Source organism: Clytia hemisphaerica, unplaced genomic scaffold, assembly GCF_902728285.1.
Source record: "Clytia hemisphaerica strain Z4C2 unplaced genomic scaffold, Clytia hemisphaerica genome assembly, whole genome shotgun sequence".
NCBI classification, from domain to species: Eukaryota; Metazoa; Cnidaria; class Hydrozoa; order Leptothecata; family Clytiidae; genus Clytia; species Clytia hemisphaerica.
Genome location: NW_027104280.1, coordinates 416,131 through 698,170, shown reverse-complemented (window position 1 = coordinate 698,170; position 282,040 = coordinate 416,131). Strand labels below are relative to the sequence as shown.

Sequence of the window (282,040 nt, the reverse complement as noted above, 5' to 3'; positions counted from 1 at the left end):
GCCATGTGCTGCCCCACCATGCGCACCACACCTTTCCCTCCCCACCATGCGCACCACCACCTATGCCATGTGCCGCCCCACCATGTGCTCCACCAGCCCCAGCCCCTTGCGCTGCACCACCATGCCAACACGTCAACCTTCCACCAACAGTCATCAACCTTCCAGCTCCACCACCTCCACCAATGCCATGTGGTCCAACTTGTGCTCCAACTTGCGCACCTGCTTGCTCTAAAGCTTGTTGTAGCAAAAAATAAACACACATGTTAGAGAACTAGACCTTTAATGTCAAAGCAATGAAACATCTGTGAAAACAAACAGTGCACAAATAAGTGGTTTGCTCCGAGAAGAATCGGCACTACGTGTTTCTGAGTAAGATCAAAAGAAATATTCGAATATTATGTAAATAACACAAGAGAAGTGGTTTATTTTTTTAACAAATTATTATATGTGTTTTCGACCTTCATTAACTGATAAGTATATAATAAAATATTGAAAAGGGGCATGTGTTGTTATGTATTAGAGACAAGAAACTGTTCACCACCACTGGCAATAAAAGCGACATTACCAAACATTGTTTATATTAGCTATATTTATATGGGAATGCAAGTCTTGTCTTGAAATAATAACAATGCCTATTTTTCAATACTTTTTAAACATTTTATAATTTGATTTTTTGTATCGGAATCAAAATTTGTCATTATCAAAGTCATTTCATGTTCAATTAAATTCTTGATAGTTCCAATATGTTCATCTAAATCTCCCTTTAATTTATTGTCAAAGATGTTCTGGGAGTTTTCGTAAATATAACTAGTATCATGTGTTTTCGAGGGGGGTGAATTGGCTTGCTCTTTACAATTACAGTCACTGCATCCTCTTTTAAGTTCTTTTTGCTCGCTAGAACAATTATCATTTTGGGGTTGCATATTATCAAAGCCATCAATAAGTGTATCTATTGTAGTGTTATCCATAGAATCATGCCTTGTGTTCTTATGACCTCCCAAGTCTCTTTCTTCTGTCTTCCGTCTGTTATTCTGAGCAGCTATTTCATCAATATGACTTTGGTTATTTTCAAAATCTTCAAGCTTGGTGATCAAAGCTTCAAATTGATCTCCGGTTTCTTTCACAAAAGCAGGCTGATTCATAAGAAACATATATATCGCACTAAAACAAACAAAATAAACAAATATTTGATACAGCTACCATTTATTTAATGTGAAGTATAAATAATTGAAAAACAGATACATGGCAGAGGAAGGGGAAGAAACAAAGTGGAGTAAAACAGTAACATCATCAAGTCTTTTTCAAGAGCTTTATAGTTTGTATAGTTATTAACTTACCTGACTTTCCCTCTGAAATGAGAAAGTTTTTCGAAAAATATGCCAGATGATTTGAAACCTTCGTTGAATGCAGTCTGGAGAATGTAATCTTGGCCCTGGGAAATTCCTTCACGAAATCCATCCTTATATAATAAAATAACATTTTTTCAAAAGAATTACTGTAATGTTGTGTTATTAAAGCACATTTTATTTGTGAAATATGAAAACTCTATGCAAACTTCATCAGACATCTTTGATAGATTTGATAGAATGCTCCACCATCAGCCAAAAAACACTAATCTTATAAAGAAGTGTGCATCATATATAAACAAGAAGCTGAAGCAGCATGAAGGCCTAGACATACAATTGATTATTTATCATTGGTACTGATTTTTACAAGACATTGTTTCTTCCAAAATGAACTTGAATCAACAAAGTGCTTAGACTGAGAGAAAATCAAAAATTCTTAAAAAAGTATTTACCTTTGTATGTTTATGTTTCAAAGAATTGAAATCATTTTCTAAATTTTCACTTTCATCTAGCCAATCCATGTCCTCCATTTTTTATAATTTTTCAAATAATTTGCTACTAGGCATAAACTGATTCTAAGAATTTAAATGGTAAGGTAAATTGTTAATAACAAATAGAATTAATGATCCTCATAAAGGACTCTGGTCTCAACAAGATTGGAGTCATGGATGGGTCCACTTCGCACAACATTCCCATACTCAAACAGGTGGAATGGCGGCTATTCTTTTAAAGTACCTACCAAACTTTTCCTTGATGTGAATATATAATAAATTTGAAAGTTTTTAACCAATTTTAATAAATGACCCCTCATTTTCTTTTTTAAGTAAGGTAAGGGCTTTCAAATGAAGTAGACCTTTTGAAGCTCCAGCATTAAAACATTGACACATTATGCATAATTATTTTAAGTACGCGAATTAATTTTTTCTTACATCATTGCTTTTTTTATGCTGGAGTTTTTAATTATTCAACATATGATATCCTATCTTGCAAAAGGTCTATTAGTTTGGTTTTCAGAAATTGTGTATGGTAAAAATTTTGCCTTGTCTTTTTTAGAAAATAAAATATTTAGAGACTTAAGACAAATAAGATAGCATGGTTTTGCATTGCATAATATTCCCTTACCTGGACTATGATTCCTCTGTCACTTTTTTACAGAAAAAAGACCAGAACTTGAGGACATTGATAAATGAGCTTTGAAAATTAGGAAGTTTTGTAAGTGAACGCAAGATTTTTCGTACCTTTAGAGGAAAACCCTTTCCAATCTCATACCAGCTATCCTTGGAAAAATAGTGGAAATATCACAGAAATTTTACAAGAATTTTAGTGCAGGAATGGGAATCTTATGCAAAACATACAAGCCAATTGTCCTTTGTTGACCATTCTTATCTCCCTCCATTTTGGAAATTGGATATTTGGACCATGTGTCTTTTGTCCACTCCATCAGCACTTTCTCAAACAATTTTCGCACCACGCTGGTGAGAAAGAGTCCTACGAAGCAGGTAAAAGAAAAGAATGGAATTGATATGTACATAAGAAGAAGAAGAGAGGAGACAAAGAAAAGTCAATGGAAGAGAGAAATCGAAGAAAAGATCAGGTTAGCAATATATAACGAATGAAAGGCAAAGGTGTGAAACAATAAGGAAAATGAGACATGTGAAAGAAGGAGAATATGAACTGAACCGAACAGTGTCAATCTAACAAATCAATTGAATACAATCCAACACAATCAAATAATTGCAATTGTTGAACGCACAATGGGCTTTTCCAGAAAATGTGCGTACATGGGGGGGGGGAGCTGGAGGATATGTGAATAGTGACTGGGGGTAGTGAAAACTCAACAAAATTTGCCATGTCCAGGGGGTAAACTTGCCATGTTTGGGGGTAATTTTGCTCTGTTAAGGGTAATTTTGAATGTCCAGGGGATTGACTGATGGGGGTTAAACCTGCTGTCCAGGGGAGGGGGTCAAAAGTCCCAATGTCTGGAGGGTGAATTTCCAAAAAATGTTTTATATCTTACTCTTTTCTGATCTTCTGATGGTGTATTGGCAGCTGACCACATTGAAGTTTAAAGGACCCACTCCTTTAGAGCTTCAGCATGGGCATTTGGCAATATGTTTTTGGGAGATCAGGGAAGAAGCGCATAAGTACCATATTATAAAATTTTTGTCTGAGAGAATATTTTTATATAAAATGAGCAAAATATTTCATCTTAACCTTCAAACTGCAACGCAATTTACATTGCATTGAATAACCCTTTTTAGTGGAACCTGGGGACTAGCAAAAATTTCATAAATCTTTGGGATGATTAAAACTCAGGGGGGACCTAATTTTTACCTGGGACCTAAACCCAGGCTGAAGCTATGGTATGAGAGCAAATACAATGTAATCAATCAAACGTAATCAAACATATGTTAAAGGATGAAATTTTGGCGGAATTTAAATTGGCGGATGGCCGAAAAAGTTTTTTCAATTTAATTTGATGAAAAATATGATGCGGGCAGATGACGCAAAAAGAAAAGTTTTTCGATGGCCACCCAAACAAATGTTATTCAAACACAATCAAACACAAGCAAAAATTACCCAGGAATTGGCTGTTCGTGATTGAGAGATTCAATTACGTTTGACAATCAAACAATTATTTGATTGTGCGTTATCGTCAACTGCTCTAACTTGGGACAATTGGTCGAAACATAGGACTCTTGATAACTGGCCTGTATTTTCACTTACTGTTAAATCTCTTTGACAACAAATTTGTTTTGATAACTCCACCAAGTTTATTAATCATACTTTCTATCATAAGATGTCATGATAACTTTCAGCTTATTTGTTTTCATTCAAAATGACCGGACACCAATTGGAGCATTAGAGAACGCCTACTGCCTAACCGCCTATCGCCCGATGGAACAAACCAATACAAGTGTGTAATTTGCCGCGCAAGTGACGCCAAATGCTCCATCGTTTTGCCACCAATTTGGTCTTCTTCGTTCCAGACATTTTTTATGTGTTTTTTCATATTATGATTTAAAAGCCTACTCAGTGTGAAAGAGAAATTGTGTTTTTTCTAATACACCGTTCATTAATTCAAATTAAATGACTTTGGAGGTTTGGTGAAATGGTGGCCGAATTGCCGTCCCATTTTTAGTCAGATAGTCCCAAGTTTAGGGCGGCAATAAAAAATATGTTGCGTTTGGGTCGTCCGACCGACTGTTTATTTACAAGAAAACTGATTCTGAAAGTTGGTAAAATGGGCATGGGCGAACAGAGCATGTCAAATTCAGCAACGCGGTTGGCGGTAGGACCAATACCCTGGGGACCGAAAATAAGGGCTGCTCTAAGGTTAACACATGCGCGCGCACATTTAATTTGGCAAATTAAAGATGGCGGCATAAGATTCTGTTGATTGCCGGTTTGTTTCATCGGGATTTACTAGATCTTAACAATCCGACAAAATTTACTACCGACCAACTGACCGACCAACCGACTGACCGACTGGATTTGAAAATGTTTTAGGACCCGTATGGAACATATTTTTGATTGCCGCCTAGAGCAGTTGGCGGTATTACATTCAACAAGTTTGATCACAATTATCATTCGAGCTTACTGTATGTTCCATTGATTGACACCGTCAGTTAGTGGAAGTACTTTGATTAACGAAGCATCTTTAAGTCACACAGAACAAAAGAAAATAGCAAAAGAACAAAAAAGGAATTACCCATAGCTACCAGGACCGTGCCGACGCACCGGACTTAACGAACACCGGACACGCGAAAATCCAGTGTAAAAGAGATTTTTTTTTACCACCGGATAATTTCTACACCGGACTTAAAGAAGTCGGATGTCCGGTGTCGGAGAAGGATATTTTTTCCCACCGGACAATCAAAACACTGGACATGACCAGTCCGGTGCGTCCGTTTCTTAATTTTTTGTTTCATAAATGTCCGGCGTCCAAAATTCCCTGTATGCAACACCGGACTGACACCGGACTTATTGCGTCCGGTGTAGCGAAAGGATACTTTTTGCCACCGGACAAATACACCGGACAGTCCGGTGCGTCAGCAGGGTCCTTAGCTACCATTTCGCAACCATGGGAAATTGTGATTTTACGGCGGAAATGGGAATCCTCATATTGAATAAAGCATCTTCTGAAAATTTCATTTTTCTCCACAAATGCAAAAATGAAAAACAAAGAAACTTTTGCCACTAAGAGGTTTAAAACTTTTAAAATGATGTAGAAACAAGAAACTGTGAAAATCGATTACCAAAACCTATCGTGAGTGGTCCTAAATCCGACAGCCATGCCTATATCCACACGCGGGCCACACGCGGGCTAACTTTTGAAATCATGATTTAAACCCGCGTGTAATTTCAGGACTGCATTTTTTCAATATTTTCTCTAGAAAAACTTGATTTCACTTATAAATATTTGCTATTAAACTGGTCCTGGTTTTAAACTTTGAAGCGTGGTCCACGAGGAGTTTGTTAAGTTTATTTAGCAAGATAAACTGGATGAAACACGACGAAATAAATTAAAATTAACATTTTAACACATTTTCAACGTCATTTTCACGTTTTAATATGACCCTGCCTATGCCCCGGACAGTCCGGGGCAAATGTCTGGGGTCTGAAAAAAATAACTTTTTCCCCGGTCCGGGGCTCCAATTTTTGCGCCATAAATTTACCCCGGACGTATATCGCATATCGTAAAAAAGCCCGCGCGGTCAGCGATTCTATAAAAAGCGACCGCGCGGGCTGTCTGGGGTGTCCGGGGTAGTCTCTCAAAAACAAATAATACGGACCCCGGGCACGCATCAAAAAAACCCCGGACTGTCCGGGGCATAGGCAGGGTCGTGTTTTAATTTCATTATGACTGGACAAGCTGGATTAATCAATGGAATCTTCTGACACAGGGCACAAAGGTATAGGTTGAACAGTTTATGTCTTAAGTTGTAGCCCGAACGTGGCCCGAATGATTCGGGTCAAGTTCGGGCCAAAAGAATTGAGGGAATTCTCGGGCCATGTATGTCGAGGGTCGTAAACAACATCAGAAGACGCATCAAACTGTCTTAGACTCAGATTAGACATGCTGACATGTATGATATCAAGTAAAAAAAGATTAATATACCTACTGGGAATAAGACCCACCTCTGTAAATTAATTGACACATAAGCACAGACGATTAGGCTGTTATAGGCCTGACTGAAGTGAAGCTTTTGTAAGCTTTTAGGTTAGCCTTTTCCAATAGGTGTCAACCAGTCAACAGGTTAATCACTTTCACTTTCTACCATAATATTTGGGAAAGCGTAAGATACAAACCTCCGAGATGTGATCCTCATCTCTGATCCCGTCTTTCTCTTTTCTGACTATCTGAGTTTCTGAGTTTCTGAGACTTAGTTTCTCATTTCTGACTGAGTTTTCATACCTGTCAATCGGTTAGTGTAAAACGCAGGTCACAGGTCGCAGGTCACAGGTCGCAGGTCGCAGGTCACAGGTCGCAGGTCACAGGTCAACAAAGTGCAGACCGGAAAAAAAAATAAGATCATAACATATACATAACATAACATCAATACATAGCGCATTAAATTACAAAAAAGTAATACATGTTATTTAGATATTATAAAATGACAATTGAATAGAATAACAACCTATTTTGACATAGTGACACTTACTTACAAAAATAATGACAAAATCATAAAATATGATGCCTAGCAAGACAAAAGCACGAAAAATATTTATTATACAAAATGTGATGTGGATGGTGTGAATGGATATAAAATGGCACCAAACAGAAGCTTGTAAGGACCCTGAGAGAGTGGTTTTAGAAGGATGGAACTAATTAATTATTCAGTTATTATTTTAATGTCTTAATGACAATTTTTGACAAAAATATTAACAGAATCATAAAATATGATGCAAGAACAGACAAAAAAACGAAAAATATTTATAATACAGAATGTGATGTAGATAGTGTGAATGGATATAAAACGTCACCAATCAGAAGCTTGTGAGGTCCCTAAGAGAGTGGTTTTAGAAGGATGAAACTAATTAATTATTCAATTGTCATTTTAATGACTAAATGACAATTTTTGACAAAAATATTGACAGAATTACAAAATATCATGTCTTACAAGAGAAAAACACCAAAAATATTCAGCATGCCGAATGTGATGATAACAATATGGCTGGATATAAAATTACACCAATCAGAAGCTCGTGAGTTCTCTGAGAAGGTAGTTTTAGAGCGATTTGTTTTATTATATGTAACCATCATATAACCTTACAAACATTACAATATGTAATATACCTGTTATACGTATAATATGGTTTCAAATATTTTCTGGTCTGCGTTATACACGGCGCAAACCGCGAAAGATCGATAAAAGCACATGGTTAAATTTTGATGTTTGAAATGGTTTTATATGGATGAAATTGCTTGAGAATTATGTTTTTGATAATTCTTTATGTTTTCCAAACATTTTCCTCTGCAATGACATTGATTAGAGTTAACCTGTCATCACTGACCTGTGACCTGCGACCTGCGACCTGTGACCTGCGTTTTACACTAACCGCCTGTCAATCATTTGTCCATCAATTTCGACCAGTCTAATTTTCGCACCGAGTGGGATTCGAACCAGCACCAAAGAAAGACCTTCAGTTTCGAGAGCCAGCGCTCTATCCCTCGAGCCATTGCCGCACAGCAAAAACACGCAATTCATAACCTTCTATACCAAACTGGCAAAATACGGGGGTAATGTTATCATAATATGGGTAAAAGTACCCCTTTTTTAAACCTGACTGAAATTCGAGCCGTTACTAGCAACCCTGCGGGGCCCAAGGCGCCGAGTATGCACCCGGCACAGTGACAAGCCGTTACTAGCAACCCTGACCTAAACAATCCCAAACAGCAAAACCCCCGGAAAATTTGAAATGTCGGAATGAGCAATAGCCGATCACATTTTGGAGGTTTGTCTCTTATGTTTTCCTAATATTTGCTACCATTTTAAAAAGTGCCACCCTTCACCGTGCTTTATTTTTTCTCCATAGAAAAGATAAGATGGTGGAAATAGCATGCACCTACGAAGAAGTACATTAACCAAAATCATAATCAGTCAAGAACACCTTCAAATTAGCCTATCATAGGCTGATTAGCCTATCATAGGCTATTTAGACTATTTTATATAGGCTATTTAGCCGAAAATCGATAAAAACCTCGATTTCTGACGAAATATAAATAGTCGCGTCTATTTTTCACCATTACTTCATTGCCCAAAGCCAAAAGAATCTTTTTCACTTAAACTGATATGACATTCAATTTTGGAAACAGAAATATATAATTAAATCTATTTTTATAGGCTAATTTTCTTATAAGGGGGGGGTTTTCACTTTTACGGTATGACGGTATTGGGCCTTTTTACCCCCGGTAAATCGGTATTACGAGAAAAAAACGACGGGATTACGGTATTTCATTTTCTACCGGTATCGGTAAATTGCCTGTTTTTTTGTCGGTATTTCGATATTTTTATCAATAAAAAACGGTATTTCGGTATAAAACTATTTACCTTTTAGTTTCTTCATGAGTTTTATGCAGAAAAATTTTCAAAAAAGATAAGTCTATTCCGCTATTTTAACCAGTGAAATTTTCTTGCTCGCTTCGCTCGCACAATCTTGGATTTCCTATTGACTTATGTCATGGTGAGGTTATTCAAAATAAGCAAAACTTTACGATATCTAAACAAATATTTTCGTTATTTTTCTGCGGGCGCATTTTTTAATGACAACTTTTGTGATGCAAATACTGCATCCAGCGATTTGTGCAGCATCGAACGATTAAAAAATAATTCACATCATGATGCATATGATGCGTTTTCAGGCAATGTAGGCATTCTAAATTTTAAATTTTTTCTTTAGCAAAACTCTTGGAACGCCGCACCGGGTACGGCAGGTACGTCGCTCACCGTACCATATTTTTGCCAACAAATGGTCAGTGTTAAATAAAATCAAAAATTGTGTGACCAAATAAGGCATACTTGGCTAACAATAGCGTATTAACTCCGTTTTTCAATAACAAAGGAGAGCGAAAATTGTCTAAAAAATTTTCGCGCTCGCTTCGCTCGCGTTCATATTTTCCATTTCATTTCTTTCCTCCGATAGGGGGGGATTCAACTTTAGAATTCGCGTCCTCTAGTTGCACCACAGCACCACCTCTATGAAGCCTGTGGAGAAGTCTACGGCTTCTCAGACCATGATTGGCCCAAACCTCGATTTTGAATTAATTCTCAATATAAAAGACATCTTACGCGTCTGTGAGGAAGAAATTATTGGGGGAAAGGCTTAATTTTACATTTGCCTCCCGTAACAAGCAAGTAAGTTTGACGCGGCAGACCTAAAAGATTGCTTTATGAAAGCTCAAATAGCTGTAAAAGAGGCCGACGATATCGAGAATAAGGTCACAAAACTAGCAAAAAACTTTATATATCGGCGAAAATGTTTGGTATAAGAGTAGGTCAATCTGTTTAAAAGAGACCATAAAAAGGTTAAATTTAGCCCAATAAGGTCACAATCGTTTAACCTTAACCAAAGATGTAAAAGCAAAATTGGTGCGTGAACGTGAAAATGTTTTTTTTCGCGCGTGAATACGTGAATTGGCAAAAATTGGTGCGTGAATACTGAATTGAGGGTTGACTGGGGGGCCTCATAAAGTACAAGACTTGTTTGTACAGTTTCTAATTTGTTACTACACAATAGATTTGATAACTGAAAATTCATTATTTTCGAAAAAAACATAGATATAATATCGGTATCGGTATTAGGCTTCCTTCACCGACGGTATTACGGTATTTGACCCAAAATTTTGTCGGTATGACGGTATTTAAGACCCCTGAAAATCCCCCCCTTATAATGAAGTGCCGTGTGCAAAAATACATGTTTGTTTTTTCTTTTTTTCTTTTTTAAAAAGCCCGATTTTCTTACCCTCGCATGCACAGTACCAAAAAGTGGAATATATCCTAAACCAAAATTGATCCAAAGTCAAAATTTGTCATGAGCATTTCTCTGACATTGAGAAACCATGTATTTCTTAGAGAAGACGCGACTATTTATATTTCGTCAGAAATCGAGGTTTTTATCGATTTTCGGCTAAATAGCCTATATAAAATAGTCTAAATAGCCTATGATAGGCTAATCAGCCTATGATAGGCTAATTTGAAGGTGTTCTTGACTGATAATGGTGCTCTTTTCTGACGCATGCGCATTTGTCATTTCACGCAAGCTCTTGTGAAGTTCACATCGACCTGGCTAATGTGGAAGTCAGAATTTGTACTTTGTCATTATCAATCTTGAAATACCTGTATAATCTTGGCCAAGACAACCTCCAATGCGATCCAAATCTATCGATGTAAACCTCTCTGGATACTTGTTCTCGGTATTTACGCACGGAACGAAATGGGAAGCCCATCATCAGAGTTTGAAACTCCTGTAAAGAAGCATAAAAGTAAGAAGCCCAAAAAGGACAAAAAAAAGAAGAAAAGTAAGCAACGCAGTAAAGATAAACATTCTTCAGAAAGCTCGAGTGCTAATTTCATTCAACCAACCTATGAAAGTCTATCCTCAGATGGTGAACTTGGAGAGACATTTGATGATTTTGAACAATACAAAAGGAACAAACAGATGAGACATGATTCCTTTGATTCATCCCCTCCGCAACCAAAAAAGAAGAAAAAGGATAAGAAGTCCCATAAATCTAAAAGGAAAAACTCAGCAAATAATGTAGACTTTGATAATTCCTCATCAAAATATGCTGGTGGATTCTCATCTTCATCGTCATGGAATAATTCAAAGAGTTTAAATCGTAAAAATTCTTTAGGCTCACCAGAAGAATTTGGAGGGTATCCAAAGGAAACCTACAAGGAAGAATACTATTCTCGCTCTCCAAAGCATCGTTTTAGAAACGACAGCCCAAGTAGGAGTCGCCATAGAAGTTCGCGTGATAATTCTGTGTCGCCCTATCTCAAGAGGAATGCTTCGCCTTATGAGGGTGGATCACCCATATCTATAAACTCTAAATCTCCAAATTACTCTCCTTACAACAGACGCTCGCCTAGAAAGCGATCACCATCACCTAGTTATCGAAAGAGATCAAGTAGTCATCGTAAACATTCAAGTCACACTTCTCACAGCAGCTCCCACAAAAAGCACATCAAAGACATTTCCAGGTCACCCTCATTTTCTCCTAGTCGATCTCCAAAGCTTCCGATGCAAAGGAAAAGGACACACACTGGATCCTCAAAGCAACATCGACATGAAAGAGACAATTTAGCTAATAATTCATTTAATTCTGGTACAAACTTTCTTCAAAGGAATAGTAGTAATACCACCGGGAGTTTCCCAATGAACAATAACAATGGTGCTGGTTTACCTCCTCCCATGCAACAGATGAGTATGAGTCAATTCTTTTTACGTCAAGCTCAGCAGGCTCAACAACAAGTTCAACAGCAACATCAAAATCTAATCAGAAATAATAATATCCCTCCACAGGGACCTGTTATGAGCAAAAACAACCAAGCAAACAATATGCCTCCTCTGGATAAAAATCTAACTGTGAAAAGTCTACCACCTTCAACACTCCAGACAGAGATAAAATCATCTAAACAACCACCGCCACCCTTAATCAGTCCACCTCCGAAACCTGCACTACCACCACCTCCACCACAAACGTCACTTCCACCTCCGCCACCACCAGATGAAATGAAAGCACGCGGGGATGAGGCACCGCCCCTCCCACCCCTTCCGTTACCACCAGTTATTCCAGAGATTAGTGATATTTCTCCTGAACCTATCAGCAACAGTGATAATGATTTTACAAACAAAGACATTGAGAAACCAGTAAATGGGAGTCAATCAAATTCTGTTGAAAGCAGCAGGCCTGTTTCCAGAAATTCCTTTGATAGATCGGTAACAAATTCACCAGATGCAGACACAGAATGGGGAGAGCGATGTGTTGATATGTTTGAAATCATGAAAATTGTTGGGGAGGGAACTTATGGGCAGGTCTATAAGGCTAAAGATAAGATTACAGGTTGGTCTTACTTCAAAATCATTTGAAATTGAGAAATTTAAGCTTATAGGTAAACTGCATTTATAAGCAACCACTTAAGTTAAGTTCATTTCATTTTAAGCTGCAGGAAAATGTATTATTTCATTTACATGTGGATACTTCACCAATCATGCAATAATTTATCTCAGCTGTCAAATAATATCATTATTGGCAAATTCATTCTTCAATGATAGTAGATTTTTTCAACATTTCGTGATATACTATGAGTTAGTCTAATATGGACCACCCTATTTATTCTGCCTCCCTTTTAGCAACAAAAATAATTAGAAGGAAGAAATCGCTAAAAATTAGAATAGACTCCGCAAATTTAAGTCACAATCAGTGATTCCCCCTTTTTCATCTCTCCTCCTGTGAAAGGGTGATGAAATTAGCAGAGGGTGGTCAATCTTAGATAGAGTCACACAGAGTCACAGTATACTTATCACAAGATGAGAAATTCGAAATGACCATGCCAGTTTAGAAGAAGTCTCTTACAACCTTGACTTGCTTCTAAGCTTTTGGTTTCAATATTTTAATAGTATGGCTTTTATTGGAACGACATATTTGAGAGAACAGGAAATGAATTATTCAGTAACATAGCCATACTTAGTCATACCATAGCCATCACTGAAAATGTCTTAAATGTTGATGAATTAACTTTAAATGAAATGTCAAATTATTGTCTTTCTGGATTCAACTAATATCCAATTTTTTTGATTTTCTTAGGTTTTAAATTAACTCGCCAATTAATCTAAAAAGATCAAAATCAACAAGGGAAAGAAAAAACATGAGAGTATGTATTTTTAAATTTTAATAAATTTTTATTTTTTTATTTTTTCACTTTTCAATACAATAGTTGGCTATATTGAGTTAGTTCATCATCATTGACAGGCTTAGGGTGTATTTAATGCTGCTAAATTCTATAAGATATGCTTGTGATGTCTAGGAAGCATCTCAAACTACAGCAATCAGTAAGTTGCATTCACAAGTCAAAAATAAGCCCGAAACAACTGAGTAATGTACACTCACAAATAGTTGGGTTGTTCAGAAAAAATGAATAACCTGTCGAATCGAAATTATAAAACACTTAAATCTCATAAATAGAATATTTTCAAAATTTTATCACTTTGGATCAAATTTCCTGTAGACTCAGGGGGGGTCAGTACTAAAATGTCGGACATATATGAGTACTAAAAGGGTTTTCAAGAATTTCTTGCATACCACCACCTATTTTTCGAAAATGTTATTTTAGTACACATGTACTAAAATTATTTTGAGCAATTTAACATAGATACCACCCATTTTTGCCCTTTTACGGGTTTAAAGTTACCAAAATGGGGTCATTGTTACAAACCTAGTCGAATTTAGCGCATCAATCTGCAAAATAATATAATTTTATTACTAAACTGTGCTAAACTGTACATGAAAATATTTTTGAAAAATATTTAAAAAATTGGAAAAATTCTGAAAGATTTCTGAAGATTTTTTCGAAAATTCCTGAAAAAAAAAATCAAATTTTTTCCAAAATTGTTAAAAAAATGCTCCATTTTGGCTGATTTTAGAACAAAATACTAAGATTTTTCAAAAATTTCTTTAAGGGACCACCCTTTTTGGTATTTTAGTACACACCACGTCACTAAATGTCATGATGTCTGAGATTTTAGTACCGACACCCCCCCCCCTGGTAGACTAATTTTTGTGAATTTTTGCAATTTTTGCAAAATTAAAGTCCTTGCAAAAAAAATTGAAAATCAGCACTTTTGCAAAAAAGCCTCTATTAAAATGAAAGAAATTAGGTTAAAAATAGGCCGATTCACATGCAAAAATGGGCTCTTCCAGAAAAAATCTGTTCATGGGGGGTGGAGGATGAATTGTCCAGGGGTATTGAAAAAAATACCAAAAAATTGCAATGTCCAGGGGGTAAATTCCAATGTCCAGGGGTAATTTTTTTGTCCACGGGGTTGATTTGATGTTTGTCCAGGGGTATAACCCGTGTCCAGGGGGGTTAAAAATCAAAATGTCCAGGGGTAATTCATGAAAAAAATAGTATATCATCCACTCCCCATGAACGGATTTTTTCTGGAAGAGCCCAATGTAGCAAAATCTATAAAAAAATTATTGCTAATATTTCACAAAAAATGATTCAAGGGGAAAATGGACAGCAAGGAAGAACTTAAAGCTGAGTAATAAAATTTCTAACTATAAAGTCAAAGAGTTTAGGAATTACTGTATCACTCAGTCATGTTCAACCTGAGTATATTTTAGCAACTAAATCATTCTACCATGATTACACTACATAAAATAACTCCATACTAATTTGGCCCAAGAGGAACATCAAACTTTTTCAACTTTTGGAGGATTTTACAGGGTGAGCTATGCAAAGGTTTTATTTCTAGAAGATTGAGGTCAGAAAACAGCAAAAAATAAAATAAACATTTTTTGTTCTTTCAGAAAATTGGAAAAAAGGTGGGGAAAATCCACGGGGCAATAAGGGGAAAAGCTGCTTCAAAAAGCGAGGGGAGATTGTAAAAGTTTTGATTTTTTTTATTGTGATTAAAAAGATAATGTGAATGGGAGCAGCAAAGAGTACAAACAAACAAAAAATAGAGGGGATTTTAAGCTTGGTACTCACTTGTGCAAAAAATTGCGTTTAAGTGCGCCAAACACGTTTTTTCTTTCTAGTGAGTAAGTTCACTAAACGCACTTAAGCGCCCTCAGACGCACATATACGCACATAAACACCTTGATTTTGCTAGGCGCACTTAAACGCAAATATCAAAAAGTTTTGATATTTCGATGCAATCATCAAATTCTTTTGAAATTTGAAGAGAGAGGGGAATTTTTCATAGCATTTAAGTATGCCTTACTCCTTTTTCCCTCTCTTTCATTTGAATCACTTTGTAGTGAGTACATCTGAGTACATACATGTTTTTAAGCATAACGCTTATAAGCATATGAAGGCTCAGATTTGCAGAATTCCTAAGCATAACATGAGCATATATGTCAGCCTAGAATATTTTTCAAGTGGTCATTTTTATCTGTTTAAAAAGGTTTGGTAGAGGTCAAGTAAAAAATGAGACATTTCACGGCTAGCTAACATTCCACTGCTTCCAAAATCTGAACAAATTTGTACAAAATTTCTAAAATGTCATTAAAAACTTGGCTCGGGTGAATCATAAGCATGATTCTTAAGCATATAATAAGCATAAACTATGCCTAGATACTTTGAGAACTTAAGCATACACGAGCCTGACCAAGGGGCATACACTTGCTTATAAAAAAAAACAACATGTAAATGGCGTTTAAGTGCGCCTAACTGATAAACGCACTTAAACGCAATTTTTTGCACAAGTGAGTACCAAGCTTTAATAAGAGATAATTTTTTAATTTTCAAATGGGGACCCAACCAGCCAGTTGAATAAAATCAAAGTACTGGTTAACAAAAAGGAAAGAAAATATGAATTGTACCATGCACGCGATGAAACTGATGAAGAAAATGAGTTTATCTTATATAGAAAACAAAAACATCAGAAAACAATGTTGATCGGTGAAAAAGAATGCAATTATTATTTGATTTTTCCTGGCATGTTTCAGAAAAAAAAGTTACTACAATCATGGTCGTAATATTTGAGAAAAAAGGGAAACCCACCGGGAAGTTTTGAAACCACAATCGATTTGTAAGTGCTCTAAAGTAGGTTTGAAGGGTAGAATTTTAACTCTGAGTTTTAACACTAGACTTAAGACATAGGACCTTAGAATCTCAGGATCCGAAAGTTCAAAAATAGTCCAATAAGGCTCAGAATATAGCCTGGAAGTCTGCCAACCCCTCCCAAATTGAAATATTCGATTAAGTTAAAGAGATAGCCCAAAATCAACTTTCTCGCCAGAACTTTAAATCTTGAAAAACGTTAAAATAACCGGAATTCTCATTCTATTTCGACCATGATTGTAGGTCAGCCAAACTTTATTACTCAAAACAAAAATGACAATTTATATGCAAAATATAAAAATTACCTCCCTTTATGAGGTAAAGCACTGGAGCCAAACTTTTTATTTCCCCTTATTACCAAGAAAAGAGCAAATTGATTGATTGATTGTTTGAATTTTTTTCTTTTTCAGAGGAGCTTGTTGCATTGAAGAAAGTTCGTCTTGACAAAGAGAAGTATGGATTTCCGATCACTGCAATTCGTGAAATCAAGATTCTACGGCAACTTACACACAAAAGTATTGTTAATCTGAAGGAAATTGTTACAGATAAACAAAGTGCTGCTGATTTTCGCAAAGATAAAGGTATTAGGCTACAGAATTTAAGCCATACTCCTTGGAAGGTAGGGCAGCATCTCTTTCGGGCATTTTAGTGATTGGTTTCAGTTTGAAGATTAAGATACTTCATTAGATTAACCTGAAACCCGCTCATAGAAATTGTTGAAAATCAGTTTGTCATTGTTAACTGTTTTGAATTAAACTGTAACTTAAAATTTCATCGTCAAGCTGCGTTTGCAGAGTCTTGATTGCCTTTGACTTAATATTTTGTATAACCTTCAACTCTCAGGTGCATTTTATCTGGTATTTGAATATTGTGATCATGACTTGATGGGTATTTTGGACTCTGGCTTTGTCAAATTCACTAATGAATATATTGCGTCAATGATGAAGCAGTTACTGGGAGGATTAAATTATTGTCACAAGAAGAATTTTCTCCACAGGGATATTAAATGCTCAAACATCCTCATGAGTAACAAGTAAGTAAACAACACTAAAGTGGCTAAATGATCACGTTGACACTTTTTGCAAATCAAAAATAGATTTTTCACTTAATGTCCTTGACTTTCCCGAGTAGAGTTTTGAAAAACTCCTGATTTGACATTTTTCAAAGGACCAGAAAGGACTCAAAATGGCCACAATTCGCAAAAATTGGAAAGATTAATCCACATGAAATTTAATCCACTTAAAGTAGTTAAAAGGAATCTTTTTTTGACAAACAATTTTATTTGGATTGAGATTTAGTTGAGAAGTGTGATTTTATCTTACTCAATTTTGAATGGCAACTGACACATTCTTCTTAAATGAAGAAATAGCTAACCATCAAAAGATTTTAACTTCTTACTTGCTTATTCTTCAGGGGTGAAATCAAGCTTGCAGATTTTGGCTTGGCTCGACTTTTTGATTCAGAAAATGAAGGGTAAGATGGGATAAATTAATTCAATTATCATTCCATTGTGTCTGCAGGGGGGGTACTGACCCATAACCATGTGGTGGTGTCTATTTTTGCATTTAAAACAAGTTAGTACCCGGTACTACTTTGGGGGTGGGGGTGTGTATTTTTCACTCTTCAAGCAAGTACAGAATACTATTTGGGTACTTTTTCACAGAATTTTGCTGTTTTTCAATAAAAAAAGTAGTTTATTGTAATATTTTGACTTTTTTCAATATCTTTTGGAATTGTGCTCTGATCACAATATTCACTTCAAGAAATTTAAATCTTAGACGTCATCAATGTGAAAAGGTGTCAAAAAATACAGTTCATAATCTTGAAATCCTTTTAGTACCATGCAGTACTAAAATACCAAAAAGGCTGAAAAGTGGTATACCAAAAAGGCTGAAAAGGTGGTATCCAGACTAAAATTTGAGAATTTGTCTTGTGAATTGGTACTAAAATTAGTAATTTCATCATTTTTTGAATCTATTTCAGAATTTTAGTAATTTTTCAAGAAAGATTTTAAAAATTCTCATTTGAAGAAAATTCGGGCACTAAAATACCACCTTTCTAAAATGGGGTGGTGGTGTGCTAGAAATATTCGAAAACCCTTTTAGTATTGTATTATATGTCTGAGATTTTAGTAACACCCCCCCCCCTGCCAGTGATGAACTTTGATGTCAAAATGTCCCAAAAACTTTATGTCCATGGTGTACTTCTCTAAATTGGGGTAGTGGTATGTAAAAAAAAATTGCTTGAAGCTTTTTAATTACACATGTCTTAGATTTTAGTACTGGCACCGCCAAACACTGTTATAAAAAAAAAAAGAGTTCATCTACTTTAATTACTAAGTATTTACATGACTAAATGTTTGGAATTATGAATTCAATTTCTTGCAACTTTCTTTTTTCTTTCAGACGTCAATACACAAATAGAGTGATTACTTTGTGGTATCGTCCTCCTGAACTTTTGCTTGGTGAAGAAAGATATGGACCAGCTATTGATGTCTGGAGTTGTGGGTAAGAAGTCTGTTAATAAAGTGAATGGAAATTTCGTTGCTTGTAATCTGACTTCACATTGATCTGTTGCAAAATCAATTTTCGGATCAAGTTTTTTCTTGTTTTTAATTTGAACAGTGTTGCAACATTTCCGTCTATAACTATAGGTGAAAAAGTGATACAATTTCCGCTTTTCCATCCAGTAAGAGAGTTTTTGGTCAAATGACCTATATAACATAGTTTCTACCCCTCCTACATTTAGGGGGGGGGGTCTTGGGTTTTGATGAACCAAAAGCAAGGGAGTGTTAAAAGTATGACTTTCCTAAGGGGGGTTGTCAGTTAAAGGAGGATCTTCTTACCTAAGGGGGGGTCTTCTAAGATAAGGAGGGGTCTTCTAAGATAAGGGGGGGGGGTCTTGTTAGATAAGGGGGATCTTCCTTGAATTATGACTCTTGTACAATCGTTTCATTTATACTGATTTTCTAAGGGGGTGTGAAATTTTAAATGAAATGAAAGGGGGGGTCTTACCTAAGGGGGGTCTTGACCCCTCTAGAAACTATGATAACCATTTTACCAAAGATATTTTGAAAACAACTCTCCGTTTTTCAGATGTATCCTTGGTGAGCTGTTTAAAAGGAAGCCTATGTTTGTGGCAAACACAGAGCAAACCCAGCTAGAGCAAATCAGGTAAATATGTCTTCTTTCTAACGTGAAATTCTTTGGTCAAAAAAGGTCAAGAGGAATTCTGTATCTTTAAGATTTGGCAAAGGTGACCTGACTTCGAGATTCAAGCAAACAGAATGAAATTAATTTCTAAAAATATTTAGATACACGACGCGATCTTTATTTTATAGTGGAATATGGTAGCCATTTTTGAACAGCTAAGCAAATCAAACTTCTTTTAAGAGTGATATTCATCCATGGATCCCATTGTCCCGGAATAATATTTTCATTTTCATTTTTTGTTAAGTCGGGTATGTGGAGCACCAACACCTGCAGTGTGGCCTGATGTTATTCATCTTCCGTACTTTCACAACATCAAGCCAAGAAAACAATATCGAAGGAGACTTCTAGAAGAATACGCCAGGTTTGATACATGGATGTTTAAGAAGACTCGTGATCCCCTCCCCAATGTTCTGTGCTTTATTTTCAACAAGACAAAACTAGAATAGAATCGTCCCTTCGTTATTCATAATTTGTTCACAACACACATGTCAGCAAGGCATCTAACCAAACACGTACCAAAACTCAACAATTCTTATTTCTCCTTAGTTTACCAAAAGAAGCGTTAGATTTGCTGGATCGAATGCTAACGATGGATCCCTCCAGGAGATCCTCTTGTGAGGATGCACTGAAACATGAATTCCTTCGAGATATCATCCCCGAAAATGTCGAACCTCCAAAGTAAGATTTCGCTTTTAAAAGGGTGCTTCAGCATTTGGATTTTGTGATAACTGCCAATACCCTTTGACAAAGAAAGTGTTCTATGATTATTTCATCAATTTTTCTCCATTTTTAAGTAGACAAAGAAGGAAAATTCATTATTCAACTTTCTCCTGGTTTATGATATACAGGCAGCGTCTCCTGGTTTATGATATACATGCAGCGTAACAGCCATTTTGAAACCTAATTTTTCTTTGTAGATTTCCTGAATGGCAAGATTGTCATGAGATGTGGAGCAAGAAGAGGAAACGAGAAGCGCGTGATAGCGCTGCTGGGCGTCCGCCATCGACCGCTAGCAAAGTGCCCAACGTATCTGACCCTCCATCTTTAACGGCAAACACAAGTAACACACTCTTCAAGCCAGTGAAATCAAACACAAACATAACGAACTCTACAATGAATGACACTCTTTCAAAACCTCAAGAACATTTACCGCCACCACCTCCACTCCCAACCATTATGGGTGCGCCATCGCTGGGTGCTGGCAAGAGTTCTGGTGATTCTGGTTTTCATGGTACACCACCCAGCACAACCAGTATTAAAGATGGTGGACAAACTACGAAAAACTTTACAAACCGAGGTATAATCAACCCCACTAGTTTCAATTCGACCAAGAAAGTTGAAAAGTTGTCTGATTACTCTTCGTCTAAGAAACCTGTTGGAGCATCTGGCTTAAGTGCTGATGTCAAGTTGAATCATTTCATTAGTAAACCCATCGTGGATAATGGGTCCACGGCACCTTCAACCAGTGGTACTGGACCGCCGCGTATGAAATGGCCCACCTAAGTTTCATTGTTCTTGTATAAATGTCCATTTCTTTTTTATAGAGATCTTTTTTCTAATTAGCAAAAGTTTGGTTTTTTAATAAACCTGGTTTTGTTTTCTGGCTTTTTTAACGATGATATTATCCTTTAGATTATTATTAGATTTCTTTATTTTTTTGAAGTAATTATTAAGTGCTTAATGGCCTCGAGTTTATAATGTAAAATAGGAAGGAAGCCTTTAAATGAACGCTCTTTTCTTGTGTTTTGGATGTAACAAAATGAAAGAACGTCAATATGGAGAAAACTTTCATTTTGTTCACCCTATGATATCTCATGCTTATTCCCCGCCCTCGAACAACGAGACCTTCTCAGAACGACTCCGACAAACTTTTGGTGTATTTCATCTTGGTAATGGGTCCTCAATGGATAAATTCACTGTAGAGTTCTTTCTATTCGTTTACCTTCAAGAGATTATCTTTTTGTGGTAATATCTTTCTTTCAATCCTTTAGTGTCTTAGTAGGGGGCCAACCATTAGGATCTGTACTATATTTTGTTGGACGCAACTCAACGGGATTGGCGTGAATTGGACCCGGAAAAGGTTTAATGGCCAAAAAACTGGCTAGCCCCCAGAATGGGTAAAAATTGACGATTTTCAATTGGATGGTTGGTACACTACAGTATCCTATGTTATCAATCATTTACGTTGAATTTGAGTTTTGGCTAGAACCTTTACTAGGCCTAATTCACGGGCCGCCACTGTCAAGAGTCTCAAAATCTCATCTGCTTTTGAACCAATCACATTCGGTTGCGTCCCACCAAAGATGCGATAGGTCCTACGGGTTGTTCCCCTATTATGTGTCTTGATCCTAATTTTTGTAGACTGTTAATTATTTACTTCCATTCAAGCACTTCATTAATTTTGAACTAAGTGTTTCTAAACTGTTTTGATGAAGTAGGCCCGGGAAATTTCTGACCAAAATAGTGACGTCATTAGGCAGAGCTGCCTGGGAAAACGAGAATTAGAAAATTAGCTGATTTACCAAAGTCATAATAAACAAGAATGATTGATACCATTGAATTTTGATCATACAACGGCTCCCTCCTCTTACCTTCGTTACGATTTAACACGTTTGCTACGAATTTGGGGACAAAATACCGCCAGTACATTAAAGGGACATAAATTTTGATACAGAAACTTAAAATTCTGCATCGATAAGTATACAATTTAAAAGCATTTGAAGCAATACCAAACATTCACGAATATTCCAAATTTCCGTTGGGAATTTATTTCGCGAAAATTAAATAAATTTAATAAATTTAATTAAAAGTAATGCTTTCGTAGAGTCGCGGAACTTTTTCTGTATTTTTATAGGGGACAGTAGCTCAAGAAAATGAGATTCGAATAGGCTTAGGTCTAGTAAATGTTGGTTTGTTCTCATGATGGAGATGGATCGTTTTAAAACGTGTCGAATAAAAAGTTAATGCTGCTAGGATTGAAAGTGTAATTTATTAATTTTAATCGGATTAGATTATGCTTCCTTTCCAATCTGATAAACTAATCGATACTTCTTACCGATTTCTTACTCGAGCTCTTTACTTGTAAGTTTTTTATTAAATAAAGCTAATTTAGTATTATGGTGTGTATGTTAGATGTTTTTCTATAATATTGTAGCTATGCCTTCTTTCTTGGCTGACTTTTAAAGAAACCGTAACAAAAGGGTTTCACTTGCTTATTTCCGATTTGCTGTAGAGTTTATCTAGTCTTTTTAACTGGAGAGCTTGTCAACTTCAATTAAATCCTTTTTGTGATATTTTGCGGAAATTTTCGCTGAAAAAGCCAGTCAAATCCTTTTTGCCCTTAGCACAGGCTCTTCGGTCACAAATATAAATTGCACAAGAATTTTGCAAACGACGCCCGATTCTAAATCCTGAAATAATTAATGTTCGTGACATTTATCTGTTTGAAGAAGCATGAGATATCACAAGACACAATCCTTTAATTTTTTCTCGAAAATCCAATTTTCATTATTTTCACCATTGCGACAGGTTGTGACTTTTCTGTTTCTAGTGGTAAAGTTTTCAGCCAGACGTACAAACGTTTGCGAGCTGAAAATAATCACTAAATTTACAACTTTAACTTCCTCGACCTTGGATAAAAATTATTTTTTCGCGAGCATAAACTTTTACGAATCGTTGGACAAAAAAAAGCGATAAAGTTGTTAAAGGCTAAAAATATACTTATAATTTGACGATCAAAGCGATTTCGAAGTTTTATGGTTTTCAAACTGTCCAGGAATGTTTAGCTTGCTAAAACTTTCACGAATGAACTAGACTAGCAAATTAGTCTGTTAATTTATCATGTCAGAAAGCAGGAAAACAAAAGCAACGGGCGTTTGATAGAATAAGAGCACGATCTGCTGATTAACGATATTCGACTTTGTTTTCGTTTCTCATTTCATGGCTTTTTCCAAAGTTCACTCATTTTGACTTCGTAACCATTGAGTTTGAAGTTCTCAAGCAAGAAAAAGTGAAGCCATAAGTTTGCCCCGTTCCCAGAGGAGACACTCAGGCGAAATTGGAAACAGGGACGTTCCGCTGGTCAGGGTCCCTTTTTAGGCTCTGAAGATATCTGACAGGGTCCCAAATTTACTAATTTTCAACATTTGTACCTGACAGGATCGTCTTTTGGTTATTTCGGACAATTTTCAGGATGGAAATTAGAAAACTTTTGTTTACATTTTCGTCATTTTTGCCACTTTTCAGGGTGAAAATTGGAAATGTTTTCCGATTTTCCTTCCTTTTCCGTCCCAAATTTATCAAGCACTTGTCACCAATGGGTGGTGATAAAGTGGCTTCATTTCCCATCCAGGAAATTCGGATTTAGCCCCTTCGGGGCTTTGAAATTAATTGGCTCACTTATGCAGTTTTATTTCCTAGTGTTTAGCTAGACTTTCACATCCCACCCGCCGACAAATTTTCTTTCTATGTGTGATATCGTTCCAACTAGCCCGATTGCCTTTGCCAGTTTATGGAAGTGCCAGAATTTCCAGAACTTTTGCGAAATAGGCCAAAACTCACCTACGTTTGTACACCTAAAGTCCTTTTCTCGTCTGGCACTGGATGGAATGAGTGCAACAACTTAGGGTTTTAGTAGCTTCTTATACTGATGTTTTTGCCCCCGCAGGAGCACAGCGACGAGGAGGCACTCATAGCTTCACGCATAGATATTGGACTGGAATCTCGAAATTTTGTTGTTTGTTGTCGCGCAAGCATCCCCGTAGTTAGTCTCTTCCGTAAAATATTCGGTTTTTTTCCGGGACGGTTGTATAAATATTTTCATATTACGTTATTATATGCTATTACCATTATTACATATTACATGTTATTAGTTTTGATTTACCACTGAAAAGCTGAAGCGAGTGTTATAAATGCAAATTATAACAGGTGTATGATATAACACAAATTACAATATTACTTGTGCGAATCAAAACAAACAAAATGGCAGACTGGTTATAATGATGAGCTGATTCATTGACTGGAAAAAGTGTTTGGTATGTCAAATTTAGTTTCTTGTCTTTGAAACTGAATACTAACTACTGTAATTTAGTCAGAAGTTCACTTCAGCAATGATTTGAATTCTTTTTCCAGAATCTTTAAAGAAATTTGCTCAAGTTTTCAAATGTACAGTTGATATTTTTGTTCAAACTCTAATTTATTTTTGTCTGTTATTTTATTAATAACTACCTTTATTGTTTAGAGGGCTTCTTGAGCTTTAAATATCATCATATGGTCGTAACTCGAGAAAGTCCTTCTTAACTTAGTAAAACAAGATACCAGCAAAGTACAAAAAAGTTGAATGATGTACGCATAATAATGTAAAGTTGAATCCAAATGTGGTTGAATGAATGTTGAATGTCAATCAATGTAAACAAACTTTTTCTTTCATGGTCTTCAAAATAATTTACCTCACTTAGAGTGTTTTTACTGTCTTTTCAGTGTGGTAAATCTATTTCAAAAACCTGAAAAAAGTTTGTTTACTCGTTTAACTTTACATGCGCACGTTCAACTTTTTCATGCAGTTGTGATAGCCTAAATAACTTACGCTCCAGTGGTTTGGTGAAATAGCTCCAATTCTGGCTTTCCAAGTTAGGAGAGAGACCTTCCCGAAGGCATTTAACAGTGGTTAGACTAGGTACACAGGCAGTCATACAGAAACACCATAAAGTGAAAGTATATAGCTAGCTATAAACTCAAAAAGTCTAGCTTCCTGAAGGCACGTCTCTTCATTGTCTGCGCTGCAATCATCTTACTGGATTCAATCCTTTCAGCTTGGAGAAAAGATTGCATCATGAAAAAGTACTATGCACTTGAAGAGAAATTTAGGCGCATTTTACCTTTTCTCGACTGTACGTCTGAATGAAGCACAATGGCATTCCTTTATAAAACTCTTCAGTGATTGCCTTTCCATTATTAAAACTTTGAGTATTTGGATGGGTCACAGGCAAGAAACAACAAAAATTTATTTATTCATTGATAAATTTTCTCCCTACTCTATGGTAGAGCATCTTCAGATCTAACATAACTCATAAAAAAACCTATCTTATAACATCTAGCATCTTCAGACATTTGATTAAAAAATTATTTTTATTCCCTAGATAAAAAATTAATTAAGTTATTCTTATGAACAATAAAATCATTAATAAAAGACAATAAAATGATTATAAAAGATTTTCCCATATGTTTGATAAAAGTTTAATTTCTTCTTTTTTATTTAGTAAATTAGTTTTGTGTTCCTTAATTGCAACTGCCTCTTTGAATTTTCTTTTGAATTTTCTCTTTTATCAAACATATGGGAAAATCTTTTATAATCATTTTATTGTCTTTTATTAATGATTTTATTGTTCATAAGAATAACTTAATTAATTTTTTATCTAGGGAATAAAAATAATTTTTTAATCAAATGTCTGAAGATGCTAGATGTTATAAGATAGGTTTTTTTATGAGTTATGTTAGATCTGAAGATGCTCTACCATAGAGTAGGGAGAAAATTTATCAATGAATAAATAAATTTTTGTTGTTTCTTGCCTGTGACCCATCCAAATACTCAAAGGCATTCCTTTATTTTTCTTTTGACCAACAACATAAAAGATTTTGCTTGAGAAGTGCAATCACAGCGTACGCAAGTGGAGCCCGGGCCTTAACTAGGATTGGTTTCTATTCCACCCAATTTAAGATGGCGCAGAACTTTTTGATAAATTTTATACGCAGTATTCTTGACTATTGTTTATTAGGCAAAGTAGCAACAGAGAAATGTTGAAATATAGCAGCCAATGAAAAAAAAACAAGCTATTTCTGATTGGTTGCCTTTTTGATTTATTCAGTCACCGCTATATATTTTGCCTACAATCTAAGATGTCTGCGGCATTATCAGAAAAGGTCTATTGTGAATAATAATAATGACATATATTGTTGTAAGAAAGAAACTGGGAGAAAAAAAACAAACAAGATGTGAAAACCAGTAAGCTAATGATACTATAATTTTTGAAATATATTTTTGAGAAGCTTTTCCTTAAATTTTATCAAATTATCAAGCTGTATTATATATTATTCCTGATTATTTTTACTACTTTAATCTTTAAAGCATTAAAAGCTTTAAGTGCATGACATGATCTTCTGCGTGGGCATTTAGTGAAAGCTATGACTAGTTTTAACCGTTGACAATCGAGCGTCGTCTGCCGTTATGGAGGTAAACGTTTTAAAGTAACCACTATAAACGCGACAAAATTCCCCGTCCGCTCGCTTCACTAGCAGTAAAGCGAACTGCATACAAAAGATATTTCACATTTTTTGTGCTCTTTTTTTACGAGAAAGGTTGAAAATGCTTCCGCTTCATCATAAAGGGACACACAGGAAATACGTTGACACTCCTTCCTATTCTCTGGTCATGCATGCCTACCATAATTTTAAGTGCAGACTTTGAAGTTCCACTCCAGGTATTCCTATACGCCTTATAAACCTTTCCTCATCTTTGTTTCGCTATGTGAAATTAAAAATGTAGACGAAACCTAAAACATGTCTCAAACCTCAAGTAAGGTAGGCTCGATTCTTTTTATCTTATTCCTCTGAATGGGAATCACCAGGGAAAGAATTCTTTCATTCAATATTTTCATTAATTTTTCAAAATGTTTTCTCTGTTTCATTTCGTACACTTTAATTAATTAATCAAAACTACGGCGTTCGTTCGTTTCACAATTCTCCTCCCTAAATAACTATGTCTTTTCCATTCAGTCTTTTTTCGCGGTTTTACCCCTCTCTACATTTCTATCAATTCTCATATTCACATATTTGCTGAACTTGAAGGGAAAACATTCTTTCGCGTTGAAAAATATCTCTTAAGAAACAAATTCACAAACAAATCTTGAAAACCGTGAAAACTTTCTCGCCATTCACTGCGAGATTTTGACAACTTTTATGCAATTTTTTTGTATCCTGCAAAGCCACTTGAATGGTTGTTTTGAGTGATGACCTTTTGTATATTTGTTATGCTGATTGCACAGTAAGTTTTTGTTGAAAATCTTGACCACAAAGTTCACTTAATCTTTTGGTTTGTCGGGAGTTGATGTTTTTGTTTCAATAAGAGCTCTGCTATGTCTCTCCTTTCTTCATTCATTTTTCATTTCTTTCAAATCACAAATTTCTCTCGCTTCTGATTTTTCACAGAGTAATATAACACTAGAGGCCTCTCTTTTTCAAAAACTGACACTTTTTTGAATTGAAAATATTTTTTGGACGTACTATGTTTTGCATCGAGTATTATATTATGACGACTTGAAAATTTAGTTGGTACTTTTCTGAGCAGATAAAAATGGCACAATATCGCTTCATAAAGTTATGGTAAGATAGTTATCGGGAAAACAAATTCATAGATTTGACGATTGGTCCAAAACTTTACTCGCAAATAAAAGCGCTTTTACGTGTTTTGCGGTATTAAATGATACTGGGGAACCTGAGACAGCTTTGAAGAACGTTTCTTGGCGAGCTGATAAACTTGAAAAATTTTATTACACTTCATGACAAGGCAATCGTAAGATTAAGCCGATGTTTCTTTATACCAACTGTGTGCATAAAGTACGTAAAAGCTTCTGCTTGTAAAAGTCCACCTGGATGATCAAGGAAAATATTGTCGTACAAATTGGGTAAAGGGGGGGGCTAACTGCCCTAGCATTTCATCGATGAATTCGCACGAAGGTTTTTGTGAATCTCTTTCATGAAAGCGTCCTTGGTGATATCTACAATATCACGTAATCATTTCTTGTAAATCAAGTTATCGATCGAGTAAAGTATAAAAAGTCATTCGTTTCATTTTAGGCTGGCCGTAACCCATTTTACCGCCGCTGAGAACCACACACTCGATCATGTGACGTCATCACTCATCTACGAAAAGAACGTCCGCCCGCTCTTCTATCAACGTAAGTTGATTTTTATCGATTATTTTTGTACATCAAAAGCTATTATGCCTAAACTTTATTCTTCAAATGTATGCCTCAATTTTTAATTGGGAAACAAAGTCAAAATTTTCACTCTTTTTCACGCTTTTTATCAAGTAGATATTTTTTCTTTTTCGTCGTAGGTCAACCCGTCCATGTGAACGTCAGTTTTACCGTCATCGCGTCCGACGATATTCAAGTTCAAACGGGGGTAAGTTGAAGGCCTCTTCCTCTATCAAATCTTTTTACGCTACTAATACTACTAACAACGGTGTTAAGAAATCCTGCACCCAACCGGAAATAGTCCATTAAAGCCGAGATTAAGTTGATTTATAAAGTATCTTAAGAAAGGGAGCTGCAGTTTTTTTGCGAAAAATCCTCCCGATTTTCTAATTTATCAAGACACAGGGTTAAGAAAGTTCCCTTCCTTGAGTTAAAAATATCGGTAAAAGTACATAGGAGAAAATATTGTTTTCTCAACTTTAGGACTTTCGTTTGGAGCTCAATTTTATGTTCGAATGGAATGACCCGCGCCTGAAACACGAGCATGGTTCGGGCAGAAGTGCTATTGTCATCGACGACCCTGCTTTCATGGATGAGATCTGGCTTCCGGACATTTTCGTCGTCAACGCAAAGAAGGTATCGGAGGACGCGCTCAAGCATATCGAGATTTTCGAGAACGGCGATGTCCGATATATGCTCAGGTAACCAATTATATTCGCGCATTCGTTAAATCATCATCACTGCTTTGACATCACATCACTATTTAAAAAACCATTTCGTACTTCTTTTTTTCAACATTATTTCTTTGATCTCCAAAAATTTTGGTTCTTCTTACAAAAGTGTATATGATGTGTATGAAACATAACTTGAAAAAGACACGTAAAAGTGGTCAAAATATCGTAAAGAAAAATGTGTTATGTTTTTATTTTGATTTGGTTGCACATCACAAGGCTTTTTATGTTTCACTGATGTGTATTTATATATAAATACCTAACAACTCGAACAGATACGGGAGGAAGGAATAAGGAATACTAAATATAACGCTCGGAATCAAAATGCTGAGATATGGCGTTTGGAAGTTTTATTCGATTCGGTTATACTTAGACTGGATAATGCTTGGTCACAAGATAGTCGTCCTAAATAGATTATGGCAGACACTAAAATAAATAAGCTATTCTTAGATAAATAATATCTCATAAATATATTATGGTTTTATATAGGCTGAGGACTAGGCACTGACTTTCAATTTTACATCTTTCCTCTTTTTGTTTGTTTCTAGATTGAACATTCGAGCGTCGTGTCATATTGAACTACAGATGTTTCCTTGGGATATGCAACGATGTCCACTCATCCTCAGAAGTTGTAAGTCTCTTTACCCGCTTTCACAAACACTTTATTGTTCAATGAGTCTTAACCTTATGCATGGGCTTTACATTTCTAACTTTTCCCAACTTTTGTCCCACAGACAGTTACGCATCAGAGCATATTCAACTACACTGGTCAGAGAAAGTCGCCACTAACCATTATGTCAACTCAATGTACAAACGTCCGATGGCTCAATTCAATTTGTCTGGGTTCGAATTATTGGTGGACGAAATTGCTTTCGAGGGTGAAATGGTCAGTAGCGTCCATTCCGATGAGAACGGTGAGTCAAGGTGTTACTTGTGACGTGTACTATTGATACACCAAGTGCCTCATCGCAAACCAAACGGCGGTAGATACTATGTTGTTTCTTGTTTAAAGTTTAAGATGACCTCTTGTGCTCTAGTATAATCTATAAATTGTATGACTTTCCTATCTTAAAACGTCAGAAACAATTGTTCACGTTTTGGAAATTTACATTTTAAAGTTATGTCTTCGAACATTCGGTGATTATCTTCGGAGAAATGGCCAGTATTTGGTCTAGCCTAGCCCATTATTTGGAGATTCCCTGTGTTTTGGGGTTATCAAATTAAGCCCTAAGTTATCCTTTCCAGAGAGATATTCGACATTGGGTCTAACCTGGGTTACTATTTGGAGATTCCCTGTTTTTTGGTTTATTAGATTAAGCCCTATCATTCGTTATCACATTATTTTAGAGAAATGGTCAGCATTGGAAGCAGTGTTTACCTTTTCACGGATGAGTGGTTTCTACCTCATTCAAACACTGGCACCCTCCAACATCTTGGTGGTGTTATCTTGGGTCAACTTTCTCATCCAACCTGAAGACTCTCCTCCTCGTGTCTTCTTGGGAATCTCCTGCATTCTCACCATGGCTGCCATTCAGAACTACATTAACTTCTCCTTGCCCAAGGTACATATTGCTCTTTCTCATTTCTTCATCAACCCTCTTGGACATTATTCGAATAAGCTTTGCCCTCATTCAGCCAACCGCGGACTGACCGCTCTTGATATTCTTTTTCTAGAAATCTCTACCAATGTCTCTAAGTAAAAATTGGAGCATCGTTTGGGATTTTTTTCAAAATGGACCTAAACATTCAGTTTTTCTTTTTTCAAAGAAAACCGATTCGAGCTGAATTAGACTTTTTAGTCTGAGGCTTATCTATCAGTAGAGCGAATGACGTCATACAAATTCAATTTCTAGGTCAGCTATATCAAGATTATCGACGTTTACTGTTTGACGTGCTATTTTTTCGTTGTCTTGGTGATGGTTGAGTACGCTATCGTTTTACTGTTGAATGAGCGAGTCAAAAAGGAAAACATCTTCAGACAAGAGAAAAAGGTCAGTTGAGGGCTAAAAGGTAGTCGGGTCAACATAATAAGACAGACATGGTCCATTTAAAGAATACCCAAATCAATGATCCGTTTTAAAGTCATTTCTTTTTGCATCAAAAATGTGTCCCTCATTATACAGTATCCCTCATAATAAACAAGGAAAAGCTTCGCACTTTTTGCTACTGAATTCGAGGAAAAACATACGCCTAATGTTTTGTTCTTACTGTCATAAATTATCATAATCAGCCTAAAAAATCACCATCCTTCATCAACAGATTCCCGCCAAAAAGAATTCCCGTATCCAACAGATCAGCTCTTTCTGCAAATTTTGGCCCAACTTGAAGCTCTGTATCTATGGCAACCCGTTTTGTATGCACGTGACCAAGCGAGCTGTCCGATTGGTGGATAAAGCCAGTATGGTTCTCTTCCCGACAGCTTACATCCTTTTCAACATCATCTATTGGACACACGTCACACAGAAAATCGAAAGTACACAAAATCAAGATCATGGTTCATTGAAAGATTTCTTTTTGTGAGAAATGGATAAGACTCGATCAAGAGTTGGGCTTGAATATATGATGGTTCAAGCAAACTAAACGAAAAGTAGGATCGTTCCTTTAATTCTGTTTGAATGCAGAACAAGCTTGCAAAGGACGGCTTATAGCGCCTTTTGTTTAGAACTTTCTTTAATGCAGCGTGTCCGGTTTGTCCGAATAAAAGCGGGCCAGGAATCCAGATGTGATTCAGTCAACAGTCTTTTTTTCGTGATTATTCCAATTATCCTTCGTTCGCTCAGCTTGTATTCGATATCCAAAAAAATCATGGCTGTGTTTAAGATAAGAAAGCTTCAAGTTATCTATGTCTTAAAATGAAGCATTGCTATAATGATTTTACAATGCATCTTATGTCCCGCTTTTTTTTTGGACAGACTTTGAAGCGGACACTAAGTGGCAGCGGAAGGAACAGAAACTTCTGAACAATTTTGGATGGAGAAATTTGATTCAAACGTGACATTTTTTCGTTGAGCGTAAAGTCAGGGATTTTGATAGATTTTATACTTATTCCTCGGATCCGAAACTTATTCCTTTCCGATGATAATTCAATTCGATTTTTTTAATTGAAAGACCCCTGCGTCACAGACCAGGCAAGGCCCTAACCCACTAGAAAAGATTTGATCAGAATTTCATCTGCAGAGGGAAAAATACCCTACAATTTCAGCCCCACTGGAAAATTGGCTTTGATTTCATCCGCATTCGGAATTCTTTGTTAACAATTTCACTCCAAAACCATCCACAATGGAACAATAGAATTTTATCCCCATTGGGACTTCAATAGAATTTTTTTACTCCTGCTGTTAAAATTCCACCGAGGCTGTGAGACAGGGGTGTATCGAAGCACCACTTTCTGTGGAAAATTTTTTGTCCTCGTTATAATGGAACTTGGTACTGTAAATATTTTCGCACATCTATGTTTTACATTTGAAATAAAAAAATTCTACCTTACAAAAATACAAAGCTCTAATAATTTACATCGAGGAATAATCTCGATTACTTGTTAAATACAGGGTGGAAGGAAAAGTTAGTTGTTCTGAAGAGCTCAATCGGTCCTGTAAGCTCAAAATGAGAGGGGAAAAACCGGTCCAATGGGGGTTTCTGCACCCATTCTATTGGGTTAGATCTTCATCAAATAGTTTTCAATTTTGAGAGCTCCGTACCTCGAAAGTACAATATAATCAACCAGCTTCATTTCATAATGTCAATAGTTTGTTTTTCAAGAAGGTGATTCTCAACTTGCTTGTAAACTTCAACTGCTTGTAAACTTCAACTGCTTGTAAACTTCCATTTGTTCTGGCTTCATGTTTCAGCTCCTCCACGAACAAATATCACGTGATCTTCAACTCTTTACGTGATTGGTTGATTGGAGGCTGAATTATTCAAAGAGTTTTGTGAAAATTCAACCAGTTCTTTAGTCACGTGATCAATCATTTTCAACGAATGTGCGGACGTATGTGTAGCAACTTTCCCATTCTTCGAAGCTTTTGCCGCCATATTGTCCAAAGGGATGGTGGTGTCGTCCGAAAATGCTTCTGAAACACATCGCCTCTCTTCTTCACTCTTTTGTGTTGAATATCCTGTCAAAAATAGAATGGGATTTTTACGATCTTCTGCGATATGAATGAATAACTTCTCACAATTTTATTTCACTCCATCATCCTCAACCAACTGTCTCAAATACCCCGGGAGAGGGGAGTAATAGCCTTTCCGACAGACAGGGGTGTGGCGCTGAATTTCGAAAAATGGACCCCAAAAGGGACTCATTTTTTAAAAAAGTGACACTCAATGGGACTGAAATTCCATATTTCTCCATATTTTCTCCAAATCCCCGAAAAGGTACTCTACAAGAGTAGGGTTTTGGTGTTTTGGGAGGCGAAAAAAGGTACCCTGACCAGCGACACATTCCGTACCCCTTTGTGCCCAAGTACTCCCCCGGTTCAAATACTTCAAGATGTTGACATCAGAACTTCAAGATGTTGACATCAGAACATTTCTCCACTCACCTTTTAGTCGTTCTTCTTCTGGACCATCTATTATGGTGTACGCGCTGCCATTTGCAACGAACGGTTGTCTTGGCAACAGCACTTTGTCTTGATGATGGCCCTTGTCATCCGAGCAGTGTTGGTCATTTACATCAGGTGTTTCGATATCCTCTTGTTGATTCAGGTTTTTCCAAGAAGGATGCTTGTTGGATAAGGTGGTTACAAGTTCGTCCATTTCACCCAGGGTGGACGCCCTTTCACGTCTTGGGTGTACCGCCACAAGAAGGCGGTCGTTTTCTTCAGCCTCATTTCCACTCGATTCGTAGTCTTCATTTTTCTTCAACTTGACTTGAAAACTTTTCACTTTTCGTTTCTCTCGATGTCTCTCTTGCATTTGTATGTAATCTGGATCCAAAAGATCCCCCGCAGAGATGGTTTTTCGAACGGGTTTTTCGTCCAATAGATCAAACGAGTGTTTGCGTTCTTTTTTCTGATGAATATATTTCTGAACTTTCTCTACGAAAATCTTTTTACGCCTCTGCAACGGAGTAGGCGTTCCATTCACTAGTTTATTGGCATCAGGACCCTCCCTCACACTGGATTTCTTTCGATATTTTGAATTTTTACGAGATGAAGATTTACTTCGCCTGCCGTCCTCTAAATCGGAAGTTTCCGATCCCTGGGAAGACAGAGTGGATAAACTTTCTCGATCTTTCGATTGCTTACGATAAATCCCTTGCGCAGCTACAAACAAAATAGAAATTGAAATTAGATAAAGAGTAGTCTGAATCACAGACCTCTATATATATACTTCCTTTTTTCGCTAGAGGATGAGCAGAAGCCTAGATGAAGAGAAAACTCCGTGTTTGAAAGAAATATAATTATTGTGCTTAAGTAATCGGATATATAGCAACATTATAATTTTTGAATATTTGAATTTTTGGTAAATTTTGAATGAGGTCAAGATAATACATACGAGACAGAAAGAAGGCTAAATACGTGACTTGGCCATATGGCATTTCATGGTATGCTAAATTGATATTAAAGTTTTGTGGAAAAACTGCGAATGTTATTGACTCCATCACAATGAAACTGAATGTAAATGAACAAATGGATGGGTGGATGAGTTATTATATGATATGTAGTTACCATGGTTACATGAAAGTGCGATGTGTTTATGATGATCTCCATTCATGAAACCCTCCTTCTCAGTGCTTGAAAGTAATGGCTCTCCTTCACACCGAGATGAGATTTTTTGACGATAACATTCAAAAGAATCGAGAACAGAAGGGATTCGTGTCCGACAAAATTCACCCGTACCCAAACCCGAATCATCGTACGAAGAAGCAAAGATTTCCGATCGGGCGAAGTCACGTTCATTGAAGTCGACAACGCTTGGTTTGTGACGTCGCGTGTGATGACGGCGAGTGTTCTTCTTCCACGGGTCTAAAAGAAAAACGAAGTTTTGAGGTAACTCCCTCACTAAAAACAAGACAGCCAACGGTATTTTTAGCTCCTTTATTTCACTCTGACTGGCTAGAGTTCTAACTGGGTCATCGAGACAAGAGTGTTTTACATAACTCACCCCATACATTGTCGTCCGGTTTCTTGAATCCGAAGTAAGACAAAAAAACCCGAAAATAATACATGATTCCGTTTCGGTATGGTTTACATAGAGCAGCACATGCAATCGGATTCAGCATGGAGTTGACAACTGCGATTCGTATGGCAAACAAATCGAGCTTCCCATGGGGTTGCTTGGCTCCAATCTGGCTTGCCACCACCACCATCTAAAAAAATATTTGTATATTTTCAAAAATTGTCACAAAACCTGGTCCAGCCCTCAACCACAGGATAATTTGCTTCAGTTGAAAAGTACTTAAAACTCATTCATATTGGGAAGATGCACTGATGAGAAGACCCTATAATTTAATCAGTTTATGCGTTCAACTATTTCATCTTGGCCCAACCGGTATCAGGTTACTGGACCCATGAGTATGTTCAACCTCGTCCCCGTGTATTCAAGGCTTTATTTGGATCCCTTTATTTACGTTACTGATAGATGCCAGAGAATATTATTATCTAGCACTATAAGTAAGCAAAGCTGGTTATACACAGGGAACGAGGTTGGGGTATGTTTAATTTTGCTCCACCCTACTTTGATTTGTGATTATAGTCACTGTACTCATCATTGACAAAACAAACTTACCAAGAATGGGAGCCAACTGAACCAGAACAAAACCATCAGTGCAACCGTCAAATACGAAAACATTGTCTCCGTTTTCAAGTTCAACTGTCTTATCGATTTATCGCGTCTCACAGAACCATCTGACCGTGCGTTCGTCATCCGCTTGTGGCGGTGTATCAGATCACGAATTTTATGGAAGACGAAACTATACGCTACCATGACAACCAGTATCATACTGAAACCATAACAGATAATGAACACCGAGTAAGCCATTGTACCATAATCATAACGCGAATAATCGAAGTGTGAATAAGCGCCACCGTTGTACGGTAGAATACGCCCAACACCCAGTAAAGGGAGGGCGGAATGAATCCCCGTGAAAACCTCAGCTGTTAGAATAATGGCGAGTATTTTGTTAGGTCGAACCCAAGCTTTGTACGCGAAGGGGTGTGCTATGGCAACGAAACGTTCGATGGACATGAGTGTTAGCAACAACATTGAACCAGAATTTGTGGTGAAGGCGATCCAACCGAAGAAATCACACGCGTACGAACCTGAATAAAAGTGAAAAAGGGTATGATAGAACAAAGGCTTATTCTTATTGTATTCAATAATTGATTCCAGGTCATCCATCCCCTTTGACCCTGTGTTTAGCGACTAATTCAGCTCTAAAAGCTAGAATCTGCACAAAGCAATCATTGTAATTTCCGTTGTAATCTCTCATTTTACATTTTTGATGAGAAAGTTAAAATTTGGAAAACCAAATTTGTAGTCCTTAATTTCCGTTTCATATTTGAGGTTGAAATATTTTCGCCAAATTCAAATTTGAAGTGTTGTCATTTTAAACATTGCTGTTTCCGAAAAAACTTTCTTCTGCTTTGAGATAATTTCAATTGAATTTTTCGCTCTTAACAAATAACAATCTGAAGAAGTGCAATTATATAGCTAGCCTCGTTTAGGAAAATGATTTTTCAGCCACAGGTCTTTTTTCCCTTTCAGCTGGTTTATGAAATCAATCTTATTTGAAAAAAAACATCAATTTATACGAAAGCTAAATCTAGAACGGATTAACATCTAAAAGTGCCAATCCAAACATAATCATATTCCATTGCGTTTGGATTAATCGTAATCTGCAAGTCGTAAGCGGAACGTGCTCGTCTCCTTACCTTCGATCAAATACCATTCCGTTAGGTAAATATAAACTGACATCGGAACGGGAATCAGTCCTTTGATAAGGTCGGTCGTCGCAAGAGCCAGCACGAAAACATCAATTGCGTTTTTCGTTCGAAATCTCACGATGACCGCGATAATGAAAACATTTAAAACAATGATACATATGTTGATTACAAGCAGACTTGCCCCCAATGGCAGATCTATCACACCATGCTCGGACTCTTCCGTTGTTGACAGTCCGTTCATTGTTGTCGTATTTACCATGCTTGTGTAAGGTGTGGTGGACGGAGGGTTCGTGTTAGGTTGGACTGTGTAAGTGGTTGTTTTGTTGACCGTACTTGATTGGAATGTGTACGGTGTTGTGATGGTAGAATTCATGCTCAAACATTCTTATACCATTATTCGAAGTTTTTTTTTTTGTTCGTTTTCGCTTCTACTGTTTGAATTTTCCTGCAACTTGATATTTTTATGATTCTCTAGAAGCAAGATAAAGTTTTTAAAAGTCATAAATTGATGTGCAATCCCCACCGAACCCTAAGAAACTCTTTGGAACAACTTTTTTTTTGCTTACGATGTTACAATAACATGAATCATTTCTCTCAAAACATAACTTATCTCTCTAATACGTAAGTCCAACTGTGTTTTTATCTCCTTAATCTTTAACTAGACTTTCAACGATTGATGAATTAAGCTTAGTGGGGAGATTGTCAAATTGTCGTTCTTAATTGAGCTTAATTTTCGCTTGTTCCATTCACGTAGTTTTGAAAAACTAGTTCTTTGATCTCCAGAGGCTTAATTTTCAAATTACACTCCTTGATGGTTTTAGACTTAGATGTTACAAAACGCTAATACGTTTAGGATCTCTTCTGTTATGAGTAGGCCGCAAATTGTATCCGACATTTTGTCTGTGAAAAGGATTATTTCTAGACGCGTTAAAGCAAACAGGATATCAGATTAAAGCATAAAACTTCAAATAGGCATAAAATGGCAATAAACTTTCTATGAAGCTGTTTGTAGCATCGAGAGCGTTGGATTTGCGTTGAATCTCTCTTTCTTTGTTTTCCCTTGACTTACAGAAATTTCTTCCCAAACAGTGCATTTTTCCTTTTAGTCGAACCTTATCGCATTCTCAGCAATGTAAACATATAATTTACTTGTAACCTTCCCTTTTTCTAAACTTTTGTTATTTAATTCATGAATATTCTAAACCTGAAATCCATCTTTGAATGGTCAAATAAGACATTTCCTTCAAGCTACCAAAATAAACACAAATTCAAATCATTTTAAAATGTACACATTCCAAAGTACTCCAAACTGAAGTAGTTCGATGACAAATATAAACATCAAAAGAATGGGCCCGAACAACAAGCATGGTTTCCTCTCTCTATTTAATATCCATAGGGACTTCTTAGACCCCGGGAGACATTGGTAAGATTTCTAAAGTTTTTGGTTGGATATTGATGGATATTGATGTGATTGAGCCTTGTGCGACAAAATCCTAACAGTCCGTCTCCACGGTTTAACTTTCAGAGAAATCTAAGTTGTGGTGTTCACAGTTTTCTATGATGAGAGAATTTAACTTTGTTGACTAAAACACATTTGGCTTAGGTATCACTAGATCGGATCAAACTTTTAATTGGAAGGATCGTTTAGGACACCCCCTTCTCACAGACCCGCTGGAAACCCTTCACATTGGAAAATTTGGCCAACATATCATCCCCAATGGAAGATCATACCACAATTTATGTTCCCACTGAAAATAATCAGATAAGCAAATCCTCCCTGCAAAATATTGTGCTATTTTTTCCATCCCACTGCATTTTCTGGCTAGAAAACAATAGAGTTCAAATCCCAAACAATAAAAAACATGAGAATATCAATCACCATCGAGTTTTGGTCCGTTATTTTTACAATAACACCTCTGTTTCAGTGGCCTGGTGAATTTTTTTTTCACTTAGTGAGATAAATATTCCATCGAAATATCAAAGTAAGAAATCTATTACAAAATAATCAGTTGAGATTTTAGAGGATGATTTTTCCAAATGTGTTTCATACGAGGATAAGGTCTACTCAAGGTCTTACTCAAATTCTTCATAAAAGTCTTAGGCTATTCTCCCGATCAGAGTTGAACTTTTGGTCAAATCATAGTATAAGAAAGCCGCGGCTGGAATACTGTATGTACCGCATTGTCTTTTCAGTTAATTGCTGTTCCATCTCTGTCTCCGAGCTTTATAAGAACATCAAGATCAGTTTGTTATTGGTAGATAGTTTTTGAAATTTTGCTCTTATTTTCCTTCACAAAAAGTTTTTTTTTGCTAGATATCTTTGAATCTGTACCCAATAGAACACTTGAACTAATTTTGGACATATTTTAGGGGTATTTTGTGGAAACAATAGTTTTCACCAAAATAATTGAGATTATAAGAACTATATTCAAGATGACAACTTTTCTGTCAGTTTGAATGATAAATTTTGAAGGGTGCTGGCTTGAAATTTTCACAGTATTATCTTGATGTACTTCTTCATTGATTTCTAAAATAATTTCACTGAAATATTGTGAAGGCATTCGAGGCACTTTATTAATTTTTGAGTTCTTTCAGCCTAGCCATTTTGTGCTTGTTTAAATTTCTTATTGTTGATCTTTCCTTTACAATGATTTTATAATGCATAGGGCATATCATTAATGTCTAAAACGCACTGAGAAGTGACAAACCAATAAAATTTACCATTAAAGATGCTACATTACTGATTTCTTGATCAACAAATAGCCATCAAATACGACAGAGATAGAACAACAGAAATTCAGATGTTATCATTCCAGCCGCGGCTTTCTTATACTATGGTCAAATTTTCCAGTGAGAACTGTGGGTTCTAATTGGTTTTCCCGGGGTAGTCATTTCTGGGTTGAAACTAAATTTATGGAAATCAAAATAAAGTGGGTTTGTCATGTTTTGGACTAACTGACCGAAAAATCTTTTTAGCTTCTCTTGAATAATCTTTTTGATGAAATCCTTGTAAAAGTGCTGACTCAGCATAATAATACATATTCTCGAATCGCCTTTAAGCGTCGTATTGTTGAAACTGTGTTTGAATGTTTCGAGTCACTGGGATTGTTTACAAAGAACACTGAACTGTTTTCAAACGAGATATTTCTCTTCATGACAAAGCTTTCTTTCATTCATCGTCAGAGTAAAATTTGAATCATTTTCTCTCTTCATCATCGATAAACAACCAAAATAATGTTTCTCCCTTCTTCCCAAACATATATCTAACTCTCACCAAATGTCAAACCCTCTCCCTAAGAAGCTTACAACAAAATTAAACACCATCTAAACGTTTTCATTTGCTAGGCATAAGGAGAAGCACACATACATACCCTTTTCAAAATCATTACAAAAATCGACGTTATGATTTGAAGTCATTACAATGACAATCAGTAACAAAAGTTAGTCTGAATGGAATATAAGATCCGGGGAACTTTTGAAATAGTAGAGTTTTGAATAACGAACCAACCAATAGCAATCTAAGTATGAAAGAAATCGCCAAACGTGATATTGTATGTCGACACCAAATCTCACTGATACAGAGTTGTATCAAAAAGTGATAAAATTCAGATCTCACATAATTCGATAAGGCTTTTTAAAGACTGGGGGCTGGTCCTCCTTTGTCCCATAGTCAGATCAATGTAAGAGTTCGTTATGGATGGTATATGAGAAGGTCTTGAGGTCCTTGAGAGTTTATTTTTATAATATGATCTGTGTGAACTTTTTGTGGACTTTTTTTCGATACAAAAACATAATTTGGTACACTGTTTATGTTTCAGTGTTTACAAAACCTTGTGAAAGGTCATGGCACTAGTATTGCAATGGTCCTGCGCTGTTCAAGAAGTGACAGTTGTTAAGAGAAAAGTTGCAGTGAAATATAATCGAAATAAATTAAATTAACAAATCCTCCCGGTGAGAAATCTTTCAGGAAGAGATTTTCATCGAACCCCAGCCTTTAACGAAAGAATATCTACGAATCAGGCTACTCAGACCCAGCCCCTACCCCACTGGAAAACTTTTCCTAACTACAACCGGGGTACCAAGGACTCTTCAAATTCTTTTCAATGTTCTTGCTATTTAAATCTGATTCTTCATTTGAAAAAAATTCCTTGCGCATAACTCAAATAAACAATATCGGATACAATAGTGATGAAACTTCAAACAATTTGTTGATTAAACTGTTTGACAAACAAGAAGGTTTCAATCTTTTATACCGAACCTTCCAACAAAATTGCCGCAGGATTTCCTTCCCTTCAAAAATGATTTTTTAGAAATATATATTCATTTTAATTCGATTCAACCAAAAAACATATATTCGTGTTGGAGGATTCGATGTAAAAATCACCGAAAAAACGATACCCCGCATCAATAAACTCTCCTCACAAATCTCAAAACTAATATCCCATACTATTTCCATTTCGTCTATACAGCCAAAAGAACATTTAAAACTTTCAAGTAAAAGCAAACTCGACTTAGAATTCTTTCATCTGTTGATGAAAGCGAGATATTATAGTTGGAACATAAACGATAAAAATCAACAGCGCAAATCAAAACACAATATTGACATTAACAACAAGCTCACCATTCGTGAAAAACCCTTCATTATTCTGCCCTTCTCAAGAAATAACTGTTTTTTATGATTTGCCCCCCTTTAAGATGACGTCATCTGATGCTAGACTACGCAAGTGCTCTCAAAACACAATGAGGTCATTTTTGGACTATAGAAAATTTTCATGACGATCGAAATGGATCGAATGGAGTCCTGACATTGGGACTTCTTCATATAATTGGGAGTTAAGTGCAGTTTTACGCTCTTTTATGTTCACGAAATGCAAAAATAAAGTTTAAGGCCCAAAAAGCTCAAATTATGCCAGAGAAAATTGAGAGACTGGTTTTCAAAATTTTGAAACGAGAAGCACGAAGAATGATACAACACGCTGCTAGATCGATCATACAAAGCCTTTCCTGCAACTTGAAAAGAAATACCGAAAGATTTTGTTTGAAATCTGAGTTCATCAGATAATCGAAATTCTAAAAATTACTTTTCTAATTGAGTCAAAAATTGCGGAGAATTTTCTCTTGTCAACTACTCCGGAACAATGAAAATGCATTTTTTTGCAAAAAGAGTCCAAAACTTTTAAATTTGAAAAAATGGAATGGAAAATGAATTTTGTTTCATTTGCATCATTTTGTAGAATTTCAATATTTTCAATGTAAAAAATACAATATAATTTCTATAGTTATAATTTCATAGTTTTTAACAAAAATAATTCGAAAATAAATTACTCTTATCAAAATATTTATTTATTTGTGATGTGATTGGTGTCGAAATCACAGAGTTGGCACATCACACCAAAAACTGCAATCCAAGTTGTCAACCATTCAAAACTTGAAATAAAATTAGAATAGTCTCTAAAATCCTCCAATGATTTACTTTCTGGCTGGGCAACAGTATTGTGGGCAAGTTGGTACACATTGAGTAACACAGACTGATGGACATGGTGGTGGTGGTGGGGCGGGTTGTCCTGGTAATCCTCCTGGTCCTGGTGGTCCTGGGACTCCTGGTGGTCCTGGAAGTCCGGGTGGTCCAGCTGGTCCTGGGGCTCCTGGTGGTCCTGGACGTCCTGGGGGTCCTGGGTTTCCTGGAATTGGTGCTGGTGGTGGTGGTGGGGGTGGTGGTGGTGGTGGAGGTGGTGGTGGGGGTGGTGGTGGAGGTGGTGGTGGTGGAGCACAACAAACTGGAGCACATGCTGGGGCACATGCAGCTGGGCATGGTGCGGAACATGGGTTGGCATCACGTTTCAACATTTCTGTAAAAAATGAAAAAAGATTCATAAGTAAATGTCAGAAATTTCATTTAGATTAAATAAATAAAAACTTTCGATATAAGTTTGTGTTTATTCAAATTTTCGCGAATTTGAAATTTTACGAAAATAATGTGCGAGTTAATTCGATTAAACACAACCGCCCTTAAGTTGAATAGTTAAAAAAAGTCAATGTAAATTCATTGAAGAACAAAGGATAATGAAAATGATCAAAAAGAACAAAATAGATTAAAACCTTCTTACCGTGTAAAGTTTTGGCGTTAGCCATAGCTACTCCAACAAGGAGACAGCTAAGAATGAATCGAGCTGCCATTTTTATTTTTTTCTGAAAAGAAAAAAGAAATTTCATTAATTCAATTGTATTTTCTGAAAGAAAAAAAAACTTTTCTTGAGACGAAATTTAAACCTCAAATTAAGAGCGTAAAAATCTCCTGACACCAATTTGAATATTTCGAACTATTATTTCAAACATTCGAGAAACTAGAGATAGATATTTGTTTATTCAAAATTTGATTCCAGTTCATCTCCATTTTCTGAAAAAATAAAAACTTTTTGTGCTTACCTTAGCTCACCACAGTCCTAGATGTAATGAAGCTAATTTTCGAATGATTTGATTTTCTCAGATTGTTCCAAAATACTTATTACCTGCTAAAATCAATGGCAATTTGATTTTTTAACAAATACTGCATTCTGATTGGCTGATTTAGGATGCAGTTCATTGGTCCGGAGAAATGACTTCTCATGCGTATCAAATTTCATCTGATCGATTTTCTATGAGTTATACTCAATAACCAAATCTATCCCCAAAATGAGCGCCAACTGATTGACAGGGTCAACAATTTTCGAATTTTCATAAACAGTTAAATCGAACATTCGTTTAATGTTTTTTTGAGACGGGGGTCGAAAAATCGGTTCAAAATCTTAAACAATGATGATTTTGAGTTTAGTTCGAGGCTTTGCTTTTCGTAAATTTATGAATGCTTTAATTAAAACCAGCAAGTTGTGTTGAAATAGCCAATGACTCAAAACAATAATTTCAGAAATAATAAATTTAAATATATATTATCTTTAATACGAAACCCCCTGTTCACGTAAAAATTTCACAAATAGGAAAATCAATTAACACACCATATGTATAAAATCAACGACTAAATTAAAAATAATTAAAACCAAATTTTTGTTTTTGTTTTCCCGGCGAACAATCATAACAAACAATGCCGAAAAAATGCAAGTTTGAAAAAAAATTATTCAAGCAATTGTTTGGAGATTTCGTATTTTTTAAACTTTTGAAAGTTTCATAGAATCTGATTTTTTGGAATTTAAAGTTTAAAGAAAAATGTTTTATTGGAATTATCGAGGGTCAATCCATAGATATATAGTCAATCCGTTGGCAAAAATGTTTTAAAGAAGGGTTTTAAACAATGAATAGCATCAGTTTAAATAGTGTGCTTTCTTCCAAAATTTTCTTTGTTTGGATTTTAGGGTTGGAAGTTGTTCACGTGAAATGTTAAAGGTATGTTATACTTCAACAATTTTGCGCGATTGCGTGAATTGAAGGTCCAATCAAATATAATAGACTACGACCCTGTCTCAGTGAGAAATCTTTCCATCCAAAGGAGGTAGGTAATTGCCAATTGAAATTAAAAATGCCTTGCTTTTAATGGGATTCTATTGTTTTGTAAATCAAATTTACAATGAGGTTCGAAGAATTCATCGTGGTTTTACATTTCAGATTAAATTTTAGGACAAAGTTCATTATGTATTTACTTCTAACATTCTCAACCTTCCAAACTGATTTTATTTTAGTATTTATACCGTGTATCGGTAATACCTGGACCTGGTCAGATCCACCCGGTGGATAACCCGGTGAAAAATGAAATTGCCAAGAATTACCCTATTTCATAGGATTCGTGTTTTAGTAAATGTTTTTTTCTACGTCACTGCAGTAATCAATTTTTATTGTTGAGCACTATTTTGTGAATTGAGATTATAAGTTTTACAAATGCATCAACAATGGAAAAGAATTTATGGATTCCAATTTTTTTCAGCGATTTTAAATGAGCATGTAGCAAACCTACTAATTTCTTCTAATTAGGCTCTTTGCCTATAATTCTAAGCTCGGGTGGGATAATGAGTGAAACTGGGCAAGATTGGATTGGATTGGATTTTAAAACTGCACGTCACTAAGGCAGGGGTATGTTGTTATAAAAAAGGTAAGTATTGGGAAAAATATTATCTCGTCAACGTTTTATTGGACATTGGGTTTTAGTGAACTGCTATATCGATGAAATGAAACAGTTGTTACCATAGAAGTGCGAAATATTGCACCAAATCTTTGATTCGAAAACAAATTCTTACTGTACAAGAAAAAAGGAAGTCAAATACCTATTTACATCTCATTTACAAAGTCAAAAAATAAAATTACATTTACATACAGTCTGTTAAACAAAAATCTCAAATTAGAAATATAAATTTTTCGAAGCTCAATGTCAGGAAATTTCGTCATGAGCTCAGGGTAGTTATTTCACTCTCAAAGGAAAAAGGTTTTTTGAGGAAAGAATAAGCAATATATTGTCAAAATCTTAAAATTTTTCAACGATTAACAAAGACCTTATCTGAACAGTTATCTTACACCAGGCTATTTTAGAGCAATTCAGGTTTTGATAGATATGAAAATATTTAAAATAAACGGGAGGGTCCTAATAAGAACGGAAGGGGGATCTGAAATTTTTTTGAAAATTGACAAGTAGGGGGAGACGTTTTGGGACCTTAGAGTACATGCGACGGTTAAGAAATATAGAATTACTCCACTCTATTCAAAACAAAGCTTAGAAAGAAGCCTTGTTTTCCACGAAGAATCTTTTCATTTTTCCTGGACAACTCGACACTTCACCATTTTAATCGAATTCTGGAGGTTGATACCTGTAGTTAGAGCTTTTATTGGCGGGGATAAGAGGAAGCGCCCTTTTCTTGGGCGGGACATCTTTGATAAAGAAGGCGTGTGAATCGACATATTTTGAGGGCCACTTCATATCATCGTACTCTGGAGGGACGTCTATCAAACTGTTCGATTTGCTGGAGGGCGGAACAAAAGCTCCATGGTAACGCCTGAAAAAAAGAAAAAAAAATGTTTTACAGATGGTTTTTTCTGGTTTGTTTCTGTCTTGCAAAATCTTTTGCATAAAATATTTGGTATTCGTGCAAGGATTTTCACACAAAACTTTTAAATGAACCGGCCTTAAAAATCAAGAAATGGATTGACTTACATTTTAGACAAATTTTCTCCGTCTTCTTTCCTCCTTTTTTTACAGAAAACTTTCGTTTCCTTAAGACAAGAATCTTTCACCTTTCGTCTCACTCGGGTAACATTGGCTGGAAAGAAGACGAAGAAGCTTCGTGAAATTTTCCTCCCTTTAAAGATTCCGTTTAGTTTCGAATTGAGAAAGAAAAATGTAACAAAAATACTCACGTTCTATAGACTTTCCAAAAGTAAAACATGATGCCGAACAAAAGAATAAGGCCCCCGATACACCCCAACAATGCAAAGATGAGAGCTTCTTGGGTGAAATGTTGTTTTGGTTGACGACTCATCATCATCTGCGTCACTGAAAGAATGAGAAGAGATGATTTGGTGATCTTGACGCCAATGAAATACCACTATTTGGTATTAGTTTTAAAAAGGTTGATTTTCAGTTACATGCTTTGCTGTAGCCTGGATATTCAAGCTATCAATTTGTTTCTGCTAATTATAGCTTAGTCTACCTAGATGTTTATAAGCCCTTGGTCGACAAATTTTTGCACAAAATTTGAATGATAATGGAATGCAAATCACTTTAGGAAGCTGCTAGTAAAATAGAAACGTCAGAAATAAAAAGGATATCCAGGCTGCTATGGTACAAGAATTCTTTGAAATCGAAAAAGAAGTCTGAAACTTTCAGACATTCCTTGAAACTTCATCCGATTCGAAACACACCAGAATGAATTCGTAACAAAACTTTCTTTCTAATCGGCCCGTTCTTCATGAAAGAACATTTATTTATCAGGAATTTTCAAAGCGCGGCTTAATTTTCTCAAATTAAAGATTTCGCGGTTGTACTACTAAACATTTCAACAAATTAAAATTGAGGAAGGGAAGATCACATGTTTTTTATTTTACTGTCTAAATTGACCGAATAGACCTAAATGCTACTAAAAAACTCCGGTCCTTGATTTAGAAAAAAGTTGCAATTTGTTCTTAGTCTAGAAACCTGGCAAAGTAAAAAACGTTTTGCTAATTTCTTACCTGGTTTACACCTGCAGGAATATTTACAGTCAGTCATCGCTGAATCAACAAAACTTTCACAATATCCTCTCACTTGATTGTTAACTAGTTTATCGCAGTGTGGGTTTAAGTCGACGCATTCTGTATTTTCAAATGAAAGAAAAAGTTATCAGGTTGATTGCCGATTATAGATTTGTTTTCTCGTATAAGGGGTGAGCTGACCGATAGCTGACTTTGACTTCTGCAAGTAATTAACAATAGTAAATGAACTTTTCTTGCAAACATTACCTTTTTTGGTTTCTGTGAACTTTGCTGGTGTAAGGATGGGTTTCCGACAAATATCTTCTTTCTTCAGTTCTGTGCAAATGCAAGAATAGCTGTCCCATTTTGCGCATGCTCCGCCTGAAAAATATGATAAATATTAGTTTAAACGACTGATGACAACATCAGAACAAGGAATAGTTTATTAAAATTGGTATACCCCAAAATGTGCACTTTTGAATGAAATAATTGTGAATATCAGTAGAGTGTTGAGTGGTTTGAGATTCAAAATAAAAAGCAATTTCAATGTACCAAGGGCGTTTTTCTTTCCATTGCAACAAAAGGTGACGTCATCATCCGTTGCCACCGTATTTTTGTAAACTTTTATGATATCTTCATCTGTTAAAACTTTCTTCCATATTGCTATGTGAGAGATTTCAAATTCGCCTCGATCATCCATTTCACGTAATGAACCAATCTGCCCAAAAGTTACTTTATGTGCGTCTCTCTCACCCAAAGAGTTTGACAGCTCCACATTATTGTTTGGAGCAGGCTCAGAAAGCCTTCTCGTTAGCTTCAAATCTCCGTCGATATACAATCTAGCGCCCTCGTTGCTTTGCCACGTGAAAAGGAAATGGAACCATGATTTGGGCAATTCCTTCAAGTAGATCTTCCATATTCTCTGTGACTCCTCACTGATGATCTCCAAAATGAAGAAATTGGTCAACGGATCTCTCTGCAACCGGAATCCACTCATGAATTCTTCACTGACTGAAAATGGAGAGAAAATGTAAAACAATTCTGTCATCAAAGGTTTGCCACAAGGAAAACTCTTTTGCAGACCCCTATCTCATTGACTCATTAGACTGTGTGATAAAAGCGTGTTTTGGAAAAAACAATTCTTTCATTAGATTTAAATAAGCATCGGGTTGTTCAACAGTTCCTGGTTTTGAATTTAAGTTGAACTTTCAACTTTATATTCACCGAGGCGATCAATTGGAGAGTTTTTGACAGTCATTTTATGAAGTTTACTTACCGGCAATCTTTCCGGCAGACATTATGTAATCACCACTCTTATATTTCATCCAAAAACTAAAAGTCATGCCCCGAGTGCACGATACCGAAGTTAAGCATTTGTCTTGGAGGTGCGGAATCTCCAACCAGCTTATTCGTCCATCTAAATGATAAAATTGTCGTATAAGTTAAGTTTAATGTGATTTTTGGCAAAGTTTGAACCGAAATTGTTCAAGAAATATATGTTTTCAATTCTTTATCTCCCATAAAACCTACTTTTCTGTCTTTTCTATATAGTTAAAGAATCTCTCAATGGCTAGACCCGCCTCTTTTGAGAACAGACGTGATTCAAGACTGGTTCACACTTCCGCAAACCTTCAGCCGTTTGCGCGTCTGAAAGGCTTCTCAACCTAAAGAAATCTCTGATGTGTGACGTCAGAAAGCTTTTTGGAATATTGGTAAATGCTTACGTCATTATGTCGCGCACATGCGCAGAAGTAGACATGTTATAGTCAATGGTTATAAAATATGAAGAAACCCCGGCGTTTATTTAATTCACACGATGTTCTCTTTAACGGCCATCTGTCGAGATTAAATTCAATATTTTTGAGAGGTTTATGTTTTTCTCAAGTTCTTGTAAAATGTATGGTGTTTTAAATTTCATTCAAATATTGACTTTGAAGAACACTTTAAAAAATAAGTCATAATATTGTTCGAGACCTGATGTTAAAGTATGTGATCTTAAGCAAATGTTCTTTATATATACAGTATAGAACAATATCTAAACACAGGAATTTTAGATTTTTAGATGTTGGGAGCTAAATTTTAAATAGCTTTAAGGAGTCACCCATCAAATATTGCATATCCCTCACCTAACTGCAGAACGTTTCCAAGCTGTTTCTGTTTCTCCACGCTCACGCCACGATTCTTGAACTTGAGGTGAAGTTGGGTGATGGAGTCTTTGGCCTCCCATTTGTTATATTTGTTCATGTTCCAGTAGTGTGTCGCATTGTGCAGTGGGTTTTCTAAAGTAAGATGAATCAAAATTGATGTAACCCCTGCTTTATCTTTCTATAAAGGATAATATGTGTCGGGTTAAAAGGTTCGGGCGAGAATTGTGATTTTAGTACTTCCACTATACTTCATTGAATATTTCGATTTTGGAAGGGGTCAGTGGCTTCTTTGGCTTATGAGCTTTTGAATCCTGAGGTCCTGTCCTTTATCATTTTTAAGTTCTTCTTTTCAGTTCGATACTCAACCTTTCAATGTTTCGTTATAAAAGTATACGGTTGAAGAGTTTTACCATTTTCAGCATCAAGGAGGGCTGAAAGAGCCTAAACAAATCCCCTTTGATCTGTTTTGATATAAGGGATTCACATCGTGTATAAAACTCCCGTCCGAGAGTTACCCCCGTTTTGTGTTTTTGAGTTTCAGAAATTAGCGGTTAGTTGAACCTTTTTAAGAAAATTGAAAATTTGACAGAAGTTTTATACACGTACACGATTAGCATCCTCTATATCAAAACATATCAGAGGGGATGCCTGCAGCCTATGAGGACAAGCGAAAAAAAGAGATGTTCGATATTTTTTAAGAACACAGATTTAAAAAATGTAATTTGACATTCGAAATAACATAAAAATGAAAACAACAGGCGGACGAGGCCATCTGGAGAAAATTCATTTAAAGTTAGTATTTTATTATTGAATTTTTGTCATCACCAAACTCCCCTGATAAAATCTTTCCCCAATTTTTCATAAAGAGAAAAACTCATCATCATAACAGATGGGGGAAAGCTTCTGAAAGAATTTCTTCCTGTATTCTTCCCCGAAGTTTTTTCTTCTCGACTCCCTCCTTTGGTACTAACCGTATTGTCGGTTTTTACTCTAGAAGGCGGATTTTATAACGACATTTTTCAGTCAAAATGAATTAAAACATCAGATACTGAAAGATATCCCGAAAGTTTGCATGGATGATAGTCTAGGATCGGCGTCTTCTCGCTCTTAGATTAGAGACCCTTTTGGTCACTACAGGAAAATAACTTGACCTTGAAATCAATATCGAAGTCTTTCAAATATTGACTATGTGACACTTATGTTTTACAAAAGATCTATTTTTGGATAATTTTTTAACAAATCAAATTTTCATAAGTAGCACAAAGAGAAGAATATCTTACTTTCTTTTAATTCTTTGCAGTTTGAAATTTTCAGCATCCAAAAAAAGACAACAAGTAGCTTCAGCTTCATCTTTCCGTAAAATGAACTTTTTCCACAGAACTGTTCGATCAAAAGATAAATCCAAATTAAAATTCAACTCCTGAAGAGCCGCGTTGCTCTATTTTGTGCTGACAAAGCGAAGTTAATCTGATTAGGATTTGTGACTTCTTCAGTTGAAACTTGCGGTTGGTCGATTTTTTCACAAAATCTGGAGAGGATTACCTTCGGATCAAAAAAAATATTATACTCAGTTTGTTTAATAATCTTCGCTCTTCTAAAATCCACAATTTTTACAGTTTTCAACTCTAAAAATTCAAAAAACCAAGAAAAGTTGATTATGTTTCAACGTTTGAATGTCATTTGTAAGACTGTATTCCGATCAACATCTTCCAAGACCTTTTTGTCTCCAAATTTCTTTCGCCAATCGTTTGTTAAAGAAGAACAATAGAAACGAAACAAAAGGCTATTGTTCATTCTTAAGTGTGAATCTGATATTAAGTAATGAGTTTAAAGAGGTCCCTCTTCTTTTCTCTCTCCTCCTTTTCATTTTCTTCAAAACAAATCGACAGTCCACCGTCAGTTTCCATTCAATTGGCAAATTTCAAAGTCGAACATATGTTGAAAGGATCTAATATTAAGAACACGCCTTCAAAGATAGACAAGGTACATAAAAAAGAGAGAGGGAATTCCATCAGTGTTTTTAAGTAAACAGAGACGAATTTTATTAAGTAGAGAATTATCCCTCGGTGACTACACCAGTCAAGTAGAAGCTCTACTATAAGTTATCAAATTTCGCTTACTTGTGTAATTTGCAAACCGACCTCTTATAAATGACATTCTGATTGCCATATGTGATGACTTCTCAGAGAAGCAGAAGCCTTATTGTTGACCAAAATGACTCACATGAGAATCTAAAAATATAAAATGTCAGATTGTTCTATAAGGGGACGTTGTTATGAAGGGTGCACGCTCTATACCTAAATAAAGCTATTTCGCGATGTCCTTTGGTTGAATGTCTCGCAATCCCGTACCCAGCACCACGTGTACCACTTTTTGATTTTACTGATAAACGTGATCAATCGATCTTCCGTGAGCGCTACCAGAATCATCAAGAAGGCCAGCTAAGGGCCTGGGTACAAGTTTGATGGTCTCGATGTTTCAAGCTTTTTGGAGTTTCTTATGGTAATTATTTTTGACAAATTTCAGCCTTAAATGTTCTTGTAAATTGTTTTCTAATAAGAAAATCGTTAGGGGCTTAATGCAAATGGAGGGAAGGGAATCGGTTGTCTTAAAGATTTGTTGAGAGTTTGCCAACAAGGTGGGTAATGTTTTGGCATTAATGCTTCATGATGTTGGGCTGTCTGCTTTCTCTCTTTTCATTCAATTTCTTTGGTCAAAGGAAACAAACGGTTAAGGGTAGAAACTCCCGAAGAAAAAATACTTCAATGACGGATCGTGCATCCAATATTTCAACTGTCTTCCTCTCATCAAACAGATGTCCAAATTTCGCCCCTCTTCAAAGAAGACAGATTTTGCGATTAGGATACAAACGACATGAGAGAAAAATATCGGCTTTTCGGTGAAGCAAGATTCTACTTCACAAAAAAACTAAACAAACGTCCGAAAAAAAAATAGATGAATCACGTAATTGCTCGCATTTTGAATATAAAAAAGTTTTTCATAACTTTTTAATTTTGTATTGTGTTTAAAAAGTTTGAAAATTTTGAAAATTTTACTTATGACGAAACTGAAAAAAAAAAAAACACAGTCAAAATATAAAGATGCGAGTAATAAACCTTTTTTAAATTAAATACACGTTTTTTTTTATTAGAACACCCAAAATTTGGCTGAGCCTGAATGTGCTTATTTTTTTAGCAATTTTCAGCCTGAAATGTTCTTAGATGCGTTCTTAAATTTTCAGACTACTCTAAATCGACAATATCATGCAAAATAAAGATCACTTAAAATTGGTAAAATTTGGACAATATTTGACCCTCGATTTAGAAAATCCATTCCTAAGTTTGTTTAAAACTGCTTGAAAAGAGGAAAAAATTGTAGTTTCTTGTCATTTTTTTCCAAACTGAGGCTGGGCATGTTCTTACGATGTTCTTAATTTTTCGACGAATTTCAGCCCCAGTGTTCTTATAAACTGGGTTCTAATAAAAGAAAAAACGTGTAGTCTGAATCGCAGACCTCTACAAACCCCAGGTAGTATAAAGAACACGAATCCATTAGTGGATGGATGCAAGCAGCCTTTAGATTGAAAGGACGTATTTGAATGGGGTGTAACATGACATCGGGTAACAATAATACAAAAAAGATATTACGATTACAATATAGTCTCCATAACTCGAACCTCTGCAACTTGAGTACCTCCTTAACTCGAACAAGTTTTCTGGTTGATTCAGTTAACAATGTCTTATAAACCTTACTCCGGAACTTGAAGTTTCCTCAACCTGAACAAACTTGTATTCCCTGTGTGTGTGTTTGGGTCAGGGAGACTCCAAAGTATTGAGACTTCCCAGCTGTTTGCTTTCTTCAATTTTTATTCCTTTTATGATAGCGCTATAATCTATCCATGTGCACTCTTGTTTTGCTTGCCACTTTTTTAACGACCCTGGTAAAAATTCTTGAAAAGTTCTTGAAAAGATCTTATCAAGAAACTTGGCTTATTCTTTTTCAGTTTCTTACTACGAACGTGCCAAGATCTTTCAAGATCTTTAATGATCTGATAAGACTCTTTTATAAGTTTTGAATAAGATTCTTGTCCCTTCAAGATATTGACGGAATCTTAAGTAAAAGTCGGAGGTGACCTGAAGGCTCCACTTTCGATAGCTATCTACCTGAAGGTAGGGGAGGGATTGCCCCACTTACTTGCTGAGCATCAAGCAGAGAGACATCAAGTATCATTTTGGGAATCTTTGGTGTGACCCGGCCGGGGATTGAACCCACAACATTGCGCATCGTAGGCGGATGCTCTACCACTGCACTACGGTCGCTGACGGAATTTTACTACTATCCCCGTTCAGTTATTGAATAAGGGCCGGAAGCTTCGCTCGAGTGACAGCATTCAACTGATAACCTCGTCATTAATCAACTATTTCATTAATACAGTCAATGATAACACACACACAAAAGAAAAAAACCACTTACCGTATTTCGAGGCTGACCAAAAACTGTTTCGTAAATACTATTCTAAGAGATTGCTCTCCTTGAGTCTAAAGACTCCTTCTTATGAAAAACAATCATAACCAGAAATTTACGTGCTTTTAAGATTCTTAACTCAAACTTGATAAGAACCACTAAGAATCTTAAAGCTTCTTTGCACTACCGTGAAAAGCACAGCTCAAAATCATATATTTACGCTGTGCCGACGAATCGAGATTCTATTCATCGCGCAATCAGCGAAGACAAAAGTAACCATGACGACCATCCAAGATCTTGGATGAGCGTCATAGTCGATATTTTTATTCCCGTCGTTGAAAACACAACTTACAAAAAGTCATCAATGCTTTGTAAAAAGAGTCAGTGATAGAGAATCATAACATAAAGTCTGTCTTATATTTCGATTCAATTAAAGTGACATTTCCATAATTAAAAGTTTAGTAATTACTGTTATACATTTGGGGATCATGTAAAAGATTTCTTTCGAAAAAAACTCATTTCAACTACACTTGGAGGTTTCTGGGGAATTCGTAAATAGTAAACTGCATACTGATACAGTCTGCTAGACATTAATATGGTAATATTTGCTCTTCATCTTTGATTTTTTCTACAGTGATTAGATTGACACATGCGCGATAAAGTTACTATTATTTGTCTTCAGAGGTTACTATTTTCTTTGAAAACTTAACCTCTGATACTCAGGGTATCTTTGCACGTAATAGTTAGTTAAGATTTGGAAAGTCTCTTTATAAAAACTTTACAAGTTACGCAAAGAATCTTAAAATATTTTATGGCTCAAGATTTCGTAAGATTCTACTTAAGAACTTAATAATAAGAAATAATAATTATCTTACTATAAATATGCGGGAAGAATCTTGACAATTCTTAACAATTTCTTTACAAGATCTTTAAAGATCTTTTTGTTGGAAGAAATTTTCAAGATTGCCTAAGAATCGTTGTAAGATCTTACAAAGATTTTATAAGATTCTCACTTGTTAAAGATCTTGAAAGATCTTCAACGATCTTTTCAGATCTTATCAAGAATTTTTACCAGGGGAATGATGTAAATTCTAGAAAAGAATACAATAATTTGGAAAAAAATGAAGAAAAACAGCTTATAGAGCTTTTTTAGAGCTGGAAGGTCAACAGGGCGAGGGGTTGTGATAAAGAGAGTCTGCTAGAGTTGGGTAATTCGAATTTCCAGATATCGGTACTGAAAGATTTTATCATTACTGATCTGGAACACAAGGACATTGTTAGTTTGGTGCAAAGCGCTTGGAAAGGAATCGGAAAAACAACATTTAAGGGCTCTGACCATAGTGAATTTTTCATAATTGCCGTGTTTAAAATGTGTTTTCTGACTGATGTAACCAACAAAACTATGACATGTTGTACATCTTCTGTTAGACAAACTATTCCTGAATCTGAAAATTCAAAAATTACATTGAAAAAATGTGATGAAGAAGAAAATGAAGACTTTTGCGAGGAACAGTATTTCAACTTTGAAGAGCTTAGTTTCGGCGAAGAAAAAACATTTTGAAAATTTTTTCGCAGTAGATGGTGTATCTTTTACCGAACAATAAAAATTTTTGCGGAAAATTTTTGTAAATGCTTCTTTGTCTCAAAATCTTCAAAATAGTGGATTTTCATCAATTTTTCATCTGGATTTTGCTTAAAAAAACAGTCATAACTTTTGACACATCTTTTTAGAAAAATTTTCCGCAAAATTTAAAATAGTTCAATTCTTTGCGGACAGTTTGAAAAAACTTCTAAACAAAAAGGTTAATTACCCATTAAAACTTAGCACTTTTTATAAAAGAAGGTGATGCAACATATTATTAACGTCTTTTTAAAGTTCATAACGTCATTTTTGCAATTAAGTTCTTAATTACTCTTAAGGGATTTGATTAAAAAGCAATTTATAAAGGCAATTCTTTGTTAAAAGTGTTAAAGAATCTAAAACATAACTTTCATGTTCAGATACTAAAATCAATTTTCCGACTATGGTCAAAGCCCTTAAACCTTTTCTCGTGATAGATGAATGAATCAAAAAAGGCACGAAAAAAGAATGTTGAAATCGCAAAGCAGGACGGGTTGGTGTAATTTAAGATACGATCTAACGATTTACGATTCACGATGCGCGATCCATACATAAAGTATGCTGATTATTCCTAATAATTATCATAAAACTTAAATTATATTGTATAATTCTAAAACAATGGCATAATCTTTTCTCGCTTTTGTTTACCACGGTAAATTCAAGTAAATTTATGCAACAAAAGCGAAATAAGTAAGTAATGAAAGTACGAATAATCACGACCTTAAAATTATGAAAAAACTTACATAATGTTGATAATGAAAACATTATCTTACAATAGACAGAGAGTGAAAGTAAACAATGCACAAGAAATATTTTTGCTCTCAGTTTTAACAATCATAATCGAGTGTAGGAATATACGAGTATTCTTTCTTAAAGCAAATAAAAGAATATATTTGCGAACAGTATGTTTTGCGGACCGTAATGTACGAAGCAAAAAACGGGTGCTCTATTATGAGAAAGAATTTTCTTTCGGTAATCAATTCCCCTATATTGATTCAAGTTATGAAAAAGAGAGAGAGGAGATTACAAAGGTGAATACACGTGGCTTTCACTTTCTTTTAATCTATGACTGAATTGAAATTGAAAAGAGAAAGGGATCATGGTATAATCAGTAAAACGCACTGAAAGCTTCTTTAAAATATAATTTGTATAATTTTACATAAATGATGTTTTTAGAAATAATCGAGTTTCAGCGAATGAAAGTTTTTAAATTGCCTAAATATTTTATCATGATTAGCATAATTACGCATGAATTAACATATTTTATGCACGGATCGCGAATCGTGCATCGTAAATCGTTAGATCGTGCATCTTAAATTACACCAACCCAAGCAGGAAGAAGAAATGATTCCCTCGCCCATATTTAAATCGATTCAATAGCGACTGTTTAGCGAAGAGTACTATTCTCCAGTCGAGATCATTAAAAGACCTGATCATGTGGCGCCTCGTCAATAATTTCTCAAATTTTCGGCTTTTTCCACGAGGCATTCAACGAGCCATTATACAAAATATCTGCTGTTCTTTCCTAGGAGACAGTTTTTTATGAAAAAGTGAACAGCAGGTCTCATTTTCTAGGAGGGTCAATTTACTTCAAAACATCTGTTGTTTTATTACAGGAGATAACGTCATCAGTGACCAGAAGCAGCCACCGACCTAAAATTTGCAAATATCTGTTCTGATTTGCCAGCTGGAAGGATTTCCACGAAATTAAGAACAGTTCCTCGTTTTCCAGGCGAGAAATTTTTACTTCAGAACAGTTATATTTTTCCAGCTAGGAGGTAAAAAAACTTTCAGAACAGATACGAAATTACCAGGCGATTGATTTTACGCGAGTTAACTGTTCTTATCTACCAGGGCTGACAAAATCTTATAAGAACAGATCGCTAAATTCCAGCTTGACATTGAAGGACTTTTAAGAACAGAAACTTAATTTCCAGCTAACAGTTCGAACAGATCCACAATTTCCAGATGTTTTGTAGAACAGATGGAGAATTTTCAGCTGCCACTCCAGGCAACCACATTCAGGACTTTTTTTAAATTCCCTCAGAACAGATAGGAAATTCTTAGACACGTTATTTATAAATATAAGATATCAGACTATTTTTTCATAAGAACAGATCATATTTTTCCAGCTGGTCCCAATCTTCAGTAGAACAGATCATATTTTTCCAGCTGGTCCCAATCTTCAGTAGAACAGACCATATTTTTCCAGCTGGTCCCAATCTTCAGTAGAACAGACCACTTTTTTCCAGCAGACTTTTTTCTTTAGTTCGGTAAGAATAGACCGCCATATCCAGCTGGAACGTGCCTTCAGAACAGATATTTTGAAGTCCTCCTTCGGTGGATGCTTTCGAGTGACCAGCAGATAGCATTTTCTAGGTAATGATGTCATCGGTGAACAGCAGATAGGTTTTTCAAGGCAATAACTTTATGATGAATATTTTATCCATCTGCTGTTTCGTTTTGTTATTTTCACGAGACAAGGTACAAACTGTCGGGTAATGACGTCATCGGTGAACAGCAGATAGGTTTTTCAAGGCAATAACTTTATAATGAATATTTTATCCATCTGCTGTTTCGTTTTGTTATTTTCATGAGACAAGGTACAAACTGTCGGGATATTTTTGAAGAAAAGCAGATAATATTTTCTAGACATTGAGACAGGGTTACAAACCCATGAACAGCAGATCAATCTTTTAAGACAGTGAGACAAGGGTGCAGACAAAGAACAGCAGATCAAAATTTTTGAGACACTTAGACGGGGTACAAACCCAGGAATAGCAGATCAAATTTTCTATGGGACAGCGTACAAAACTAAGGTCTCAGGAATTGAAGAACAACCAAAGACAGGGGGGGTCCTAATAAGGTCCGGGGGTTAGAAAAAATCGAAAAATTTTAATCTGAATTTTAGAATTTTTGACCAACTTGGTTTCATGAAAATTTAACTCGTCAATTTAAGTTGAACTCGTCAATTTAAGGTGCACCATAAATTGACGAGTTAATTAACTCGTAAGATTAAGGTGCAGCATAAATTGACGAGTTAATTAACTCGTCAGTTTAAGGTGCTTCATAAATTGACGAGTTAATTAACTCGTAAGATTAAGGTGCACCATTTAATTTAGTTAATTAACTCGTCAGTTTAAGGTGCACCATAAATTGACGAGTTAGATTATCTACTTGTGACGTCATCATTTCCCATTGATGACGTCACATTTAACGTAACTCGTGTTTTTTGTAACTCGTGTTTTTTAACTCGTGTTTTCCGAGCCTCAACATTGTCTAACCTAATATTTGCTAAATCCCGTTTTTCCGGACTAAAAAAGCCTAATTGGGGGGGGTTTTCAGGGGTCTTAAATACCGTCATACCGACAGAAATTTGGGTCAAATACCGTCATACCGTCGATAAAAGAAGCCTAATTACCTAAATACCGATACCGGTAGAAAATGAAATACCGTAATCCCGTCGTTTTTTTCTGGTAATACCGATCTACCGGAAAAAAAAAGGCCCAATACCGTCGTACCGTAAAAGTGAAACCCCCCCCTAATTTTCCGTCTCCGCCGACAGTGCACCTAAATTCCGCAATTCCGTCCAGATTTTCGTCAAGTTCCGCCATTCCGGACGGAAAAAGGGCCAATTCCGCTCCTCCGCCAACCGTGAACCCCCCCCCCTAAGTACGGGTGCAGTCAGGTAGGTAGTCAGTACCACATCAGATTTGTCATGTACTAGTAGTAGAGGTCGGTTGCGAGCTTTGTTTACATCGCCATGTGCATTCCACGTTTTTTTAGAATTTTCAGATTCTTTTTCAGCCAATTAGAATCGAGAGAGTATCTAAACTTTTTCGAGTTGACTTTCAAGCGAGTAATTAAATCGCTTCCGGTAGTCTGTGTTGCCAGCTTGGCGAGAACGATTCGAAATGGGGTCCACTTTCAAAACATAAACAAATGGTGGTTTTAAAATGGTGATTTTTATTTGGAAATGGTGATAAAAACTGAAGTTATTTTAGATATCAAACCTTCTTCTGATCGTAGAGATAAGCAGCAGTTCTCACTGTCGAATATATTTGATTACAAGATGAGTGAAACGCAAAAATTGATAGGCTGCTGTGTGGGAATTTTTGTATGCTATTTCTACTATGGTATTTTACAAGAAAAAATGTAAGTCTAGCTACTTTTAAGTTTATTATATCCTTCGCTGAGAAGACTCATTCAGATTATAGAAACCAAGAACGGTGCTGAGCATATTCTTACCAAACGTGTCAAAATTTCTTTCAAACTGTTGAGATTTATTTCAAACTATAGAGATTTCGCTTCCAGAAAACCAGACGACCCCCGCGCTCGATAGGATCGATCATCGGAACGGCTCGATGACGGATCGATATGTGATCGATGGATTACTTATCGATCCGGATAGGAGATCGATGGAAGATTCAGCCATTAAAAAGTCTTGAGTATCGATCCTTCGTTGATCCATTATCGAGCTATAGTCGCACGGCTGAGGTCGAAAAAAGTGGCTAGAAAATGATTTTCGTGATACACCTCTTAGATTCCACTTTTTTCGATGGAAACTCTCGAATTAGTATATTTAGATTCCAAAATCAAAAAGTTTCCACGATATTATCGTGCAAGTAACGAGTAAATGGCGATTTTTTGCGTTTCCAGGCAAAATTGCAAGGCCTGGAAATTCATGATTTTGGGGGGGGTCTTCAAATTAAAAAAAGACCTATATCACATGATAGAGCTCTTCAAACTGAGCAAAAAAGTATATTACACCAAAGTCCCAACTTCTCTAGATCAAAAGTTATGGGCCTATTTGTGGTCAAAAAGGTGTTTAATTTTGCATAAATTAATGCAGATTGTGGGGAAATTCCGGTAAGTGTAAACCGCAGGTTGCAGGTTACAGGTCACAGGTTACAGGTTACAGGTCACAGGTCAGTGTTGGTCAACTTCAATTACTGTAAAACACAAAGAAAATGTTTGAAAAACAGTTGTTAATGTCAAAAATATAATTCCAAAGGTATTTTATTGATCTAGAACTATTTTAAAGCTAAAAATCTACCCACGTGCTAACCATGTGATTTCACGTTTTATACCGTGTATAACACGGACCTGTAATACTTGTATTATATATTACATCTATATCACACATGTAAAAAAATTATCTTTTCAATGTTATACGCATGTTACGTATGTTATATACAAAGAATAAAGAAATATTCGAATATTGATCTCACCTTTGCTTTAAACAGCCCCCTAACAGGAAAATAGCTATTTCACAATCACTATGTCATATCTCATTTTATCTCCTGCATCACCTTGGGTATGATAACAAGAATTGATGAAAATAGCGTCAATGAGATTATATTTTATAAATGTTTCAATATTTTTATCCCCTGCTTTGTATTTTTGATAAAATGACGTCACCTTCTTCATCCCTCTAAAACAGCTCTCTTGGAGTATTTATTTTTTTCAAAACCTGTCAATCTATATCCACTTGCAGCGTCAGCATCCTATTATGCATGAAGAATATTTTATTGTTACTTGGCGTACAAAACCTCATACTTTGAGATAACATCATTATTTACATAATTTAAGTGTCATTTGTTGTCAATATTTGGGGTTGATGATTTGTCGTTTAAGTTTTCTAAATAACATTATTAACATATTTTGATATTACATTTCCATTACATATAATATTTTCAGGAACTTATGTTATGAGTTGTATGTTATGAATTGTATGTTATGAGTGCGTTACAGTTTTCCGGTCTGTGTTTTGTTAACCTGTAACCTGTGACCTGTAACCTGTAACCTGCGGTTTACACTTACCGGGGAAATTCCCTGTTTTCCATCAGTTTTTTACCACAAATAGGCCCATAACTTTTGATCTAGAGAAGTTGGGACTTTGATATAATACACTTTTTTGCTCAGTTTGAAGAGCTCTATCATGTGGTATAGGTCTTTTTTTAATTTGAGGACCCCCCAAAAATCATGAATTTCCAGGCCTTGCAATTTTGCCTGGAAACGCAAAAAATCGCCAATTACTCGTTACTTGCACGATAATATCGTGGAAACTTTTTGATTTTCTAATCTACACATACTAATTCGCGAGTTTCCGTTGTTTTTTTTGGAATCTAAAAGATGTATCACGAAATGAAACGTTTTTCGACCTCAGCCGCGCGACTACTAGTATTTCAATCGAGTATATCGATTCGTCATCGATCGTTAATCGATTCGTCATCGATCGTTAATCGATTCGTCATCGATCGTTAATCGATTCATCATAATCGTTAATCGATTCGTCATCGATCGTCATCGATTCGTCATCGATCGTTAATCGATTCGTCATCGATCGTTAATCGATTCGTCATCGATCGTTAATCGATTCGTCATCGATCGTTAATCGATTCGTCATCGATCGTTAATCGATTCGTCAGCGATCGTTAATCGAGTATGCATCGATTATAAATCGATTATGCATCGATTATAAAATTAATTAGCGGGTTGGGGACGCTTATTATATTAGGTACCCGAGAGTACCATATCGGCCATTTTTAAGCCGGGCCCCTCCGCTTTTTTAAGTTCGGAGCTAGGGCTCAGGCGAAATTCCGTACCGTAGGTCGGGGAAACTTCGGACAGATTTTCAAGTTTTTTCTTTATTTCTCGAGGAATATGAAAAATAGATCAACCAAACTTACTGTACATAACATTTGTGTTATTGCCTTTCAGAAAACAAACGTTACAAGTAAATCAGCCAAGTCATCATGAAAGAAACATGATCTCAATTTCAGAAAGGTCAACTTCGTAAAATGTTAAACTTCGTAATGATTTGCCGTCACTCCAACGATCTACCATCATGACTGGATGCTGCGCTATTTCAAAACAAAAATATTGAACTTGAAGCGCCATTTGTTGAAAAATACCAAGAGACAAATTCGTGTGAGCCGAGAAATTAACGACATAAAGATACGACTTGCGCTTAAATTGGTCATTAATTTTCTGGGCGTGCGATGGAAGTGGGAATAATAAAACTCATCAACCGATCATTAGTTTTTGCACGTAACTTTTTATGGACGCTAAACAAATGATGAGAGCGGGTCTTCCTCAGAGTAAATTGGTGAAACAAACACGTTTTATAAGAACTTTTTCAATTAGACTGTCTTGTCTCGTTTCCTTTACTATCATATCGTTATATTTCATTAGATATTTTTCTTATTTTTCGCGGGACCTTCGGATGCTAAGTTCTGGGTATTATTTTTTTCGGCTTTCAAATAAAGATAACAACGATCTTTTTAAAATACCCCTGTGTCAACTCGCGCTCCACTTGAAAAATTGGGCCGAGATTTTCGTACCCGGTGGGGAAACATCTTTTTTCAATTTCAACCTCATTAGGAACTTGAAAAAAAACATTTCAAACGACCCCAACAGAATTTATGAGAGTACAATAGAATTCAAATCCAATTTCGATAGAAAATTTCAACCCTGTTGTTTCGGCTGAAGTTCCACCGGGGCTTTGTGAAACATGGGTGGTATTATAGACATATAAGCGAGAGAGCTAAATGTCGGTTCATTGTGAGAAAACTGTTTCAAGTTTTATTTTTCGCTATATGACAATTTAGTTTTGATTCCCGTATTCATCCAATAATAGGGGCTGTAGCATACTTTAAATACAATACTTTAGTAGTTTCTATGAAATCGGAATCAAATCAGCAAAAAGCTATCGCTGTGGACAAATAGGTGTTTTATACAATTCAAGTGAAATTTAATGTTTGCTAAAGATGGACCAGATGGATCGGATGTGAGAGGAAGTTAGCACGATCAAGATCATGATCAAAAATAATAAATCATCTCTTAGATAGAAGTGAAAGAAAACGCGTACTGTAAATCGCGAATTAAATACGAATTAAATATTTTGTTACCAGTGGGACCACGGGCGGTTCACAAGTTCGTCGATGCAGGTTTCATAGATTAGATCAAAAAGAGAGGAAAAGAAATAAATGCAAAATACCTACCGAGTAAGTAAAAAAACTTCAATGGTAGAAACATAATATTGTATCTAATTCTGTTTCATTACCGCTGTATGTAAATGTCTTACCCCTCGTCTTACCCTACTTTAAATAAGACACCCCTATCTTACAGCGGCCCCGGTGGAATTTTTTCCAACAGAGGGGATAAAAATTTCCATCACAGGCATTTAGTGGAAAGTGGAAACACCCCTGTCTCGACTACCGAGATCATAAAAATGTTTAACCAACTAGCTATCGTTAAACCGTTAAGGGGCTGAATGATAATAACTTAGGAGTAGTTTTCACATCCAAACCACAATAGACAAATTATCCCTATTTTGGAGAAATTCGGCACCTGGATCTGGTGAAATCACTGATCACTTTAGGCGTACAAGCGAGCACAAAGTTTTGCAAGACTGAAAGAGCGCAAAGTTTACGACAAACTTTCACGAATCGTTAAATTTAAAATTTTTACACAAAGTATGGCTTATTAAAGGGACAAATACTTCTTGAATATGAATTGGATTGCAACCTTTGTCTTTTGACCTACGAGGCTTTATCAGGCTAAAAGTGCAATGAATCCGTGTGAATCTTAGACAAGTCTATGTGAATCTTATATTTATTACAGCTTTTTACAGATTTTCTATTTTGTCAAAAATATTTCGTCTGCATAAACTTTCGCGAATGTCCTGAAAGAGAAATTTCAAAGACATCAAATCTCGCGAAAAGACCAAATTCGCGAAAAGTGCAAAAGTTTCTGTTCGCTAAAGTTTATAAGCCTAAAGTAGGGCATACAAGAAAGAAGGAAATTCTAAGGAATATCACAATGCAAAATCAATCTTTGAGACAGGGCTGTATGGCGAGACAATATTTTCAGTAGACATGTACTATTGTCACACCACCATGGAAAGAGCATGACAAATGCGTCTTCGGGCTCTTTAATTAGTTACGATGATTTCATATTTGACGCATTAGAATTTTCATCCAACATATCATGTGGATCAGATGGTGACTTACAAGCAAGCATTTTCCGAGAATTGTTTGACATATTCTAATGTTCTAATAAAGAAAATCCACCATCATCGACTAATAAAAATAGGGTTTTCCCTTTACCTTACTTTATACTAATAAAGCACCAAATTATCTGCACGTTTATCATCAATGTCTGGTGACGTCAGAACAAAGTTCTTATAATTGCTTCGAAATCACTTTATGTTTCTCTTGGGATTCGTTTAAAGAAGATCTTTCTCGGCTGACGGTAAAGCCATTTTCGCAGCGACTTTCTCGGCGAATTTATGGAGCAACTTTGATGAGTTATTGAAGATTGAGGAATGCATATTTTTAGCCCAAATAACTTTTAACGTGACATTCAATGTCTCCTCCTTTCATCACGTAAATAAAGTTATGAGGTCGCTGCCTTAGATATCCAACAAATCTCTTTACAATGGGAGATGGTAAAATATCGTGGTTTTCTTCAATTTCTTCTTCGTTCTTCTTTCGGCGTTCTGTCGCTTGATATGTATCGTCGAGTGTACTTTATTTCCGAACTGTGAAAGAAAAAAGTACGATAAAATGTTAAATCCTCGCGAAGTAATCACTTGTTAAAGATTTTAGTCCGAAGTTTCCTTCATTCCGAAGTTTCCCCGACCTACGGTAATCTAAACCTTCCAGCAGATGTTGAAAGTTTCCCCAACCTTTTCCCAGAGCTTTCTTAGCGTGTCGAAAGAAAATTTCTACATCGGGTGCCAGATAAGTACCGATAAGTAAATCCGGTTTGACGCCATTAGATCGATATGGATCGATTAATCAATATAAAAAAACGGTCGATATTTTGATTGGATCGATAGAGGTGTCGATAGGTAATCGATAGGTGTCGATAGGTGTCGATAGGTGTCGATAGGTAATCGATAGCGAGAAAGATCGATTAATATTAGAGCTCGATTTTTAGAAAGAGTCGATAGGGTCGTTAAGATCGATAAAAGATCGATGATAGATCGATGATAGATCGATAACTAATCATAAGCTTAAAAAAATCTTGAGTATCGATCCTCTATCGATCTCCTATCCGGATCGATAAGTAATCCATCGATCACATATCGATCCGTCATCGAGCCGTTCCGATGATCGATCCTATCGAGCGCGGGGGTCTGGAGAAAAAAGACGACCGGGCTGCCTGCAGAAGCACCGGACTTACTAATGCACCAGACGCGAAAAGTCTGGTGTCAAATGAGGCAATTACTTTCCACCTGACGATCCAAACATCAGAAAGGTCATCAACAATTCTGGTTTGTCCTGTTTGTCCTAATGAAAAAAAGTCAGTTGTTCATCTAGTGTCAAGAATTTGTGTAGGACACCGTTTTGTCTGGTGTAATTTGATAACACTTTTTTGGCTTCGAACCATCCGCTGCTTGGGCAAGGTTGTCCAAAATGTGATGCGTTTCTTACGTTCTTACCATACCTTACCATACCTGAGTCTAATGTCGACATCCCTCCTCTAATTCCGAGAGCCTTTTTTATCAGCTGAATTAAGTTATATCAAATTCCCACTTTTCTTTGAGAACTAAAGATAAGAAAAAATTCAACCCTTAGAATCGCCAATTTAAAAACAAGTTTTTTTAGTCTATGAAAAATCTTTTTCTATGACGTCCTGTTGAATAATTATGTGGTCCAGCCATAAAAACAATGATAGAGCCATGCATAATTACTGTATCATGCATATTGTAATAATTATGCATGGTTTTATCATTGTTTTTCTGCTGGACTACATAATTATTCAAAACAGGGTGGCCTCTTTGAAAAAAGGTCTATTACATTTTTTCTTTGAATCGATAACCAAAGATAATTGTTAATATCCCCTAAACAATTGTGTATGTCATAATTGTTTAGCAATTATTAGATAATTAGAGAGCAAAAACTGAAGGTGCGATAAGAAAAATCGGGGGGGGGGAGGGGTAAAAATTTTGAGATAAAAACGAACGTATAAAGGGAGGGGGGTACTTCAAAACGAACACTGACGAACAAGGGGGAGGGGGGAAATAGGGAAATTTGGACGAACGTACTTTTTGATTGGCCCCTAAGACCAACTTACGTTAGATAGTCGCATTCTTATTTCTGCTTTAACTTAGTTTTCTTGTTTTACCTAACCCAAAGAATATGTTTAAACAAGGGGTTTTGTTCATTTCAACTTCCAAGAAAGAGATGTGTTGATCTTATAGCGTTTGGTTTGAAATCCTCTGAAATCTTAATCTTCTAATTTTTTGAGTTTTTTTTTGCAAATCGGCCCCTTTTGTAGCAAATTTATTTAATTTTCCTAGGGTTTTTTGGCAAAAAATCTAAAGCTTTTAGCAAAAATCTTGGTTAAAAAAAATTTATTTCATGGGTCCCCAAGGATTGGTGTTTCTAATCATGATTGAAGATTTCATAATCTTTTGATTAGTACTTTTTAAGATACTTTAATGGGATAAACTTTTGCGGGGATTAAATTTTGCGGCTGGGCCCAATATTTTCACGATTTTGTGACTTTTACTGTCAAATCATGCATGTTGGTAGTTGAAATACATATTATTTGCGCCTCTTTGATGCAAGTGACTATTCAAATAGTATTTATTTGACATATTTTGAGTTTTGCTTAAAATATTTCGCAGATGAGGCCCTTCCAAATTTCCATTTGGACTTCATTTGCGTATTTTTGCGGATGACACCCAAATCCGCGAAATTTAATCCCTGCGAAAGTTTATCCCATTAAACTGCATTAAAGTATTCAAATTTTAAGTTAAATATGACATCATCAATTTTGATGTTATTTTTAAGCAATTTCCCCTAATTTTTCAAAAGAGACAAAAGATTTATTTTATTAACAGTGATTTCTGAAATCTACATCCTAATACGCTTCTACTGACATATAGATGACCATGTAAGACCCCAGTTTTGCACTTTACATAATATAGCATTTTTTAACATACCATAAATTATATGATTTCACTCTCCAGACAGTTAGATGCGTAGTTAAGGATTAGACTGATATATGTATAATAGTATAGGTTTTTGCTTTGCTGGTTTTAATACAGCCACTCAGGTAGTGCTTTGAGAAATTGCATGTTTTTTGCACTTTCTTTCTTTGACTCATCAAACGATTTGTTTTGATTTCATATTTTTAAGTACGAGGACGACATATGGTGATGAACAAGAAAAATTTACATATCAGCAAACATTGGTTTGGCTTCAATGCGTTGTCAATGCTGCATTTGCCTTTCTCAGTAAGTAGTTCCTTTAAATTCTCTTGAAAAAGATTATTGAATGATAGTTTCAAAAAATTTTGCCCTGATATGTAATAATGAACAAAGAAGTGAATGTTCTTTTTCTTGAATTTCTTGAAGATACATTTTTATCTTTTTTCAGTGCTGAAGAGAACGAGTTCTTCTTTGGATAACACACCAGCGTTGATGTATATTTGGTGCTCAATCTCTTATATGGGAGCCATGCTGGCAAGTAATATGGCCTTGAGATACGTCAATTACCCAACACAGGTAAATCGTCAGGACACAGCTTTTCAATATGATCTACATGTTTAGATGTATACATGTTTTTTATAAGCAAGTATCTGCCCGTATATCAGGCTCGCTTTATGTTTACCATTCTATTGTTCTGTAACAATAGAGCCATTGTTTAGGTACCAAAAACTGAGCTTGCATATGCTTCTAAACGTTATGCTTATAGAAAAAAACATGTATTACATTATCAACATGATTTAAAGAAAGGTTCAACCAGTATTTAAAAAAGAACGCCACTCAAGATTAAATTTATTTTTTGAATAAAAATATATGGTCAAAGTTAAATATTTTTTTAATTTTTGCTTTAGGTGTTAGGAAAATCATGCAAGCCAATTCCAGGTAATTTTTCTTAGACCGTTTTTTTGATTCCATCCATTTTTTATATGACTGGAGTGGTTTTTTTACCTGTAATACAGGAATAAGGGTGTTATATGATAATACGATAATTATAACAGGATAATATCAGTCTGTATGTTTTTACAAAATTTGTCAATTCCAATATTTTAGATGAATTAGTCGTCCAGCATGTATAACTGTTTATGTACCGGGTGCGCCACAAAAAAGTTTCTCTCTTTGAAACTGATTTGCTTGAAATCTTAAATTTTTAAAAGAACCATGCCTATCCCATTGGAAAGAAGAAGGATAAACCTAAATTTTGATGGGTCATTTATCAAATTCGGTTTTTTAGATCAAAAGTTATGCTCGATTGAATAAAAAAGTTACTTTCAGAAAGTGCCCGAAAACGTTAAAAATCGACCTATCAAATTTTTAGTTTAAATTTGGCAATCGCATTAGCCTTTACGTGATCAAGAGCATTTTTCAGTAATTAAACACATAAATTTTGAAACTGATGGGTCGAAAGGGTTTTAAATCTTCATCATTTATTTTTACCCTAATTTTCCACAGATTTTTGGTTCTAGACTGGATAAAGTCTATGTAAGGCTGGATGTACCTCGAAACCCATATTTGATGTATTTTTATGAATTTTACCAGATTTTTTGGCTTTTTTCGACGAATTTTCTTCCTTTTAATGTAATTCAACCTTCCTTTATATAACAAAAGGTCGTTTAGACAGCTAATTATCATTTTTGATGACTGAGGCGAAAAAACTGGTGCATCATGTAATTATGCTTACTGTTTAATTTGATAGGTCGATTTTTAACGTTTTCGAGCATTTTCCGAAAGTAACTTTTTTATTCAATTGAGCATAACTTTCGACCTAATGTACCGAATTCATTAAATGACCCATCAAAACTTAAGTCTATCCTTCTTCTTTCCAATGGAGTAGGAATGATTCTTTTAAAATTTTTAGATTTCGAGAAAATTAGTTTTAAAGAGAGAAACTTTTTTGTGGCGCACCCGGTATAATGTAAAGGAATGTAACGCTCATCACTGCATTACAGAAGTTTAATTTTTTTTAATTCCTTTATATTTCCAGTGATGATTCTCGGTGTATTGTTAGCACGAAAACGTTATCCGTTGATGAAATATATTTGTGTTTTGTTTATCGTACTTGGTGTTGCGTTATTCTTCTATAAAGATGTAAGTTACATGTGCCTTTTTTTTTGACTGAAACTGAAAATGGATATGTTGAGATTACCTAAAGTTTTGTTTACCATGGTGTCTACGTTATATACACCTTTCAACCCTTAAAGCGTGACGAGGCTAGATAAGAGTCTGTAAGGAAACATCGAAATTAAATTTGTGTGTCTATGAGAAAATCATTGTAAAATATTTAGGAAATCTGACCATAATCTTGCAATCTTTTCTTTGCTTAACCCAATCTCCTTGCGCCTTAAGAGTTCATAGGTTTATATTAATAAAGATGTCGAGGAAAAAGGAGACATTTGAAATAAAGAAAAACTACCATGAGTTTAATGAACTACCAGTTTAACGCTAACGTGGAAACTTCGAAAAGTATAATATAAAAAGGGAAACTTTCACCAGGAAAGCTTATGAAAACTCGTTAAAAGTTTAAAAATTTTATTTACCCATATGACGATATGCATAAATCGATTCAATCCTTTTCTTTATGATTCTGTCATTAAATGTGATAATACGCTATAAATGAATCCGTGAAATTATTTTTCTCAGTATTTGAAATCGTTTAAATAAAATGCTTTTTAAATTCACATGGCAATCGACCATGTTTTCAAAAAGGGAATTAACCATTTAGCTCATAAACATTTGACACATGAAGTGTGGGTTTTTTAATTGAAATGTTCCGTTTTTTATGTTAAAGCTTTTTTTCACATGTACGTAAAATCTTACTAAAGACGTTACAGAAAATCGTTTGTAAGTAAGGCTGTCTTTTGGGAACTTCCCCGACTTTACGTAGAGTCTTTATTGATTCAGAGGGTCTTACGTGACTTTTCTTTTGTTCAAAACTTTTTGAACATAAAATTTTACGTGGATGTGAACTTAAAATATTTTTAATTCATTGATTTTTTCATTCCCTCTGAATTTCACTTTTTCATATTCTCAAAATCATTCATCAAAAACCTCACTCTTCTTCTATTTCATAGAAAAAAGGAAAATCGACAGAATCGACCGGTTACGGTGAACTACTGCTAGTGAGTGCAATGATTTCTTCTGCTTTTCGAGGCTTGTCCTTTTATCATCTATTTAGAAACATTCAGGAAATTCATTGTCAACAAGAAGTTTTAAGCCCAACATGATCAAGTTTGAGATTTTCTCTTTAGAGAGAACCATTTCTGATACAATAGGATACAGTTGCCTCTCTCTCTCATCCGATCTTCAAGGGGCTATAACTTTTATTCGCATTAGTTCGAATTATAGAGAGTATTTTTTATCGGTGATTTTTCAAAAAATTAGTCTTCCTTTGGTTGATTTTACTGGATATGTCTTTTAAATGTTTTTATTTTTGGACCTACCTAAGGTAGTCCGTTCGTTCGTTCGTTCGTCTGTTGCCAGCTTTTCTCGGGATCGGCTCATTAGTTTTTGGACCTACCTCCGGGTGCCCCGGTGGAGGTCCTATGAATTAACCTCTGTCTGTTCGTCCGTTCGTTCGTTCGTCTGTTACCAGCTTTTCTCGAGATTGACTCATTAGTTTTTTCTGATTTTTTGCACAAAGATGCAAAATGGCAATGGCCAAAATGTGACGGAGCCCGATTTTCGAAAAAAAATCATTTCCGGCCGAAAATGCCGGAAATATGCCGGAAAAACCGGTTTTTTGGCATTTTCTCAAGATTTCATCATTAGTTTTTTCTGATTTTTTGCACAAAGATGCGTATTAGCAATGCCCAAAACTTGGCCGAGTCCGATTTTTGAGAAAATTTTTTTTCCGGCCGGAAATGCCGGAAATATGCCGGAAATCGCCGTTTTTCCTGATTTTCATTGGACTTTTTCCATATAATTGGTTGTTTTTTTCATTCAAAAACATTATTAATAGCAATGCCCACCATCAAGCATGTTTCAATTTTCAATAAAATAGATTTTTGAAGCCGGAACTTTCTAAAAATTGCCGGAACAGCCGATTTTCGCCGGAAAAACGGTATTTTTTGAATTTCTTGAGCTGTACTTTATATTTTTTCATGAAATTTTGCACACTGATGCAAAATGTCAATACCTAAATCGTGATGGAGCCCGATTTTCGAAAAACATCTTTTTCCGGCCGAAAATGCCGGAAATATGCCGGAAAAACTGTTTTTTTGGCACTTTCTCGAGATTTTATCATTAGTTTTTTCTGATTTTTTGCTCAAAGATGCGTATTAACAATGCCCTAAACATGGCCGAGTCCGATTTTTGAGAAAATTTTTTTTCCGGTCGAAAATGCCTGAAATATGCCGGAAATCGCCGTTTTTCTAGATTTTCATCGGACTTTTTCCTTATAATTGGTTGTTTTTTCATTCAAAAACATTATTAATAGCAATGCCCACCTTCAAGCATGTTTCAATTTTCAATAAAATTGATTTTTGAAGCTGGAACTATTTTAAAAGTCGCCGGAACAACCTTTTTTCGCCGGAAAGACAGTATTTCTTGAATTTCTTTATTTTTGCAGATTTTCATTGGATTTTTTCCTTATATTTCTGTATTTTTCACACAAAAACATTATTGATAACAATGCTCACCATCAAGCATGATTCAATTGTCAATAAAACTGAATTTTGCGACCATAACTTCCTATTTATTTTTTCCCTACAACCCTTCCCTCTCCCCCCATCAACAATCAATGATGAATTTATTGTGTTGTGTATTTTCGCTAAGCGCTATATTTTCTGACTGATTTTTTTTCATTTTTCTTTTCGCATTGCTATCTAACTTTCATCATCAGGTAGGTCCATTCAGCATAAAGCTTGTTTCTAATTTTTTGCACAATGATGGAAAATGGCAATGCCCAATATGACGGAGCCCGATTTTCGAAAAAAAAAATTTTCCGGCCGAAAATGGCGGAAATATGCCGGAAAACTGGTTTTTAGGCATTTTGTCGAGATTTCATCATTAGTTATTTCTGATTTTTTGCTCAAAGATGCGTATTAACAATTCCCAAAACATGGCCCAGTCCGATTTTTGAGAAAAAATTTTTTCCGGCCGAAAATGCCGGAAATCGCCGTTTTTCTGGATTTTCATTGGACTTTTCCATATAATTGGTTGTTTTTTCATTCAAAAGCATTATTAATAGCAATGCCCACCATCAAGCATGTTTCAATTTTCAATAAAATTGATTTTTGAACCCGGAACTTTCTAAAAATCGCCGGAACAGCCGATTTTCGCCTGAAAAACGGTATTTCTTGAATTTCTTGAGCTGTACTTTATATTTTTTCATGAAATTTTGCACACTGATGCAAAATGTCAATACCTAAATTGTGACGGAGCCCGATTTCCGAAAAAAATTAATTTCCGGCCGAATATGCCGGAAAAACTGTTTTTTTGGCATTTTCTCGAGATTTTATCATTAGTTTTTTCTGATTTTTTTTCTCAAAGATGAGTATAAACAATGCCCAAAACATGGCCGAGTCCGATTTTTGAGAAAAAAAATTTTCCGGCGGAAAATGCCTGAAATATGCCGGAAATCGCCGTTTTTCTAGATTTTCATTGGACTTTTTCCTTATAATTGGTTGTTTTTTCATTCAAAAACATTATTAATAGCAATGCCCACCATTAAACATGTTTCAATTTTCAATAAAATTGAATTTTGAAGCCGGAACTATTTTAAAAGTCGCCGGAACAACCTATTTTCGCCGGAAAGACAGTATTTCTTGAATTTCTCGAGCTGTACTTTATATTTTAATGAAATTTTGCACACTGATGCAATATAACAATACCTAATATGTGACGGAGCCCGATTTTCGAAAAACATTTTCTTCCGGCCGAAAATGCCGGAAATATGCCGGAAAAATCGGTTTTTTGACTTTTTCTCGAATTTTCATTTTTAGTTTTTTCTGATTTTTTGCAGAAAGATGTGTATTCGCAATGCTCAAAAAATGGCCGAGTTCGATTTTTGCGAAAAAAAATTTCCCGGTTGAAAATACCGGAAATCGCCGTTTTTGCAGATTTTCATTGGATTTTTCCTTATATTTCTATGTTTTTCACACGAAAACATTATTGATAACAATGCTCACCATCAAGCATGATTCAATTATCAATAAAACTGATTTTTGCGAACAGAACTTCTTATTTATTTTTTCCCTACAACCCTTCCCTACAACCCACCCCCCTCCCATCACAATCAATGATGAATTTATTGTGTTGTGTATTTTCGCTAACGCTATATCTTCTTACGTTTTTAGTTGCTTTCTCTTACGTTGGACGGGATGACGGGAGCTAGTCAGGATCGGATGCGTGGTTCATATAAAACGCAAGCACACGCTATGATGTACAACGTCAACAAATATTCTATTTGATTTTCGAAAAACATTTTCTTCCGGCCGAAAATGCCGGAAATATGCCGGAAAAATCGGTTTTTTGACTTTTTCTCGAATTTTCATTTTTAGTTTTTTCTGATTTTTTGCAGAAAGATGTGTATTCGCAATGCTCAAAAAATGGCCGAGTTCGATTTTTGCGAAAAAAAATTTCCCGGTTGAAAATACCGGAAATCGCCGTTTTTGCAGATTTTCATTGGATTTTTCCTTATATTTCTATGTTTTTCACACGAAAACATTATTGATAACAATGCTCACCATCAAGCATGATTCAATTATCAATAAAACTGATTTTTGCGAACAGAACTTCTTATTTATTTTTTCCCTACAACCCTTCCCTACAACCCACCCCCCTCCCATCAACAATCAATGATGAATTTATTGTGTTGTGTATTTTCGCTAAACGCTATATCTTCTTACGTTTTTAGTTGCTTTCTCTTACGTTGGACGGGATGACGGGAGCTAGTCAGGATCGGATGCGTGGTTCATATAAAACGCAAGCACACGCTATGATGTACAACGTCAACAAATATTCTATTCTCATACTTGGCGTCAGTAAGTAATACTTGATATGCGTAAGTCATTTTTCTAGCAGAAACAAACACCCGAAAAAAGCCGGGATTTGACCCCTTTTTGTTACTAAAATCAGAAACACAGGAGTCAAAACCGACTGTTTTTGGGTGATTTCGTTAGAAAATATGACGTCATCTTGACTTACGTATAACAAGAATATCCATGCTTTATTCCCATCGATATGTAAACATTCGGCTGTCTGTGATGATTAAAAAAACATATTTCGACTGATTGATGTTTTATCAATGATTTTACTATTTAGGGTCTTCAAATTTTTTGGAAATTATATGTTCATTCTTTTCACCGTTATCAAGGGTTTCTTCCTCTTTTTCAATTTCAGTGGTATTGTTGACAGGAGAGATTTTTAGTTTCATTGCATTCATCGGAAGGTATCCTTTCGTTTTGTGGAATATGATGCTCTTCTCTTTGACCAGCGCTCTTGGACAGGTTCGTTGGATTGTGTTTTCCCCTTGCTTATTTACAAGATACCTTTTTGAAAAACCTCTCACTAACTTAACTTATATCTTTCCCTTATTGCTATTAGGGTATCAAAGTGATCATCCTGTTTTTACCATTTTCTATTTAAAAACCTTTAATGAAGGTTTTTCAAGATATCTTTAAAGTGAATTTTCTATTTTTCTTTCATTTTTAGAATTTCATTTTTTCAACGGTGGCAAGTTTCGGACCACTGACGTGCTCTGTTGTCACGACAACGAGAAAATTCTTCACGATTTTGTTTTCAATTCTCTTCTTCGGCAATCCAATCACGTCCCGACAATCGTTCGCTGTCGTTCTCGTTTTTATTGGTTTGGGATTGGACGCTAAATTCGGGAAAATTCGTTGATGTCACCTAATTTATATACAGTACGGCTAATTGTTTTGTCGTTAATAATAAATGAATCAGCTTTTTGATTTACGAGAGCAACCGCTTATATTTTAGATTCTACCCCTTCAATTCCTGAAAGAGCTCTTTTCAAATGAAATTTCCGACAAAGTAATCGAGGTTGTGTTTATTACAAATCTGAAAATTTGAGAGCTTACTTTGAATGAAAAAAATAAATATTGAAAATTAGCTGAGAAATTGACAAGCTTCCGATAACCATATATCTTTCCCGTTATCTTAATTTTAGGTTTTTTAAAAGAAATAGTTTTTCGTGTTTTTTTTACTGTGATATAGAATTTTTCTTTGCGAATATTTATAAAAGGTAACACGAATTGTGATAGCAATAAATTAACTGGGATTATAATTTCAAAATTTGCTTTCTTCTTTTATCTTCTTTTCCCTGGAAATTCATAAAGTGCGTAAAGGCCGGTCTCCACTTGCGCACACTGCGATCATACTTTTCGGCTTCAATACTTTTAGCCTACTTATAGACTGGAGTCGTTTATAACGCGTGTAATACTAATAATACTAATACTACTAATAATAATACGGGATTTAGTTTGTATAAACAACTGGAAGAATCCGGTGTTCCAGCCTTATAGATACAGGGGCTAGCTACGCAGAAACTTGCAAACTTGAAGAGTATTTCAACTTTGAAGAGCTTAGTTTCGGCGAAGAAAAAACATTTTGAAATTTTTTTCGTAGTAGATGATGTATCTTTTACCGAACAATAAAAATTTTTGCGGAAAACTTTTGTAAATGCTTCTTTGTCTCGAAATCTTCAAAATAGTGGTTTTTCATCAATTTTTCATCTGGATTTTGCTTGAAAAACGGTCATAACTTTTGACACATCTTTTTAGAAAAATTTTCCGCAAAATTTAAAATAGTTCAATTCTTTGCAGACAGTTTGAAAAAACTTCGAAACAAAAAGGTTGATTACCCATTAAAACTTAGCACTTTTTTTAAAAGAAGGTGATGCAACATATTATTAACGTCTTTTTAAAGTTCATAAAGTCATTTTTGCAATTAAGTTCTTAATTACTATTAAGGGATTTGATTAAAAAGCAATTTATATAGGCAATTCTTTGTTAAAAGTGTTAAAGAATCTAAAACATAACTTTCGTGTTCAGATGCTAAAATCAATTTTCTGACTATGGTCAGAGCCCTTAAGTGGAGACCGGCCTTATGGCTTTACCTTGGTAAGAGATGTTCAAATTCCAGATTATTGTTACTCCTGGACATTTTTCAATAATCCTTTAGTTTTCAGTTTTTTTTGGAACAACGGAATCCTTGCAATTTCAGTAAGCTTGAAGCTTCTCTTCCATTACAATCTAGATTATAGAGGGTTGGAACTATCTGATTTAACATACTGAAAGATTTTCTCAATGGAATGTCCATAATACAGTGCAGTTGCTCAAAGGCATTATTTCGGAATAGTTTTCCTGTGACATTCGAATTGAATTTTCTGAATCTTGATATCGGAAAAAAAATAGTGAAATTTCCTATCAGACAAATTTTTTGAGCATACTTCCTTGCTCAAATAAGACTATGGGGTTTTGAAAGGAGTGGTTAAAAGGCACCCAAGATTTTGGTTGACGAATAAATCTTTTTCATTCTTTCATACAAGCGGAAAAAAGTTTGAGAAATTATTGAAGAAGGTTTTTTGTTACACAAAGATAAAAATCAATAAAAAAATATATTCAAAAAGGACGGAATGTTAAAAATATACAACATCTAAAAAATATACATCCTGCTAAAATCACTCGCTAAAAATCTGGTTCATCATCACATGTATTTTTTACGGTTTTCTTTCTTGGCTTTCATTCGACGATTTTGGTACCAGATTTTGATCTGTCTCTCTGTCAGATCTAGAATAGAAGACAACTCTCTTCTTCTCTCCCGCGTCAAATATTGACTGAATAGAAACTCTTTCTCAAGCTCAAGAGTCTGGAATCGAGAGTAAGTCATTCGTTTTCGGTGGTTCCCAGGCTGTTTTTGTTGCCATGGGACAGCTGGGTCGTCACTTGAATCTAACGGTAAAAAAAAAATTATTTAGTCCATTTTTCGGTTGTAATTCCAACATTTTTTCTCTCGCTAATTTCAAAAGATTTCCCTAATAACATCTCTCCCAAGAAAACCGTAAAAATGTGGCTTGATCTTCACGTCTTTTGGAAACGATAAGCCTAAGTGATTTAAGAAATGGGAGGGGGCGTTATAATTTATCCGAGAACAAAAAAGAAATAGATGACGACGTATCTTTCCTTCCTTCTGGAAGTCACACCTTTTTTTTCAGATAAGATTTAAAAGGAAAAGCAAAAATTTGGAGAAAATTTTGGCCACAAAAAAGTAACGTGAATGAGATCATTAATTTGTTGTTTATTCTCACAGCAGGGTGTCCTGCGTAAAAGAGGAAGAAGGACGAGTCCGATGCTCTATTGCGTGATAAAACTTAATCTTATAGTGTTTTTATTTCTCTTGTGAATTTAAGTTTTTAGTAGGAGTAGTTTGCAGCGTTCTGAGTAGTAATCCCAAAGGTTTTACATTTCGAAAGCATCATTAGAACCCCTATTTGGCACTTAAAGGGACGAAATGGTTTTCATCCTAGGGTAGGTTTGTGCCGTCCGATGGAAGAAGGAGGAGGTTGTTGCTTGCTCTATTGCGTGATAAATCCACTTTACTTTTACTTTTTGGTATAAAATACCCTTTTTTACAACTCGATACTTTTCAATGGGTTAACGCATGCGCCGTAGATACATGAAAGATTGAGATAAAGTCACCTTGAGTATTATCAACTTGAATTGTAGTTACGCAAACGAAACGAAAAAAAGGGGTCAAGCCCAAAAAACCTCTGAAACTGGCTAGAGTAGACGTTAAGGATTAACAGCAAGTCAGCAGCCCACCAAGAAGTGATATAAATCATCCGCCAAAACGTCAAAACCGGTCAACATTTTAAGGAATAAAAAACTAAAGAAGCAAAAATTGTTACTAAAAATAAAAAGGATCAAATTTTAACTGGATAGATACTAAACCTGAGTCTAAAGTATTTTAAGGAATTACTCTCCTTACAGCCGCAGGGTGTACTGGCCCAAAGCCAGGTGGTGTCTAATAATGAATCTAGAACAATTCAATACCTGGTACTACATTTGGGGTGGGGCTGGGAATATCACTCATTTCAAATTAGTACCTGGTACTGGAATTCGGTATTTGAAAGGAATCGTCGCTTAAAACTAGATTTTGAGCTCTCCGACATTTTGTGAGGTGAAATGGACTGCTAGGTTTTATAACGTATTTTTCCAGGGTTTTGTAGCCATATTTTCCTTGGTAACCGGCTTCTGTTGCTTCTGTTGGTTTCTTTTTTCTCGAAAAACGTTAGTACCCGGAACTAAAAAGGGGGTGGTGGTACCTAGGAAAAATTGTTCTGAAAATCGGGGTCAGTACCATACGGGTGTGCTGCTGTACCCCTGGGTTGTCAAGTGCTCCAATTTTCTATCGATGAACTGACTGAGAGCTAGCTAACAAAAGCGTTTAATCAAAAGATGTGTGCTTCTGAACTACGTGATGTAAAAAAAAAAAAGATAACTGAGTACTCATCAGACGAAAACACCCCTCGCTGTGGAAAGGATCAATTCATAGAATGATACAACGAGTGAATAACCAAACAAGAATGACTTTCTCACGCAAGAAAGGCAAGATGTTTTATTTATGTTTCAAATCTATAAATACCATCGCAATGTTGATTTTAGAAAATTTATATCTTTGGATGATTAAACCTCAGAATCAATTGCAACAAATTTGCTTGAAGAGAGATTGGTTAGACCACTCTCGTATCAATCAAAGAGAAATAAAGCGGAATGCACTTTTCAATAAGAGCAAACTTCATAAAAACAGAAGGCCTCAATGGCCAAAATGTTAAAAGAGCGAGTTAAGAACATTTTAAGGCTTTGCAGACTCTGAAACACCTGTTTTCTTAGGAAAATGATGAGAATAAGAATATATTAAGAACATCTGAAGTCTTCAAAGATTTTGGATACTCTTATGAAAAAATGTGAAGTCATCAAAAAATCTTACCTCCAGTATTTGGACTGTCTTTAGGTTGGGTGTTGCTTTTGTTTTGTGATGTCGAAGATGAGGATGAAGATGGTTGTTGAGAGGTTGTATGATGGTGTGTCAGTGTTGTTGAAGAAGTTGACAGATCGTCTGAAGTGTTGAAGGGAGGTTGTCGGATGACGCTACGACTGGATGAAGGTGTTGTGAAGTCTTCACTGGAATAATTTGTTGCAGAGGTGGATGTAGAAGACTGGTATATGTTTTCCACGTTGAAAGGGTATCGAAGTCTGTCTGATTGCGATTTGTCTTGTTTAGTCTTGCTTATACAACTTGTGTTTGTAGTGTAACGAGTGTCTGAATAATAAGGGAAGTGAGACAAAGAACGCGGTGTTTGGAATTCTGTTGTCGGGTTCGTTGAAACGCCAATAAATCTTGATGATGATAAAGATGGCGGCGATGTCGTCACTCTGATTGGATAATGCGATAAAGTGCGCGTACTCGTGTGATGCATGTTGGGTTGAAATGCCGAACTGTCTGCCGGGTAAACATCAGGTTGGTGTGTTGTGTACATGACACTGCTTGCTCCACCACTTGATGTATCTTGCTCTGGTGGTAAGGAGCTCCAGGAAGACGCACCAAGAACTTGATTATCTCCGTCATATTGTGGATAGTTTTGTTCTTCAAGGGGCTCATTATCTCCCCAATAACTCATCCTAAGTGATGATGTGTAGAGCATCGAGTTTCTGAAGGATTTTATGTAAAAAGTAATAAAAATTCAAATGGAAATCCCTTCGTAGTCACACCCTTGGTAGAATTACAGCCGCAACCAATCAGCGACCAGTTCTGAACAAAATGACCCAAAATAAAAAAATGAGCAAGAAATTTAAACTACCAAGCATTTCAAGAAACAAAACCCCTCTGGAAACTTTCCGGTTCAAAAACTTTATACTTTTCTTTCGGCTTGAATATGTCAGCGAGACAAAAAAATAATCGAGTCAAAGAAATTTGGAGTGTGAGAAAAGTCTGATAGAAGGTCATTGAGCTAACTTTTCGAACTTGATTATAATTGGCTAGTGAAATAAACTTGAAAATGAAGTGTCGGCTAATGATATCCCTTTTCTAACTGTAAACCTAAAATATATTTCCAAAAAAAATTGATATCCGCTCACCTTATAGCAAAGAAGCGTGCAATTCTGAAATAACGGTTGATCGGTTGATTCTCTTTGGCTGATTAAATGTTCAAAGATGAAAAGCATGCGATTGGTCAGATAAGAAGCTGGACTTAAGAGAAGCCAGTTGGAGTTTTTTTCTTACACCTGATCACCAACCTTTTGTCATCTCATTAGCAAGACGCTATACAAATTCTTTATCCCAAACCACGACCAACATTTCTCCTAACCGATCAAAACACAGCTTTTAACCACGTGACAGGCTGGCCATTTCAACCAATCAGATCACACTATTGGTCGGTTCCAATCTCTTTGTGTGTTTTCTCCGGAACTTCTTTTTCTTTGTTGATGATGTCTGAAATTTTTGTTTCGAGGGAAATGATGAGAGGATGAAAGATGATTTCCTGAACTAAAATTTTTTCCTGAATTCTTTCTTGAATTAACCCAATTTTGCAGCTAGCTTCTTATGATAGTTCATTAATGGAAATGAATTATTTGATTGCTTGAATGAAAGTTGGTGATGGGTTGGTTCATGGGGAAACAGTGTCTTCTTTTGTTTGTGATGGCTGCAGGCTTGGTTGCCATGGCAATGCGATGGGGATTGGAGAAAACCTGAAAAACAAAATATTAAATTAAGGTAAGGAAACTTATTTCTCAAAAATCTCCAAATCTGAATCTCCAACACCGCCTTGCTTGAAAATCACCAAATGAACAAACTTGCCACAATAAAATTTGAAACATTGAAATTTTCAAACCTCTTTTAGGCCAGTCTAGGTTGTAATAAGACATATTGTACATTTTAAAACAACTTTCATCGAAGAAATAGAAAGGTTGGTTTTTAAATATTTACTTGAGTCCAGAAAAGAGAGATTCGGATTCGACTACAAGATAATAGGCGGAAGATGTAAAAAGGATCACTGCTTATAATATTTAACACAACTACATTAAGATTTGTTATGTAAAACAAACATTCACCGACCTGTATATAGCTTGAGTGCTTGAAAGTCACGATATATAGACATCATCGTCTGTCAGGCTTGCTATGACCCACCTTTACCTTTGAAAATAAAAAGAGTCATCGATTTAAATAAGAAATCAAAGCAGTTCTTAGATGCCAGTGTAATATACCAGGTTATTCGACAAAAAACTGAAAAATATTGGATTAATCATATTTTCTTTGTACCAGAATATCAAAACAAACCCAAAAACTTCGTGACATTAAATACTCGAATCACTTGGAGCAAAGAAAATTCGAATTGAATAGGAGAAATAGGAAAATTCCAACTTTTTACCCCAAAAAAGATCGAAATTTGGTCAAAATTGATCAAATTTGTCCCGGTAAGGGTCGTACAATTCACAAAGTTTTCCTTTGTTTTCTTCTTTTCAGTCCCGGTAAAGGTCCGAGGGTCGAAAGTTGGGCGGCACCCTCCCCCCCGTCAGCTCGCAACCCTAGTACCCCCCCCCTCCCTCCCGGGAATTGAATACAAAGATTTTTAATCCAGAGATACTGAGACAGGAGTGTAAAAATAATAAGGCCATTAAGAATTGAAAAAAAGTTTTCACGTTCTCTGTGTCACAAAGAAAATAAATTTTTGTTTTCTTCAATTCGAGCAAAAATAAACCTACGGATTAGACGTAAACTAAACCTACAGAAAATTTGGAGGCCAATTTAAAATTTCTTTGACTTTTTTTTGCAGACTGAGTGTTCTTAACATTTTATCTTGAAGTCTCTCAATTCCTTGTCGCTAATATACTGTTGTTACTTTAATCCTGGACAAGGTTTGAGTAAATCTTAATGAGGGATAGTTCAAGGAAAAGATTATTTGGGTGCAAATTTGGAAAGCTCTGTTGGCCATTTTCGGATAGAATATTACAAATTCAGAAACTAACGCGTTCAAAATTCATTTGACTTGCAACCCAATAATTTCTTCAAAGATGGTTTCTTAAAGACGACTATTCAAAACATTGAAGTAAATATCATTTTTTTTGCTTGAATTCATAGATTTTTAGTATATTTTCCAGAAATGTAGAGGCCTACATTTTCAATTACCCCCTCAGGCTTGTGAATTAAAATTGATAAGTAAGCAAACTACATCACTCTCATTTAAAAACAAAACCTTTAATGAAGTCTAAAATGATGATTTGATTATTATGTATCTCGAATACTTTAATCGGATTAATTTTCGCGATTTCGCGAATTTTTGCCATTTTCGCGAAATTAAAACTCGCGAACACGCGTGAGATTCCTGATTCGCGAAATTAAATCCACCACACAAAACTTTTAGAATTGTATTTTTGGCGGAGAAACTAGTTCCAAGTCTCCATTTATGGCAAAAAATGGCTATTTTCAGCTGTTTTCTAGCTTAGTCGCGAAATATTTCAAAACTCTGACTCGCGAAATTAAATCCAGAAAATTTCGCGATTTTTTTAGCTCGCGAAATTTAATCTCGCGAAATTTAATCCGGTTGAAGTAACTCATGTTTTTCATGCTGAAGATGTTCTTAATTTCCAAACACTCCCTTCTCACTGACTGGGAACTCTTCCCACTGGAGATATTGGCCAAAATTTCCATCCCATGGTAAAAAAAAAGAAGCAATGGAATTCAAATCCCCGGCCATAAAAAACATAGGAATATCAATCCCCATCGAGTTTTCGTCGATAAAATTCCACCGGGTCTGCGAGAAGGGGGTGTATTAAACTAATTTTTTTTATCTCAAATAATTCATGTTTTTCATGCTTAAGAGGTTCTTAATCTCTAAAAAGCACATTTAGGTGAATTATGTGGGTTACATTAAAATGTTGAGCGATTGAAATAGCTAAAAACCACAGTCTAGTTCTCTGATTATTGAAGATAACTTCTGAAGATGAGTTCTGAAGATTTCTATATCCAATAGCTGCTAGAAAATCCATGAATCTATGAATTCCATCAGTGAAGGCAAGGGCTGGCTGAATCTGACCAGCATTTTAGGGGCCCTTGCATTTGGATTACAAGATTTGAAAATTTAAGTGGGAATCACCAAAATATTTTTCATTCGATAGAACTTGATACTTTTTCGAAGAATTTTGTTTAAGTTTTGCTGAATCATGTATAGGCAGTGCATGGCAGATAATCCATTTTGAGTCCGGATATTTTTTATTGAGTACACTTTTTTTATAAGAATAAACTATAGAAGAGCATAGGGCTTCGATGGAATAAATATCAGCATTTAAGCTTTGCATAACACCTGTCTTAGTTAAATGGATAGAAATACTCACAAAATCGACGAAAATGGTGAAAATAAGAATTTAGTTTGGTTTTGTGTATTTTTGTTGAAAAGACAATTCCGAGTGGAAGCTTCTTAAGTAAAAATAATTCGAAAAAAGACAGGCTTAAAATTTTTTGGATGTTCCTATGAAAAAAACTTGTAAGTCTAATATTGAGAACCCGGAGGTTCATCTTCTCAAACGCTCTGAGTGTTACATAAAAGCAAAATTGTAAAAAAAATCACTTTAAGGGTAACTTTTTCACTTAAGTTCCAATCTTGAGGGTCAAGTGCGCTCGTACCCGACATTCTCCGACATAAGCAGCCCCGAATATCAGGGAAAGTGGTTACCAATAGTTACCAATATTGTCCACGCCACTCAAGTTGTCCCAACGAATTTTCAAATTACTATAGCCTTTCATTTAAAAGTTTTGCAGCCCCTGTCCGGCGGAATTTGAGCAACTTCTATCTTCTAGGTGGGAAAATATCACATTTCTTGGAAAGATCAAATAGCATAAAGTTCCAACCGTTTTTTCTTTTTGTCTTGTCTCCATAAGATTAACCTTGGTTGCATGAAAAGAGAAAAAAAGCTTTGACTTCCTGTCTATCTACTTTGAATGAAGATCATCAAATAGTTATTTTTCTCAATTTCAAAGGTGTGTCACACGCTTGAGTTTAATGAAATGGTTCCTCCCCCTATGATAAAAATACTTCGTTAAACTACACCCTCATCTGTTATTACCGGGTGGTTCAGAAAAAACATGTCGAAACTTATTTTTTAAATTACACAAAGAGTTTTTTATGTTTTTCGTTTGGTCGATTTTAACCCCATAAAATAAAATATGGAAATTCTTATAAATGCCTGAATTTTGTTATAACCTAAAACAATAAAATCAAAAGCGTCTACCATACCAAGATAATCTGTTTGGTAATTATTATGTCATATCCTTTTTACTTAAGACTAAAAAATTCTAACTTAGTCTACACAATAGACAGCTCCAGGCTTTTAGGCCTTTCTCTTGGTCTATAGGCACTGCTAGTAACCCTCACCGGGAACATTCACAAAAGATGTTTATCAATAGAGATTTCAAATAAAAGAATGTTTAAAACTCAGCTGATTGGCTTAAGTTTCGAAACTCTCTATTGTTTCATTAAAACCTTAGTACGCATGCGATTTATCCGGAGAATTTCAATACTCAAAACAAGAGCAGTGCTCATATCCCGGAGAGTTGGAGTTTCACGCCCGAAACGAAGAAGATCATGACGTAGCCTATTCTAACTGGGCCCTTTTTACCTAAAACTAAAAAAATTTCTAACTGGGGATGTAATAAAATTTCAGAAGCTATAAGCGATTTTTCACAAGATGTTGTTGCACTATGTAGCCTAGCATTTTACTACTTTTTTCTCCGTTTTTACTGAAAAAAACAGAAGAAAAAAAAAAAACTTGTTATTTCTGTGTTGAAAAAGAAAAGTTACTGATTAGCGAAACCAGTCAAAGAAGTTCAAAAAACTGTTAATTGGGATTTCAGATCACACTTCATTACCATGTTTCGTTGTCATGGTAATTCTTCGTTTCATGAAATACAGAACTTAAGATTTAAACTTCCCTTTTACATTGGAATAGGCAACGAATAACTTAAGTTGAAAAATCTTGAAATGGCTGAATTTCAATTCAATTTGTTGGACTGTTCAGAAGATTTAGGGACTTGCTCACGGACCTTTTTATGCCCGTGCGTGACGGCGGGAGAGAACGCCAGGGCCGTTGACAAATCTTGCTTTTTGTTTGGTTTGATGTCAGTTCTTCCACTGTGTATGTTTACGAATGGTCACGTGAGAAAACTCATTCGACACAAATATAACATCAAGGTAATTCCATTGATCCAAACCCTTAGATGGGAAATGAAGGCCAAAACGCGTGACCAACTTGGCTTTCACACAACTTGAAAGTAAAACTTATTGCTAGATTTCGAAAAATATCCCGCTAAACTTTTTCTTGGTTGAGAAAGGTTAAAGGTTCCTCTCTAGCTCTTTCGGGGCTTAAGCTCAATGGCTGATTCTTTTTAACCTGGATTATTGAATGACTCAAAAAAGAGGTCAAATTTATGAACCTTTGAGTTTGTTAGAAATAGGTGAAAATCTTTTCATATGCTGCTATGTGTTCGTTGGAAGGATAATTATGAGTTATTTATTGAATTATACTTTTTCAATACGAAAATGTAGAGAGAAAACGCCTTATAAAAATACATGTTAATCTAAATAAAGCATTTGCCAAAAAATATTTCAACTTGATCAAAGAATATTCAATGTTCAAATGTTTGTGGCTTGACTTAATGAAGGAAGCTTTCCAAAAGCTTATCTTCCTGATCACGTTCGGCGTTTCGTTTCTTTGATAAAAAATCTTCTTTTCCTGGGGGAAAATAATTGTCTAAGCCAAGTAAAGGATCATTTGCCAAAGGTGGAAAATATTCTGAAACCAGCAAATCGTCTTTTTGTTGAGATGGCAGGTAGACGTCCGAAGGGTCGTTTTGAGGTGGGATGTATCCTGAAACTAGCAAAATCGTCTTTTTGTTGAGATGGTAGGTAGACGTCCGAAGGGTCGTTTTGAGGTGGGATGTATCCTGAAACTAGCAAATCGTCTTTTTGTTGAGATGGCAGGTAGACGTCCGAAGGGTCGTTTTGAGGTGGGATGTATCCTGAAACTAGCAAATCGTCTTTTTGTTGAGATGGTAGGTAGACGTCCGAAGGGTCGTTTTGAGGTGGGATGTATCCTGAAACTAGCAAATCGTCTTTTTGTTGAGATGGTAAGTAGACGTCCGAAGTGTCGTTTTGAGGTGGGATGTATCCTGAAACCAGCAAATCTCGGTATTCCAGTTCAGGAAGAACGTCACTTTCTTCTAAAAATACAAAGAAATCAAATTCATCTTCAATCACAATCAATGAGGTGGGATATTGTGATAATGAGAAAATACTTCAAGAAAAAAAGCTATAATGGACACATTTTATTGGTTAAATAAAACTCAACAAAATACCTTTAAGTGGAAACCCATAAAGAGCATTCCATTGAAGCGCCAAAGTGATCAAAATGAGTCGCATGTCCATCATGAATAATAGCCGAGTTTAAGTGGTATGGATGTTCTTCCCCCACTTAAGTTATATCCTTGCAACTCGGTGGTTTTTCATGAAAAGCTATTACGTTTGTTTTGCTGTCGTGTAAAATAAACACCATACACAAAATCTTTTCTCTGTCAAAAGTGGCAGCCATTATTATGTTGAACATTGAATGAAAATTCTTCCTACTTCCATCAGATAAAAGATTGTTTTGTTTATCGCAATGTCGTGTAAAACACACACCAAATTACATATTTATTTTCCGCTCAAACTGAAGCGCACCTCGGTTTTTCAAAAAGAGTTTCGTTTGTTTTTTGGATGAGTTAACAATCAAATTCAATAGTGCACCCCCTTCTCACAGACCATTGAAATTGATAGACATTTGAAAATAATGAAATAAACCAATCCTCACTGCAAAACATTTACTATCTTTCTCATCTCCACTCGATTTTCTTTTTTTAAAACAAAAGAATTGAAATCTTGATTGATAAAAAATATGAGAATATCAATCCCCATCGAGTTTCAGTCTGTTTTTTTCATCCCTACTGCTACTGGCTGTCCTTCCGGGTCTGTGAGAAGGGGGTGTACTAGTGCAATCCTAAAAGTCGCCTTTCTTGAGTTGTCTATGGCGGGATTTCGTTAGTTTAGGAAAACCTTCCTTAGATACCAGAAACACCAGGAGGGTCTTTTTCTGTTTATTTTCCTACGTAAACACGTAACACGTTTTTGATTGGAGGAATCCTCATGAAGAAACACGTAAGATGTCGAAATATCATTCATAGTAAAAATGGAGAAAAGGAGAGTGTCAAAACTAAAAAGCTCTACTAAAAAAGCGGAAGAAAATACGTCTGCATTGGAAAAACTATTTTTTATGTTATTAACCTTTATGAACTTTATGAACCTACAATCATGGACATAAGGTCTGTAGACTTTTCAAAAATTCCTCAATAGTGCCAAAAAAAAGCCTTTTTGACGCTTGGGAAATTTCCCAAATGAACCACAAGTGGTTATTTGGCAGAAAACACCTACAGGCTTCCTAACACTCCATGTAGCTTTTAGTCCTTGTGATTTTTGGACTTTTTTGGTGCACCAGACAGCTCTGAAAAGTTGTTTACTTTTTATTAAACCATCTCAAATATGGTCTAATTAGATATCTTCTCGAATAAGTTGAAGAGCAAAGCTCAGTGAAACCTTCAATCTTAGACAAAAAAAGGTCTGAAGAACTTGCAAAAATTCATTTCCTTCAATCTTGAGTGGATTTGGCTTATGGACTTGTTACCCAAACTCTCCAAATCCGATAAAAACAACATTGGCTCTGGTAAAAATGGGTTTTCAGGGCTTATTTGGAATTTTTTTATGCATTTTTGAAAAGTCTACAACATCCTTTTGTCCGTTACTATTGTACTCCTTTTTTCTATGAGAACTAGTAAATCTTTATGACGCTCAGTTGTTCTTATGGTTGTCATGTTTCTATTTCTATAAGTTTTAATAGCCCTAATTTGACCCTTAATCGTGCTTAGTCTGCTTAGAACTCAGTCATTCCAGGTTCAGCAATGTCCTTATTTTCGTTTTTTTTAGCCTCATTGTTTTCGTAAAATTGTTCTTACAATATAAAGAATTTAGTTGGAGTAGGGGGAGTAAATCAAATTCTTTCATCTATTCTTTTAATTGGAGTATGTCAGAATCTTTTAGTCTTAGGTTTTGACAAAAACAAACATGTTCCTATTAAATTTATTACCAACAAACGTAGGTATGATATTACAAATTGCGAACAAAATACACGTTTTTTATAAGAACAAACTATGTAAGAACATGAGGCTTCGATGATCAAAATGTTAAGAACAAGTTAAGAACATTGTAGGGCTTCGCGGACTCGAAAACAGCCAATTTATTAGGAAAATAAACAAAAATTACATGAAAAATGGGGAAAATAAGAACATTTCTAGACTTGAAACTCAAAAAGTTAAGAACATCCGAAGGCTTCAGAAATTTTGGATGAACGCGTCATCTCTTCTCTCACCTTCATCTTGTGTTTCTCTTCTCTTGTTCAGGGTTCGTATCCTTCAGACTTGCTGGCCAACCTTTTGTGTCCATGTTGCTCATTGGTTCAAGATGCAAGGGTAACATGTTTTTTTCTTTTCTGTTCATTTTTTCTACTATCTGGAACGAAAGAAGAGGAACAAATTGTTTTCTTTCCTAGACTTTTGCAACTGCTCAGATAAATTCCCAACTATTTTTATTAGAATATGAGGCCCACTGGAAAAGGTTTTTTTATTCAACGCTGTAATAGACCTTTTCATAAATTACGTTAGGAACATCACTTGCCTCGTTTTGAAATTATTGTCAAGGTGATTAACTCTCAGCGAATTTTATTAAAACTACCTTTATTCATAAAAAAAACATTTAATGTCTCAAGGGACATAATCACCATGTCAATTGTTTGAAAACGAGGCAAGTGATGTTTATGACGTAATTTATGAAACGGTCTATTGTCATCACATTCCAATCCTCCTAACTATTTCTCAAAATGTTGCATTTTTTAGGAGATCGAAGCCCACGCTACACCACCCCCTGCAGTCAAAATAATTCGTCAATAACTGGAGGAGATATTTGGGGAAGAAAACGATATATTAATGATTTATTTACTATCTTTTCATTGACGCACACACGAAATTGTTTATATATAAACTTAAATAATGTAAAAAATAAATTTCGTATTCAATATATGTACATTTGGTTTTAAAAAATAATTATAACTTCTAAAAAGATATTTGGTTTAATTCTTTCCAAGAAAAAACTTCATTGCGATACAATGCACTGTATAATGTTCAACCAAAGCTCTTCGATGGGATCTATCGGTATTCGAATGAAGATTCAGAACTTCTCTCAAAAAATGATATCCACTCCACCTCTGATCATTCTAAAAATTCTCTCAACGCAGATTTTCCGTCCTTGAGTTGAGAGGTGATGAGTATAAGGTGAACTGAAAAAAGACAAGATGGTTAAGAACATTTCTGTAAAATATATATCTTTCAGTGTGCGACACAATTAGTTTTATCGAATTTCCTAGCATAAATTCGATCTGCCTAGCCAGGATGCAGTATGCAGTGCTAATGAGTCCCAATAAAAGGGCGAAATGCATATGCTGCTCTGCCATTCAATCTCCTGAAAGAAGATATTTGGATAGAAATTCTATGAATTTCTTCAAATATACATATTAGCCCTCCCCGATGCCGATGGAGAACGGGTCCTACTCATTTCGAAGTAGGAATTCCTCCTTTTTGAAGTTGGAATTCATAGCGCCATCCAGACACCGCTGGTTCTGTGCACGCGAGACACAGATACTATATGATGCATAGTGATGACACTCGAAACGCGGGAGAGCATATAGCCCGTTGCGAGCGTAGAATAAGATGAATGCCATATACACCAAAATGTATAAGGTGAGTAGTGGTACCAAATTTCCATCATATGGTATGGCTTGACCTACACTTCATTGACCTACCAAGTGAAGCTTAAAACTAAAGAGGGAATCGAACTCGGATCACCACACTACTAGAAATTACATGCTCTAGGGTTTCTAAATTGATACAATTTTTCTTCGAAGCATAGGAGAAACGTCAGTCACTTTCAAACAATGGGGAAAAAGAATATCTCATTTTCTTACATCCACTTCCTTCCGTTCTTCTGTTTGATTCCCGGTCCCACTTTTACTCCGATGTTTCCCCGACATTCCGATTAAACCTCTCGTTTTCCCGATCGGTGGTAATCGAAATCTTGCAGTAGAAGCGTTTGAAGATCTAAGAAGAAGGAAATGTAGAGTTTGATCGCGTGTAAGTTGATTTGAAATTCTATACTAGAAGGGAAAACTACAGTGTTCAGGTTTTAGTTGGATTGACAATTTAAACAATTTAGGTTACCTAATCGGGGAAAACTTCGTCGGGGAAAATTTGCGTCGGGGAAAAATTCATCACTTGCTGGTAGTTGGTAATCGCATTAAAGCCTGGGAAAATTTTCGTCGGGGAAAATATTCGTCACTTGTCCAAAAGTTCGTCACTTTTCCCCGACGAAGTTTTCCCCGATAAGGTACATTACAATATTTCCAAGATAAAAATAATATTTCCAAAGAAACAAACCTTTGTTCGCTAACAGGTTTATAGTTTAGTTCCAATTTTTCAGAGTTTAGACTGAGTCCGCTGATGGCTAAATCACGGACGTCAGTTTGGGATGAACTTCGAAGTCTTGATAATTTTTGTTTCGGCCTCACTGGTGCTGAAGGTGAGCTTGGAAATCTGTAGAGTGGAAGTTGAAAAGTGTAGTAATCTCGAGGGTAAAAAGGATGATCGATATTTTTGCGTTCTCAGAAATATCTTACCTTTTAAAATGACTTTGGTAAATTGGGATTAAGATTTTCATAACAGAAAAATAAAATAAGTATGGGGTAAGTGATTCTGCAGTGTATCGATTCATGAAACCATGATCTTGCAGTGTATTGATGAAGTTGAACGAAAGATCATGACAAAGCAAATTACAATTCGTCAAGACATCAAAATTTTGTCACAACGAAAATTTTATAATCTTTTGGCAAACAAAATCAAATTTCACGACTTGTCTTTAAAAAGCAAACATTCGTTTTTCCTCATTGGTCAAAGGCTTGTAAATCGTTTAAAACAGAGTTAGATAGAACTATCAATACCAACTTACTGTTTGCCATGTGATGACGTCATGGAAGAGGAGAAACCTCCAATACAGAGATTAACTTCTTTATAACCCAAGTCTTCCCACTTCTCTCCTCCTCCCTAAAGTGAAAGTGAAAGCCATTGTTTACAGGAGGGATTAGTGGGATGCTGGAATGCAAATGTGGTGAAAATTGTCATATCTGACAGTTTTACGAGAAGGGCTTGAATGGAGGAGTTTAACTTCAAGAATAAATCATCTATTGTATTATATGGTGAACTTATAAGTATCAGCGGAAATAAATTTGGCAGTTATATTGGATAGTATGAACTTAGAAATGAATGAATGTTGTTCTTACATGTTTTGTTTTCACTTGGTGTCCATAATGTTTATTTGGATGGAAACAGGATTGACAAAGAAACGAATTGCATGTGTTGCATCTGAAATAAGTTATGCGAAATAAAGCTCACAATCCTTGGCGCGGTTAAAATGGTTTGAATCTGCTAAATCACGTGCCTCACGTGCCTTAACTTTTTTTACGTGCCTCTGGTACCCTAGTGCCTCAATTGCCCTAGTGCCTCGCGTGCCTTAAGTGCCCTGGATTTTTCACGTGTCCTATTTTTTCACGCGCCTTATTTTTTCACGCGCCTTATTTTTTCACGTGCCCTATTTTTTTCTACGTACCCAATTTGTTTTCACGTGCTCTAAATTTTTCACATTTACTTGAAAAAAATCCAAAATCCAAATCACGTGAAAATTGGCAAGAATCACAAAAAAATCACAGAAAAATCAAAAAAGTCTCGCACAACTTTTTGGGACTGGTTTACCCCTTTTTCATGTGCCCTTAAATTTTCACGTGGCCTATTGTTTTTCACGTGAAAATGAAGAAGAAAAAAATAAACTTCTTGTAGAATTGAGTTGTAATTTTCATTTTCACAGGAATGAAACTCCAATCTTAGAGCGTCATCACTGTGAACAAATTTTTCAAAAATATTCTTTCAGTCAAAAGATATCAAACAATGTTTATAGCTGATTGACCCCTAAAAAGCCTGTTTTATTCTCTTTTTTTGGGTCAAGTAGAGGCAAACTTTATTTGATATATTTTCATTGAATGAATATTTATAAAAATATGAAAAAAATTTTCATAGTGATGATGCTCTAAGATTGGAGTTTCATTCCTGTAAAAAGGAAAATTATAACTCAATTCTACAGGAAGTTAATTTTTTTCTTCTTTTTTTCATCTTTATTTTTGAAATTTTTCAAAACAATTTTTAATTCAAATTATTCCACTCATTAATATCTTTCCAACGGTACAAAATTTATTACGACTGAAGCAATCCTTAAAAGGTTATAGACAAAAAAAAAGAGAGTGCACACTTATCGTGAACATACTTTAGTTTTGTTAAAAACAATTGTTGTATTTTCGATAGACTTATGAAAAACGTTTGATCAGTAGCATATTTTGTAGCGTCTTTTTAGGAATGCATCCGAATTGTAGTAGTTTCACGCAGATGTAACGTTCTGCATTATTCGAAAATATTATTTTTTTAGCTGAGTTCTGATTGCTAAAATCTTTTAAAAGTAGAGAATTTACGTCATTTGAATTTAAACTTTTTATACATAACCGTGCTTTCGGCGCTCAGCGCACGTGGTGGTCAGCGGTTCTTATAGCTGTAAAAATTGCAGTCGAAACAAGGGGCAATTATTTTGTCACAAGCGAGTACTTGTCAACAGTATTCGCTGACACTTTTTCTCTCACTTTCTTTCTCTTTGCTCGCAGGTGCCGAATAAACGGGAGGGGGTAAGGGCGTTTATTAATTTTTCGATTTTTTTCCAACTCCCGGACCTTCCGGAGTTTCCGAAGTCACAACTGCAACTGCAACTGCAACGGCTACGTGGAAACATTTGAGTTCATACCGAGATCGTTGTCGTAGCAGCTAGTTTTTCTTTCAGAATTGTTTTCCACAACGGCGATATAATTATACATTTAAATGATTCGAGGTCGTCGAACAAAAATATTCAGAATAATAATAATAAGAGGTCAGATATTTCGGCTGTTAGTAATTAAAAATTTGAAACAAAGCTTTAACGATATTTTAATTAGCTAATTTCTGTGTTTAGAAAGGCAACATAAGTTTAATGAAAATTATCCAAAGGTTGAGGTTATTAGTCGAAAAAATTAGGGCACTAGGGCACGGTAAATTTTAAGGCACTAGGGCACTTGAGGCACGTGAGACACTAAAAAAGCTGTCAATTACCGATACACGAGTACTTATCGACTTAATCCCGAAATACCGATAAGAAAGACCTCATATCGCTAAAAAAAATTGGGGCAAAAGAAAAATTTAGGGCAAGTGAAAATTTTAGGACACGTGAAAATTTTAGGGCACGTAAAAATTTTAGGGCACTAGGACATGTGAAATTTTAAAGCACTAGGACACTAGGGCACTAAATGCGCGCGAGGCACTAGGACACTAGAGGCACGTAAAAAAGTTAAGGCACTAGGGCACGTGAGGTACGTGATTTAGTAGACTCAAATGGTTTTAAGTTGACTTTTGTCTTAATCAGATAAATGTTCAAACTTCATAGAATAAAATGAGAGATTTAAAATGAAAAATTTAAAAAGAAAAATTCCACAGAATTTAAGAGGCGTACTATTAAAAGATGTTTTCCCTTCAAAATTCAAATTTGAAAAAATAGCAAATTTAGGTTGAAATATCCACGCCTTCTGATGTGAACATAAGATAACTCACTTGTAAACAGATTGAGTAGAAGATGTAGAAGGAGCTCTTTGTTTACATCCAACACAAATACTGAGCAGGGAATTTTTTCTCATCTGAGATCGAGTGACAGAGCGACGATGTTCTTGCAATATACTCTACAAATAATGAAAGAAAAGGTAAACATTCGAAACGGGAAATTTTTGCACCAAGGGATTTGATTAAACGAAAGTTTGAAATAAACGAGGTCACTGTCATACTTTATAGCTAGCGAATTCGGTTCGACAGAGCGGGCACTTGATAACTTCTTCGTTGTTTGATTTATGCTGATGGTCAGCCCAAATCTTGAGACAGGAAACGTGAACACTGTTTCCACATCCAAACCTAAAAAATAAAATTCCTAAACGTTTATCTGGAAAGATTCCTTTCAAAAGCTTGCAAAATGTAAATATCTTTGAATAGAATTCTGTGTGTCTTAAATGCTTTCCAGGGACCGCCGCTCTACTTTGAAAGTGACAATTGTACATTGACTAAGGAGGCACTTTTTTGAATTTTAGCCCTAAAACAGGTCTGTTTTTAAAGGTTATTTAAGCAGGATCTGACTTTATTTTGAAATCATGTGGTCAGGTGGCCGCCTGCTTTGTGCCTGCCTTCTGAGATCAAACAAACAATTTACATACTTGCAGTAAGTTAAACTCTTTTTCGTTTTGTATATTTCATCTTGACAGATGGGGCAGACATCTTCTTTCTCGATCTTCTTCTGTTTCAACATTTCTCTGGCACCAGCAGATGCTGCTTTGGTTGGTTGTTTATTCTCAACTTGCTTCTGACCATACAGAACATGGTTTAGCTCACGTTCACAAAGACCAAGCTGGAACGCGACTAATAAAAATCAAATCTTTTTCAAAAGGGTTTGGATAGTTTGACCGCTTTTCTTTCTTCCTGGGTTGCAGGAGTTTAAAAATATTCAAGGAAAACAATAAACAGTCTAATCAGGGGGGGGGGGCACGCAGTTACTACAAGACATGATTTGTAGTAAGTGCTTTTTCAACAATTTTTTTCAGGACCACCACCCTTTGCAGTTACTACACCTTGGTAGTAACTGTTTTCTGAAAAGATTTCCAGGTACCACCCCTGTTTTTGAGTGATATCATCAAAAACATGCTCGAAATTACCCTAAATTGCAATTATTTTTCAACTTAATACCATTTTGTGCTAGATTTTCTTTTAATTTACTTGGTTAACAGCTGTTGAGAACATTTTAATGATAATTACAGAAAAATAATTTCAAAGTTGGATCTGAGAAAAATTTCAAATTTCTTTTCGTCCATTTATAACAAAAAGAATTTTTTTAACAAATAATTTTTTCACAAAAAAATTTTTTGTGAAAAATTTTGAAATTTCTTTAAAAAGAATTAAAATATAAGCACTTACTACATCAAAAGTGCTAGTTTTAGTGTTTGGCACCACCCCCAAACAGCAGTCATAACTTCTGAATACAGTACCACCACGGTAGTAAGTGTCATACTGTCTTGTAGTAACTGCGTGCCCCCCCCCCCTGGTCTAATTGGGAGTTTTATGAAGCACCGTTTTTTGAGGGAAATCTTTGTTTAAAGATCTTTCAATTTGTTTCATTCAACTGTGTAAAGACTTTAGTGCTAACTGAGGAAATATTAAATGATCTGATAGACTACATACTTGGATCTTCTTTTTGGATCCGAAATTTTCTGATTAAAATCCTGAAAAACAAAAACAAAGTTTGAAGTCAGCATAGAAGCGGGAACTAAATTAAATTCCATCTCACTTCACAACTAAACGACCGGAACACCCCGAGTCAAATCCGTTCAATATTTTCTTGTTGATAATTATGTTTGGTGACGCAGAAATGAGACATAAATGATGTTAAAGAACACATACCATAGGATGTGTTTACAAAGCTCCCTCTCTTTCAAAAAGAAATTACAATCGCACGAGTGAACAGCGCCAAGCAAAACCTAAAAACAAAAAAACAGAACATCTAATTAACTGTCAGAAAGCATTTCTTAATCTGCAGTATTCTTTGCAAATTTCTAGTTGATCCAGAAAATGTAGGAAATGTCCAGACCTTGAACTTCGTCTCGCCATCATGCTCTTTCAAAAGGAATCCAGTGGGACCAGTTTGTCGCAACAAGTACAAACGAGCTTCTGAGATATTTGCAATACTGGTCAGTAATTTGTCGGGACACGTACTTCTCCATCTACTCATTTTTCATTGAAAACATCTAAATTCATCCAACGTGTTTGAGAAAAAGTTTTTGAGTGAATCATTTGTTTTTATATTCCTAAAAAAAAAATACAAACAAAAATATCCAAAACTAAATTAAAATGGGATAGATTAAACAACCAACATTGAAAAGCATTTTCTCATGATGAAGTTCCTTTAAGATTTCCCAGAGAATTAATTTCATAGACGGTATTTTCAGAGACAATATTTTAATGAATTTGTGTCTTTTTACTGCCAAATTATACATACCGGTTTTTGAAATACGCATTATTATATTAGCACCTCTTTGATGCCAGTTAACACTTAAAAAAAAGTCATTTTGAATTTTTTGAGCTTTGCTCAAAAAAAATTGCAGGCCTTTCCAAATTTCCATTTGCACCTAATTTGACAGAGATGTTGTGACAAACGTATCCAAATCAATTGCTTGTGACAAGGGTTTAATTTAAACTCTTAATCTCATATAAGTGACAAAGTGATTCATCGATTTCATCTATCTTGTCTACTTCATCCACAGTTTCTGACAGTGAAATAGACAAAAAGAAAGGCTTACCAATTTCAATATACAACTTCCGATGTATATTATGGTGAAGATCAGAGATCTGACCTCAAGGAAAACAAGTGTTGAAAATACTAAATAAAATAAAGATGAAACATAAAAAGTGGACTAATATCAATAATTCTGTCAAGGAATGAGAATTTTATGCGAAAAAGAACCAAAAAACCAATAGACATAAAGTTTAAAAAGCCAAGCAGAAACACCAACACAGCAATCACATAAGCTCAAACACCAAAAACCACTCGCAGGGGGCGCAGTGGCTTAAAACATATTTTAAGGACGTCCAACACTCCTCCAGATTCCATAACCCTGAACCAACCCACAGTCCAAACAAACTAACAAACATAGAAAAATAAACAAAAACTCGCTCACAAATACAAAGAAACAAAAAAGGGGGTTACACAACAGACAAAACAAACAAGTTCAAAGAGACAAGAACAAGAAAAACGACAAAAGACAAGTATCAAAAAACACAAATTTTCAAAAAAAGTAGACCCAGAACCAAGTTCGACACCACACACATAACAAACAACTTACACTACAGAATGTCACCAGCAACATTTATTTCCACCCTAAGAAAATAAAACCAATCCAACGAACAGTACACCTCTGGCATCATGCAAATATTGATGCCAGAAAGACAGTGAAAACGAAGCAGCAAATTATTGTAACTTAATCACTTCTGACACTGACATTTTAATACATCTTTGCTGACATTCAAACAAATTATACGAATAAATGCACAAAAAAATGTTACAAGTAAATTTACCTCGAAATGCTTCAAACAACCTTGGTTCATTCAAAAGCAATCAGAAAAAAGAAACGTCGTTATCAAGTCTACAAAAGAACAACACTGGACAGGGATTTGGACGAAAATTCAAGAAGCTTCAAAAGTTGCCAGAAAAAAATGTCAGGATTTACCATGAATTTGTTAAAATCATCAGAAGAGGGGAAAAAGAACAACAGAAAGTTTTTTCTCGTTCTCCAAACCGTTAATCATAGTTCGCACCCCCCCCCCTTTATAAAGGGGGGGGGTAGCGATGTTCAGAAAATCTCAGAAAGGGGGGGGGTAAGAGAATTTTTTCTAGAAAGGGGGAAGTTTTCAGAAAGGGGGGGTTCATCTAGAAAGGGGGGGGGGTAAGATGTCAGTGGTATGTTTTTTTTGTGTTTTCCCAAATTAGAAGTTTTATTTTTAATTTACAATGCAACGTCTTCTTTATTAATTGTTTAGTATGTTTGAAACATATATACCAGTTCTGGTTACACAGTCTGAAAGAAGTTCACTTTTACCTTTGATCAAAGCGTACACCACCAAATTCAGATTTCCTAATTATTTGCTTATTTACACTGAATGTTCTTGCTTTTTCACCGGAAGAATTATGGTAGGATTTTAAAATTTTGAGGGGGGTAGCATCAAATTTTAAAAGGGGGAAGAACCTAGGGTAGGGGGGGGTAGCTCTAGGGTAGAGGGGTAGTGACCCCCTTCCGAACTATGTTAATGCAAAAGCCATCGACTATAAAGAACAAGAAGGTGCAAGGTGTTTGATAAAGTTTGATCATCAAGCTAAAATGTACACAGGTGTTGATGGAAACATTTTGTCTTGGATTACAGATTTCCTTTCAAATTGATCTCAACATGTTCATTTGTGGTAAATCGTCTAATTCCTCACCTGTTATTTCTGGAATGCCTCAGGGAACCCTCCTTAAACCATGCATTAATATTTTTTAAATTATGTTAACGACATGCCAAATGAAGTAAAATATGATGATTATGCTCTCTGCTTTATTGCTCATTAGTTCCACTTGAGAAAACTTGAAGGAAAATTGAAACTATGCTAACTTTATGGAAAGCACTAGACATCCCTTATCTGGACTACTGTTCACAACTCTGGTCACCCTGGAAACGTGGTTTTGTTCAAACAACTTGAAGAAGTTCAGAAATCGTTCTTGCATTGTATTCCATCCCTTAGACATCTCGACTATTTGAAAAAACTAAAACCAGCATTTTGCACCTTTGTACCAAAGATCAAAAGATTCCTATGATTCAATCCTGAGAAAAGTTGGTAACAGACTAACGAACGGATGGACAAACAAACACAGGTTAATTTATAGAACCTCCAGGTAGGTGCAAAAACTGGTGACCATCCCTAATTGAAAGACCTAATTTTCAAAAATGTATCCCACAGAGTAAGGTGATAGTGATTAAGTAACTATTTATTTACCTTTCAAACACATCTAAAGGGGGCGGAATCAACAAAATAAAAAGGAAGGAGACCACCTTAAAGCTGGACTAATCAAGAAGATACTAAATCAGACTTCAATATCGTCGCATCAAAATAAGAAAGCCTTAAGTCCATTTTTGTAGTTTTGAGAAAATCAAGTTTAAAGGTTTGAAATGGCTGCCATTTTTGACCATGTTGGGCTAGCTAGCTGCTTTTTTGATATGAATATAAATGAAGAAAGATCTTTCAAGTTCTAAAGTATCAACATTGTCACTTATACCATTGCGGAGATATGAATGCTTCTTCATAGCATGTTTTTCGAGAATGGACTTAAACCTTTTTTTCTATGTAAATTTCCTTGATTAAAACTGAAAATTTGAAAAATTTCCAGTGAAAAAGTGTCTTAACTCCAAAATGGACTTAAGACTTTCTTGCTTTAAACTTTCTTAACTTTTTTGAACTCTTTAACTAAAACCTTAATCTAAAAGGTCCTAAAGTCCAACTAAAATGAGAATGGACTTAAGACTTTCTTAACTTGAGAAAATTTCAAAAATAAAAATTCTTATTTTTCAAAAAACTTAAAATTAGGCCACTTTAGGTTGGTTTTTGATGGATTTAAGCCAAAAATTCGATAAAAAATGGGGTGTAAAGCATCGGTATGGTCATAACTCAATTTTTGAAAAAATGGACTTAAGGCTTTCTTATTTTGATGCGACGATATATTGGAAAAGTTTTCTTAGCTATCTAATATAATATTATTTTTGACAGAATTCAAATTTTAGGCATACCGTAACTTGGTCTAATGTCGACATCCCTCCTCTAATCCCAACACCTTTTTTATCAGCTGAAACTGATAGAAAGGTTGAAACTGTTTTTCTTTAAATTTAGTGGTCAGCGAGGAATAATTCTTTTTCAATCAGTGATTCAAACTTTCATATTATTCCTGTCTCTAAAAAAGGGTGTCGGAATTAGTAATGCATAATACATAATAATAGTATTGTGTAAATTACAGAACTATTTTAGATTTTCGAACACTCTCCTAGGAAGTTTTATTGGCGATTGTTCGAAAACACCTCTGAAAAAAACCCACATTTACCTATTCGGGCGAGAAAAGTAATATACAGAGGAAATATTTTCGTGTTCTTTGGTACACTGTACTACTTTCTGTAAAATACCTTAAAGTCATTCATTTAAGAGCTATGCATGTTAGCCTCCACTGATGTAAGTTACCCGATCTCACGGTACAATATATCGAATGAGAAAAGCATTTTAACTTTTGCAATCAAGATGCTAGAAGCAGCACCCAACCTAGCCTGGGAATCCAAGTGTTAAACTTTATTGAAAAGGGTGTGACCAACAATTTTATTTTTATTTTCATAATATATTTCGGGAGATTTTTCTCATCATCAGATTTAATATCTAAAAACAAATATAAAAACAGTTTAAAAACAGTAATAAATTCAAAACATATACAACTTCGTAAAAAACATCCTCATACAACAACCTTCCCATAAATACTAAAAACATGTTTAAAAAATCGAGAAATCAAAAAATTAGAAACCAATACATAAAGCGAAACGAAAATTAAAAATGAATAAAAGATTTTATTCACAGTCTAGTTTATGATATTTTTACTGCTTGTTTAACGCTTGGCGCAGGTAACTCGCCTGCAGGGAGATTTTTCCCTGCAATGCAGGTTCTGCCTGATTGGCCACTGATTGGTACTTTTGCGCGCATTTTGATAATTTCGATGACGATGAGCGTGCATAATTTATGGAAAAGCTGACTCTGCATAAAAAAGGAAAAAAAATGAAAATGAAAACATAGATTCATTTAGAAACAAAATGGCTGTTGGCTGGAAGTCTACATACATGTGGCTAATTATTTGGTGTGGTTTATAATAGTAGTTTTGAAAGTCTTTAGAGCTTATGGAAGAGTTTTTATGGTAAGTTGATTACCTATATGTGTGTTTGCCTGGGTTTCCAAAGTTCAAAAAGTCTGTCAACAAGGGTTCATACACAGACTGTTTATAACATTCTGTGTCAGACAAATCTACCTGCACAAAGCTCTATAATTTTAGAGCTTTGTGAGGTGAGGTATTTTTTGTTTTTTCTAAGATTATGAGTTTGGATACGACCCTGGACACCGCCGTACATTGCACGGTGGAGTCCGGTGGGCGTACGGTGGGTGTACGGTGGGCGTACTGTGGGTGTACGGTGGGCGGAGCCTAACCTATTTTTACCACCGGCTGACCACGACACCCTTTTTGAGCATACGTACATGCACCGGACAATCGTACGGTGGCAATTCCGTGTACGGTGGGATTCTGTACGGTGGTGTTGTATGGTGTTTTCGATCTAACCTAAAATACCACTGTACACCCACCGGACGCCCACCGGACTCCACCGCGCATTGTACGGCGGTGTTCAGGGTCGTGTTTGGATTCCCATGCCCAGGCTACACCCAACCAGCCAAAAAAATGACAACGACGCTGCATAGCCAGACAATCTCAATCGAACAGAATCGACGATTGAACCAGTCACACCAAATCGAACGCAATTGACCGATTCAAATTCGATTGTCGAACGCAATCGAATCTCAATTGAATGTCAAAATTCTGGACTGGATAATATTCGATAGGACCCTGCCGACGCACCGGACTTAATGAACGCCGGACACGTGAAAGTCTGGTGTAAAATGTGAATTTTTTTTACCACCGGAAATCTCTACACCGGACTTAAGGAAGTCGGATGTCCGGTGTCGGAGAAGGATATTTTTTCCACCGGACAATCAAAACACCGGACGTGACCAGTCCGGTGCGTCCGGTGTTTCTTAATTTTTTGTTTCGTAAATGTCCGGCGTACAAAATTCCCTGTATGCAACACCGGACTGACACCGGACTTATTGCATCCGGTGTAGCGAAAGGATACTTTTTGCCGCCGGACAAATACACCGGACAGTCCGGTGCGTCGGCAGGGTCTCCTTATTCGATTGGTTCGATATTGTTGTTCGACTGGTTTGATTGTCGATTCCGTTCGATTGAGATCATCTGGCTTTATAGACCTTTTCGCCTTTGCATCCGCCATATTGAATTGTATGCAAAAATTATGGTTGCCGAATTGCCGTGGTGAAATTCCCTTAGAAAGTATGCAAAACATATGCAAAAAGAAAGTATTAAATAAATAAAAAACAATCCTTATTCGGCTGACGGCAAATTATTCTCCTGGGAATAGAGCCGTCAAATGATCAAATCAAAACATTGATAAAGTGTGACGTCATAATTACTGCTTTCAGTTTGCGTGTTTTGAAAGTTTGATGTGTGTATATACTCCGTCTTCGTGGAATTTCTTAATGGCATGAAAACAGAATATGCAATGTCTTTAAGAACAAATTCCTAAAAGGCTTTTGTTGTTCTGTAAATATTTCCTTTTGGATTAAGAAATTCCATCTTTTATTGTTCTAATGATTATAATATTTATTTATAAGATGCTTTGTTGTCTTTTTAATCTTTGTGTAAACTTGCATATGTTTTGCATACATTCCAACTAAATCCAACCACAGCATTTTCGTTCCTGTATTTTTGCATACAATTCAATATGGCGGACGCAAAGGCGAAAAGGTCTATTCTTGCAGCTTCCCACCATCCAAGCTCTCAAACATCATATCACATCACAAGCCGAATGAAATTACTTTCGATTTCCCATAGAAATTATGCGATGGCTGTTTCAGTAAGCCAAAAATCGAACGTCTGGAATCGAACCAACACAAAAATTGACGAAAATTTACCTTACTCATTGATCTGTAGGTCTAGCTCTGAAGATCATTTTAAAATTCTGTAAAAAGCCTCTTGAAGCCAAAAGATAGTTCTTTCCGAATCATTTTACTTTGTTTTGATTCGATCACGCAATCTCAAGTTATAAGATTTCAAAGGTCTGTGAAATCGTAACATCCGGTCAACTTTGAAACCTTGTCGCAAAACGGCTTTTCAACTTAAGACCCTGAAATTTTCACCAGTCCCTCGCAAAATATAAGGTCGTTACACAGACTATAGTTTACGGGCCCGGGCCTGCCCAGTTTAGCCTGGACTACGAAAACTCGTGTTTAATGCCCTGTGGAAGCTTATGAAGACCTTTGACTATCGGTAAACGTACATGAATCGAAAGCTGAATCCTTTTTCTTTCAGAAAAAGTTTACTTCAAAGGATATAAAGGCAGCGCCATTATGCGACAAGCCATAGAAGAGACATAGGTTCACACAAAATTTTCCTCGCCTCGAGAAAAATTTCGTACGGCTTTTTTCATGTTTTGGTCACGTGATCGACGCCTTCCATTTTTCGAAAAAACAAGCCAATCAGAGTTGACGATTTTCCCGCGGCACATTTTGATTGGCCGATTTCAGCGTAACGGGTGGCAAACATGGTAGCCAAAGAAGCGATAATTTCATTCAAACTTGCTATTTTGGTGGTGGATGGAGGTTTTGTCAAACTTTTTTTCAAGTTAAGTGAATCGATCTAATTTTTAAACTTCAAAAAGCTTTTTAGCAATTTGATTGGCTTGTTTTTAATGTTTCTCTTGGATAGAACCAGGGGTTGAGTGACTTCAAATCTCTAGAAGCCTTCAAACAATCTTCTTGTTCCCAAATATTTTCTAGAATTTCTGTTGCATAATCACCTCATCAGCCTCTAATATTCCTTGTGGTAATAGCTCTAGATTAGAATTTCATAGCTAGATTTTGTTTTCCTTCAATATCTTTTCTTTCTTCTGTCTTCTTCAGGTCTGTGATCTGGGGGATGGAGGGTTCAACAACCAACAACTGACGACCGAGAAAGCTAAAGTTCGACCAAAAAAGTTACACGAAATGAAAGACTTGACCCTGGATTTTAAGGTAGGACTTATTTGAAATATTCTTAAGAGAATTAAGGTACTATTAGTTCTTTTCAAGGCTGAGGGAAATGGTGATTGGGTATGAACTGATGAAAATAGACATAGTTTTTTTGTTGTTTTTTTATTTAAATGTTTCTTCCTTTTGTAGGACGACTTGTGCGGTCCTGCAGCAACATGTTAATTTATGCTGGATAGTTGGACTCCTTGACTAATACTGCTCAGCTGCTTGCTGATTTCTCCATATCCAAGTGTAGAAGATTGAAATATACCTGTTGTCATGCTGGAATCGTATCAAGAAGACAGAGGCAGGAGAACCTCAGAGGCAGAAAAAGAGAAAAGAAATTTTTCTGCTTAGTTCTTGTTAACTTAAAATTATCCATATTTTCTAAATAAATCAAGAAGAAATCATTTATTACATTAATACATACAGTTGTCTGTCAAATTACTTTCATGAGAGACTGATTTGGAACTAGTTGGAACACATTATTTAGTGAAATTCTCCTCTAAAAAATCATTAAATTCCTGGAAATTTATCCCAAGTCCCAAATTTGAATTTCTAAGGTAAAAACTGAGCTTTATTCAAAGTTTCCTGATGTTATATGGGTATTGATCATTCCCAGGCATGTCCTCTATCCTTCCAATGGAGTTATAAAAGCAAATAATGGCCTAAAGTCCTAATTATAAGCCTATATTTCCGTTGTAAACAAGTCCGAAAATTTTGAAAAATTACCTTCGGCGTCTTTGATCCCGATTTCTAAAAAGAGAAAAAGAGAAAGTGTTTATGAAGTTATATTTTTCTTAAAGCTCTATCCTTCCCTGAAAAAGTGCTTTTTACAGAATTAAAAAAGCTTCTTTAGTTGTTGAAATATTTGGGATTTTGTATGGGAAGGTAAAATTTTTTCGCAAATCTGACGTCAATTCAGTTTCTCCGCGTTGGAACAGCCGTGGAACAATCCGCGGGGGTCAATAATGAATCGACGATCGAACGCAATCGAACGCAATCGAACATCAATCAAACGCAATCGAGTATCAATTGAATCTGAAAATTGCGGTAATATTCGATTGAGATTCTATTACGTTCGACAATCGAATTTCAATCGGTCGATTGTGTTCGATTTGGTTCGACTGGTTCGGGAGATCGTCGATTCCGTTCGATTGAGATCGTCTGGGCATAGGTAAATGTGAAATACCAACCCATGCAGGGAATTCCTTATAGCATGGGAGATGAAAAACTGTGGTATGCACTTTTCAAACGCAAAAAGAAAAGAAAAACCAGAATAAAGTAGATACAGCAAAAGACCTGGAAATTTCTTGATCGTAGCAAACATCCGCCATATTGTTGATATTGTAGTTAAGAATACATGTGCTCTTTTTCTCCTTGCCTCCGCGAGCGATTCTAGCTAGACTAGAAAGTGGAAAATAAAATTTGATCTGAGATTTCACACGGGCGGGAGACAGCGCGTCCGCGTGTTTGAAGTGATTGGATGGCCACCTTATCACCTTATATCATATGGCCACCACAATTAGAACTTTTCCAATCTTCGCAAATTTCTACATGTGGAAGCAGATAATTGGAATACTTGTTACCATATGTTGAAATTTGCATCAGCCTGTCTTTCTTCTTGGTTTCTTGTAAGGTCGATGTCGGCGGTACGAAAGCAGCCGGCGAGGCGACCTTTTTTTCCGATGTGTTCTGAGAGCATATTCCAGCTAGAAATTTTGATCTGTTCTAATCAGATCTTCAAAAGTTAATCAGCTAAAAATGTCTAGAAATGATGATGTGTTCTGGCGAAACAGGGGTATATAATCAAGGTCATCTAAGTGGGGGGCGTACAGTATTTCGGAATTACGGAAAATCGACCCTTTTTTCTTCGGAATTTCGGAAATCGGGCAAAATTCCTTCGGTATTTCAAAATGCTGAAATTGTTTTGTTTGGTGCGGTATCGGAAATCCATGAATTTTTGCTTCGAAAGTTTTTATCCCCCTTTTTGGGGGGGGGGGGAGTTTTAGGGGGTACCCGATTCCGTAATTCCGCCAATTTTTTCTCCAATTTCCGTCAAACCGTCTTAAATTGAACCAAAATTCCGTCACCGAAAATTCCTTTGAAATTCAATACTTTTGTCGCAATTATTTTTGCTAAATTCCGTTTTTCCGCACTAAAATTGTCTAATTTTCCATCTCCGTCAGAGAACCCAATTTCCGTAATTCCGTCTAAATTTTCGCCAAATTCCGCCACTCCGTCCGAAAAAAGGGCCGATTCTGCATAACCATGAACCCCCCCCCTTTTTTTGGAATTCCATACATGAAAAATAAAATTTGATGAAAAATTAGCCAAAACGAGGAAACATACTCAAAAGAATCGGCATCGGAATTGCAAGTATTTTTTTATGGAAATTCGGAAATTTTGACAAAATTATTTGGTATTTCGGAAATCGCAAACCAAAGCTATAATTGGCTTCAGGTGATGTAAAATCAGGTCAATAGGTCTATAATGGATCTATAATGTAATTTCAAAAGATATTGCAATGGTTTATTTTCAACACACATTGAAGCATGAAAATTGAAGGTAGATAACCTCTTCTCGAAACGCATAAAAAAATTGGGAACCTCGTTCTCAAAGCCTTGTTGCAATGATACTTCAACGTCAAAAACAAATAATCTTTTGTTTCAAAATTAAAAATGGTCTTTTTTGGGAAAATATATATTCCATGTGTAAATTTGAAAACGAGGCATACAATGCTGTTTGTGTTATCTTGAGATAAGGGGGGGGGGCGTACGGGGTTTGTGATTTCCGAAATACCGAATAATTTTGCCAAAATTTCCGAAATTCCGTAAAAAAATACTTGCAATTCCGATGCCGATTATTTTGGGTATTTTTCCTCGTTTTGACAAATTTTTCATCAATTTTGATTTTTCATGTATGAATTCCGAAAAAGGGGATAAAAACTTTATAATACCGAAATTTTGAAGCAAAAGTTCATGGATTTCCGATATCGAAACAATTTCAGAATTCCGAAATATCGAAGAAATTTTGCGTGAATTCCGAAATTCCGAAGAAAAAAGGGTCGATTTCCGCAATTCCGAAAAACCGTACGCCCCCCACAGATAAGTGTGTATTTGAGAAGAACGCGCTGATAACAGGAACCAAAACGTAATTAGAAGTCGTTAAGAATATTAATGATGTCTTTATTATGTTGGAAGAAATTTGTATTCAATGTGGTCAAAAGTTCGGTGAGATTAAAACAAATTATTTTTCAATTGAACTTTTACATGATGTTTAGAAGATATTCTTTTTGATTGAAGGAGTGTGATACATGGTGAGAAAATCTGTCAAAGATGTCAATTACATCTTTCTTGAGAAACTGAAAATTCTTTGAACATCGGGGAAAGAGATTGAGGTAAATTAGAAATACATAATTAAGGTGCATTAATTATTGTAACGACTTAAAAAATATTGATATTTTTCCTCCAGATAGATTATACATAACGGTAAGGCGTGTTCTAGAATCAATGCTGACTTTCAGCAATAAGACTTCAGCGATAGTTTATCAAGCAATAGAAGTGTGATCAATCCTGCTAGCTATTTAGATAGGGTTCGCTGAGATGTGAGAAAAAAGCAAAATTAGCTTCAGTCAATCATGGAGGTATAAAGAAAAACAGAGGAGTCGAATTTATCGGTAATTGGTCGTTAAAGTGTAATCTTCATACGAAATCATGCCCAAAGAAAAACAGTAAATAACATATATTGTAGAATGGAAGAAAGAGTGTTTGCGAAGAATATCACGTGTCTACATTTTTCGCTTCACTAATGTTTAGTTTGTTCGTTAGATCAATTGCTTTTAGCATCTCCATAACAACACATAGTGATGGTAAAGTTTGCAGAAGTCAAAAGGAGCTTGTTCTTCATCGTTTGAAGAGTTTTAGTGTAAACATCTTTTTCGTGAATTATAAAATTTGTAAATAATTATTGATTACTCGAGTGGTGAAATCGCCTCTAGAAGATTTCGTACATCACATCTCTGATTCACCAAGGAGGTATTTTCTCTTTGAGGAATTCGATTAGCAATCTTGTTATCAACTGATTCATAATTACCACAAATAAGATGGTCAAGCCTCTCTTTTTGCTTGATTAGCATTAAATTGCCAATTAATGAACTTTATCGTTTCGATCAACGGAGAGAGAGGCTTATCCTATAAATATATTTCGTCTTAAATCTCCCTCTAAAGGTCAAAGGCATAATTCAAAATTGGTCGAAAGAACAAGAATGACATTTATTGGGTAATGGATAGATGCAGGTTGAAACATTTATGATTATGGCATACTTCTAATTTTTTTTTCTTGAGCATAGTAGAGTTAAGCTTTTTTACCAGACTTGTTTTGACGGATGCCAAAAAGAGGCAGCTGGTCCTAAAAAGGAGATATTGACGAAAGCTTCTTTTACTTTTATAGTATTAGAGAAAATAATTCTCTATGTATGTTTTGTAAGGAGGTGAAAGCTTGGTCAAACCACTATTCCGTCCTGGGGGACTCGCCGAGAAAAGCTGTAAAGTCAAGCGTTTTCCAGACCTTTCTTTTTGTGTCATCGTTATCGTTATCTGAGAACCAAAACTCGACCTGTTCATTCCTCTCGTACAAAGGTTTGCAAAAGATTTAAATCAAAACGATGATACCATTGATCTCCCGTCATCTATTATAAATTCCATTCTACGATTTCTTAATTCCATTTACTGAAAACAAATCCTGCTTTTGGTTGAGACAAAGAGAGAATAGGATCAACAACTAGATTATCAGCATTGATACCTCTTTAATTAAGGAAAATATCAAACTCTGTGACGTTCGAGAACTTTAATGACTTCTAAAGATTCGTTTCAAATGGTATGTGATAGACAGAAAGAGTTGATATGTTGGGACAAATAGTACAGGCACGACAGAATCTTTTAATATCTGGTATGGCGAATGCGGAAATTTAAGCAATTATGTAGCGATTTTACCGACGAAGAGGAAAATTTCGGGTTTTTTGTGAAAAGCTGGTACGTCAACCGTCGTACCTGCTGTACTCGTCGCGTTGTGTCTGTAGTACTTTCAGGGTAAACTCCCGTCAGTAATTTTCACACTTCTTTGAAGGGTTTTCTTAACGAAATAAATAGAAAGTGAAAGATTTGGAGGCACTTTAGAACGTATTTTAGTAAACAGTTGTTTGGGGGTTAGCGACAAATAGCATCTATCTACGTCCATACTTTATTAATGGGTGCTATTAATGAGAATGAAGAGCAATATGGACCAGAGGCATCTTCATATACATGATTTGATTGCGTTTGTTTCATCAAGGGGTGAGATTAAACAATAAGTCCTAAATGGTGAGAGAAAACTGTTGATCTTAGGCGAAAACAAAAAAATGTAGTGTTTCCGGAATGCGGGTGAAGGAAAAAAGCTCTCATGCGGCCGGCCGGAAAACAATTTTTTTTTGCTACTTTTGATAACTTAACTTTAAAGATAACTTTTATGTACAAACAGTATGAAAAAAGCCCTGAATACTAACGTATCAACTACAAACGATAACAAAACTTATGATTTACAAGCGGGAAAAAGCGGGAATATCTAACCAAACGACGTTTGATAGCTTGAATGGTCAACTTGATTTTCTTTATGAGGAACCATATAGACGAACCCATAGTCTGCGGCCGGGTCAGAAAAAAAAAGTTTTTACACCCGGCCGGTTTCCGGAAACACTACATTTTTTTTATTTTAGCCTTAATAACCTAGTTACTTTTTGGATAAAGTTAATTTTCATTCATTTTTCAGCAAAAAAACAAAAAATGAACGAATCAATACATGGATTGACGGCGATACACCCTCCTGGCAATTTTTCTTTCAATGATGGTGGAGATGAAGCAGGGGAGTCGAAAAACATGATCTATTTCTTCCTTGCTATCAACTGTATCTTCGCTTTCTTCGGCTCTGTGGGAAATATCTGTGCAGCGGTCGTCCTCTCGTTCGGCAAACAAAGATCGAACCATCAGAACCTGTTTTTGTTGAACCTTGCGATCGCTGATCTCTGTGTGCTGGTCATCAGTTTCCCCGTCCTCGCCGTCAAATGGTTATCTGGTAACAACTGGCCACTCGGTGAGCCCATGTGCAAACTTTTGTCCTCATCTGCTGATTTCTTTCATATCGTTTCCTTAGCAACCATTGTTGCCATAGCGATAGCTCGTTACCACACCATTGTACATTCAATGGATGCGAAATGGACGTTGCGGAGAATCCGTCTCATCATTCTCTTCATTTGGGTGTTTTCCTTTGTGGCCGAATCCATCCCTTCCATCATGTCTTATCAATTATACGAACAGAAATATAAAATAATGAACGAGACTCGCATATTATTCCGTGTATGTTCACACGACGCTCAAAGCACAATGGTTGCTGTTGACAACATCGTGGAAACGTTCGTCTGGTATTTCATTCCCTTGCTCATCATTTTGTTGACGTTCCTTCGAATCCATTTTTTCTTAAAAGAACACATGCGACAAAGCAGCGTCCACCAAACATCGTCTAATATACAGACCAGATATAAAAAATTACGAAAAGTCACTAAAATGTTAGCAGTTGTTGTTTTTTGTTTTGCTTTGTTGATGTTACCGTGGAATATCATCAAACTTTTGGAACAATTTACTGACTTGAGAATTGAAGAAACGCATAGGAAGTTCGCTGCAACATTTCTGGTCCTCAATTCATGTGTCAATCCGTTTATCTATTATATGATGTCCGCCGAATTCCGCATGGAGTTCAAAAAACAGATTATCCGTTTAAAGTTACGCATGCGCGAGTCTGTACTATCTGTGCAACACCATTCTTCGGCGGGGTCCGACGGCACTCAAGCTACGCATACTATTCGACGGCGTATCGAACCACTTGACTGGAACCATGACGATGGGGGTAGCGGAATGAGTATTGTTTACGAAACATTACGTAAGAGAAGTTTGATGGATGGATACATTTGCCATGATATAAAAGACGTGGTGTCTGTTCTGCATAAATGCAATAACAATTTGGAAGAAACACTTTTGTGAATCTGATTATGTTCTTTTTGTAAATTTTGTAAGTAAAAAGTTTTTAAGATATTTTATAGCATTTAATATGGAATTATTTAAGATTAAGAAATCAACGTTATAAATTAAAGTTAGAAAAAGCTCCTTCGTCACTAGAATATTTTAGGCTACAAAAGCATTATAGGATTCTTGAAAATCAAGTCGGTTTCTTTGCTAAATCCAATTGGCTAAAACTACAAAACTGATCAACGAGACAGGGGTTAAAAAGACTGCACACCAGATTAACGAGACAAGGATGTAAAAAGACAAAATCTATTTACTTATTGAAAGGTAATAAATAATAATAACAATAATAACATATGTTTTAAGTGGCATGCTCCGAAAAACTCAATAGCTTTTAGGCAGCTAATGAATTGTTCCCACGAAGGGCCACAAACAGAACAAGAACAGTAACTAAAACAGGAATACCAAAAAGAGCAGAAAAAGGAAAAAGAATTATTGATTATTGAAAAAAATGAGATTTCGCTTTGGCTTTGAATGTAACCAAAGATTTAGTTTGGCGAAGATCAGTGGGCAGAATGTTCCAAATATTTGTAGCATTGTGTAAAAAGGTTTTCGAATCAAACTTATTCCTTGTTCTTTGTGAAGGTAGGGTAATAATTCCTTCGTAAGTAAAATTAATCGTAAAATTAATCTTTGTAAAGGTTTTGGCACTGCGCAAAACCAATGAATATTTTCCTTTTCTACGTGATGAAATCTTTTCATTTGATCATTTGAAGATAGCACTCATCAAGCCTCTCAAATCAATTAACGTCGCCGTAGCATTTTATTAAAAAGTTAAATATAGCCCTCTTATCTCATCATTGTTAAAGAAGGAATATTAAGAGGGTATAATTTCATTAATGAGTTCGATGTCGAAATTCACGATTTGAATTTCCAGGTGCAAATTAACTACCTTTTCCTTGTTGTACCGAGATATCTCCGCATAATTTTAGTCCAAAATTGAGGGTGCAATGGCGTAATGGACGATACATGGTATTTCAGCATAAAGCGGCAAACTTGCAAAGATGCGTCTCAGACACTGGAACAATCTTGCGTCAATTTCAAGCTTCATCAATATGGCACCATAAGAAAAGTCGCACAGAAGCGGTTTACAAACCAATAATCTCTATATTTGGCAAGACATACACTCCCTCACAGGGCTTCTGGAATATCAACAACGAGCACATTTACTTAATTGGGAAGAGAATATTTATAATTACTGACAATGAATGAGGTATCAATATTTTCTCTTAATTGACACAAGGAACGATCAATTTCCATTCTTAACCAATGACAAACATGATTGTATGAGCATGAAAGTGCTGAGGTCAGCAAAAACGAACACAAGGAAGTAGCAACATTTTTATCATAGGTATACAATGTGCTGTGGTAATTTGAACCATTTTCGTTATCGAAACTTTATTTAATTAATTTGTCTCCTGGCATTAATGACTAAACTCAAATCATTTTCTCAGTCAGTTTTCATGAGAATGAGGATGGATGTCTATTTCATCTAGTTAGCCTTACTATTTTCGTTTGGTCAAATTTTGGTGGTATATATAATGAAATAATTAGACCTTTTACGGCACGTCTGTGTTAATTTCATAAGGTTTGCTTCCTGCAAAAGCAACTAATGGTTATTTGAATGATATATCATTTCCTTTGCAAACCCATATTTAAAGAGATGCGAATCAACTTTTGATGCTTTATTTATATTTCTCATTTACAGATACAACTTTAGAAAGAATCAGAAGATGAGGTTTGTGGTGCTTTTATTGACCATGGTGGCTCTTGGTAAGTAGTGAATATTCTTTTTCATTTTTCCAAATCTTTAGACTTCCTAGTCTTGTAGTTTTCATTTTAAAGATTATTGAAGAAATCTGCCACTAGTTCTTTCGCTGAATAACTCTTCTTCACTCCTCTGATTCTTCCTTATTCCAGCCAGGCTTCCCATCCTTGTGTTAACGTTTGAGATTAAGCAGGTAACTCTCTCCCACTAATTCTTTCGCTTGGGATTTTGCAATCCATGTTCCAATCTTCGGACAAAATCAAAGACACCAATCTGATTCTTTCATCTTTTCATTGCAGCCAATGGTCGGCACATTCATCACCATCCACGCCACCAACAACAACAAGAAGAGGATGAAATCGATTCTTTGGATGAAATGGCAGTGGATAACTATGATGATGATGTCAATGATGAAATGCTTTCCAATGGGGATAAACAAGAAGATGATGGTGAGAGGGTGGAAGATTTTGACGCCCCACAAAGTGACGCCCTTAAGATGGAGGGAGGAGAAGATGAAGACCCAGTCACAGATGATGAAAATGAAGAAGAGAACGATGATAATGTAGAGGAATCAAATGATGGATTAGAAGAAGAGGATCCACAAGACGAGAGTAGCCAGGACGTATCAAACAAAGGCAATGAAGGCGACGAACCTGATCCAAACACGCAAGATGAAAACAACCAAGAATCGAATGATGGAGACGAAGGTGAAGATCCAGTTACACAAGACGAGGATAAAGATGAATTAAGCGATGCTCAGGATGAAGACACTCCATCAGAAGCTGATGCATCGGAAGAAGGAGAATCTCCAGAAGCGAAGAAAGATGAAAAAGATGAGGACGAAAAGGAAAGTTTCGGTGAAGATCGAGAATTGGACGAAGATTTTTTCAGTGAGGAAAAACCCCAACAAAAACAAGAGAAGAAAGACGAGGGGAAGGTAGATTTGGGAGTTGCTGAAGAAAAAAGCATCGATGATCGCAAGGAGATGGAAGAAATGGAGAAGGAGATGACTGGTGCTGGTGCTGGGGAAGAGAAAACGAAAGTGAAAGTGGTCAAACCTATGAAACCAACTGAAAAGACCACAACAGCAGTGAAACCTACTGAAACTACCATCACAGAAAAACCAACAACAACCACAACTCCAGCCCCTACAACCACGACCGAAGCAACGACCACAACAGAAGCAATGACAACGACCACAACAACGAAATCTCCAGCAAAATCTCCCTCACCTTTGAACAAAATCATGAAACAGTTGAAAAGTAAGTTCGCATCAAATCTAAAGACTGTTCAGACATTCATCAGAAACTTTTAAGGGTTCCTTAAGATCAAGCTCAGGTATGATATACTGGGTCTTGTTAAGAGTAAGCGGGCATGCAACCTCGTTCCCGTGTATCCCAGGCTTTATTTACGTTACTTATAGACGCCAGAGAATATACTATCAGTAAGCATCAAAAAGCTAATAATACGCAGGGAACGAGGTTGGCGGACATACATTTATGGTAAATAGATCATAGTTTCTAATTGCCTGAAATGGGTTTTGCGTTTTTTAGCTTTTAGCCAATACGCGCTAAATTTACTAAAATAGCACAAAGAGCAACTAAAAAGACAATATTTCAGTTAAATTACTGAATAGGGAAGTTTGATATATTTTGAAGGAAGTCTAAAAGCATCATTATCCACATTATTCGTCGAATTCGCAATTTTGATACATTTGTTTCGAAAGCATGTTGACAGGGAAGTCCGTTCGACCAATTAGAATTCGGTTAATATTACCATAGCAAGAAACCCAAAAGATTTAATTGAGACGAAGATGGATATTGTTAGTCATTATGCTTTCCAAGAATATTCAACCATCCTTTACCTCGCCCGACATTAGACCTTTTCACAAATTACGTCACGAAAATCCCTTGCCTTGTTTTGAAATTATTACCAATGTGATTAACTCCCAAGACTTTCTATAGAAATTCCACGAAAGATAGGTGAAACTTTCTGATATTGCTCCCTATTCTTTCACCATTAGTGTTGGGTGACGAAACAAGTTATTTGACGTCACAAAACCGACATTTACGACGTGCCGTCCACTTGTTATTCCGACGAATGAACTCACAGAACAGAATCAACAAACGAGAGTTCAAGAAGCTTGCAAAACGTCTCAAAGAATTGGAAGAAATCAATTCCAACAATGGGATTGGGAATGAGTTGTTCGAACGACGACCAGAACGTAACAATAATGTTGATTGGTGGTGATCTTACATTTTCATAAAAGTTTCATTTTTGAATAGGATGATGAATATAACATCATTTTGTCTAAAGTTCTAATATGGCCCATCTTCCTTGATTCTTTAACATGAAAGGGCATTAAAATCTTTTTTGAACTGAAGTAAAATTTAAGTCTTCTTTGAATATCTTTCTGAATATTTTGAAATAGTTATGTATGGTTGTAATAAATTTACAAAGAAATACTGAAAACATCTTTTATAAGAAAAACTCTGACCCCCTCTTTTCTAAAATAGTTTTCCTTGGTGATTTTGACGTCAACAAAAAGTCGTATGAAATTTTGTACACCCCCTTCTTACAGACCCAATTTTTCCAGTGGGATGGGTTTCCAGTGGGTCTGTGAGAAGGGGGTGTCTTGTAGTAAATTTAAAAAGAAATACATATATCTTCTACAAGAAATTTTCTCTCCACCCCTCCCTAAGAACCTCTTTCAGCTCCTCGTCCCTTAAAGTGTTTCCCACCCACGACTTAATGACGTCATCGAATAAGTCATATGTAATTATTTTGAACATTTTAAGGAGTGAATGCACATTAAAGAAGGGTTAAAATGAACAGAAATTTCCAAATCCTGTTTTAAAGTAAACTTGACCTAGTCTAATAATTGAAAGGATGATTCAGACATTAAAATAGTAGTTACCTGGTACCAACTCGTCATAGAATCCGACTTCATTAGAGTAGACTTATTCGAAGTTTCTTTTTGATCTCAGCATTTCACCCTGATGAAGATTGTTAACAGCTTCTCTTCATCCGCACACCCTGCGCAGAAAATAATGAATGAAACTTGAAATGACTGGAATAAAAGAACATACAAATAGAAAACATCCAGGAAAATGTCGTTTGAAATTTGAATATTGTCATCCTTAAGACTTGAGACTAATGTAAAAGAACTAAGTTGAGAGCCTTGATAGGATAAGAGTTTTACTAAGTGTTGGGGAATGACCGGAATTGGACAGGAATTGGAGTCAGCTCACGTTTGGAATGTTGATAATGTTCAAACTGAAAAATTGATTGAAAAATTACAATTAGAAAATAAACTAGAGAAATTGATCTTAGAAAATTGGCAAAAGTAATTGATGTTTTTGGATATTTGAATATAATGACTAATTGAGTGAATATTGACAAGAATTGAATGCATTAAATGAACTTAAATTGACTAACAAAAACATGCCTAAACTGACCTTGCCTCTAATAGCCAAACCCTAGACCTAACCTCAAACAGATAAAACAGCTTAGACAAACCTAACGCTACAAAAGGATTTTGGGACTTAATGTCTGAATTTGACGACATTTCAGCCCTACTAGAATATAATCCAGGCTTTTTCAAGGGTCAAGGCGTATTTTGATCAACTTTTATAACATTGAAGTGCTATAAATTAGCTTGATGATTGAGTTCAAAAGATTCGCTTTATTTACGATATAATACCTTTAATTGCATTTGCTTTTCTTCTTTTCCATTGAATTCTTGATTTGAAATTTGGGAGAGAATTTCTTTTCGGATTTATCAGACATTTTTGAATCTTTGTGAATATAGATGAAGCTTCTCCTGAAACTGAACTGAAAAAGCTGAAAGCAAATATTTTTAAGAGCAGAAAATAAACAAAAAGGGTTGGGTTCGTTGGGTTTAAAACTAGTTAAATAAAAAGTCATTCAGTCTGCAGGATGTCTCAGGAAATGTGTTCAGGTTTAAGAGTGAAAGAAAGACTCGAGGTGGCAGATGGGATGGGGGAAACAAGTTCGAGACGTTTTGATAGGAATCCATGAAATTTAATGATACTCTTTCCTTTATTAATTATGCTTTTTGGAAAACAGAGAAGGTTTAATGATTTTGATAAAGAATTGAAGAAATTCAGTAGACAGATTGTTGAAATATCATCCTTGTTAAAAGACGAAGATTTTAAAATACTTTTTTGTTTAATGTTTTCAAAGCTTATGATTCGAGCAAATTGGTGGAGATTTCAAGATTCAGATGATGGTCTTAAGAGTAGTTAGGCGTCACTCCTAATGGTACATTTAACATCAGTCCGAGTTATATTTAAAAGCTTGTTCGATTTTGAGTGTGGTTTGAGTTATGAAGACGTGGGACTTTATCAGGTTATCGAGACGTTAGATGATGATTCAGTTCACAAGAGAAAGGACTTCAAACTGCTCTTGTTCACTCACCCTAGTCCTTCAAATCGTTTCAATCTAAAAACTATTATATTTATTTGGAGATGCACCCTGGAAAGCAGTCTAATATTTTTGGAAACTTTCTGAAAACATTATAAGATAAATATTATAATTTCTTTTACGCGTTCGTTTGAACATTATCGCCACAGTAACTGTCTCAGTTAGAGAGATCTCAGTGGGCCGTTAAACAAAAGTTGAAGAGAAAATTTATTGATGACTGTAACTTAACGTTGGAATCAAAAACAGTTTCATCTTTTTATGGGATAAATTTTCCGAAAGGAAATGAGCCTTATATTATAACAATTATTATAGGAGAAGATATAAATTTGAAATATTGAGAGTTACGACAAATTTAGTTTTGAGAGTAATATAGGTGTAAGAGACTTTATAATACAAAATTTTGCTATTCTTGGAGACTACGATGAATTATCCTAGATTAGAACGTCTTCTTGTGATTAAATATATCGATTTCCCCATAGAAACAAAACAAAACAAGAATGTCACCTTCTCGAGTCACGTTGAACATCAGTGGTGAGATATACGAAACATATACAAAAACGTTGTCGAGGTTTCCAGGCACGTTGCTAGGAGACAATGAGAAACGAAACAATTTCTTCTGTGATACAAGACAGCAATACTTTTTCAATCGAAATCGCATTTCTTTTGGCGCCATTTTATATTTCTACCAATCACGAGGCTTGCTGACGTGTCCTCTGGACATCTCATTGGACGATTTCGAAGAAGAATGTCTGTTCTTTCAATTACCAAGCTTAAGCATCCAGAAAATGAAAATGAAGAGAGGAATCATTCTGGATGAGGAGAAAGAACTGGAAACGAAAGATTGCCAATACCATGTGTGGAACTTCCTGGAAAATCCCGAATCCTCCAACATGGCGAGTGTTTACGCGGTGTTCAATCTTATCATGGTTTTCCTCTCCATCGTTGTGGCGTGTTTGGAAACGGTGGAGGAGCTGAAAGACTTCCATTGGGAATCCATTGAACTGGTGCTGAATGTTTGGTTCCTAGGTGAACTCGTTTTGAGATGCATCTTTTGTCCGAGCAAAAAACTGTTCTTACAAAGTGCAATGACATGGATCGACATCTCAGCTGTGGTCCCATATTTTTTATTGTTAGCAAGCTCCAAGAAGAAAATCAATGGTTTGTCTTTCCTACGGATCATTCGTTTCCTGAAGATTGTGCGCTTATTCCGCTTGTCACGTCATTCGAAACGTTTAAAAATTGTTGGCACGATTCTCAAATCAAGCATTTGGGATTTACAACTTCTGTTGCTTTGTTTATCTATACTGATTATTTTTGGTGGGAGTCTGATGTATTATATTGAGGGCGTTGGCCACCCTAACACCCATTTCACATCAATCCCTCAATCGCTCTGGTGGGCTGTACAAACTGTCACCACTCTCGGTTATGGCGATATAACACCCTTTACTGTGGCGGGAAAAATCCTTGCAGCGAGTTTCATGTTGTTTGGGGCGGTGACTATTTCTTTGCCTGTACTTTCGATCGTCGCAAAATTTACGTTGATTTATTCGAGAAATATGAAATAACGGAACAGATACAAATTTAACATTCATCTTGGAAAGTTTCGAATCAAAGAAATGAAATGAGCATCCCGGTTTGTATAAGCTTTCATTTATTAATTCCCCAACTCAGTCCAGATAATCGATAGCGACAAAGTCTGCGAATTTCATGATTAACGACAGGACTGGTAACAAGACAGTATCCATGCCAACGATCATAAACAAAGTAGCGAACATTCTTCCGGCGATTGTTTGCGGGATCAAATCTCCATAACCGACCGTTAGAAAACTTTGCATGCCCCACCACATACCTTGGGGAATACTGGTAAAGTTAGTATGTGGGTCTGTCATCTCTAAATGATACATGGTTGAACTTCCGAAAGCGACGGCCATCAAAAGGCCGAAAAAGAAAAGGTATAAATCTGAAGCACTGTCTTTTAATATAAGACATACCGCTTTCGTGCGTGGAGAGATCTTACGTAAACGTAATATACGTAAGACGCGTACAAAACGAGTTTGTTGCAAGAGTTTGGTTTCCTCATGATAAGAATATATAATGGAATGTGGAGCCACTGCAACTATGTCACACCAATTCAAAAGTGAGGTGAAATAGCGAAACTTGTTCGGGCATACAATAGCACGTGCTAGTGTCTCCAAGAAGAACCAGGAACAAAGAGCGAGCTCCACTTTGAAGTAATCTTCTTTCAGAGCATCGTGGTCATGTTTGAAACTCTCCAAACAACTTAAAATGATGGACATTATGATGGCGATCGTTTGAACAATGTAAAAACATTTTGCACCGACATTGATGCTTGGATTCTCTAAAGTTTGCCAAAGCCACATCTGAAGATTGTCGTCGTATTTCTTTGGGAAATGTTTCTCCCGAATGTGCTCCCGTAATAAATACCGTTCTTTGACTTTCAAAATGTACACCGAAGATTCGGGAAGTTCGTAAAATTGACATTCGTCAAAAAAGGTTCGGACCGGTATATCCGGGGGTCGGTATAACCGGCCTTTTGATTGGTAGAAAAATAAGATACATTCGAAGCACGTGGCGTTTCGGTTTAAGAAGTACTGATTGGTTCTTTTACAATAGAATTGGTCACGTGATGTCTGGTTACCAAGTAACGAGTCTGGAAATTGTTGTAGCGTGGTTACCATGGTTTCAAAGACCTTTCCGCTGACGTTGAACTGTATTCGTTGCGGGGGAGCCATCTTGAAAGCAATTTGCATTTCTTCTCGTTTGATAATTTGCAAGATTTTCTAAAAAGAGTGACAGAAGATAACAGTACACATGCAAAGAAAGCTATTTGATTGAATTCTATTTTTATGCCTTCATACAGAAAATGAAAATCAACATTAGCGACGATGATGATTGACCAGTAAAAAATGTTTTTATCGATTTTACTACTTAATGTAATTATAGATTTAGAAATAATTTGACATATGAAATTCAATCAAGGGAAACTAGACCCCTCTAGTAGGGATTTTAGGGGTTGCTAAAATGGGATCCATTTGAGCTATTGATAAAAATTGTTCAATTATTTAATGTGCCCGTCTTTTGAGATTTCACCGAAAAAAGAAACTCACGAAAGCGAGCTGGCTCTTTTTTGAGAAGTATGTGCCTTGGAACAAAGAAGTTGTCCCAAAACTTGATTTTGAAAAACAGAAGATAAGAACACTCTACAAGAACACAACGTTATCATTGAAACTTGTCTCCTAAACAAAACGTTTGCCGAAAAAAATGAAAAATTATTTTTGGTTTTACGACGGAGCGAAATGACGAAACGTTTCCGTTACCTTCAAAACGAAAATCCTTTTCTTGGAGGCAGATACTTTTAATAATAAAAGAAAATTATTTACTGAGAAAAAGTAAAAATTAGATTCAAAAGCTCGTTCATTAATACGTAATTTCTTTGTAAAGATTTTTTGCGAACTCGACACGAATTTCCGTCAGAAACTTTCTTCACTGAATCACCCTCTTCCTTGAAGTTTATGTTTACGAAAATTTCTGGACTCATTTCTGGAGAGGAACCAAAAGAGATCTCTCACGTTTTCAATAAATTTTGGTCTGAATAATTGTTTTTTTATTTTCATTAAATCCCGTAATATATTACTCTACTAGTCATGGTCCCTATATAAGTTTATTTACAAAAAAGATCATCTTTAAAAAAACCAATAAAAATTTATTAAATTGAAAAAAAATGGTGGTGGGTCGTTTGAATGAATGATGTTGTTTGAGAGATTCAAGTCAAAATGAAAGTGAAAGTCGAAATGGCGGATGTATGATCAAAACAAATATGGCAGATAGAGATGCGATGAAAATTTCATTGAGATAAAACCCACGTGACTGAATAAGATGAAATATTTCGTCCATAGTTGTGTTGGTATTTATTTTGTCTCAGCATCTCCTTTGACAAGAGCCTATCAAGCAAATAAAAAAATGGAAAGGGCATATTTGAGAAACAGTTTCTTTTCAAACCCTTGCTTGAAGGGGACATTGATGCTTTATCCTACTGGCTCGTTGCCAGATGAGAGATTCTCAGCTAAAGAGGGTGAGATGGAGTTTTAAAAAATGGAAAAAAGTCTTTATTGGCTCGTTATAGTCCTCCCTTTGTTTTGTTTTGTTTTAAAATTCGTTGCATTGGAAAATCATCAAAATTTCAAATTTTTCAAAGAATAAGGGTAAGTTCTATTTCCTTTTCATCATAGAAAATTTTCTTCTGGAGAACCGTGGTTCCCAAGGAATCTATGTTGAATATAATTTTGTTCAATAATGATTAATAATGAAGTTTCAAATTTACCTTCAATTGCAAAGTAACCGCCAACGTTGGATTTTTAGCGGTAGAGTTCTCTAACGAGAAGGTTTTTTTGCAAGTCATTTTGTCTTCCGAAAGCAAATTATTAAGATTGAAAGACATTTCTCCTAAAGAATCTTCACATCCATGATCCATGATCTATTAAAGATGAAACAAATAAAAGTTTGGCAACAATGGAAATCATCCAGGATCTTGGATGAAGCTTGCACCAATAAAATCATGAATAAGAAACGTAATGAAAGAGACATGTCAGAACATAACATTAGAATCTGATTAAAGTAAGGACTGAACAGTTTAAACTTCAGAGAAAGCTATTCTGTGGAACGAACGAGCGAACGAACGAACGAACGAAAGGGTTATATGTACCTTGATAGTGGTTTTGGAGTTTTCTTTGATTTCTTTGATGGTGAAGAAAAAGGATTCGTTCCAAACTGGATCTGTTGTGTGCCGTTGTGTCTACAGAAAGAAATAATTAAAATATTACAACTAGCTATAACTTTCATTAAGTTCCACCGCAGCAAAACGCATAGAGTTGAATTTGCTTTCAAAAGGAATGGTATTAGCCCTACAGTAATTTTTGACTTCTCATCTGATCTGAGACAAAATTCAGTCTTCAAATGCTAACAAATATGTCAAGGGAGTGTTATAAGAATAATTTTATAAAAATACAATGCTGAAATTTGGCCAAAACCCAAGAACGGTCCATGCTCTCATGTGTTATTTTTCTAATGTACACGTTTGTTTAACCTACGCGGAGCGCTTAATAACTACTTGTGGTATGGAAAAGGTAATTTCCCAAAAAAGGGAATTTCCTAGATTCATCAATTCTAGGGATAAGAAAAAGACAAACTTAATACCGGTCTACCATTTAACCGGTTAACCATTTAACCGGTCTAAGAAAATTGACAAACAATTTCGCAAAATTTTGAGCTATTTGTCCAACTATCCTTAGGCTTGAAGCTATGAATGCTATCCTCGGTCGCTTTAGGATTCCTGCGGTGGCAATTAAATGAAAAAATACTCATCCATTTCTAGGTGGAGTAAAAACCAAAACCTATAACAAAACTTTTCTTTCGCTGGTTCACTTTTCGTCGTCTTTCACCCGTTTAGTCTAGATGAACCGAATATGTACTGACCTTTGTTTGCTTTGTCTTGGAGTCTTTTCCATCTTGCACTTCAATTTCAGCAAAAGCGTTACACGTGTTTTTGTCAAAGTCGATGACCTAAGAATTTTAGCAAGTTACTTTGATAAGTAAAACCAAGGTTTTTTCATCCATATAATCTAGGCAGTTTGTTTAGGAAAATTTTTATCAAACCATTTATTTGTCAGTAAGTCCATTGTTCATTCAATCTTAGGTGACAGAAAGCTTAATCTATTTTATTTAAGCGCCTTGTAAACGCAAAAGACTTTTCGTTTTCTAGACATCTAACGATAGAAAAAGTTAAATGACAAAACTCACAGGAAGATCTTTTGCGTTGACGATGGTAACAAACAAAGCTGCTGTACACGTTAGATCCATGGAAGGCTTTTGCATTTGTGTGACGTCATCACTAAAAGTTAACCAACCACATTGCACGTCCAGTGATCCAGTTTTGCCAGAACTCAATTTCAAATTCTAAGAAAAAAGTACATAAAATTTAGACCACATTCACACGTTCACATAAGTCTCCGTCCCAAAAAAAATCTAAATGCACTCGGGTTTTAAGTTCATTTCGCTTTAATTATGCACTAATCTTATTGAAACACGGAAAACATGGTTCTACGGCTCCTACGAGCTCCTCTTTTTTCCTTCTTAACTTTCCATCTTCATTTTCAAAATATTTTCTGGATTATCTTTTCACAGAATGTAATTTGTTAAAATTGAGATATTTGTTGAAAATGGCAAGATAAACAAAAACTTGTTAGTACACACAAGGCGAATGAAATTGAAGCCTGTGCATAGCATAGCATGCATAGCATGGAGAAACCTAGGCTTGATTGAGGTAGTCTCTAAATGCAATTTTTAGTTTCGGGAAAGAAGCTGTGAAAACACTGGGACTGAAACAGTTAACACGCGCTGGAATGGGACCATTACGTTGGGATCACAGCATAAGGAACGGGTCTACCGGAACAAACTACTCTCCGCTCTTGGCCTACCCGTTGATTCGGTTGCCAGGAGAAACCTAGCACAGTTTTCTGTGCTCATATTGGCTCAGAAATCTACCGGGTGCACCAAAACAGGTTTGTCGAGATATTGTGAGCTTCAGGATTTAAATTTTTCCATGTCGAAATTTCAAAAAATCATTAAAAACAGCGAGCAAACTTTTCGCTTGACACTTACCTTCTTTACACAAAAAAATACCAAAAAATGCAACTGTGTTCATCAAAATACGTTACGGAATTTAAAAATATGTTAAAACAAGCTATAGTAGAGGGCATTTTGTAAAATCGCTCGACTGTTTTGTTAGAAGCACTTGTTATACATTTTTGGAAAGCTAAATTACTATGTTTCCAATTTTTTTCAAATAACTTTCGAACTACTTTTTCAAATTTAATGTACTGTATGATAGCTCAAAATTCAAGTTAGAGCATCCTCTATACGATAAAAAAAGAATGAACAAAAAATTTAAATCCTGAAGCTCACAATATCTCAACAAACCTGTATACTTTTTTTTGGTGCACACGGTAGAGAAAACAATTATTTTATGTGAAATGACAAAGAATGTTTCAAAAATGAAGAGAAACCAACTTATCAGATTGTATGGGACGCGGTATGGGAAATCACGTTCACGATAAATCTCGAACGTTAGTTTCCAGGCTGATGATAAACGGCTTCCCTTTGCAGTAGACTGTAGAACAGCCGTGTTTCGTACTCACAAGCTAGGGAAATTAGTCGAAACGAGGATAAAAACAGTAATCAGGGAACAGCCGAGAGTCTAGTCCGGAAATAACTATGCTAAGCGGATGAAGTGAGCGTAAGGCGACTGTCTTAGGAATCGTAAAGTTAGAATCATTGTATCTACTTAGGCGTGAACCACTAGAGAACAAAGCCACTACACTACAGATTGAAAACCATTACCTGTTCTTTAAAATTTTGTTTCTCCACGATATCAAGGATGCTTATGTCCGCCCTGACAGAAAAGAGAAGATAGGTATTTTATAAAAACAGTAAACTTTGGCTCGCCCCTGTCTAGTTTTCATTTAGGATTGGATGTTCTTACAAAGTTCAAATGTTTGGTCTCTTTGAACAAAGGGGCTTAACAAAATAACGAGGCTTAGATTTTGAAAATTGACCTCGGGTTTATGAATCTATATATTAATAGCGGTGCTTTGTGTGTCTGTGTGTCACCACTTTCGTTTTCGCTTTGTTTGTGTTTTAAAATTATGACTTTTAGTCTCTTGCTCCACAAATTTGTTCTATTGGATTCGCGCCATTTGCAAAAGATCGGATAGAGCTTGGTTTAGACTTTATTAAGCCTTTGTTTTGAAATTTAAGGCCCATCTACATTTAATAATTTTAACTTCTGCCCAGACTTGCCTTTTTCCATAGAGGTATAAAGAAAAACAGGAGTTGAATGTGTCGGTAATTGGTCGTTAAAGTCTTTTGATTTCTTTTATAAAATGTATCAAAAGAAATTCTGAACATTCTAATAATCAGTATTGAAGATTCTCGCCTTTTAATATACGAAAATTAGATAAAAATTCGTCCACGAAGCAAGTTTATGTTCCATTTCGCTATCCGTTCAATTTTGTTTTGAAAAGATATTTTCTCAAGCCAGAAAATGAAAAGTTCTTTATAAGCACACACGATTTCAGACTCAATCTGTAGACATAAAGTCGCTGGAGAATTTTGGAGGAAAGTATTAAGCAATAGAGTTCACCTTAAGGAAAACATTGATCGAAAAATCTTATCATTTGATGAAGGATTGCCAAGTTTACAGGCCTTCTTTTAGTCCAAATATTTTCTTACACTGATGTCAGAAACAATGAATCTCGTCTCATCTAATTTCTAAAGCTTAAATGAGCCAATAGGATTTCACCTATGGATAAAAGAGCTCATTAAAAATGCACGATATATGAGATTATGAGCATGCATACATCGTAACTTTTTTAATCGTAGGGCGAGCTTGGTTACAATAGCATACTTCTCCTGTTTCTTTATACCTCCATGCTTTTTCTCTCTTCTTTTGTTTTAAATGTTTTCGAATGTATTTAACGATCGTATTTATTAATGACATTCGAATTCTTTTCAAAACAAAACAATTTCATTTCTTAGAAAAGAATATTTCAAAAGTAAATCAAAACATAAAAATCAAAAAGGTTGTGGACAACAACAACATTCAAAGGGCGATATAAAGCATAAGAAAAAATTAGTTCACTTCTTTCTTTTTATAAAAATATTCAAGCCGTCGTTACGGTTAAAAAATGTGTGTACGTCATTTTTTATGTTTAACTTCGAAAAGTTATGACAAGAGTTTAAAAAAGCAACTTACAATTTTATATTTTTTCGATCTGATAAAAACAAAAAGTTGCACTATTCTTTGTGACCTTCCCACTTTTTCCTGAAAAATTGTCATTTAATCTGGACGGCATATTTAACGCGAGCGAAGCGAGAAAAATAACTACCTGCAGAGTCGTTTCAAACGACACTGGTACAGTAAACGATGCTCTTTCTGATAACTTTTGACTTAAACAAAAAATTATGTCACGGGGGGGGGCAGTAAACGATCCAAATATGGTTAAAAGATAAGACACCCGGGGAAGGTTAGAGTTAAACGTTGTAGAGTTTATTTGATCGCTTTTTTAAGCCAGCTTCAACATCCAAAGGACTTTTAGTGCGTTCAGCTACAGCTTAACCGGCGTGCGACGCCGGGTACCGGCTAGTATCGTATAATATACTAGTGACTATGTCTTGACAAAGCTAATAAACCAGTTCCATTATACCACTCATTTTTTCACTGCTTCGAGAGGTTAGAGTATTTTTTAACTTAATTATTTCATCGATGATTATTTAATCAAGAAACCGTAATGTATTCTTACTTTCCGAGGTCGTCATCTTTTCCAGGATCGCTGTCCCAGACGTCAAATTTGATTTTCGTTCCAATCAACGTGTCCACGAAAAGCTAAAATATCGCAAATATAAAATATAAATATCGTGTAAGCTATTGAGAGGGAGCAGCACCTAATACTTATAACATAGGACAGTTCCGGCAGTCATGCACTAAGATCTCGGAATATCATCCAGTTCGTCTAAACTCAACCAAATATACAGAAATACAGTAAACGTGAGAACGTGGCCACTTACGACGAAAGTTTCATTCCAGACAGGGTTTAATGTGTCTTCTTGGATTTCTGTTTTGTGCTTGTGTGATGCCACTAAAAATGTGAAAGGAGAATTTTCATCGTTAAAAGCTGTTACGGGATGTGATAAAAATATTTCTGCAACAAGTTGACAAGGCTGCTGGCAACCACTAACGGATGCGAGGACCTTGAAGGAGGTCTTCTATTCATACTCATAGGTTGACTGAATCAAAAAGATTCAAAACAGAGACGTTGACAAAAAACATATCATTAGATGCAACGAACAAACCTTTACAGATGACGTAAGGGTCTGAAGAATCTTTGCTGAAAATTTTCTTATCAGACGCCTTCAAATCACGCCCACTAATAATCTTCACTTGCAAAACGCCCTGAAAGAAAAAAATCAGCAATAATCAGCAACAACTTATTAATAACGAGACCTTGAAAGGAACGGTTATTGTAATAATTAGAGTAAGACGAATTGTTTGCGATTGAATTGTTGTGTTAATAATTAGAGTATATTTAATATCTGCCAGTTTGGAAGTTCTCGTTAAAGGTTTTATCTTTACATAAGTGTTCCCGTTTCATATCAGACACATATTTCATATCAGGACAGTGTCTGCTTATTGTTACATTATGCTGATATAAGCAAAAAATGTTTTTCTTTTCTTTTTTTTCTGACCAATCTTGCTCCACATCCGTGTCAATCCAATGTGAACAAGTAATACTTTAATGGACCTACCTATTTATAAAACGAATAATTAGAATTTAATGGAAGTAATGTATAATTTTGGGCATTGCCATTTTACATCATTGTGCGAAAAATCATGAAAATCTGTCGAGTATAAGTTGAAAAAATGAAGGAAAACCGTTTTACGCCGGTTTTCGCCTGTTCCGGCGATTTTTAAGGAGTTCCGGATTCAAAGGATGGTTTTTTTGGAAATCAAACAATGCTAAGTTTTGGGCATCATCATAAAGAACATTTTTCTGTAAAGAAACAATTTAATAAGTTGAAAAAATGTGACGGAAATGTGAAAAAAACGACGATTTCCGGCACAATTCCGGTTCTACAGACCGGAAAAAAAATTTTTCGACAAACGGTTTTCGACACCTTTTCGGCAGTACTAATGTGCATCTATGTGCAAAAAATCGCAAAAAACTTATGAGAAAATCTCGAGAAAATCTCAAAAAACCGCTTTTTTCGGGACATTTCCGGTTCTAGCGGCCGGAAAAATTTCTTTTTCGAAAATTGGGCTCTGTCACATTTTGGGCATTGCCATTTTACATCATTGTGCAAAAAATCATGAAAATCTGTCGAGTATAAGTTGAAAAAATGAAGGAAAACCGTTTTACGCCGGTTTTCGGCTGTTCCGGCGATTTTTAAGGAGTTCCGGATTCAAAGGATGATTTTTTTTGGAAATCAAAACAATGCTAAGTTTTGGGCATCATCATAAAGAACATTTTTCTGTAAAGAAACAATTAAATAAGTTGAAAAAATGTGACGGAAATGTGAAAAAACGACGATTTCCGGCACATTTCCGGTTCTACAGACCGGAAAAAAAATTTTTTCGGCAAACGGTTTTCGACACCTTTTCGGCAGTACTAATGTGCATCTATGTGCAAAAAATCGCAAAAAACTAATGATAAAATCTCGAGAAAATCTCAAAAAACCGCTTTTTTCGGGACATTTCCGGTTCTACCGGCCGGAAAAAATTTTTTTTCGAAAATCGGGCTCCGTCACATTCGAGGGTTTATAGTAATGCACCTTTGTGCAAAAAATCAGAAAAATTGAATGAGCCAATCTCGAGAAAAGTTGGTAACTAACGAACGAACGAACGAACGAACGAACGAACTAACGAACATGGGTTAATTTATAGGACCTCCACCCCACCGGGGTAGGTCCAAAAAGGTTGTGAATTAAAAGTGATGAGTAAGCAAACGATGTTACTCTTATTTAAAAACAAAAACCTTTAAAATAAAGTACAGTAGAAGTCTGTTATGTCTTACCATTGGAGGTTGGTGGAGGAGCGCTTTTTGAACAGCTGGGTCATCAGCGAACGGAATGGTCACTTTGTTGGGGAGCACGATGAAGGATTGAATCACTTCCTCCAAACATTCGTGAAGAATGGAACTGAAGAAATGAAGATTAAACACTGTTTGATGAGCTTAAATGACTCATTCAAGTCTATTGGTCCAGGCGAGTAGTTTGAAATTAGAGGGCCATAATTTGGGGTAGAAAGTTTCACTTTTTGCATCTTTTAAACACCTTAAAACACCATTTATTGGATAAAAACATAGGTTTTTAACTTGCATTTGGTTTTTCAAACTTGGTTTGCAAAAAAGTGAAGAAACTGAAATTCGTTATTTGTTTCAACACAAGATCTTACAATAAAGAGTAACGCTCATTCTAATCTTGACCTGGAGATATCAATATAAGTTTTAGCTTTTGTGATGACCTTGGACCGAACCAACAAAGAAAATAACATACACGTTTTTTTATAAGAACATGCAAAATTTTTGAAGCCTTGAGTTTTAAGTCTAAGAGTATTTTGTCCATTTTCCTATGAAATTAGATGCTCTAGAGTATGTAAAGCTTAAAAAAGTGTTCTTAACTCGTTTTTAACATTTGGCCATCGAAGCTCCTACAAAGTTTAAAACATCAAGAAGATTTTATAATCAACACTTACCTGACGCCAGGTAAATCCAAAACATTCAACAAATTCGTCAAATCGAAGTCAAATTCCTGAAATAAAATTAAAGGAAATTTCAACCTTGTCGTGTATTCCAGGCTTTATTTATGTTACTGATAAACGCCAGAGAATATTCAAAAATCTGATAAATACACAGGGAACGAGGCCGAGGAAATTTTCCAGCTTTCACAATCAAATGAAAAATCCTTTTGCTTAGGGTTGGAAAAGAGAAAGCATTTAAAGGCTAAAATTTTTATAATTTACCGGAACTTCGAGGAACGAGACGGTCATTCCACCAATCAGCGGAGCTCTTGGAAGCAACGGTTTCAATTCCACACGAAGTTGGCCTCGCAACTGAATTTCAAAATGTAAAAAATTGGATGAGATAGAAATGGATGATGACGGCAGTAAAAAACCTCGATAACTTTGGAGAAAGAAAATTGAACAAGCGAATAGGCGAAAAGGATTATGATTCCATAAAACACCCCTGTGTCACAGGCCCGCTGGAGCCCCAGCCCCACTATAGAAAATTTGGCAAAAATTTTGTCCCGGTGGGGAAAATACCCTAGAGTTTCAGCCCCATTGAGAAATTGACTTTGATTTCATCTCCATTCGAAATTCATTGTTTAATTGCACTCCAAAACCATCCCCACTGGATTTTTTAACCTTGGAACGATAGAATTTTTATCCCCATTGAGATTTCAATCAAAATTTCTATCCCCGCTGTAAGAAAAAGTTTCACCTGGGCTGTGAGACAGGGGTGTCTTAAAAAGATTCAGTAGGTCGAAATTGAAAAGAAATGCTAACTTGATTCAGACTGTATTTATGATAGATTTGAAGTTCAAAACATATCAATGTTATAAAATTGGTGTGAAACACCAGCCAACCTGGATTTTGGTGATTCCTGCAGTAATTGCTCCAAAACCAACTTTCACTTCCAAATCTCCAGCATAACTAAAATGGAGAAAAACAAATGTCTTGGTTGGAGAATTTTGTGATAACACCAAGGAAGAGAGGCTAGAGGTAAAGAGTGTGTTTCTTACCTGATACAGATGTCCATGATGATTTCGTCTGCGCGCAAGTGATCTTTGTACACTTTGACACCGTCAATCGTTAATGGCTGAAGCAAAAACAATAAAATAATTTGTGTAGGTAAGTTTAAAAAGCTGTAAAAAAAATCAAGATGATTTCCGCCGTGCGGAAAAGGCCAAAGGGATTGAATTGAAAACTCAAGCCTTCGATGCCAAAACAACAGCAAACTATCCATCAGTTGGTCTTTGTAACACCTTAAATTTTCCATTATAATATTCTTACATGATTTCCAAGATCTGCTTCATGGAATTTGAAGGACTTCAGTAATGGGATGGAGCTGGGCATTTTTTTCTGTATCTCCAACTCGACCTCATTTTTCAAGATGTCGCCCACCATTGTGGAAACGAAGGGCCATACTTGTGCGATCACCTGTTCATAAAGTGCGGAAAGTTATATTCCAGTCTATTTAAGAGTTCGTTAGTCCAACTATAAAGTTAGATTCAAGACCACTATAATGAATAAAAGGCCTGTGTCTCAAAATGGTAGAAGTAAGGAGCGGTGGAAAAGGGTGCTTTCACAAAAATAGTCTGCGAAAGTCCATTCCAGTGTTAATGTTAGAGTTCCTTGATCGTTGGAATAAAAAAAAGCAAAACTGTTCAATCAATAGGCTCGTAATATGGAAGATTAAACCCTAAACGACGAAGAGTGACACTGTTCCGAGGGTTTAAAAATGCCGATAAGGAATGGATAGTACAGAGAGTATTCTTCATATGCGTAAGTCAAGATGACGTCATATTTTTTAACGGAAGCACTCGAAAAAAGCCGGATTTTGACATCCGTGTTTCTATTTTTTGTAACAGAGAGGGGTCAAATCCCAGATTTTTTTCGGGTGTTTCCGCTAGAAAAATGACTTACGCATATCAAGAATTAAAACCTAATCATTCACGCATGCACAGAAAATAAGAGTCGATACCTTGTTAAGCCATTCCGCATTCTCCACATCAGGGATGCAAATCTACAAAAAACAATAAAAAACATTAATTACAAATGTGTGATCCGCACACTTCGGAAAGAAGTTGAAGGAACAAGTTACGATATTTTCGCGCGTAAAAAAAGCGCTAATTTCGCGATAACTTACATGGTTTTTAGACATTCTTGGTTTAAAAAGTTCGAGAAAGGGCCAACAACAAAATTGAGACATTTTTTTATCAAATCATATCTATCTCCAAAATCTCGTCATAAAATTAATGGGTATTCTATTTCTTCAATCAAGAAAATAGATCTTTATGGGAACGAGAGTCTTCTAATATTTTTCTTTTTGATTCTTCTTTTTATTTTTTCACTTTTCTTATTTCCATTCACAGCAAAATATTTGATTTGCAAAATAGACATCAAAACATCTGCTTGAACGGGTGAACAAGGGAGGGGAACGAGGGAAAACATGTTGTGTTGAGAAACTTTTTTGTTGGAACTAAACTGGTTTCTTTTGTTTGAGAAGATGTATGCTTATAAGAAAAAAATTTCTAATCTCAATATTTTGGGGGATTTTGAATGGGAAAGTTGTTTTAAATATTGGTTCACTTGTAAGTTGATTAGCCGACCGAGCAGATAAACAACCCAAATAATTCCCAAACAAAACTTTCACTTTCAATTTTTCTGAAGTAATCTATAAAGGTACATTGAGAAATTTCGAGCAAAAAATTGTATTTTTGTCAAGGTAACATTTCTGGTTGCTAGACCAAACCATCGAACAAGCAAACAAAACTTTCAGCACAGAACGAATTGAAAAATATACAGAAAGAAAAGAGCAGCATATCAATATAGCCGTGGCTCAAAAAAGCATGAAATTTCCCCTCATTTACAAAATCGAAATGTAGCAACGCAGACAACTCACTTTGCAGATCATTAAAGATCAAAACAGATTCTTTAAGTCAAATACTGGATCACGCTAAATCGCACATTATCATATTTCATGTAAGAATTATCTTGAAAAAACAACAACATTTTTTTAAGCATTAGTTCTGGTTGTTGCTTCACATGAATATACCTATCAATATACTTGAAACATGGAGAAAACCAGGCTAGAGCTTAAAAGTGAGGATTGAAGGTCATATCTTAAGTCATTGTATCGATCTTTTGATAAAGACTTTTAACGTCACTCCTCCCTGATTACACGTTTTTTTAAGGAACTTGAGGCTGAAAATGGTCCAAAAAATAAGGAATTGTTAAGGAACTGCTCAGGCTCAGAATAAAAAAACAAGTTAAGGAACAGTAAGAGTTAAATAAAGTTGCACTTTTACAAAAACCTTAACAAAGAGATTATATTTATAAAGAAGTCAAATACTTAAATCCAAATTTAGCAGCTAAGTAAATAAAAAACTGGATAAGGAACTTGGAATCTGAAATTCTCTGGAAAAATAAGGAACTCCAGACTCAGAGCCAAGTTAATAAGGTTCCTTATAATAAAAAAACGTGTAACTTGACATATAAAGATTTCATCCTGGTTATAAAACAACCCCTTTTGTGACATGGATGTATGGATGTATAGTATAGTAACATACCCATGATGGCAGATTCTTGAGTGATTTGAGATTCTCATAATCAGAGAAGTATCTAGTAGTGAGCCATTTATGCTGACGTTGCTGTTTCTTCTGACACCAAAACACGTAAAGAACGTAAGACGCCACAATCCAGGCGTGACTGAAACCGAACCACCCCACCAACCAAATCAAAAGCACTGATAACAAACCACGCCCTAACTTGAAGATGTACTCAGACACAGCAGACGGTTGTTTGGTGTCGGAAGCCTGCTTCGGAACTTTAGTTAGAGTTTCATTACCTGTAACCTCCGCCATCTCTTTCCCTTCAGTTCGCTGAGAAAACTTTCTCAAACGTCCTACGAAGTAAAAACTCACATTCAGTTTCAACATTTTACAAATTCATAATTTCCTTTTTTTAAATCAATGCACAACGTTCAATCAATCGAGGCGTTCTTTCATATCTGCCAAAAGTCGATTGATCTGCAGAATTCGTCTAGTATTCAAACATTTGTCTATCTCTTGAATAATTTGTTGTCTCGTGTAAACGAACCATCAAAACAGCTGTTCCGACATATCAAAATATCCTACAGAGGTTTGCACAAATTTCTAAAAAGTGAAAAAATATTAAATGAATGCTTTGCGAAAAGAACATAACTTCAAAAATGAAAATACAGCAAGATTAAAAAAATATTAAGAGGGTTATAAAAAAGGGATATAAAAAAAGAATTCCCACAAAAATCATAAAAATCGAATTACGTCTTTCGGATCTTTTCACCTGGTTTTAGACGAGGGGAAGGAAGAACGAAAAGTAAACTGTAATCCACTCTTACCTTGGTTTTGAAAAGTCGATTATTGCCATCTGATCAGCTTTCTTGTTCTTGATTGTCGGATTGACAACAATTCAGATGAAATGTTACATTAGACCATTCCATTTTATATCCAAACAGGGGCGGGGTGTGGTGTGGACGAACCTTTCCAGAGGGTAATCTGAGAAAAATTTCCAAGGGGTCTTTTTTATTTTTCCAAGGGGGTAAAAAGCTATTCTAAAATAACCACGGGGTTAGAGACTCATTTCAGTTCGTCCAACCTCACTTTAAGGTATGAAAATAATCTTTCCGAGGGTACTTTTGCAAATTTTGTCATTTTCCAGGGGGTATCGACACATTCATTCATTCTTTTGACTTGAAAAGGTTCGTCCACCCCCTTTTTTGGTTTTTTAATGGCACAGCCAATTGTTCGTAATGAAAATTCTTTCGGAGATAAAAAAAAGGCTGAGAAAAATTCTCCAAAGAAGAATAAGAGCAAGTAGTAATACAGACTTGAGGATACCTAGAGTAAAAACAGTTAATCTCTTCTAAATATATTTTATATATCTATGATCTATGAGACTAAAAAATATTTTTAAATAAATTCTTCTGTGAAATAAAAAAAGTTAAAAACAAAAGAAAATAATTTCCTACCTAACCTACCATGTATAATCAGTATCCACCACAGACATCTCATACAAAACACTGGATGCAGCCTCTTCGTGTCGCTCTCCTCGCTTCTCGACATGCTCTCACTATGTTGGTTATTTTAAATGGCCAGAATACCGGTACCGAACTGTGGTCTACTGTGTTTTAAAAATGGCGCATCATTTCCCTTGTGTGGCTTTTAAAAGATAAAAGCTCTATCTAGTGTTTTATATAAGATATCCGTTGTTTCTGCCAGGTTATGGAAAAGCACCAACAAAAGGAGAAAGAAACAAAACATAACAGTATTGGTCAAACCTTTCGAGAGATAGAAGAATGAAATGTCCTGGGAAATTCTCCAAAGGTAAGTCAACCACTCGCCTCAAGTATATCATTGAAAAAACTTCTAAAAAATCTACAAGAGCTTAAGTGAAGAAGGGAACTCAAACTCGACGAGGTTGGTAAAATTACAAAAAATTTCACCGTGAATTTTTTTTACGCGCAAATCATTGTGGGGAATTCTCGGGGAATCAAATCTGAGTTTTCATGTTAAGCCGATATCGTCTATTAAGGTTTTACGATAAACCTGATAGTCCCAGATTATTGAAAGACAAATCAAATTAAAGTGTCTGCTCTACTTTTGATGTCGCATGCTTACGTCAACAAAATACAAATGGAACAAAAATGGAACAAAAAAGGGATCCAAGGACCCAAAACACCAGTGACAAATAGAACATGTAACATCTCAATCTTTGGGTAGAATTTTTCCGATCTAAAAAGAAGGAAGACAACGATTGATACACAAAAATCTATTCGTCTGAATTTCTAAATTTTATTTGACTAGTATTTTTTCGGTATGCATGTTATTAAGATGTTGCATTTGAATTTAGAAGGATGGATGCTGAAGATTGTGAACTGGCGAAGAATTGACCCCTATTCTGCCAACAAGAGAACAAATAGAGTAAGGATAAAATGAGTCAGATACTATCAAAAATAAACCTTTTTATCGATTGTATTTTTCACAGGCTTGGAATCGTCTCTGATATTCTTGTGACAGCTGCAAGAAGGCTATACGAACGATGTCGTGCTTAGGCGCAAACAATTCCAACGAACATGAAATCGTCTAAAATAAGAATAAAGAAGTTTCTAATCTAGAAAATCATCAGCATGACAAAAAAGTCTCAGATCAGTTAGTCTAGCAAGCTAGACGACTAATTTATACATACTTATGAAGTTAGATACCTTACAAAATTCGACCTTTCAATTGGACCCTTCAATTTGACAAATCGACCCTTCAATTTGACAAATCGACCCTTCAATTTGACAAATCGACCCTTCAATTTGACAAATCGACCCTTCAATTTGACAAATCGACCCTTCAATTTGTCAATTCGACCCTTCAATTTGACAAATCGACCCTATTTGACAAATTGATCCTTCAATTTGATGGTCGGCTTGTCAATTTGACAAATCGACCCTTCAATTTGTCAATTTGACCCTTCAATTTGACAGTCGGTTTGTCAATTTGACAAATCGACCCTTCAATTTGATGGTCGGCTTGTCAATTTGACAAATCGACCCTTCAATTTGACAAATCGACTCTTCAATTTGACGCTAGTACTAGTCCCTCTTTAAAAGGGATTTGGTCTGTAAAATGGGCTAGTTCTCCATGTATCTTGCCTATTAGATTAAGGAGATAATGCTTTTTATGTATTTTTCTTATTCCCCATAGTCCCTCTTTCCCCATATTCGCTCTCTCCCCATATTGCCTCTTTCCTCATATTTCCTCTCTCCCCATATTCCCTTTCTCCCCATATTCCCTCTCTCCCCATATTCCCGTATTCCCATATTCCCTTTCTCCCCATATTCCCGTATTCCCTTTCTTCCCATATTCCCTCTCTTCCCATATTCCCTCTATCCCCATATTCCCTTTATTCCCATATTCCCTCTCTACCCATATCCCCTCACTCCTCATATTCCTGTATTCCCATATTCCCTCTATCCCCATATTCCCTTTATTCCCATATCCCCTCTCTACCCATATTCCCTCTCTCCCCATATTCCCTGTCTCCCCATATTCTCATTTTTCCGTATTCCCTTTCTCCCCATATTTCCTGTCTCCCCATATTACCGTATTCTCATATTCCCTTTCTCTCCATATTCCCTGACTCCCCATATTCCCATATTCCCGTATTCCCTTTCTCCCCATATTTCCGTATTCCCATATTCCCTTTCTCCCCATATTCCCATATTCCCGTATTCCCATATTCCCGTATTCCCTTTCTCCCCATATTCCTATACTCCCTTTCTCCTCATATTCCCATTTTCCCTTTAATCTCCTATTAAGGGAATATACAATATTACCAGCTGATATTACTCGTGTTATGCATAAGTGTTAAAATTGCTTTCAAAAAATACAGTCTAACACCCCATCTCCCTCGAATCAGAGCTCAAATCAGCCTTGTTTCGAATAAACGCCCCCTTCGATGGGGCATTTATTGAATTTTTTTTTTCAAAAAGGGGCGCGTTTATTCGAGGGGGCGTTTAACAGAAGGGGCGAAGACAGTAGATTCTCCATAACTCGAACACCCAATCCAAGAGGAATCGAAAATCGTTATATAGTTATGGAGGGTTCGAGTTGGGTAGAGAATTTGAAATTTTCGCAATTTTTTTTCTCTAATTCATGGAATGAGTTGATGGAAATGAAATATTTGATAAAATATCTACTTTTTGTACGATAAGAAGAAGGTCAAAAGCATATATTTTATCATCAACAATTTATTAACTGACCCGAATCGGGAGAATAGGATTAAAATTTTAATCACAATATCAGAAAAATCGAGTTCTAGAGGAAATACTCCAAGAAGGGACCAAGAAAATCATTCGAGTTACGGAAGTTCGAGTAAGAGTAAGCAAGCCTTAACGTACAAGATGAAAAACTACAACTAAAGATCGCGAAACAAAGTCCCAATTTTACTGGATAAACTTTCGCGAATAGGAAAAATCAAATAATTTCGCGAGATAAACTTTCGCGAATGAATGATTTTAGATTTTTCGCGAGACAAACTTTCCCGAAAGGGAAAAATTCGCCAAATTCGCAAAGGTTTATCTTGCGAAAGTTAACCCGAATAAAGTACTCTTAAAATCAGAAAGACATTTGCAAACCTTTAATTTTTTTTTTTTTTTTACAAAAAATTCAAAATAAGCCTTAAAAATCACTTAACCCAAGCCTTAAAAAGCACAATATGTAGAGCGAGTTGTACTTTTGTAGACAAAAGAGTTCATAATTTCAACTTTGGTTTTCAGATATTTGGTATCTAATTGTTACATTGAAACAAAAATATTATTAATATTATTAATTAAATATTATTAATTTCAAAGTAGTTTTATGCTCATTTTATTTCTAACTTGCAAAAATGGATGAAAAATTGAACGAAAATGGAACCTTTTATCGATTTTTAAGCACTGTCGTGACATTGTTCGTAAGAAAAGCCATCTTGGAAAAGGCTCGCAGTATCACTTTTTAATGGATTCAGATTACTTCGAAGATAGTTGTTTCATTGAAAGCCTAAAATTAGCCAAATATGTTTTTGTTACCAGGCTTTATCAAGCATTAAAAATTACAATGCAATCGTGTCAAGATAAGGCTAAATGCAAAAGCTAGAAAAGACTCCATGGTAAAATAACTACATTGTAGCCAAAACACAAGGTCTAATCTCTATTAAAATGTATCGATTGAGAATTTAATTTCAGATTTAGGGGGTTCTAATATGGAAAAAAATATTCAATTTTGACTGCATTTAAGTGTCATCATTTATGACATAATTGTCAATAATGGCATAGATATGAAAAAAAGTTGGAATATTTTAACTTTATTCTGGTCGACAATCTATTAGCTCTGTATTAAAATCATTTTTCGGCACTTAAGAAACTTTTTGTGACCACAGAAAAGGCATTAATGCGTACAATGGTACTTTTTAAGGCTTGTTTACTGGTAATACCTTATTGGTACTAATTTTAGCGCGTACTAATTTTTGCACAAGAGGCCCAAAAAGCGCGAAATTTAATACCGAAATTATGCACAGTCAGGAAGTGCGAGAAAATTAATACCACATTTTAAAAGAAAGTGGCATTTATCTTTAAAAAGTTCTTTATTTTTGTTTATATGCATTGAAAAGAGAGGCCTTTGTGCGCGAAAATTAATACTGATAATCTGAAGACAATTAGACTAGTAACTAGCCGTTGTATTTTGCTGCAGCCACGCTTGCAACACGCACACTACGTTCGCTGAATACAGAAACCTCTCATTCCCGTGGCGTTTTTCTTAAAGCCGAGCGCATCACTTTATAAGCACATTTCCCGCGTTTTGTGTCTCAGGAAAACCAGACGCTTGCTAGTCTATAAGACAATTGGCTGCTGCACGAAAATCTTTTTTTCTTGATGCGCGAAAATTAGTACTATTAAGGTAGAGTAATTTAGGAAATTTTCACCGTGCCAACACATTTGCTCGTATTAAGGAGAGGTTTGAGTAAAGTTTTCATTCACCGAGCGGAAAAAATTCTAAAAATAGAATTGGTCGCAGAGATCTCGTGGACACTGTTTGATTTCCATAATATGGGAATACGGGAATATGGGGAGACAGGGAATGTGGGGAGAAAGGGAATACGGGAATATGGGAATATGGGGAGACAGGGAATATGGGGAGACAGGATATGGGGAGACAGGGAATACGGGAATATGAAGAGACAGGGAATATGGGAATATGGGGAGAAAGGGAATATTATGGGAATACGGGAATATGGGGAAACAGGGAATATGGGGAGAAAGGGAATACGGGAATATGGGAATATGGGGAGAAAGGGAATACGGTAATATGGGAATATGGGGAGAAAGGGAATATGGGAATATGGAGGGAAAGGGAATACGGGAATATGGGAATATCGGGAGAAAGAGAATATGGGGAGAGGAGGCAATAGGGGAATACGGGAAAATGGGGAGACAGGGAATATGGGAATATGGAGAGAAAGGGAATACGGGAATACGGGAATATGGGGAGAGAGGGAATATGGGAATATGGGAAGAGGGAATAGGGGAGAGAGGGAAGGGAATTGGGAAGGGGATGGGATAGAGGGAATATGGGAAGAGAGAGAATATGGGGAGAAAGGGTATATGGGTAGAGAGGGAATATGGGAATAAAGGGAATATGGGGAGAAAGGGAATACGGGAATATGGGAATATGGGGAGAAAGGGAATACGGGAATATGGGAATATGGGGAGAAAGGGAATATGGGAATATGGAGAGAAAGGGAATACGGGAATATGGGAGTATCGGGAGAAAGGGAATATGGGGAGAGGAGGCAATAGGGGAATACGGGAAAATGGGGAGACAGGGAATATGGGAATATGGAGAGAAAGGGCATCCGGGCATACGGGAAATGGGGGGCGGGATGGGAATTGCGGGAGATGGGAGGGGAATATGGGGAGAGGGAATATGGGAACTATGGAATGGGAGAGGGACCTATGGGGAGAGGGTCTGGGGCTGGGGAAAGGGATATGGGGATAAAGGGAATATGGGAATACGGGAATATGGGGAGAAAGGGAATATGGGGAGAAAGGGAATACGGAAAAATGAGAATATGGGGAGACAGGGAATATGGGGAGAAAGGGAATGTGGAGAGAAAGGGAATATGGGGAGAGAGGAAACATGGGGAAAGAGGCAATATGGGGAGAGAGCGAATATGGGGAAAGAGGGACTATGGGGAATAAGAAAAATACATAAAAAGCATTATCTCCTTAATCTAATAGGCAAGATACATGGAGAACTAGCCCATTTTACAGACTAAATCCCTTTTTAAGAGGGACTGGGACTAGCGTCAAATTGAAGAGTCGATTTGTCAAATTGAAGGGTCGATTTGTCAAATTGACAAGCAGACCATCAAATTGAAGGGTCGATTTGTCAAATTGACAAACCGACTGTCAAATTGAAGGGTCAAATTGACAAATTGAAGGGTCGATTTGTCAAATTGACAAGCCGGCCATCAAATTGAAGGATCAATTTGTCAAATAGGGTCGATTGAATTGAAGGGTCGATTGCAAATGAAGGGTCGATTTTCAAATTGAAGGGTCGATCAATTGAAGGTTCGATTTGTCAAATTGAAGGGTCGATTTGTCAAATTGAAGGGTCGATTTGTCAAATTGAAGGGTCGATTTGTCAAATTGAAGGGTCGAATTGACAACTTGAAGGTTCGATTTTGTCGATTGTCAAATTGAAGGGTCGAATTGACAAATTGAAGGTTCGATTTGTCAAATTGAAGGGTCGATTTGTCAAATTGAACCATCCAATTGAAAGGTCGAATTTTGTAAGGTATCTAACTTCATACATACTGTAGTAGAAATAAAGCAAAAAGTAATGAATGGAACAATTTTAGTCGTCTAGAAACCTTTGTGCATTAACTCCAAACAAAAGAAAAGTGTCAATATTGCAATTATCATTTTTTCCTGCTCAAAATAATTCTTGAGAAAAAAGAATATGTGTGGATTTGTGTATTGAAAGTTTTTCATTTGAGTTGATTTCGTGTTGAGAGTTTGTTGTTGCTTGATAAATTGTTTTCTCGCTACGCAAGTTTCTGCGTAGCTGGCCCCTGTATCTATAAACACCGGATTCTTCGTTTATACAAACCCCGTATTATTATTATTACACGCATTATAAACGACTCCAGTCTACAGATCAGTCTGTAGCAACAAGATTGGACAAGCATAAATCCGGACATTTAGACGCACCCGATCAGGCTCTCCAAACACCAAAATAAAAAAACAGGGCAATTCAAAAAGTAAGGAATGTTTCATTAAGACCACTGGCATCATTTAAAGGGACATGAGATAGTAAAATGTAAACATTGCGCGAACCACGTGTCATTAAAGAGAACAATTAAAAATCCTGTGTCCAAAACAAACTTGTAGAAAACAATTGAACAATCAAAATCAGCCATATTTGTTTTTATTTTTTATTTTGACATGTGGCATTTGTTTTGATTTTGTATCCTGCGGTCTATTTACAAATCTCGTCAGTACTTTTATGTCCCTTTAAGATCGTCCGAATTACAATAGCAATGGTTCTACATAGCCAGGTAAACTGAGGAACGCTGAGACCTATGTCATCCTGTTATTTCACCTCACCCAATGAAAAAAAGTGAAGGCGTAAATTTTTTAGCTAGATTTGAAAACTTGAAGTTATAGAGTGATTGGTTAAGTTAAATTGGAAACTTAGTTGTGAGCATTCAATGAAAACAAAGTCGAGAGAGTGGAAGATATTTTCTATGGAGAGGTAGTGTTAAATGGGTTAAGAACCTTAATTGTGAGCATGAAATCTTTGAGACTGTCGTAATCTTCGCCACTTTTCAAGTGATTCTCTTCTTGGATAGCATCAGGGTCGCCATGTTTGAAGAAGTCCAATGCATAACTGTTCAAAACATCTTCCGTATTCATAATCGGGATCTCGTGCACGTCTGTGTAGATCTATCGGTTGCGAGAAAATAAGGAGGAGGACAGGTTTAATAAACTACCAACAGGAGTTCGGTAAAATAGCATTAGCCGTAAAGATGCAGCATTTAAAAAAAGTCTTCCTAAGGGTCATCAAAATCTACCAGAAATTGAAAAACCCCATTAAGGACCTCAGTTTTCGAAGGATTTGACAAAAAAGATCTTTAGAAGTAAAAATGAAACCCCTCACCTGGTGTCTGACATTGGTCGTTTTATCTGTGTAGTTGTAAACTTTCTGTTGATCAGTATGGCCTGACAAAGCTGCAAAGCTTGAACAACACTTGTTATCAGAGGCTAGCGAGAACAATTTGTCTTGGATGTTGTTCCCTGTCGACAAGAAGAAAGAAAGATGGACCTTTATGTGTGACACGGCAAATGTTGAAAACTGGTCCAGGATGAGAAAACATGAACATTTTACAGGTTAATATACAGTAAACTCTCGTTTATTCGAATCTTTCTTTAATTCGAATCTCTCTGTAATTCGAACAAATGAAATTTATCGTTCGAGTTCGGATAAGAGAGAGTCAACTGCAACAATATTTAAACTAGACTCTTAATTAAAATAACGATCATATGAAGTAAACAAACCATTGGATGGTATCGAGACATCTTTCATTGTAGGGAATTGGACCAGAGAGAGAGGTAGTGTGTGATCTTCTCCGAAAACTTTTTCCATGTAACTCGAGGTAGCGTGTAAATACATGTCATAAACTTCTTCTACTCGCTCGTTGTACAATCTGATCGACTGAAATGAAAATTAAAACCATTACCCTTCGTTGTTTACAAAGCATGCCGGGTATAACCAGTGTTTCAACCATCCTCAACGAGTCTAGACAGCTTATCCAAGCAAGACATAAATTTTAAGAAATTTCTTTCAAGGTTGATGATAGCCTTGTTCTACCGCGGTCGTGATAATGGATCTCCCCTTGGCGTCACGGTCCCGCATGGCATTTCCAAGACCTGTTAACTAAGTCCCTGCATACTGAGTCAGTAAAAGTAAGTTTTCTCGATCGGTGTCTTCCAAAATTTAGGTTTCCAGAGGAGGAGAGAAGATAAAGAAGCGCGGAGGCAGTGACTAACGAATTGAACTCTTTCTCTTCAAAATTTGAGGCATTCGGATTGGCCCAAATATGTTTTTTTTTGCGTCAAGACAGGTTTTCAAATATTTTGTGAAGTCGTGTAAAGTGCCGTCAAGGTATTTTCATTTAGACAAAAATTATTGCTAAAAATCTAAACCAATTTTTTGCAAATATTTTAAGCCTTCAAAGGTTCAAAGAACAAAGATTTGACCAACCTCTGCGAATTTTGGAGGGAGTTCTTGCAATTGGACAATACTCTTGTTTCTATACTTCAAATGAGATTCATGAAGTTGCTTCCTGGCGAAGAAATGGGACAAAACCAGGACCAGATTTCTCAAAAAATCTTCATCAAAGATACCATTGACATCTCGTCTTCCTTGGTTACAGAATTTGTGGAATGTCTCGTTTTGGATGCATGCGATAAAGGCGTAGTTGCATGGCTCATGGTAAAACAAGTGAGCAGCTAGCCCTGCAAGACCTTGTGGTTTCCCGTTCAATTTCAATAAGCGCTGAAAAAGAACGATATTGGGGTTAACATTATATCGCAAGGCGATGCATAAGGTTTCAACATTTCCTTGGCGAGATGTTAGTAAATCAGAATATAAAGGCATCATCATCATCTTTCGACTTACGTCGGAAAATTTGCGTAGCCTTCCTTTTACAATACCCGATCATCGATGACTGTCTTTATTTCCTCAATCTCAAGACCTGTTTCCCTCTTCAGAGTATCCAGGAAGGTTAACTTCCTTAATCTTACTAGACCCGTTGGTGACCAGAAAAGAAGTCTGGATATTATTTCTTCTTTGGCTCGAAAACAGTGGCCTGCAAACTGAAGTCTTCTATTGGCGAGTATACGCGAGATGCGTGGTAGATTATTGTATATTTGATTGAGGTTCGGATGGTCCGCACAGCTTAGAACCTTTTTGAGGAGGTTTGTGTAACACCCGTCAATAATTTTTTCCATGGCTCTCGTCATTGTCCAGGTCTCAGACCCATAAAGGAGAATAGGTTCGATTAAGGTTTTGAAGATTTATACCTTAATCTTATTATCAAGATTAGACTTCCAAATTTTGTTTAGTTTGTTGCAGTCCTTCCAAGGCATGAAAGAATAACGGTTCAGGCTCCTGACTATTCTTTTACAAAAATCATTTTTCTATCTATTTGGAAGATTTGTGAGACAATTTGTGTATTATACATAAGTTTAGAAAATGTTCGAACGAGTAAACATACCTCTCTAACAAGGAACTGTGTGCTAAAGAGGAAGAAGTGTTTGAACTGGACATCCAGATGAGGGATGTGTTGTAGGATCAATGGATTCTTCAGCAAATTCAATGCTCTGAAAATTAAAGAAAAAAGAAACGAAATGAAATGTGGCGATTATGAAGAGAAAGTTAGTTTAGAATCCCAAATTGCCATTATTACCATCTTACCATCCAATTACCTTTTTGGAACTAATTTTCGCGGGAAATAACATTCGCGGTCGAAAACACAACGGAAAAATAGCATTTCGCGGGTTTTAACTTTCGCGATTTTGGCCTTTTTTGGACAAATTTCTTTCATTTTCCTAGAGATTTGCAAATTTTTCGATAAAATCGGAAAGACTTATATTTCGCGGGGTCATTAAACCCTGAAATTAATCTCCGTGAAAACTAGTTCCAATAAGGTAGTAAGAAACGCCGACCACAAAACAACATTATACTTTAGAGAATCCAAATTTCGAAAGAACCATTCATTGAGATTTGGCGATTTCACATACCAGTTGGTATTTACACCTCATTCATTTTATCCCGACTATTAGCTGGAAAATTCTGACCGGGTCTTTTAAAATTACCTTGCGATTGTATCTGACCGACATTTAGCGGTTTGTTTTCCATTTTCTCTTACTTCTTCAACAACAGTCAACAACCTCAAGCACAAAGTCACCGACAATGGATAATTTCCCAACAAATACGGCAAATCACCAGAAACCAATTTGGAGATTTTCCTGTTTGGAACAGCATGAAAAATAACATTTCCAACCATGTCAAATCCTCGACGACCAGATCGACCTTAAAAAAAAGAGACTTTCAATTTTAAGTGGATTCCAAGCAGAGTGGTAGTGTGAAGGTTTCGATCACAGCCTTGCAAAACAATGGAATATGTTCGAATCCCAACCACTTTCAAGCGGGGTGTAAGGGAAACATAGCGATTCATACTTTCAAGGATTCCCAAACCGTTCTATAAAAAAGAAAAAAAATTCAGCTCCCAACATAGAATATTTCATGCAATCTAAAATGATCTCACGGACACAGCTGATGAAAAGTGACTTATTGAGTGATTTTACGTCACTCACAACAAATAAACTATTGGGTCCGTAATGTCAGAAGACATTGCAATGGTGCATATCATGAATAGACCATTTCACAGATCATGTTTCAAACTCGGTGATAGAGTTACATCAGTCAAGAAAAGATTAACAAAACCTTTCCAACTTACCGGCCATTTGTCGAAAGACGAGAGTGTTGAGATACTGATTATGACTTGCAATGACCACACTTCGACATGGAACGTGTATACCGACAGCCAGCGTTGAAGTTGCACAAACAATATTGATGAATTTCTTGCGGAAGAGGATTTCGACAGTGGAGCGCATGGCATTGTTCATGCCAGAATGGTGATAAGAGATACCATAACGAATGCCTTCCATGAATGACATGAAAAATGAGGTTCGAGACATCTTACCAACGATACGTCTGTAAAGAAATTCTAAATCTTCTTTGTCTGCAACTCCTTTGCCTGAAGATCCAAGAAAAAAGCATTCAATTTTCTGTTGTTTCGCATAGTTTATGAAACTGAAATATTTCTTTGGTTAAGTAAGGATGGATGGAACTGCAATATATGTGAAAAATCCTGCATTTTCAACCTTTAATTTATCCAAATCATAACTCTTATGAGTATCAATCCACTTGTGAGGAGGCTCAAGTAAGTAAAAAGTAAAAAGGGATACATATACCTTTTTCAGGCTTTGAAAAGGTTTGTTAGGGTTGCAAATTCACTTATTTTCATACAGCTTAAATGGACTGAGAGAGTCGACTTTAGGTTATATTCCAGTCAGTACCCCTTAACATCAAATCTTGAAAAATAACCCCTTCTAACAGACCCACTGGAAAAATTAACCAAAATTTCGTCCCCAGTAGAAAATTATACTCTCGTTTTTTTTGTCCCCACTAAAAATAATCAGATAAAATAATCAGATAAACAAATCCTCACTGCAATATATTATGCTATTTTTTCCATCCCCGCTGAATTTTCTGGCTAGAAAACAATGGAATTCAAATCCCCAGCCATAAAAAACATGGGAATATCAATCCCCATCGAGTTTTAGTCCATTATTTTTACCCCCACTGGCTGATAAAATCCCACCGGGTCTGTGAGAAGGGGGTGTTGAAAAGGAACCAACCTCTGAAGGAGCCTCCTTGCGGACAGAACTCATGATCGAACCATAGATTCTTCTCATCTTCAAATCTATTCTTTCTGACAGACTGTTCCTCATCTGTTTGCTTGTCTCGTTCTTTCTTTGCCACCTGCTTCTCAAAGTTGGTCAATTTCTTCTCTTTCTTGTTGGCGAAAAATATGGCTTCTTTTTCTTTGAAGTATTCGACCACCAGGTATGTCAAATACTCGCAGGCAGCGCGTTCCAAACAAAATACAATAACGGGTAACATGTCACAAGATTCGATCGTTTTCACCAAGCTCACAAAATGTTTGTATACGTCACTCTGAGTGACGTCATGGTCAGATATTCCCAAGTACAACTTCTCCAAAACTCTCTCAGCTTTCACCATGTTGCGTATGATCCAGTTTTGAAATTCTGTCTTCAGTGCGGCCTCATATCTTCTGACGTCATCTCTCGTTAGGAACATCTCGCCTTGAAAGAAGACTGACGGATCCAGTTGTATCAGCTCCTGGCAATCTGGCCATTCTTCCAACATGGTTTTGTAGAGAATCAAACATTCCTGTGGAGACATGGTCAGATGGGATGGGATTTCTCGTTTTTTGTTAAGACCAGATTTTAAGGTGACGTAAGGGTGCATGCGATGTAGGGCTTCAGGTGAGGATTTCATCTCCAGACTTTCATCAGGCGTGAAGACATGATTCTCCAAGTCAGAATGTCGGTCAGACACCACCACCATTTGAACGACGTAAGATTCGTCGCTACGTTCTTGGTAATACATCGTTTTGTTCTCTTTCTGGAAATTCTGTGCGCTTTGCAGCCATTTATGAAGATCGTCCGGGTTGGCCACCGTCGCGGAAAGAGCCAAGAAGGGACATGTGATCAAGCAGAGGAGATGTTCCCAAACTTCTGCACCTTCTTCTGAACCAATGAAATGAATCTCATCAAAAATGACGTATTTGATATTTTTGGACCAGGAGAAACTGTCAGCGGACAACAGCAAGATTTCCAAACACTGCGGGACAGTGACCAAGATCTGACAGTTCATCACATTGTTACGGTAATCTCTGGTAAAAGTACCGCAAACCACCTTCCCATTCGGCATGTTGGGTTTATCAAACTTCTTGTAGATGTAAGCTTGCACTTGATTGACCAGAGCTTTGGTTGGTGAGACATACACCACAATATCGTCATTATTCTTGCGGAGAATTTTCTCCATACTGTAGTAAGACGCGAACGTTTTTCCCGAACTCGTTGGAGCGACGATCAAAGCTGATTGGTTCGCGTCGATTGCATCAAAAAGCTGCCGTTGCCACGTGTCCGGAAAAAAACCTTTGATGCGCGGATCTGGATCAGTTCGGACATTCCTCGGTAACAGATGTCCAATGTTTTTCAGTTGAAACTCGATGTGATTCTCATCTGCTTCTTCGGATGGTTGTCCATTGAACAGTCTCTCTGCCAACGCCGCAAATCCCAAGCCTGATAAACTTGCTGAAAGTTTCATGCGGTCTTCCTCATTTAAAATCGACACATATTTTGTGTGAAGTCGGCGCACCAACAAAAACATCTCTATGGTAACCTTTTGACGCGCTTTTTCATCATGTTGACAATCATGTTTCAGTTGCAGCTCGTAAATGTCTAACATTTTGAGGCGTATTTTCTTCTGAGATTCTTCAGTCGTAAAACATTTCTCTTTTGATTGGATCAGTTCGATTCCTGCACGATATTTGGCGTCTTTTGATAATTGATCAACTTCTTTTATCGTTTCGATGACATTTTTTTCCGCTTGTTGGCGAGCTTCATCGTTCTTGGTTTGAATATTGGCTGCAATGATCTGTTCAGCTGCATGGCTCTTCTTATGGTGTCCTTTCAGCGCATGCACGTGACTCTTCTTCCCTTTCTGTTCCTTTTGCACCACAATGGGATCACAATGGACATTCTCACCCAAGCTCGATCCATAAATCTCCATATATCTCGTCAATTGCGATGCTTTTCTGTCCTGCCGTTTTCTTGCCCAACGTTGATCCTTTTCGAAAGCCTTGATCTCATCTATGGTCATTTTAGATCTCTCTTTCTTGGTCAGTGGTTTGAGGATGTCTCTTTCCTCCTCCTTTTCCGCCCTCTCTCCTCCCTCTTCTTCTTCGTTTTGCTTCTCAGCAATCTCCTTCAACTCTTCACTGTCCAGAATAAACTTGTTACAGTGCCAATGGTACAAATCCTTAAACTCTTTCAGTTCAGGAACTAATTCTTTGATCAACGGATCGTCCGGATTCAAGACGTCCAAATGTCCTTGGATATCCGCAGCATATAACTCCAACAATTCGCTTTGCACCGGTACAAGTTTGCTCCTTCCTTTGTCAGCCTTCCCTCCTTCATGCTTCTTCGAATATTCACCATTTACCATTGCAGCATTCGGACTACTTTCTTCGTCTTTGACGTCACCATCGGAACTGGCGGAATCCCAATTGTCCGGAATTTCTTCCTCGTTTTCTCTTTCCTCCCAATCATCTGGAAATCCTTCCTTCTCTTCAGTTGGAAAATCCCTTTTGTTTGGAGCCTGGTTGTTTTTAAGAAAAAGTGCTTTTTGATCTTCGGTATGAGCTGGTTTTTCGTCACTGTGAATTTCTTCTGAGAATTTGTCATCTTCTTTTAATGAAAGGACTTTCTCTGGCATCAACTTTCTTTCTTCACGTTCAAGCCCTTTCAGCATCGTTTGGAATTTCTCGTTTGAAGGCCAATCCGCATTCTCCTCTGCACAACCAGCATCTTTCAATGCAGAATTGATACAAACAAACATTTCTTTATATTTCGTTTCGATTTCTTTTCCGAAAAACTGGAACCCATTCTCCCAGACTTCACCAACAAGTTTCAAAACATTGGCAAAGAAATTTCCATCCCAAAGATCACACAAATTTCGAGGAAACGCAAACTCCATACCAAACCTCTCTCTTAATCCGCCAAGGGCGTTCCACAGAAAATTTTGTACTTCCGATATCGAGGAAGTTAACATTTGGCAATCTTCAACTGTAGGTAAGCCTCTTTTCTTGAGAGGGAGTTTGTCCTTCACAAGAATCAACATCAAAAACAATTTAGGGAATACCACATAAAAGTCTTCCTTTTTATGCTTCTGGTACCTCTTGATGTATAAATAAACAGCATAGCACTCAATCTTATGGTCGCTCAGCCCTTCGAATTTTTCCCAACCAGACAAAGGTTCGACATTGAAGGATGTATTAGATTGTGAATATGCTGTGATAGTTAAAGCTCTTTCTTCCCTGTGAGCCTTCAGAGAGTTACGTATTTGCGATGAGCTTGTGACGTAGAAAGCAAAAATGGCTGATGCCGTGACTTGAATATCATCAAGGAAAGCTACGTTAATTGCTAACCCCAAGAAATATTTCACGATCTTTTTGAACCATGATTTTCTCTTCTCGTTTGTAGAACTTTCGCACATCAACATTAAGTTTGGGTTATTATCGCTCGTATATTGAACAAATCTTTCATCCCAAGGACTAAGGAATTCCGTCAAAACTTCGAGTTTCAAAGATTGTTGCAAATGGATGATAAGTACCTCACGAAACAAGGTCAACGATTCGTCACCTCGCCACAAAGTTGGTGCAGCGAATTTGAAAAAGACGATATTGAAATTGGCTTTCTTCTCGAAGAATATTTGCAACTTTCGTTCCACCAGGTAAATGAGATGCAAGAACACTCCACCGTGTAACCATCTTACATTTTGGTCTTCTAAACAAGACAACATCAAGCTATCTCCATCCACTAAAAACGTATTGGTAGCGGAAAATTCACTCTTGATGTCAACAAGTCGAGGTAACGTATCAGATGGTCTTTCTGTTTTCTTCTCTTCGTTCACTGATTTTTTCGCTTCATCCTTCTTCTTTTTCTTTTGGTCTTTCTTTTCCTTCTTTTTGTCTTTGTTGCTTTTTCCTTTCTGAGCTTTCCCATCTTTTTGTTTCAATGATTCTTGCTTCTTTCCTTTGCTGTCTGCACTCTTCCCATCTTCTTTCTTTTCACTGTCCATCACATCGTTCGCTTCCTCATTCGTGGTTTCGACTTTTTTGTCAACCGCTTCGTTCTGAGGTACGAAGAAAATGATATTAGAAATAATTGACAAATATGTGTTGCATGCCTCCATTAATTAGATTGTCAGATGTTTATTTCGGAATTAAATTATTTGGGAATTAAAGCCAACAAGGATATCGCAAATTTCTTTTTATGTTGGAATGTTTTTGACTTTCAGCTTAAGATGCGTTGTTTCTGAATTTAATTGCTTTTTCAGATATAAAAACAAATTGCCTCAAGCTTGTGAACGATAACCGTTTATGACAATGTTGAGCTTAGATGTACACAGTAAACTTCTACAAAAGCAGTCGCTTCATTTTTTCTGTTTTACATATTTGCTGCTTCAACATTTTAAGTTTTCTATACACAGTTAACCCATAGTTATTATAAAAACCTCCGGTCTGGGAATGTATTGTTTTAGCTTTTTGTTCAATTTTCTTTTGTTACAAACAAAAGACAAGTTGTGATTTGCCTACTTTTTGATCACGTTACCAAAATCTCCTCTTGGGATTGGTCTATTTTCTAATCACATGATAAAAAATCGATAATGGTACGTAAGCTCCATCTTTTAACAATGAAGCCTTCCAGACCAGTTTTTATAATGACCATGGTAAAACGGAGCTAAAAGTCTTTTTGGTAAAAAATGTATATTGTATTTCTGTAATATTCGATGCTTTTTCTGTAACCTTGTGGTATATGGTAATCACTATACCAAACCCAAGCTTGTGCAGATCAGCTTGAGAATTACCTTTACACTTTGGGCGTGTCCACATTCTTCTTCGTTACCAGTCTTTAATTCTTCTCCGGTAGGTTTTCCATCGGCCATTTTGAAATCTAAAATGTAGTCGAAAGAAAAGAGTCAAAAAATAAAGGCGGTGCCAAAAGTTAAATCAGTGTTGCTTTAGATTTGACATTTTAAGAAAAAAGAATTTAACGATGCTTTGTCCAGGGTTAGAAGAACAATGTTTCTTCTAAGGATGTTTTCTTGACCAGAGAAGAGGGCGCTTTGATGCTTGCCAGGTGGTAAAATACCTATCAAGGGGCTGGGCGTTATCGGAATGGGAAAAGACCACACACCCCAAGGAATGAGACTGTATTAGTAATATTGAGCAAGAGATAGAGATGTAAATGAAAATTACCATCCATGATAGTTGCGCCTCCTCAAATTTGTATCACAGTTCCACCAGCATTATTCTGCTTGAGTTTTTATTTTTTTCTCTTGTTTTTTTGCTGGTTATATCTTGCTAAAATTAAAGAAATCATAATAATGATAATATAATGATAATTTCAATCTTTTTTTCAGACAGGGAAAAACACTTACATTTACAAGATCTTTCGCTCATTTCTTTGAGCATTATCTAGTCTAAAAGTAGAAAAATTAACAGATTAGTCAAATAAATCAAGAAAATCAAAAATAACAAACTAGAAATTCCTTATGCCCTCTTCCACAAAAACATCACTTAAACAAGTACAAAGGTGGTACAGATTTTTTCTGTACGTTAATAATGTCTAATAAAGAATAGACCTTATCGGAGTTTTTCGTTTTTCTAAAAAAGCGATGCATTGTGGGATTGTTTCGAGTGTATTACAATAGAATTCCCTCGAGGAATTCCTAAGAGATTTCTATTGTAATACACTCGAAACAATCCCACAATGCATCGCTTTTTTAGAAAAATAAAAAACTCCGATAAGGTCTATTCTTTGCTCGTCAGAAGAGAGATCCCCTATTTTCAAGAGATCCACTATTTCAATCTCTTTCCAACTCAACCATTGCTTTTATAAAATATTACTTTAAAATGGTGGAAAAGGTATTTGTGATTCACATAAATCATCTCTCCGGTTTAAAGGTTTTATTTTTACGTAAGTGTTCCCGTTTCATATCAGACACATGTTTCATATCAGGACAATGTCTGCCTTTTGTTATATTATGCTGATGTAAGCAAAAAAATGTTTCCTTTTCCTCTTTCTGGTCAATCTTGCTCCATACCCGTGTCAATCCAATGTGAAAAAACTTGTAAATAAAATTGATGACTAAGCAAACGATATCACTCTTATTTAAAAACAAAACCTTTAAATCTTACAAGACTTATGAGAAATACAGTGAAATCTCCATAACTCGAACAAGCAGGAGGAATGTAAAATTGTCCGAGTTAAAAAAATTTCGAGTTATAGAGTAAGGCTTATAAGGCATTGTTAACTAAAGAGACGAGTAAAATTTTTTGAGTTGAAAAGACTCTACTGTCATTCAAATGGAAGCATTTTAAGAAGATTTCTAAGAAACTAGACACGAATACATATCATTCTCATATACAATATACTAAGCTAAGCGTCCTACGTGTCTATGAATTATAAAATTATAAAATTATAAAATTTACAAGTTCCATTTCGTATCTATCATATAATTAGTAGTGCAATAAAGAAAATATGGCACAAATATTTAAAACCTTTTTCCCTAAAAAAAGCATTGAAATGCAAAAGGTTCTCCTCTCAGCTTTTACCCATGGGTGTAATTTAAACAGTTGTGCAGGCGGTAAATAAATTACGATTCGTCGCTCAAAATTTATCATTCCACGGGAAAAGACAAAGTTCGTGCGAAGATTGAAGCAACAGAACTTAATCAATTTTCAAAAATTCTGAAAATAAATTGAATACCCGAACTTTAAAACGCGGATCAAAAGACGGACAATGTACTTTATACTATCGACCTGCAATTGGCAAAACAAACAAACAAAACTCTTATCATTAGAATTTTAAAATTATAAAAAATTCAATGAAAAACAAATCCAATAAAATCCTAACATACCAGTAAAAAATACTACATTAAACAATCACACTTCTGCTCCTATTTCGCCGTTGAAATCGCGAAAATGTTTGTCAAGACCAGAGTGATATCGTATAGTGGTCATGAGTAAGGGGTCCCAACAAACGGCTTTTATTTTTCATTTGCAAACTAATTGGAAGGGTGAAGGAAATCTTTGAGAAATTAGGTTCGAATTGTCATGTATCCCTGTATTAACAAGCTAGATGCTGAATGGACCTACCTAATGATGAAAGTTAGATAGCAATAAGGATAAAAATGAAAACAATCAGTCAAAAAATTTAGCGAAATTGCATACATAACGCATTAAATTTATCATTGATTGTTGATGAGGGGAGAGGGAAGGGGAGTAGGGAAAAAAGAAATAGAAAATTCTGATTGCAAAAATCAGTTTTATTGACAATTGAATCATGCTTGATGGTGTTATCAATGATGTTTTTGTGTGAAAAAAAAAACAAAGAAAAAGTCCAACAAAAATCTCCAAAAACGGTGATTCCGGTATATTTTTTCGACCGGAAAAAATTGTATTTAAAAGTCGGGCGTCACTTTTTGGGCATCACCATTTTGCATCTATGTACAAAAAATAAGAAAAAACTAATAAGCCAATCCCGAGAAAAGCTGGTAACAAACATCGGTTGATTTAAAGGACCTCCGAGGTAGGGCCAAAAAATGAGGCGATTAAGGCAATATGAAGATTTATGAGTGGAAGCTGTTGAAGAAATACAAAATGAGCTGCTTCAGACTTCACATCAGAAAATGAGCTATATTTGCAAAACTATTTTCATCCCAACCACACATGTATAACATATCATCTCTCCCAAATCCAAAACATTTACATTCATTCAAACACACTAAAACCATTTTAGCATCAGGGAGTATCTTCTTGTACTTCTCCCATTCGTTGATTACACCACCAGTCGCAAAACGTGGTTTTTTATCCGTCAACACTACAATGGCATCAAACTTTTTCAATTTCTCGGCATGCTCGATGGTTTTGATCAAATTTATTGGGCCAGCTTTTGATGATTTCTGGAAAGAAAACAGTATAGTGTAATTATAAAGCCGATGAAACTCATTAAATGAAAAAATGCAAGGGCCGAAAGAAGGTACATATTTTTAGCTTAGCATACTAGACGACAATACAGAAAATAATCAAAAAACAAGCAACATGTTGAATAGGCCTACCTAATGATTAACATAAGATGAAAATAAGAAAAAAGTGACAATAATTGTACAGAAATTCAGAATGGAAAAATAAAGCTTGTGTGTTGAATAATGTAAAATGGTAAAAAGGAATTTCCCCAAATATGAAAATCACTTGAACCATTCAGGCCCAAAAAAACTTTGAAGCTGTTTTTGGCCCAAATTTGCCCAAATAAATTTTTTCTCAAAAATCGGGCTCCGTCACGTTCTGGGCATTGCCATTTTGCATCATTGAGTAAAAAATCAGAAAAAGCTAATGAGCCAATCCTGAGAAAAGCTGGTAACAGACGGACGGACGAACTAACGAACGGACATGGGTTAATTTATAGAACCTCCACCGGGGTACCCGGAGGTAGGTCCAATAATGGAGGGGACAAATCGTGGTACACAAACTGATATTATCCCGTAACAGTTATCGTATTATCGTAAAACAACCTTATTACTGTATTACACGGATTCTAATCGACTCCAGTCTATTCTGTCAAATATAGAAAACCCTACCTCCCGTAAATCTTTTTCAAAATGTTCCAACTTATTTTCTGCAAAGGCTTTCAACTTTATGATTTCTCCTCTTTTCCCATAAAATACAACTTCATTTTCATCCTTCTGTGCTTTCCATAAGAGATACAGTAATATGTTTGCAGCATCGATAGGAGTGAGGGATGGGCAGCCTTGAAGTTGCTCCTTATACATTTCTGTCCATCTATTATCCATAGCAAACAATATCTTTCTCTCGGACACACATCCTTCCACCACCTAATGAAGAATTTAATGTGAAGAGTTAGAAAGGCTTCCAGATCATGTTGTATCAGAGTGAGCGCTATAACTCGTCGAAAAGTAAAAAACATTTTAGAGATAATACGGGTCTACAGTATATCTGAGATCAAAATAGAAGCTTTTTCATAATGGCGGGATAGTGGTCACACAGCCGTGAATAAAATAATGGATTGAAAAATACTCCAGGGGATTTCAACGATTTATTCAGACAAAGGTAAGAATAATTACACCTACATTGCAAAAGGGCTAACACACTTTTTCCCCTTCGATACTCTTGTTGTTAACCTTTCGAATTAACGAAATAACGAATAAATAACGAATCTTCATAGAAGCACCTTAAAATCTCAAGATTGACAAGTTCTATGAACTTGAAACTTTTACCAGCAGTAGATTTAGTTTGTAGTTTAGTAGACCAGTAGTTTCTTTTGGATGATTGAAATTTGTTTCTTAAGGCTATTTTGTCAAATAGAAAAGACGAGTAACGGAGAAAATTTGGTCACATGAGTATTTGGTCATGCGACCGGTCTGTAAAATACATGTAGACTCCCTGCCGGTACTCCGGAACTTGGGAAAGTCAGAAAATCAGGATAGAAGATAGGAAAAAAGAAAGTAGGGGGAAAATAAGAGAGGATGCATCCTGGTGGATGATATCGTTTGCCAACCCTCTGCCGGTACTCAGGAACTACTGGAACTTTTGAGTTGAAATGTTCACTAGTGATAGATATTGACCATCTAAGACAGTTTGCAAAATGTCAATTTGATCACGTGAGTTGTTGGTATTTTACAGACCGGTTCGTTTTTTTACCAGAAATGCTCAATTTTAGCAGAACCACTCGTTCGATTTTGCTGAAATTTTGGCTGCAAGCTTGTATTATCAATACCTACCACTTGTCGAAATTTCAAGTCAACAACATTCTCCAATCCTAAGATACAGTAACCTAAGGCTAATTTAGGCAAAAAGGGCAATTTTGGGCCGGTCTGTAAATTACACGATACTAACAGGTTGCAAGAAATGGCAAGGGTCCTATTTTGGGCATTTAAAAAAAATCATGACGTAATCAGGTGGTAATGACGTCATCAATGAAGCCGAAATTTTTACCAAAGATGCCAATTCATATTTTGTGCACACTTGCAAAATTTCAAGTCCATTGGACCAGTATTTCAAAAGTTATTAAAAGTGTTTTTTTTTTTTTGGGGGGGGGGGGCAAGATGCTCGAAGGGTTAAGACACCTAAAGAATCCGGTCCATCATGATTTGATAAACACCTACTTAATACCCAATCCTAGTAGCTTATCCCAAATATACGCCAAATTACGTAGATTACATAAAATTCATCTCATTATAATCTAAAGCGTTGAAAAAAATGCTATGTAAGCTTTTAAAATTGTATCTTTTTAGAATTTTTTCTTTAAAGTCTGTTCACGATAAGTGTGCACTCTTTTTTCTTTTACCTATAACTTTTGAAGGAATTCTTCAATCTTTATAAATTTGCTATCGTTGGAGAGATATTAGTGGGTATCGTTGGAGAGATATTAGTGAGTGGAACAATTTGACATAAAAAAGTCTTTAAAAAAATTCTAGAAATGAAGATGGATATGAAGAAGAAAAAAATTAAGATCTTGTAGAAAAGTGCTATAACTTTCATTTTCACTGGAGAGATTCCTTGATCTTAGGAGGTCATCACTGTGAAGAAATTTCACTAAAATATATATGTTCAATACTGTATAAAGTTATGATACAAAGTTAGTAAGTGATTGACCCAAAAACAGCAGAAAACAGCAGAAAACAGCGTTTTTAGACGTCAATCAGCTTATAACTTTGTTTAATATCTTTTGACTGAATAATTATTTTTGAGACGTTTTTTCACAGTGATGACGTTAGATGATCAAGGATTTACTTCTGTGAAAATGGTTGTTGTAGCACTTTTCTACAAGATCTTAATTTTTTTCTTCTTCATTTTCATCTTCATTTCTAGAATTTTTTAAAAGATTTTTTTATTTCAAACTGTTCCACTCACTAATATCTTTCCAATGATACCAAATTTATAAAGATTGAAGAATTCCTTCAAAAGTTATAGGTAAAAGAAAAAAGAGTGCACACTTATCGTGAATAGACTTTAGTAATATTCCACTCTTAAATGTCTTTTCAACAAGCATAAAAGTGCAACCTAATTTAAATTCCAATGTTACACCCTTTTTGTCTCCGCTTCAGATTATTTGGAAGCAAAGCAAGAACATTCATATCGATAATTCAAAACACATTCCTAAAAGACAAACCTGTTGGGTGCGGAAAGCCTCATAAAGAGCATCTATGATCTGTGGACTGGGTTTCCATGTCAACGATGTCCTTAACGACTTTCTTTCGGCGATTTTTCTTGTGTAAATGCGCAAGTCAGCTTGCCCTGTACTGTAGCACTTCGCTGCTTTCAAAATCTGAAAGTAACATAAGACAAAAGTATGTAAAAGGGAACACGATCACACCGTTTGTACCGTAGTGTTAGAGATCTTAAAGGTCTTAAATAGAACAGCAGGTTTTTCACAATTCAAACCATAAATCGAAATCCTCTATATCAAGGATACATCTTTAAAACTAATGTTTGAATCGTACCGCTGTATTCTATTTTACACATAGCTACATGGAAAACATCCCAATCTCCCCGAAAATGTTTGCAAATCACACCGACTTTGAAATATAGCCTCGGTTAACTTAACCAAATCCGTAGCATGATGTATCGATTTGCAATAAATCAAATTTTACCTTAAAAGGATGCAGCCTATTTTTTTGATCTTTGATTATTTGGAGTGCAGTTTGAATATTTTCATCAACTTGTTCTTTCGTTGCAGGAGTATCACCGCTATTTTCCATGAATAAACCATGATGCGATATCACGCCAAGTTTAAAGATCAACGTCCCGATCGGCATTCCGGGAAGCAACGATCGCAAAATCTACGGACCAGAATAAAGAGAAAATTTGATTTACAAACTGTTGTTAGCTCTAATCATTATTGAAGTGAAATGATGTTAGGCTGACATTATTTGAAACAAAGAAACGTCGACTTTTACAAGTGAAGCTCTTGCCAGATTGTGCTTAACAAATCTAACACATTAAACTGAATTTTGGAGGAGAGTCTGCGTGAGGAGAGGATAAGAATATGGTATTGCCAACGCAGGGGAAAACCTGGATAAATAATCACCTTGTATTGTCTAAGGAATTCATTTGGGATGTGTTCCAATAAAACATTAAAGAAGAGGATTGTTGGTGACGGTTGACTGTAACCTTGCCATTCATTAATCGTTTCATGCTTAATATTCTCTTCAATGATTCTCTGCAACTTGCCAATGTTTTCATCGTTGAATGACAGACTTTTGATTTCTTCCAGTAATTCAATTTTCTGAAATACTGAGCTCGTCATGGGCTGGATTGCTTTTCCTAAAAAATAATAAAATCCATCCATTACTTCTTTGAATTCATCAATTAAAAGTTAAAAGCCTGATTCACATACACGAAATGTCCGCTTATAAAGAGTCCTGACATTTAAACCGCACTTACAGCTAGCTATCCAATCAATCAATTTGATTGGTCGAATCTCAAAATTATGATGTAATTGAGCCAAATAAACCAATCAGTGCTCAGAAAAGCAATTGGAGGTTGAGCGGACTTTTGGGTAGTTAGCGCCGTAAAAATGGAAGTTACCAAAACTCTAAAGAAAATATCATTTTTATGATTTTTACCAAAGTTCAATAGTTATCAAGAAGACTGACCTTTAACATTAGCTTTCGCTTCCGTTTTGTTGAAACCACGTGACAAATAACAAAAGATCAAGTCAATGGCTTCTTTATGGTCACCGCGAGGTGGGGGTCGACTTTTGCACAAGATTGTTCGGTGCGTGATTTTATAACGTTGCTTGTGGCGTGTGGTCATGTACAGCAGTTCATGTGGTTCGTATCTATTGTAGAACCTGGCAATCATGCGCCTGCGCAAAGGTTCCCAATATTTGACGCGTTTGTCCTGTTTGCCGCTTGTCGCCACGTCATCAAGTAAATGGCGGAAGTGTTCACTGCAAGCCACAAAGTAAAAGAGTCGTGGGCAGTTGAAACACATCTCCAACGCAATTTCGTAAATCTGCTTGCGGACCGGTTTCTCTCCGATGATACTACAAAGACTTAGCACAGTGAATAGCGGCTCATAATGCAACAGTAGACAACCTGTTTTCTCTTTGACCAAGTCAATGATTTCGGCACTTTTTCCTATGGCCAATAAATTTCGAACGATCCGTAAACATTCGTGCTGATGTTTTTGAGCTACGGATTCGACTTTCTTTTTATCTTTATGACATTCAGTGAACTGTGGACAGGCTTTGCATCCTATCCTTAGAAATTTCTTCAATTCGTTGATTCCATAATATTCATATTCACCAAGAAGGCGGGCCGCCACATCTTTGGGTGGAGTGTGGATGGATAGTTCTTTAAAGCGCCTCTCAAGCGAAAAGCTACCATTTGTAACCACGAGAACCGGTTGTATTGAAGTATCTTCCGATAAAGAGAATAAGCGATCCGCGATTCGGACTTCTTCGTGATCTAAAACTGTAAATTTAGGGGCATTCCCAGCTGGCACACAACGTTGTTTCAACGTTCACCTAACGTTATATGGACGTTATGGACATTAGATAAACGTTGAAACAACGTTTTGTGCCAGCTGGGTTAATTATTTCATAAGAGTTTTTTTGCTGGCAGTACCAGTATATTGACAATTATATCATTTTATGTCTCACTTTAATTAAAGACTCCTATAAGACATTTCATAAATTCTTCTTTTGTTTTATTTAATATTTCATTACTTTCAACAGAGTTTAAAATCTAAGAAATAAGAAAATCTTTAATTATATCGTAACGATAAAACAGCGGATTTGTATAATATGTTGTTAGGGGGGTCAACAATGAAAAAGGACGTGAGAACGTCATAGGATCTCACACTCGACTTAATTGCGGTAAAATATCTCTCGAACCCATTTTTCTCGCGCAAAACAGAGAGGGCAGATGTAATTAATTCGCGAAATTTCCCTTCATCAAAGAAATAGGAAGAATTACCTCCTTTTTCTCACTCCTTTTCATGCTTCAAAAAAACAAACAGACAAAAGAAGAAGTGTCATACCGGTCCTTTTAAAAGACATTAAAAAGGAAGATTTTAATTCATATAAACCCTACAAAATTCTTTTTGTTTTTTTTAATTTCCCTCCCCTCATAAAATAACACTTTGTCATCTGTTTGGTTCCCAGACATTACCTTCTAGTGAGGGGTGCATAAAAGGTAAAGGATTTCGTTCACGACGTATTGTAGAACAACGAACACACACACACACAACATGATTTATATTTTGCTGTTCATTATACCTTCATGTATCCTCGCAAAACCAAATGGTAAGTCAAATTGAATACCAAGTTAATGACACAAAATTCTTTGCAAAATTCAAAGTTTTTCTCCTCAGTTTGTTCAAATTTGAGACTAGTCTACCACTCCTGTTTTTAACTTCTATTCAAGGTTCGAAATGTAATCGAGATTGAAGAAATTTTACTTGTCATTTCAGTACAATCACTGGATCAACGAGAAAGGTTTTCACTGCAACTTATCCCTAAAGAAAACACAATTTTCGAGATGGGCGGATATCAGAATCAAGAAATTCACAAACCGGGACAGATATCGAACGTCAAAAGAGAACAAGAACAGCCATTAAGTATCGCAGAACAGGAAATCCTTTTGAAGTGGTTCAACAGGCGGAAAGCGTTATGTTTGTGTAAGCGCCACAACCAAAACCCGGAGACTGGTGACGACATGGTTGGCAAAACCAATGAAAACGCATGGCGTGGAAAGAGATCCATGGTCTGTGACAAATGCTGGACTAATCAACAAAAAGGGGCCAAAGCGTGGAGAGGGAGAAGAAAAGCGAAGAGCGGCTCCGCAGTGAAGAGGAAGGTTGAAGTGCTCAAAATTCCTGATTGGCTACAAAAATACAACATCTTATAAATTTGTAAACTTTTTACAAGAAGGTTCGCCCTGTTATTAAGAACTGGCATTTAAAGAAAGGATGAGGGTAGCAAGTTTTCACGGGAGAAAGTAGGATATAAATTGAACAAAACTAAAAGGGTATTTCCGTAAAATTATTAAACCGAAAAAACACGCCAAATTTTGCGGGAAATGAAAACAAGTGAGTCAAACTTACAGTTTGTGTTCTCCCCCATGTTTCTTCTCTCTGGCGTTTCCTCTCTTCTTTTACTTGGGTTTTCCAGACACCAAAAACACAGGCCAATGCCATTCATCCATTTTGTATTCAATATTTTAAATTTATTTTTTATTTTTATAAATTTTTATTGTTTTATGTTAAATCTGAAGAAACAAAACATTGAAGCAATCAAGAAAATGTCTTAAATTAACTGACATTCGTAACGACCTATATATCCCAAAGAGGTCAAAGAGATAGTAATTATGTTTTGCAACAACACCCAAAAAGCTTTTTCATATATTTGATTATTAAATGTCTGTTCCAAAAAAGTTGACAGTTCATACTTCTTCAAACATTGATTTTGATGGAGAAAAGATATAATGAAAATAATACCTCGTTGAAAAGATAATTTGGAGCGGATTTCTCCTCCTCCAACGAGATCAGTGTGTGAAAATGTGTGTAGACTGCCATTTTTTTGTGAACAGACTTGAGCCTAAATATTCTCTAAATATACGCCCCACCGACACGACGGCATGGAATTTAAAAAACTACCTAAAAATCAAAATTGAATAAAATTGTACAGTAAAGTTATGTACAATAATGTGAGAATATACATAAAAATAAATTATGATGTATCAAAAACTTTAAGTTCTAAAGCAACAAAAATCAAATTTAGATTTTTTGTATTTGACAAAAATTTTAGCGATCCAAAAAATACAAAAGAAAAGCTCTTTGTCTAGCCAACTCTCCAAGTTCCTAATTCTACACTCGTATCAACGTCAGGTTGTGATGCTTCGCAAGCGGCGGACAAAACAGGCTGCGCGGTGATGCCAGCAAAACGAACCGCTGCATTCAGGTAATAATAAACATTTTTATCAACACCCTGAAGTAAACAGACAGGCGAATCTACCCTGGGTTGAATACCCTGGCTCATGAGTTGCCATAGAAACGCACTAGTGTCAGGGCGATGCATTTTCGTTCGGTAAGTGGTCATTAAGGTCGATAATTGTTCGAAGTCGGTATTTGGAGAATCGGAAGAAATGAAAACAAAAGCGTCTGTATCGATTCGCTTTTCGAAAGCATGGTGAAGAAAAGCATGATAATTGACTGTCTCTTCGTTTTTCATCTAAAACAAAAATTGATGGAATAATTAAAACATATTTAAAAATTCAACAATTCCCGAAATGGTTAACTTGAACACCACCTTTTTATAAAACCAACTCCCCCCCCTCCCACCTTTAGAAAGCTTGATATTTTTTTCAAGCCAACCTAGGCTTGTAATGTTTCAAACAAATACACCTTTTCGACCGTAGTCGCGCGGTCAGGCGCGTGCCACTTTATTATTTAATTATCCCCCTTAAACTAGATCCAATCCTTTTTTACACCTTTTTCTATTGTCTATAGATGCGAAAAAAAGACTGGGCGGTATAAGGGTGGTAAAACAGACAAAAAAATAGCCGCGCGAAAATTGTCTGCAACGGTCGAAAAGGTGTGAAATATTGTATTTTACTCTTATTCTGGTCCTATATTTATGTGAAGGGCATATAAAATACCTTTTGAAATGTGTCCCTTAGTTCGTTGAGCTCGAAGTTTCGAGTGAAATGTTGTTTTATGCTGTCCATTTCTTTATTGTAGGCGTAAATATGGAAATATTCCTCGTAATAATACAAACACATAACATAACAAAGGGCGGCTTCGATAGGCGTGAAGGCGGAATCCCTTTTCTTTTCGAACATTTGAGGGCGGAGGTCTAATGCTATACAGTGTCTTTTGTGAGTAGAGAAGATTTGTTTCATATCATCGCTCTAAAAAGAGTTAAAAAGGAAATACTTTAAAGTTAGTTAGTTTACACCTCAAAACGAAGAAAAGTTTTAAAGTTTCAAAATACAGTAAAAACAGTATTACGGAGGGCCATTGAACAATATCGGTTGAACCGACACGTCCATATCGAGTTCCAGTTCTATCAACCTTTGCGTTAATCTCTTTTGCACGTTAATTGCATCATTTGACAAAAGATATATATAACAATTTGCACGTATCTTAAATTGAGCCGCATTGAGTTGTGGGATTGCAACTCGTACAAATGTCAAAAAAAGTCAAAAGTAACAATTATGACGTATGCGTTGCAGAGCGCTATTGTGTTAGAAAAGTTCGGTACACGAGCCTGGTGTTATTTGATCGTTCGGGAGGGCCGATCCTTCTCTAAAAAATGGGTCAGGGATACATACCTGCAGACAAAGATGAAAGGCACGGTATAAGGCTTTGAGGACTTTATCTTTATTGTTTTGAACAGTTTTAGTGGAGCCTCTGTTTTTCTTGGTTTTCTGTCGAAGTGTGAAGTAGAGCGAAATGATCTGAAAATGAGAAAATAATCACAACGTTGTTTCAACGTTCATCTAACGTTATATGGGCGTTGTGAACGTTAGATAAACGTTGAAACAACGTTGTGTGCCAGCTGGGTTTACAGTAAAAGCTCTAACCAACTCCAAAATATATCAATAACTTGAAATTCAATAATTTCGACACATTACTGTAACAAATTTGCGTTCGCGTCAAGCTTTCGAATTGTAGAGAGAGGGGACCACGATAAAAGAGAACAATTCTAATGGACAGAAATGTGGCATCATACTTGTGTAGGGTGAACTTTGGCAGCAATCACTCGGTTGATACTTTCGATAATCATTTGAAGTTTGAAAACAAGCTGTTTGTTTCCAATCAATTGATTTCGTTCGAAAATGAATTCCAATTTCTCCAGAACCAACATGTAAGGGAGGTCCTCAACAATTTCTACCCATACCTACAAATAAAAAAAGTATTCTAAGTTCATTTCTCTTTACAATATCCCATTCGTAGAGCAGGTCCCTTAAAAAGGGAATAATTTAGGAGGCGGGATAAATTAAAAAACGGAGTCTAGCCCAGGACGGAGTGAGAAGGGGTGGAGGTGTTTACAGTACCACCGCTATTTTCCCGTAAACTGTCCTGACGGCTGCATACTCCGCGCAAATATATATTTTCCCGCGTTTACTCCATTTAACGGACGATAACATCGTGCAACTTCTCTTAAGAAACTCGGACTTTAATCTAACAAATTTTCGTGACACCTTTTTGATAGAAGATCACGATGGCAGTTATTGCATCCATCCATTATATATCCCTGGACCAAGTTACTCAATGCCGGCCAAGCAAAATATCACGATCGGAGTTTTTTTGAAATTGGTACCAACGGAGAGAGCGCTAGATCTAGTTTCGCTTTTACACACTAATGATGTAGCGCGGTTTGTCATTGGACAAAATTTCAAACACTACAATGGCTTCTTGGTGGGCACAACTTTCAAAAAAACTTCGATCAAAGATGGCGGATATAGCTTGGTCCAAGGATATATAAAAGTCAGTACATCGATCGAAAAGAGAGTGAAGGATAATGGTCATTACTCAAACCTACCTTTGGTTGATACCGATGGTGTTCGATTATATGTTCATAAGTCAATCGAAAATATTTCTCTTGGTCTAACGAATATTCGTCCGAAAATTCCACACATTTTGTTGAAGTGTCCGAAACATCTGTCCAAATTCTTTTCCCTAATTCTCCCCATTTATAAAGCATCATGTTTAAACTGTTCCTATTGTGAACTTGTTCCCCTCCAAATAAGCCTTTATACGCGAAATCCGTTTTCAAATTTTCGGTAGTTATAATCCCGTTTAAAACTATATTTTCGGTATTCTGCAAGACCGGGTTTTGCTCCACGTAGTTATCTGCTTGTTCCCGAAATTTTTCATTTCCACTTAAATGATTAATAATTATCAAATTCTTCAAATCTGCATCCTTAGTTATTTTTGGGTGTAAATGTTTGAAAAGATATTTGAAGTCTACAAAGTCGTATTCTTCTTTTCGCTCCCACTCGACGTCACGTGACATGAAGAACAATAACAAACCAGGTGGAGTGGCATCAAGAAATTTTGTGAAACATTTACGCAAGCTTTTATGTCTGAGTTTCAATTTACATTTTTTGTGAACTTTGACCGGCTTTTTAGATGGTTTCGGATGCTTCACCTTTATTCTTTTCTTCTTCTTCTTCTTCTTCTTCTTTTTGATTGGCTTATCAAAGTCCATGGGAACGATTTCTGAAGCTGCTGAGCTGCTAGGCTTTTGAGAAGATGTAGCGGCTGAGTTGCTAGGTAAAGTTGTGACGGCAGAATGACTAGCTGAAAATTTACTGTTCGTATCATGTGGAGGTAAAGCTTTGGCGGATGGAACGTTCATTTTTTCAAAACGTGCCAGTCTTTTTCTCAGTAGCTCATCTTTGGAAAGTTGTGGTACATCTGGCGCTCCATGAATATGATTGTACAATTTCTCACTTAATGACATAAATTGAAACAATAAAGAACCAGTATCACAAATTTTATCGAAATTGTCGATCGCTTGTTTCGAAGTCTTTTGATTGGACGCAAAAACAAACTTCAAGTAAACCATCAACAAGAATTTCGTTCGACAAAAATATTTTTCCTTCAACTTCAAAAGAAATTTTACCAACTCGTATATTGCTACATCGTTTAAATCTTTCAAAATATCGTCCATGAAATCCAACTCACCAAAATGTACTGGTGTACTAACTACACGAAAATGTCCGGTTGTATTACCAGTCAAAACAAAAGAATAGAACTGTCGAATAAATATCGGATGGTCTCGATCAATTTCTGTCACAAACGGAGATGGTCTGGGTAATCGAGGCCTTAGTACAGGTTTTGGTTTCATTTTATCTTGGATTTCTCGAATTTTGGCTATGATTACATCGCGAGGAAGATATTGAGAGGCTTGTGCTAATAAGTGGATTTCCATTAAAGCGCTGTCTTGTTCTTCATTACCTGAAAAAAGAAAACAATTCGTAGCTTCTTTCGTCCGATCTTTCCGACACTCCTTTTGTCATCTCAATTACAGGATAATTCATTCGCTCATTTGGTGAATAATCCATTTTCATTTCTTAATCAGGCCGTTTTTTTTCATTCAATCATTCGCTCGTTCTCTCGTTCTCTCAGTCTGTCATCATTCATTCACTCACTGATTGCTTCATTCGCTATTTCGCTTGTTTGTTCATTTGATTACTCACTCATTCATTCTTTTATCTGTTCCTTCCTTCGTTCGATCATTCATTTATGCGTTCGTTTGTTCATTTATGCGTTCCCTTATTCCCTTATGTATTTCCACTTTTGAGGACGTCAAAGTCCATGATGTAGAATCAAAACCTAACCGTCCCTGTCGCAGAAAAAAACACACATACATAAACTGGCTATTAACTCACCTGTGATAGGAAGTTGAGGAGTGCCAGCAACGTGCTCCGTGCGCACTCTCATGTTATACGCGAAGCGGTTATCATTCCGCCTTCTCCGCACGTCTTCTTCTTGGGAGGGATTTTCGAATCTTAAATGGTTCACTTCATCACTGCTGAAAAGTTCCACACCAACGATGTTCTCTGAAGACGGAACGTCTTCTTCTTGTTGCGCTGACGAGGACGATTGTTGTCCATCGCTCATCACAATCTTCAACTATATGTGTTGTTTTATGTAGTTTTAATTTTTTTTTGTTATTTAATTGTATGTCTTTGCTAAAAATAAACAAATGCTATAGATTTATTCCCAAGTTTCAACTTAGAAAGGCTATTAAATGAAGACAGAGAAATAGCGAATGACTTATATGCACGTAGAATCACTACGAAGGGATGCTTGAAAGATGGTCATTGTGCTCCATTGTTAGAAGCAGTCACCTACTTGAGATACAGACCGACTTGTTTACACACAGAGGGTTGAAACTGTTTGAATAAGCAAGGCAAAAAAATACACCCGCAGAATGACAACATGCAGTATTGTTTAGACAATACAGTAATAAAATATAAGGCGTAAATGAAATAATATAATAAAATCTATTGAAAAACTACAAACTAACAAGCAAACCCTGGATTGAGCCTTTCAAGCAAAATCTTTGTTAACTTTCTAAACTTACCAAAAACAAACTTACTTTGTGCCAGGAAGCCATCCGAGAGGCCTATAGTTGAAGTTATGTATACAAATTAAAATGTACCGTATAAAAAGATGATTAAAAGCATAAAACACTGAATACATGATACAAAAACAAGCATTGTTATTATTAAATTATCCCTTGATCCAAATAATATTTACGAATAACATTGGTATTAGCTTCCATACATCATTTGAATCTTTCGTCAATTAATGTTCATATTTCTCATGCCTTTGCCTTTGGATTTACCAAAGGATAGCATAGTGTCAATAGGGAGGGTCAAGCAGCTGATACAGTTTACGGTTTGTACCGCTGATAGAAGGGCATTCGGCTACGTTGGTTTAACCCCCTGACAAACCAAAGATTCACGAAAAGGTGACTCCAGTCGCTCAACAAAACTATTACTTACTATTTATGTAAAATTATAGATTAGCACGTGTTTAAAAGTTTCTACCTTTGCATTTAGTGCCAAAACAGGTTACTGAAAAACACGGGTCCTAATCTGCGAATCTTTTCAGTCAGTGAACAACAGAACTTGTATCACCTGCTTGACCCACCTGTCCAGTAATCCAAGGAACATACAATAAGTCAAAGTTGGTCATTCTCTTTGCTGGTTGATAATGTATCAATTCCGTTTTTCGCGATATGAATATTAAGACCACCGGCACCAAATCACAAGCAGCTAGAGCCATGTAAACAAAGGCTAACCAGAAAAGTTTAGATTTCATTTCTCTTTGTTTGGTGATTTCAAGACATATTTCCTCTGGCGATCTCGCAGATCATGTCAGGTACGTTAGAATCGAATCCACAAACGTCAAACATACCGCGATCGAGTGGATCGGCGATCGTGAAATCATTAACCTTGAAAAATGGAGAGAAGAAAAAAGGTCTTTATATTCATCACAACAATCCCGTACAAAACCTGTAAAGAGGTCTTTATATGCACCACAACAATCCCAAGTGTGCGAAAAGTTCAAATACAATGAAAAAGAATGATTTATCTACAGAATTCTAATAACTAGAAGTTGATGACCTATTCACCGTGTGTTTTAAAGGTTTTACAGGATTGAAATCGAATGAAATGAATTGATGCCAACACTTTTTATAACGAGATATCATAATATCATGACGAGGGGGTTTATCTAAAGAATCCTGCATTACTAAAAATAGACAAAAAGAACGACAAATTTCATAAAAAACGACATATTTCGCCGTCCACAGCTCCGACCGAAAGTGACTTGTACCAACCCTACAGATTCATTCTTCTTTGTTTATCACGGGAATTAACTATATATGGTTTTTAAAGAACGACAAATTAAGCATCCGTGTTACAATGCAGGATTCTTTAGAGGAACAGACTGCATATATTCCAGCATTACAGGCCGTGAAATGGAGAACAGACAAACCTGCATTGCCATGACAATGAGTTTGGCATCCGGTTTGTTCATCTTTAGACGATAATTCTTCAAAGCTTCGGAAGGATGAACTTTTCCAACCCAAGTTTCGGAGTCAGTGTAAACAATGAAAACGTCCACATCCAGCCTGTTCTGCGTGGCGTGTACCATTGGTAGAGCACAGTCTGTTGCACCAAAGTTGATCTGAAAGATATACGGATGTCCTAAGTTAAGTTTAATGAGGCATGATGACATAACTGATAAAAGAAGCACAGAAAATTTTGGAATTAAACTATTGACATTGAAGTCGATTTTTAAATATATTTTAGTCTCGCTCATTCAAAGTCGAAAGGGAAGTCTGATTTGCTCGAATTACAGAAATATTCGAAATAAAGAGGCTTCTACTTTGATGGAGACTGGGAATTAGTTTAAACTCTAGAAAGATTCAAATATAATTCGGAATTAGCGAGAGTCAACCGTAGACATTTTTGACTTTTTGAGAATGATGTATATTCTGATTTAGGTAAGACACAAGTTCGAAGAAATAAAGAAATGAGAATAATTCAAAACGAGATTTCTTGATAGTGAAGTCGACTTACAGAGCGTCCCAATTGAATGGCTTCACGGATGGTCATATCCCTCTTCAATAAATGATCGATATTTTGAAGCGTGCGCCCGAAAGCGAACACGCTACAATGTGGCTCAACTTTCATCGTAATCATGGCCAGGGCGAAAGAGGCGGCAGCGGGCGTCAGGAAATCACACCCTACACAGTTACGCCAATCCATAGAGCCACTAACATCCAGATTTAACATGAACTTTTTGTCCGTACGGAAGGAAGAATTCTTGCCGGGTTGCTATGGAAATATTAAAAGAGATTCTCTAGAAGACTAATCAATTTTAGCAAGTATATAAAAGTTCAAAATGAGCCATAGGAATTCGCTATACCAGAATGATTGACTATGTTAACCATGCTTGCATCTCTAAAGTAGAGCTTACCCTGAAACTTAAGTAGAAAGCATCATTGAGAGCTTTGGAGATTTCAGCGTTTGGTATCCAAGTAAGTGGTTCTTTGGTTGGTACTCGTTGTTGTGGTTGTTGTGGCTGTTGTTGTCGTTGTCGTTGTTGTCGTAGTTGTTGAGAAAGACTCATTGTTGGATATTCTTGTTGTGGTTGATGGCTTTGGCCTTGATCACCATGGCCTTGCTCATACATCTTTGATGCTAACAGAATCTGAAACAAGGTTCAATCTGGGTGCATTACTTACAGGTTCAATCAGAGTGCATTACTTACAGGCTCAATCACGGTGCATCACTTACAAATTCATCAAGTAAGAAACAGTTTTCTACTTTTCCCCTCATGGATATATAGTTGGTATTTGATCATTCATGTAAGGTGCAGTGTAAAGGCCGGTCTCCACTTGCGCGCGCTTCGATCGCACTTTTTCGGGCGAAGCCTCCACGCTATTGGTCAAAAGAAAAATGAAGCAACTCCATTGGCGCGATCTGACGTTAACGGTTGAAAAAAGTTGAAATGTGTTCAACTTTTTTTTCGAGCGTGCGCTACATTTTTATGACGTAATCTTTTATCCAAGCAAAAAGCACTGAAGCCAAAAAATGCGATCGCAGCACGCGCAAGTGGAGACCGGCCTTAAGACCGTGGAAATTCAACGTTAAATATCACCAGTAAGCAAATAGATATACCTTATTCCCATAAATTTACACGCGGCTTTTATTGTCGTATAGAACAAAACGTGCGCCAAAACTAAAAGGGCTCGAAAAAAGCCTATTCAATATCGGAACATCGACAGAAGCAGGGAGCCCCTGGTTTATGCGCCTTGGCCGCCACTCTAAATAAATAGCAAACCTTGACTGGGTGAATTCTTGCTTTGTTCAAAATAGAGCCATCCCCTAAAACCTTCTTGACGATTTCTCTGTTTGCTGGATCATCAAAGAGCCCAAGGCTAGTCATTTTGCCGAGATTCCTGATCAAGGCTGTCATGGGCATGTCTTGAAGTAGAGCCACCCAAACCTAAAAATTTTAAGGGAGAAAAATTGGTATTCATGAGTAGAGTGAAATTGGAACCATTTAAGTATTTAATTACGATTAAAAGAGCTTTTAGTCAAGCTTTCAAGGACTAACTTTCGATCAATAGAAAATCTGATCGGGCTGATCGGGATTGAAAAAACCGTATATTAGCGGTTTTAAGTTTCGTTTAATTGATCAACTATTACCTCCTTCAATTTTTGGAAGCCATTCGGTAAATGCTCCCTGGTCAGTTGAAAAGAACATTTTTTACGTTGAGTGTTTTCCACTTGTACCATCTGACCTGCAGCGTCCACATCAAATTCTTGTGGCACCTCCCGAATACCGTATTGATGCAACAATTGCAACAATCTCTCCACATCGGCCGGGACATCCGGTTTCAGGTTCTTGACTTCCTCAAGAACTTTTATGTGTTGTAATATTTGAGATGTGATTGGATCCATTGGTTGATTCTGGAAAGAAAGTCCAAAAATTAAGAAAACCTTGTTATCAATGTGAAAAATTTCATGATATTTACTAAACTTGGATTCAACCTTTTTCGATTACCAGCTCCAGGGAGTGTGTGGAAATAATAAGGATCTTCTTTTTTAATAAGAAGCTTCTATGCCGACAAAGTATAACAAACAAAAGAAATTATCAAAATTTGTGCTCGCACGACGCGAGATTAAAAATGCCATGTAAGCAAATGGTAGGAGATTAATAAAGTAAGTGGTGTCATTTGAACAGATTCGAGATAAATTCTCACTACAAAGACAGTGACGAAAGTATCATATCTCTTCTTACAAATTAAAAAAAAATAAAATAGAAAGGAATGAGATATGGTTACCCCATCGATTTTTTTCTTGACCAGATATTTGTCCAACTTTTCTTTGCCACGTGTGCAATACTGGAGGACGATGTTTTTAGCTTGTTCCTCGTCTCCCGTCATTTTTGGATGACAATAACCCAAAGTTTGAACATGGTTCCAATTATGACGTTGTTTGTACTTTGTCATCAACAATAACAATCGATTGGCATCTTTACTAGTATCGGTGTAAAAATTTCCGACACCACGCCGTCTAGCACGTCCCCAACTTGAAGATTTTTTGAACTTTTGCGTTGTTTGAGGTTTGGGTTCCTTTGGTTTTTTCTTCTTCTTCGTCTTCTTTTTCTTTTTCTTTGGAGGTTCACCCTCTTCAACAATTTCACATGTTTCAACTGGCACTTTTGCTGACGTTGGTTGAGCGGCCGGGATTTCAGTGGAGGTGGAAGGCCCTGGGTTCTGCTGTTGAGCTGCTTGTATTGCCTCTTGCTTTGCTTTCTTCCGTAGTTGCGTCTTACTGACTGGCTTGGTTGAAGGCTTCCAATTATTTTGATAACATGGTTCACAAAGCTCCATCAATCGGAAAAGTTTGGTTGGGATATTACAGATTTTGACAATACTGTCATAAGCAGCTCGTTGTATGGTCCTATCTTCATACATGGCATCTCCCTGATACATCATACAATCACGTAATACCATCAAAATGTTCTCCTCTTTTGAGATACGTGCTTCACGAGCAAACTGAACGATCAAATCAATCACTTCCTTTCCTTTACCCTCCTTTAAAAGTTCTTCAACAACTGGAATATTTTGAATATTTTCTGCTTGAGAGCCACCCTTGTATTTTGCTTTATCTGAACCTAATATCAGATATCTTTTCAGTCTGGTTATATTATCAACAGTATAGGAAAAACCACCTGCAGCGTTTTGTGACTGTCCTTGCAAAGGTTGATTTTGTGGTGTAGTAAGGTCTGGCTCTTGTTCTGTTGGGTTTATTCCCAGGGTCATGTTTCGGATGGCTTCCTCAATCTGGGCCCTACTCATGCCGGCCATTTTAGCCTGCAAAAGGGCAAGTTGTTTGAATGGGTCCATAGTAGCTGTGGTTCTTCACCTCTAAGGGTGGCCGTCAATGTGTTTTTGTATATTTATTAATTTTTTTCTGTGGAAATAAAGGAAATGATAGATATTAGGTAAATACTGAATACTTTAAGAAAGATACTCTTTTAAAGATACTAAAAAAGCCCCAGGGGGGGGGGCAGTCAGGCTAATTGACCAACGGGTATGTGCGGCGATTAAGGGTATGTTTTTCAAAATAGCAGAAATGCAAAAGGGTGGTCTTTTGATAAATGCACCATAAGGGTGGAAATTTCAGCAAATCTAGGAAAAATGGCAAATTTTTGCCCAAAAATCTTGATTTTTCCACCCTAAAAGAGTTTAAAATTTGAAAAAATGCACTGTAAGGGTATGAATTTCACCAATTTTTTTCTGCACTGTAAGGGAGCAATTCTAAAAGCCAATTTTTTCGCTGCACATACCGTCAGTTGGAAAACCCACTGCCCCCCCCCCCCGGGAACAAAGCATATCTAAAAAAGCAATGAAATAAGGAGCTTGGACAACAGAGGAAAAACAAAGTGTTTTGATATATTATTCCAAAGATTATAAAAATAGTTCACAAACAACACTCACCAGAATGTAGATGCCTATTTACAAAAGAATTGATTTTTGAAAGAAATAAAATCATAATAAAAGTAATAAATAAAGTTGTGTATAATTTAATGATCAAATTTCGAAAGAAAGAAGAGCTTCAAACTCAATGCAATTAAGAAATTAAATGGTAAAATTATGTTATTATAGTTTGTAAATAAAATGAAATAAAATATAAAATTTGAAATGATTCCTTGCATGTACAGTATATGAAATTTCATAGTTTATTGAAGTGACGTCAATTTCGGAAGGAATGAAACACTGATTTCCAGCTCCTGAACGTGTAGCATTCTATGTAAACTGCTTCTATACAATAAAATACATCAATATCAATATCATTGTTCCCTATGCCTTATGACTCTCTCTTTATAGATTCTTATGCTTCTCAATCGAATCCCGCACAACTCCAAGTACTCTTAGGTTCCAAACAAACGGGCCCCGCTTGTTAATTTTTCGAAAATTTTCCAGCCCCCCCCCCACCGGACCTTATTAGGACCCCCCCCGTTTATTAATTTTTAATTATTTTTTTTCAACTTTCTAAGAGAGGGTCCCTTATTCTGCTTTAAATAGCCTGATTTTAGCCTATATTTACCTTATTTTTGGGGTTTCGTAATTACAATTTCTAACCCCCCCCCCCAAAAAAAAAAAACAGGCTACTGAAAAACACGGGTGCTAATCTACAGATCTTCTCAATTAGTGAACAGCAGAACTCGTATCACCTGCTTGACCCACCTGTCCAGTAATCCAAGGACCCTGCAATAAGTCAATGATGGTCGTTCTCTTTTTGCTGGTTGATAATGTATCAATTCCGTTCTTCCCGATATGAATGTTAAGACCACCATTACCAAATCACAAGCAGCTAGAGCCATGTAAACAAAGGCTAACCAGAAAAGTTTGGATTTCATTTCTCTTTGTTTGGTGATTTTAAGACATATTTCCTCTGGCGATCTCGCAGATCAGGTCAGGTACGTTAGAATCGAATCCGCAAATGTCAAACATACCGCGATCGAGTGGATTGGCGATCGTGAAATCATTAACCTTGAAAAATGGAGAGAAGAAAAAAGGTCTTTATAATCATCACAACAATCCCGTACAAAACCTGTAAAAAAGGTCTTTATATGCATCACAACAATCCCGTACAAAACCTGTAAAAAAGGTCTTTATATTCACCACAACCATCCCGTACAAAACCTGTAAAAAAGGTCTTTATATTCACCACAACCAACCAAAGAAAAAACCTGTAAGGTTTTACCACAACCAACAAAACCGTAAAAAGGTTTTCTATTCACCACAACAATCCCGTACAAAACCTGTAAAAAAGGTTTTTATATGCACCACAACATTCCCGTACAAAACCTGCAAAAAAGGTATTTATATTCACCACAACAATCCCGTACAAAAACCTGTAAAAAAGGTTTTTATATGCACCACAACATTCCCGTGCAAAACCTGTAAAAAAGGTATTTATATTCACCACAACAATCCCGTACAAAAACCTGTAAAAAAGGTCTTTATATTCACCACAACCATCCCGTACAAAACCTGTAAAAAAGGTTTTTATATTCACCACAACAATCCCGTACAAAGCCTGTAAAAAAAGTTTTTATATGCACCACAACATTCCCGTACAAAACCTGTAAAAAAGGTATTTATATTCACCACAACAATCCCGTACAAAAACTGTAAAAAAAAAGTCTGAAAGAAAAACTAAATCTTACAAATATTTGTCATTGTAAAATATACACATAAAAAAAAATTTTAAATTTATTATTCTATACTATATTGTATTCTATATAGTTGGTATTAATTAGTATTTTTAATTATAACGATGTCAGCCCAACGTTAAATAAATTGGAAAATAAAAATAAAATAAAACAAGTGATACCTTTATGGACCTACCTGGTTATGCATTTAACACATATATAATTGATATCTACGTGAGCGTGACCATTAAACAATCATTCAGAACACTAATAGTGACGATCTATTAAAATTAATCGTTTGTTTCTTATAAAAAACCGTTTAGAAACCAAAATTTCATGCTCTATAAATATTCTTTCATATTCAAGACTTCGTGAGCAAAAAAACACATCGATCTCATAATAAAATTTAGTAATTTGACTAAGAACATTGATGTATGCTTATTAATATTGATTCTTATAGATAAACATGCGTTTTTTAAGCCAATAAATTTTTTTTGCAAAAATCTGCTTGAGCCATCTTTCACCTATGATGATACCCTACTATCCTACAAAAAATCAGAAAAAATTAATGATCCAATTTTTCACAAAGTCCAAAAAACCTGTTTTTTAGTCGTTTTTTGGCCCAAATTTGCCTAAAAAATTTTTTTTTCGAAAATCGGGCTCCGTCACATTCGAGGGTTTATAGTTATGCATCTTTGTGCAAAAAATCATAAAGAATGAAAGCGCCAAACTCGAGAAAAGCTAATACCTAAGTAATTGATAATGTGCTTATAAAAAAATATCGAATTAGGCCAGTTTTTCTATAAAAGCACGCCAAGCAGCCTAAATTTCATGTCTAAACACACATATTCTTCAAAAGTAAGCCCTCAATAGCAAAAAATACATCTATCTCATAAAAATAATTGAGTAATTTGACTAAGAACATTGATGTATGCTTATTAATAGTGATTCTTATAGATAAACATGCGTTTTTGAGCCAAAAAATTTTTTTTACAAAAATCTGCCTGAGCCATCTTTTACCTATGATGGTACCCTACTTTGATACAAAAAATCAGAAAAAATTAATGATCCAATTTTTCACAAAGTCCAAAAAACCCGTTTTTTAGCCGTTTTTTGGCCCAGATTTGCCTAAAAATTTTTTTTTCGAAAATCGGGCTCCGTCACATTCGAGGGTTTATAGTTATGCATCTTTGTGCAAAAAATCAGAAAAAACTAATGAGCCAATCTCGAGAAAAGCTGGTAACGAACGAACGAACATACAACGGTTAATTTATAGGACCTCCACTGGGGTAGGTCCAATAAAATAAAATATATATGCACCACAACAATCCCGTATAAAACCTGTAAAAAAGGTCTTTATATTCACTACAACATTACCGTACTAAACCTGTAAAAAGGTCTTTATATTCACCACAACAATCCCGTACAAAATCTGTAAAAAATTCTTTATATACATCACAACAATCCCGTACAAAACCTGTAATAAAGGTCTTTATATACATCACAACAATCCCGTACAAAACCTGTAAAAAAGTCTTTATATTCACCACAACAATCCGCGTACAAAACCTGTAAAAAAAGTCTTTATATTCACCACAAAAATCCCGTACAAAACCTGTAAAAAAAGTCTTTCTATGCACCACAACAATCCCGTACAAAACCTGTAAAAAAGTCTTTATATTCACCACAACAACCCCGTACAAAACCTGTAAAAACAGGTAAAAAAGTTTTAATATGCATCACATCATTCCCGTACAAAACCTGTAAAAAGTTTTTATATGCACCACAACAATCCCGTACAAAACCTGTAAAAAACTCTTTATATTCACCACAACAATCCCGTATAAAACCTGTAAAAAAGGTCTTTATATTCACTACAACATTACCGTACTAAACCTGTAAAAAGGTCTTTATATTCACCACAACAATCCCGTACAAAATCTGTAAAAAATTCTTTATATACATCACAACAATCCCGTACAAAACCTGTAATAAAGGTCTTTATATACATCACAACAATCCCGTACAAAACCTGTAAAAAAGTCTTTATATTCACCACAACAATCCGCGTACAAAACCTGTAAAAAAGTCTTTATATTCACCACAACAATCCCGTACAAAACCTGTAAAAAAAGTCTTTCTATGCACCACAACAATCCCGTACAAAACCTGTAAAAAAGTCTTTATATTCACCACAACAACCCCGTACAAAACCTGTAAAAACAGGCAAAAAAGTTTTAATATGCATCACATCATTCCCGTACAAAACCTGTAAAAAGTTTTTATATGCACCACAACAATCCCGTACAAAACCTGTAAAAAAGTCTTTATATGCATCACAACAATCCCGTACAAAACCTGTAAAAAAGTCTTTATATTCACCACAACAATCCCGTACAAAACCTGTAAAAAAGTCTTTATATGCATCACAAAATTCCCGTACAAAACCTGTCAAAAAGTCTTTATATGCACCACAACAATCCCGTACAAAACCTGTAAAAAAGTTTTAATATGCATCACATCATTCCCGTACAAAACCTGTAAAAAAGTCTTTATATGCACCACAACAATCCCGTACAAAACCTGTAAAAAAGTCTTTATAAGCACCACAACATTCCCTTGGGAAGTCATACAAAGAGTTCGAATACAATGAAAAAGAAAAGGGTTATCTACAGAATTCTAATAACTAGAAGTTGATGACCTATTCACCGTGTGTTTTTAAGGTTTTACAGGATTGAAACCGACTGAAATGAATTGATGCCATCACTTTTTATAACGAGATATCATAATATCATGAGGGGTTTATCTAAAGAATCCTGCATTACTAAAAATAGACAAAAAAAACGACAAATTTCATAAAAATCGACATATTTGGCCGTCCACAGCCCCGACCGAAAGTGACATGTACCACCCATTGAGTTTCAAGCCCGAAGGGCTAGAGGTCAATCTCTAACCTTTCTCAGGCAAGAAAAATTGAAGCCTTAAAATATGCGCCGTATTTTTGATGACGGATTGAATCTAGCAATTCCTTTGTTTTCGAGTGATATATTTTTCGAAATTAAGCGGTAAATTTTAGTTTCAATCTGTTATTTGTGTAAAAACCAGGCGGGTCGCTCAAGGCCGCGCAACTTTGGTAGGATTTGTTGGCTTCAAATCCTACCAAGGAGATTGACCTCTAGCCTTCGGCTTGAAACTCAATGGTACCACCCCTACAGATTCATTCCTCTTTGTTTATCACGGGAATTAACTATATATGGTTTAAAGAACGACAAATTAAGCATGTGTGTTACAATGCAGGATTCTTTAGAGGCACAGACTACATTACAGGGCCGTGTGGAGAACAGACAAACCTTCATTGCCATGACGATGAGTTTGGCATCCGGTTTGTTCATCTTTTGCCGATAATTCTTTAAAGCTTCAGAAGGATGAACTTTTCCAATCCAAGTTTCGGAGTCAGTGTAAACGATGAAAACGTCCACATCCAGCCTGTTCTGCGTGGCGTGCACCATTGGTAGAGCACAGTCTGTTGCACCGAAATTGAGCTGAAAGATAATATGGATGTCCTAAGTTAAGTTTAATGAGGCATGATGACATAACTGATAAAAAGAGAAAGCACAGAAAATTGCGGAATAAAGCTATTGACATGGAAGTCGATTTTTTATACCTTATCGGCCAAAATTTAGTCGACCCTAAGTGACTAAATTTTGATGATGTGACTAAAATTAGGGCCGACTAATAATTGAGGCCGGCTAAGTTTTGGCCGATAATGTATATATTTTAGTCTCGCTCATTCAAAGTCGAAAGGGAATATTGAAAATTGATGCTGATGGGGACTGGGAATTAGTTCGAACTATAGAAAGATTCAAATAGAATTCGGAATTAGACATTTTTGACGTTCTAAGAATGATGTTCTGTTTTATGTGAGGCCCAAGTTCGAAGAAATAAAGTAATGAGAATATTTAAAACAAGATTTCTTCGACTCGACTTACAGAGCGTCCCACTTGAATGGCTTCAAGGATGGTCATATCCCTCTTCAATAAATGATCGATATTTTGAAGCGTTCCCCCGAAAGAAAACACACTACAATGTGGCTCAACATTCATCGTAATCATGGCCAGGGCGAAAGAGGCGGCAGCGGGCGTCAGGAAATCACACCCTACACAGTTACCCCAATCCATAGAGTCACTAACATCCAGATTTAGCATGAACTTTTTGTCTGTACGGAATGAAGAATTCTTGCCGGGTTGCTATGGAAACAATGAAAGAGATTCTCAAGAAAACTAATCAATTTTAGCAAGTATATAAAAGTTCAAATGATAAATGAAACTCTAGCGCACGAGCCATAGGAATTCGTTATAGCAGAATGCTTGACTATGTTAACCATGCCTGCATTTCTAGAATAGAGCTTACCCTGAAACTTAAGTAGAAAGCATCATTGAGAGCTTTGGAGATTTCAGCGTTTGGTCTCCAAGTAAGTGGTTCTTTGGTTGATTGACTAATTGTTTGATTTTTTTGTTGTTGTTGATGGCTTTGCCCTTGATCACCATTGCCTTGCTCATACATCTTTGATGCTAACAGAATCTGTAACAAGGTTCAATCACGGTGCATTACTTACAGGTTCAATCACGGTGCATCACTTACAGGTTCAATCACGGTGCATTACTTACAAGTTCAATCACGGTGCATCACTTATAGGTTCAATCACGGTGCATTATTTATAGGTTCAATTACGGTGCATTACTTACAGGTTCAATCACGGCGCATTACTTTTCTAATTTTCCCTGCATGGATATATAGTTGGTATTTGATCATTCATGTAAGGAGTAGTGAAGTGTAAAATTGTCGAAATTTAACGTTAAATATCACCAATAAGCAAAAAGATAAATACCGTATTCCCATAAATTTACACCCGGCTTTTATTGGCATGTAGAAAACGTGCGCCAAAACTAAAAGGGCTCGAAAAATGCCTATTCAATATCGGAACATCGAAAGAAGCAGGGAGCCCCTGGTTTATGCACCTTGGCCATCACTCTAAATAAATAGCAAACCTTGACTGGGTGAATTCTTGCTTTGTTCAAAATAGAGCCATCCCCTAAAACCTTCTTGACGATTTCTCTGTTTGCCGGATCATCAAAGAGCCCAAGGCTGGTCATTTTGCCGAGATTCCTGATCAAGGCTGTCATGGGCATGTCTTGAAGTAGAGCCACCCAAACCTAAAAATTTTAATGGAGAAAGATTGGGATTGTTGAGTAGAGTGAAATTGTATTTAATTACGATTAAAAGAGCTTTTAGTCAAGCTTTCAAAATCTGATCGGGCTGATCGGGATTGAAAAAACCGTATATTAGCGGTTTTAAATTTTGTTTAATTGATCAACTATTACCTCCTTCAATTTTTGGAAGCCATTTGGTAAATGCTCCCTGGTCAGTTGAAAAGAACATTTTTTACGTTGAGTGTTTTCCACTTGTACCATCTGACCTGCAGCGTCCACATCAAATTCTTGTGGCACCTTCCGAATACCGTATTGGTGCAACAATTCCAGCAATCTCTTCACATCGGCCGGGACATCCGGTTTCAGGTTCTTGACTTCCTCAAGAACTTTTATGTGTTGTAATATTTGAGATGTGATTGGATCCATTGGTTGATTCTGGAAAGAAAATCCAAAAATTAAGAAACCATTGTTATCAATGTGAAAATTTCATGATATTTACTAAACTTGGATCAGGCATGATACATACATATACATGGTGCTGTATTTGGATTCGACCTTTTTCGATTACCTCCCGGAAGTGTTCAGGGACGGTAGTGGAAATATTAAGGATCTTTTTTAATAAGAAGCCTCTTGGTGGACAAAGTATAACAAACAAAAGAATTTCTCAAAATTTGTGCTCGCACAGCTCTGAAAATGGGGTTGTTCTTTCTTTTGTTTAAATGTTGTGTAAGTAAAGGATTAGAGATTTGGGAAAACTTTTCCCTACAATACACAGACAGTGATGAAAGTACCATATCTCTTCTTACAAATTTTTAAAAAATGAAATAGAAAAGAATGAAATATCGTTACCCCATCGATATTTTTCTTGACCAGATATTTGTCCAACTTTTCTTTGCCACGTGTGCAATACTGGAGGACGATATTCTTAGCTTGTTCCTCGTCTCCCATCATTTTTGGATGACAATAACCCAACGTTTGAACATGGTTCCAATTATGACGTTGTTTGTACTTTGTCATCAACAATAACAATCGATTGGCATCTTTACTTGGATCGGTGTAAAAATTTCCGACACCACGCCGTCTAGCACGTCCCCAACTGGAAGATTTTTTGAACCTTTGCGTTGTTTGAGGTTTGGGTTCCTTTGGTTTTTTCTTCTTCTTCGTCTTCTTTTTCTTTTTCTTGGGAGGTTCACCCTCTTCAACAATTTCACATGTTTCAACTGGCACTTTTGCTGACGGTGGTTGAGCGGTTGCAGTTTCAGTGGAGGTGGAAGGCCCTGGATTCTGCTGTTGAGCTGCTTGTTTTGCTTTCTTCCGTAGTTGCGTCTTACTGACTGGCTTGGTTGAAGGCTTCCAATTATTTTGATAACATGGTTTACAAAGCTCCATCAATCGGAAAAGCTTGGTTGGGATATTACAGATTTTGACAATACTGTCATAAGCAGCTCGTTGTATGGTCCTATCTTCATACATGGTATCTCCCTGATACATCATACAATCACGTAATACCATCAAAATGTTCTCCTCTTTTGAGATACGTGCTTCACGAGCAAACTGAACGATCAAATCAATCACTTCCTTTCCCTTGCCCTCCTTTAAAAGTTCTTCAACAACTGGAATGTTTTGAACATTTTCTGCTTGAGAGCCACTCTTGTATTTTGCTTTATCTGAACCTAATATCAGATATCTTTTCAGTCTGGTTATATTATCTACAGTGTAGGAAAAACCACCTGCAGAGTTCTGTGACTGTCCTTGCAAAGGTTGATTTTGTGGTGTAGTAAGGTCTGGCTCTTGTTCTGTTGTGTTTACTCCCAGGGTCATGTTTCGGATGGCTTCCGCAATCTGGGCCCTACTCATGCTGGTCATTTTGGCCTTCAAAAGGGCAAGTTTTTTGAATGGATCCATAGTAGCTGTGGTTCTTCACCTCTAAGGGTGACCGTCAATGTGTTTTTGTTTATTTATATCTTTTGTTTTTTTTTCTGTGGAAATAAAAGAAATGATAGATATTAGGTAAATACAGAATGCTTTAAGAAGGATATTCTTTTAAAGAAACTAACAAAGCACATCTAAAAAAGCAATGAAATCAGGAGCTTGGACAACAGAGCAGAGGAAAAACAAAATGTTTTGATATATTATTCCAAAGATTATAAAAATAGTTCACAAACAAAAACAATATCAATATTGATGATGGTTATTTACAAAAGAAATTGATTTTTGAAAGAAATCAAATCACAATAAAAGTAATATTATAAAGTTTTGTATAATATATTGATTAAATTTTGAAAGAAGAGCTTCAAGCTCAATGCAATATTTTAAGCAATTAAATTGGTAAAAAACTAACATGATGTTATAGTTCGTTTAAAATAAAATAAAATGAAATATAAAACTTTAAATGATTCCTTGCATGTATGTACAGTATATGAAATTTCATTGTTTTTTGAAGTGACGTCAATTTTGAAAAGAATGAAACATTGGTTTCCAGCTCCTCGCGTGTAGCATTCAATGTAAACTGCTTCTATACAAGAAATATAATTGTTTGTTCCCTGCCTTATGACTCTTTTTATTAATTCTTATTATATGCTTCTCAATCGAATCCCGCACAACTCAGGTAAGAATGCCTAAACAAGGTTAAATGAGTCCGTAGTTTGGTACAGCTCGATTTCAAAAAAGAGTCCAGTGGTACTGAGATCACTCAAGCCACCGAGAAAGACTCCAATGTTATGAGTGATATGCTCAATAACTGTCGTTAACAAAATTGCAGATCATCTCAGGGACAGCTGGATCAAAGCCAACAACATCCAGCATGTGGCGGTCGTTAGGATCGGCGATAGAAAACCCATTGGATGTCAAGGCGATCACGATGAGTTTAGCGTTAGGTTTACCCATCTTTTCGCGATATCTTTGCAATGCTTTGTGAGGATGATTATATGAATTAGTGTCGGAATCGGTGTAAACAATGAAGACGTCAATATCAAGATTACGGTCTATCGCATAATTCATTGGTAACGCACAATCTGTTGAACCAAAGTTGATCTGAAACAAAACATTATCGAATCAATTAAACAACACAACATAAAAAATTTCTGGAGCATTTGTTGAATGTAGAAAAGATGGGTCCAAAAAGTTTTTTTTTTCAATAGCCCAGAAGACTTGAATTCTTTCTCTACTTTAGAGTTGGAAAGGTCTTGTAAAATAGACGATTGGAACGAATTAAAGAATATTCTCTGAAATATGATAATCAGTACCCGACTCATCTTCCTCCAAGCATCATTGATGGTCAAATCTTTGCGTAAACCATGATCTTCCAATCGCTCCAAACGACCACCAAAGGCCACCATTTCCACGTGCTCTTCTATATTCCATGTGACCATAGAGAGTGCGGTGGCAGCTATGGAGGGGGTGAGCTGTTCACAACCATTACAGCCACCACATGTCATTGAACCACTGACATCCAATGCCAACATAAACCGTTTCCCTGTTCTAAATGCATCTTGCGTTTCTGGTTGCTGAAAGGAGAAAATTAGCAGATATCACTTATAATAGCAGATATAGATTTTTAAAATTTCAGGAAGTTTTTGCTTTTCATGTTTGAAAATTTCAATCTACATCACAGCATTCTGACACCATAACATCAGCATTGAAAGAAAAAACAATCTTATTACCTTAAAGCTTTTATAGAAGGCTTTATCCAAGATTTTCAAAATTTCTTGGTTTGCTTCCCATGTTGTTGTGTTTGTCTTTGTGACAGAACTCATCATACTTAATGAAGCACCATTTTCATACGCTTTCATCCCAATCAAAAGCTGAAAGTGAAGAAATATTGTTTAGCATTACGAAGAGATGTAATGTAAGAAGAACTTACAATGAGGATCATAAAAATGGTCACAAAAATAATAACTGAATCAGCTGACTTGATTGTAATCAACTGCTAAAAGTGGAAAGGTAAGATAAATTGACTCCAACCTTAATGGGATGAATTCTTGCTTTCTGAAGACGATTTGTATCACCTAAAGCGTCCAATACAATTTTCAAGTTTTCGGGCTTCTGAAACAAACCAAGGGAAGTCATTTTCCCCAAGTTTCGCAGCATAGCTGTCATTGGCATGTCTTGCAACAATGCTTCCCAAACCTAAGAGAACAACAAAGATGAATGAATGACTCACTCAATATTTATCATTTTAGGTGGAATCTAAAATTTTAAATTAATCTTAATTTTAAAGTTACAATCTAAAATAATCTCTTAATTATCATGATAACTGTGGCATATCTAAAAATTGATAAAATAAAAGTCTATCAGTGTTATCATTGTTAACTAACATTTACCTTTGCAGAACTGAGGAACGCAGTTGGTATATGTTCTCGCACAACTTGGAATGGTTGCTTAGAATTTTTTGCTTTTTCTTTACCAGATGATGGTGGAGGTGGAGTGAGGGGGACTCCAGGGAGTACAATTTCAACTGCAAACTCGTCAGCACTTTCACGAATGCCATAACCACGTAAAAATTCCAATAGCTTCTCTTCATCACCTTCATTTTCTGGTGATAGCTTACTGACCTGTTCAAGAATTTGAACAAAGTTTTGAATACGAGACACATTCTGTGGCAAACAATTTGCTGATCTTCTCTTGATTTCGTTTAGCTTCTTCTGAAAACCTTCCACGCCTCTGGTGCAGTACGCCAGGACCAAATTCTTGCCATCTTGTTCCTCATCATCTTTGGATATCTTTGGATGAGCGTAACCAAGAACTTGCCGATGATTCCAATTGTTTCGGTTTTTAAACTTTGTCAACAAATACAGCAACCGTTCAGCACTTTTATTCTTATCACAATAAAAGCTAGATATCCCTCTCCTACGCATGCGCCCCCAGCCTGAAGAGCGAGCTTTGTCAGTGTGATAAGATTTGAAAGGGCTATTTTTCTTCTTCTGCTTTTTGGCTTTTTTTGAATCAGGTGCTTCTTCTATGCATTCTTCTGATTCCATCGGTTCTTTTTTCCTTTTTAATGGATTCTGCTTTAGAGGATTCTTCTTGAGCTCTTTTGGTAGTTCTGTTAAATGCTTCTTTGCTGTTCTTTCCTGATTGACGTTTTGCTGACAAAGCTCAATGAATCTAAACAGCTTTGTTGGTATATTACAAATTGGAGTAACTAAATCATAAGCCTTCTTACGGATCTCAGCATTTTGGAAATAACAACATTGCACCAAAGCAACCAGGATTGGTTCCTCTTTTGGACATCTCCCTTGAACACTAAATGTTTTGAGAATGTGCAAAACCTTATCCACTTCTCCTTTTTCTAAGAGCTCATTTATACAACTTATGTTTTCATATGTTCTGTCTTTTTCACTTGCATAGTAAGTATTTCCCTCTGTACCAAGGATAAGAAACCTCTCCAGCCGTTTGATTAGTTCTATTTGGAAAGAGAATCCACTCTGGTCCTCATTAGGTACCATTCCCTCTGCTAAAGATGCTACAATGTAGTCTGTACTATTATCGTACATCTCTTTGCTAGTTGTGTAGACTCCGTCACCACCAATGGCACCTCCAGAACCTCCTGCTACTGCTCCATTTCCGGAAGATGCTCCAGCAGGAACAATAGGTGGGCCTCCGACAGCTCCAGGAGCATCATTTGATGATTGATCATCTAATCCAACTTGACCGAGCTGTTGCTCAACTTGACTGAGTTGTTGCTCACCTTGAGCAGTTGCGTCGTCCTCTTCATTGGAAGGTCTGTCTCCATTTTGACTGCCCCTTCTCCCTAAATGAACAGATGTAAATTCATTTATTATTTTAATGTCATATTCCAGTGGAAGAGATACATAACCATACAAGGCTCTTTTTGATCTATGCAATATTAGTACCTCAATCAAATATGCAATAATCTACCAAGGATCTCACGTATCCTCACCAATAGAAAACTTCAGTTTGCAGGCCACTGTTTTCGTGAAATAAGTAACAAGAACTTATTATAGAAGTAGGAAAGTAAGAAATATAGTTTTTAGTTGATCAATCATTAAAAGTTTTTCATTTCTTAAGTTACAGCCACTGGGAGAAGTCCACCCTCTAGAGGTTACACTAGAGTCTCTATAAGCTGAACCTACTCAAATATTTTATATAAAATCTTTCAACAGTACAATCTTATCTTAAAGTGAATAAGGACCTAATAATAAGAGGTGCTATTTGACACAAACTTTCATGTATATCTGGAGAAAAAATCAAACAGTAGAAACATTACTAAGAGACGAAATCTTACCAACCTGAGGATATGTAAAGTCAACTGGAGCAACTACAAGACGTTTTTGACTTATTTGGACATTACTTTATCCTACCTAGACATCCAAATTCGATTTTTAATATTAAAATTTGCCAAAATATGGTCATTAAACATTCAAGAAATTTAGTTTATTGTTTTAAAATTCATCTCAAAGGTGTCCTGCATAAAGACTCAGAACATTTGGGATAATTACAGGACACCCTTAGGGAGAATATGGAACAGGTGTAAAATGTTATAAAATGAACAAGCAACATGCTGAATAGACCTTCCTGAGATAGATAGTAATGAAGAAACATGCTGAATAAAGATGATGTTCGAAAAAAAGAGAAAAGATAACAGGCATAGCATTAGATACATAAGCTTGAAAAACATGAATGATGAAGCTTGAAAAATGACAAAACAGGGAATTTCCCCAAAAAGAAAATCTGATTTCTACAACCAAAATTTTTTTTCCGAAAAAGACACTTTCAGCCAGTTTCTAGAGAACCTTGCCCTTTAAAAATATAGAAATCCTCATAAGATGTCATCTGTTGATGGAAATTTATCTTCCTGTGCAAGAAAACCCCTGTCAAGCGCAAGACATTAGTAAAAGCCCCTGTAAATCAGGGGGTTCAGATCAATATTTTTATTTGATCATTTGACGGTTCTATTCCCCAGGAGAATAATTTACAGTCAGCCGAATAAGGATTATTTTTTTAACTTCGCTGGTGATTTTTCAGGTTTAGTTTATGTCTAATGTTGTGGTTTTTTGAAGTGTTTGTTCATGACCCTGGACACTGCCGTACATTGTACGGTGTTCTCCAGTGGGCGTAAAGTGGGAACAAGTTAACCTATTTTGACCACCGTACAAGATACGGGGGCTTCACCGTACAATGTATGATGGGAGCTATTCCTCAAAGATTTATTCCCACCGTACTCATCCGTAACCGCCTCTAGTTCTAGTTCTATTGAATTATCACATAATACATTACGTAAATTTTCGTGATTTTAAACATAAAGGATAAAATAAAATAAAAAGTTAAAAACATAAGCGCAAGATGTTCTAAGACGCTGGTAAATGTGTAAAGCACAAAAGTAGGTGTAGACTCAAATATCAAAGTGTAAGAGTGAGCTGGGACGAGGACGTCTTTGACTCATATGACGCCATATAACACTTCCACCAGTCAGGCACATCCTGGCAAATGAACAGGGTGAGCATTTGCATGGGGTATTTCGTCACCCACCACCCAGTGTAAATGAGATAGGACGTCTCAGGCTAAAAGCGTGAAAATGAATAAAAATGAACTTCAAACTGAAAAAGGGAAAAAAGGAAGAAAACTGGGAACTTTATTTTTTCATTAAAAGTTTCTTCAATCTTCGAAGACAAAATTGACCAATGGAAAAAAAGTTCTTTGAAATGAAGCAAAATAATTCCAACCCTGTTCAATTAAACTAGGTATTCGGCGCTATTACGTCACTTTCGTTTTCGACCCCGTTCATTTGCCAATGTTCGCAAGTGAAAAATACCCCGTTCATTTGCCAGGATGTGCCTGACTGTCCGCCCTCTTTCAAGATTCGTCCCCGCCCGACCTATGAAGTAAAGACTGCAGTTGACCAGGGACACACGTTTTTACGAGCAGTCCGAAAGCGGTCCGTACATGTACAGCGGGAAAATGTATGGTGTTTTAGCATTCTAACCTAAAACATATTACATTATTATTAAAAAACACCCACCGGGCACATCGTACCGTGAGATCCGGTAACTTGCATCAGTGGAGGTTAACATGCATAGCCCTCAAATGAATGACCTGGCTGGTCATTAAAATACAACTACACAGCTCCGCTTGCAGCTCTACTCCACCATATTTTTGATTTGATTTATTTTTGTATTTTAATGACCAGCCAGGTCTTTCATTTGAGGGCTAAGCATGTTAGTCTCCACTGATGCAAGTTACCTGATCTTACGGTATATACAATGTAAGGCGGTATCCAGGGTCGTGGTTGTTCTAAGAGATGAGCGAATATAATTTTTTTTAGTTTTCAAGAGAAGTAAATAGACCTTTTTTCAAAGAGGCTACCCTGTTAAATAATTATGTAGTCCAGCAGAAGAACAATGATACAACCATGCATTAATTATTACAATATGCATGATACAGTAATTATGCATGGCTGTATCATTGTTTTTCTGCTGGACTACATAATTATTCAACAGGGTGGTCTCTTTGAAAAAAGGTCTATTTAATCTTTCTTCTACAACAAGATTACACTTCAAATGCAGATTATGCACGTAAGTTTTATATTAATACTTTCTTTTTGCATAGGTTTTGCATATTTTCAATACAATCTCACCACAGCAATTCGGACACCATAATTTTTGCATACAATTCAATATGGCAAAAAGGTCTATACGTACCCCCTCCCCTGGTTGCAGTGTAATCTTTTTTTGGAATAGCCCATTGACCCATTAAATAAATAAACTTACCAGTAAAAAATTGCCTCAGTCTTCTACCTGCCATTTATGTTACACACCCAAACAGTGAATTGACTGATCTGTATAAAATTTTATTTTGTTTTGTTGATTATTTCTATGCTGTTTCATTCATTTTTTTTCCTTCTTCTGCAAAACTTTCAAAATAGTTAGGGTAAAGTAAATTTTTATAAAGAATAGACAAAAATAAAATAGGTAAACTTACATGAAAATACTTAAAACTTACAAGAAAGCCAAAATCATTTGTAAAATCATATCATTTTCAAAATTCTGTGGTGCAATCATCAAAATTTCCAGCAGCCATTTTCGACTCATGTTTATTTTCTACACGACGATGGGGAAATTCCCTTTGCATTAGGTACTATCTACATGTACGTCTTAAAAACCGTTTGACGTGTGTATCATTTAAAGCCACAGATATCTGTAAAGCCCGAAGGGCTAGATTTGCGGCTTTTATCGAAAAGTGAAGCCTAGGTTTGAAAGGATTTCCTACACGAAGTCACAAAGTCGCGTGACTAAAATATGCAATTTCACCGGTTTGAGAGATGTGAAATAGCGTTTGGAAATTTAAAAAGTCAAATTTTTACTTCACTTTTTTTTGCTGGAGAAAGCTTAAAGTTGCCTATCTAGTTATCTAGCCCTTCGGGGGCTATCTTGCAATATATACAGTACTGAAACTGACGGATTCTTACGAGGCGGATAGGTTACTCTCAAAATTATGCGGGGGGGGGGGGGGGGGGTTGGAATAAAAATGTCCTGGGTGGAATTTTTTTGAAAAGGAGACTAATACAGCAGAATTGCGACAAAAAGGGCACCTTCAAAAACATTTTCCCAAAAATTAATAAGCGGGGGGGGGTTGGAATAAGAATTAGTAGGGGGAAATTTGTCCGTTTTTTGAGGTCGCTCGATTTTTTTAGGGGTAGGGGAATCAAAATAACTTGGGTGCCAATTTTTTTTTGGACACTTTGGTGTGATTTTCGGACAAATACGACGGTCTCAGGCAAAAATCATAGTTTGAAAAATTAATGAAAAATTTAGCTTGAGAAAACGGAGACCTGTTGTATATTTTTGGAAAGCTCTCAAAAAATTAAGATTAGTGATATATTGCGAGTATAGGTGATTTCTTTACCTAACTCGAGATATTAATCCTTAAAAACAGTGTTTTCAGTGTTTTTCAGGCTAGAAACAACAGTTTTGTCCAGTTTTTGCGCTTTCGTGAGCTCAATGTCCTGGGTGGAAAAATTTCGAAAAATTAATTAGCAGGGGGGTACGGCTATTAGGTACCCGAGAGTAATTGTAGTAGAGTGAATCAGACAGGTGTTCTGGGCTATATTTATGCAAATCTGATTCTTTATTCATTTCTATTTGATTTTTAAAGCTTTCTTTTTTCATAGAATCCCTCAATGAACAATCGTCATATTTTCTCTATACATCATTTTGATTCATGTTTTCACATACATTTTTTTTAATTTCTCCACCGAAAATCTCTCTCGCGTGATAAGAAAAAAGGAACTTCGAGTTAAGACATTTGGCTCTTTGATGGATTCAATTGTTGACGAATCGTGTGACATGAACTGTAAACACAGGAGTGTTAGGTTAGACAGCTAGCGTCCACTAACGGATTCGTGCTCCTTATGTACTACCTGCGTTTTTGTAGAGGTCTGTAGACTGTGTTAGACGTGAATGGTGAATAAGGTACATGCGGCGTTATATTCATCGTTATCCCTTCTTTGTTTTCCAAACAAGATTGCGGCGAGTTACAAACAGTGACTGTGTAAACACTCCACAGTGTAAACTGTGGAAAAAACTATCATGATCATTGTATTTTTGTGATAAATTTTTCTGTAAAATTTTAAGAATCGCTTACTTCTGGTTTTTATAAGAATAGTGTACTTTGGTTGAGGGTCAAGTATTCTTAAGAAATTGCCAAAATTCAGGGTGAAATATTCTTAACGTATTCTTACTTTTTTTGACTTGACTTTTTTACAAACATGAGAAATGATAAATTTGAGAGTTTTAGACTTTTGAGTGAACATTTGGGTTTAAATTACATTTTCTTCCAATTCATCTCTAACAAAGGAAGCAGTTTTTTCTGTTAAACAAATACAAAATGACTGTATTCTTATCAAATTCTGTGAAACTCACCCAAGAGGGTATTCTTGGGGTATTCTTGGGGGCCCCCTTCTTGCGATTTGGCTAATTTTCACCCTGATATTCTTATAGAAGATATTCTTATAAAAAAGCGTGTGCAACTTTTCACGAGGGCTATCAGGATCGTTTGAAAACAAACCGGATTCGAGTTTGGTTTAACTCTTGAGTTTTTAACATGAGACTTAATTGAAAGATACAAAAGCTCGAAATTGTTCCAATAAGCCTGACGTGAGTACATAGCCTGGAAGTCAATAAGCCCCTCCAAATTCGAAATATTCAATGAGTCAAATGGTCATACTGAAATCGCAATTCTCACACGAACTTTAGATTCTAAAAAGCCTTAAAAAATACCCTAATATCTCAATACGAGTCTCAATACTTGCTTAAATATACTTCGGCTATGCTTGAAGCAAATTAGCAAAGACAGCTACTCAAGAAATTGACGATGTTAGCTGCCATCATCCTTAGGACCCACGCCGCCAACGTGGACAAGGGTTTAAAAGTCTTCTATATAGTTTTTCGAGAGCTTTCGAATGGTATACTTGATATGATAATGTCTGAAAATGAGTTTGAAATTTTCAAAAAATTTCGCCCTTAGGGTTTTGCCAGGGAAAAAAAGAAATGTCCCAAAAAAGGGATGTTCCACCAGTGGGATTTTAGGGGATTTTTTCCTGAGGCATAACCATCCTATAGAGAAGGTCTGGAGAAAGGTTCAGCTAGATCTTATTTTTTCCCCGTAAATTATGCTAAACGACCCCACTAGATGAGGATGGAGGTTGAAAAGCTTTCAAAAGTGAGGAAAATTTTGTGTGGTCAAGACTTTGGTTAAAAAAGATCCTTAATGAGTAGAATGGGAGGGGAGGTTTTATTTAAATGAAATAAGATACTGTATCCTATCTATAAAGTGGGTTTGACTTCTCTTGAAAAGATCAAAGTCGAAAAAATATATCAGGAAATGTCAACTCAGTTACATCATAAAACATTTTGCATTCGTTTTACATCATCCATATAAACCAACGACCCACGAAGACGGTCTTTTAAACACTTCACTATAAAATGATATGATAGTGTCTCCAACTATCACAATTACAGATGTTAGATGTGAATTGAGCAGCCGGGCGAATAAAGGTAGAGTTACTAACAAGTGAGTGTAATGCAAAGTTATAGAATATCTCGTGAAAAAGTGAAGGCCTACAGTAGAGCAAAGCTCGAGTTCTGCCGGCTAGTGAATACTGATTGCTATTTTTTTTTGACGAAATGATGGGTGCTGAACACATTACAAGCGAGCCTTTTTCGAAGGGTAACGGGTAACTCTTCTCTTCAAAAAAAAGTGTAGCAATGGTAACATCTGACGTTTGTTTTACTCCGCCCGGTTGGTTAAATTTCAAAAGTTTCATTTAAAAAAGTCAGACAAGACAACGGAATTCATATTGGACAGAGAGAAGTGAACAAACAAAGTTAGAGAAGGTATGTAACGTGGTGGGGGGGGGGGGAGCTGCCACCTTATTAGTAAGTCTTGCTAAATTTCATCTCGGCATTCGGAAGGAATGATATCTTGTCTTTTGGCATTGCACGGGTGATGTCAGGTATGATAACCTTTCCAAATTTAATCTTTAAAAACTCTTTATATGTTTCAATGAAAAGAAGGATTAGGTTATAAAAGCAACCTGTATGACAAAAGAGATGAGGTTATGAAAGCAAGCTGTTTGAAACAGGAAAATCTCTAAATGGTATGATGATTGTAGAAAAGGAGGTTTAGATAGATTTACGATGGAAATATTTAAATAATAAGATGATATCACGTGAACAGAGCATGGTCGGTCTGACGAACAATCATGTCATTACTTTTTCACAACAACGTGCCAAGGAGAACAGTTACTCAAAGAAACCGTCGACCACGAGATAGACCTGTTAAACCTGTTTTCAAAGAAACTAGGAAGTCAAAAGTTTGAACACTATGCTAAATCTCTGTTAATAGCAGATACACGTGTTTTATAAGACATCCAAAATTTTTGAACTCTTCTAATGTTCTTAATTTTTCTACTTTTAAGCCTAAAAATGTTTTTAATATGTTCTTATGTTCACCATTCTGTGATTTTCCAAAGAAATCGGATGTCTTAGTACTTAGAGTCCACAAAGCCTTAAAATGTGCTTAACTTGTTCTTAACATTTTGGCATTAATATTCTTATACTGTATATGATCTTCTTATAAAGTGCGTGTACGGAATTCTCTGAAAAATTCTTTTTTCGTCGAATGATTATCAACGTCACAACACGCTATTTATGTAGCTAATCCAAGGGCTCAACTTTTACTCTTCCGCCACATTGAGTTAATTTCGATGAAGTTATTTTGGTCTCCAAACAATTAGCTTCAATTAGTCGCCATAAAGGCCTCGTTAAGTGGATAATATCCCTTTGATAGATTGGGTTTGACAGGAAACTGGAAACGAGGCTTCATGATTATTTCAAAGCAGGAAGAAAGTTGTTACCGTAAGATTTCTCTTGGTTTTTAAGACGACTCACACTACAAGGGATCTTATTTTGATTTCAAACACGTTTCAAGATTTGTTGTGAAATTTCAGGAAAATCTCCATAATCTCATGATTATCAGATAAGAAAAAGGAAGCTTTGCCCATGTGATAATTTCTGGTCATTTTGCGCAAGCAGGATATTTTCATACAAAACTCTTTCACGCAGGGTTGCAACGTTGTGAAATTTCTGAAAATGAACTTTATCCTCACCGTACATAACTTTGAGTTTACGAAAAGAACTTTGGTTGATATGTAGTAAAGTTTGTTATTATGGTTTGGCCTGTTGTGACAAAAATCTCTCAGGAAGACATAAAAGTAAAGTAAAGTTAAGAAGTGTTCAATTGTGGGGTAGTACCGAAGAATTCTCTTCAGTAGCAGCTCTGGTGCAATCATGAAAAAGGCGTTTCTGGAACAGTAGTCTGTTTAGAAGTAAAAAGTAGCACAGTATTGTTTCATTGCAAAGAATGTAGTTATTTGCAAGTTTATTGAAAGACGTCAGCAGAGAGCTATTGTAGCTTTATAGCTAGGCTGGCACCCATTAACAGATTCATGCTATTCCTTTACTACTTGCGGTTTTGTAGAGGTTTGTGATTCAGACTTTGTTATAGCTGATCGAGCAACGTAGAAATAGCGTGCACAACGTTTAAACTTCTAGGTGTGAAGATGTGTTTTTCGATTGAAGATAAAAAGGGGGTCTAAAGTCTAAATAGTCTCGAATTTCGTATTTCTTCGATATTTGCTAACGTCTATTTGGAAAGGTTCTGAAAAAGAAAAGGAATAAAAATTGATGAGAAATCAACGTGGTTGTTGTTTTACGCTCGTTACATTTGCATGTGTGTGTATGAAGAAGTTTAAAATGAAGTTGCACTTCAGTGATTTCGAATTACAGAGAGTATTTCATACTTTACAGTACTTTCTAGTTGAGGGGTCCATTATTCTAGTTCGAATAATAGAGGTTTGGATTAGAGAGAGTACAAATGTCTTTCATCAGTAAAGTTTTTCAAAAAAGTTGATTTCTTTCTTCTAATTTCAGTAAGAAAGCAAAAGAAACAAGAAAATGTGTGGGATTTGGGCCATCTTTGGTTACGATCATCAAGCTTCGTCAGAACTCCATCATGCTCTCCTCATCGCTCACCGAGGACCGGATTTCTTCCGTATCGAAAGTCTTCCGAACTTCAAACACTCCTACTTAGCGTTCCATCGACTCTCCATCATGGATAATTTGACAGGACAACAACCCATGCGTTTGTATTCACTACCTCACATCCATCTCACGTACAACGGTGAAATCTATAACTTCAAAGAACTCTTCCAAAAATATGGATTTGAACAAACGACATCGTAAGTTAAAAATATTCATTTTGAATTTCACCATGTGAAAAGATTTCTCGACATCCTTTGCAACCTCAACCATTCAAAACTTCCACAAATGACACAAACTGTAAATTGGGCAGTTCTAGTCAATTTCTTCCAAAAGAATGATTTAATAAATGAGTTTCCCTCTCTCATAGAATGGACGGTGAGATCATCATTCATCTTTACAACAAATTTGGCATGGAGAAAACATTACAATTACTGGATGGAGTGTTCGCTGTCTCCATTTTTGATTCGGAAAATGGAACTTTCCACATTGGAAGAGACACATTCGGGGTGCGTCCGTTATTCACGTTACGTCCGGATTCCGGTGAGTTAGGAGTTTCATCCGAAGCTAAAGGTTTGATTGGTTTGAACAAATCGAACGGAAAAGCAAGACCTATCAAGCAACTGAAGCCTGGAACCTATGCTACCTTCAACATCTGTAAAGAAACTGGCCTCTCTAAATTGTTAGAAGAAAAATCTTTCACAGATGTCGACGTTCCACAAGCCTTCGACATTCCAATCACGCTCACCGATGACGTCAAAGAAAACATCCGCAACCTGTTGACTGATGCTGTCCGAAAGCGATTGATGGCCGAACGGAGGATAGGATGTTTGCTCTCCGGTGGACTTGATTCTAGTCTAGTTGCAGCATTGGTTGTCAAGCTATCCAGAGAAATGGGCATCAAATACCCCATCCAAACCTTTTCAATCGGCTTCCCAGGATCACCTGATGTAATGAAAGCACGAAAGGTGGCCGAAATGTTGCAGACAGAGCACCACGAAGTCCTCATCACACCACAAGAAGCTTTAGATGCTCTTCCTGATGTAAACTATGCCTTAGAGAGTTATGACATCACCACAAACAGGGCGTCCACACCCATGTTTTTGTTGGCCAAATACATCCGCAAAAACACAAACACCGTCGTCATTTTCTCCGGCGAAGGATCAGACGAGCTCACTCAAGGTTACATCTACTTCCACAAAGCACCAACGCCCGAAGCCGCCCATGAAGATTCCAAACGCCTCCTGCGTGAATTGTACATCTTTGACAACTTGAGGGCGGATCGAACCATCTCCGCCCATGGATTGGAGCTACGTGTACCTTTCTTGGACAAAGCTTTCACCTCATATTACCTCTCCATCGATAAACAACTCGTCCAACCGAAAGATGGCGTCGAAAAATTCCTCCTTCGCTCGGCGTTTGATGGCCACCTCAAAGGCCTGCTACCGGATGAGATCTTATGGCGACCCAAAGAAGCATTTAGTGATGGAATCTCTCAGAAAACTGATTCATGGTTTTCACACATCCAACGCCATGCAGCTACACTTTTCACCAAACAACAACTGGAAGAAGCTGCCGAGAAATTCCCTATCAACCCACCTTTCTCCTTCGAAAGCCTGTATTACCGCACCATGTTTGAATCCAAGTATCCTGGTCAGTGCCATATATTGCCATACTTTTGGATGCCCAGATGGCAAGAGGGAGATGTGAAAGATCCCTCAGCTAGAGTGCTGACTAACTATAAACAATAAACTAAAAATAGAACGTCGTAAAAACAATTATCTAAAAGAAGACTAGCCAAACAGTTGACCTACATAAAAATAACAATTTATACAGGTAAATTCATAAAATGGACTTCCAATTTAATTTATTTTATTGCCAAAAATGGAGCGAAATTTTTAGAAACAAAATGTCTTAGGGGTTAATTATTGTTCCAAATATTCCAATTTTTTAGGAATTTTATTTTTTGTAACAAGTTGTCATTATTTATTTATAGACCACTGAATTAATAACAAAAAGAAACTCATTTTTACCGCAATTTGTTGTCATAATCTTCTGTGGGTGGGAGGCGGCCTTGAAATTCTGCCTGGCGTCAAACATTTCACGAATTAATTCGAATTTACTTCTTTTTGAGGCTATATTTTCTTCCGTTGTTATACATAAATATCTCTATATTTTTCAATTTTACTTTATGTAAAGATTCAAACTCTCCATCTGTTATTTACAAAAAACAAACTATGGTCAAATTCAATCCACCCAAAAATCAAACACTACAGCTCAAGAGGTCCGAAAACTTTTTATACAGTGGGAGTGGGGAGTGTAATAAACATTGTAAGGACTACTGAAAGGTAGCTGGTCAAAATCGGTTAAAAGAAATTTTGTATCTGGTTGGAATGGTCATAAAGTATTAATTAAAATTCATAAAAAACTGATTTTCAACTTAGAACCTTGTGCAAATTAGACTTCAAAAGCTAGTCACGATCAAGAATATTTGGTTTGTAATGAGAAAGGAAACACCTCAGTCAGCAGCAATTTTCCCTACAAAAGCTTCTTCTAAGAGAGACAAATATGTACAAATATGGGTGATTTTTTGTTACGGACTCTGGAATTTGGAGATAAAACCTAATTGTTCAGCAACAATATCGTGGTTGTACCACGCAATAGACGATATCGGCTTTCCGAATTCTCCCCGAATGATTTCCCATGATGCATTGCGCAAAAAATTCACGGAAAGTCAATATCGTCCGTGAATGTTTTTGCGCAATGTATCATGGGTAATCATTCGGGGAGAATTCGGAAAGCCGATATCGTCTATTCTATATTGAAGGCATACTCCAACCTTGTCCCAAGGTACAAAGTGGAGGTGGAGGGCAAAAAAACAAAAAACAAGAAAGTACTCATTCTCAGTACTGGTCAAGTACTCTAACTACGTGCCCCCCTGTACTCCATCCCTCAAATATAAGCGAGTGTGTCTCTCTGACAGGGGTCATATAGCTAGCAAATTCACCAAATTTTATTCGGATCCCAGTAGATCGTCAAGTTGCATAAGTTATCCTGCTGGACTCATAAGTTGAAGTGGAGGTCTAAGTTACCAACCCCTTCTTCGAAATTATGTTACGTGCTGGTGACACTTAACCATTTAGATTGAAACATATGAACCACCTCTATAAAATTTAAAATAAAAAACTTTGTACCTGAAATAAAAATGTGTATATACATGTGCTATTTACAAAATATGACATTATCAGAAAAAAATAAAAAAATCATTTCATTTTAAACGCAAACAAAACAAAAATAAATACATTTATCACTTTCTACTTTTATACAAATTCAATCATACTTATCGAGAAATCGGGAAACATGACATCATTATTTACAACCGATTCTGATGGATGCCCCAGCGTCTGGTCGCGCGGTCTAATATTTGTGCGCGCCATTCTTCTTCCAAGCGCGCGTAACGTTCTTCGCTCAGAAACAAAGGTTTGCCGCGCCTGAAAGTAAACAAAGAAACATTCAAAAAAAATATGATTCCACCTCAAAAAACCATGAACATTTAAACGACTAGACTAATATTCTTTCAACACTTTTCAATGCTGAAATGCAGAATTTCAACTGCGTGTATTTTGAATCACTTTTCTCACTCCAATATTTTTCGAAATGACTTGAAAAAATAGTATACTAAAGTTATGAAAGGTTGAATAAGTTTGTCAATTATTCGAAACTCTGAAGTCAAAATTTAGGAATATTGCATGGAGTACACGCTTTTTTTTTTATAAGAATGGTGTAAATCCATTTCATCATGGATATTCTTAACTTTTTTGGAAGGATCATCCTAAAATATTCTTACAGCATTCTTAAGTTAGGATCCTAATTCAGACCATACGTCTCAAAAAAATGATGGTATTTTTGTGAAAGAAGTGAGCCTTACTTGGCGTCTTGGGGGTAATTGACAATTTATAATCGAAAATGCTCTAAAAATGGCATTCTTAGCTTGAGTAGCAAAATTCCATGATGGTGATATTCTTAGCATTATTCTTAATTTTTTGGCCATTTTCATCATGGACATTCTTATAAAGTGTATTCTTATAAAAAACAAGCTAGATGCTGAATGGACCTACCTGATGATGAAAGTTAGATAGCAATGCGAGGAGAAAAAAATCAGTCAGAAAATATATCGTTTAGCGAAAATGCATAACGCAATAAATTCATCATTGATTGTTGATGGGGGGAGAGGGAAGGGTTGTAGGGAAAAATTAATAGAAAGTTCTGGTCGCAAAAATCAGTTTTATTGACAATTGAATCATGCTTGATGGTGAGCATTGTTATCAATAATGTTTTTGTGTGAAGAACATAGAAATACAAGGAAAACATATAATGAAAATCTGCAAAGACGGCGATTTCCGGCATTTTCAACCGGAAAAAATTTTTTCTCAAAAATCGAGCTCGGCCATCTTTTGAGCATTGCAAATACGCATCTTTCTGCAAATAATCAGAAAAAGCTAAAGATGAAAATTCGAGAAAATGTAAAAAAAAACGGTTTTCCGGCATATTTCTGGCATTTTCGGCCGGGAAAAAATATTTTTCGAAAATCGGGCTCCGTCACATTTTAGGTATTGTCATTTTGCATCAGTGTGCAAAATTTCATGAAAAAATAAATAAACAAGCTCGAGAAATTCAAGAAATACCGTTTTTCCGGCGAAAATAGGCTGTTCCGGCGATTTTTAGAAAGTTCCGGCTTCAAAAATCACTTTTATTGACAATTAAACCATGCTTGATGGTGGGCATTGCTACAAATAAGTTTTGTTTGTGTGAAAAAAAAACGAAATAAGGAAAAAGTCCGATGAAAATCTGCAAAAAACGGCGATTTCCGGATATTTCCGGCATTTTCAGCCGGAATAGAATTTTTCTCAAAAATCGGACTAGGCCATGTTTTAGACATTGTTAATACGCATCTTTGTGCAAAAAAATCAGAAAAAACTAATGATGAAATCTCGAGAAATGCCAAAAAAACCGGTTTTTTCCGGCATATTTCCGGCATTTTCGGCCCGGAAAGTACGTTAATTGAAAATCAGGCTCTGTCATATTTTAGGTATTGCCATTTTGCATCAGTGTGCAAAATTTCATGAAAAAATATAAAGTACAGCTCGAGAAATTCAAGAAATACCGTTTTTTTTTTTCCGGCGAAAAAAGGCTGTTCCGTCCGGCGATTTTTAGAAAGTTCCGGCTTCAAAAATCACTTTTATTGACAATTAAACCATGCTTGATGGTGGGCATTGCTACAAATAATGTTTTTGTGTGAAAAAACAACGAAATATAAGGAAAAAGTCCAATGAAAATCTGCAAAAACGGCGATTTCCGGGATATTTCCGGCATTTTCAGCCGGAATAGAATTTTTCTCAAAAATCGGACTAATCCATGTTTTTAGGCATTGCTAATACGCATCTTTGTGCAAAAAATCAGAAAAAACTAATGATGAAATCTCGAGAAAATGCCAAAAAACCGGTTTTTCCGGCATATTTCCGGCATTTTCGGCCGGAAATGAATTTTTTTCGAAAATCGGGCTCCGTCACATTTTGGGCATTACCATTTTGCATCTTTGTGCCAAAAATTAGGAAAAACTAATGAGCCAATCCCGAGGAAAGCTAGTAACGAACGGACGAACGAACGGACGAACGGACGAACGAACAGAGGTTAATTTATAGGACCTACAGCCCACCGGGGTAGGTCCAAAAAGCGTGTATTGACAAACTGACGAAAATTTTGCCTCTGAAGAGTTGAACAACAGAGACTTTTGTCGAACTTTTGACGTTTTCAGCAAGATATTCCCAAGACGTATACCAGCAAAATTTATTGTCTCATTTTATGATTTTAACGCGGCGGCAACGAAGCTAGCAGTGCTTACTACAAAAATACAAAGGAGATGGATGTATATTCATGAAAAAACGAAAGTTAAAATGCAAAGAAAGTGAAAGAATAGGCAGAGTGAAATACGGGGAAATATAGATGATGTTCAAATCAAATTTCCCCTTAGACACCAAAGGGAAATTCCATCAATTACTCATTAATATTAAACAGCTTCGATTGAAGGAGATGTATAAAGGTTTGTAAAGGTAGGTTTACACTATACCACGTGTATTGTTTACTTAACAAATAGACAAATGCATTATGGGAAAGAAAACATTCCAAGGAGATTAAATTCAACAAATTATAATGAGAAAGATTAAAATACATGGTAATGATTGGCCTAGAGATAAAACTTAAAAAATCCGCTTAAAATGCATTGATTATAGAGCCTTACCTGAGGTCTTTATCCTCTTCTCCAAACGAGTCAAGGTAGACGGAACCCCAAAGCGTGACTCTTGTTTCGCGTATGATGAGAGTGACGGAAGAAGAGATGACAAGAAAAACGCCTGTCCCACAACCACACTCCATCGAATGCTGTGAAAGGTGTAAGAAGATGTAGTGTTAGGTATTCTAATGTTCGAGAATGCTTTTGTTCTGGATTATCTTCTTCTTTTATTTTCTTAACTAAATTTAACAGGATAAATCATTTACCTTATCGGCCCTTTTAACACCGGCCCTTATTGGCGTTATAAGGGCCGGCGTCAAACTAGGGCCGGCGTAAAAAGGGCCGATAAGGTACATAGAACCGAGGAGTAGAGCTTACCTGAACACATTCGTTGACTCCTTTACTGTTAGTGCAACAACTGGCATGAAAGCAAAGAAAAGCTCCACACACAAGGCAAATCGTTGGGTCGTTCGGTGTAGTGTTACATCGAACACATTTCTCTTTGCGGTATCGTTGGAATAAACTGTAAATCATGGAACGAAAAATTCAAATGTTTAATGAAGTGAATACCGACTTTCCGACAAAAGACTGAGGTCTCCACCGAAAAAAAATGATACTTTTATGGACCTACCTGGTTATTTATTTAACACATATATAATTTATATCTACGTGAGCATGACCGTTAAACAATCATTCAGAACACAAATAGTGACGATCTATTAAAATTAGTCGTTTGTTTCTTATAAAAAAACGTTAAGAAACCAAAATTTCATGCTCTTGAAATATTCTTTCATATTCAAGGCTTCGTGAGCAAAAAAACATCCATCTCATCAAAAAATTGAGTAATTTGGCTAAGAACATTGATGTATGCTTATTAATAGTGATTCTTATATATAAAGATGCGTTTTTTTGAGCTGAAAAAGCTTTTTTTACAAAAATCTGCTTGACTCATCTTTTACCTACTTTCATGCAAAAAATTAATGATCCAATTTTTCACAAAGTCCAAAAAACACGTTTTTTAGCCGTTTTTTGGCTCAAATTTGCCCAAATTTTTTTTTTTTTTCGAAAACCGGGCTCCGTCACATTCGAGGGTTTATAGTTACACATCTTTGTGCAAAAAATTAGAAAAAACTAATGAGTCAATCTCGAGAAAAGTTGGTAGCGAACGGACGGACGAACGGACAGAGGTTAATTTATAGGACCTCCACCGGGGTAGGTCCATAAAACATACTTGGTAGGAAACGAGGTCCTCAAAAATAGAACAGGGTGGTATTTTTAAACCCTTCCAACTTCCAATTAATCCCAAACATCAATTCTCCTCAGTAAAAATGATACAAAATATTAAATATCATGTGATATTATAGGGTCACCTGTCGTATTCTTTGGGAAGAGAAATCAATTTCGGTGATTGCCAATGGATTGTTCTTGGTAACAAGTCCTGAAAGAAAAAGATTAGGAATTTGAAGGTGTCTTTAAAATAATTTAGTATTAAATGTCAATAAGAATCCACTTTGGATGAGGATGGAGTGAAGATATTTCTTGTTTTGATGTTTATAGCTACCCAGGATGGAAATCTGAGTTAGAAACTTCAACTAGACAGATTTCTGTCTACAAACGTAAAAGTTATAATCATCATTTCTACAGCCTGAACATGTTTTGAATCTTAAAAGTCAAGAACTAGCTAGACAAGCGACCGTTAACAAAGTGCACCTACCACGAGATTAACTTGAGAGTCGAATTTCTCTTCGACTTGTTGACACCATTTTGAAATGACGTCACACAAGTTACCACGTGGCACAGATAAGCAATCCGTAAGGTCGAAAGTCTCAGCTGTCTGATTTCCTCCTAGTTGTAAATCAACCGCTAGCTGTCCAACAGTCGAAGGGATGGGCTGAAAGAAATGGTATATGGTAGTCAACACAAAGTAAAATCATGAAGAGATGCAATGTATTCGCATTGTCTTATTCTTCGTGTATCTTGGATGTATGATGTGATTTGTGTTTAATAGCTCCCTTTTCCATTCACGCTTGGTTTAAATTTTCAGTGAGAAGGAAAGGTTCAGCTCAAAGTAAGGTTTTACAAAAAGAAATTAAAACTTAAAAGGATTTAAATGATATATGTGAAATATCTGAAATAATTTCTTCGATGTATCGCTACGGGCGTAAGAGATGCAAGCGGATGATTATCAAGCACAAGTCCCAAGATATGGCAAATAACGGCTTTACCGTGCAAAGTTGATCCACGTCTGAAGTCGGTCTTCCTCTCCATACTTGCTGGACGAACCAACAAAATTTGAGGAAAATGGAGCAGTATTCTTCGACTTTCATCGCAAGGGCTTGTGGGGAAAGAACGGAACACGAAAGCAATTGCTGAAATATAAGAGTTGGTGATCTACTATTAGTTGCCGTAAAGAACACATTTGAAATTGGGCCTGTCTATCAGTATTGCTCACAATCCTTTAAAGGGACATTAAAGTAGTAAAATGTAAACATTGCGCGAACGTGTCATTAAAGAGAACAATTAAAATCACGTGTCCAAAACAAACTTGTAAAACAATTGAATAATCAAAATTAGCCATATTTGGTTTGATTTTTGATTTTGACATGTGACATTTGTTTTGATTTTGTATCCGCTGCATACAGTTTGTTTACAAATTTCGCAAGTACTGTTATGTCCCTTTAATTATTTAAGGTACCTTATTGGTATATATTTTCGCGTGTTACAAATTTTCGCGAATCGCGAAATTTTTTCGAAAAAACCTGTTTCGCGTGTATTAAATTTCGCGATTCACTAAACTAGGTATTTTCAGAAAGTGGGAATATAAAGCATGAAAAAGACTGATTTTGCTTGAAACAAGAAAAAGACTGATTTTGCTTGAAACACAACTAAACGTTTTTGATGTAAAAATACTAACAAAATACTAAGAAAAAATTTTTCGCGTGTATTTAATTTCGCGATTTTGTAATTTTGAAAAATTTAAACAGTATTAAATTTCGCGAAAATTGACCAAAAAACTCGCGAAATTAAGTACCCGCGAAAATTTGTAACACGCGAAAATATATACCAATAAGGTAAACAATATTCCGGGTTTCATCATATTTTGCGAGATTATAGAAAAACTATTACACATAGACCCTTTGCTTTGGTTAAGAATTGATTGCTGAAAAACTCGTAATTCTAAACAATGTGCCTCTCATTGGAAATTCTGCATCTCGTTCTGATATTATAATGGAAGTTACTGTTAAAGTAACGTGGATCAAAGCGTGCGCTGTATAACTGAGCTTGTTTTAAAATAAGGAGGAAATCCACTGTCGCGCCCAGTCATACATAAGCACCTTTACCTCCATGGGGGCGTCTTGAGGTTGATTCCGTTTCCAATTCTTGCTGTGCTTCCAAACGGCTCCTGCATATTGCTGTATTTTGCTTGATTCTCCACCCTGCGTGATCAAAGTTAAAGTAGCCTCTAGTCTCAATTCCCAGAAATTGGGCCACCATTTTAACAATCAATACTACTCATATAGAATAAAAGGGGACCTTTCCCCTAAGAAGTAGGAGATAGCTATGAAAGTGAGTTTACCCTTTTCTCCGACTTATTTGAGTTAGAAAGAGTTAGTAGGGACATCCCAGTCTGTTCCTAAGAATCCTGCATTGTAACACGCATGCGTAATTTGTCGTTCTTTTAGACCACATGTAGTTAATTCCCGTGATAAATGTTTTTTTATGAAATTTGTCGTTCTTTCTGTCTATTTTTAGTAATGCAGGATTCTTTAGATAAGCCCCTCTCCCTTTAAATTATTTAATGTTTGTAGATATATTATAGATTTTTATGTCTGAAGATTAATGATAAAACTTACTTTGTTGGAAGATTGGATCCAACTTTCGACTTCTGAGGGCTCCAGCGAAAATCCAATACAAATCAGCGCCTGTTTAGAAGAAGTAAAAATAGAAGGGAATACAATTCCTATAATTTATCGCAAAAGGCTTCAAAGGAGCATCAGTTTTTATCAAACTTTAATTGAACTTCCTTTGCAAATCCTTCAAAATAATCACGAGAGGGGCCTCGAATAAAATTAGGGGCCATCCATATAGTACGTACGCAGTGAAGGGGGGAGAGGGGGGGTTAGTAAAGGCGTACATCTATTGTTTAAATGACATAATTTCTATTGTTCTTTGCGTACAAGGGGGGAGGGGGTATCAATTTTTTTGGAAAATCTTTGCGTACGTGTTATATGGACGGCCCCTTATTTACCTGGACGAAGTTTAAGTTGAAGCAAAGTTGAATAACATGAAGAAATTCTCCTGTAAAATAGACAGGCATGTAATTAGAAAGGCGCAAACATATTTCTATGTCGGACAGATAAAAGAGGGGAAAGGCTTCTTTTAAATTGACTGAGTTTGACTGACTGGTAAAGTGTCATCATCAACGCAGGAATCTGCTTTGTTTTTGATAGGCAGACAAATGAAAAATTAACTCCAGTGAATTTTTACCAAGCCCAGTGCATTGATTAGCATTGTTATGCACTTTTGATTTGACGAACCAAATATTTAGACAAATAAATTGTAATGTTTATGGTGCGTTGGACCGGTGAAATTTTGATGGCTGTCAGCGTAGTAAAAGTGTAAGGGAGAGAGTGTTAATTTCCTTATAAAGATTATGACTAAAAGAGACACGCTCCATCATAGATGTTCTCTTTGATCCGTCACTGGAGTGTTATAATTCATAGCTAACTGAAACTGTTGAGAAATAAATGAGTGAAGTCACCTTTGGACATGTGGTGAGGCCAGGTTAAAATGAATTGCAACACCAGGTTTCTGGCGTCCACCATAAGCAATGGAATTTCATTGTAAGTCAACGAACTGAAAAAAATATATAAAGATAAATTTTTGAAACAAATTATATTAGAAAGTGTTGTTATAAATACTTGTTTCATAAATATAACCAAACGCACGAGGTTAATTTTACCCTCATCCGCGTTTAAGCGTCACCCATTAGACCACACGCTTACGATAGCTTCTAGCGCTTTTTACGCTCGATTAGCATAGTTATTTCATACAGCTTTTTTCCTATAATTATGATTTCAATTACGTTTCAAGTTGTTGTTCCCATTTGTGAGTACGAAAAAACAACTTTCTCCAGTCTTAAAAATCACGTGACTGACCTTTTCTTTTTGCCAGCTGCCGTACTTTCCTCCAGTTCATCGCTACCATAACACAATTCATTCCAGCGCAAGCGAAGCGGAGATGAGACGTACTGGCAATGGAATTGGAATAACTCCAAGATGTCAACTAAAAAAAAGGGAATAATTTATTTATTTATAACGTAAAGAGAACTGAAATGATCATCTTGTCAGCGCCGTGTAGGGGAAAGAAATTTACGACACAGGCGTGCGAAAAAACAGTTCTGAAAAAGTTTAAAGTTTTAACCCCGAATTTGCTTTTAATTAGCTCAGAAAAGAAACCCCCGTGATATTCTTGAAATTGAAATCTAAAACCATAAAAAAAGGGAAAAAGATTTTCAATTGGATATTGAGAGTTCATTTAAGATTCATTAGGAAAGTCAAACGTGATTTTGTTTTTCTTTTTATCCCAGCAGTCGATGTAGTGTATTTACTGAATTTGAAAAAGTGAGAAAATTTTAAGTCAAGGAAAGATAGTGAATGTCTGACAAGGAAGGATGAAATTGTAACATTTTAAAGTATTTGATGACAATTATGTTTGTATTGAGATAGATTTCATAGAGATTCATGAGATCTTTCAACAAGGAAATTTAAACTCAGAATATAGTCCACTGTGTGAATTTCTGGGTTTCTTATGTTCATAAACCTTAATAAACAAGCGTCCCCAAGCTGGTTTTCGCTTAATAACATACCACTAAATTGTGAAAAAAAACCTTAGGTTAGGAAAAGGTGAAAATAGCAATCTCAAACAAATAGTCTCATGAAATTTGAGACTAGCGTCAAATATTTGCTTTTGTAGATTAGTGTAAAGAGAAAGCTATCGATGGAATGAAAACAAAAAGGCAAATCTTGAAAATCAGTCAAGTTCACAAAATGGCGATTCGAGCATCACAAAACGTTTCCTGTATTCGAATGCATGGAGGGATCTGTCGAAAAGAAGACGAATTCCAAATAGTGTATCTCTATCTATCCTTGCTCACACTGACTCTCATTTTCATCAGCGCAATCCTCATATTTTTTATACACGAACGTACGAAATTACTTCGTCGTGGCCATGGAGTGTTTTTGTTCAGTTTGATGATGGCACATTTTGTAAACAACGCAAGCATTTTCACACTGATTGTTGTGCAAGTCACCAAGAGGTGGTCAGATGACAGAAACTTTGAAGAATTACGAATCATGCGCTACGTGAGTTTGATTTGCACCTCCTTTGAAACGATCGTCTCAACCAATATCTTACTGTTGACTCTAGATCGATTTTGGGCTATCTACTTGAATTTAAAATACGACACGTGGCTAACAAAACGTAAACAAAAGGTTTTGATAACATTCTCTTGGGCTGGTCCACTTTCACTGATTCTCATTTTCACGATTTTCAACAAACTTTACGGAGATGAGGAAGAGGAGGTGGACTTTGTTTGTCTTGGTATCATCATTCTCGTTAACATGGCAACCCTGGTCATCATCATATCTGCGCATGCGTATATTTTCATGAATTTGAAAAAACATTTACGACAATTGAAGCAAAACTCTCTTGAAAGTGAACGACAGAAAACGAGAGAGGAAACTCGTAAAAAGAAACTGAGGGCGTTCCAAATCTCTTTCATCATCATTTTCTGTTTCTTCATAACTTACTCTTTCGATTTGACCGTCAAAGCTTTCCGTATCGCTAAAGACCGAGACGCGCCTGATGAAATGTTGCTGGCAACTTTTTATCTTTTTACTCTTAACTCTCTTTCCAACGCTTTCGTTTATTTGTCCAAAAACAGACTCGTCAAAGAGAGGATGAAGAGGACTTGTTGTAGCAGAAAAAGGACAGCAACTGATTCTATCGATTTATCAAGTAGATGAAATGTGACCATTGGGTACAAAAACAAATTTGAAATGTGGATTGTTAAAGAACTTTATATATAGAGATTTTAATGCTTATAAATTGCTGACATATAAAAAATATATATTTATCATTATCATAAATTGAGACTTACCGAAACAACTGCGTCTCTTCTTGAAAGGGTTCCTCAAATGATATTCCATTTCACATTCCAGATTTTGTCTGCAAAGAAAGAAAGATTGGTTTTATGGAATCTTCGATTCCTTTTTATTGAAAGCAACAAAAGTAAAGTAAGAAGGTACACGACTTTTAAACAAGAAATCGAACAGAGAAAATTGGGGAGATTGAATAAGGGGAATTGAGACCTCACTTGACTAAACTCTAATATAACAGATTGCTACCTCAAGGAACCGAGGAGAACAAAATATTTGTCAGTCCATTTCCAGTTGCTTCCATAATAAAACTCGAACACTTTGCTGTTGGCGTTCTTGATCAACTCTTCCATTTTTTGAGCCAGGGTGGAAATGGAGGCGGTCAACATCGTGAATTCCAATGCACGGGCGGTGAATTGTGTCAGGCCACCCTGGTAAAGAAACAATTTCGAATTGAGAATAGTTGAGAATTAAACTTAACTTGGACGTAGAAAGCAAGGTTTGAACTTTTTTTGCTCCCATTGCATTTCAATATTTGAAATAAATATCCCTCGCTACTAGGTTAGATTTGGAATTGTTACATTTTTCGATTAAATAATTACCTGTTGGTAAAAAGTTAAAAACTTGTTGATGTCAGCACATCTCTCTTCAAACGTTTTCCCTTTCTGAAAAATAAATACAAGAAAATGTTACCATGGTAATCAAGTGGTTTCACGAAATGAAACTTTTCAAGAAGATTTAAGAGAAACCCTGACCATCTCGGTGATATAGTACAGCGTTTCTACTTTTACCGAATGGGAACGTAAAAACTAAAATGGTAGCACTAAGAAACCCAGTCCAGAATTATTAGAATTACTTCTTAAAACTTTACTAAAGTCTGTCCAGATATAATTGGCAGTGGAAACAAGAAAGCCTGTAACTTTTGATAGTCAAATATAATTCTGGAAATTTTTTTTGCTTGTTTTAGAGAGTCAAAGGTGCTGTATTTGAATGTATTTTTGGTTGAAAAATACGCGATTTTTAGCGGTTAAATTTGCGATTGCAAAAATTGAGCTTTTTTTCTACTTATGCTATAACGTTCATTTTTACACCAGTGGTAGTTCAGTTAAGAAGCTTGTTAAATTTCAAGGCAAACAGAAAAGTCCTTCAGAAGATATGGGACCCGAAATACCCCTTGGTAGCACTTTTCTGTGAAATATCAAATCTCCAACTTATTACTAAAAACGGGGGTTATGTTATCTTTTTTGAACAGTGCAATTAAAAGTTGGAAAATGTTAAGTGTTGGTGCATTGGTATTATTGCTATTGGTATCATTTAGTATTTCGAAACGAAGTGAAATCACAGTATAATTGTTTTTATTGAAAAGATAAGCATGAACTTATATTGCCTTTGTTATTTTTAAGTCTAAAGAACTTTGCTAATTCCCAAAACCCTAAACACAGTTTGGCTATGAGGTTATTAAAGAGATCGTAAAATTTGTTATGATCGAAAAACTGTTTTATCATATCACTACCCCCGTTTTTAGTAATAAGTTGGAGATTTGATATTTCACAGAAAAGTGCTACCAAGGGGTATTTCGGGTCCCATATCTTCTGAAGGACTTTTCTGTTTGCCTTGAAATTTAACAAACTTCTTAACTCAAGGTTGAACTACCACTGGTGTAAAAATGAACGTTATAGCATAAGTAGAAAAAAAGCTCAATTTTTGCAATCGCAAATTTAACCACTTAAAATCGCGAATTTTTCAACCAAAAATACATTCAAATATAGCGCTTTTGATTCTCTAAAACAAGCAAAAAAAATTTCCATAATTATATTTGACTATCAAAAGTTACAGGCATTCTTGTTTCCACTGCCAATTATATCTGGACAGACTTTAATTGGAATCTCGATCATGTCACCAGAGATAAACCAATTGTATCGTAATAGGTATGTTTTCAACCCGGGGGGGGGGGTACTACATTTGCCGACCGACGGGGGTGCTCCGCTGATGTTCGAGAAATGGACCCTACGTGGGACTCGAAATTTGAGAAAAAAGTGACCCTGAATGGGACTGAAATTCCAAAATGTTCTCAAATTTTCTATTTTTTCCCCAAATTTTCCAAAAATAGGCACCCTACGAGGGACTGATTTTTCTATTTTGGTGTTTTTGCGACCCTGCCTGGGACTCGTAGAGGTTAAAAAGGGTACCCTGACCAGCAGAGCATCCCCGTAACCCATCTTGCCCTAGTATCCCCCCGGGGTTTTCAAGGGAGACTCAATATTCGAAACGTAACATGTTATTGAGATTAGTTAGAGACACGGATATCTTGTATAAAGCACTACATCGAGCTACTCTGTCTCTACATGAAGTAAGATTATGCGCCATCTTTGATAAAAAGACCCGAGCCTTGAAATCATTGCAGTGTCAAAATATTTTAACAATGAAAACCAAAGTTCGTGTCTTGTTTGTCCTACTTTTAGCAAAGATGGCGCATCATTTTGCTCTACCTGCTCGGAAAAGTGGCTCGGAAAAGTTAGAATAGCTCTATCAAGTGTTTAATATAAGATAAATGTGGTTGAAGAGGTCGGAATAAAGTGAGAAGTCTGATTGTTACTATGAGGTCTTGTGCAGTAGAAATCTTTATGAATGTTGGGAGTATGGGGAGCACTCCATTGCTAATCTGTCGACACATCGGGCATGTAAATTCTCCTTTCTCAAGATTCAACAATCGTGATTGCTCATCCTGCAAGAAGTTGAGATTATAAAATTTGTTTTGAGAGTTGGGTCAATCATAACCCAAAACCCTTTATGTTTGGTATCATTGGAAAACATTTTCAAAGCTCTGTATACTCACTCACCAGTGTGCCAGATTTTTGAATAAGGTCCAGACCATGAAAGAGGTAAGCTAGACCAGCCCCTAGAATTTTCCGGAGGCAAACAGTAAGGTAATCAGGATATCAAACAATACCAAGAAGAGTAATTAATAAGAGTAATTTCAATCGAATTTAGCTCACCTGGAGCGACTTGAAGTAGGAGATTTGGCAATGTACGTGAATGTAATGTCCACAACTTTGAATATTGATACCACAATCCAAACCAACTTCCAATGCTGATCGAATCGACCGCTAAAAGGTTTGAGAATGTTCAAAATACATACAAAGATTAAACACAAGTGACATGCCGGTTAAGAGCTTTAAGAATTCGATGAGAAAGTTCCTACCAGTCTCAGTTAAGTACTCCTTATAACAATCCAAATTTTTTCACACATACTTAGAATTTTATCCACTTCCAATAAGAGAGGTGGAAGATTTGCTGTAATTTTTCATTTACCGTATCAAAGTGAGGCATGAAAGCCTTCCGTTTATTTGAGAGGTAATCTTCGTGTATTTGTGACGCCACATAATGATTCGCCTCAGACCTCTCCTCGTGTCGTTTTCCGAGAACTACAAAAATGAAGAAAAAAGTTCGTTAATTGAATATCAACTTTATATGAATCTTGGCATAAAGAAAGCGGATCACACAAGTAGTAGGAGAATTTTTTTACACTGAATGAACTCTAAAATGAATTTAACCCCGCCCGCAACGTAGCTTAACCCCGCCCACAACGTAGCTTAACCCCGCAATGTAAGTTTATAGTTAGACGTTCTCTACATTTCCTCACATATTTAAAGGTGTTTGACTCGTCTTATCCCCACCTCGGATAACCAAGTCAGTGATTCAAGACCTGACTCGCTAACCAATAGGCAACCGAGCCGCTGCAGAATTCCGTTAGCAAATCTATTAAGTGACATATATGCTAATTTGGTGGTCCAATTATATGTAATGGGTAAACAGACCTCAAGAGTTAGGGTAATTCTTATGACCCCTTCTCTCAAAAGAGTTCCAACCCATGGGTGCATCCTGGGAGGGGTACAACCGACCGGTTGTGGGGGTTACTGATAACACTTTGTGAAGGTAAGGCGAGAGAATCATCAATGAAATCCATACCAGTGGATGGTTGCAGAAGAACTATCAACCCAATTGGTGAATTTTCTGTGGATTCTTCTTTCTTGGTACAAATAAGACATTCATAACTTTCCACATTCGATGTCTCCTCAACGCCTTCCATTTCTTCAGCGTCCATTGTTTTACCTGAGAAACAAAGTAAACAGAATAAACTTTATCAAAAAAGTAAACTAATATCCGAAATTTAACATCTGTTTCCTATAGGAGATACAACTGTGCAAAATAAAACAAATGGTCTAGGAAAGTAATTGAAAGATCACCAAAATTAAACCTCTGATAACAGTCAGTCTTTGAAATAGTGTCAGAGTTTCAGAGTCCTATACAACAATTTTTTTAAGAGTACGGTTTCTTTTTAAGGGTATGGTTTCATCTCAGTGGCTTCCTCACAAAATTTTGCCTATTTTAAATTAGACGAGACAGCACCAATAATGTAATGAAAGTACAAACCTAAACCATCCATAAATTTAGTCTGTCTTGAAGCGAATTCCGCCATCAGGACTTTCTGGATCTCAAGTGCTCTCAATTTTCGATCTTCTTTAGCTTTAGAATTGACAGTCATTGGACTGAGAGTTTCTTCTACGACTTGGTCATTACAAAGGTGATCTTTGAGGATGGTACCCAGATAATAGGCTCCATCACCAGCACAAACCTTGGTCAAATTCACATTTCTAGGTGTGGTGTTACTTTTTCTCGAATCTTCCATTCTCTTTTTCAAATGCATCAAGAGGTTTACAAGTGAACATTTTTCGTCATCAATTTTTGATTGACAGGGAGTGGATTGTGTGTTCTTCATCGCAGAGCTCTCGTCTTCTAATTGGTTCTCCATTTCGGATTCTTCAACGCCCTCCTCCGCAGTGTCATTATTCTGCTCCATAGGTTCTAAACATACAAAATAGTTGGTTTCTCTATTCTCAGTAGCGATTACTCTTAGTTCTGTTAAAATATTGTGAACTTATGGATAAAGATTTGTTGATTCTTTTTTCATTGTAATAGAGAAAATTTTAACTTAAATATAAGTATTAAAACTTTAAAATCGGTTTATTCAATCAAAAGTTAGTGTGTCAAAATACGCGTGGAGTCTCCAAAATCAAAACACCCCCTTCACGCTCCACTGGAAGATAATTGACCGAGCCCGCCCATACAACAATGGTGGTAAAGTTTGCAATTTATGTTTAACGGAAAAATACCATATCATTACGTCAAAACAAAAACTAATTAACAAGAGAACTGAACTGATTTCAACCTGCAGACACGTCAATAAATATCTATTAAAAAACTTTAAAAAGGTCCCTCCGCTCCGGATCCACCATAGCATTTTATTTCACAATTACAAATTAATTCTTAATAGGCACGCATCATTTTTATCACCTTTTAACTTTTTATAATTTTTTTCAATTTTTTCAATGTTTTAACCTTTGTAGAAAAAGAGAAGTATGTTTTGATTTTATTCACATCTGACGATTGCTAGGAGAGCATGAAACTCGGAGTTATGTACAATTTTTAACTTGTCAAGGAAATATATTATTCAATCAAAAGTTATGTTAAAAAAACTGAAAATTTTGACCCATCTAAATGGACTAATGCGAGTGGGAAATTACCTTCACTTTGTTCCGAGTGAACAATCTTCTGATTGTGCAAGTTGACGAAGTAATTGATATCTTTCTTCACAAGGGAGTGGTTTTGTTTGATGCATTGAAATGCATTATTCACCAGAGAAGCAGATGGAAGTTCGATATCAAAAGCTGTGTAAGCAAATGCAACCATCGGCTCGTAAACCTACAAAATAAAATTGCAATGTAAAGCAGTGTGATCTAAGTTTTTCGTTTTAATTTTTTGACATTTCTGGCATACTGTTAGCTATGCTAGCGAATATCAACACACCTTGGGCATCATTATGCGCAAGGTTGTTGATATAGCTATCAGGTCCTAGAGATAATTTAATATGGGATTTATAGAGTATATCGGAGTTCATAGAGTAAAGACATTAGAAAACCGTAGTTACAAATTCTTACATTTATCACACCCCCAGAACAACACTTTGTTAGCTCACAAGGCTAACAAATGGAGGTTCTACCGAGATCGTAATGATTCGGAAGTTGTTGTGTTGTTCTGGGGATGCGATACGAGAGTGAGTTAGCTTGAGAGCTATAAAGATGAACAAAACAGTGTTGAACATTTGCATAAAATATTTTAGCATGAACATTTGAGATGTTTCATGGTTGGAATGGTCAAATGATACATTGAGTTGGCCATTCGAAGTTTCTTGAATTAAAAAGTTTCTTGAAATTGACTTATTGATTGATATTGTTATGGTATGGATATGATTTGGTGAAATCATTTGTTGTCCTGAGCAGAACTATAAAATGTTCTGGGGCTCCCTTGAGCAAGAACAGTACCCCAAAGCTCCCCTTTGTCAGGGTTACGACGAAGTTAATTAGCGTATAATGGCAATTACAAGAGGTACGTGTGTACGAATTTTTGTGATTTGCGGGTATTTGTGAGAAAATACGAATGTTGTGACTTACAAATATTTATGGTGAAATATGAAATAAAGAATTGTGGTGCAGTAAAAGCAATTTGAAAATTAAAGATTTAAGGCGCAATACAAGTAAAGAATAGAAAATATAAATGAAAACGTAAAATTGAAGAACTGAAATTTGAGTATATTCCAGGAACGATAACGCGTTAACGAAAGTCCATGGTTTGGGAATATGTACTGATGCCTTGTGCAGTGACAGCAGAAACCATGGTTGAAAGTCGATCGCATGTGCGAATCATTCGCAGCGAATAAGAATATGTATACATAATGTCAGAGCACGCAATCTTCGAGAATTCATCCTCGAAGGGCCCATTATCGAGGACGTTGACTTGAGTTTGCAAGCCTGAATAGAAATAAAATGTCATAGAGTACGTATCATGAGTAATATAGCCGAAGGAAGGCGAGTAGCAATACACAGATGAATATGTTCCTGATGAGAAAGATAACGGTGTATTTGCTTAACGTAAGCACACATTGAAATGGTAGTCCAGCAAGATTACACATTTTGGGAAGACATCTAATGAAAATGAAGTATTAAACAAATAGAGGCACCAAAGATTATGTACCGTATGGGAAAGAGGAATCCCAGAAAAATGTAAAGGAAAAACTTTCGAAATCAGCAAAAGGCTAAGATAGAATTCAATGTAAAAAAAAGGGATGAGAAATATTATGCACAAAATGAGAGAAGAATTAAAATAAAATTAGAAGATTTAAATTAAAATCAATGAATCAAGCATGAGCACATGCTGAATGTGAGAAAGCAGTTAAGCGAATAACTTGACTGAATTCAAAATCTCATCACAGAAGATGAAAAAAGTTGTTTATCAAGCTGAAAAGTTTTGAAAACAAAGCAAACAAACGAAATATTGTCTAGATGTTTCGAGAAATGTACCGAAGAAGAGGGTATTAACACAACTGCATAATGTCAAACAGAACTGTTTTAATGATGTACAAACAATCGAAATGAACAAAAATTGGTATTGCACAAGTGTTTGGAAAGGATGCCCAAAATGAAAGTATGCACATGGCTGCATAAAGAAATAAACATAACATTTGAAAGAAATTTGTTTGCAATTAAAAAGATAGTTCGACATAAAGAATCAAAAGTATGCACAAGAGGTGGTTTCGCAGTGGAAAGAGATTAACCTCAACAACAGAAGAAAGCGAGTCAAAAACAAGCTTATCTTCAATCGAAGAAAACGAAGAAGCTAACAAGCAACATGCTGAATGGACCTACCTGATGATGAAATTTAGATAGCAATGCGAAAAGAAAAATGAAAAAAATCAGTCAGAAAATATATCGTTTAGCGAAAATACACAACGCAATAAATTCATCATTGATTGTTGATGGGGGGAGAGGGGAGGGTTGTAGGGAAATGATAAATAGGAAGTTGTGGTTGCAAAAATCTGTTTTATTGACAATTGAATCATGCTTGATGGTGAGCATTGTTATCAATAATGTTTTTGTGTGAAAAACATAGAAATATAAGGAAAAAATCCAATGAAAATCTGCAAAAACGGCGATTTCCGGCATTTTCAACCGGAAAAATTTTTTTCTCCAAAATCGAACTCGGCCATGTTTTGAGCATTGCAAATACGCATCTTTCTGCAAAAAATCAGAAAAAACTTATGATAAAATCTCGAGAAAATGTCAAAAAACCGGTTTTTCCGGCATATTTCCGGCATTTTCGGATGGAAAAAAATGTTTTTCGAAAATCGGGCTCCGTCACATTTTAGGTATTGTCATATTGCATCAGTGTACAAAATTTCATAAAAAAATGTAAAGTACAGCTCGAGAAATTCAAGAAATACTGTCTTTCCGGCGAAAATAGGTTGTTCCGGCGACTTTTAAAATAGTTCCGGCTTCAAAAATCAATTTTATTGAAAATTGAAACATGCTTGATGGTGGGCATTGCTATTAATAATGTTTTTGAATGAAAAAACAACCAATTGTAAAGAAAAAGTCCAATGAAAATCTAGAAAAACGGCGATTTCCGGCATATTTCAGGCATTTTCCGCCGGAAAAAATTTTTTCTCAAAAATCTGACTCGACCATGTTTTGGGCATTGTTAATACGCATCTTTGAGCAAAAAATCAGAAAAAACTAATGATAAAATCTCGAGAAAATGCCAAAAAAACAGTTTTTCCGGCATATTTCCGCCATTTTCGGCCGGAATTGAATTTTTTTCGAAAATCGGGCTCCGTCACAATTTAGGTATTGACATTTTGCATCAGTGTGCAAAATTTCATGAAAAAATATAAAGTACAGCTCAAGAAATTCAAGAAATACCGTTTTTCCGGCGAAAATCGGCTGTTCCGGCGATTTTTAGAAAGTTCCGGCTTCAAAAATCAATTTTATTGAAAATTGAAACATGCTTGATGGTGGGCATTGCTATTAATAATGTTTTTGAATGAAAAAAAACAACCAATTATATGGAAAAAGTCCAATGAAAATCCAGAAAAACGGCGATTTCCGGCATATTTCCGGCATTTTCGGCCGGAAAAAATTTTTTCTCAAGAATCGGACTAGGCCATGTTTTGGGCATTATTAATACGCATCTTTGAGCAAAAAATCAGAAAAAACTAATGATGAAATCTCGAGAAAATGCCGAAAAACCAGTTTTTCCGGCATATTTCCGCCATTTTCGGCCGGAAAAATTTTTTTTTCGAAAATCGGGCTCCGTCACATTTTGGGCATTGCCATTTTGCATCATTGTGCAAAAAATTAGAAAAAACTAATGAGCCGATCCCGAGAAAAGCTGGCAACAGACGAACGAACGAACGAACGGACGAACGAACGGACAAGGGTTAATTTAAAGGACTACCTTAGGTAGGTCCAAAAAGAAACAGTCAAACACACCGTTATCAATAGAAGAATGGTTAAAATGTCCTGAGAGACATAGTTTGGTGGTCAAAGATGTCCGAAGTGAAGGAACGCATGGTTTCACTGAGAAAACAGAATAACATAACAAAACATTATGAAGAAGCTGCCCATGGTTACGTCGCAGTAAAAACGATTGCATCGACAGAAGAATGCTAAGTTGATCCATGGTTGTAAAACGCAGAGAAACGCAGTAATAGCTTTCCAAGATAATTATGCGTTATCAGATTCTTAAAAGTAAGGTGAATCATGCGAAACTCGACAAGAGACTCGACAAGAGAAATCTGAACTATCTTCATTGCAAGAAACTAAAGCATCAAAATTCTGATGAGAACAAAGATAAGAAGTACAATTATGAGCATATGAACAATGAAGAGAGGCATAGGTTATAGCAGAAAGCTTAAAGCGCAAAACGAAAGACTTCAAGCCAAGATTGAACACTTTCGTGAGAAAATGAGTTTCACTAATATGTGAGTGAGTTTACTTGAAAATAATTGCGCAGTTTATTACATAACATATTGCAACTGTTAGATGTCAGAAGAGATGATGTATTTGAAAGAAAACTTGAGTTGCCAGACATGAGATGTTAGATATTATCGTCATGAACAGTGAACGATATGAGAATTCGCTACCCTCCATCGCATTGAAAATTGACACTCATTCTATCCGACGACGAAGTCTTTCTGACACTATCGTTCAATTAACATTTTATTATATCACTAGAAATAAATATTTTATTATTTAAGGCTGTGAACCGTTAGGGTACCAGTAAAAAGAAATTGTTTTATTTAAAAGATTATTTTACAAAATTTGTAGTATTTTATTAGAAGAAAATGTGGAACATTTTTTATTTCAACGGGGCTGTTAGCTATGCTAGCGAATATCAACACACCTTGGGCATCATTATGCGCAAGGTTGTTGATATAGCTATCAGGTCCTAGAGATAATTTAATATGGGATTTATAGAGTATATCGGAGTTCATAGAGTAAAGACATTAGAAAACCGTAGTTACAAATTCTTACATTTATCACACCCCCAGAACAACACTTTGTTAGCTCACAAGGCTAACACATACCTATCCTCGTAAAATTTCTCTAATAAAATCAAGCAGAGTATGGCATAGGTCTAAGAAATACGAGCTCAATTTTTGTACTGAACTTAAGTCTATTCACGATAAGTGTGCACTAAATTTTGCTTTGCTTGTTATTCTCAACCAATGCTTCAATCTTAAAAAGTTTAGTATCGTTGACAAGGTAGGAAGGAGCGTATAAATTTACTGTTAGTTTTTTCCGTGAAATTTGAAAAGAACATGAAGAAAAATGAAGAAGAAAAAATTCAACTTTTTATAGATAGGTCGTATAAACGTTATTTACACATCTTTGGAAAGCTTAAAGCTTGGCGATTTTCAAAAATATATACTTTTACTATGTAGCCTATGTAATATAATTTGAAATTTGCAATATTCAATATGTGATTACTACATCTCATAAGAAATCACTTTGTCGTCCCCGTAATTTTACATTGTGTAAGAAATTTCTTTTCAGAAAAATCAGTCAATCTACTTTACATTCTGTTCACTTTAGTCACCTGAAAAAATCAAAATAAAAGAAAAGTTGATCTTTGGTGTGATAACTACCTGAAAGACTCTTTCGAAGTTTTCCAACAACAGTTCGAGAACAGTTGCGAATGATTTTGATTCAGTTCTTCTTTTAACGAATGGTAGATGTTGTGGTTTGACATCTCTTTGTTTGAGAAGGTGATTCCAATACATCAAAAGGTATTTGAGGAAGGTTTTGTGTTCGTCTGGTAATTGTTGAAGTAAGTTCTTGAAGTGCTTACAGGTTCCACCCACCGCTAGAGAAAAGACGTATCAAATAAAATAATTTTGATATTCTTCGTTTTTCAACACTATGGTTCACCTCACTTAAAGTTTTTATTTAGTGATTACATACAATTAATTCTTTAGTAAGTTAGACCATAGTTATCTGTTTTTACCCTTTTTTGACGTCATGCCATGACATCATATCGCGGCGAAAAATAGTTTGGAAAGTACATAAGATAAGAACTACAGTGGAAGAGAATTCTTCACTAAATCGCATTTTTACTGTCCCTCATTTTGAGGGTCTAAAACTTTTTCAAATCGCTTCAGTCACTTCTCCGTCCTCAAAAATGCAAATACATAAACTCATTGTTGTCATTTGATGAACAACAACAAGGACGGGGAGGTTGAATGGTGTGCCAGACGAGATGTCGGGATCTCATATTCAACTTACAATAAACTCCATGTTCGAGCAACGTGTCCATGTGTAAGCACAATGGTTTGAATAGTATGTTGAAGAAATAATCCGCCATGAAGAATGTGATGCCGTCCTCCTCGAATAAAACCTCTTCGCCTGTTTGGTGTTGTTGTATTGTCTCCTGATGTTGCTGGAACTTTCGATCCATTTCGTTATCTGAGAAGGAAAGTATGAATGTAGACGATTGACATTTAAGACAATACTAAGTCACGACCGGATATTACATTACAGTGATACCAGAGAAAGGGGTACATCACACTTTCTTTTTTGATACAACCAGTAGGGACCTAGAAGCACCGCGACCCATGCACCACTGGATAACACCCAATGTTTATGAGTTCAATTGGACATAGACTCTTGGAATGGCACTTCGTCAGGTTGAAGGTGGAATAAATAAATATACGACAAATGTATGGCTAAAAACATTTTCAGGCGTTGTTAAATGAGTCAAGCTGAGGGTTGGGGAATCAGGGGGATAAAGACTCTTTACCTTTACTTATCTCTTGGTGTATTTGAGCGAGAATGTTTTCTTGTGTCTCCTTTTGATTGGTATGATGGAGATAAGAAATAGTTATCTCCATTACTTTGTTCTTTGTATCTTTCGCATCCGCGTTCATCGGAGCCTGAAAAACAAAATGTTGAAAACATAATCTCATTACAAGTATGCCAACGCTTCATAAAACTACATTGAGTTTGTCGTACCCATCTCAGATTCCAGATTCAGGAAAGTTTCTTTTAAATACACGCTTTTTTATAAGAATGGTGTTTTTTCATGATGGATATTCTTAACTTTTTGGGGAAAATCATCCTAAAATATTCTTACAGCATTCTAAGGTTAGACTAGACTAGATTTAACATTTAATAATACGTTTAAAGCATAAAATGGCATTTTTGTGAAAGCAGCGTGCCTTACTTGGAAATTTATAAATGAAAATGTTCTAACAATGGCATTCTTAGGTTCAGTTGCCAAATTCCATGATGGTGTTATTCTTAGCATATTCTTCATTTTTTGGCCAATTTCATCATTATTATTCTTATAAAGTATATTCTAATAAAAAAGCGTGTACTTGTTTGCTGAAATTGTGTTATTTAGCGTCGAAGTTACCTCATTCGATTTTTGATGGCTGAGCACGAGTTGTAGAAGGTGGAGTGTTGAAATCATCGTGCTTTCTGGAATCATTTGTTCCTCTGTTACTGCCTGAAAAAAGTTTCCGAGAAGTTATTTAGAGTTTCGAAAGACAGACACGATAGGAACAGTTACGACCTCTGACCTCGACAAAATGAAATTATATGTCTATAGTGTTTCATCGTTACTCTTGTATGTAAACTTATCCTTCTTTTCGGATTGAAACAAACAAACAAACAAAGTCAGAGATCCACCTGTACAGACACATGTCCGAACAGGGGGGGGCACGCAGTTACCACAAGACATGATGTGTAGTAAGTGCTTTTTCAACACTTTTTTTCAGGACCACCACCCTTTGCAGTTACTACACTTTTCAGAAAAGATTTCCAGGTACCACCCCTGTTTTTGAGTGATATCATCAAAAAAATGCTCGAAATTACCCTAAATTGCGATTATTTTTCAACCTAAAGCCATTTTTGTGCTAGATTTTCTTTTAATTTACTTGGTTAACACCTGTTGAGAACATTTTAATGATAATTAGGGAAAGCATAATTTCAAAGTTGGGTCTGAGAAAAATTTCAAATTTTTTTTCGTCCATTTATAACAAAAATATTTTTTTTACCAAAGAATTTTTTCACAAAAAAATTCATTTTTTGTGAAAAATTTTGAAAGTTCTTTAAAAAGAATTAAAATATAAGCACTTACTACACCAAAAGTGCTAGTTTTAGTGTTTGGCACCACCCCCAAACAGCAGTTACTACACTGTGGTAGTAACTGTTTTCATAACTTCTGAATACAGTACCACCACGGTAGTAAGTGTCATACTGTCTTGTAGTAACTGCGTGCCCCCCCCCCCTGGTCCGAAAGTTAAGCTGAAGGAAAAAAAATTCGATATAAGAGAGTTTAATAGCTTTCAAATAATGATTTGAGGTAAACAACCCCGCTGTCAAAGAGTGGGCCATCATTTATTTTTTACCTTATAGATGATGAAAATCAATATTTGATGCAGTTGTTTATCTTCGAGAACTCTACAAAATGTAAAATGACGGGGAAGAATATGATTTCACACACAATATATACTCACTCGGACAATTTAATCGAATTATCGTGTCACTCAAGCTTGAAATATCTGTCTAATTTTTCGCCACCCTCGCTAATGGACTCTACGAATATCCTGCGGAGCTTCGCATATTCTCCCAGATTTTAGAAGGTGTAACTAGCGTTGATTAATCAATACAGATTGCGTCAGTTTTTATTCCAGATACGTAATGCATATTTTTCAATTTCACAAATTTTGGTTTTGGAGGTAGGAAGGAATATCTGACCTGAACATTTTCTTCATTGAAGGATGAACATCACTTGGTTTGCGTAACGGTGGCCAAGCATTGCCAGTTGTGGATAAGCCTTTTTGCTGGATACTGAAAAAAATGTATGTAAATCTCTATAATTCGATCACGTTAGTGAATTTTATTCGAGTTAGAGAGAGATTGAAATAAAAGATAGGAAAACTTTCCATCTGAGGGGGGACTAGTTTTACTTCGAATTACAGAAAGATTTAAAAGAGAATTCAACGTATCAATAATAATTAACAATTGTTACCAGCCGTACGTTCTACAGTTAGCACTCAATTATTCGAACTCTAACGGGGAGTCTAATTCTAAGATTCGAATTATAGAGAATATTTTACGGGAGTTGGCCTTTGAGGAGAGCCAAGATATTAGTTTATTTATGGAAAGATTGGAGTAACAGAAGTTTGAATTAGTTCGAGTCCACCAAGCGACCGTGACATTCTTACTGGTTATTGTAATTATCCAAGGCTTTCTGTTGATCCGACTTTTTATAAATCCGTTGTTTGAGGTGATTCAAGTCAAATTCCTCCTCCCATATGCAATCTTGATAGATAAAAAATTTTCATGAAATTAGAAGTTGTTTTCCTCCCAAATGCAATCTTGACGGAAATAAAAATTTCATGAAATTAGAAGTTTTTTTCCTCCCAAATGCAATCTTGACGGAAATGAAATTTTCATGAAATTAGAAGTTGTTTTCCTTCCATATGCAATCTTGACGGAAATGAAATTTTCATGAAATTAGAAGTTATTTCCTCCCAAATGCAATCTTGACGGAAATAAAAATTTCATGAAATTAGAAGTTTTTTTCCTCCCAAATGCAATCTTGACGGAAATGAAATTTTCATGAAATTAGAAGTTGTTTTCCTTCCAAATGCAATCTTGACGGAAATGAAATTTTCATGAAATTAGAAGTTGTTTTCCTCCCAAATGCAATCTTGACGGAAATAAAAAATTTCATGAAATTAGAAGTTGTTTTCCTCCCATATGCAATCTTGACGGAAATAAATATTTTCATGAAATTAGAAGTTGTTTTCCTCCAGAATGCAATCTTGACGGAAATAAAAAATTTTCATGAAATTAGAAGTTGTTTTCCTCCCATATGCAATCTTGACGGAAATGAAATTTTCATGAAATTAGAAGTTGTTTTCCTCCCAAATGCAATCTTGACGGAAATAAAAAATTTCATGAAATTAGAAGTTGTTTTATAGTCAGTAAACGAGGATTAAGACAATTAATAAGATTTATTTAAGATTTTCTAAGAATGTTTTAATAGGTACACCTTCTTCATTTCAGAACTTAAAACTTTTCTTAGCTATCCCTGAGAGAATAAGTTCTGATTGTTCCTAATTTGTCCTTAGAAATAGGACAACAAAATGGAGCCTCGTGTTCTGATAAATTCTATAAGAACGTCTTTTCAAGAGGTGTGTACAAAAAGAGTGAAATAAAAAACACTTTGTCAATGGCAGAAGGTGAGACTGCTGTTCAGACTTCTGGATATATAAAAATGTAATTACAAAACAACTTCGAGTGAACTTACCTTTCAGAGTGTACATTCCTTGTTGCATTGCAAAGGATTCGACAGCCGGCGATTTGTAATTCGAAACAGATTTCAAAACATTATCGAAATGTTTGTTGATTGATTGTGTATCTCCTGGGCGAGTCGGAACCTGTTAGTTTTTCCATCGAAGTTAAGGAGGCATATTCCGGTAAAATCTTATCTACGTGGTCGATAATATAGATCATTCGTTGCTAGTTTCTGGATTATAATGTTACCCTTTTAAAAATAACCCTTCGTCAAGAAATTGACGTAAGAAAAGACCACACAGTAAAAAGAAGAAAAATACCGATCATTAGAAGACCATCAATCTTCAATTACATTTTTTTCATTCCTTTATCTTTTTCAAAATAAAACTCACTCTTATTTATCTTTCCAACTGCTTTATGTATGACTTTATTGAGATTATGTGTAGACGATGTTATTGTCCCTTACAGGGATAAAAAAACTTAGAAAAAAATATGCGCAAAGTTCACAGCCGATAATAACATTGATCGGATGAAAAATGTCCACGGTAGAGTTTCGAGGATACGTATAGTCTAAAATCGCCGACTTTATCGGCTGTAAGCTCGCTTAACAGGAAACCCCGTTCACGATTTTCCCTACGGTTTACAATCAGTGACAAAATATGTGGTAATTTCTAGAAAAATCTCTTTCCCCCCTATAATATCAGTGTTGATGTCAGCTTATTTTTCTGGGTCTGGTGGCAGTCTTCTCACCCATCAACATTGATACTAGGGTGGAAGGGAATTCTTGCCACAATGTTTACTAACAGATTGTAAAGCTTATTACAAAGGCAGTGAGTTTATTTTAGACTAAAAGCGTTGCTAGTCTAGCAGTGAAATAAACTTACGATCTTTTTGAAAACTCTACATTCAACAGAAGTTTTATTACAGTATCTAAGAAGCTTGTGGGAGTTTGTTTCGTGAGTCTTTAGTCATTTTTTGCATCACTACAGCCCTTGCGAACTCTACGGTGTTGATTTCCGGTCTAAACAAAGCCACATAAACTCTATGAAAATAACAAAAAGCCAGCATAATATTCATGTTCAAAGCAATGGCAAAAAAATAGAAAAGTTCTCGTTTTAAAGGGTCTTTCTGGAAAGTTACCGTAGGGTAGAGAACAAGAAAACTAGCAATGGCCATGAAGTTTCCATATACAATGGGCATGGTTTCTTTAAACGCACCTGGTAGACGGCGTCCTCGAAAAGCTTGGATGAAACATGTGATATGCATTAAAAGAGCGAATCCGATTAAAACATGCATCTTTGCAGTACTATCGCAATGGGAAGATCTCGTCAAAGTCTTTTCGTTCCTAACCGTTTGAATCCTGATAGGATTTTTCAACACCATTATGGCAAGGATAAAATTGTTAATAATCACAACCACCAATATGGAGAAAAACTCGACTGCTTTTGACTTTCGTATTTCCGATCTCGTCATTTTGATGTTGGACTGGAAAACAGTTAACACTCGCTGTGCTCTGAGTAAAACCACTGAAACGATGAGATTGTAAGATACAGAGAGCACCATTAAACGGCAATAACATTTAAATTGGGTTGGCGCACCGTAATAAACAGAGATCAACAATATAAAATTACCAGCAATGATACATAGATGTACAATCGTTAAGTTGAACCCCGCTGCTTTCATCGTTGGTGTAACCCGGTACTTCACAAACGCGATTAGGACAATGACACAAGAAAACATACCAACAACAGTTAAGGAAATACAGAAGACGGCGATCGACATCTCCGTAGAAACCGTCCTGTTAACGTAAGGATCATAGCACGAGTCCTTGTTTGCGTTGGCTACATAAAAACCAGGACATTGTTGACAAGAGAAATTACCTCTTTCATTTTTATAGAAATTGATTGCACAGGGTTGACAAGTCCAACCATACGATTCGTTCCATTGAGTAGTGTGGTTGTCCAACTTGGTGTAGATGTATTCCATACCAGGTTGGCAATGGACTGGAGTACATTTCCCAGAGGCCAGATTTTCTATAAGATCATTTGGAATCTTTGAGAGTTTGTATAATGATTGGCCAAATGTGGATTTCCATTCTGTGGTGTCAATATCATAAGATTGATCTCCATCTTGAATATTGACGTAATATTCTGTTTGTTTAAAGAGCTCCAACATACAACCCATAAAATATTTAGAATTTTGTTCACAATGGTTGAACCATATAAACATTAAGATTGCATCTCCGCTAAGCTGGGAAAAATAATTGCTCGTGTAAATATGCTGTAAATATTTGGGGAGTTGGTTTATAGTGTGACTGGCGAACATGGTATCCCTTATTTTAATTGTCAATCGAACCAGAGCGGGAAATACGGCATGCTTCTTGGATAAACTTCTCCTGTAAGATATCATGTTCGGCCAATCTGGCTCTTTGACGATATAACCTTCATCGATGATCAAAGTCTTATTAGTCAATTTGAAAGGTTTAAAAATTTCCTGGACCATCTCTGAAGGATCAGCAAACATCATAATTGTTTTCACTTCAGGACTTTCTTGGATTCTCTTGATCACTTGCTGGAGGTCTTGCCGGTTCATGACTGTTTCTACATTCAAGCACACGGAGAGCTTTTGAAGTATTTCCTGGTACCGTTCGAAGTAAAATTGTTGTAGAGATTCTCGTAGAAGTTTAGTGTGTTTCAACGACACTAAAGTTACATATTTCCAATTAAACTTCTTGACAAGAACTTCTAAATATTTTTCAAACTTTGCTTCAGTAATCATTGAAATATGATGTATGGCGTTCGGGTTGTAAGGTACGTCAACTGTCTTACCAAGTTTCATTATGAAGATTTCTGTCTGTGACAATATGTCTGATATCAGATAAAAAAACGTCGCATTGAGATACGCAAAAACGAATAGAACTGTGGATTTTGTTGTCCGGCGATCTGTGATGTTTTCGGGTCTTTCATCTGTCCGAATGAAGGCTGGATTTAGCAGCAAGTCGTTTGCCAGATACAGCAGTTTATTTATATCATAACAAACATCAAAATATTGATACTTAAAAACACCATTTGTCAGAAAGCCCATTTTTCGGATCAATAACTCACTCATGTGGTCGTGAAACCTTGACTTCAAACTAAAGGTTTTTGTTTCGGTGAAGTTGTCATGGTAACAAGAGGACCCAACACCGATGATGTCATAAACCTTGCCATGAATTGACATAAGATTGATAACGATTGTGATTAGCACCCACATTGCAGAATGATAATGACGTATGCCCAAAGATTTAATCGAATATTCTACAGTAAATAACACAAACTCGTGATTTTAAACAATTGTCATTGAACACTTGAACATTCAAAAATCAAAAGCTAGTACGTGCAGAGAATCGTATTTAGGCTTTCAAAATTTCGCCCAAAAGCAATAAAAATGATAATATCAGAAATGGGTTATATCATTGTATAAAATAGAATCCACCTTTTTCGGAAAATGAAAACAAAATGATATGAAATTGAAATATTATAGAAAAAAGAAAATCAATTAAAAATGGGCACAGTTTACTTCTTGGGAGTGCTGGGGTGTACCACTAAGGTTCGGTAAATAGAACCTATGTGAAATTTCTTTTTTTTTTGACGGCGAGTACTCTCAGGTATAATAAACGTGGGAGTACAAATAAACGTGGGGGTTGGAATTTTTTCAGAATTTTAATAAACGTGGGGGTCTTAATAAGCGTGGGGGTTGGAAATTTGATAATTTGTCGAAAATACCCCTAATTATTGGAAGCAAGAAGATGCACATATTTTGAGGGTACCACAACAATAAGTCATACTTTATCACACCTATAAGTATAATTATATTTGTTAAAATTGCTTAACTTGTTTAATTTGTCAGCTGTCTAGCTCAACGTCATTGAAAGCCTGCAGAAAATACTTACTCTCCATTTTGAAAAATACTTGATAAGAAATTTCTGAATTTTAATAAACGTGGGAATTCCTAATAAGGTCCGTGGGGGTTGAAAAACTTTCGAAAATTAATAAGCGTGTGGGCACGTTTATTATGCACCTGCATAGGCGTAGCGAGATACCCTGCAAAATTTATGAGGGAGCGTCTACGTTTATGACATATTCATCATCTTTTGATAAAACAAAGACAATAATTACAGTGTTGTAAAAACCGCTCTCATTCAGGTCCTGAGAGTAAAGTCTCTAGATTTTCTAAAAGCTTTCTACTATCGAGAGTTATTTTGAATTTTGTGCTTTTGCGAGCCTACTTGGGATTTGCGGAGGCGAGAAAGTAACCCCTTTCCTGGGTATAATTAGCGAGTTTTTATATTTGTGTTTTTCTGCAACGAAGACCGTGAGTGTCTGATTGATCTAGGTCCTGATCAGCTAAGCACGGCGGTAACAAATACATAACTTTTACCGTCCTCAATTTTGCGGGTCAGAATTGTAGGTTTTCCAAATCGCTCCAGTCACTCCACTGTCCTCAAAAGTTCAAACATATAAATTCGCTTTTGTATTATCTGTTTTAGACGCCTACTCGAAGTGGTGACATTTTGAAAGAAATTATTCAATTATCCCCCTAAACTCGATCCAATCCTTTTTTGACACCTCTTTCTATTGTCTCAGTCTATGGGTGCGAAAAATGCCCGCGCGGCAATTGGCGATTACGGTCGAAAAGGTTTATTACTAATAGTCGAACGTGCGCAACGCACTGGGCTCAACTTCAGTGGCTTCAAATTATTCATAGGCCCAATTGTAGACCCCCAGGTATTTACCCAATGAACAAGTGTGCCAAATTTCAACCAAATCCGACCATTTTGGAGGGCTGTAGGCTGCTTCAAAGCTTTAGCCTCGTTTTGGCAAAAAAACTCGTCCCCAGGCCCCAAAAATCTAAATTTTTGAAAAATGCAAAAAGCACCCCCATATATTCACCCAAGGAACAAGTGTGCAAAATTTAAGCCAGATCGAACAATTTTTGAAGTCTCCAGGCTGCCCCAAAATTTTAGCCTCGTTTTGGCGAAAAACTCGTCCCCAGGCCCCAAAAATCTAATTTTTTGAAAAATGAAAAAAAAAACCCCAGATATTCACCCAAGGAACAAGTGTGCCAAATTTCAGCCAAATAGAACAATTTTTGAAGTCTCCAGACTGTCACAAAGTTTTAGCCTCGTTTTGGCGAAAACTCGTCTCCAGGCCCCAAAAATCAAAATTTTCAAAAAATGAAAAAAATACCCCCAGGTATTCACCCAAGGAACAAGTGTGCCAAATTTCAGCCAAATCCAAGCATTTTTGAAGTCTACAGGCTGCCCTAAAGTTTTAGCCTCGTTTTGGCGAAAAACACGTCTCCAGGCCCCAAAAATCAAAATTTTCAAAAAATGAAAAAAACACCCCCAGATATTCACCCAAGGAACAAGTGTGCCAAATTTCAGCCAAATCCAAGCATTTTTGAAGTCTCCAGGCTGCCCTAAAGTTTTAGCCTCGTTTTGGCGAAAAACTCGTCTCCAGGCCCCAAAAATCAAAATTTTCAAAAAATAAAAAAAACACCCCCAGATACTCACCCAAGGAACAAGTGTGCCAAATTTCAGCCAAATCCAAGCATTTTTGAAGTCTCCAGGCTGCCCTAAAGTTTTTGTGACAGACAGACAGACACACACACAGACATTGTCAGATTGTAGCTCAACTGAAGTTGAGAATACTACATCCAACCTTAAGTTTGGTAATACCAATGAAAAGGATACATAATCCAGCAACTGGCTGTGCGTTTTGTCAGAAACAGATAAATTAGCGATGATGTCTTTTCGCATTACCTCCTCTTCAGAAATTCCTAATAAAGTTAAAAACAATTATGATAATCATTTTGTCAAATTGATAATTCAAATTTGCTTGGAAATTGTCAAGCTGATGGATTTCATACGAGCAACATATCAAGAAATAAAGAACTAACTTATAATTGCTACACGGTGCTTCATGCTGGTGCAATATTCAGGTAATGCAGGTGTATTGTAGATTTTGTTACAAATATCAAAGAAACTTATTATTCATGAGGCTTTAGGGTTGTTCAGTAGACTCGGTTGGACCAAATTTAGAGCCTTGTGAATTACAATACAAATGAGACGAGACGAGACATAACAAACATGTATTTACTAAGAAGTACCAGTGACGGATCTACATCTACAAACGAAAGTCTTTTCTTTCAAGAAGAACAATCAACACCCCCTTCTCACAGACCCAGTAGGATTTTTTCAGCAAGTGGGGATAAAAATAACTGACTGAAACTCGATGGGGATTGATATTCCCATATTTTTTTGGCTGGGGATTTCAATTCTTTTGTTTTCAAGTCAGAAAACTCAGTGGGGATGGAAAGAAAAGCATCATACTTTGCAGTAAAGATTGGTTTACTTGATTATTTTCAGTGAGGACAAAAATTGGAGAATAATTATCCACCGGGGGACAATATTTTGGACAATTTTTCCAGTGTGAAGGGTTCCCAGTGGGTCTGTGAGAAGGTGCGTGTAATCAGCCTTTTCTTTCAAGAAGAAGAATCAAGGTACCTGTATAAATGTGATGAGTCAGCAATAATAAGATGGTGTTCAAGAAAGCGTCCACCAACAACAATGATTTCTCATCATCTTCTTCACATTCACCAAACTGGAACCAATCTCTGATACAAAACCTACAAAAAAGTGTTTGACTTATTGAATATATTTAGAAGTACAATCTACTTTCGCTACTCCGAAATTCTACTATTCGAATCTGTCTATATAACTCGAACAAATCACATTACCCCTTCGGGTTCGAACTAGAGAGAATCAACTGTATATTTCTAGACTTCAAATATAAGAGAAGAAAACAAAACACTTCAACTTTTCAGTTGAAATAAACATTCCATCTTACTCTTCTAATTCAAAACATACATACTTAATGATCTAGAGATACAGTAGACTCTCTCTAATTCGAACTTGTATTATTCGAATCTTTCTATAATTCGAACAAATTAGATTAGTTCGAATCTAATATAAACATTCCATTATGCTGTTGTCTTCTAATTCAATTAACATACATTATGTCAGTAATCTTCACTATTACATGTAGTAGTGTGAAATTTTGGATAAAGATCAAAATATTCAGCTCACCGATCAATCAGCAGATCCATGATATAACTTGGTGGTAAAACCACCATCCCCATCTAAGAAAGTGAGATGGTGAAAATCTCAAAATCAATATAACTAGCAAGTAGCTGTCGCTATGAATGCCCCGCCGATAGCAGATATTATAGCCCAGAGGAACTTAGTCATGAAGAGAGCAAGGGAATCATAATCAGACTATAAATTGGTGAAATGAGTCTTCATAAAAAGTGCTCAATGTTACTAGAGCTGTTTAAAGTTAAGAAGCACGAGCCGATGCGGTTAAAATTTTCTCAGTAAGATCCATACATAACGAAAGTGTCAATCCAAAAAAAAACATGTTTAATCTACCCTTTCTGATGCAAAGTGACTTAAATTAAAACCATTACAGGTTTCGCAACATATTAAGAACTAGAATGATATCAAAGTTGATTTTCTTCAATCACAAGATAAAAATCTAATAAAAATCCCTTTTGAAAACCCAAACATAAGAATGTGTACTGTGAAACTGAAAGTGCTTCCCTTTCATAAAGAATATACATAATGCAGATTAAAAGGTGAATTTGAAAATGAAATTGAATATAATTTCAGTCATTTGATTTGAAATTTAAAAAGTAAGTAACTTTGGACTGGTGGCATACTGTAGATATAATTTATTTGTATCAAAAGTTACTGAAAATTATCTGAAAAACTTTAACAATCTTTATACGTGTTTCTGCAAAAAGTTTTCAGTAAGAATAAAATTTCTTCATGGTTACTAAAGATATGAATTTGATAGTTGCTCTCAAAATTGCCAGGGGAATTTTCAGATACCGTGTCCTGTTGTAACCACCGTCAACATGGTTAAAAACTTTTCACTTCACAGGTAGGTACAACATTGTGTTTGTATTTTATTGGACGTCTGGTTTTAAAAAGTCAAAAAGTTTGTTCAGATTTGATTTGAGCAAAGTATACTCCTGCGTTCAACATCAATGCGGTACAATGTGCCGTGGGGGTATTAGTAGAGAGAGTGTTCGAGTCTGTTCATAATATGAGGCTGAAAATCTTCGGCGTACATTACATATCGAAGTACCGTTCTGACACAGTGACATAAACAGCATTTTCAAAGTTTGCTTTTTAAGCTTCAATATTGGCGTAAAGAATTATTCACAAAATAGCATCAAATACTTCATAATCCATCGTTTTCGGCTTTTTTTCCGCTTCTGTTTACATTTTTCTGCTCGCTGCTTCCCATGCACAACCATTTTTTTTGCTGTAACACTGTGCTTCAAATGTCCACGAGAATGAATCAGTTCATGTTAGTCATAGTATATTTTCATTGGCATGTCTCACTCACTAAACCTTTTGTAAGAAACTCGATGTTGGTACCAGTTTTTTGGCACGTTTTGGCGCAAGGCTTACTCTTTGAAAAATTACTTTCGGCGCATGCAATATCCATATAATTATAGGGTACTCTGGGTTTTTTTGTCTTTCCACCAAAAATTTCAATTTAATTTCCTTCAAAATGAAATCACTATATAGGTAAACAATATGAATTAACGGTCAATTTCCCTTTTGTCTATGCCTTTATAATATCAGCAGGGTTTCGTTAGAGCAGCGCATAACACTCTGTCTGTGTGTGTGTGTAACAAACTGTCATTGAAGATGTCCATCGTCCATTCTGACAATTGTATAAGGTTTGATCTAATATCAGTAGTTTGATAGTTATTCATTCAGTAGCAAACAATGTCCCTCAAGTAAATCCAGTTGAGCAACTACGTTAAAAAGATATTAACCAAGCAAAAATAAAATCTTGTGTGCTGTTTGTTGTTTGTGAAACCAAGCTTTTAGCTGTGTGGACTGGCAGTGCAGACGGGAAGCTACCTTCTCTGTCCGTGCATAGCTAGGAAATCAATACAAGTAGCAGCAAAAGAGATATCGCGCGCGAACATTTTTTAACCGCGCGCGGCCCGCTCAGAATCGGACGAAACATGAATATGAATATTTTTCTGGCGAGCAGGTCCGCTACGTGAAGCAACAAAAGCCCCTGCGGGGCAAAAACACTGGTCTGGTATTGTTAAACGATGGAGCTTTCGTACCGAAATCGATTTATTTTGCAAACTTTTCGATCATGTGATTAGAAAATAGACCAATCCCAAGAGAAGATTTTGGTAACGTGATCAAAAAGTATGCAAATCGCAACTTGTCTTTGTTTTTAACAAAAGGAAATTAAACAAAAAGCTAAAACAATACATTGCCATACCAGTGTTTTTATAATGACTATGGTGAAAATAACGGAGTGAACTACATAGAATTCCATTGGAGAAACGACAATACCGAGTTTATGTATGTGTATTTTTCTTGGACGGAGACGGTAAGGTTTTACTTTGACTAAATCCTGACCAGCTGAGGAGGACGGTGAAAGTGCTGAACTGCAGGGTATTCCAAATCGCTTCAGTCACTATATCGTCCTCCAAAGTGCAAATACATAAACTCGCTAATATCCAATGAAAGGCAACGGGAAATCTGCTCAATGTAAAGTACTTGAATACAATGACAAACTTAAAATACCTCAAGAAAGTTGGGTACTAATTGACATGACTTTGTGCAACGACACTTTCATGATTAGAAAAAGTAAGGTAGAAATAACATTTAGATCAAACTGTAACAGGATTTACTTGAACAAAGAAAACATCTAGGTCCAACATCGAGTTACAAAAATAGGACTGCATGTAGGATTGCGCTTGACATTTGATCTGGTGTCCATTGTAAAGCCAAAAGCCCGAACGAATCTCCTGAAGAGCTGCCTGAAAGAGATCAAAATTGCCTCCTTAGAATCTGAATAAGAGCTGATAAGAGAGGTTTCTTTCTAACGTCCACAAAAGGAATAAACCTATTACTTGGTATCATGATTTAGATGTGGTTTATCATGCTTGGGACTTACCAGAGTGGAAACTAAATAGTTCAATCCAGACTTGGCAATGCTTTGTGGTAAAATTTTGGTCACTTCCTCATCGAATTGGTTGATAGCCTGCAAATAAGAAGAAATCAATAATTTTGAAAAATCATTAATCAAATTTGTAATGTTTCCTTTTTAAAAATGGGATAGAACTAAAAGAGATAAGATAAGATAAGAATTTATTTATTCCATTTTGCACTTACCAAGCTGGCAAACAAAGCAAAATATCGATGCAAAGATAAATGGAAGGTGAACGATGGCTTCTTCAACTGAAATATGAAAGTCATAAATTTATCAGGTAATCATCAGTATTAAAAAGCAAACCTTCTTAGGTTTAAAAGTTCTTATCTAAAGCTCTTTGTAAACATCGGATATCTTAAACAGAAACAACATTACTAGGGCTAGGTTGAGTACCGTACCGATTTATCACTAGAGATAAAATAAAATTCTTACCACTTTAAAAAGATTGGGCTCTAGCTTACAACAACAACATAGTATAATGGCGTCGTGGTATCACTCTACCATGGCGAAATCAAAACCCTCTTATATTATACAGTGACAGTGATGGTAGTGATTGCAGTACAAGTTATAACAACAAAGAGAACTTACACTTTGAGGAACAAAGGAATACCAACTGATCAACGTGGCAGCAGAGACCTCTAACATTTTTGAAACATGAACTCTTTCATTCTAGAAGAAAAAAACAAGAACGTAGAACGTAGAGTTAGAGTATCCATTCATAGTTTGTCCATTTGTAAAATGCATTTGCTCTGCTTAAAATTCGTCTTTTTCATAAGGTGTACCTTCTTTAAAAATATTATTATTTTTCGTACCTTTCAAAAGCCTTTAAAAGGTGAATGAAGCTCTCAAAAAGTTCCAAGAAGAAAGATACTTGATAGAAATGAGAAGCTTTATATAAAATTCACTATTGTTCCCTTCTACACCTCTCATTCGGTCATTTAAGGCTTCTTCTATATAAGAAAAGTTTTACCATCTTCTGAACAGAGCGATACACTTCCCACATGACAGCAGCCACTGACTCGAATTCAATTGAAAACGCAGCATAATAAGTTTTGGATTCCAGTTCTACATGAGTAAGCAACTGCATGTGGTTGATATTCATCCCTGTGACAAAAAGTTAGTGTCATAATGTGTCACAGTATAAAACACCAAGTTAAGTGTAAAAATATGTTGTATGTGTGTATACGACGCAAAAAATAAAATATAACGCAACGTAACTATCGCTAATAAAAAGGTTTCATCGGTTTTTAAATGACAGTACAGGTTTACTTGTAAGTTGTCATCATTTTGAAACAAATAATAAAGAGGATTTTTGGATTTCTGGTTAGTCTAGTCACATCAAAAAATTTCTCAAACAAACCTGTTAAAAGGCTGACGAAGCGCATCCACCAGTTCAAACAATCCCCAGTTTCTAAGAAGACTTTTGCAACACTTTGATGGGACAGAAGATTTGTCAAATCACTTGCAATGGGCCAATAACAATGCCCGCTAAGAATTTTGTTGTCACAATTCACTGCCATTATGCTTGTCTCATTACCTGTGGTAGAAGATTAATCTTTGTTCACTTGAAGACATTAGTAGAGAACAATTTTATTTTATTTCAAAACCACGCGAGAAATTCAAAATCCAAATTTGGCCAAAATCCTTGGGAAAATGAAAGAAATTTGGCGAAAAAGAGGAGAAATTTTATCTATGCGAAAATTAATCCACTTAAAAGGTAGTATAAAAAGTAAAAAGCCAAACAGAACATGAGTGTACAAAAATAATATACCATTAACTTCCAATGAATAGTTGTCCAAACACTCTCCAACCATTTTGCTGAGCACGAAAATGATTTTGAACAACAAGTTCTCTTCTTTGACCATTTTGAAAGCGAGTTGTTCATTGCTGAAGAGCTGAACACTGACATGCACCATATGGTTGGAAAGTAGATCAGGGTTTGTTGATGTGGTCAGAGATTTCCCTACGGCTGAATATTGTCGACAAAACAGTCTGGTAAATTGTTCCTAAGAAGTTTCAATGGAATTGAAAATTAACTTACTGATGAAAAGGCTTTTCTAGATTAAGATTATCTGATTAAAAAAAGTTTGAGAGATTAGACACTTTTGGTAATTTTCTAACAAGACCATATTGATGTTATCCAGTTAATAGCTAACAGGAGTATAAAATAATGGAGTAATATAAAGGTTTGAGAAAAGATCAAGGATCAGTCAACAAATTTGGGGTTTCTTACTTTTTTGGCTGATAAATATCCATTGATTCTACCTTTATGACTTTTTAGAGGTAAGTATGAAAAGAAATCCTCAACTTAATCCATCTTTTAAAACTATGCAATCAATGGAGGTCGGTTTGCGTAAAAGTGGACATGGAGACGGTTTGACCCACAGGGATTATAAGAGTGCTTCAATTTGTTGGTTTTTTGTTTTTATATGTTGCTGTTAATATACAAAATCTCACTGTAAAATTTTTTCACCAGAATTTGTACCAATCTGGAAATATCGCGTTACGTACGGGACATTTTACGTTACGTACGGGACGGTTTTGAGAAAATTCTAATTTTAAAGCTTTAATTGTAACATAATCCTTGTGTTGTATGGCATCTTTTGTTGGATCATCCAATGAAGGATAGGTTGAAGTAAAATTTTTTGCCTTGTTTTTATTTATAAGTGCTAGTGGGAGAAATGGGCAGAGATTTTACTTCACGGTTGAGCTTTTATGTCCCGTACGTAACAGTTTGGTTGAATGAACTGGTATAATCTTTTGTGAAACCATTATGACAAATAATTTACATAGATTTCTTAATTGATATCTGTGGATCATAACTAAAATTTAAAATTTGCTGTAAAAACCATAGAAAAAAAGATATTTTAACTGATTTGAGCCTAATTGGAGATGGTTCTACGTGAATGTCCCGTACGTAACACCTATAAAATTGGGCATATCTCGCTGAAAGTTTGGTTTCAAGTTTGTTTTTTTTCAGTTTTTTGTAAGTTTTCCAGATCCCTCTCTAAAAATGATTGCTAAATTCTCTGGGTCTACATCGTTTTTCCAAAAAACTGCTTAGAAATAAAATTTGTCCCGTACGTAACTTTGTCCTGTACGTAACAACAAATTTCTATTAAATACACAGCTGTTTCTAAAACTATATTTTAGTGTTTACTTCCAATTTTATTGAACATATGATGGCTGTTATCAATCACCTACCTTCAAGACAACTTTTTCAGTCAGTTGAGTGATTGAGAGGGTCATTGATAGCTGTGAGGGAGTAATACAATTCAAAAGTTTGCAATACAGAGTCAAATCTATATCTACAGTGTGACCCACTAAACGTAACCTGAGATTTCACTGAAACCCTTTTAGTTTTTTCTCTAGCTGTTTCTCTGACTTTATAAGTTATTGGTTTGAAATTTTAGCTTGACCCTTTTTCATGATATATAGAGCCTAGAGATGTGAGGGAGTGTATGTAGTATTTTGAAAGTTTGTCCCGTACGTAACAACAAAGAACTTATGATTATCAGCATAGTAACATATTCATTTGAGGCTAGATTGCTAACATAAACAAATTATGATAAATCTTATGTTTGTTTTTTAAAGTATAGAATAAAACAAGATAATAATGAAACCAGTCAATCAACGAGTAAGAGAGCATCGACAGCGTATGAAAGATTCATTGGGAGGTGAAGTATTTAAAGAGATGAAAAGAGGAAGGATAGAGAAGATCAGGGAAAAGCAGAAAAAACAACGACTTAAAAATGATGAGGCAAAAGAGGAGTATTGCAAGAAGGAAAGAGCGAGTAAGAGATTACAACAGGCCAGAAAAAGATAAAGTGAGGGACAAGCATGTGAGTTATCAATTTTACAAAGAAATAAACTAATTGGCAAGAAAAAGAGAAAGCGAAATTCTGAAAACATGAGAAAAGAATGGGACACTTTAAAAATTAAAGTTAAGCTTACATACAACAAGAACAGAAGGCTTAAAAGACAGTAGGCAAGCAATGAGAATGAAACCAGTCAGTCTGCAACCCCAGAATCTGTAAACCTTGATACATTAGTCATGAACAGTGTATCACCTCATGGAAAAAGACGCGCCCTGCAAATATTAGCCTTGAGCAATCCTCCATTTAGAAGTCAGTCCGCTTTACGTCTCGATAAGGTGGAAAGTAGGCTCAAAGCCAAAGAAGACGCCCGATCTTTTCTTCACAAGAAGGTCATAATTTCATGAATCAGGACATTAATTCTGTTGTTGTTCCCGATGAAAAGAAATATCTGCGGTACAGATTGTCATCAATAAAAACTTTATGGCATAAGTTTGAAGCGGAAAATTATGACAAGGAAATTTCATATGCTCAATTCTGGCGCTATGTTTCAGAAAATATTATTAAGCCGAAGCCAGAGAACTGGGGTGCATGCTTATTGCATGAACTGCATGAACCCTGAGTTTAAACTATCATGTATAAAAAAAACTTTACCCAATATTAATTTAACAATCGAAGATCTTTCAGAGGTGACAGTCCAGATAGTCAAAACAAATTGGAAGAATTGCACGCTAAAATTAAAGCATGTAAAAAAGAGTTTAAGTACTTGGAGTGGGCAAAAGAAAAAACATCTGGGACAAAGCTTACACTTTACCACACCAACAAAAATTCTTGTTCTGTGAAACTGCTTGTTTTCTTGGAAAAGTTTCAGACTTCCAAGCAATTTTTAAAAATTTTGTTACGTACGGGACACTTTTTGTCACCCCCAGTGGCTTTAAAGACGCTATTTTATACTGAGGATTACTTGACTTTACAGTGTTTTATTGTTTTTTTCTCCTCGTATATAGCTGTAACTATAATTTAATCAGTTTAGGTGTTTCATGTACTTCTATTTTAGAGTTTATCATAGTTAATATGGGGTAGAATAGGATTTTCCGTTAAAAAATTCATAAATATGTTGAAAATTTTTTGCTTATGATTCTTTCTATGTGTAACATTTTATTGAAAATTGATGGCAACCATGTAGTAGGAGTGGAAAATATCAATAAAGGGTATTCCAGGCTTTTTAGAAAAAAATTTTAGTAAATTTTAATGATTGTTACGTACGGGACAATTTTTTAGGTGCTTTCAACATTGAAGTAGCCGCCATTTTCTTTCAGATCAGAATCACGTAGGACTGCTTCGGAATATGAAACTTAAATCCATAAGGTAAAGAAAAAACGTCATTACAATAAAAAATTCAAACAACAGGAAAAAAAAATTTTGACCCTTTTTCATGTCCACTTTTACGCAAACCGACCTGGAACAAACAATAATAACAAACCTTGTATTTTTGATTTGGTAGCATTTGAAGTAAAAGTGTGGCAAGTTGAGTTGGAAATTCAGTTTTCACAAGAACTTCCATCAGATATTGCAGAAAAGTTTGTTTATTATTTTCTTTGATATTGCTTCTAGACAATGTGGGAGATTCCACCTCATTGGGTTTGTACGGTTCACCAAGACCATCACATGTATTCGAAACTGTCATTTCAATAGTATTGGTTTCTGTTGAAATTGAGCGAATGATTTTTCTTCCATTTGATGCTTCACATGAGACCAGACTTGTCACCTCCGAAGAATTACTGCTGATAAGATAATTATCAAAAGTTGCATCCACCGATGAAAGGATCTTCTCACAAAAGATTTCTCGCAGAGCTTCTACTTCACTGATTTTATTGAGGAAGTCAATGATAGGCTCCACATCCAAAGATGAGTCTAAAAGAATAATACAAAGTTCCTTTCACCTTTCAGCATGATTTACAAAGAAGAGATGGTAGAGGTACAATAAGAACAGGGAAAAAGCTGATAAATTGAAAACATTCAAGTAAATTTATCTTGGGAAACCATGGTCGTGCCTTTAAATATCTTGTTCCCTTTAACAAAATTTGGCAATTAACAAAGTGATTTTATTCATAACTTTGTTTAATAACGTTGTTTTTATTATATATTTTCTATGGATTGATTCTATTTTGTATTTAGAAAATGATAAAAACAAAACACAATACCTTCCTCCATTGCTTCATCCTTGTTTTTAGTTTTTTCGTACAAACAAATAATTAGTCGTGGGATGAGAATCTGTGCCACCCATATCAACTTTTCGGGAATTGCTTTCTGCTTTGAGCCTTCAACTTTCCCATGATGATGGCAGAACCTGTGTTAAAAGAAAATAAAGACTTTACTTTGAAATTAGATTACACAAAAGACACAGAGTTATTTTTTTGATTGCATCAATCAGAGTCTTCAGGGCTCTTAAAACCCCAAGAAAAAAGTACCCTCCCTTTTGCCACAGCCAACCTCAGAAAACCCAAATTTTCAAGCCCCTCTTGAACCCCATTTTCTGGAAGCTTCCAAGAAACCGATTACATTACAACCAATCCAAGTTCAAGTAATTGGTCCAAATTAGATTTAATGAATAATGTGAGACAAAAATAGATAAGCTTAGCAGGTAGAGACCATTCAAAAAGAAGGAAAATTCCTTAAAAGCATATTATGTTGGAGAGAGTGTTGCAAATCAGAAAATGTATATACACTTTACATATTTTTTAAAAATATTTTCCAGTTTTTTTTCTAACGATTTGAAAACTTTGTAAAAAAAAATATTGCACTTATTAAGTCACCTTTTCTTGATAGAACTAGAAGAATCAATTTCCTGGACCACCGATGGGTGATGGGAAAAACATAGTTTAACCATTCAAGTATCTCCCTATTCTATACAGGGGAAACAACTTGGAGGAGATAGAGGATAAGTGTTAACTTTGGAATGGAACCTTGGGGTTTTGACCAGTGATAGAATGATATGAATCATTAGACGGAGAAAATTTGTAAAATCTTTATTCAACCATCTCCCACCTGTCTGGTTGGTATTCTACTGACCACAATTAAAACTTAGTAAAATCATGTATAGACTGATTTGATGGTTCAGTTTGACTAAAATTTGTTCCTCAAGGTTGATTTGTCAAATGAAAGAAGCTAGTGACCGAAAGAAATTGGTTTCTTATTTGACTGATGGCGATAGCATGTTCCTATTAGCCTGGAGATTCATGCTATGATTTTCTTATACTCATGGTCAAAATGAATAGCATGGTTAGGGCTGCGGTCTTTGGTCAAATTGACAGCATTTTCAAAAGAGGACAGCCATGTCATCAAGTGATAATAACACTTTCAATGATAATGCCTAATTTAATACCCTTTTTCACATGTTTTTTTACACTTTTGCTTTAAGAACTTTAAGAGCTAATGTTTAATGAGTTTGGAGTTAAAGTCTTCTCAATATAATCTGCAGTGGAGACAAAAAACTTTTGATAGATAGAATTCAATTTAGATAAGGGGTTCTGTGGTCACTAAAAATATACTTCAGAAACTCTTTAATCCTAGACTTCATAAAATCAAACTAATATTTAAAAAATATTTATTCAGTCAGCTTAAAACTTTTCCCAGGTTGACTTGAAAAAGAACTTTTTCTTGTTTTTTTATGGTTTTTAAAGTAAATCAGGGATAAACTTTGGGCTACTGTACATCTTTTGATTAAATAAACTTTTTTTTAAAGATGTTTTCATATTAAATATGTTCTAAGGTCACAGAATTACTTGTGTGAAAATGATAATTATATATAGCACAGTTTTCGCAGAGTTGATTCTTTCTTCATTTTCATTCTTCATTTTCCAAAGTTTTATGATAATATTTCACTCATGAGTATCTTTTCAACAAGCATCAAATATGCGTTTCCCGTTAATTTTATTTGAACAGTTATAGGGGGGATGTTAGGACTAATTTTTTAAGCCCATTTGTCAAAAGTTGCCTTTGGGTATAAAAAGAAGAAAAATTCATGTAAAAACCCTGTGGCACTTTTTTCAAGGTTGCCACGGGTAGGGTGCCACCGCCGCTCAATATTGTAAGGGTGAAAAACACTCTAACTAGAAGTATTAAACTTAAGAAAAACGTCAAAAATTGCGTTTTTAGCAAAATCCTCAAAATTTTGCCAACTGTGAGAAATTACTTTTTGTGACAGTGTTATTCAACCTCATTATATTGACTTTCTTAATCAGCATGAAAATACCTTTCAAATTATTACTATTATTATTATTTATTATTATTATTTTATTTATTTCGATTTTGCTGGTGGAGCGAGGGTGGCACCCTGCCTGTGGCAACCTTTTGAAAAGGGTGCCACAGGATTTTAACATGATTTTTTCTTCTTTTTATACCCAAAGGCAACTTTTGACAAATGGGCTAAGAATTTATGCCATTTTTGCAAAATAACATCCCCCATAACAGTTAGGACTATACTGAGTGAGGGTTTATATTTACGGCATGTGACCACATTTTTAAGCATTGAGATCTTGGAAAAGTGCTTGTCTGTCCTGGCCCAACTCAGGAAAATAATTATAATAATTTCTCAGAGAATATAGAGAATTTCCAGGTATATACCAGGTCTCAGTAAGTTTTCGAGTGGGGCGACGATTTGCACACTTACTTCGGCGCTGCGTATTTGACGTGCGCAAGCCTTTCGCGTGTGATAGGAGCTTTTATAAGTCTGAAATGGCCTTCGCGACTTCGGCGTAGCGGCGAAGAACGTTGCGCTGCGCAAGCCTTTCGCGTGTGATAGGAGCTTTTATAAGTCTGGAATGTCCTTCGCGACTTCGGCGTAGCGGCGAAAACCGTTGCGCTGCGCAAGCCTTTCGCGTGTGATGGGAGCTTTTATAAGTCTGAAATGGCCTTCGCGACTTCGGCGTAGCGGCGAAGAACGTTGCGCTGCGCAAGCCTTTCGCGTGTGATAGGAGCTTTATAAGTCTGAAATGGCCTTCGCGACTTCGGCGTAGCGGCGAAGAACGTTGCGCTGCGCAAGCCTTTCGCGTGTAATAGGAGCTATTATAAGTCTGAAATGGCCTTCGCGACTTCGGCGTAGCGGCGAAGAACGTTGCGCTGCGCAAGCCTTTCGCGTGTGATGGGAGCTTTTATAAGTCTGAAATGGCCTTCGCAACTTCGGCGTAGCGGCGAAGAACGTTGCGCTGCGCAAGCCTTTCGCGTGTGATGGGAGCTTTTATAAGTCTGAAATGGCCTTCGCGACTTCGGCGTAGCGGCGAAAACCGTTGCGCTGCGCAAGCCTTTCGCGTGTGATGGGAGCTTTTATAAGTCTGAAATGGCCTTCGCGACTTCGGCGTAGCGGCGAAGAACGTTGCGCTGCGCAAGCCTTTCGCGTGTGATGGGAGCTTTTATAAGTCTGAAATGGCCTTCCCGGCTTCGGCGTAGCGGTAAAGAATGTTGCACTCACTGACCTTTATATAACCCTGGACCAAGCAATATCTGCCATCTTTGATTTTTTGACCGAAAAAAAAAAATATCTGCCATCTTTGATTGGAGTTTTTTTTGGAATTGGTACCCGAGGAAAAGCCATTGCAATGTTAAAAATTAACATCTAACGCCGCTACATCATAAAATAAATTCGAGGAAAAGTAGACCTAGCGCTCTCGATGCATTTACACCGCTATCGAGTAGTGCCGCCATTAGGGTATCAATTTTCAAAAAACTCCGATCAAAGACTTTGCTTGGCTGGGATTGAGAAGCTTGGTCCAGGGTATATAAAGGTCAGTGTTTGCACTACTTAAGCCTTTCGCGTGTGATAGGAGCTATTATACTATAAAGTCTGAAATGGCCTGGTGGTGTCAATAATACATGTGTTAGGTAAAGGTTAAGTCAATAAAACCTACTTGTTCTTGTAATTTTAAAGTCAAATCAAAACTTAAAATCAAATGATGTATAGATGTGACCCCAAAACGGGTTTTTATGAGTTTTTTTAAATGGTGGATAGAGTAATTCATTGAAAAAAGTAAGGATGTGATTAATAAGTTATTGGAAAATATACAAATAATAATTAGAATTCAACATCTGAAGAATAAATACAATTATATGATTTGATTTTGACTAAATACAAATATGGATGTGTGGAGAAAAAACTGAAATTTTCCATAAATATCTGGTCAACCTAACCTTAAAACCCAAAATTTGAAATTAAGGCAGAATACAAGATAATGTTTAAAACATCATTAACTGCCAAATTTAAAAATCATCCAAACACGTAAAAATTTAATTATTCAAACCATAAATATTAAATCTGATTTTCAATGTTTTCTTTATCGGTTACAATAAATACTGATTTATCATTCTCCACTGACAGCTTACCAAGACCATTCAACTCTAACCCCTTTAGAAAACGTTTAGCTTCTTCTGAACCATTTTTCCCACCTATTTGAGGACACATGTGATTTCTTGTGATGGATGAAACCGGTACGATCTTTGAATTTTGCGTGAAGATCTTTTTGATTTTCGCCTTGTGGACCAATAGAAACTCCTCATCCATTACTTCAGGTAAAGGCATTTCGCTATGTCGTTTCCTTCCATTTCGTGAAGTATTTTTCGTGCTGTCTATCAATGCAATTAAACAGTTAACCGAATACGTTACCAACGTGATGGCTCGTTCCATGTCGACCATCCCAATTGTGAAATCCAGATTTGATAAGTCATCGGCATCGAGGTTTGAGGTAACAACGCGTAGTGCGCACTGGAGAGCAGCTACTCTCAGCACATTACCGATACTTTTGGACATAATCATTGATTTCATGTCTTCGAACACATCTGCCTTTCTGAAGTCCAAAACTTTTTGATCATATGATGCAAACAAAGTAAATGCTTCAGTGTCTAGCTCAAAAACATGACCTTTATAGTAAAAGTGTTTGAAAATTTTGTCAAACAAATTCTGGATACAGAGTGGAACTTTTGTTTTCGAAGCTGCAATTTTTTCCGTTATTGGAACATACTCCTCTTCAGAAGTAGCGACCAAAAATCTTGGCAGGAATCCATCAAAATGATTGCTGTTAACGATCATGTTAATAAGAAAGTAGTTTTGGTTAAACCCATAAAAACTGAATCGTGGGTCTTCAATTTCCACCTTTCCGCCGTGCTTTGTCTTTTTTGACCATGATGAACCGGACCAAAGAGATAGATATCTAAAGATAAAAGTATCTTATGTTCATATACCATTACATGAAGAGCTATTTTCAAAAGATAAACGTTAAAATTGAACATACGGATGTCAGGTCTAATACTAACTGAGATTATGCGAAAACCCGTGCGAACACAATTAAGATTTTAGGTTCTCCATTGGAGTGCGTATTACCTATATTTGACGGTGAGGTATATGGGATCTTAAAATTACAAAACTAAGTAAAAAGTTACCTTGAGCGTTCGACATTTCCATTTGAGTTTTTATCCATTGCATCTAAGAATGTGGAAAACTCGTCTACAGCGCATAAAACGGAGCCGTTGTTCTCATGAAGTGTGGTCATGAGACCCTCGATAGTGCCACTGTCAAAGATGTGCTGTTTATCATCTCGCTCATTTGTTTCAATCTTGTTGATGATATTTCGGAAAAGTGATACACAGCTTGATTTATTTGTACCACTTCTGCCTGATACCAACGAGTAAAGGATGACGGGTTCTTGGTACGATTCAGCCAGTTTTACTCTGCTCACACCGAGACAGTATGATATACTCGTTAGAAGTGGGTATGCAAGGTAAGAATACGGAACTCCAAGTTTTTTCTTCTCCACTGTTATCCATTCATCGATTAGTGTAGGGAAGGTTTTCTGTGTGTCCAACTTTACCGCCCAACATTTTTCCAGTGCGCGCCGGTAAACATCGTCTGAGATTTCTTTCAAAGGTTTCGACATGATTGTTCCTCGAGTGTTGATTGAGGTGAAATGAATTTATGACCGTTAAGTTTCTAATTTTTAAAGATGGCAATGCAATGTTCTCCCAAAATCAAAATCCGACGTCACAACTAAAAAAAGCCATTGCATTGTCTTCTTGAAAAATTTATTGTAACGTCAGTTTTTTATGAAACAAATTATGTACAAAAGAAAAATTTGTTTGAGTACAAACCTTCTGGAAGCAGATACGGAGAAAAGTTAAGAGGCGCGAAGATGATTATTCGGATTGATGTATTGAAAGTGTTACAGAATTTACTTAGTAATGTTTCATTACGCACTCCACACCGAATCGAATACATAACGAAGACTTTGCAATCGTATGTAACCACATTAAGTGACAGTAATCTACAGGTATTAGTAGACCTTGACCTACCAAATGGTGAAGTTTATTTTCGTCCAATCGAAAGTCATATCCTACACTGCAGCACCTGTATGGTTAGGTATAAAACAGGGAACAGCGAATACATGGAGCAGCCAGCATTTATCCCAATTACCACTACTTGTTGCTCGAAGAAGATCAGGATTAACCCTAGAGCATCCCAAGTAAGGATTTACACTGAAAATGGCATTATTGATGGATTGAATTACCATGGTTTGTGTAAGACGTGTAAGACGAAGTTTTACAGACACTGGACAGAAAATAAAGATGGATATCGAACGTATCTAACAGATGGAGATGACTACTTTATGATCACGTCATCCATAGCTTTTACGACACGATATCTAGAGAGGATTTCTCTACAGATTTGTATTGGTGCTACAAGTTTTGATAAGATTTCCGAAATGTACAATGTTGAATTTGGAATTGATGACTCTACAAAGAAAGCTGATTGCCGAAGTCATCGAAAATCATTGGCTCATAAAACGACTAATAAGCATTTGCCCCACAATGTTATGGCACAGAAAGGACCACAATAAACATTTCGATATTGAAAAGATATGTGAAGATGTGTATCCAACCTTGAAAAAAGTAATCGATCAAAAATGGTTTTCACACGAATGTAACGAGACAGGTAATTCGGATACATTTTGAACTTGATTCATTTTATCATTATATGTGTAGGCTTAAATTGAAAAAATGACTATTACACCCCTGTCTCAGCATCCCGGTTAAATTGTTTCCCAGTGGGGTTTTTCAAAATTAATCAAAATAATGACTTTTCTAAATTATAGGTTGCAAGAATAAGATGGTTGTAATCGACGGAAACGAAAAATTGTATCGATATTGTTGCGCTAAACCGATAACTAAGTTGCCTCATGAGATAGGAGAAGTTAACAAAGTTGTTCGTTGTATAAATAATCCGGTTAGAGGAAATCAATCTTTAAAAGGATCCAAATTATGCCACATCCACTCTAACGAGTCAGGAGAGATGAAAAATGAAATCAAAAATGAAAGATTAGACCTTTATCCTATGACTAGACAAAGAGTAAAGCTATTGGAGAATGTTATTACAAGTGGAGAAGGTTGCAAGAAAGAAGAGAATTGCAACAAGTACGAGACACGGACTGCTGGTATGTTGTATGTTTTTAGATCATGCGGCATTCGATTGTCCCATTTTGAAATGTATACTGCTGAAAGTCTATCAATGGTGTTTACAGGGTTAATTGATATATTTCAAGGAAATCTTAATGGAAACTTGAAAGGTATAGTTTATGATAGATCCTGTGATCTACACCCGTACGTCTGTAGATTAGCAAGGGAAGGGAATGTTTTTGCCAAGGAAATTGAAGAATTAATGTTTATTGTGGACGTTTTTCATGCTGAGAAACACACGCAGTCGAAATGCGTGCTCAGTAGTGACGACTGTAAATACCATCCCGATCTTCCTAAATTTAAGGATGTGCGTAAGATGAATACGGAAGTCTGTGAGCAAACATTTCATGTACTGAATTGTTACAAAAACATCACAAGGAATATGACATATGCAAAGAGGTTATGTTTATTGAAATTACTGGATGACAATTATAACACCAGGCTTTCTAAAAAGTTAAGTTATTGAGATGGTTAAAAAAGATGTTAAATTAAAGCTGTATAATTCAAAATTTTCACGAGTGTTTCGTTCACTTTTAGTTGCAGGTGTGTTTTAATTATAAATTGTTTAATTTTTTTGGTATAAAGAATTAATGAAGATGCTGTAAGAGTTAAAAATTACAATATTGGGATATTTATAACTATATTTTTAAATTTATGAATAGGGATTGCGAAGCCTATGCGCAGCGCCGAAGTTTTTGTGTAAATCGCCGGCCCTTTGAAGTTTTCAAAGCATAATATTGAATCCTAAGCTTTTTCAGTTTTGTAAATTTAATATTTGGCTAATCTGGACGTCTGAAGTGAAGATAATAAGAACAACAAGTTGCTATGACATGACAGCACTAGAATTTTCTCAATAAAAGTTACCCAAAATGGTTCTATGTGTATGGACATAAAACTTCCCTCTTTCTAGAGCAAAGAATTTGAAAAGGAAAAGGCATAATGAATAAAGAGAACAAATAAAAATACCCTGAAGGTTTCATAACATTTCTATCACCGCAATCACAAGCTCCTCCGGCTTGACTTTTGAACATGTTGAAATCATGACCTTCATGATTTCCTGCAGCAAAACAATCTGCACAAAGTGACATACAAGGGGAAATCCCACAGTCCCTACATCTGTAAGCAAAGAAATTTGCATTCCAAACAAGTCCACAGACAGTGGATGTATCAAAAGTTTTCAGCTGTTTTATGAATTCTTCAAATTTTTGCTCGTAGGAAATTAACCAAGAACAAAAGGAAGCTGTGTCATCGTCAAACACCTTAAGAGGGTGCAGTATGGTTCTCAAAATGGAGTCAAGTCTTTGCTTCTTTAGTGGAATACTGCATACATCTTGGAAAATTTCTTCTGCACTTTGACGCCCCTTCGTCAGGAGGTCTTCCATCTCGGGAAAAAAACTTTGTTTTTGTACAAAAATTTTCCGAAATGTTTACAGTTGTTTGAAAGCGTGGAAATTAGACTAGTCAGTTCAATACAGACTTTTACTAATAAAAATTTTCCTAAGATAGAGTTTAGATTTACCTTGTTTTTACCCATTTATCCTGAAAATGACATTTTACTTATAAAAAGTTAAAAATTGTTAAAAGTGGGTTCAATTTCACCATATTATTATTTTTTTGTAAAATATATCAAGGCCTGTTATCTCATTTATATTTCTAGAAGCGAGCGGCGTATCATCAAGTAGCGGAATACCGGCATGGCTGCTGATTGAAGAAGGCAATTTTTTAATGATTTTTGGTCGTAGAGGACTTTTTGGACTTTTGGTGGTTTTTGACTGTCATTTTGGTGTTTTTTGTAATACTCCTAGGTAGGTTGATCTACATTTGATTTATTTAGAGGTTAAGTCTGCTTTATATCAAGACTGTTAAATCTCTAGTTTGCGCGGTATATCAACAAAGAAGAAGTGTGCACTTTAACTTTATTTATAGTTTTATTGTTCGATTCCCATTCATTAGAGTCCCTTGCCCAGTTGGCGACCGCTCTAGTTGGCAACCAATCGTCTTTGAACCCAGAAAGTACAAAAACAAACCTCTGAAGAATTTCTTTTGACTTAGTTATGTACCGTGACACCGTGACCTATAGACCAGGCACAAGTGTTACGCGTAAGCCAAATCGCGTATTACGAACAACCTCTAAATTGCCGAGTACAGGAGAAAAAAAATCGAAATTCAAAATGGCGGCCAAGCCCATGATGAAATTTCGCTATATGCACAGACCGCGCAGAGCAATTTTTTCCCCGATAATTTTTCCTATCCATCATTCCGTGATTCAGGGGGTATTGGGTCAGGGTCAGGGTTGCTAGTAACGGCTTGTCACTGTGCCGGGTGCATACTCGGCGCCTTGGGCCCCGCAGGGTTGCTAGTAACGGCTCGAATTTCAGTCAGGTTTAAAAAAGGGGTACTTTTACCCATATTATAATAACATTACCCCCGTCTTTTGCCAGTTCGGTATAATGTGTTATGAATTGCGTGATTTTGCTGTGCGGCGATGGCTCGATGGATAGAGCGCTGGTTTCCGAATCTGAAGGTCTTTCTTTGGTGGTGGTTTGAATCCCACTCGGTGCGAAAATTAGATTGGTCGAAATTGATGGAAAAATGATTGACAGGTATGAAAACTCAGTCAGAAATGAGAAACTAAGTCTCAGAAAGTAGAATAAACAGGTAAGGTGAAAGATAGGAAAGGCAAAATGGGCCATCTGTTAGGTCGATGGCGGATCGATATGTGATCGATGGATTACTTAACGATCCGGATGGGAGATCGATGGAAGATTCAGCCATTAAAAAGTCTTGAGTATCGATCCTTTGTTGGATCCATTATCGAGCTAGTATTTCAATCAAGTATATCGATTCGTCATCGATCGTTAATCGATTTGTTATCGATCGTAAATCGAGTATGAGTCGATAGGGTCGATAAGATCGATAAAAGATCGATGATAGATCGATAACTAATCATAAGCTTGAAAAAATCTTGAGTATCGATCCTCTATCGATCTCCTATCCGGATCGTTAAGTAATCCATCCATCACATATCGATCCGTCATCGAGCCGTTCCGATGATCGATCCTATCACAAGTATCACAAGTGTTACGCGTAAGCCAAATCGGGAATTACGAACTACCTCTAAATTGCCAAGTACAGGAGAAAAAAAATCGAAATTCAAAATGGCAGCCAAGCCCACGCTGATAACTATAAAAAATCTTCGTTTTTCAATCAGCTATTGCAGCTCAATTAATCAATGAAATAATTTGAATTAAATAAGTAAACAAACCTTGATTGAACCTTTCATGAATCGAAATAAATAAAAGTATTTATCTAAAGTGAAGATTACATTTCAAAATAAAACGATTTCCAAACCAACCTAAAGTCAGTGTCTGCCAACTAAAAATTTCTCTGCAGGGTCACTGGTAAGGAGTTACGACTTCAGACTTTAGATTCCAATTCTTGTATAGGCTGCAACTACACTGCCAAATGATCTGTATTACAAATACTTCCAAATGGGTCCATACGTTAAGAAAATGAAATTATCAACTAGCACGGGGGTTTTGTTTTTAAAAACAAACTTCAAAATAAAATTATCACTTACTTATATAATCCATTTGTTGCTGGTCAAAAATGGAGGGGGTATTTTGTGACATTTTTGTTGAGATTTACATTTAGCCCCATAAAATGTGCTAAGTTTGAGGTTGACAACTGAAACTTTAGTATGGTTAGGCTGAATAATTTTGCTTTCTAGACATATAAGTATCTTTTTATGAGGTTTACTCGAGATATGCTATTTTGAAGTAGGAGCCAAAGTTTAGGTTAACATGGCCTGAGGTTGACACTATTAGGGTTCTTTGACTCCCTGTAAGTTGACTTTTGAATCAGATTTTGGATATGTTAAAGCTCTGAAATTATCTCAAATTGCTCTGAAGGGTGTTATTTGAGGTTGACATTTATTGAATGGCTCCAATTAGTTTTGTTGCATAAATGAATCAGGGAGTCAAAAAAGGGATCGAGGAGCAAAAAGGGACCAAGGAGTGAATCAGGAACAAAAGAAATGGCAAAAAGGATCGAAGTGCAAAAAAAGATCAAGGAGCGAAAAGAGATCAAGGAGTGAAAAAAAGATTAGGGATAAAAAGGGATCAGGGAGCAAAAAGCGGGAAGGAGCAAGGACTTAATGAACTACTCTGTATATTAAGGCAGTATATAGACTTAAACTCATTTATGTATGATATTATGGGATTTGGAGTGCAAACCGATTTTACTTTCATTTTCAGTAGTTTCATTTTTTATCTCAAGCCAACATCTTAGCAACGGGGTGATTGCCCATAGTTACAGGAGTTTTGACAATCTTTGACAATCTCACTAAATTATTTGAATTTTTTAAATTTTTACACAAATCAAGTCCACATTAGGAAATGTATGAATCATTCAGCTGGCCAGAATCTTCAGAATACCCTGCAAGATTTTGCTTTATTTTTTTTGGATAAAGAAGTCAGTTTCAAATACAAAGGAATCTTGATTCTGGATAGATAAGTTTTTCCCATTACATGTTTACAAAAATTTGAAAACGGGCTCAAAGATGCTTGGTTTGAGGGCTTGACAAGACTGAAAATGCTTATAAGGATGCGTAAATCCCCTGAAATCCCAAGCAAAATTTTAGGAAAATTCCAACAAATTCTGATCCACACTAGACTGTTCCCGTTGTCATAAAATTTAGTAAAATTTAGTGGAATAAATCACTTTATTTACTACCGTCAAGAATAACATACAAAATAAGTGAGCAAGCAGTCGAAGAGACTACTTCGTTTTTGTTGCAGCATTGAATTGTTGTTAAGGGAAAAAGAGAAGTAAGTCTAACTTACAATGGCAAACGATGAATGCTCTGTTTGCTCGAAAAAAATAACGGCTAAAACTTTTCATTTTTGTCCTAACTGCGAAAGGCGATCTCATGCTAAGTGTCTTGGTGTCGAATCAAAATTTTTAAGGAACATCTGGCTTTGTAAACTATGCAGGTATGATGCTTTACCTAACCTTGATTCTGATGAAAATTTACCCATTGGTAAAGACATAAGTCACTTGAAAACCTATTTTAAACACTTAAATTCTATTTCAGATACTTTTTCTAATTTTGATTCTCAAATCGATGAACAATGTTAATCATTTTGATTGCAAATATTTTAGTACTCAAGAATTTTCTTCTCTTTCTCTCAAAAAACAAAATTTTTCTTGCTTCCATCTGAACATTTGCTCTTTAGAAAAACACCACGATAATCTTACTACGTTACTTTCTCGTCTCAACCATCATTTTTAGCATTTTTGGTATCACTGAGACAAGGCTTCATTCTACGATCGAAAATACTGAGCTCTCCATCCCTGGTTTTAAGTCATTCGATACCCCGGCAGTCACAACAGTTGGGGGAACTGCCCTTTTTATTTCTAAATCTTTCAATAGCAAGCCTCGTGAAGATCTTTCAAAGCTTGTATATTCTAATTCTGGCAACCTTGAATCCACCTTTGCTGAAATTGTCCTGAAAAACCGTAAAAATTTCATTGTTGGATGTATTTATAAACACCCTCTTTTCGACATTGATCTTTTTAACGAAAAAATCTTAACTCCTTTGTTGCGAAAGTCTTGTCAAGAAAACAAAAATCTCGTCCTGTTGGGTGACTTGGGTGATCTTTTGACTTGTGATTCTGAAATCTCTCACTCCAAATTTCTTGACGTCCTTGGTGCCTATCAAATTCTTCCATCTATTACTCTTCCAACGCGGCTCACTGATACTTCAAGTACTCTCATTGATAATATTTTTATCTCTCCTCTAAACTGCTCTTCAATTTCTGGAAACCTCACTGTCTCGATATCCGATCATCTTCCACAATTTTTGATTCTAAACACCGATTGTAGCTCTCACTATAAACCTGAACTTCCTTCTCGTCGAGATTGGTCAAACTTTGATGAAGTAGGTTTCAAAGAAGAATTCGAGAACGTGGATTGGAAACGTCTTCTTGGTATTGAAAGGGGAAATGTTGATTCGTCTTTTAACTCTTTTATAACTCGATTTAATTCTTTGCATGACAAACATGTTCCCCTTAAACAATTGACCAGACGTCAGGCTGATCTCTTACTAAAACCTTGGATCACCAAAGGCATTCGTTACTCCATGGAAATCAGAGATAACCTTAACAACGACTATCTGAGAGTACCCGATTCTTCACCTGATCTTAAAAAATTTCTCCGTGGTAGGTATAAATTTTATCGAAATCGAATTGTGTCTCTTATTCGTGCAAGTAAAAAACTTTATTATTCTCGTTACTTTTTTCAAAATTCTGGTAATCTTCGCAAACTATGGCAAGGCGTCAGAGAGATTATATCCTCTTCTTCTTCTTCCACTGGCATTTCCTTGAATATCAATGATTCTTTATCTTCTGATCCTGAAGAAGTTTCTGAAGCTTTTAACGACTTTTTCTCTACTATTGCAGGTAAGATACGCTCTAAAATTCCTTACACGCGTCATCATTTCTCAGAATGGCTGAAGAATGACAATCGAAACGTCAATCACTTTCTTGTTTCTCCAACTTCCAAAAATGAAATCTCCAAAGTTATTTCATCTCTCAGTGAACATAAAGCTTCAGGTCCCAACAGCATTCCTTTTCGAATCATCTCCTCAAATCTGAAAAGTCTTTCTTCAATCTTTGCAGATGTCATAAATCTTTCTTTCTTTACTGGTATCTTTCCTAGTCAACTCAAAGAAGCGAAAGTCATCCCCGTCTTCAAAAATAAGGGCTCTCCATTTGATGCTGAAAACTACAGGCCCATCTCTCTTCTTTCAAACATCGACAAAATTTTCCAAAAACTTATGCACAAGCGGCTAATAAACTTTCTTGATCATTCTAACTCTATATATCCTTTACAATTTGGTTTTCGTTCCAATCATTCAACTGAGACAGCTCTTCTTTACTGCATAAACAAAATTTCTAAAGCTCTTGATGATGGTGAGTATGGATGTTCTATCTTTATCGATTTGCAAAAAGCCTTTGATACCGTCGATCACTCAATTCTACTGTCAAAACTCGATTTTTATGGCATTCGTGGCAAAGCTCTTGACTGGTTTCGTTCTTTTCTTTCTGGTAGATCACAATTCGTGTCAGTATCTGGTAAAAACTCAAGATCAAAACCCATGGAACATGGTGTCCCGCAAGGCTCTGTCCTTGGCCCTTTACTTTTTCTTCTTTATGTGAATGATCTCCACATTGCACTTCGATATGCATTGGTCAATCTTTTTGCTGACGACACTATGTTATTTTTTTCAAACGAATCCCTAAAACCAATTTCAAAGCAAGCCAATATTGATCTAAAACTCTTGATGAATTGGCTGAAGGCAAACAAAATATCTCTGAACACCAGCAAGACTGAGCTTATGATCTTCCGTCCAGTCAGAAAGAAAATCAACTACGATTTAAAAATTAAAATCAATGGTCATCGGCTTAGGCCAAGCAAAGTTGTAAAATATCTTGGCGTGTATATTGACGAGCATCTCAACTGGAAACATCACGTTGATTTTGTATGTAACAAATTAAAAAGAGCCAATGGGGCTCTGAGTAAACTTCGACATTATGTCAACAAAAAAACCTTAACATCATTGTACTTTTCTCTCTTCCATTGTCATCTTTCTTATGCAGCCCAAATTTGGGGCCAACGTCAAACTACTCATGCTAAACGAGCTCTTATTCTCCAGAAGCAAGCTCTTAGAATTATGTCCTTCTCTGATTTTCGTGCACATTCGTTTCCCTTACTTTTGGACTTTAAACTTCTTTCCTTTTTTGACTTTGTCAAATACTTAAATATCATTTTACTGTTTAAACTTTTAAATCACAAGCTACCTCTTCCTCTTCTGCAAAGTCTTGAATATAGGCGTCTAAATGATACTGACCGTCATAATGTAATTCGTTGTAAGTCTGGTCTTTTAAAAACTCCTGAAGTAACCACAGTGACTTATAGTAATTACTCAATTTTATACTTCAATCTATTTCGATTTGGAACGAAATACAAAAATACCTAGCCTATGACGACATCTCTACACTAACATTGGATCGTCTCAAAGATTTAACAAGATTGTATTTCCTCTCTTCATATACTTAATTTTTACGATTTTCGAGTTTCGTTCTGAATTTTTCATTTTCTTTGCTATTTTATAAAAAAATTATTTTCAATGTATCCTAGTAAGATCTTAGAAACTATTTTTTCTTGTAACAGTAGCGTGCGGCCACCTCCTTAGTTTAGCTTTATGTCTATGAGTGTGGTCCCTCGTCTCGCTTACTAAGACAAATAAATTCATTACTTACTTACTTACTAACCTCGTTTCTAATCCTGGTGGTATAGTATTTTTATTCTTAGCTGGTTGAGTTAATGATGCTTTTTAATTCGAAATCATTTCCCTAATATGATATTTTACAGATAATAAATAAACAATAAAATATATAAAGACGATGGCACAGTCACATGGAAGCAATGGAGCAGACCAACAGCAAACTGCAGCAGTTGTTTGGTTGATTGTTGCTTTGGTCATTGGAATTGTTCTTTATCTATCCTACTTCTTTTCAAGTCAAGGGAAAAAGAAAAAAGAAAGTAAGTCAACCTCTACCCTATAGCGCACTTTCTAATATGCCCTTTACGTTGCGTTGGGGTTGTTCATTAGAGCTTATGACTTTAGTTTGAATTGAATATTTGTTTTGGAGGACGCAACGGCCTATTGAATAACTAATTATTCCACAACTGTTACAGTTACCTAGAGACAAGATCATTTATCACGTTTTTATTGGCCGAGGGAAAGTAATGTATGTGGAGTAATTTGTTATTCAATAGGCTGTAGCATTCTCCAAAACAACTATCATAGAGGTTATTAGTATAGTATGGCTTTCGTAAAATGTATCATTAATCAACCACTTTTTTGATTGATTTTACTAGAAAAGACACCAGTTCCTGCAAGACCAAATGAGGCATCTCAAGGACCGGCAGTTGTTGGGCCAAGTGGGCGCCGGAGAGGTCCAAGAATGAGAGTTCAAAGGAGAGATGAACCTGAACCTGATGATAATTTTGGTAAAAGAAATTGAATTTGATTGAATTACTATAATCATTATACTATCATTGGGGATAGAATTTTGTTTAGAAATAACTGTTTGTATTTCTTTCTCTCTCTCCCTTGTTATCTTTCAATGTTTCCTTCTTTACAGGAGACTTTGGAGGAGAAAGCGATAACGAAGTAATAGATGCATCAGGAGAAGGTGGAGGGAAGATTGGTGCCAAGAAACGCGCAAAGATGATTGCCAAAGCTGAGAAGAAAGCCGAACGAGAGGTTTGGAGCCTTCGAATGAGTTTTTTGTTGCTTCTGACGCATTCTCTCCTTCATTGATGGCTCTTTCTCTGAAGTCTTGACTCTCTACGCAATTACTACAAAATTAATTTTAGGTCAGAGAAAAAACTTGAATATGTTTCTCCCTTTGAACTCACGCGACTTTCTTTAAACAACGCTTTTTTTCATTGCAGGCGTTGGAAGAAGAAAGAGCAGAACGAAAAAAACAAGAAGCACTTTTAGAGAAAGAAAGAGAAAAAGATGCAAAACAAAGAGAAGCTGAGGAACTAGCCAAGGTTTGAACAAGAAACTTTGAACTGACATTCATGAAAATAATATTGATCTAAGTCATGATAAACTTAAATTTTATTATCTTCTCAGACACCGTCGAAAAAACTTGCATCCATTCATTCATTCATCCATCCATTCTTTGTTCTTGTAGGAAGAAGAGCTTCGCCTTTTGAAAGAAAAGAAAGAAAAAGAGGAATATGAAGAATATTTGAAACTGAAAGAATCTTTCATCATCGAAGAATCTGGCGAAATTGGAGTCCTATCCGAGGAAGAGGTAAAGTCCTCTCTTGTGAACTTCTGTCTTATCAAACTTAACAACATCTTAAGAAAATACCAGAGTACAAAGTACAATTGTTTAGTGAAGCATAATAGGAATCAATGTTTGAAATTTACTCAATTATACCTTTTAATTTATCTTTTAGAGTCAAGCCTTGCTACAAGAATTCATCGATTTCATAAAGGTACGGGTGTCAACCATGGACAGTTTTTTTTAGCGTCAGCTTTAATTTGATCTTAGGTGCTTGTGTTCAAGCTCTTTCCAATCAGAATAAAAAATATAACAGTTTTTGGAGAATTCCTAGAAGTAGCCCTCGAAATATTTTTTTTGCCCTCAACTTTCAGGATTTAATGTTTGCTTACAGCAAATATATACAACTTCCATATTTTTCTCTTCTTGTAGGGGGCCAAGGTTGTACAACTAGAGGATTTAGCTTTGAAATTCAACTTAAAAACACAAGAAGTTATTGAAAGATTGGAAAACCTTCAAGAAGCAGGACGGATAACAGGTATGTACCAACGAGCGTGGACCCTTTTCTTTTTTAGGGAATAAAGCCCTCACAAAATTTACAAAAACGGAGAATTTAAATGAAACCTTTTAAAGAAGTAAGCAACCACAGGGGCATATTTATGAGATGAGCTCGAGTTTTTACAAGATACTTCACTAATTGGTCATTTGAAGTGGTAGAGATGACGCGTTCTTTAGAAAAAGTAGCAAAATTGTTTTATCACTGGTTAACGACCAACCAAATCAAATAAGAGTTTGTCCCATATTTATATGGAGGGCAGGGGTAGGGATTTTGAAATGAGAAAATGTACATTATATCAAAGCTTTTCTTGCTTACTGTGAGTTTTTTTCAAGAAGAAAGAATTAGGTGGTTTTTGGGATGATCGACTCATCTTCTTGTAAATTTATTTTCTTGCAGGGGTGATGGACGATCGTGGGAAAGTTTATTTTCATTTCTGAAGAAGAGCTGAAAGCCGTCGCGAAATTCATCAAACAGCGTGGTCGAATTTCTATCGCTGAACTCGCCGAATCTTCCAATACCCTCATCACGTTACAGGAGAAAGAAAATTCGAAATCTGTTATTCAAACGTCTGCTTAATGGAGAGAATTTTTAGAGATCTTTTTTAAATGAATGGTGTTGGCCTTTTTGTAAATAGAATTTTATCTCGATATTATTTATTTCTTTTTTGGAATAAATTATGCAATCAATCAAATTTTATTAGATTAAGTTTGGCATGCTTTAAGTGGGTTAATAAAGTGAAAGAGTGGGTTTTAAATTTCGCTACTCGTCAGAATTAGTTCTTTTATTGGAAGGATGGATCATCTACCTCAAATTATGGACTAACCTCATACAGTTTCTTGCTCATACAATATTTAGAACCGTTTCAATACCAAAGGTTAAAAGAGAAACAGTTTTTTTTGTCGTTTATGAGTTTCTTCTTGGACTAGTATAAATACATCTTCCATAATGTCGAATAAAGATGGCTTTTCTGCTTCGACAAGCCATGAATCTCAACACGCATTCGTTCATATAAGTTCGATTATCGATCCCACAAACTGGTTGGTGAGATGGGCCACAGTAGATGTTACAATCTGAAGAAAACGAAAGGAAAAAGGCATATACTCCATGACTCATTTTTTAGTACAACCTCGTCCTTATGACGATTTGCTTTTCATATCGATTCTTAAGACCATCAAAATTATAAAAAAATAAGAATCAGGCCCTGGGTACGAGTTTATCCTGAGTAGAATTTTTCTAGCTTTTTTGAGATGCAATGAATTTTGAACACTTGAGAGCCCAAAGTTTGTGGGAAATTCAATTCGTTGCAACGTCGACCCCTTTCCCCAAAATTAATTTAAAAGCCTCCAAAAGAAAAATTTGATCACTGCAATTCCGAATCAAACTGCATAATATGTAGGAAAAACTTAACAGATACCTGTACAGAGCTCGTCATCTGCTGCAACTTTGACCGCCATGATCGGAATGCCTTTCAAACAGGAAACCTTTTGAAGAGCACAGAAATCCGAATAACGCCTCCCGTCACTTCCACACACTGCTCTCTTATCATTGCCATGGGAACATGGACCGCATGGTAATGAGGCTGAAAAAATGTTTTATAAATTGTAATGAAATTTCAAGCATTACTTAAAGAATTTTCTACAGTACATGAATTCTAATTCTGTTCCAAAAGATTGGCAGTCCCTACATTTTTAAACATCTCCAAGTAATGTGAGATCGAAAAAATATTTAACTAACCTTGCTGAAAAAATAATTTTGAGTAGATTGATGCAGAGCTTTGAAGAAATTTCTAAAAATTTGAAAATGAAGAAGAAGGAAAATGAAAATATTTTAAAACTTTTAGCAAATAATTTTCTAAAACTTTGAGCCCCGCTGATTTCAATTATCTTTTCTGAATTAAAAGTTACATCCCTCCGAAAAAGCTGCTACTGGGCAATAAATTGCTAAAAATTGTCAAAATGGACCTCTATTGCAACAGGTTGTAACTTTTCAACCTAATAAAGATATGAAAAATATTTGAATACATGAAATCGGCAAGGTATATATAACAAAAATTTTTGGTCAAGTAGAAAAAATCTTCTCTTTTTATCTTCATTTTCAAACTTTAAGAAAATTCTACAAAGTTTGCAAATGTATGGACTGCCAATTCTTATGCAAGATCTACTTTAATGGGATAAATTTTCGCGGGGATTAATTTTCGCGGATTTCGCGGATTTGGGTGTCATCCGCGAAAATAAGTCCCATTGTAAATTTGAAAAAGGCCCATCCGCGAAATATTTCTAAAAAAACTCAAAATATATTAAATAAATACTTTTCGAATGGTTACTTGCATCAAAGAGGCGCAAATAATGTGTATTTTAACAACCAACATGTATGATTTGACAGTGAAAGTCACAAAATCGTGAAAATATTGACACCCAATAGTGCCATCCGCGAAAATTAATCCCCGCGAAATCTTAAAATTTCGCGGATGAGCTCAACCGCGAAATTTAATCCCCGCGAAAATTTATCCCATTAAAGTAATGCAAACAGATCTGGAAACGTATAAAATGAAATTTCTGACCCAATAGAGAAAAAAACTTTTATTTATTTCTTCATTTTCTAATTTGTAGAAAACTTGAAGCATCCCTTTTAACCCTTTCCGGACAAGAGAAATGCATTTTTTGAAAAAGAATTTCCTTTTAATTTTCTACTCTTTCCAACGGTAGCTGAACGGGCTCTTGGGAAGGTTAGATCTCGATATTTATTGCTTTGAAGCTTGGTCACTAGTATGGCCCACCTCTTGGCACGTTCGTCCGGAAAGGGTTAATGATATTTTATTCCGTCAAAAGCAATCTTTGAATTTACGGCTTGTCAAAATTTTTGAACAAACTTTGTGTTCCACAGAGCCAAATCCTCTACTCTTGAAGTTTCAATTCGTTAGTTAAAAGTTTCCTTCCAAACTTGATCGAAAAACATACCCTCTGTGAAGATGACAAAAACCAAGAGCAAAACGATTCTCATTTCACACGACTTCATTTTATGAAGTGAAATTTAAAGAGAGTTGAAGTTTAAAATTCATTTTCGTTTATTTGCCAAAAAAAAGTTATTTTGGTGAGATTGTTGAAGAACACTCCAGCTGCATGTTCGAATGTTTACTTGACGAGATCTCGGTAACATCCAAATGAACGAATGGGATAGTCCATGTTGACACAACATTTCAGAAAAATAAATATTTTTCGAGGAGAACCTTTTTGGCATGAAGAAAATGACATAAAATGTACTTTTTGGTTTTTAAAGTATATTTTTGTTAAATAATCTCAGGAAATATAAGAAATTTTAATCAAATAAAATCAAAAAGATTGGTTTTTAACAAAGGTCGGTTGTAGCGATATAAGGGTTGGTTACCACGTAGGTAACTGACTTTTCGAATGCGATTCGAAAAATTTGCATATATTAACAAAAGCTTTTAAAAATAAGTACTAAAATTTTCTAATTATGGAAATAGTTATAAGGTTAATAATGACGAATAAAAAATAAAGCTTGTAAATTAATTAATTATCTCTAATTACAAAACAACACTACATCTCATTTCATCCGATGAATGAGGTTTTAGGATGGCGAATTGAAAAATCGATGGCTCTTTGGATCTTTCGACGAAGCGTGTCTAGAAAAAAAGGAATAAAGTCATAGAGTTTTAATATCAAGGTGAATCCAAAACAGTGAAGTTGGATTTCAAACGCCTTTCTTATATCTAACAGTTTGGCTATATACATGTGGCGTTCTAAATTTCTAAATAAACGCCATGGCTTTATCACAAAAGAATCGTTTGCGAGTGGGTTACCTTGGGTTCATGGCGTTGAACTTTCGGTCGGATCGACTTGGAGTCATGTCATCGATAGCGCCCAAGCGGGAGGTGGGAACAGGTTTGCATTCAGGAGTAGTGGGCGTGGCTGAAGCATAGTGAGGGTTGTAAGGAGGCGTTCGAACGTGTGGTCCTCCGCTCAACAACTGTGACCAGTAGTCCGATGGCATCTCTAACAGACGGGTGACAACCTGAAAAATAAACCAAATTATAATCAAATATCTAAAAAAACGCACCCTTCTTTAAGCTCCCCCTCGAATAAACGCCCCTCCTAAAAACTAAAAAAATTGAATTATTCCCGGGGCGTTTGTTCGAAGTAATACAATATTTTGAAAATAAGTTTCACCATGTAAAAACTTCTTCTCGTGAGTGCTTCTCTAACAAAGGACACACCTATAGAAACAATAACGAAGAATGGAAATACACGAAAAAACATACAACAGGTTGCGCTTTTGTGTCATCTAACATTTCCATGTGGGTTGGGTTGGACGAACGATGTCCAATAAGGGTTGGTCCAAACACTTTAGAGAGATTGGAGACGGACATTTGTGTTTCAGTAGAAGTGGCCACTTTTTGTAGATGGATGACGATGGCTGCTAACGTTTCTCTGTTGGCTTGTGGGAGCTCACTAACACATTGATACATTCCACTCAAACTGTCATCTTCATCAGTCAGCGCTTTAAAAGAAAGTTATCGACGTGTGAAAGTAAGGCTAACTGCAGTAGTAAGGACATCGACGATCTACTTAAAGAGTCAATAAAAAAACAACAGTAGATTTGAAGTGTAAAGACTAAATTGGACTGAAGATTCGAACCGAGGCATCTATTCCATTTGAGACGATCATAGGACACAATATGAAGATTGAAGGGTCAGACTCACCTGCAGAAACCATGAACGATTCATGAAGGGTGAATGTGACCAGAGGTTCACTCAATCCTCGTAAGAAATCTTTCAAGCAGCCACAAACCACATGAATGTCGTTAATCTTGTTCTAAAAAAAGAGCAAAATGGTTCAAAATCAATCCTCAACAAGAACAATATGGTACAACATCACACTTTTTCTCATTGATAGAAGATTGTGGAAATAACAAAAACTTACAAGATCAGGGTTTCGTCCACGAAGGAACTTTTCTTTCAATTCTTTCACGTCTCTGTCCATTCTGAGCGAAAAAAAGAAAGTCATTCTACTCGCTATTAAAACTGAATTGATTTTTTTTTTCTTTATTGAAACAAAGCCACGTGTACACTAGGAACATATATTACAAAACATTACTTAAACATAAAATATAGTCCCTCCCCCCGCTAGGAACTAACGTTATATCGCCAGAGGTACTAGACTATGTAAAAAAATAAATAAATAACTAAATAAATAATAGAAAAAAAAAAAGAAAAAAAAATCTTGGAGAAGGAAGCTACAGTTGTTAGGTAAAAGCCTAAAATAAAGCACCGCTAAACCTTCCAGTTTCGATAAGAAATTATACAACAGAACAAAGATTAGATTTATTTATATTTGAAGTCAAACTTTCATCCCCATATAATAAAAGCCGACAGAAAAAAGGAGGGTTAAGTGGCGGATGAAAAATAATGCCTAGGGTCTGAAGTTTGTCGAACAAAGATTGTCTTGCATGGGAATATATAGAGCAGTGCAGAAGAAAGTGTTGAGTGTTTTCAACAGAGTTAGTTCGGCAACCACAGAAAGGGTCTAAAGTGTCGCGGAAGCCATGTCTAAATTTATGCTCGTTGAGATGGCTGAAACCGACCCGAAGTCGATTAAGAAAGATTACTCCTTGAATGTCAGGAACATCAAAAACATGGGATTGCTTGGGTCTCAAAAATTCATAGATTGCTTTTTTGAAAGTTTTAATTGAAGGTAGATCTCGTATATTACCTCCCAGAACATTCCACTGAGATATGCAGTACGGAAAAAAAGTGTTACGGAAACGCTCAGTTCGTATATTAAGAGGATAAATAGGATTTCTTGTTCTAAGGCCACCTGGTGCTGTAAGTCTTACTGACAGGTAGTTGCGTAAATACGAAGGGGCTAAATTGTTAATAATTCCATAGAAGAATGTCATTCTTCTAGCAAAGCGCCTGTCAGCAAGACTTTCAAGACCAAGTTCTGAATACAGTTTTTCTTGAGACGTTCCACGAAAACAGCCTGTTATAGCAAGGCAGGCATTATATTGAATAGATTCAAACTTCTGCACAAAGGTAGCATTTCCTGGGCGGTCATATACGATATCACCATAATCAAGATGAGGCCTAATAAAAAAATTATAAATGGTTAGTAGAGATCTCCTAGGCACATGCTTGCGAAGTCGGTTAATAAGACCAATTCCTTTATTGGCCTTTTGTATCTTCTCATCTAGATGGCCATCAAAAGAAAGTTTTGAATCTAAGATTAAACCAAGATTAGACATTGTTTACAGGAAAAATATATACAGAATGACCATTAAAATGTTATTTAAATTATAATCTACATTCGTATCAAAGTATGACACTAAAGGCAATAAACCAAGATGTTTCTGGTACTCACTGGTCGCGATATTAGAGTTATTAAAGGATATTACTGGAGCATTAGGAGGAGTGAGTCTACAGGTAAAATAGACTTCAACAGCTTGCTTAGATGGGTCAGGGTTAAAAGACATCTTCCATTGATGAGCCCAATCAGTTATCCTGGAGAGATCTCTGTTAAGTACATCAAGGCTCAAGAGTTGATCAATCACAAGAGAGAATAAAGAGGTATCGTCAGCAAAGATCTTGGGTTTTGACTCAAGGTTTTCTGGGAGATCATTAATATAAATTAAGAAGAACAATGGACTAAGAATCGAGCCTTGAGGTACCCCTGCATTGATTCGCTTCCACTCAGATGTTTTCCCATTCAACACAACTCTCTGATGCCTATCGTCAAGAAAGCTGCGAATTAAGGAAAGCAACGGTCCAGTCACCCCATAAGATTTGAGTTTAAAGAGTAAGCCATCGTGCCACACCCGATCGAATGCCTTTGAAATGTCTAAAAACACCCCCCTGGTATCTAGAGAAGGATCTTTTGATTGATTTATTATTCCCAAGTACCGATCCATGACATGGCTTAAAACCTATCTTTCCAGATTTGAAAGTTCTAGACGTTACAAGTTAATACGAAGTGTTCTTATACTTTTTTATGAATTAAAAATGTATCGTCATAAAATTTGAATATTTAGTAGCAAATTTATGATAGTCTTTCAAAATTTATACTAAATTCTGTTTGTTCTGTATCCCGTCTTTTCACATTTTGTCTCTACAAGGAAAGAAACTTTTATCACTATTACCTACTAGCATTAATGTTGATGTTTAGAAAAATAAGATGACTTACCCTGGTACGCGGTAAATACCAAGCTCTCTCAGACCTCGTTTCTCTACTTCCTCGATACATGTTGTCTGAAAAGAAGAAACCAACGAAATTCTTATTGTAATGTCTCCAAAGAATTGGGACAAGCTAGAGTTTTTACAAGCTCTTATTTGATTTGGTTGGTCTTTAAGATGTAATAAAAGAATCTTATTACTTTTTCTTTAAATTTAACGCTATCACTTTAAATGACCAATTAGTGAAGTATCTTGTAAAAACTCCAAGGCATCTCAAAGGATTAGCGACGAGGTAAAATTACAAAGCGAAACGATACAAATACAAAACTCGCACTTCTTTTTCACAGTCAATTGCAAGGGTCAAGAAGAAAAAGTAAAAATGGCTTGGTTACTTACGACAATCTTGGGAACTTGTAAACCTGATCCAGATATGTAGCTTTCGATAGCGCCTTCTCGTTTACGCCCTGGCGTGTCCTTACTGGGTATGCATGGTAATGGGACTTTGTCTCTACATTCATTGTGACACATTGCTTTGCATTCTAGAAAAAAAAGATGCTAGGTGGATTAATATTCTAATTTTCCAAGAGTAAGACTCTTAATCTCGACTTTTATATAGGCCAAGAGTAAGTAAATAGGTCAAAGATCAATATAGATAGATAGATATACCTTTGCATTTACTGATGTGACTTCCAAAGCGAACTTTCTTGTTGCACTAAAAGAATAAGTAGAAATATTTCGAAATCACTACAAAACTACTTTTTAATTCGATTTTTTTATCAATATTTTAAAAGTTATCTTCCATTAAAAAACTGAAAAGAAAAATCACTCTGAGTTCCGTGGTTACGCACTAATCATATGTACAATAATGATTGAAAAATCTGAAGTTCGACTTGAGATTCGATTCTTTTAGAAGATTTCTTAAATTATAAATTTGATATAAGATATAAATTTGCAATCTTTCTTGAATTGAATGCATTACAAGATGATGAATGAGAATTACTTACAGGTCCCACAAGATTCCATACGAACAGCAACTTTGGGAACAAATTGATGAGCTTGCAACTTTTTGCCAGACCTTGGCGTGTTCAATGTGTTGAACTTCTTCTTTGGATCAGGAGTCCTAGAGTGAAAATAATTACAATTAACTACAAGAGGTTACGAGAAGGGGGAAATCAACGGGTTGGTTATTTTCACAAAGAAATTTTTTCCAAATTTACTTGTAGAGCATTTAGAGTGTAACATTACACATTAGTACAAAACAAAGATAAAACCATTTTTACTTACAACATACTGTCCAAGTTTGGGTAAAGGTTTGGAACGGTCATTTGTTTTGTCAATCCCCTGAAAGAAAAAGACAATTTCATTACTAGCTGAAGAGGTATAAACTGTCTTACGTATACGTTGAGGTTGGTGTGTATGTGTGGGAGATGTGAAAATCAGTCAGTCAGTTTGTCGTTCAGTCAATGTGATTCGATCGTACTTGTTGATGGGTGGTTTGGAAGGAGAGGGATGTTGAAATGATTGATGATGGTGGTGACGGTTATTTGAATGATGGTTTTCTGGTTTTGGTTGGAGTGGTGGCTGTTGCTGTTGATGTCTTGTCAAAGTAAAAGGTCTGCAAAATGGAGTTTGAAATAAACCATGATTCACTAATGAGGGGTTGTGTCAATGTCATTTTAGATAACTTTACAAAAAACCTGCCGGTGGCACAAGGACAAGGCAAGGTGATGAATGGAATTGAAATTCCACAAAACACAAAACTGCATGGAAAATGGCTTGCTTTTAACCAATGGGTAAACAAAAAACTGAGCACACCACAAACGAGCACAATTGAGTTCAAAATTTCAAATACAGGAAAAAGGAAGGCAGAAGAACATACCTTGGTGTTGAACAATTTTCTTTATCATATTCGTCAGACATGTCCGCTAAAATGAAATTAAAGTTTATTGTGAATTAGTATTACCATTAGTAATAATCATTACATTTCGATTTTACACTAGTGAATGAATCTTAAAAAGGATAAACATACTAGTGGAGTGGTGCATTATTATACTTACTGGTACTTTGAGCTCGAACATGACCTCTAGAGGGAGGACGTTTGCCACTTTGTGAAGGTGGACGGGAAAAATCTTTATCTAATCTTTCAGCTTTTTTTGGACTCTTTGCTGGGCTTCTCCCACCAGTAACAGTGACGTGTGTTTCAATGGTTTTATGGACCTATAAAAAAAGGACACAAAAAATAAGATTTTGAACATTTCAAAAACTGCTTGTCTCACACAAAATTCTGTAAAAAGAAAAGTTCTAGATTCTCTTTGAACAAAATCTAACTTAATTAAATTCAAGTCTGTTTAAATCTTTCATACGATAGAAACAACTTCAGACTGACTATTGTTTATAAATATCTGTTACAAAGAAACAACCGAACAATTTTATAAGTAACCTGTCTATATACTTTCTCTTCAGGTACATAATATCTGGTTCTTTTCTTTTTAAACTTGCGTGCAGGTTTCTAAAAATGAAATACATTTAAAAACACTATGAAAAACAAGCTTTTACTATATTATCAGTAATCAAAGATAAACACCATCTTATGAAGCTTTTAATAAATAACCTTCAAAAACATAAATACACAAAGGGATAAAAATCAGGGAGAAATTAAGTTTACCTCTTCAGAAACACGAGTTTTCTTTACTTGATATGTGCTCAACTATAAAAAGAAAATATTAGCAAGTGAATTAAATATGAAGCTCAAAATTGTTGATTGGTAAGTTGAAATAGCCTCAAAACTAATTGTTGTGGATAAACTGAAAAAGGGCAAAATTAATTGAAGCCTTCACAAATTCATTGGGTGATTAACCAAACAATAAAACCTGAAGTCTTACTTCACTTTCTGTCGAATCAACTTCATTCAAAGGTGGTGCTGTTGGAAGACCCTAGAATAATGGAAAGATTATTTGATTGGTTAGTTGTAACAAGCAAAAAAATTCGGTCTTATTTTAGTTGAAATTGAATATCATAGGTATCATAATCATAGGCAGAAAAATTGAAAATACTTTTGCATACCCTTTTATTGGATCTACGACGACCATTTCCAAGTACAGAGCCACCTGTCAGGTCCTGAAAATCGATTGAATATACAATATCATGAAGAATTTAGGATCCTCAGCAGTAGAAATCATTTCTAAAAATCTTACTTTACACTTTTAAGAAACAAAATACAAGTTAAACTGGATCCTAGAGATTGACTCTTATCTAAATCTGAATCAATTCAAACAAAAAACATGCAGCTAGTCAGTTTATAATATGACTTTATTCAAACCTGACAATACAAATTTACATTCTGAATACCACTATCTGGCTACAAACAATCAAACTAAGCTGGGGAGCAGAAGCTTGTAAGTTCATCTCAGAGAGTTAAATCCCCTATCCCCTAAATCCTCAAAATTTTCTGTTAAAATAGAAACTGCTATAGCTGCATGTTTAATTGTTTGAAACCTTTACAAACGAACTAGATTATATACAAAAAATAAAATCTTGACTTCCATAAATAAAATTATTTCATTAAAAATAAACTCATTTTCTATACAATAAAACTCTCTACACTGTCTGGTCAACTTTTAACGATGATAACAACGTTGTTGTTGGCATACCAAAATATCATCTTCTGTATTGTCGTATTCAGATGCCGGTAAATCAAATGATGATTCGTCAAGTGTGTAACTGAAATGAAAGGAAAATTTTGTTTATACTTTCATGCTCAGTTTATGTCATTTTAAAAAAGAATCCTCATTTAAAGGACCAACTATCTAACATTCTTAACAATCTGAAAAAGCTCCCTTTTTAAAGCAAATCACCAAAAAGCACCTTTCCAGAGAGTAGCTAAAAAAATATTATCACCTTTGGTTAATCAGGTCTGCTTGTTGTTCGTTGTCAACTCGCTGTCCAACCGTATCGTTGATTTGCTGTTGCAATTTATCGAAGACCAATTTTGTATCTCCACTTCCGTCTTTGTCCAAGAGTAATTCTTTGATTAATTGAAGTTGGCGAGCCTAACAAAAAAAACATGATTGTATAAACTTTGAGTTCAGAGTTGAGGCTTACTAAAAAAATTACACCTTCTATAACAAATTTCAGAGTAAAAAGCTACATGCATGCTGAATGGACCTACCTGAAGATTAATAATACAACAATAGTATGAAAATGCAGAATAATACGAAGAACAACTCGAGAAAATCAAGAAATCTCAGCTGTTCTGGCAATTTTTAAATAGTTCCAGCATCAAAAAACAATTTTATTGAAAATTGAAACATACTTGATGGTGGGCATTGCTATTAATAATGTTTTTGAATGAAAAAACAACCAATTATAAGGAAAAGAATGGCGATTTCCGGCATAAACTCGGCCATGTTTTGGGTTTTTTTTCGAAAATTGGGCTCCATCACATTTTGGGCATTGCCATTTTGCATCTTTGTGCCAAAAATCAGAAAAAACTAATGAGCCAATCCTGAGAAAAGTTGGTAACAAACGAACGAAAGGACGAACACAGGTTAATTTATAGGACCTCCACCCTACCGGGGTATAGGTCCAAAAAGCTAGTTAATATCAAACTTTCAAAGTAGTAACCAGACAAAAATTCCTGAATAAACAAGGCTTCGATAGAAATTTATGCTATTTACCATGTGGTCTACAGATTGTTCAGCTTTCAGTCTCTTCTTAATCTCTGCATCGAGTTGATGTCTAAATAACAAAAATTTGAATAAAAGTTGGGATGTGTTTGATTAAAAATGAATTTTAGAATGTTTTGTGATTTCAGGCAGCCAATTATCTTATTTTAAGTTTATAAGCAGGCTACAAGGACCCATTAATTCAAATGAAACACAAGTTCAAGTCAACGTGTGATATTACCTTGCCATATTTAGTTGGATATCAAGAGTGTCCTTTGATGCCTGAAAAATAAATTTGAAATAATTAAAATTTAAAGTCAAAAATCATTTCTTCCTCAAACAAGTTCATAGTTGTATTTTCACACTTTAAAAAACGTATACCCTTGTTGTGGTATAAATTTTCTACTGGGCAATCTCTGAAATAACAAAGATATATGTTGTGCAACTTTGAGGTGTGCAAAAATAAAAACTTTTAAATTTTTTTAAACGATAAATTTGCTAAAATCATACCTTATATTTTGCCATATATTTTTTCATTTCGTGATTTTCCTCCTCCACATGTTGCCATTTCTTCCTACTGTCTTCTTGATGTTTCACAAACTTCACAAACTCTGAGAATGGGAGGATAACGAAAACAATTTTTAAACAGATGTTTCAAATGCAGGGCAGTCCAAAAAAACTTTGGATGTTTGGTGACATTTTTTAAAGCTATCAAAACGACCTGTAAGGTTGATCTTAATTTACTCAAAATTGGGGATAACCCAACTTAAGTTTTGATGTAATACTTTTACATTTGAATAATTGGTTCAAAAGTTATGATCATTATTTTAAAGTTAAAAATCACTTCTTAAAAAGTGTAAAAAAACTTCAAAAAAAGGAGATTAGAATCCTGTTTGATTTGTTTTCTATTTCTTTCTTTTCTTTGTTTCAATTAAAGGAACACGGATTTTTACTTTTACTATTATTTCTCCCCATCAAATTTAGGACCCTCCCAGCGCTCCGGAAACTTCCGGAGTTTTCCGAAGCAGCTAAAAAACACTATTTTTCTCTCTGGAAAGTTCTGGAGCTCTTCCGGAGCAAGTGATTTTAACACATTCTAAAAAACCGTTTAAACATGGTTACAAAAAATATTCAAAATATTGATATGATGGTTCAGCCATTAATGAAATTGAATTTGTGACATTATATTCGGAAGCATCACTGGTAGAAATATTGAAAAAATTAAAAAACACAAGGTTTCACTTCCATGAGTCGGCTGATTTTTTAAATACACGTGTGTGCAGTTAGTTTTCACATGATTAGCAGAGCGAGTGCTATCGTAATCATTACCACGGATATCTTCTCCGGAACGTTACGGAGTTCCGGCACGCATGTCTAATAAGGAAATGCTGTGTCAATACAATGTTCGATCGGAGAAATAAGTTTTACCAATGTCTAAACTTTTGACTATATCTAATGATTAGTAAACCTTTTTAAGATTTGTAAAAAGCTCTTTACTCCCAAATAGTTCTAGAATAAACCCTGAAAATCCCAAGATAATTGATAAAATATTAAATCTTTAAAGAAATTCACAAAGAAAAAACAAACCTTAAGCAAAGAAATTGCCTTTATACAGTAGCTCATTTTTCCATGAAAAATAGAAAAACTTTTGGATATTTAAGTTCCCCAAACATTGCAGAATCTTTTAGTACACCAGGGCTGCAAATAAGCGTCGGTCATCGGTCAATGTCCGACTGAAAAAGCTATTTGACCGACTGAAAATCTTTTGTGTTGGTCGTGATGTCCGAATGAAAAAAGGAATAAACCATTAACTTGAGAGTTGAAAATAAATCTCTTACACCCCTGTCTCTTACTCAGCCTATTCTTTTAATACTCGCTTCCTTTGTAGCTTTCAGGGTGTTTCTAAGTTAACTTTTATCAACTTGCTTTCTTCGTTACTTTCTTTGTTTCTAAGATCACTTTTATCAACCCGCTTTCTTTATAACTCTTTTAAGGGTGTTTCTAAATTACTTTTGTCAACTTGCTTTCTTCGTAACCTTCTTTGTTTCTAAGATCACTTAATTATCAATTTGCTTTCTTTGTAACTTTCAAGAGTTTTTTTAAGACCATTTTCATAAACTTGCTTACTTCATAACTTTCAAGAGTGTTTCTAAGTTAACTTTTATCAACTCGCTTTCTTCGTTACTTTCTTTGTTTCTAAGATCACTTTTATCAACCCGCTTTCTTTATAACTCTTTTAAGGGTGTTTCTAAATTACTTTTGTCAACTTGCTTTCTTCGTAACCTTCTTTGTTTCTAAGATCACTTAATTATTTGCTTTCTTTGTAACTTTCAAGAGTTTTTTTAAGACCATTTTCATAAACTTGCTTACTTCATAACTTTCAAGAGTGTTTCTAAGTTAACTTTTATCAACTTGCTTTCATCGTAATGTCAAAAGGTGTTTCTAAGATCACTTTTATCGAATCAATTTCTGTTATATACAGTAAGGCAACTACTTTTTTATTTTCTGGTTTACGGGCTTTTTGAGGTAAAATTTAGGAGAGAAGGATGGAAAAAAATTGACCTTTTGATTTTTTTTTATTTTCTTTTTTAGAATCTAAAATCGGAGGAAATTAAAAAATAAAATTTTATGAAATTTCCTCAAGCTGCCAAGTGAGCAGTCAGAGCTCAAAATAAACAAGTTTCTCTGCAACAACTCTCACACGTGCAGAAAAAAATTTCTCTTGAAAAAAAAATCTGATCTGTTCAAAACAGTACAAAGAACAATCGTTATAATAGCAATTTTATAGGAAAAAGAAAGAGACTTTTAAAAAAGAATAGCAGAAATGGTTTATTATTTGTTCTCTACTTTCATTTTAACAATGGTTTTCAGTTAAACAATTTAATTAGCCTTTCATCTTTCATCTTTTTATACCTACTCTCAAATTTCAACAGTAAAATCAGAGAAAGGATTTTAAATAAAAGAGATTATAAAAAAAGAAAGAAATGAAAAAAGAAAAAGAAATGGGAAGTAAATCCATTGGGGAAATTCCATTAAAATAATGGGGAAGTTCCCTGGCATTGGGGGAAGGATCAAAAGTATCTTCACAGCTGTGTTATATCATTACGATATCTAAACCCTCTCTCTCATTCTCTTCTTTTCTGTTTAAAGTAAAGTTTTTTTATTTCTTTCCTCTTTTTTGCATGTCGGAGGAGAAAAAATAAATAAAGGTTTTTGAAATCTCTATTTTATTTTTATTCGATTTAAGCAAAAATAACATCGGCGGGCCCGTAAACCAATAAATAAAAAAGTTTTTGCCTAACAAACTGTTCAAAGGTAACTTTTATTTTTCCTACTCGCTTTCTCCGTATTTAAAAAAAATTATATACACTGAATGACCGACAGGTTTTTGAGTTTGACCGACAGGATTTCATTTCTGTCGGACATGATGTCCGGTTGACTAAAAATATTTTATTTGCAGCCCTGGTAAACATGGCAAAAGAAAAAGAAATAATCAAAACCTTAAAATCAACTGAATTCTTTCAATAATCATAAACATAAAAAACGTCCTTTTGCCATTTTATTTTTTGAAAATGTGAAGTCGGAACTTCTTGTGACGTAACAAATAAATTTTCAACATCCGATGAAAATACGCGATTTGTATCACGCGGTAGAAAAAGTCATGTGACAGCAATTTCCATAGAATGGCTGTTCCGTTATACAGGCTTCGGCATAAGAAAAAAAAAGGCGTGTGATCATCGCACGCCTACATAGTAATTTTTAGTAATTTAGGCAATTCCTAAGAATGATCTTTCTTTCATCTACATAAAAACTAGACAACAGGAAAGAAGAAAGTGTATATTCAATCTTCATATTTGAAAAACAAAAACAGAAACCAAAAGAGCACTGAATAATCACGAAGGAGAATACTTTACTTTAGGAAAACAAATGAGAAGAAGAATCATGCAGCAAAAGTAACTTTTAAGAAGAGCTAGTTTATTGTCATAAACCAACGACCTCATAAACATAGCATGCGAGAGGGAAGGAAAAAGATTTGAGAGAGGAAAAATCATACATCAAAAGTGATTTTTTTAAAAAGGTTTTAGAGAGACGAAAAATCGTGCAGCAAAAGTTATTTTTGAGAAAGGCTTGTTTATTGAAGACCAAAGCATAGTATGAGAGAAAGAGGAGAGAGAAGTAGGCTACGTCATATCTTCCTTCGTTTCGAGCGTAAAACTCCTACTCTTCGGGCTATGAGCACTGCTCTTGTTTTGAATATTGAAATTCTCCAGATAAATCGCATGCGCACTGAGGTTTTAATGAAATAATAGAGAGTTTCGAAACCTAAGCCAATCAGCTGTGTTTTAAACACTCTTTTATTTAAAATCTCTATTGATAAACATCTTTTGTGAATGTTGTCTATTATGTTTAAACCTATTAATAAGCAATTCCCGGTGGGGGTCACTAGTGGCCGCCTATAGCAGTGCCTATAGACCAAGAGTAAGGCCTAAAAGCCTGGATCTGTCTATTGTGTAGACTAAGAGAGATGATGTGTATCCATTAGAGTAACTTTTTAATAAGAAATTTTGTATACATATAGCAGTTTGAAAGAGTAAAGGAAAGTTTATCTTTCATCTATTTGGTTCTTATGATTAAAGTAGAAAATGATATTTGATCTTCTGAAAAAATATTTCTAGAATAAATTTTTGCACGTGCGATTGATCGCACGCCTCGCTAGGTTTTCATGATTTATGGCGTGTGATAAATTGCACGCCTAAAAGGCTTTTAGGCGTGTGCGGAGGCGTGCGTGTGCGATCGCACGCCTAATATGCCGAAGCCTGGTTATATTTATAGGATAAGAATACAAAGATATAACCAGGGGGCTATATCATTAGCTGGGGCTTCTTGAGGCTAAGCTTTTAGGGCAATGTTTTTGTTTTTCTGAAGCATATAAGATAGAAGAAGACCAACTGTGTACTGAAAAGGGGAAATTAGGGGAACAATTCTATCAAAAATTATTGGCAAAGAAAGTCACCTTTTGAGGTCGAAATTATAGTTTTTCTTTCATAACTTTTTATTGCAGTACCCCCGTCTTATCCTGGTTTGACAACGGGTAGTCAACCAAGTACATAACAAACATACAGGAATGTTTACACATGGACAGGATAAGTTTCCACGAAGCCCCAGGAAGAACAAAAGTTGGATTTGGCTGAAAATGGCTGAAATTGAATCTTTATATCTTTTTTGGTAAAAGCTATGGTAATTCTGTTTGGCTATAGAGTACCCTGCCCAGTTGGCGACCGAAATTTTTTGATTCAAATTTTTCACTTACTTTTTACTTTTTTGAAAATCCTTTTCGACCAACAGTTCGACAACTTTTAACATGCTCTTCGTGTTTGTTTTGATTTTTTATTTGAGGCGATCTTCTTAGAATTAAAAACTTTCGAAGCGAGCGGTACTAGTGCCCAGTTCCCGACCGACGTACCAGTCTGCGACCGATCGCGAGAAAGAAAAAATCAGTGCTCTACTTGCAGGTAAGGTCATATTAATTGATCAGGATGATAAAAATACTCATAAGCTTTCCGGTATTACATTTCCCTTCGGCATGTTTTTTCAGAATTTTTCTTCAAGTTGCCATTTTTTTCTAAAGTTTGTTTTTGTTTTGTTTTGAAAGTGGCGGTCTATGGAGAGTCTTCATTTTTTGAGTTTGGTCGGTCGCAGACTGGACGTCAAATTTCGAAGCTGATTGCATCAACTTTTTTATCAATATTTCAAACGAAGAAAACTGTATCGAGCTGATTTTTACAGAAATGCTTTCTAACATATGCATCGTTTTGGACAAGTATTTTTTGGAGTGGGAGTTGAAGCGTTTTTTCTTACGAAGCTTTTTTGTCCACAGGTAGCCATTTTTTATTTTTTTCAAAAAATCCGGGTTTTTCATGTGCTTCCGCGCAAAGTTGGATCTTTCGGATTCTACTCGTTCTTTTCTAGAACTTTTTTTACACAGTACGGGAAATAGGTCAAGGCAGATTACTACCAAAAGAAATTCTCCAGAGGTTTGTTTTTGTATGACTTTTCTGGGTTCAAAGACGTTCGGTCGCCAACTGGACCGGTCGCCAACTGGACCGGTCGCCAACTGGGCAGGGGACTCTATGAAAAGCTTATTTTATTCCTTGTCAAGATACTTTTTATTTGAAATTGGTTGCTTTACCAAACAAAAAGATATTAGAATGTCTTGACAGGTCATTTTTTCATTTTTGTGTCATTTTGGTCAGCTGAACGGATTGACGCATAACCATTGTTTTGTCTTTTGGAACACGGGTGCCGGTGCAGACCAATCACTGAAAATCTACCTCCGGAACACCGGAAGTGCTACGGAACTTTGCAGTGTTCCGGAGCATGAAAAAAACAGCACTTTTTGCTCCGGATGTTTCCGGAGCGCCCAGAGAGGGTCCTTCAAAAATTTCAAATTTCATTTTCCCTCATACCTCAAAACCAGACGGGACCAATCGAACATTCGATTGTGATCAAAGTAATCGATAATGATCGATGATAATCAAATTTATTGATTAGTACCGTCTGGTCAAAAAATGGGGTAAAATCAGAATCTTTTCTCCTTATAATTTATAAAAAAGATTCTGATTTTGCCCCATTTTTCTTTATAATTGCCCCCGCAGGAGCGCAGCGACGAGGAGGCACTCATAGTTTCACGCATAGATATTGGACTGGAATCTCGAAATTTTGTTGTTTTTTTGTTTTGTCGCGCAAGCATCCCCGTAGTTAGTCTCTTCCGTAAATGTTCGGTTTTTTTTCCGGGACGGCAGTTGCTAGCCTAAAAACTTCTTTTTTATAGCAGGCGCCGCGGGCATTTTACTCAGCTTTCGAGAGTAGATTCTATTCCGCTTGTAGAATTTTGCCCGATTGGTCAACATGCAGGAAATGGAATGGAGAAGTTTCTGGAAGTTTTCTTAAATTCAAGCTCTCTCCTCATGCAGTCAAAACGCATTTATGATTTACTTTTGACTTTGGGATTAAACAAAACAGTTTATCCCCAATAATGAACAATGATTACAATGATAATAGTAGAACAATGATTGAATATGGATAAAAGTGATTATTGTTGGTGGTTGAATTGGCAACCAAACTGTAACTATAAATGGTAAATGGTACTTCGACAGTAAGTACAAATATTTTTTTTTCTTGTCTACTTTTATAAGACTTGGTTTTATTAATCTTTATGTTTATTAACCTGTGTTCTTGTTGATACTTACCAGGCACTATTTGGGAAATTATTATCAAAGATTGAAAGAAACTTTTGTGAACTATTTTTGAGGAAATTTCAGTACACTCACCATATTACATCTAATTTCATGTTTCTTATTTTTCCCTTTAAGCTTTTTATGAATGAGGATTTGTTTACATTGACAACGCAATATTACCTCGTTACTGCTACTATTACCACGTTACGTCATGATTTTCCATCCTTCTACACGATATTGCTGTTACAACTGCAAGATAACTGGCATATCTTTTTATTGTAAACAATTTTGTCCATGAGATCCCTTATCATGTCGTTGGAAAAAGTCCTGAATGTACGCTATTTCCTGTTAATACCTGCTTCCTGCTCATCAATATTGCCTCGTTACTGATACTATTACCACGTTACGTCCTATCATCTTCCATCCTTTACACGACGCTGTTACAGCTTCTAGATCACTGGTAAATCCATTTAATGTAAACAATTTTGTATCACGATATCATTTGTTAAACCGTTGGAAAAACTCCTAAGTACGTTGTTACCTGTCAATTTTTGGTTCCTGCTCGTTATGTTTCTGGCTCATAGCATTTCTTATGCTGTTTGGTTCTACTATGTTTCATTTACCTTAAGGGAAGAAATTTTCGCGAGAAGAAATTTTCGCGGAATTTAATTTCGCGAATCAGAGTTTTAAAAATGGCAAATTTCGCGGAATTTAATTTCGCGAATGAGTCGATTTCAAAAGTTTCACGGAATTTAATTTCGCGGTTGAGGGAATCATTTGTCTACGAAAAGCCCTATTTTGCCCTAAAAAGACCAATTTTAGGGGTGATTTTTTTAATTGTGAGAATATTCGTGTTTCGCGGAATTTTATTTCGCGGTTTAGCCATTTTGGTGTGTTTCGCGGAATTTAATTTCGCGAATTACACCCAAATTCGCGAAATTAAATTCCGCGAAAATTTCTTCCGCGAAAATTTCTTCTCACGAAAATTTCTTCCCTTAAGGTATATTTCAAATTGGTTGAAATAAATATAGTTGCATGTCTTTTGACTGGTTTAGTATCTATGTAACTGTCTGTAATTGATTCTACCTGGACACTTTTCCTAATGAATGTTTTAAGATTCGTATTTTATTCTTTGTAAAAAGTAATTCACATGTTTAGAAAAAAATATGTTTCATTTATGTTAGCTTATTCATTGATATCTCAAAGAAAATGCTGTTGAGAAGAATCATTCTAACTATTCCAAATCATTTCCAAACTTTTGCTATAAAGCATTAAAAAGCCTTAATTAGCATTAATTAGTTTTTACAAGCATTTGTACAAGCGGGTGGCAGTTAGTGAAAGCTATGGCTAGTATAAAGTAAAGGGGGGGGGGAGGACACTTTATGATGATGACCTCCCCCATCTCCTTTTGGATTTTTTTCTGGAAGAGCCTAATCATCAGGGTTTAATATAAAAATTCTTACCAGTTTCTATTCCTTCTGTTAATACGTTGGTGCATCTGATGAGCTCATCATACTTTTTAACTACACTTCCAGCCATTATTTCTTGAGATAGAGCTTTCTTGGTGTCTTTGCTGTTGGCCGAGGAGCGTTGTGTTTTCTTCATGGCGAAGTCAAATCTGGCCAAACTTACTAAGAAATCTTCGACTTTGGAAGGTTTGAGAAGATGTTAAAAAACGATTATTTGGAACTATCTAGACAGACTACCAAATTTTAAGATAAATTCAAACTTAGTTGCTTGATTGCTGCCATTTTATACCAATGTCAGTGTCATTTGGGAATATCTCACTTGGGATTTTAAAAATTTAGTGTGTGACCACACACGTAAACATTAAAATCTGTTCGCGCTATCATTTTCTTGACCAATCAAATGACAGGATAATTTGGAGGGGGAGGCGGAATTTTGGGCGTTGATTCTTAGCACAAGATGGGCGGGTGCGTTATAGCACGCGGTTGGGAATGACACCAATGAAGTATAAGCTAGACTAGTAAACTAGTCGTTGAAAACAGACCCATATACAAAAAATTCAAGCTCCAAATAAAAAGACTCGAAGAGGTGAGGTTGCGTGTCTTTTCTGAAATTCAACGACTAGAAGCTTCTTCCCTCAAAAAACGTTGTTTAATTTTACAACCTTTTTTAGGTTTTTGAGAATCCATCCAACTTTTTTGACTAAATGATATTTCATAGTAACATTAAACATGGGAACATATAAATAAATGAGCATTTCCAAAAATGCAATAAACAGAAAGAAAAATAAATGCAATTCCGCCCGGGTCAGACATACAGAAATCTGTATGTCTCTCCTTACGATTTTAGGTGAAGAAAAAAAGGCGTTGGAAGAAGCTTCTAGTCGGTTATTTTCCTTTTCTCTCACGCGCGCTGAATATTTAATTAGTGTTTACATTATTTAATTGTCAGTTTTATTATAAGTAATAACCGACTAGTTTACTAGTCTAAGTATAAGCCCGAAGGGCTAGAAGTCAATCTCCTTGGTAGGATTTGAAGCCAACAAATCCTACCAAAGCTGCGCGGCTTTGAGCGGCTCGCCTGGTTTTTACACAAATGACAGATTGAAACTAAAATTTACCGCTAAATTTCGAAAAAAATATCAATCGTAAACAAAGGAATTGCTAGATTCAATCTGTCGTCAAAAATGCAGCGCATTTTTTAAGGCTTCACTTTTTCCTGCCTGAGAAAGGTTAGATATTGAACTCTAGCCCTTCGGGCTTTAAACTCAATGGTTGACACGACGTTTTTTTATCACCGGGCGGGCACACGTTTTTTTCATAAGAAGAACGAAAACTATATCAGAACTTAAAGGCTTCAATTGCCAAAATATTGAGAATCCATTACGGACAAGTAATGATATGATATGATATATGATATGATCTTAAAATTTTGCAGACTCTAATACACCCGATTTTTAAGGAAAAATGGACAAAAATACTCACAAAATGGTGAAACTATAAAAACATGTTAAGAACATCCTATGATTTGAAGAATTTGACTTCTTGCCGGAACTTTAAATCTTTAAAAAATAAAAAAAAACGGAATTCCCAATATATTTCAACCATGATTGTACCAAAACTATTATTTAACTCTCAAGTTGACGTCAAATAAAATCTGTGCGGTTGTGCTCTTGACAATGCAAAAAAATGGCGAAAACTTCTGAAAATCTTAACACGGAAATTTCATCAAAATATGGATCCTGCACCCAAAATAAATGCTTTATAAATGAAATAATACGGGATAACGATGTCTTGCAGTGTAGGAAGTGTCAAAGATTTGTTCATTATGCCTGTTCGGAGCTTCCAGCCTACCAAGTACAGATTTGCCTTCAGTACAAAGCAAGGAGATTCGAATGTGCGAAATGCATCACAGTCACGCCAATATTATTAGAGAAGATCAAAACAAGTAAACAAAGAACGACCAATAACAAGGCAACAAATACTGAAGGTAAAGAGAAAGATCAAGATGAGCAATGTGTTTTCGCTAGACTGGATAGACTGGAGAAGAAGATCGACGATCTTGTAAACAAAGATGATGTCGTTAAAGAATCCAAACAACAACAGAAATACGCTAGCATCGCTAGCATCGCTAAAGATGAGCTAAAGAAAAAAAACCACGATATAGAATCAAAGCAACAACAGACATACGCTAGCATTACTAAAGATGAGCTAAAGAAACAAGAGGTAACGATCAAGAATTTCATCAAAGAAGAGAAAGACGAAGAACGATGGTTAAACTTAACAAAGTACAATATCATCGTTCACAACCTCGGAGAGAACAAACATGAAGACCTAGAAGAACAACGTGTAGGTGATAAGGATTATGTTGAGGAAGTTGTACAAAACCAAATGGGATTAAAGGTAAACATCGTCAGCGCAGAAAGAATAGGAGCTCGGAAGGACGAAATGTTCAAAACAAAAAGATGGCGACCCTTGAAAGTCGTGCTAAAGAACGAAGAAGAGAAACGTCATATTCTGGCGTCAGTCCGCAAATTAGAGAAAGACGAATTTAGAGTATCCGACGATTTTTCGAAGAAAGAACGCGAAACCATCAAAGAGTGGCATAGGAAGGCAAAGGAGAAAACAGAATTAGAAAAGGATGGCAGCTGGATATATAAGGTTAGAGGAAGTCCTCGGACAAAACTCTACTTTAAGAAGATCTGTAACAAACCCGTTACTGAAAATGAAATATTGTAAAGACGACTGGTTAAGAGGCCCACCGTGCGCCTACAACTGTAAAATTGTAAAATGTTAAGCATGATTATTTCATAGAGGTCGATAGACCTGAGAAATATATTACTGTAAATTAAATTAAAATTAAAATTAAAAAGTTACAAGCTCTTTAATTTATGCCTGTTTGAATTTTTAGATTTCAAAAAATAAAAAAGAGATTTAGCACTGGAAAATTTAATAAGAATATTTTTGATATATCCAATGGTATATTCAATGACTAAACTTCTAGAGTTTTTTTTGTTTCTGCTCTGGGACTTAAAGTTTGATTTAGGAGACTTTGTCATTCGAGAATGAATGCTTTTGATGAAAAGATGGTTCACGCGGAGGAGGTATGAAAGGCATGAGGCTAGAATGTTCAGATATTGCAGAAATATTATTTGGCCTATCAAAG

General features: G+C 35.8%; 28 protein-coding genes and 3 long non-coding RNA genes across 37 annotated transcripts in view; 13 read left to right on the top strand and 18 right to left on the bottom strand.

The window, feature by feature from the left end:
• The window catches only part of LOC136816922 (keratin-associated protein 10-5-like), a 2,807-nt gene extending 2,081 nt beyond the window's left edge, over positions 1-726 (top strand). The window contains exon 4 of the mRNA XM_067073258.1: positions 1-726. This exon is cut by the window's left edge and continues 979 nt beyond it. Coding sequence (XP_066929359.1) covers positions 1-232 — 232 coding nt within the window. The 3' untranslated portion in view covers positions 233-726.
• LOC136816923 (uncharacterized) lies at positions 422-1,915 on the bottom strand. Its single transcript, XM_067073259.1, has 3 exons — positions 1,799-1,915; positions 1,338-1,459; positions 422-1,161 (listed from the first exon to the last, which is right to left on the bottom strand). The coding sequence occupies exons 1-3, from the start codon at positions 1,874-1,876 to the stop codon at positions 633-635; spliced, it is 729 nt and encodes a 242-aa protein (XP_066929360.1). The 5' UTR covers positions 1,877-1,915; the 3' UTR covers positions 422-632.
• An 8,654-nt stretch (positions 1,916-10,569) lies between these two features.
• LOC136816921 (cyclin-dependent kinase 12-like) lies at positions 10,570-21,080 on the top strand. Its single transcript, XM_067073257.1, has 9 exons — positions 10,570-12,417; positions 16,555-16,725; positions 16,988-17,177; positions 17,558-17,617; positions 18,550-18,651; positions 19,240-19,317; positions 19,601-19,717; positions 19,903-20,034; positions 20,274-21,080. Exons 1-9 carry the CDS (start codon positions 10,785-10,787, stop codon positions 20,857-20,859), a joined length of 3,069 nt encoding a protein of 1,022 aa, XP_066929358.1. The 5' UTR covers positions 10,570-10,784; the 3' UTR covers positions 20,860-21,080.
• Positions 21,081-27,177: 6,097 nt separating this feature from the next.
• Positions 27,178-32,484, top strand: LOC136816920 (glycine receptor subunit alpha-3-like). 2 transcript variants are annotated; one of them, XM_067073254.1, is made up of 9 exons: positions 27,178-27,394; positions 28,207-28,307; positions 28,469-28,536; positions 28,812-29,029; positions 29,608-29,690; positions 29,794-29,973; positions 30,407-30,621; positions 30,913-31,050; positions 31,319-32,484. In XM_067073254.1, exons 1-9 carry the CDS (start codon positions 27,360-27,362, stop codon positions 31,577-31,579), a joined length of 1,299 nt encoding a protein of 432 aa, XP_066929355.1. In that variant the 5' UTR covers positions 27,178-27,359; the 3' UTR covers positions 31,580-32,484. The 2 variants fall into 2 exon arrangements, with proteins under 2 accessions (XP_066929355.1, XP_066929357.1); XM_067073256.1 differs by lacking the exon at positions 27,178-27,394 and adding an exon at positions 27,627-27,732 and having other exon boundaries at positions 31,319-31,666.
• Positions 32,477-37,432, bottom strand: LOC136816919 (uncharacterized). Of its 2 annotated transcripts, XR_010848001.1 has the most exons (7): positions 36,934-37,432; positions 35,789-36,321; positions 35,165-35,369; positions 34,729-35,025; positions 33,601-34,323; positions 32,751-33,174; positions 32,477-32,630 (listed from the first exon to the last, which is right to left on the bottom strand). XR_010848001.1 is itself a non-coding variant. In XM_067073253.1 (6 exons), the coding sequence occupies exons 1-6, from the start codon at positions 37,316-37,318 to the stop codon at positions 32,945-32,947; spliced, it is 2,373 nt and encodes a 790-aa protein (XP_066929354.1). In that variant the 5' UTR covers positions 37,319-37,418; the 3' UTR covers positions 32,477-32,944. The 2 variants fall into 2 exon arrangements, 1 of the variants encoding a protein (XP_066929354.1); XM_067073253.1 differs by having other exon boundaries at positions 32,477-33,174; positions 36,934-37,418.
• Positions 37,433-42,168: 4,736 nt separating this feature from the next.
• LOC136816918 (cuticle collagen 1-like) lies at positions 42,169-43,453 on the bottom strand. Its single transcript, XM_067073252.1, has 3 exons — positions 43,372-43,453; positions 43,053-43,134; positions 42,169-42,794 (listed from the first exon to the last, which is right to left on the bottom strand). Exons 2-3 carry the CDS (start codon positions 43,120-43,122, stop codon positions 42,415-42,417), a joined length of 450 nt encoding a protein of 149 aa, XP_066929353.1. The 5' UTR covers positions 43,123-43,134; positions 43,372-43,453; the 3' UTR covers positions 42,169-42,414.
• Positions 43,454-45,543: 2,090 nt separating this feature from the next.
• Positions 45,544-50,931, bottom strand: LOC136816916 (uncharacterized). Of its 2 annotated transcripts, XR_010848000.1 has the most exons (9): positions 50,519-50,672; positions 49,218-49,370; positions 48,368-48,508; positions 47,644-48,102; positions 47,359-47,472; positions 47,092-47,211; positions 46,279-46,414; positions 46,076-46,181; positions 45,832-45,917 (listed from the first exon to the last, which is right to left on the bottom strand). XR_010848000.1 is itself a non-coding variant. In XM_067073251.1 (8 exons), the coding sequence occupies exons 1-8, from the start codon at positions 50,586-50,588 to the stop codon at positions 45,707-45,709; spliced, it is 1,404 nt and encodes a 467-aa protein (XP_066929352.1). In that variant the 5' UTR covers positions 50,589-50,931; the 3' UTR covers positions 45,544-45,706. The 2 variants fall into 2 exon arrangements, 1 of the variants encoding a protein (XP_066929352.1); XM_067073251.1 differs by lacking the exon at positions 46,076-46,181 and having other exon boundaries at positions 45,544-45,917; positions 50,519-50,931.
• An 8,289-nt stretch (positions 50,932-59,220) lies between these two features.
• LOC136816915 (solute carrier family 35 member B1-like) lies at positions 59,221-75,249 on the top strand. Its single transcript, XM_067073250.1, has 9 exons — positions 59,221-59,478; positions 67,482-67,579; positions 67,722-67,849; positions 68,182-68,212; positions 69,312-69,415; positions 70,399-70,446; positions 74,184-74,310; positions 74,669-74,775; positions 74,981-75,249. Exons 1-9 carry the CDS (start codon positions 59,300-59,302, stop codon positions 75,170-75,172), a joined length of 1,014 nt encoding a protein of 337 aa, XP_066929351.1. The 5' UTR covers positions 59,221-59,299; the 3' UTR covers positions 75,173-75,249.
• Positions 75,250-76,857: 1,608 nt separating this feature from the next.
• Positions 76,858-80,470, bottom strand: LOC136816913 (homeobox protein Hox-A6-like). Its single transcript, XM_067073249.1, has 3 exons — positions 80,428-80,470; positions 79,280-80,001; positions 76,858-77,241 (listed from the first exon to the last, which is right to left on the bottom strand). The coding sequence occupies exons 2-3, from the start codon at positions 79,992-79,994 to the stop codon at positions 76,997-76,999; spliced, it is 960 nt and encodes a 319-aa protein (XP_066929350.1). The 5' UTR covers positions 79,995-80,001; positions 80,428-80,470; the 3' UTR covers positions 76,858-76,996.
• A 433-nt stretch (positions 80,471-80,903) lies between these two features.
• Positions 80,904-89,334, top strand: LOC136816914 (uncharacterized). Its single transcript, XR_010847999.1, has 3 exons — positions 80,904-81,064; positions 88,829-88,897; positions 89,321-89,334. It is a non-coding gene; the product is annotated as an uncharacterized lncRNA (long non-coding RNA).
• On the bottom strand, positions 85,844-87,224 carry LOC136816985 (uncharacterized). 2 transcript variants are annotated; one of them, XM_067073331.1, is made up of 2 exons: positions 86,699-87,224; positions 85,844-86,560 (listed from the first exon to the last, which is right to left on the bottom strand). In XM_067073331.1, the coding sequence occupies exons 1-2, from the start codon at positions 86,769-86,771 to the stop codon at positions 86,112-86,114; spliced, it is 522 nt and encodes a 173-aa protein (XP_066929432.1). In that variant the 5' UTR covers positions 86,772-87,224; the 3' UTR covers positions 85,844-86,111. The 2 variants fall into 2 exon arrangements, with proteins under 2 accessions (XP_066929432.1, XP_066929431.1); XM_067073330.1 differs by having other exon boundaries at positions 85,844-86,563; positions 86,699-87,211.
• A 55-nt stretch (positions 89,335-89,389) lies between the features above and the next one.
• Positions 89,390-96,502, bottom strand: LOC136816912 (E3 ubiquitin-protein ligase Zswim2-like). Its single transcript, XM_067073248.1, has 11 exons — positions 96,279-96,502; positions 96,092-96,168; positions 95,873-95,913; positions 94,855-95,056; positions 94,435-94,558; positions 94,208-94,332; positions 91,813-91,894; positions 91,482-91,576; positions 90,914-91,069; positions 90,445-90,577; positions 89,390-89,760 (listed from the first exon to the last, which is right to left on the bottom strand). Exons 1-11 carry the CDS (start codon positions 96,417-96,419, stop codon positions 89,710-89,712), a joined length of 1,227 nt encoding a protein of 408 aa, XP_066929349.1. The 5' UTR covers positions 96,420-96,502; the 3' UTR covers positions 89,390-89,709.
• A 7,161-nt stretch (positions 96,503-103,663) lies between these two features.
• On the top strand, positions 103,664-104,519 carry LOC136816984 (uncharacterized). Of its 2 annotated transcripts, XR_010848004.1 has the most exons (3): positions 103,664-103,710; positions 103,989-104,099; positions 104,247-104,519. It is a non-coding gene; the product is annotated as an uncharacterized lncRNA (long non-coding RNA). The 2 variants fall into 2 exon arrangements; XR_010848003.1 differs by lacking the exon at positions 103,664-103,710 and having other exon boundaries at positions 103,927-104,099.
• Positions 104,520-109,905: 5,386 nt separating this feature from the next.
• On the top strand, positions 109,906-111,255 carry LOC136816911 (neuropeptide Y receptor type 4-like). Its single transcript, XM_067073247.1, has one exon. It carries the CDS (start codon positions 109,916-109,918, stop codon positions 111,164-111,166), a length of 1,251 nt encoding a protein of 416 aa, XP_066929348.1. The 5' UTR covers positions 109,906-109,915; the 3' UTR covers positions 111,167-111,255.
• Positions 111,256-112,485: 1,230 nt separating this feature from the next.
• On the top strand, positions 112,486-115,465 carry LOC136816943 (myb-like protein V). The gene is made up of 4 exons (XM_067073285.1): positions 112,486-112,559; positions 112,917-112,981; positions 113,276-114,238; positions 115,000-115,465. The coding sequence occupies exons 2-4, from the start codon at positions 112,942-112,944 to the stop codon at positions 115,224-115,226; spliced, it is 1,230 nt and encodes a 409-aa protein (XP_066929386.1). The 5' UTR covers positions 112,486-112,559; positions 112,917-112,941; the 3' UTR covers positions 115,227-115,465.
• Positions 115,466-117,919: 2,454 nt separating this feature from the next.
• On the top strand, positions 117,920-119,059 carry LOC136816975 (potassium voltage-gated channel subfamily A member 1-like). The gene has a single exon (XM_067073318.1). The coding sequence runs from the start codon at positions 117,920-117,922 to the stop codon at positions 118,985-118,987; it is 1,068 nt and encodes a 355-aa protein (XP_066929419.1). The 3' UTR covers positions 118,988-119,059.
• Positions 119,045-120,175, bottom strand: LOC136816973 (potassium voltage-gated channel subfamily A member 2-like). Its single transcript, XM_067073317.1, has one exon. The coding sequence runs from the start codon at positions 120,173-120,175 to the stop codon at positions 119,090-119,092; it is 1,086 nt and encodes a 361-aa protein (XP_066929418.1). The 3' UTR covers positions 119,045-119,089.
• An 849-nt stretch (positions 120,176-121,024) lies between these two features.
• LOC136816942 (extended synaptotagmin-2-like) lies at positions 121,025-133,937 on the bottom strand. Of its 2 annotated transcripts, none has more exons than XM_067073283.1 (17): positions 133,344-133,937; positions 131,756-131,797; positions 131,065-131,211; positions 130,794-130,870; positions 130,638-130,704; positions 130,015-130,104; positions 129,748-129,803; positions 129,068-129,191; positions 127,350-127,449; positions 127,065-127,135; positions 126,800-126,882; positions 124,839-124,890; positions 123,240-123,395; positions 122,916-123,002; positions 122,146-122,235; positions 121,765-121,917; positions 121,025-121,384 (listed from the first exon to the last, which is right to left on the bottom strand). In XM_067073283.1, exons 1-17 carry the CDS (start codon positions 133,710-133,712, stop codon positions 121,352-121,354), a joined length of 1,797 nt encoding a protein of 598 aa, XP_066929384.1. In that variant the 5' UTR covers positions 133,713-133,937; the 3' UTR covers positions 121,025-121,351. The 2 variants fall into 2 exon arrangements, with proteins under 2 accessions (XP_066929384.1, XP_066929385.1); XM_067073284.1 differs by lacking the exon at positions 133,344-133,937 and adding an exon at positions 131,921-132,172.
• Positions 133,938-135,393: 1,456 nt separating this feature from the next.
• LOC136816941 (probable ATP-dependent RNA helicase DDX60) lies at positions 135,394-152,150 on the bottom strand. Its single transcript, XM_067073282.1, has 12 exons — positions 152,044-152,150; positions 151,653-151,738; positions 146,831-150,917; positions 145,867-146,166; positions 145,223-145,439; positions 144,622-144,727; positions 143,607-143,900; positions 142,901-143,057; positions 142,503-142,639; positions 142,121-142,288; positions 135,773-135,896; positions 135,394-135,545 (listed from the first exon to the last, which is right to left on the bottom strand). The coding sequence occupies exons 1-11, from the start codon at positions 152,048-152,050 to the stop codon at positions 135,777-135,779; spliced, it is 5,679 nt and encodes a 1,892-aa protein (XP_066929383.1). The 5' UTR covers positions 152,051-152,150; the 3' UTR covers positions 135,394-135,545; positions 135,773-135,776.
• A 1,955-nt stretch (positions 152,151-154,105) lies between these two features.
• On the bottom strand, positions 154,106-162,085 carry LOC136816910 (RNA-binding protein RO60-like). The gene is made up of 7 exons (XM_067073246.1): positions 161,920-162,085; positions 159,465-160,286; positions 158,897-159,132; positions 158,460-158,648; positions 157,979-158,134; positions 155,427-155,681; positions 154,106-154,751 (listed from the first exon to the last, which is right to left on the bottom strand). The coding sequence occupies exons 1-7, from the start codon at positions 162,014-162,016 to the stop codon at positions 154,467-154,469; spliced, it is 2,040 nt and encodes a 679-aa protein (XP_066929347.1). The 5' UTR covers positions 162,017-162,085; the 3' UTR covers positions 154,106-154,466.
• Positions 162,086-162,484: 399 nt separating this feature from the next.
• On the bottom strand, positions 162,485-167,521 carry LOC136816909 (uncharacterized). The gene is made up of 6 exons (XM_067073244.1): positions 167,217-167,521; positions 165,362-166,782; positions 164,549-164,716; positions 164,148-164,273; positions 163,473-163,724; positions 162,485-163,045 (listed from the first exon to the last, which is right to left on the bottom strand). The coding sequence occupies exons 1-6, from the start codon at positions 167,446-167,448 to the stop codon at positions 162,656-162,658; spliced, it is 2,589 nt and encodes an 862-aa protein (XP_066929345.1). The 5' UTR covers positions 167,449-167,521; the 3' UTR covers positions 162,485-162,655.
• Positions 167,522-168,587: 1,066 nt separating this feature from the next.
• On the bottom strand, positions 168,588-173,327 carry LOC136816908 (RNA-binding protein Ro60-like). The gene is made up of 7 exons (XM_067073243.1): positions 172,196-173,327; positions 171,558-171,821; positions 171,190-171,354; positions 170,323-170,556; positions 169,923-170,180; positions 169,336-169,527; positions 168,588-168,790 (listed from the first exon to the last, which is right to left on the bottom strand). The coding sequence occupies exons 1-7, from the start codon at positions 173,261-173,263 to the stop codon at positions 168,677-168,679; spliced, it is 2,295 nt and encodes a 764-aa protein (XP_066929344.1). The 5' UTR covers positions 173,264-173,327; the 3' UTR covers positions 168,588-168,676.
• A 1,382-nt stretch (positions 173,328-174,709) lies between these two features.
• LOC136816972 (uncharacterized) lies at positions 174,710-189,660 on the bottom strand. The gene is made up of 14 exons (XM_067073316.1): positions 189,518-189,660; positions 185,111-186,540; positions 184,752-184,916; positions 184,451-184,591; positions 184,034-184,294; positions 183,525-183,821; positions 183,203-183,303; positions 181,638-182,706; positions 180,960-181,223; positions 180,627-180,791; positions 179,989-180,159; positions 179,568-179,825; positions 178,929-179,120; positions 174,710-174,913 (listed from the first exon to the last, which is right to left on the bottom strand). Exons 1-14 carry the CDS (start codon positions 189,549-189,551, stop codon positions 174,800-174,802), a joined length of 4,662 nt encoding a protein of 1,553 aa, XP_066929417.1. The 5' UTR covers positions 189,552-189,660; the 3' UTR covers positions 174,710-174,799.
• A 5,551-nt stretch (positions 189,661-195,211) lies between these two features.
• On the top strand, positions 195,212-197,384 carry LOC136816907 (asparagine synthetase [glutamine-hydrolyzing]-like). The gene is made up of 2 exons (XM_067073242.1): positions 195,212-195,546; positions 195,717-197,384. The coding sequence occupies exons 1-2, from the start codon at positions 195,263-195,265 to the stop codon at positions 197,095-197,097; spliced, it is 1,665 nt and encodes a 554-aa protein (XP_066929343.1). The 5' UTR covers positions 195,212-195,262; the 3' UTR covers positions 197,098-197,384.
• A 1,249-nt stretch (positions 197,385-198,633) lies between these two features.
• On the bottom strand, positions 198,634-249,310 carry LOC136816905 (E3 ubiquitin-protein ligase ubr3-like). The gene is made up of 41 exons (XM_067073241.1): positions 248,858-249,310; positions 240,598-240,743; positions 239,877-240,307; positions 236,350-236,584; positions 235,939-236,115; positions 235,549-235,682; positions 235,167-235,247; positions 234,761-234,826; positions 234,543-234,629; positions 234,277-234,405; positions 231,629-231,681; positions 231,047-231,168; positions 230,234-230,319; positions 224,513-224,642; positions 223,422-223,518; positions 222,952-223,044; positions 222,603-222,654; positions 221,606-221,698; positions 220,991-221,123; positions 220,477-220,656; positions 219,840-220,057; positions 214,381-214,558; positions 213,230-213,661; positions 212,765-212,908; positions 212,108-212,220; positions 211,792-211,902; positions 211,392-211,520; positions 209,398-209,460; positions 209,045-209,226; positions 208,798-208,865; positions 206,795-206,921; positions 206,398-206,492; positions 205,885-205,934; positions 205,490-205,558; positions 204,977-205,072; positions 203,861-204,004; positions 203,350-203,526; positions 203,006-203,073; positions 202,014-202,158; positions 201,645-201,784; positions 198,634-198,837 (listed from the first exon to the last, which is right to left on the bottom strand). Exons 1-41 carry the CDS (start codon positions 249,271-249,273, stop codon positions 198,720-198,722), a joined length of 5,808 nt encoding a protein of 1,935 aa, XP_066929342.1. The 5' UTR covers positions 249,274-249,310; the 3' UTR covers positions 198,634-198,719.
• On the bottom strand, positions 244,698-246,351 carry LOC136816870 (uncharacterized). Its single transcript, XM_067073199.1, has 2 exons — positions 245,825-246,351; positions 244,698-245,595 (listed from the first exon to the last, which is right to left on the bottom strand). The coding sequence occupies exons 1-2, from the start codon at positions 246,316-246,318 to the stop codon at positions 244,698-244,700; spliced, it is 1,392 nt and encodes a 463-aa protein (XP_066929300.1). The 5' UTR covers positions 246,319-246,351.
• On the top strand, positions 247,195-248,469 carry LOC136816983 (uncharacterized). Its single transcript, XM_067073328.1, has 2 exons — positions 247,195-247,370; positions 247,531-248,469. The coding sequence occupies exons 1-2, from the start codon at positions 247,247-247,249 to the stop codon at positions 248,355-248,357; spliced, it is 951 nt and encodes a 316-aa protein (XP_066929429.1). The 5' UTR covers positions 247,195-247,246; the 3' UTR covers positions 248,358-248,469.
• A 7,004-nt stretch (positions 249,311-256,314) lies between the features above and the next one.
• LOC136816903 (DDRGK domain-containing protein 1-like) lies at positions 256,315-259,011 on the top strand. The gene is given in 9 exon segments (XM_067073239.1): positions 256,315-256,499; positions 256,839-256,970; positions 257,105-257,226; positions 257,418-257,519; positions 257,666-257,788; positions 257,937-257,975; positions 258,194-258,299; positions 258,717-258,733; positions 258,735-259,011. Coding segments are annotated over 9 exon segments (942 nt in total). The 5' UTR covers positions 256,315-256,360; the 3' UTR covers positions 258,897-259,011.
• A 128-nt stretch (positions 259,012-259,139) lies between these two features.
• LOC136816904 (turripeptide Gli9.1-like) lies at positions 259,140-261,339 on the bottom strand. The gene is made up of 3 exons (XM_067073240.1): positions 261,278-261,339; positions 259,735-259,899; positions 259,140-259,390 (listed from the first exon to the last, which is right to left on the bottom strand). The coding sequence occupies exons 1-3, from the start codon at positions 261,333-261,335 to the stop codon at positions 259,224-259,226; spliced, it is 390 nt and encodes a 129-aa protein (XP_066929341.1). The 5' UTR covers positions 261,336-261,339; the 3' UTR covers positions 259,140-259,223.
• Positions 261,340-261,833: 494 nt separating this feature from the next.
• LOC136816901 (rac GTPase-activating protein 1-like) lies at positions 261,834-279,108 on the bottom strand. The gene is given in 24 exon segments (XM_067073238.1): positions 261,834-261,963; positions 262,141-262,352; positions 262,600-262,838; positions 263,041-263,152; positions 263,261-263,321; positions 265,517-265,581; positions 265,903-266,045; positions 266,173-266,218; positions 266,511-266,584; positions 266,586-266,626; positions 266,791-266,847; positions 266,987-267,121; positions 267,386-267,431; positions 267,564-267,723; positions 267,947-268,015; positions 268,172-268,213; positions 268,389-268,439; positions 268,570-268,623; positions 269,157-269,226; positions 269,404-269,555; positions 270,183-270,243; positions 270,412-270,452; positions 270,681-270,781; positions 278,872-279,108. Coding segments are annotated over 24 exon segments (2,229 nt in total). The 5' UTR covers positions 279,014-279,108; the 3' UTR covers positions 261,834-261,908.
• On the top strand, positions 277,238-277,632 carry LOC136816902 (uncharacterized). Its single transcript, XR_010847998.1, has 2 exons — positions 277,238-277,326; positions 277,544-277,632. It is a non-coding gene; the product is annotated as an uncharacterized lncRNA (long non-coding RNA).
• Positions 279,109-282,040: the final 2,932 nt, after the last annotated feature.

What these genes read in the sequence shown, in the direction of transcription:
- LOC136816913 (XM_067073249.1), bottom strand. Translation starts at nt 79,994, where the DNA reads ATGCTCTACACATCATCACTTAGGATGAGTTATTGGGGAGATAATGAG. An exon ending in AGACAGTCCAAATACTGGAG is followed by an intron (nt 77,242 to 79,279) that starts GTAAGATTTTTT and finishes TTTTACCGTTAG; the next exon opens with ATTCAAGTGACGACCCAGCT.
- LOC136816941 (XM_067073282.1), bottom strand. An exon ending in CACAGTTCCTTGTTAGAGAG is followed by an intron (nt 143,901 to 144,621) that starts GTATGTTTACTC and finishes GTTCTTTTTCAG; the next exon opens with CGCTTATTGAAATTGAACGG. An exon ending in CGACCAATGTCAGACACCAG is followed by an intron (nt 142,289 to 142,502) that starts GTGAGGGGTTTC and finishes CGCAACCGATAG; the next exon opens with ATCTACACAGACGTGCACGA.
- LOC136816905 (XM_067073241.1), bottom strand. Translation starts at nt 249,273, where the DNA reads ATGGAAGACCTCCTGACGAAGGGGCGTCAAAGTGCAGAAGAAATTTTC. An exon ending in CCTACTTCAAGTCGCTCCAG is followed by an intron (nt 211,521 to 211,791) that starts GTGAGCTAAATT and finishes AACTTCTTGCAG; the next exon opens with GATGAGCAATCACGATTGTT. An exon ending in GGATCCAATCTTCCAACAAA is followed by an intron (nt 205,073 to 205,489) that starts GTAAGTTTTATC and finishes TTGATCACGCAG; the next exon opens with GGTGGAGAATCAAGCAAAAT.
- LOC136816918 (XM_067073252.1), bottom strand. Translation starts at nt 43,122, where the DNA reads ATGGCAGCTCGATTCATTCTTAGCTGTCTCCTTGTTGGAGTAGCTATG. An exon ending in TAACGCCAAAACTTTACACG is followed by an intron (nt 42,795 to 43,052) that starts GTAAGAAGGTTT and finishes CATTTTTTACAG; the next exon opens with AAATGTTGAAACGTGATGCC.
- LOC136816911 (XM_067073247.1), top strand. Translation starts at nt 109,916, where the DNA reads ATGAACGAATCAATACATGGATTGACGGCGATACACCCTCCTGGCAAT.
- LOC136816975 (XM_067073318.1), top strand. Translation starts at nt 117,920, where the DNA reads ATGTCACCTTCTCGAGTCACGTTGAACATCAGTGGTGAGATATACGAA.
- LOC136816908 (XM_067073243.1), bottom strand. Translation starts at nt 173,263, where the DNA reads ATGGACCCATTCAAACAACTTGCCCTTTTGCAGGCTAAAATGGCCGGC. An exon ending in CCATTCAATTGGGACGCTCT is followed by an intron (nt 169,528 to 169,922) that starts GTAAGTCGACTT and finishes TATATCTTTCAG; the next exon opens with ATCAACTTTGGTGCAACAGA. An exon ending in TCATTGTCATGGCAATGCAG is followed by an intron (nt 168,791 to 169,335) that starts GTTTGTCTGTTC and finishes CCATTTTTCAAG; the next exon opens with GTTAATGATTTCACGATCGC.
- LOC136816909 (XM_067073244.1), bottom strand. Translation starts at nt 167,448, where the DNA reads ATGAGCGATGGACAACAATCGTCCTCGTCAGCGCAACAAGAAGAAGAC. An exon ending in ACCATCGGTATCAACCAAAG is followed by an intron (nt 164,717 to 165,361) that starts GTAGGTTTGAGT and finishes TTTTATTTGTAG; the next exon opens with GTATGGGTAGAAATTGTTGA. An exon ending in TAAGGGACACATTTCAAAAG is followed by an intron (nt 163,046 to 163,472) that starts GTATTTTATATG and finishes TTTTTGTTTTAG; the next exon opens with ATGAAAAACGAAGAGACAGT.
- LOC136816942 (XM_067073283.1), bottom strand. Translation starts at nt 133,712, where the DNA reads ATGTTGAAACTGAATGTGAGTTTTTACTTCGTAGGACGTTTGAGAAAG. An exon ending in AAGCAGATCTTGGAAATCAT is followed by an intron (nt 130,871 to 131,064) that starts GTAAGAATATTA and finishes TTTTTGCTTCAG; the next exon opens with CCATTAACGATTGACGGTGT. An exon ending in AAAGATGACGACCTCGGAAA is followed by an intron (nt 124,891 to 126,799) that starts GTAAGAATACAT and finishes CTTTTCTGTCAG; the next exon opens with GGCGGACATAAGCATCCTTG.
- LOC136816912 (XM_067073248.1), bottom strand. Translation starts at nt 96,419, where the DNA reads ATGAGTAGATGGAGAAGTACGTGTCCCGACAAATTACTGACCAGTATT. An exon ending in GATCCAAAAAGAAGATCCAA is followed by an intron (nt 95,057 to 95,872) that starts GTATGTAGTCTA and finishes GATTTTTATTAG; the next exon opens with TCGCGTTCCAGCTTGGTCTT. An exon ending in AAGAGTTTAACTTACTGCAA is followed by an intron (nt 94,559 to 94,854) that starts GTATGTAAATTG and finishes TTTATTTTTTAG; the next exon opens with GTTTGGATGTGGAAACAGTG.
- LOC136816943 (XM_067073285.1), top strand. Translation starts at nt 112,942, where the DNA reads ATGAGGTTTGTGGTGCTTTTATTGACCATGGTGGCTCTTG. An exon ending in ATTGACCATGGTGGCTCTTG is followed by an intron (nt 112,982 to 113,275) that starts GTAAGTAGTGAA and finishes TTTTCATTGCAG; the next exon opens with CCAATGGTCGGCACATTCAT. An exon ending in AATCATGAAACAGTTGAAAA is followed by an intron (nt 114,239 to 114,999) that starts GTAAGTTCGCAT and finishes TTTCACCATTAG; the next exon opens with TGTTGGGTGACGAAACAAGT.
- LOC136816985 (XM_067073330.1), bottom strand. Translation starts at nt 86,771, where the DNA reads ATGATGGACATGCGACTCATTTTGATCACTTTGGCGCTTCAATGGAAT. An exon ending in TTATGGGTTTCCACTTAAAG is followed by an intron (nt 86,564 to 86,698) that starts GTATTTTGTTGA and finishes TTGTATTTTTAG; the next exon opens with AAGAAAGTGACGTTCTTCCT.
- LOC136816916 (XM_067073251.1), bottom strand. Translation starts at nt 50,588, where the DNA reads ATGAAGCTGAAGCTACTTGTTGTCTTTTTTTGGATGCTGAAAATTTCA. An exon ending in GTCTGCCGGAAAGATTGCCG is followed by an intron (nt 48,103 to 48,367) that starts GTAAGTAAACTT and finishes CTCCATTTTCAG; the next exon opens with TCAGTGAAGAATTCATGAGT. An exon ending in TTTTGGAAAGTCTATAGAAC is followed by an intron (nt 45,918 to 46,278) that starts GTGAGTATTTTT and finishes TCTTTTTTTCAG; the next exon opens with GCGTTACCATGGAGCTTTTG.
- LOC136816972 (XM_067073316.1), bottom strand. Translation starts at nt 189,551, where the DNA reads ATGGCAGGTAGAAGACTGAGGCAATTTTTTACTG. An exon ending in CAAGAATTCATCCCATTAAG is followed by an intron (nt 184,592 to 184,751) that starts GTTGGAGTCAAT and finishes CTTCACTTTCAG; the next exon opens with CTTTTGATTGGGATGAAAGC. An exon ending in GCTTCCAAAAATTGAAGGAG is followed by an intron (nt 180,792 to 180,959) that starts GTAATAGTTGAT and finishes TAAAATTTTTAG; the next exon opens with GTTTGGGTGGCTCTACTTCA.
- LOC136816921 (XM_067073257.1), top strand. Translation starts at nt 10,785, where the DNA reads ATGGGAAGCCCATCATCAGAGTTTGAAACTCCTGTAAAGAAGCATAAA. An exon ending in TGATTTTCGCAAAGATAAAG is followed by an intron (nt 16,726 to 16,987) that starts GTATTAGGCTAC and finishes TTCAACTCTCAG; the next exon opens with GTGCATTTTATCTGGTATTT. An exon ending in ATTGATGTCTGGAGTTGTGG is followed by an intron (nt 18,652 to 19,239) that starts GTAAGAAGTCTG and finishes TCCGTTTTTCAG; the next exon opens with ATGTATCCTTGGTGAGCTGT.
- LOC136816919 (XM_067073253.1), bottom strand. Translation starts at nt 37,318, where the DNA reads ATGAATTCTACCATCACAACACCGTACACATTCCAATCAAGTACGGTC. An exon ending in GGAATGGTATTTGATCGAAG is followed by an intron (nt 36,322 to 36,933) that starts GTAAGGAGACGA and finishes ACTTTTATTCAG; the next exon opens with GTTCGTACGCGTGTGATTTC. An exon ending in TCAGTTGGCTCCCATTCTTG is followed by an intron (nt 35,370 to 35,788) that starts GTAAGTTTGTTT and finishes ATATTTTTTTAG; the next exon opens with ATGGTGGTGGTGGCAAGCCA.
- LOC136816907 (XM_067073242.1), top strand. Translation starts at nt 195,263, where the DNA reads ATGTGTGGGATTTGGGCCATCTTTGGTTACGATCATCAAGCTTCGTCA. An exon ending in GGATTTGAACAAACGACATC is followed by an intron (nt 195,547 to 195,716) that starts GTAAGTTAAAAA and finishes CCTCTCTCATAG; the next exon opens with AATGGACGGTGAGATCATCA.
- LOC136816983 (XM_067073328.1), top strand. Translation starts at nt 247,247, where the DNA reads ATGTTATGGCACAGAAAGGACCACAATAAACATTTCGATATTGAAAAG. An exon ending in ACACGAATGTAACGAGACAG is followed by an intron (nt 247,371 to 247,530) that starts GTAATTCGGATA and finishes TCTAAATTATAG; the next exon opens with GTTGCAAGAATAAGATGGTT.
- LOC136816910 (XM_067073246.1), bottom strand. Translation starts at nt 162,016, where the DNA reads ATGAATGGCATTGGCCTGTGTTTTTGGTGTCTGGAAAACCCAAGTAAA. An exon ending in AATTCCTTAGACAATACAAG is followed by an intron (nt 158,649 to 158,896) that starts GTGATTATTTAT and finishes TCTGGTCCGTAG; the next exon opens with ATTTTGCGATCGTTGCTTCC. An exon ending in TTGAAAAAGATTTACGGGAG is followed by an intron (nt 154,752 to 155,426) that starts GTAGGGTTTTCT and finishes TTTTCTTTCCAG; the next exon opens with AAATCATCAAAAGCTGGCCC.
- LOC136816923 (XM_067073259.1), bottom strand. Translation starts at nt 1,876, where the DNA reads ATGGAGGACATGGATTGGCTAGATGAAAGTGAAAATTTAGAAAATGAT. An exon ending in TGAAACATAAACATACAAAG is followed by an intron (nt 1,460 to 1,798) that starts GTAAATACTTTT and finishes TTATTATATAAG; the next exon opens with GATGGATTTCGTGAAGGAAT. An exon ending in CATTTCAGAGGGAAAGTCAG is followed by an intron (nt 1,162 to 1,337) that starts GTAAGTTAATAA and finishes TGTTTGTTTTAG; the next exon opens with TGCGATATATATGTTTCTTA.
- LOC136816973 (XM_067073317.1), bottom strand. Translation starts at nt 120,175, where the DNA reads ATGGCTCCCCCGCAACGAATACAGTTCAACGTCAGCGGAAAGGTCTTT.
- LOC136816915 (XM_067073250.1), top strand. Translation starts at nt 59,300, where the DNA reads ATGGTGATAAAAACTGAAGTTATTTTAGATATCAAACCTTCTTCTGAT. An exon ending in ACGTCAATTACCCAACACAG is followed by an intron (nt 67,850 to 68,181) that starts GTAAATCGTCAG and finishes TTTTTGCTTTAG; the next exon opens with GTGTTAGGAAAATCATGCAA. An exon ending in TGACCAGCGCTCTTGGACAG is followed by an intron (nt 74,776 to 74,980) that starts GTTCGTTGGATT and finishes TTTCATTTTTAG; the next exon opens with AATTTCATTTTTTCAACGGT.
- LOC136816920 (XM_067073254.1), top strand. Translation starts at nt 27,360, where the DNA reads ATGACCTTTTGTATATTTGTTATGCTGATTGCACA. An exon ending in TTTGTTATGCTGATTGCACA is followed by an intron (nt 27,395 to 28,206) that starts GTAAGTTTTTGT and finishes GTTTCATTTTAG; the next exon opens with GCTGGCCGTAACCCATTTTA. An exon ending in ATATTCAAGTTCAAACGGGG is followed by an intron (nt 28,537 to 28,811) that starts GTAAGTTGAAGG and finishes TCTCAACTTTAG; the next exon opens with GACTTTCGTTTGGAGCTCAA.
- LOC136816870 (XM_067073199.1), bottom strand. Translation starts at nt 246,318, where the DNA reads ATGTCGAAACCTTTGAAAGAAATCTCAGACGATGTTTACCGGCGCGCA. An exon ending in GGAAATGTCGAACGCTCAAG is followed by an intron (nt 245,596 to 245,824) that starts GTAACTTTTTAC and finishes TTTTATCTTTAG; the next exon opens with ATATCTATCTCTTTGGTCCG.
- LOC136816904 (XM_067073240.1), bottom strand. Translation starts at nt 261,335, where the DNA reads ATGAAGTCGTGTGAAATGAGAATCGTTTTGCTCTTGGTTTTTGTCATC. An exon ending in TTTTGTCATCTTCACAGAGG is followed by an intron (nt 259,900 to 261,277) that starts GTATGTTTTTCG and finishes ACATTTTTTCAG; the next exon opens with CCTCATTACCATGCGGTCCA. An exon ending in AGATGACGAGCTCTGTACAG is followed by an intron (nt 259,391 to 259,734) that starts GTATCTGTTAAG and finishes CGTTTTCTTCAG; the next exon opens with ATTGTAACATCTACTGTGGC.